The sequence below is a fragment of the Saccopteryx bilineata genome, chromosome 10, assembly GCF_036850765.1.
Source record: "Saccopteryx bilineata isolate mSacBil1 chromosome 10, mSacBil1_pri_phased_curated, whole genome shotgun sequence".
Lineage (NCBI taxonomy): Eukaryota > Metazoa > Chordata > Mammalia > Chiroptera > Emballonuridae > Saccopteryx > Saccopteryx bilineata.
Genome location: NC_089499.1, coordinates 74,179,589 through 74,467,946, shown reverse-complemented (window position 1 = coordinate 74,467,946; position 288,358 = coordinate 74,179,589). Strand labels below are relative to the sequence as shown.

General features: G+C 42.6%; 1 protein-coding gene and 1 long non-coding RNA gene across 2 annotated transcripts; one reads left to right on the top strand and one right to left on the bottom strand.

Moving 5' to 3' along the window:
• Nucleotides 1-80,171: 80,171 nt before the first annotated feature.
• Nucleotides 80,172-255,980, bottom strand: ADAMTS9 (ADAM metallopeptidase with thrombospondin type 1 motif 9). Its single transcript, XM_066244506.1, has 40 exons — nucleotides 255,864-255,980; nucleotides 254,892-255,289; nucleotides 249,793-249,955; nucleotides 223,179-223,468; nucleotides 220,339-220,422; nucleotides 220,123-220,238; nucleotides 219,137-219,177; nucleotides 218,922-219,027; nucleotides 213,521-213,667; nucleotides 211,880-212,021; nucleotides 209,413-209,526; nucleotides 202,210-202,355; nucleotides 192,974-193,155; nucleotides 192,752-192,888; nucleotides 191,240-191,357; nucleotides 190,601-190,696; nucleotides 182,522-182,688; nucleotides 182,300-182,429; nucleotides 181,035-181,161; nucleotides 174,827-175,037; nucleotides 174,150-174,314; nucleotides 172,267-172,431; nucleotides 169,917-170,036; nucleotides 167,331-167,435; nucleotides 167,028-167,195; nucleotides 165,088-165,357; nucleotides 159,225-159,386; nucleotides 155,428-155,604; nucleotides 128,792-128,959; nucleotides 121,378-121,551; nucleotides 107,755-107,925; nucleotides 103,814-104,008; nucleotides 102,284-102,416; nucleotides 101,978-102,072; nucleotides 101,772-101,866; nucleotides 101,547-101,680; nucleotides 99,395-99,486; nucleotides 94,348-94,452; nucleotides 84,846-84,940; nucleotides 80,172-81,663 (listed from the first exon to the last, which is right to left on the bottom strand). The coding sequence occupies exons 1-39, from the start codon at nucleotides 255,976-255,978 to the stop codon at nucleotides 84,851-84,853; spliced, it is 5,814 nt and encodes a 1,937-aa protein (XP_066100603.1). The 5' UTR covers nucleotides 255,979-255,980; the 3' UTR covers nucleotides 80,172-81,663; nucleotides 84,846-84,850.
• Nucleotides 128,909-153,033, top strand: LOC136314093 (uncharacterized). The gene is made up of 3 exons (XR_010727272.1): nucleotides 128,909-129,534; nucleotides 137,391-137,580; nucleotides 151,455-153,033. It is a non-coding gene; the product is annotated as an uncharacterized lncRNA (long non-coding RNA).
• Nucleotides 255,981-288,358: the final 32,378 nt, after the last annotated feature.

Here is a 288,358-nt window from a genome sequence, read left to right as displayed (position 1 = left end):
TCTTCTTTTAGTGGTTTTCTCTTTTTTTCTCTCTCTCTCTTTCTTTTCTCCTTCTATATTAGTTTCTTCCTTTCTCCTTTACGTCTCCTTTCATTCAAACCTCAATAACAAACAAATGATCTTATCTGGGACTCAAACTTATGGTTGTGGCATTTTGGGGGATTTTTACTTCACCTTTTTAACTCACTAGCAGTGCTCCCATCCCTGGCTCTCCATTTTATCTAGTTCTTGTTCCACTAAATACAATAGTAATTTTTTAATTTGTCCCCCCATTTTCCTGTTTCCCTCTTATTCCTCTCATCATAACTCTTAGTCAACCAACACCTAAAAGCAAATCATTTTATTCTTGACACAAATTTTTTCCTTATTTGCTTTTTGTGGGTCCTTACCCCCTCTTTTTTTTTCTTTTTCTTTTTTCTTTTTTTTTTTTTTTGCCCCTTTATTACTTCTTCCCAATTTAGGCTCTCCATTACAGGCATTGCTTGTTCTATTTAGTACAATATAATTCACAGTTCACCAAAAGATTTTCTCAAGAAAGAGGGGAGAGGAGAGGAGATGAAAAAAGGAGGGGGAGGAATAATTTCTTTTTTTAATTTTTATTTTATTTTATTTTTCTTTATTTAATTATTAATTTAAAAAACAACTCTTTTTTATTTTTTATTTTTATTTTTTAACTTCTTATTCTTTACTAAATCTCATTAATACTATCAACAAAACAACCCTCAGATGCCATTAAGGAAGAAAAAATCAAATATGATGGATACAAAAGAAAGAGAGGTAACACAGATAGATGAGGCAAAATCTATGCAGAAAAAATTTAATATATTGGAAACCTTGGAGTTAAACGACAGAGAATTTAAAGTAGAAATCTTAAAAATACTCAGAGATATACAAGAAAAAACAGAAAGGCAATTTAGGGAGCTCAGAAAACAACTCAATGAACACAAAGAATATATTTCCAAGGAAATTGAAACTATAAAAACAAATCAAACAGAGATGAAAAACTCAATTCACGAGCTGAAAAACGAGGTAACAAGCTTAGCTAATAGAACAGGCCAGATAGAAGGTAGGATTAGTGAAATAGAAGACAAGCAACTTGAGGCACAACAGAGAGAAGAAGAAAGAGACTCAAAATTTTTTAAAAAATGAGATAGCCCTACAGGAATTATCTAACTCCATCAAAAAGAATAACATAAGAATAATAGGTATTACAGAGGGAGAAGATAGAGAAAATGGATTGGAGAACATACTCAAAACAAATAATAGATGAGAACTTCCCAAGGCTGTGGAAAGAACTAAAGCCTCAAGTTCAAGAAGCAAACAGAACTCCGAGTTTCCTTAACCCCAACAAACCTACTCCAAGGCACATCATAATGAAATTGGCACATACCAACGGCAAAGAAAAAATTCTCAAGGCAGCCAGGGAAAAGAAGAATACAATATATAAAGGAAGGCCCATTAGATTATCATCCGATTTCTCAACAGAAACTCTACAACCTAGAAGAGAGTGGACACCAATATTTAAAGTCCTGAAAGAGAGGAACTTTCAGCCACGAATATTATACCTATCAAAGCTATCCTTCAAATATGAAGGAGAGTGGCCCTGGCCGGTTGGCTAAGCGGTAGAGCGTTGGCCTAGCGTGCGGAGGACCCGGGTTCGATTCCCGGCCAGGGCACACAGGAGAAGCACCCATTTACTTCTCCACCCCTCCGCCGCGCTTTCCTCTCTATCTCTCTCTTCCCCTCCCACAGCCAAGGCTCCATTGGAGCAAAGATGGCCCGAGCGCTGGGGATGGCTCTGTGGCCTCTGCCTCAGGCACTAGAGTGGCTCTGGTCGCAACATGGCGATGCCCAGTATGGGCAGAGCATCGCCCCCTGGTGGGCAGAGCGTCGCCCCATGGTGGGTGTGCCGGATGGATCCCGTTCGGGCGCATGCGGGAGTCTGTCTGACTGTCTCTCCCTGTTTCCAGCTTCAGAAAAATGAAAAAAAATATATGAAGGAGAAATAAAAACATTCACAGATACAGAAAAGATGAGGGAATTTATCATCAGAAAACCGCCACTCCAGGAATTGCTAAAGGGGGTTTTTCAATCAGATACAAAGAACAACAACAATAAAAAAACAAAGCCACAAGTACAAGCTGCAAGAAGAACACAATAAAACCAAATTTAAACTGTGACAACAAAAAGAAAGCGGAGGGAGAGGATGGAGATTAACAGTAGCAAAGGACAATGGAGTGCAAAAGTAATCACAAAATAGTGCACTATAATGAACAGGGTAGGAACCCTTTTCATTACTTAAAGGTAACCACCATGGAAAAAACTACCACAGAAGCACATGATTTAAAAAAAGCAACAGAGGAAAGATGTATGGAATACAACAAATAAAAACAAAAGATAGAAAAATGAAAGAGAAGGATCAAACAAGACACAAAACTAACAGAAAGCAAGATATAAAATGGCAATAGGGAACTCACAAGTATCAATAATTACACTAAATGTAAACGGATTAAACTCACCAATAAAAAAGCACAGAGTGGCAGAATGGATTAAAAAAGAAAATCCAACTGTATGCTGCCTACAGGAGACTCATCTAAGTAACAAGGATAAAAACAAATTCAAAGTGAAAGGCTGAAAAACAATACTCCAAGCAAATAACATCCAAAAAAAAGCAGGCGTAGCAATACTCATATCTGATAATGCTGACTACAAGACAACAAAAGTACTCAGAGACAAAAATGGCCATTTCATAATGGCTAAGGGGACACTGAATCAAGAAGATATAACAATTCTTAATATATATGCACCAAACCAAGGAGCACCAAAATATATAAGACAGCTACTTATTGACCTTAAAACAAAAACTAACAAAAATACAATCATACTTGGAGACCTCAATACACCGCTGATGACTCTAGATCAGTCATTCAAACAGAGAAGCAACAAAGATATAGTGGCCTTAAACAAAACACTAGAGCACCTGGATATGATAGACATCTACAGGACATTTCATCCCAAAGTGACTAAGTATACATTTTTCTCCATAGTACATGGATAATTCTCAAGAATTGACCATATGTTGGGCCACAAAAACATCAGCAAATTTAGAAAAATCGAAGTTGTACCAAGCATATTTTCTGATCATAAAGCCTTGAAATTAGAATTCAACTGCAAAAAAGGAAAAAAATCCCATAAAAATGTGGAAACTAAACAACATACTTTTAAAAGATGAATGGGTCAAAGAAGAACTAAGTGCAGAGGTCAAAAGATATATACAGACAAATGAAAATGACAATACAACATATCAGAATCTATGGGATGCAGCAAAAGCAGTGATAAGAGGGAAGTTCATATCACTTCAGGCCTATATGAACAAACAAGAGAGAGCCCAAGTGAACCACTTAACTTCACACCTTAAGGAACTAGAAAAAGAAGAACAAAGACAACCCAAAACCAACCAAAGAAAGGAGATAATAAAAACCAGAGCAGAAATAAATGAAATAGAGAACAGAAAAACTATAGAAAAAATTAATAGAATAAAGAGCTGGTTCTTTGAAAAGATCAACAAAATTGACAAACCCTTGGCAAGACTTACCAAGGAAAAAAGAGAAAGAACTCATATAAACAAAATCCAAAATGAAAGAGGAGAAATCACCACAGACACTGTAGATATACAAAGAATTATTGTAGAATACTATGAAAAACATTATGCCACTAAATTCAACAACCTAGAAGAAATGGATAAATTCCTAGAACAATACGACCTTCCTAGACTGAGTCAAGAAGAAGCAGAAAGCCTAAACAGACCTATTAGTAGAGAAGAAATAGAAAAAACCATTAAAAACCTCCCCAAAAATAAAAGTCTATGCCCAGACGGCTATACCAGCGAATTTTATCAAACATTCAGAGAAGACGTGGTTCCTATTCTACTTAATGTCTTCCAAAAATTGAAGAAGAAGCAATACTCTCAAACACATTTTATGAGGCCAATATAACCCTCATACCAAAATCAGGCAAGGAATGCACAAAAAAAGACTACTACAGACCAATACCTCTAATGAATACAGATGCTAAAATACTAAACAAAATACTAGCAAATCAAATACAACAACATATTAAAAAAATAATACAGCCTGACCTGTGGTTGCTCAGTGGATAAGGCATCAACCCGGAAACACTGAGGTTGCCGGTTCAAAACCCTGGGCTTGCCTGGTCAAGGCACATATGGGAGTTGATGCTTCCAGCTCCTCCTCCCTTCTCTCTCTCTCCCTCTGTCTCCTCTCTCTCCTCTTTAAAAATGAAAAAAAATAATAATACATCATGACCCGGTGGGACTCATCCCAGAATCTCAAGGATGGTTCAATATACATAAAAACGGTTAACGTAATACACCATATCAACAAAACAAAGAACAAAAACCACATGATCTTATCAATAGACGCAGAAAAAGCTTTCGATAAAATACAACACAATTTTATGTTTAAGACTCTCAACAAAATGGGTATAGAAGGAAAATATCTCAACATGATAAAGGCCATATATGATAAACCATCAGCTAACATCATATTAAATGGCACAAAACTGAAGGCTTTCCCCCTTAAATCAGGAACAAGACAGGGTTGTCCACTCTCTCCACTCTTATTTAATGTGGTACTAGAGGTTCTAGCCAGAGCAATCAGACAAGACAAAGAAATAAAAGGCATCCATATCGGAAAAGAAGAAGTAAAGGTATCACTTTTTGCAGATGATATGATCCTATACATCGAAAACCCCAAAGAATCCACAAAAAGACTACTAGAAACAATAAGCCAATACAGTAAGGTCACAGGATACAAAATTAACATACAGAAGTCAATAGCCTTTCTATATGCCAACAATGAAACAACTGAGAAGGAACTCAAAAGAATAATCCCCTTCACGATTGCAACAAAAAAAAATAAAATATCTAGGAATAAACATAACAAAGAATGTAAAGGACTTATATAATGAAAACTATAAACCATTGTTAAGGGAAATCGAAAAAGATATAATGAGATGGAAGAATATACCTTGTTCTTGGTTAGGAAGAATAAATATAATCAAAATGGCCATATTACCCAAAGCAATATACAAATTTAATGCAATTCCCATCAAAATTCCAATGACATTTTTTAAAGAAATAGAGCAAAAAATCATCAGATTTATATGGAAGTATAAAAAACCCCAAATAGCCAAAGCAATCCTAAAGAAAAAGAATGAAGCAGGGGGCATAACAATACCTGACTTCAAACTCTATTATAGGGCCACGACAATCAAAACAGCATGGTATTGGCAGAAAAATAGATACTCAGACCAATGGAACAGAATAGAAAACCTAGAAATAAAACCACATATATATAGTCAAATAATTTTGATAAAGGGGCCAACAACACACAATGGAGAAAAGAAAGCCTCTTCAATAAATGGTGCTGGGAAAACTGGAAAGCCACATGCAAAAGAATGAAACTGGACTACAGTTTGTCCCCCTGTACTAAAATTAACTCAAAATAGATCAAAGATCTAAACATAAGACCTGAAACAATTAAGTACATAGAGGAAGACATAGGTACTCAACTCATGGACCTGGGTTTTAAAGAGCATTTTATGAATTTGACTCCACAGGCAAGAGAAGTGAAGGCAAAAATTAATGAATGGGACTATATCACACTAAGAAGTTTTTGCTCAGCAAGAGAAACTGATAACAAAATAAACATACAGCCAACTAAATGGGAAATGATATTTCCATACAACAGCTCAGATAAGGGCCTAATATCCAAAATATACAAAGAACTCATAAAACTCAACAACAAACAAACAAACAATCCAATAAAAAAATGGGAAGAGGACATGAACAGACACTTCTCCCAGGAAGAAATACAAATGGCCAACAGATATATGAAAAGATGCTCATCTTCTTTAGTTATTTCGAGAAATGCAAATCAAAACTGCAATGAGATACCACCACACACCTGTTCGATTAGCTATTATTATTAGCAAGACAGGTAATAGCAAATGTTGGAGAGGCTGTGGAGAAAAAGGAACCCTCATCCACTGTTGGTGTGAATGTAAAGTAGTACAACCATTATGGAAGAAAGTATGGTGGTTCTTCAAAAAACTGAAAATAGAACTACCTTATGACCCAGCAATCCCTCTACTGGGTATATACCCCCAAAACTCAGAAACATTGATACGTAAAGACACATGCAGCCCCATGTTCATTGCAGCATTGTTCACATTGGTCAGGACATGGAAACAACCAAAAAGCCCGTCAATAGATGACTGGATAAAGAAGATGTGGCACATATACACTATGGAATACTACTCAGCCATAAAAAATGATGACATCGGATCATTTACAGCAAAATGGTGTGATCTTGATAACATTATACGAAGTGAAATAAGTAAATCAGAAAAAAACAAGAACTGCATTATTCCATACATAGGTGGGACATAAAAGCGAGACTAAGAGACATTGATAAGAGTGTGGTGGTAATGAGGGGGGGGGGAGAGGGAGAGGGAAAGAGGGAGGGGGACGGGCCCAAAGAAAACTAGAAAGAAGGTGACAGAGGACAATCTGATTTTGGGTGATGGGTATGCAACATAATTGAACAACAAGATAACCTGGACATGTTATCTTTGAATATATGTATCCTGATTTATTGATGTCGCCCCATTAAAAAAATAAAATTATTAAAAAAATAAAAAAATAAAAATGTATGTTATTTCAAAGGCCTTTTGTTAATTCTCTTTTTATCTGCTATTTCATAACCCTGTGATGTTAAAATCTTGGTTTGGATATTTAGAAAATATGTAATAATTGTTGATAATGTCTTTATGTAATGTTTATTTTATTATCATTTTGAAACAAAATTGTTCAATGTTAAGTAATATAGAAAAGGAGTCATATCCTAGAACTCCTACAAATCTACCTTATCATGCTTTTTGTTTAAAATTTCCTTTGAATGCTATTGTCCTGAGTTATTCAGCAGTGGAGAGACTCTGGAATCCTCAAGGAGACACCAAATCTGTTCCTTCTGCAAGCTTTTACCCTCTTTTATTTGATCCAGCTAATAACGCTGTTTTTGTCTTTTTCCAAAAGTTTATATAAACAGAAAAGGGCTCTCAAGCCTCTCAGTGAGATCTTCTGAGCATGGCTTTTAAGGTCTATAAAGAACAAGATAGTAACAAAAAAGGCAAATAGAGCCCAAAAGAGATCAAGAAAATACCAGCTTTCGGCATACTCCCTTAAAAGCTCCAACGCCCCAAAGGATCTTCATAGGATTCCATAAGGGCCGTGCTTCAAGAGTGGAAAGAGGGGTCATTCAGCTAAAGCCTGTCAGGCTTCTTGGCCCCCTCTAGGGGACATGCCTTTGCTGTGGTAAAGATGGACACGAGAAGGTAAGCTGCCCCCTTGCTCCACAGAGGGAGGGTTCAGTCTCTTCCAGCCCTTTTTAGCTACCTGTGACCTGACCTTGCCCAGCACACTGGGACTTGCCACTGAAGGCTGAAAGGTGCCCAGATCTGTTGGCCACATCTCACATCACCGTGGATGAGCCTAGGGAATTTCTTCCAAGTGGAAAATAAACTCATCTCATTTCTTGTGAACAAAAGGGCCATTTACTATGCCTTGCCTGAATATTTGAGTTTTATTTATCCCTCAAAGATCTCTGCTGTGGGTATTGACAATCTGATTTTTGTTGCTTTATTTAATGGATAGTGTCTCCTTTGTTCCTCTTGTCTCGGTGCCCTATGCCTATTGTAGGCTGGAATCTGCTCCAAATTCCAGTTCAAAGCAGTAATCATTATGACATAGACTTTAGCTACAGTGTGTGGAATGTGACCACAACTCCAGTGCCTTATAGACTTTTCCTGCATATGTGACTCCTACTCTTTGGGACATTTCTAAAAGTGAAATAAAATTGAATGATGTTGGGAGCCGATCAACGACTGCTGGCTGACAAGGTTGCAGCAGAAGAAGATCAAAAACTGCTGATTGACAAAGTCACAGCAGAGAAGACCAATGGCTGCGGGGTGACAAAGTCACTGCAGTGAAGACCAATGGCTGCAGGGTGACAAAGTCACCGCAAAGGAAAGGCACAATGATACTTCCCCCTTTGACCTTTTTGAATTAATCTGGCCTTATATCCCCCCTTTTCTGGGTGTGTGCTATTATTTATGGCACAGGGATAATAGTACTGTGCTTTCCCTGTAGATTTGTAGTAATTTCTTTGGAAATGAGACAGAAGGTGTAAGTTCCACAGAAAAGCCTGTAAGCTCCTTGAACTGGGCTCATAAACATAAGAGGCTGGCTATGATATCCCTCATAAAGGGTTAAGTTTGTAGGAGAATTTCTTCTTAATAATCATGTTAGAAAGAATAAAGTTAGAACTTAACTAGTGTATGAATATAGTAAATGAATAAAGTTTAACTAGACATTAGAATCTTAGGTAAAGTGTAGTGGAGTGGCCTGTTGCGCGGCCTTGGATAGGAGTGCAGCTGGCAAGTAAAGAATGTTTTGTTAAAAGACTTGTTTTGTCACTGAAGGCAGTTGCTGGGCTTTTCTCAGTAAAACATTCTCATGAGATTTTTGTATTTTCCAAGGATAAGGAGAGGAATGTGGTGGGATTCATAGCAGCAATAGCAACTAATATTATGTTGCTGCTAGCTATCTTGCAGATGCGCTCTATGTATCTTTGGGTGAAAGTTACTCTTGATACTATGTCAGTTTCTTAAATAGCAGGCCTTTTGTAGTCTCGTGGGAAAAGAATTGGGACACTGCATGAACTCGGGGCCATTTGCCTGAGCAAGCGGTGGTCCTTTTGCTAGTCCTTGATGATTTCGTCTGCTATCTCTTTCTGCGCCTTCGACTCACAACAACAGTAAAATAGAGTTATTAATTAGTACTAATCTTTTAGAAGTTTGTACCAATATTGTTATTACTATTCAAGTTATTGTATAATTGTACTTTGAATAACTTACCACCTGACTTGTAGTTTATAGATATGAATTAACTGTTATCTGGAAATATGTAACCATAGTGAAACTAAAACAATGATGTATTCAAAATACCATGTGACTGTAACTTAGTGTGTGTGCATAAAAAGAAAGTTAGACCAGCCATTGGCGGAGATGCCTGGCAGTAAATGCTAACCAGAGAATAAAGAGAAAGAAAAGAATTCGGCTCTCTCACTCCATTTTCGCCGACGCCGTCTCCTCCTGTGGGACCCCTGGATCTCCCCCGGGGCTGGACCCCAGCAGAATGACATTTGCAAATAATATAGAGCAATAATGGTGTCAACATAGACTTAGTGAAATTATGTTAACATGTGAAGGACATTTGAGACTGTAAGAATTTTATTTTGAATCCTGTTATATTGGTTAGAACTTTGTTTGATAATCTAGTAGGCTTTGGTCACTTTATTGTATTAGGACACTTATTATAGTATTTGTTAACATTAGCTGTTTGAATTTTATTGTTTATTATATATATATATTTTTTTCCAGTTTGCCTCAAAATCGGAACATAGTAATTCAAATGAGTAAGTGCCACCCAAAACCAGTGGGGTTTTGGGACCCTTATGGCCAAAAGTTTATTCAAAACCAATTAGAAAAAGATTTTGCCAACAAGGAAGGGATAATTAGAAAAACCAGACTTAGAATCTATTACAAAAGGCATAATATCTGAGTATTTAGTTTGTGTCCAAGTGAATACTAAGCAAAATAAGGAAATTGCTATATAAAATTCTTTCAAGGTTTAGCTCACCCATTCTAGTGTTTGGCCTGCATTTGTGTCCACTGTCTCCAAGCTTGTTGGAAAGCAACTGAATATTAATTAGAAACTAATTTAAAGTTACATTGTGCACACAGACCCCCAAAAGGCTCAGAGCAAGTAAAACATATGAATCAAATCATAAAGGAAAGGTGACCACTCCTTCCTTGAGTACTTATAGGGTTTGCAGGTTATACAGCAAACTGTTCAAAAGACTGTCCGAGAGGTGCTTCCAGCATTGCCAGGAGATCCAGTACATCACCCAAGGACTGATTCCCACGTGGACAGGTCCACACGCTATGATCCTGACTACTCCCATTGAGGTAGAAAGCATGCCTTACCCCAATCACAAACCAGAAGCTGGTTGGTCTACATACTGCTGAAAAATGACGAAACTTACTAAGGACTCCTTTTTAATCAGACTTTGGGGAAAAGGAAAACTAGGGCAAAACAAAAAGTCAACTTAAATGTCACTAAAGGTTAAAGGTTTAAAAATTAAGAGTTCTAACTAAAAGTGACTTATTATAAAAGCCAATTAGTTCTATGTAAGTTGCAAAAGGTTTGTGCACTTTATAAGAAATTGATCAGTAACATTTGTTTCTTTAGTGAACTGTATTACTATTAATGCTGTCTGTTAAATATCTGTTACATGTTATAAGTTAATACACCGACAACAGCCTCATGTGTTGTAAGGTACCAAAAAACTGCAAAGTTAATATTGATATTCTAGGAGGAAAAGGTCAGGCTTTCCTGTCCTTTCTTTGGAAAATGGAAAAAAATATATAGAAGTCTCCTGACTTACAAGGACGACTAGAGTCATTTGGTTTTAAGTTCTCTAAAAGCATTAAGGCTATCTGAAGAACTCCCTTTGGCTTTTAATAAGAGACAGAATTCACATACAACCCTACACTGATATTGGCTCTACCTCCCTTCATGGAATCCTGAGATTAATGTGTACCTCTAGGCAAAGGAGAAAAGATAGATACTGAAAGGATTTGTGAATGTCTTTGATTGTATTACCTTGAAAGTTTTAGCGTTTTTTGTAAATCCCCTAGACCAAATGTTAATCTTGTTAATGTAACATAAATCTTGTCAAATATTAATGTTGTTAATGTAACATAAATCTTGTCAAATGTTAATCTTGTTAATGATTTTGTCATGCTGTCATGCCCTCCCCCAACGTGTATGTGATCAAAGAGTATATAACCAGCCTCTGAAATATACTTGGTGTGCATCATTTGTGTCTGCTTTGCCCCGTGTCAGCCATATGCAGCTGGCATATTTAAGAAATCTCCTCCTTCAATAAAACTCTTCAAAATTCATCTGGACTGGGTGTCTCTACATGGACTCAATGAAGTGAGGTACAGTGCCTTTCAGAATCTGGAGTGCAGTACTTTATAACATTTGGGGGTTCATCCAGGATCCGGTGTTTTGTGTCACTGGGTAGAGACACCCTGAATCGGCTGGTCTCTCTGGGGAGCTGCCCGACCCTGCTTGAATCTCAAGGAGAGGTGCCCCCTGAGACGTTTCAGGGCTCCCAGTCTTCCTGTAGGGTCCGGACAGTTCCTCAGCAGACGCCTCTCAGTTCCTAAATTCAACAATTTGGACAATTTGGCAGAGAGATAAAAGAGGTAGGTAAAGCAACTCTTTGGCTTTACTGAATTCTGGCTTTTCTCTGAATTCTTGCTTTCTGTTTAGGACTAGATTGAAAGTAGGGTAGATTTATGGCCTTGCAGATTTGTAACTCCGGAGATGTTGAACTTCAGTATGTAGGTAGGACCTTCAGAGTGGCTTTGCTAATATGTAATTCTGGAGGTGTAGGTGATGTAAACCTTTTGTTTTGCTGATTTGAAATTCTGGAGGTGTAGGTAAAGCATACCCTTTGCTTTACTGATTTGTAACTCCAAAGGTGTAGGTGGAACAAATCTTCTACTTTGCTGATTTGAAACTCCGGAGGTGTAGGTAGAACCACTCTTCTACTTTGTTGATTTGAAACTAGCCTGTCTTGCTTTCTGTCTTTCGCTTTTCTGTTTGGGACTGGGACTGGTCTGGGATTAGGCATAGGTAAAGTAGGCTTGTGACTTCACTAATTTGTAACTCAAGTGTGTAGGCAAGGCAGATCTCCTGTTTTGCTGGTTTGAAACTCTGGTATCTTGTAGGTAAGGTCAATCTAGAATTATGGCCAATCTAGATTTGTGGCTCTGCTAATTTGTAACTCCAGAGGTGTAGGTGAGGTAAATCTTTTGTTTTGCTGATTTAAAACTCTGGAGGTGTAGGTAAAGCATACCCTTTGCTTTACTGATTTGTAACTCCAGAGATGTAGGTGGAACAAATCTTTTGCTTTGCTGATTTGAAACTCCGGTGTGTAGGTAGAACCAACTGCTTTGTTGATTTGAAACTAGTCTCCACGCTTGGTAGAGTTCTTGGGAAGAGACCTGAGTAGGGACTGAGTTGATACTGAGCTGATCAGTTTTGTCTCAGGACTTTCAGGGACACCTTTGTGTTTGTTGAGATCTCAGCCTTTGTTTTTAGTGTTTCTGTTTGAAACCCCTGAGCTGTGTGGTGTGGTGTGAGTGAGGATCTCTGGTGCCTAAGCCGAAGTTCCGGAAAACAGCTAGGAGAACATTTGAGAGGCCTGAGTAATTATTGGTCTGTGAGTGGGGATTTCTGATGTCTAAGCCAAAGTTCCGGGGACGTGGCTGGGAGAACACCTGAGAGGCCCCTGAAAGTGGAGCTCCTTCCTTTGTCTATTGAGCTGTGTGGTTATGTATTTTGTCTCTTTGTCAGAAAATATCTCTAGTATGATTTTAATTGGAATAAGTAAAGTGCGCTCATTTAAATTTCTTGATTTATAATTTGTGTATGTGAAGTCTTTGTTTAATGTGTAATTATGTCTGTTTCTAAGGCCTAGATTGAATTTTTGCATGCAAAATTGAAAATTTCTGGGTAAAAGTAAAAGGAAATTTGTAAAACAAGCCCCCAAAATATAAAATCTCTTGAATCCAAGACCCCTAGCTCCAGGGCTCTGTCTGATTTCTCCCCTGAATAAATTATCCTCTTCTGTAGGTTCCTACTTCTTGTCTTGTGTCCTCTATAGTCAAACACCCTTTATTCTGGGTGCTAGTTAATTGTCTGTCTTATCTTTCTTGCTTTTTTATTAGTGTGCTAATTCCTGCCTTCTCTGTGGACAGTTTGAAGTGTTTTTTTCCCAGCCTATGGGGTGAAGGGCTGACAAGTAAGTGGTCTGGTGAGAGAAAAGCAGGGCCAGGATGTGCTGTGGGCGAAGCAGTGGGGGAAGGACGCTAGAGTAAAATGGCAGGGACAACTAAGGGTGAAGCCACTAAAGAAAATATAGAATAGAAACTAGTTTCAGATATCCACTTACTGACCAAAAGAAGTTTTACCCATTTGGAAAATAGAGGGTAAGAATAGTATTAAAATTGGAACTTTGCTTTAGAAAATTCTTAGAGAAAAGAAAAAGAACAGGGCCCAGGTATAAGAATTTAGAAATTTACAAACCACAGGTGTGGAACTCGCTGGTTATCAGTTCTTTGAAATGAATTGCAATTCCAGAATAAGTAATAGGATTATAGGAAATGGAGTTATCAGAACAGTCCAGAAGGAGTACTGGGATCATGAGTAACAGGTTTATAGGGAATGGGATTATCAGAGACAGGCCCTCCAGCTGCCTCTACCCTTCTCCTCCCTAGGACATAGGGGTCACATGAGCCCCTCATGGATTGGGATTAATGGCTTATTGCCCACCACTGGTGTACAGAAAATTATACAAGGAAAAAATAAATGTAAAATGAACAAGACTAGCACTGGGAGAAGGGTTCCGACTCTCCTGCGGGACCGAAGCAGGTGTAGGGTCCTCTCTAAGTTTCCCCTACCCTTCCCCAGTTCCTTTGTGTGGCATGTTTGGTGTCTATTGTGGAAGGCATGGGATTCACAGGGGAGCACTGCTTTAGCCATCATAGTAACCCCTTAGGAACCAAGAATCTCAGGTACCCCGACCCTCATATTGACTTAATAATATAAATTACTGTAGGTCAAAAGAAGGTTAATATCTCTTTGTCAGCTGGATAGTTTGTACCAAGAATACCTTATTGTGTAAAAAGTATTTTCCATGTTAAAAATGTATATGTTATTTTAAAGGTCTTTTGTTAATTCTTTTTTTTTTTTTTTTTTTTTTTTCTGAAGCTGGAAACAGGGAGAGACAGTCAGACAGACTCCCGCATGCGCCCGACCGGGATCCACCCGGCACGCCCACTAGGGGGCGACGCTCTGCCCACCAGGGGGTGATGCTCTGCCCATCCTGGGCGTCGCCATGTTGCGACCCTCCTGGGTGTCGCCATATTGCGACCAGAGCCACTCTAGCGCCTGGGGCAGAGGCCACAGAGCCATCCCCAGCGCCCGGGCCATCTTTTTGCTCCAATGGAGCCTTGGCTGCGGGAGGGGAAGAGAGAGACAGAGAGGAAAGTGCGGCGGAGGGGTGGAGAAGCAAATGGGCGCTTCTCCTATGTGCCCTGGCCGGGAATCGAACCCGGGTCCTCCGCACGCTAGGCCGACGCTCTACCGCTGAGCCAACCGGCCAGGGCCTTGTTAATTCTTTTTATTTGCTGTGTCATGACCCTATAATATTGAAATCTTGGTTTAGATATTAGGAAATATGTAATAATTGTTAATAATATCTTTTTATGTAATATTTAGTTTATTGTCATTCTGAAACAATATTGTTCAATACTAAGAAATATAAGAAAAGGAGTCATATTCTGGAACTCCTACAAATCTATCTTTTCCATGTTCTTTGTTTAAAATTTCTTTTGAATGCTAATGTACTGAGTTATTCTGCAGCAGAGATACTCTGGAATCCTAAAGGAGACATCAAAACCTGTTTTTCTTGATTTGATCCATCTAACAATGATGCCTTTGTTTTTTTACAAAAGTTATATAAACAGAAAAGGATCCTCAAGCCCTTCAGTGAGATCTTCTGAGCATGGCTTTTAAGGTCTATAATGACCAAGATAGTAACAGAAAAGGCAAATGGAGCCCGAAAGAGATCAGGAAAATACCAGTTGTTAGCATACACCCTTAAAAGCTCCAGTGCTGCAAAGGGGCTTCATAGGATTTCATCAGGGTTCTGCTTCAAGAGTAGAAAGAAAGGTCATTAAGCGAAGGCCTGCCAGGCTTCTCAGCCCCACCAGGGGACATACCTCTGCTGTAAGAAAAAGGGACATGAGAAGGTAAGCTGCCCCCTTGCTCCATGGAGGGAGGGTTCAGTCTCTTCCAACCCTTTCCAGCTACCTGTGACCTGACCTTGCCCAGCATGCTGGGACTTGCCACTGAAGGCTAAAAAAGTGTCCAGGCCTGTTGGCCTCATCTCACATCACCATGGATGAGCCTAAGTGGCAAGTAAACTGATCTCATTTCTTGTTTTATTTATCCCTTGAAGATCTCTACTGTGGGTATTGACAATCTGATTTTTGTTGCTTTATTTATTTGATGTATAGTGTCTTCTTTGTTCCTCTTGTCTCAATGCCCCATACCTATTGTAGGCTGGGACCTGCTGCTAATTTTAGCTAGAAATATTAGAAGTTCCAGCCACCGAGATGAAAGGCCCCAGCAGCTACCAATAAAATGTTTGGTGTGCAGGCAGCTCGGTTACAAGATTATATGATAGAGACGGCTGAGGGAGAGGAGAACTCCCAAGACCCATTATAACAGTTTGAATAGGAAAAGGAGTGAGGGACCCATCTAACAGGGATGGGCAGGGACTGGAAGCCACACATGGAACTGGCTATCCACTGGTTCCCTTCCAATGTACAACGGGTGTTGGCATTGGTGAATATAGGTGCAGAATGTTTCCTCCTTTATGGGAACCCAGAGTGGTTTGCTGGGACCACAGTGGCCATTGACGGTTATGGGGGCCAAATTGTTCAAGTGAAGCCAATAACTATTCCACTGGGGAGAGGAAGATTGCCTTCCAAGCCATATAAGGTGTATGTATCTCCTATTCCTGAATATATTTTGGAGGTAGATGTCTTGCAAGGACTGTGGTTGGAAACTACAGCTGGGGAGTTCTGGCTGTGGATCAGGGTTGTGAAAGCAGTATTGCGGGGACACACATCACATTCCCCTTTGCAATTACTCATTCATCAGCGTGTGACTAACACCAAGCAGTTCCGCCTGCCAGGTGGTTATGAAGAAGTCACAAGGACAGTCTTCAAACTAGAAAAGGTGGTGATCATCCGGCCAGCACATAGTCCTTACAACTCCCCAGCATGGCCTGTGCACAAACCAGATGGAACCTGGAGAATGACAGTGGATTACAGAGAACTTAATAAAGTTGTTCCCCCTTGCACACTACTGTTTCCTTGATAGCTAACATGATGGATTGGCTAAGCCATGAGTTGGGGACATACTACTTTGTGGTAGACTTGACCAATGCTTTTTTCTCTATTGATCTAGCTGCAGAGAGTCAAGACCAATTTGCCTTCAGTTGGGAAGGGAGAAAATGGACCTTTACAGTATTACTACAGGGCTATTTGCATAGCCCCACCTTGTGCCATGGGCTGGTGGCTGCTGACCTGGCTAAATGGAAACAGTGAGAGGCAGTTTGCATGTATCATTATATTGATGTTATTTTGATAACTAGTGATTCTCTTCCAGAATTGGAGCAAGCAGTCCCTACCCTGCTATCCCATTTGAAAGCATGTTGCTGGGCAGTCAACAAGAACAAATTACAAGGACCTGGGTTATCTGTTAAATTCTTGGGAGTTGTCTGGTCTGTAAGACAAAAGTTATCTCTGACGCAGTTATAGATAAGATCCAAGCTTACCCCTTGACCACTACAGTAAAACAGTTACAGGAATTCTTAGGTTTGTTGGGGTATTGGCGAGCATTTATGCCACATTTGGTTCAGTTACTATGTCCTTTGTACAACCTTATTCGGAAGGGGGTTCGTTGGAATTGGACTGAGCAGGCACAAGGTTCATTTGCAGCTGCTAAGAGAGCTGTCAAGGTGGCACAAACCTTGAATGTGTTTGATCCTGCCAGGCCCTGTGAGCTGGACGTTCATGTAACCCCTGAGGGGTTTGGATGGGGCTTGTGGCAATGGACAGAGTGCTTACGGCCACCTATTAGGTTTTGGTCCCAATTGTGGAAAGGTGCTGAAGTTCGTTACTCATTAGTGGAGCAGCAGTTGGCAGCTGTGTATGCTGCCCTCCTGGCCACTGAGAGTATTAGAACCACAATATCAGTTATAGTCAAGACATCTTACCTTATTGCAGGATGGGTGAGAGATTGGGCAACCGTTTGGTGGTATGGCCCAAATACACTTAGTGGTATGGCCCAAATGTCCACCCTGGCCAAGTGGGGTGCCTACCTGAAACAACACTGTGCTCTTAGCATCAGCCCATTGAGAACAGAACTGCAGGAAGTCTTGGGTCCAGTCACCTATGTGACCTTAGCATCAGGTGCAGCTGGGGCTCAGGAGGCAGAACCTGAAGTCAGTCTCTACCAGGAGGGGGGGGTGCCCATCCCCAAGGATGCCTGGTATACTGATGGTCGCAGCAGGGGCCAACCTGCCAAATGGATGGCTATAGACTTCCATCTGGCCACTGAAACTATTTGGATGGACATGGGTACAGGCCAAAGCAGCCAATGGGCAGATTTAAGAGCTATTTGGCTAGTTGCCCATAATGAACTTTTACCTCTGGTGATTTGTATTGACAGCTGGGCTGTCTATTGTGGACTGACCCTTTGGATTGCTACTTGGCACACTAACCAGTGGATGGTAATGCACTGTCCACTACGGGGTCAGGCCATGTGGTAGGACTTATGGGAAACAGGACACAAGAAGCAGGTGACAGTATACCATGTCATGGGGCATGCCCTTCTAGCCCATCCTGGAAATGATGAAGCAGATATGTTGGCAAGGCTGCGATGGTTTGTGGACAAGTCCTGCCAGGGGTGAGGATGATGAAAATGCAAAGATTCAACTCCGGGGACCAGGTTCAGGGATGCAGATCCACTTTATTCAGAAAGTAAGCTAGCTTATATACACAGGTTCAGCCTATAGGGTGTTACAGCATGTCCTTCATAGCCAATGGCTGAAAAGATCAGGGAACTGTGTGGTTGGTGCTGAGTCACTTCCTTATAGTGGGCGAGCTTCCTTCCTGGGTATGCCCAGGAGGGTTCTGGGAGCTGGAGTATTCTCCCATCATTGCATCAGCCACAGCTGCTAGGAATGCACTCTGTGCTCCACCCACATCTTCCTCTTCTCTTTTAATTAAGGCCAATTGGACTTGATGAATGACAGCTTGCTGTTGTATAGCTTCTGAATGCTACGCATTATGCAACAGAACCCTAGTAAAACTAAAACAACTATAATACCTTTTATACTGTATGCTAATAGATTACCTGGAATTAACAATGAGGCAAGTTTCTGTAATGTTTGACTAGTTAGGAAATAGAACGGGAGTCTTAAACTGGGGATTCCTTTTAGGGGTCAGGATGTCATTTCCCTCCCATTGTATTACAGAGACCTTCCAGGTGCCTTAAACACAGTTCCATTTTGATTGTAAAAAATGGATGTAGGTCCATGCATGCTCCCTTCCCACAAAGGTCCCAGCGTCTAAACATGGAATGGATGGCTTTCCGTGGGCTGCGTACTGTATATGGTTGCATTCCGTCTCTCACCTTCTGGTGCCAAACTCCAAGGTTGATGGTCTGTACATCTGGGCCAGAGACAATGCGGCAGTTTCTCCAGGGAATTCTTTCTCTCAGGAGTGTTCTTAGATGTTCGTCATACAGGAACAGGCAAAGAGGTGACCCTGGGAAGGCAAGGTTAGGGGGGCAGGCCCAGCTGTTGGTAGCTAGGGGGAGGAGGGCTTGTAGGCCAAGTGCTGAGCCTTGGTTGGTAGTACCATTTTCAGCAAAATCCCCTGTAGTATGATTTCGAAGGAGGACCCACCCCTCTAAGGGGATGGTGTTATTAAACTTAAGTAGCATTGGGTCACTGAGGTTACCCCATATAGTGCTATTCCACTGTTGAGATTCTCGGCCACTATTGTCACAAGGAAGACTAAGGGAGCAGTTACTGGAACATATTGCTAGAAACTGTGAGCTATTAACTTCAACAGGCATAATTATGCCAGGGTGGGGAAAAGCAGCCCAGACGTGGGGATCTGCCTGCATCTGGGAGTCAGTGGTTACTATAGCACACATAAGCAAGAACAGAGCACCAGGGCCTGGGGGCCCATCAGGGGCAATTCTCTGGGCCTGCACCGCCAAAGCCTCCACATCCCCCCAGGTGATGGGGCGCACACACCAGCTGCGAGTTCTTCTTCTGGAGCACTAAGTACCTCTTCCCTCAGGCCTAGTCAGTGTGTAGAAGGCCAGGGCTGTGGTTTGGACAGGTGAAGACTGAATCATTCAGTGGGTGCCCAAGAAACCCTGTCAAGCAGGTTGGGGTGTTCTTGGGATCCAAATTGGCTGAAAAACACAAGCATAACCTCTCCCTTGTGTTAGAAGGGGGTGTGATCCCTGCCACTGTGCCATGGCTGGGTCCTTCCAGCATCATTTAAGAGAGGGGCAGGGGAGACAGTTAAAGCTGGGGTAGAAAATGATGTCTGAGAGGCTGGGGTGGGTCATTGAGCCCCGGCAGGGAATGCAGAAGTAGTGACTTTTGCTTTTTCCGGCGGCAGAGCTGATGGCGCAGTTAGCAATTCAGTTGGTTTCGTTTCTGAGCGCTCAGCCGCGATTTTGTCAAACTCGGAGGCTAAACTACTTTCCTCCTCAGTGCAGGGGGGCGAATAGGAAGGTAGGGGTTCCTTTGAAAGAGGAGTAGCCTGTGGGACCTTAGGGACCGGCGGAGGGTCCCCAGCAGAAGCACCAGTCAGGCAGGCGTGTAATGCCAATAAGGCAGGAGTGAGGCTGAGAGGGAAGGTTTGCCCCCCATGCACCCTGGCAGAACGAACACATTGGAGAGCTCGGGCCCAAGTATCTGGGCCCCAGAGGGTGCATCCTCAACCAGGGATTGAGACCAGAGAGGATCTCCCAGTAAGTACAGAGATCCTCTTTACAAACTTCACTTGCCTACTCTGCAATAGGGCGTGCAGGGCTTGAGCCTGCAGGGCTCGAGAGTGGGGGAGAAGGTTTTCCATTGCAGAGGGTCACTCACCCATCCCTTGGATGCTGGTTAGGTTCTTGCCCCACATTGGGCGCCAGTTGTGGACAAGTCCTACCGAGGGTGAGGACAACAGAGACACAAAGACCCGACTCCAGGGTCCAGGTTCAGTGACGCAGATCCACTTTATTCAGGAAGTAAGCTAGCTTATATACGTGGGTTCAGCCTATAGGATGTTACAGCGTGTCCTTCATAGCCAATGGCTGAAAAGATCAGGGAGCTGCGTGGTTGGCGCTAAGTCACTTCCTTATAGTGGGTGAGCTCCCTTCCTGGGTATGCCCAGGAGGGTTCTGAGAGCTGGAGTATTCTCACAGCATTGCATCAGCCACAGCTGCTAGGAATGCGCTCTGTGCTCCACCCACAATGGTTGGAGACTGTGCCTGCAGGTGACATGGCACAGTGGCTCCACTGACAGGACAGAAAAACTATGTGGGCTACAGTTAAGGCTTGGAACTTGCCTGTGTGCTATGCAGAGGTACTTGCAGCCTGTGAGCAATGTGCAGTATGTTCCAAGGAACACCCTCGGAGACCACTGGTGTCACCTGGACAGGTCCAGAAGGGTCATGTTCCACTGACACGATGGCAGATAAACATCATTGGACCCTTACCAAAGTCAGAAGGGTACCAGTATGCAGTCACTTGTGTAGATACTGCCACTGGGCTGCTTGCTGCTTACCCCGCTCATAACCCTGACCAGAGGGCAGTCATACAGGCTCTGGACCACCTGAGTGCTGCATATGGGCGACCGCTGGTCCTTGAAAGTGACAATGGTACCCACTTCACTGGTTCAATGGTGAGGCAATGGGCTCAAAAGCTGGAGGTGGACAGGAAGTACCATGTTCCTTACCACCCCCAGGCTGCTGGTATCATTGAGCAGTATAATGGACTCTTAAAGCAGGGACTGCGACAGGAGCACCGGCTCCCTTACTGGATGGACACGCTGCTTATGGACAGTACTCTGGATTTTGAATGAGAGACCTCGACAGGGGAACCCAACTCCAGTAGAGGCCCTCCTGCATTGGGCAGCTGCCCCCATTCAGTTGCAGATATGCACCAAGGACACTTTACTCAAGCGAGGTTTTGGACAGCAGGGCAGTGTGCTCTTGCCTGCTCCAACAGCCCTTCTTAAAGACCAGTGGCTTCAATGGACTTGGCCCTGGACTGTACATGCCCCCATCTGAGATGGGTGGCCTTGTTGGCACCATGGGGAAAGGGGCTCAATGACTCACCAGACTTATTCACCTCTGTTCCCCATCTCCTTCCTTATCCCAGATACAAACTCTACACAAACTGGCATCTCACTCAACACTCCACCATCTTGGCTGCTTTTCCTGGCCTCCTCCACGTGGCCTCCTCCCGCTGCTGGCTCTATTCTCTCTGCTCTCTCATGCTAACCTCAGGAACCAAGAGCCACAAACTCCCGCTCCGTTCCCATTTTATAGTGTAGAAATCCAAACCCTTAATCCAATATACATAATAGGGAAGTCTCTAATACAAAGTCACTTCTCCGAGGCATGATAGGATTGTACCACCTCACACCAAAAAGGGTGGGACAGGCTTAATCCCAAAACCAAGCCTCAGGCTACAACAATTCTCAACACACATTAATATCACCTGGGCAATGGCCTCATGTGGGCAGCGCCTATTTTTAATGAAGTGAGCATAATACATTTTATCTGCCCAACACAGCAGATGCTGGTGTATTGGCCAATAAGGTTTGGTATGCCCACTCAGGGTGGCCTCTGGTACCAGCTAGGTGCTGTCTGTAGACAAAACTCTGGCCTGTATTCTGCCAGAGGGAAAAGATTTGCCTCTCTTGGTGCCGCAGACAGCTCTCTCATTTTGCCCATAGCTTTTGATTTGTTAATTCTATTGCTGTAGTTGGTACTGTTTCTGTTTATGCAATGTACCCCACTCCTTGCACAGTGACCATCACGGGAGATACCTGTGGTTTAGATTGTGAAGGGAGCAAAAGGGGTGGAATGTTGGTCAAATAAGTTTGCAAATTGATATATATGTTTGCTCATTTATAGTTTGCATTGTGTGTGTGTGGGGGGGGGGCAGGGGACAGGCTGTAAGCAGGCAGCCTTTCAGACTAAGCTTTTCCCCACAACCTTGACTATTGCATGATGTGGGTGGTGCACTCTTATGAGGAATCCCATTATGCTTCAGATAAGTGACTTTGTATCAGAGACTTTTTTGTTTGTATATTGGATTAAAAGGTTTTGATTTCTACACTATAAAGTGGGACAGACTGGGAGCTCGCTCTCTCAGTTCCTGCTATCACCATTGCAGGGGCCTCCCTGATCCCTTGTCCTTCATGGGAAAAGCTGATTTTCTGCTTTTCCCTTGTCTTCTCTTGTGGCTTGCCTGTCTTGGTGAGACACCAATAAACAGAATAGCCCATCCTCCGACTTTGACATTTCTTTACTGTCTGCCCGAATCCAATGGGAACCTGCATGTGAATGGCCACGATGGTGGCTCCTGGCCATACAGCTTTTTAAAAACTTTCTAAAACATCTGGTTAATAACATTGGAAGAGGAAATATAAAAGAAGGGCATGAAAAATGTAAAGCCAGTAGGCGCGGCCACCATCACAGCTGCCCGGCCCATGCAGGTTCACATTAGATTCAGACAGACGGTAATGAAACAACAGAGCCAAGAACTGGTGGTCCATCATCTTTATCCTAGCTTGCACCTGGCAGGCAACTAAAAACACACACTGGGCTCCAAAACCCACTCATTCAGTGCTCACAAAGCTACTGACTTATTTGAGTTTTCCTAGGATCAAAAGTTTCTAGCTCACCAGTCTCATTCACCTCTGTTCCCCATTTCCTTCTCTCTGCACAAACTCTGCCCAAACCTGCTTCTCCTCAGCACTCCACCATCTTGGCTGCTTCTCCTGGCCTTCTCCACATGGCCTTTCTCTGCTCTCTTCTCTAATGCTAATCTCAGGAACCGAGAGAGAGCAAGCTCCTGGTCTGCCTCACTTTATAGTTTAGAAATCAAAACCTTTAATCTAATATACAAACAAGAAAGTCTCTGATACAAAGTCACTTATCTGAGGCATAATGGGATTCCTCATGAGAGTGCGCCACCTCACATCAAAAAGCGTGGGAAAGGCTGAGTCCTAAAACCAAGCCCCAGGCTACAAGGATCCTGCCTGCCCACAACCTGCCCCCAACACACATTAATAATCATGCCCTTCCCAAGCAAGAAGGGCAACTAATATAATCACCTGGACAATGGGCTTCCAAGTGGGCAGCGCCATCTTTAACAAAGTGAGCATAATATATTTTATCTGCCCAACAGAAAGGGATAAAGGGTTTCTTTAGTAAGTGAATGAGTCCTGAATTTGTTCTGAATACTTTATTTTGTAGACCATGTTTGTTTTTATCCCCACTAAATATATGTCTAAGAAATATATAAAGAATTCTAGCTTAATTGGGATCTATTCTTTGGGGAATTCTGAGAGTCCAATCCCCAAATTAACAAAATTTGTCAAATGCAGAACATGACTTAGCTTGTTAATTTTCCTTCATCCCATATTTCTTTATGACTGTCAGTCAAATAAGTTTGTAAATATAATATATATGTTTGCTTGCTTATAGTTTGCATTGGGTGTGGGAGACAGGCTATAAACTGGCAAAATCATTATAGCCTAAGGCTTAGTTTTAAGACTAAGCCTTTCTCTCCCTTCTGATACTAAGATCTTCTCAAAGCTAAGCTTTTCCCCACACCCTTGACTGTTGCATGATAGGGGTGATGAACTCTTATGAGGAATCCCATTTATGCCTCAGATAAGTGCCTTTGTATCAGAGACTTCCTTATTTGTATATTGGCTTAAAGGTTTGGATTTCTACACTATAAAGTGGGGCAGATCAGGGACTTGCTCTCTCTCGGTTCCTGAAATTAGCATTGCAAGGAGAAGCAGCCAAGATGGCGGATTGCTGAAGGAGAAGCCAGTTTGTGCAGAGAGAAGGAGATGGGGAACAGAGGTGAATGTTGGGCAGGTAAAATATATTATGCTCACTTTGTTAAAGATGGCGCTGCCCACTTGGAATCCCATTGCCCAGGTATTGTGTGTTGGGGGCAGGCTGTGGGCAGGTAGGATCCTTGTAGCCTGGGGCTTGGGTTTAGGACTATGCTTTTCCCACCCTTTCTGATGTGGGTGGTGCAATCCTATCATGCCTCTGATAAGTGACTTTGTAATAGAGACTTCCCTATTTTGCATATTAGATTAAAGGTTTTTATTTCTGCACTATAAAGTGGGGCAGACCGGGAGCTTGCCTGCTCTCTCGGTTCCTGAGATTAGCATTGGAGAGGAGAGCAGGGAAAGGCCACATGGAGGAGGCCAGGAGAAGCAGCCAAGATGGTAGAGTGCTGAGGGAGAAGCCAGTTTGTGCAGGGAGAGGGAAGGAGATGGGGAACAGAGGTGAATAAGTCTGGTGAGCTAGAAACCTTTGATTCTAGGAAACTCAAATAAGTCAGTAGCTTTGTGAGCACTGAATGAGTGAGTTTTATAGCCCAGTGTGTGTTTTTACTTGCTCGCATTGTGCAAGATAGGATTAAACATGATGGCCCACCAGTTCTTGGCTCCATTGTTTCTTTACCAACTGTTTGAATCAAATGCAAACCTGCATGGGCCAGACTGCTGTGATGGTGGCCCTGGATACTGGCTTTACAGTGAATAAGGCTGGTGAGGTTAGAAACCTTTGATTCTAGGAATACTTAAATGAGTCAGTGGCTTTGGGAACCCTGAACAGAAAGGGAAGTGTTTTCCCACTGTATATTTCTCACCCACTGGGTGCGAAGTAGGATTAAAGATAATGGCTCACCAGTTCTTGGCTCCACTGTTTCATTACCATCTGTCCAAATCAAATGCAAACCTGCATGGGCCAGGCGGCTGTGATGGTGGCCGTGGCTATTGGCTTTACAATAACGAACTCAAATTCATCATGCACTTGCTGTGTGCCAGGCTCTATAAGTTAAAATTTTTATTTATTACCCAAAGAGTTTTCAAAGAATGCACAGACCTTGAACTCAGGCACATTTGAGACCTTCACTGCCCAGTATGTCAGCCTCTCACCACATGTGATTATTTAAATTTAAAGGTATTATATGCCTGATCGGTGGTGGTGTAGTGGGTAGAGTGTCAACCTGGGATGCTGAGGTCCCAGGATCTCCAACTTGAGTGCGCAGTCACTGGCTTGAGCGTGGCATCATCGACATGACCCCTGGTTGCTGGCTTAAGCCCAAAGATCGCTGGCTTGGATGGAGCCCCCTAGTCACGGCACATATGAGAATAATCAATGAACAACTAAAGCGACATACATATGAGTTGATGCTTCTCATCTCTCTTCCTTCCAGTCTCTCTCTCTCTTTCTCTCTTGTAAAATAAATAAATAAATAAATGAATGTAAATTTATTATAATTAAATAAAATTTAAAATGAATTCTCTAAAATTTAAATTTGCCATGTTGTTAAGTGCTCAGTGGCCACATGTGGCTAGAGACTGCCATTTTGCACAGAGCAAATATATATTTCCATTCTCACAGAAACTACTGTTGAACAGCAAAGTACTAGACCCTCCAGAGCTGTTTCTACCTCCTGGAAAATCATTTTATGCAGAAAAGCTGTCATTAACTGAGCATGTCTTCTTGGCTGTTCAAGGTTCTAGGTCTGTCATATAAGACCATCTCACAATATCCCCTCCCCAACATCTCACCCTGCTTTAAAGATGAAGAAATTTGAGCACAGAGAGGCTAAGTTACCTTCTCATCACCACACAGTAAGTGGATAGCAGAACTATGGGAGTTTGACTTCAGAGGTGGCGCTCATTGCAAGGGCATAGTCCACACAGTAAAAGTGAGAATAGCACCAGGGACAAGGAGGAGCTTCTGGGGAATCTGGCCTTCCTGACAGAAGTGGCCAACATCTTTGGGGTCAGACAGGCTGGAGAACCAAACTCTACCCACAACTAGCTGGGTGACAGTGGACATATACCCTCTCTGAGTATATATAAAGTGGGGATGCTCACAGCACCCACCTTATAGAGCTATGAAGATTACTGTATTCCCCCATATGTAAGAAGCACCTTAATTTGGGGGCCCAAAATTTGAGACGATGCTCTAACCCAGTTGTCAACAAACTCATTAGTCAACAGAGCCAAATATCAACAGTACAACGATTGAAATTTCTTTTGAGAGCTAAATTTTTTAAACTTAAATTACATAGGTAGGTACATCCCTTATTGAGGTAGCACCCGCATGTGGTATTTTGTGGAAGAGCCACACTCAAGGGCCCAAAGAGCCGCATGTGGCTCACGAACCGCAGTTTGCTGACCACTGCTAACTAGTTGAGCTATCTGGCCAGGGCATTGGGGCCGAAATTTGGAATAAAAAAGTGTATTAGATAAAGTTATTGAACTCAAGTTTTATTCATCATAAAATTCATTCAACTCATCACTGTCAAAACTCCCATCCATTAGTTTGTCCTCATCTGTGTCTGATGATGAATCACTGTCTTCATATATTGTCTTGTCCTCAGTTCCATCTATGGCATTTGAAATGCCACACTTCTTAAATGACTTGACAATGATTTCAATCTTGATATTATCCCAGGATATTTCACCCAGGTACAAACTTCTTCACTCTTCCTGCTGGTGTCAAATTGTCCCCAGAAGACTTCTACATTGGTTCCATTTGTCTCCCATGGCAGCTTTGAAGGGTTTGTTAATGCTGACATCAAGTGGTTGGAGCTGGGATGTTAAGCCTCCAGGTATGATGGTAAGTTTTGTTTTGTGCTCTGCAGCAATCTTCTTTGTGTTTTTAGTTATGTGTGCCCTGAACTGATCAAGCACCAATAGGGCAGGTTTGCATAAGAGCCCACCTGGTCTCTTCCAAACTTTCTCAAACCAGATCTTCATCCCACCCTGATCCATCCAACCCTTGTCATGAATGTGGACAATCATTCCTTGAGGAATGTCTGCTTTTGGCATTGTTTTGTGTTTGAAAATTAGCATAGGAGGCAGCTTGGTTCCATCAGCACAACAAGCTAGAACAACTGTATAATGGCTCTTTTCATGTCCACTTGTCTTCACAGTTACAGTTTTTAACCCCTTCTTATCAACACCTGACAGGTAACACACTAACAGTGTCTTAGATCTCTCTCTCTCTCTCTCTCTCTCTCATAGAAGCACTTGGTGCTGGGATATCCAGGACTGGTATGGCAGCTCAATAGGGTCAGAATCAGGCTCTGTCTAGCTTGTGGCATCTCCATCCCTGGCTTCCATTTCCAAGGTCACTTCAAAGTCCAAGATGGTGCTGGGTCTCTAGCCATTTAATCCATATCCCATGAAGCAACAAGGGTGCTTTTTCTTTCAAAGGGCCAAGGCTCTTTTATACAAGGGTGTTCTCCCACACTTGTCCTCAGCCTGGAACACCCTGACCCCCTCTATGCCTACTGGCCCTTCCTGTCCTTTGGGTATGGCTTCTGTATCACCTCCTGAGAGGTCTCCTGAGCACACCATGTAACATAGTTCTCATTCTTTATGGACTCCTTTTTTGTTTTTGTTCTTTATAGCATGTGTAACACCTGAAAATTATTTTCTTAAGTTATCTAATAAAAAACAAGACCATGAGCACCTTCCTCTTTTTTTTTTTTTTTTTTTCATTTTTCCAAAGCTGGAAATAGGGAGGCAGTCAGACTCCCGCATGCGCCCAACCGGGATCCACCCGGCACGCCCACCAGGGGGCGATGTTCTGCCCCTCTGGGGGGTCGCTCTGTTGCAACCAGAGCCATTCTAGCGCCTGAGGCAGAGGCCACAGAGCCATCCCCAGGACCCGGGCCATCCCTGCTCCAATGGAGCTCTGGCTGCAGGAGGGGAAGAGAGAGACAGAGAGGAAGGAGAGGAGGGGTGGAGAAGCAGATGGGCGCCTCTCCTGTGTGCCCTGGCCAGGAATTGAACCCGGGACTCCTGCACACCAGGCCGACGCTCTACTGCTGAGCCAACCGGCCAGGGCCACCTTCCTCTTTTTTGTTGATTTCCCCCATCAGGGAGGCAGCTCCCCAGAGAGCCTCTGAGCGGATCTTTACTGCTCACCTGTCATGTACCAGGACTTCAAAGACAGTAAACATACCCAGTTTTCTTCTCTGCTTCAGAGAGGCCAGGAGATGGGACTCAGGGTTCATCTGCAGGAGACGGGGAAAGACACAGGTTGGGGGGTGGGCAGCAGGGAGAAAATGTGGGGTCCAGTGACATCCTAACAACTGCCCTGCCGCAGCCTGAATTGTGGTTGGCTCCACCCTATGTCTCCTTCCTCAGGTTAGTGTCTTCTTTTGTCCCACTTTTAACATTTATGGCCTGTTGTTTATTCTTTATTACTGTGAGGAGCTTTACATCTTTCCTGGAAGAGAGAGAGGTCTCTCACAGTGGTCTTCCTGTCATCTTGGTAACTCAGTTGTCTAAGGCAGAATCCTAGGCATCAGAAAACACTGCCTGTGGCCAGCAGCAGTATATTAGCCATTATTCTTACTTCTGAAATTACTCCTCATGCCTCTATCTAATCCCTCACTGTTTCTGTATAACTTTACTTTGTAAATATCTGTAAAATCCATTCACCTTTCTCCAACATCACCTTTGCCCAACTGTAATCCTGGTGGTCAAAGCCAGGCAGGTTCATGTTAGATTCAGGCAGAACACAGATGAACTACGGAGAAAAGGTATCCAGTCCTTTCTGTTTATTGGATTCTCGCAGAGACCAGCTGGCTAACAGGCAGCAGAAAACCGCTTCTCAAGGTGGCAGGCCAGCAATCAGAAAAACTGTCCCTCACGGTGGTGGGCCAGTGATCTGTGCCAGAGAAAAGTACCCATAGACTTATATAGGTTATACACTGCTACATGCTCACACACTAATCATGCAAAGTGCAAGTATGCAAGCCTAACAGCTGTTTTCCCTATGCCCAAGCTTCCAGCATCTCTTGACTATGATAAAGACTTCCTAAAATTCACTCTCTACAGATAAACCAGTTTGATCTTTTTAAACCTTACATGGTGAAAAGGACTCACAGAGTCCCATTGTTCTAGGAAAAAGCCCTTCACCAATGCCTCGGGATTATACAGTGTGTCCATAAAGTCATGGTGCACTTTTGACTGGTCACAGGAAAGCAACAAAAGATGATAGAAATGTGAAATCTGCACCAAATAAAAGGAAAACTCTCCCAGTTTTATACCTATTCAGTACAGTTCGATATGGGCTCATGCACAGATTTTTTTTTTTTTTTGTATTTTTCTAAAGTTGGAAACGGGAGGCAGTCAGACAGACTCCCGCATGCGCCCAACCGGGATCCACCCGGCATGCCCACCAGGGGGCGATGCTCTGCCCATCTTGGGGCGTCACTCTGCTGCAATCAGAGCCATTCTAGCGCCTGAGGCAGAGGCCACAGAGCCATCCTCAGTGCTCGGGCAAACTTTGCTTTAGTGGACCTTGGCTGCGGGAGGGGAAGAGAGAGACAGAGAGGAAGGAGAGGGGGAGGGGTGGAGAAGCAGATGGGCGCTTCTCCTGTGTGCCCTGGCCAGGAATCGAACCCGGGACTCCTGCACGTCAGGCCAACGCTCTACCACTGAGCCAACCGGCCAGGGCCTCACGCACAGATTTTTTAGGGCTCCTTAGGTAACTATCCCGTATAGCCTCTACAGACTCATCACTGACTGATGGCCTACCAGAAAGGGGTTTCTCCACCAAACTGCCAATTTCCTTCAACTGCTTATCCCACCGAGTAATGTTATTCCTATGTGGTGGCACTTCGTTATAAACGCGCCGATATTCACGTTGCACTTTGGTCATGGATTTGAATTTAGCGAGCCACAGAACACACTGAACTTTCCTCTGTACCATCCACATCTCGACTAGCATGGCCGTGGGCTGCTCCACTGTATACAGTGTTACGTCATCATCTGCGCATGCGCACATGCTGCCACATCATCCTACAGAAACTGGGAGGGTTTTCCTTTTATTTGGTGCAGATTTCACATTTCTTTCGTCTTTTGTTGCTTTCCTGTGACCGGTCAAAAGTGCACCATGACTTTACGAACACACTGTAGAACAACCCCTGTCCATCTCTAGAGCCTTGTCTCTTAACTTCATATCCCTTACTTGTTAATTTCAGCCACAGTGGCTTTTTTTTTTTATCTCCATTCTTCAAAAATGCCATTCTCTCTTACCTCCAGGGCCCTCAAATATTCCAGACCCTCTGTCTGCACCCTCAAGTAAAGCTATCTTTCAAGCAGTGATCACTGACTTTTTCAAAACAGAAAGGCCACTTTCTGAGAGGATTAGGAAGAATTTATGAGTGAACCAGGAAAAGCTGCCTTGTTCTGTTGGACAGTGTGCACTGCACACTCAGCCAAGGTGAAGCATGGACTATAATTCACACCCAGTCCTCTTGCCACACTATGCCCTGGTGCAGAGAGAGGGTCAGCCACCTGCTTACCAAACTGATTGTGGAGCTGCATTTTCTGAAAGGTTTTTTTTTTTGCTAATTTGCAATGAAGGTGCCATACCGGCTAAGGGGCAGCCCTAGTTGAGAACACACAGTAGGTAAATAAGAGTAGAACTACATTTAAAAATGTACATTTCTTGTCTGTTATAGAAATTGCCAAAGACCAGAAAAGAAGCTGATTATTTTAGCTGCCTGGCTCTGCTGCTTTCTCTTTCTTCCTGTAGCAGGAAAGCAAGCTACTCCACATTTCTGGTACTAGCTCAGAGCTGAGGTCCACTCCAGAGACACTGGCCCTTACTCTGTGTATGGAACAGTTGGACAACTTTTAAGTCTTGGAGTGATGCAATTATCACTTTCCATAATTAAATGCATAGCAAAATGTTTTCTGGAAATTCAATATTTTTTAATTACTTATTCTTATTAATCTCATTCATCTGTCCCATAAAAAAAGTGAATTAGCCTGACCAGGCAGTGGCGCAGTGGATAGAGCATCGGACTGGGAAGTGGAGGACCCAGGTTTGAGACCCCGAGGTCGCCAGCTTGAGTGCGGGATCATCTGGTTTGAGCAAAGCTCTCCAGCTTGGACCCAAGGTCACTGGCTTGAGCAAGGGGTCACTCGGTCTGCTGAAGGCCCGCGGTCAAGGCACATATGAGAAAGCAATCAAGGAGCAACTAAGGTGCCACAACAAAGAATTGATTCTTCTCATCTCTCTCTGTTCCTGTCTGTCTGTCCCTATCTATCCCTCTCTCTGACTCTCTTTCTCTGTCTCTGTTAAAAAAAAAATAAGTGAATTAAGCCTAGCCCTATAGAACATACATCCTAGCAAATATAATTAGCCCCAAATACCTTTACAGGTAAAGTATTTCAGAGACAGAAGGGACCGGGAAGATCACCTGGAACATAATTTTACCATAGTGATGCAGGATGTGGGGCTCAGATTGGAAGCAATGTTCCCTGGGTCACTCAGCTCACAGGTGTCGTTGCTGAGAGGTTAGCCAGGTCTCCTACCTGTGGAGCTAGTGATCCCATTGGCTAGAACAGACGAAGAAAAAATAATAACAGAAGTGAATGCTGGCTTTCTTACCAGGTAGTAAGTACAAGTGAGCACTACTTTCAAACCACTTGGTTTGCATACAACGGCTGCTTTTCCATAGTCTTGGAAAAGTAGCAGCTCTGTGTTGCATCTAATAATCAAAGACACAGTTTTCTGTCATTTTGTGGAAGCAAAACATTTTGAGGATATCACTGTCTTGTGAAATACAGGGCCTGAGGTGCTGAGGCCCAGACAAATATATGTTTCCTCATTCTCCCGCTAGTTCACGGGACTCAGGTCTCTAAGATCACTGCTCTTAAAGCTCACTTAGCTTTGCAGAGTTAAAAAGTGAGCATGCTCATACAGGGTTTACTGGAAGATTCCATGAATATTTTCCTTTGTACATATAAATAGGGTCAATTAAAAATATCTGTTTACACCCATTTTGAACTTTGTGCTGCAGACGTCAGCACTTCAGGATGTGCACACAGTGTTTTAGTGGGTGCCGCTCTGGGGGTGGTGCCAGTGCACAGCTGGGCGGGCTGGGTTAAATCCCGCCTGTTCTATCACCAGGTGTCTCCCTGTGCAAGTCCATTCACTTCTGGAGCCACAGTGTCCACTCCTGTGAATGGAAACACTAACAGCTACTTCCCAGAACTGGTAGGATGAAATAATATAATATAGATGAGAATATCATGGATTGAATAATATAATTAAGGTGAGAGCCCCACATACTAATAAGTGATAAGACACAGAGTAGAGCCCCTTGGACTAAGCTGGATAACGTAGGTGGGCACACCGTGGGCATACCCATGAGGGCTCAGTCCCTTTTAAACGGCTCCCTTAACAAGGCTGTGAGGGCTCCGCTAGGCCTTTGCCTGCTATCTTCCCCTCAGCCCTGGCGTGCCAGGCACAGACCTTCTTTCATGGTTTGTGCTCAATAAGGAATTGTTAAATTAATTAATAGGTGTATGAGAGTTGAAATGAGTGATATCTTTTCCTGTCTGTAATACTAGCTAGCTGTGGTGGGTGGAATGGTGGTAGGCTAAAAGGTCCACATCCTAACCCCCAGAGCCTGGTATGTGAGTGACCCTATACAGAATAAGCACCTGTAGTAACAGATGTTATTCATTTAAGGATCTTTTTTTTAAAAAAAAGACTTTATTTATTGATTTTAGAGAGAAAGAGCAGGGAGGAGTAGGAAGCAGCACCTTATAATAGTTGCTTCTCATATGTGCCTTGACCAGGCAAGCCTGGAGTTTTGAACCAGCAATCTCAACATTCTAGGTCAACATATTATCCACTGCACCACCACAGGTCAAGCAATTTATGAATCTTGAGATGAATCATTATGGATTATCTGGGTGGACCTGTGTTAGTCTAATCAGGCTGCTATAACAAGCACACCATAGACTGTGTGGCTTATAAATCACAAACATTTATTCCTCACCTTTCTGGAGGCTGGGAAGCCCAAGGGCAAGGCAATAGTACATTTGGTATCTGGTGAGGGTCCACATCCTGTCTCAGAGATGGCTGGCTTCTCGCTGGGTCCTCACAGGGCAGAAGGAACAAGGAACCTCTCTGGGGTTTCTAAGAGCACTAGTCTCATTCCTCAGGTCTCCACCCTCATAATCAGTGGTGGGATTCAGATGGTTTGCACCGTTTTGGGAGAACCGATACCTAATTTTTTGTTGAGTTTGGTGAACCAGATGTTAAAATGGCACTTGTAATTAGAGTTCTCTCTAAGGTGGGCACCTGGGCAGCTGCCCAATGTGGAAATCACAAATTTACTTCCTTACTCTTTTATTTTTCATCTGCCCAACAGCGTATTCTAAGCACCCATAGTAACGTTCATTCCATCCATAGGTGAAAACAATTGCAAGTGAGGACTCTAATCAAGAATCAATATGAAATATCTTAAATAATAAATTTTATTGGTTTTTGTCAGGTTTATTTAATATTTTTATTAATATTTTAAAACTCATAACATAATCTACTTTTGTGTACCTCTTTTATTGTTCTTATTTAAGTATTAAATGCATGAAATAATAAAAACTACTGTTCAGTATATCGTTTTTTTACTTAAAATGGTCATTAGGGCAGAGAACCAGTTGTTAAAATATTTGAATCAACCACTTCTGACCTAATCACCCCTAAAAGGCCCCGCCTTCTTACATCATCGCATTGGGAATTAGGTTTCAACATACGGGGATTTGGGAATGGGTGGGATACAAGCATTCAGTCTGTAGCAGACCTAAACCCAGTAACAAGTGTCCTGTGAGAGACAAGAGAAGACAGAAACAGAGGAGAAGGTCCCGTGAAGACAGAGGCAGAGCCTGCAGTGATGCAACCACAGGGAGTACGGAGCCACCAGAAGCGAGAAGAGCAAAATAAAAGATTCCTCCTTAGCGCCTCTAGAGGAACTTGGCCCAGCTGACACCTCATTTTCTGACTTCTGTCTTCTAGGCCTGGGAGAGATGCCTGTTGTTTTAAGCCACCCCATTTGTGTTAATCTGTCACAGCAGCCCTCCAGCATGGGGGACACTCAACAAACACTGGAAGAGCAAAGGGAGGGGATTCTGACTCACATTTGCCATCACAGTTTTGGACTCCACTATACACCCAAAGCATTTCACCCAAGTTAGGTCAACTAAGAACTGGGTGTTTGGCTCGGGGCACGTTAATTTTTGAAGTTCCATTACAAGAAAAAATACACCCTGCAAAGCCACCCAGATGACACTTCATATTTTTCCTGAAGAAGATACCAAGGAAGTATCCTCTACCCTGCCCCCACCAGCCACACACGGCAGGTTGTGCTTACAGAGAACAACTGCTTTCTGCTGAGAGTCAGAGACCCACAGACAGCAGGGCAGGCACCGAAGAGCAGCTGGATGCTCCATGTGTAGCTTAGTGGGGATCAGAGTTGGCACCTAGAATCGCATCAGCCTCCACCCTGAGCTCCTGGTTCAAATGTCCTACTGGTCCTTGACATGCCCCAGAGTGAACGCCTGGTTTCCCACTCTACCTGCTACCTTACCGGTTTTCTCCACCTCTGAACTAGCCACTCTATTAGTTACCCTGCTCTCTGCTCCTCTCCCGGTCTCACACCCCTTATCCACACACACTGCAGTACCTTGAAAATATCCTAGAATCCAGACCCTTTGTCCAATTTCCACTGGCACCATAGACCACTGTGCTTTCTAGACTGGACTATTTCAACAGCTTTTTCCTAACTGATCTTTCTGCTTTTATTCCCATTTCACTCCATCCTATTCTCCAACTAGCAGCCAGAGAAAAAATTTTAAAACCTAAATTAGGTCAAATACCTTTCTATCTCATTTAGAATGGGATTCACGACCCTTGCCCTGGTCCGTACAGTAATGCATAAACTGTGCGCTCTGCTCATCCTGCCCCCTCTTTTTCCAGTTTTATCTCTTCCCATTCTTCCCACTCACACAGCTCAGATCCTGTCCTCCTAGTTCTTTCAAAATGCCAAGCACCCTCCTACCTGGAGGCCTTTGCAACTACTGCTCTCTCTACCTGTCAGATATCTGCATGGCCTTGTCCTTCCCTCATTCAGTCTCTGATTCTGTGTGAGCTCGTCAGAGAGGCTGACTCTGACTGCTCTGTGGAACAGCATCCCCCCAACACTATCTAACAGCTCCACTCTGTTTTCTTCTTTCCATATCATGTCTTGTGAACAGAATGACCTTGGACATTGTGCTTAAAAATTACCCCCTCCCCCCACTTACTGAGAGATATCTACAACTTAATGAAAAATCTGTAAGAGTTTGTGGTCCTAAAATTCTAGAAAAAAAACACACAAAAAACCCAGATTCTGGACAAGGTCAGGCTTCTTTTAGACCTGGAAATAGGTGGATTTATCTACAGAGTGAAAGAAATGTGAAAACCAAGAGTATGGCCATCTGGGGGAAGAGTCATGAATTACATGTAAATCCAAGGGATATGGGCGAAGCTACCATCTTCTTTAGGTGATTCTGTAAAAGGGTTCAGGTGGTAATTGATATCTCAAAGATCGGCTTGTATCTGGTTATTAAACTCAGTAAGCCTGAAAGGCAACGCCCAAACCTGAAAGGGTTGATATCATTGTTTCCTTAAAGGTTAAGTATAATTCAATTCTTAGGAAATTTATAATTAATTATAAAAACACCTAGGACAATCAATCCATAGTAGTAATATTTACATATTCAATATTTTAATATTAATTACTTATTTTGTTTATAAGAATTTAGTTTGTTAAAATGAACAGATCAGCCAAGTAACATCTATTCAAAATATATAATTGAGTTAATAATTTATCTTGATTTAGGACTTTAATTTAAAATCTTACTAAGTTTATATATAGTTTTAGAACATTGAAGACACTTCAAGGATTACCATATTTATTAGCTTAATTTAATAGCTTTATAAAAATTATTTAAGCACCTAGGAAGATTTGTCAATAATACAAATGAACTACTAAAAAATAAAAATGAATACTCAGAATATATAAATGTAGTTTAATTAAGTTTGCTAATGCAATCAAACATTTTTCAAATGGCCCTTAAGTAGATGTGTAGGCTGAAATTAAACCCGAGCTTTTTTACCAAGTGACTTTAATAACTTAATCATTAATTTCTAAAACCAAGATACACTTCAGAATAGTCTTTCCTGCACCCTTCAACCATGGAGGATTTCAAACATTATCACATTTACCCCTCTTTAGCATCCAGGCTCCACTAAAATAGCACATTGTATGTTAAGCCAGCGCTGCATTCTCAGTGCTTGGGCTTGTTTCCAGCACATAGTAAGAGCTAAGGAAAATGCTGATGGGCTTGTTTCCAGCACATAGTAAGAGCTAAGGAAAATGCTGATGAGCTTGTTTCTAGCACATAGTAAGAGCTAAGGAAAATGCTGATGGGCTTGTTTCTAGCACATAGTAAGAGCTAAGGAAAATGCTGATGGGCTTGTTTCCAGCACATAGTAAGAGCTAAGGAAAATGCTGATGGGCTTGTTTCCAGCACATAGTAAGAGCTAAGGAAAATGCTGATGGGCTTGTTTCTAGCACATAGTAAGAGCTAAGGAAAATGCTGAGTGGGCGAAGATGACTACTCTCTGCTCCGAGATCCTAAAGGACCTCAGGTTCTTAGTACATTCTAAAGAGACTGAAGTCCAGTGACACTATGGACAATGGCCAAGATCCTGAATAGAGTCAGGTGGAGGGCTTCAAAGACAGCCCTGGGACCCTAACTTTCTGGGCTATCTATACTGCCTCCTCCGTAAAGTCTCCCACTGGATGAAGAGTATGTTACACCAGTGGTCCCCAATCTTTTTTGGGCCATGGACCAGTTTAAGATCAGAAAATATTTTCACGGACCAGCCTTTAGGGTGGGACGGATAAATGTATCACGTGACCGAGACAAGCGTCAAGAGTGAGTCTTAGACAGATGTAACAGAGGGAATCTGGTCATTTTTAAAAAATAAAACATCGTTCAGACTTAAATATAAATAAAACGGAAATAATGTAAGTTATTTATTCTTTCTCTGCGGACCAGTACCAAATGGCCCACAGACCGATACCGGTCTGTGGCCCGGGGATTGGGGACCACTGTGTTACACCATGGACAGAAGGATGAGTGGGTGGGTGGGTGGATAAATAAATGGATGGATAAACAAACAAATGGCATTTTTGTGCCCACTGATGCTGCAGAGGTTAATAACCCAGGCTTTGCAATCAGATTGCATAGGATCTAATCCCTCTGACTTCAACCCATGTTTAAAAAATATTGAGAATTCTTTAGGCTTTAAAAACAAATGCTGGCTTCAATCTGCTTACCAGGTAAGATAAAAGGAAAAGCTAGATTCAGGACTCCAGTGGAAACATTTACAATTATTTGCTTAAGATATGTCAGTAGATACCTGAAGATGTCAAGACTTATTAGGACATGCAGGCCTTTGGGAAAAGAGTTTCAGTGTGGTTTACATATTTGTAAACAGAAGGAAATCTGGAAGGAAGGAGCTCAGAGAAGATAAGCCTTTAGGTAAATAGTTTGGGAGGCACCAGAAGCTGCTTCCTGGAAGGGGACATTGAACTTAGCAAGTGGGGGGAGGGCACAGCTGGAGAGCAGGGAGGGGAAATGGAATAAAGCAGGATTTCAGCCCAGGGCCTCTCAAATTTTAAATCGCGTGCCACTCCCCTGCGCATCTTATTTATACAGCTTCTGCCTCAGTGGGCCTGGGGTTGGTTCTGCATTTAACAAGCTCCCCGGGGATGCCAGTGCTGCTGGTCTGCAGATGCACTTTTAAGAGCAATGGTGTATGGTATGAAAACATTACGTATACACCCCTCCAAAAACATTGTACAACAGAACAGCCCCCAAAACTCAGAAGTACAGACTGCGATCAGTGCTGCTTTTATTCTCATCAGGTACATGTCTTAGAGGCAGTATCTTAACACAAACCACCTTGAAAAAAGTCTGGTAAGGTTCATTTATTTGCTCAACAAACAAACAGATGTTCCTGAGCATCTACTAAGTGTCAGACACTGTTCCAAGCTTTTGAGATACAGCATTGAGCAATCATAAAAGGTCCCTAAACTTGAGGCATTTACAGTCCAGCATGGGAAATAAAATTGTTTCAGTTTGTGATAAATGGCAAAAAAAACAAAACAAGGTTATGGGTTAGAGAGTGGTCTGGGAAGGAGGGCTGCTGGGAAGGGGTGGGCAGTAATCAGCCATGCAGAGTTCTGAGGTTACACATCCCAAGCAACGAGTGCAAAGGCCTAAGTTGAGAAAGAGCGTGGCAAGTTTGAGGAACAGCATCTCAGTGTAGTTGAGGTATAGGGACCAATGGGGAAAGAATTACCTGGGAGCTGGATTGTAAGAAAGTAGGATTTTATTCTTCGGGTGATGGGTAGTCTGTAAAAGGTTTTAAGCAGAGAAGTGATATGAACATTTTAAAAAGACACCTCTGATCAATCTTAAAATCACTAGTAGTAGCCATTATTCGCCTCCTAATAAAATAAAATAAAATGGGAGGACACAGCATCACTGATAAAATAGTCTTGCTGAATATAATTCAGTTTTTAAATCTAACATCTAATTATAGGAACTATAGGAGATGGAGGATCAAGTTCAAGGACATCATAAGGAAGCACTCAGAAAAATGCAGGTGAGACGATTGGAAGCCTTTCTTTTCAACAAATCAGTGGCGTGAGAAAAGGGAGGGGGTGCTTTAGACTAAATGGGAGTTTAAAGATATCACAATCAAATTTATATACTATGTGGCTCTTAGATCAGTGATTTTCAACCTTTTTTGAGCCGCGGCACATTTTTTACATTTACAAAATCCTGGGGCACACCACTTACCAAAATGACACAAAATGACACTCTAACACAGTACATATTATACATATAGTTAATAATATAGTTTCTAAATGTATTTATACTCACTTAGTGTGAAACCTGGACCTGTTTCGATGAACACAAAAGGGATATCCTGGCAAGAATGGTAGAAAGACACACATGGAGCTCTTCCTCAACAGTTCTCAGTCTCTCTCTGTTTTTAGTTTTTATTGCAGTCAAGCTTGAGAACCTCAGCTCACAAAGATATATGGTTGAAAACGGGAGCTATGTCAAAATAGCTTTGTTGGCCAGAATGGGGAACTCCTTGGCAACAGATAACCAAAAACTGTCCAAAGGAAGATCAGCAAACTTTAGCTTTAAAGTTAGATAACATTGTGATGCATTGTATATCACCCTCTGCGGGGGCCTCTTTTAAAAAGAAAAAGGTCAAATATCTATATACACCATCAGGATAGACATAACCAGCTGAGGCTGAGGCTTCATCTAGTGGTGGCAACATTTACCTCCAGTCCTGACCAGGATTAGAAATCAGGACCATGGGGAGGAGTAGCAGCTTCAACTACTCTCTGCGGCCACACAATGACAAGTGCACGCAGCCCGAGTGGGGACCTTCCTGGATGTGGATTAGAGGCAGCCTACTATTGGCTCATTGCTAGTGGTTGGGATGAATCCTAGAAGGTGATTGGTCAGTGAGCGTTCCCTGTGCCTCCACTCTTCCTGTCGCTGATAGTTGGAGGGATTGTGAGGGGAATGTTTATGTTCGGATGGAGGCGGCTGGCGGTGGGCTGGATAAATAGCCTCCATGGGTCGTATCTAGCATGCGGGCCATAGTTTGGGGACCCATGTTTAATTTCCCCACGGCACACCTGACCATGTCTCACAGCACACTAGTGTGCCACAGCACACTGGTTGAAAACACTGTCTTAGATGATTGTGGTTCCAATAAACCATCTTTAAGAGACACTTTGGGGACAACAGGAAGCATTTTATGGTGGAAACAATCTTAGGTAATAGTGTGGTAAGGTACCAAAGAATAGAAAATTAATATTAATATTTCAGGGAAAATAGGATTCTAGTTCTCTCCTTTGTGTAGGGAATGAGTGAAAGTAAAGGAATGTGAAAACTTCCTAGCTTGCAGAGACATACTGTGTAGGAAACCATTCTTACCAGGAAGCTTAAAAGGGCATTCTGTAATTTAGGCTAGGCATACATAGAGATTTTGTAAAAATGATTTTTATACTTATGTGATTTGCACCAACTCAGGATAGACAACAGTATTGTATTGTAAAGAGATTTTGTGTTGGGGAGACTTAGACTCCCCCTCCTCCACCTCTGTGAGAAACAGGGTAAATACCTAGCCAGGTGTGGGGATGCTAGGGATAGATAAGCAAGCCATTTTTCCTTTCTCTTTCTTACTTCTTTAGTGGGCCATTTGCAGGTGCTTAATCCCCTGGCACCATGTAAATTACTCCTCCCCTCCCAAAAACGTGTAATTGATGTATATAAACAAAGGAATGGCAAATAAATACTAAAAAATTTGGGAGTACCTTTTATTTTTATTTATTTATTTTTTTTTTTTCCATTTTTCTGAAGCTGGAAACAGGGAGAGACAGTCAGACAGACTCCCGCATGCGCCCGACCGGGATCCACCCGGCACGCCCACCAGGGGCGACGCTCTGCCCACCAGGGGGCGATGCTCTGCCCATCCTGGGCGTCGCCATGTTGCGACCAGAGCCACTCTAGCGCCTGGGGCAGAGGCCACAGAGCCATCCCCAGCGCCCGGGCCATCTTTGCTCCAATGGAGCCTTGGCTGCGGGAGGGGACGAGAGAGACAGAGAGGAAAGCGCGGCGGAGGGGTGGAGAAGCAAATGGGCGCTTCTCCTGTGTGCCCTGGCCGGGAATCGAACCTGGGTCCTCCGCACGCTAGGCCGACGCTCTACCGCTGAGCCAACCGGCCAGGGCGGGAGTATCTTTTAATATGTAGAACAACATTTTCGCTATTGTGTTACCTTATAAGTTTTAACATATAGAAATTTTTTTTATAAATCCTATAGATGAGTGTTATAAGCTTGCTAATGAATTGTGTCATCACTCCTCCTCCCCCTTTTCCCACCAATCTGTGTGTGATCAAAGGTATATAACCTGCCTCAGGGCTGTGCACGGTGGCATGATTTGGGTCAGCTATGCCCCATGTTAGCCATATGCAGCCAGCATATTAGATTTCCTCCTTTTAATAAAACTCCTTAAAAATTCATTTGTACTTGGTGTCTCTACATAAACCCAACAAAACGATACTTTATAAAAATGGTAAAAAGCCATTTTGGATGTTGTAAGTCATTGTGGATAAGGAGGTGAAAGTGCTCATTTTTAAGAGATGAAAATTTAAGAATTTAAGAGTAAAAACTCATGATATTTGAAATTTGCTAATGACTTGCTTATGACAAATAGAATATAGGAAAAGAGATGGGATGTCACCTCTGAAATTAGTTTGTAAAAGCCCCATGACTTCCATTTTGCTGTTACTCTCTGTCTGGCTCTTTCTACTCACTTACTCAAATGAAGCAACATGCTGCGTCATCAGCTGTACTAGGGAGAGTCACTGGGCAAGGACCGAGGGAAGCTCCTCCCCAACATGCTGCGTCATCAGCTGTACTAGGGAGAGAGTCACTGGGCAAGGATTGAGGGAAGCTCCTCCCCAACATGCTGCGTCATCAGCTGTACTAGGGAGAGAGTCACTGGGCAAGGATTGAGGGAAGCTCCTCCCCAACATGCTGCGTCATCAGCTGTACTAGGGAGAGAGTCACTGGGCAAGGATTGAGGGAAGCTCCTCCCCAACATGCTGCGTCATCAGCTGTACTAGGGAGAGTTGCTGGGCAAGGATGGAGGGAAGCTGCTCCCCAACATGCTGTGTCATCAGCTGTACTAGGGAGAGAGTCACTGGGCAAGGACCGAGGGAAGCTGCTCCCCAACATGCTGCGTCATCAGCTGTACTAGGGAGAGATTCACTGGGCAAGGACTGAGGGAAGCTCCTCCCCAACGGCCTGCAAGGAACTGAATTCTGCCAACAATCATGGCAGTGAACTTGAAAATAGAACCCTTCCCACACAGCCTAGAGATGATCATAGCCTAGCCCAGTGATGGGCAATCTTTTGAGCTTGGTGTGTCAAAATTCGCCAAAAACCAAGCATAACTCTGGTGGTGTGTCACTTCAAGAAAAAAACCATAGTTTCGCGATATTTATAGTTTAAATAACAAAAATGTATAATTGTAATATATAACTGTATTTAATAAACCAAAAACTAATTATTTAACTTACTTGCTTAGTGACTTCTTTGTTCATTTGTCAATCAGTTTCTTATGTTGATATTATTTGACTTGTGCAGGGTGTCGTGAACTAAGATAAGTGGGGGGGGGGGTGGAAGTTCTTTAACTAACCTGCCTATTAATGACTTTTTTGTTGCTGAATTTCATTGGCTAAATCTTCAATTGAAGGTTGGTATTTTGTACAGTTCAAGCCCAAGTAAGCGCTACTAACTTCATCTGTCAATCTGTTTCTTTTGTTGGTTTTGATATTATTTAACGCTGAGAATAAGGTCTAACAAAAGTATATAGAGAAAAAAATTGTGAGTAAAGCCAATGCTATATTTTTCAGGGTGCTAAAAGTGTCTGGTAATCGGTTCCAGGCACTCCAAATTTCCTGCTCATAGTGGCACTCCTCTTGATTCTCCAAGCGGCACTTTTCCAGATTCTCAAGCTTTGACCTCAAGTCCACAAACACCTGAGCCCAGATGCTGTCTTGAAATTCTACAAGTTGCATCTTATGTAAATTAAGATGGCTGTCGCTATTCCTAATGGCGGAAAACGGCACCCATAGCACAGGCCCTCGCCTCTCCCAGCCTCCCCCTCACTTATCTCAGTAATGATGGTCAATTAGAAATCCACGACACCCCAGAACAGTAGATTGGATGATGGTGGCTGTGGTTATGTGGTTGCTGGTAATGGCGATCACAGGGCCCCCAGAGATGCATCCCTGTGGCATTCTGCTGCTCCCTGCTCTGCCAGCTGGAAGTGAGGTCAAAGATCCCCTAACGGCCTAACTGGAAGTCCCAGAACTAGACGCTCTGTGCCAGAGTTCTGTTGTTTTGGCCTACAGACCTCCAGCACAGTGTCTACACTACAGCAAATGTTTTATCCTCAATTATTGCACCTGGCTGTTCAGGAGCTGTGGATGAAACGTCCTTCTCGGCATGAGGCCCCATACTTCTCTGGTATGCGGTCACGTGTCATCAAAAATGGCTAGGCATGTCAGTGCTGACATGCATGTCATAGGTTTGCCATCACAGGCCTAGGTCCACCTGCAAATGTACCTATACTGGACCCTGGAGAGGTCCCAGATCTGGCAAAGCCATACCTGGACCTGTCCCACAGACACTGCTGTGAGATAAAATCAGTGTGTATTGTTTTATGCTGCTAAGTTTTGGGGAGATTTGTTATCCATCATTAGATAACTATACAGGCAGAAAAATATTGATATAGATAAATATCTATCTAATAAAATACACCATTATATAGATTTACCATAATTCACTTAACAAATCAGTCAAGGGGCAATTAAACTATTTCCAAGACTTCTGCTATGATAAATAATACCTCAATATAAATATATTAGTCCTGTCATACCTTTAGGAAAGTATTCTTAAGGTACACTCTTACTTTTGAGAGTTACTGAATTGTCCTCCTGAAAGGTCACCGATTGATTGTTTCATCAACACAGCTTAAAAGTGTTGTGTGTGAGGGAGAAGCCAAGTCTGCAAATAGTGGGTATTATCATTTTTTTCTTCATTTGTCAAATGAAAAAAAATCTCACTGATGCTTTAATTTATACTTAATTGATTATAAAATAAATTGCGCATTTGTCCAATATTTGGTTGTCACTTATTTTAAATTTTCTACCTGTTTGTGCCTTTTCACCATTTTTCTTTCTGTATTTTTCTTTCATTCTCACTCTTTCTCTTTTTCTTTGTTCTTTCTTTTTTTTTTCAGTAAACATTTTTTAACAGGTTGCTCGTTGTTGAACAGATAGTTATTTTTTCTAACCCTGTTAAAGATGGCCGCTGCTCTCAGGTAGTGATGTTCTCACCTGAGACACAGCTAGTTGCCCTTCCTGCTTGAAATGGGCGTGGTTATGCTAATATGTGTTGGAGAAGGGCTTTGCACAAAAGGTTTTAAAAGGTGAAGCTAGGAGGACATTTGGGGAGAGTGATCACGTTCTTGTAGGGAGGAGGAGCCCAGGCTGGAGCAGGGCAGGGAAGCCACATGGAGGAGGCAGTCAAAATGGCAGAATGGGGAAGGAGAAGCCAGTTCATGGAGGAGAAGGAGATGGGGAACAGAGGTGAATAAGTTGGTAAGGTGGAAGCCTTTGATTTTAGGAAAACTCAAATGAGTCAGTGGCTTTGAGAGCCCTGAATGGAAAGGGAAGTATTTCCCGCTGTGTGTATTTTCTTGCCTGCCAGGTGTGAGCTAGAATGAAAGAAAATGGACTGCCAGTTTTCGGCTCTGTTGCTTCATTACCATTGGTCCCAATTAAACCTGAACCCGCATTGGCCAGGCAGCTGTAATGGTGCCTGCGGATACTGGCCATACACTCATCTTTGTTAGTGGGAGTAATGCCTTAATCTGGCAAATACTTTTCTCCTAGTTTAGCTTTAGACCCTGTTTATGGTGTTGCTTGTTTATTTTTTCATATATAAATTCTTCACTTTTATGTGGTTAAATTGCTAATTTTTCTCCTTAAAATTTTCTGGGTTCATGTCAGTTCCAAGAAGATAATCTTACTTAAAGATGTTGACGATGAGAAGGATGATGACAGTGATGGTGTAAATTGAGGGAAGGAGGAAGGAGTGATGAACAACAGTCACTGTGTGCTGGTTTCCGCTCCAGTGGCCCCATGTGCTTTGTGTCATCTAACCCTTTCTTTACCTTGCAACATAGATGTCTTTGGTGTTCTGACTCAGAAATGAGGAAACCAGGTTTCAGAGATGTGAACTGCTTGTGCCGATTTTGGAAACTGCACCCGTAGTCACCACACACTTACAAAGACTGTTTCCGATGCTGTCCCTCCATGAGTTTATGCCAAAACAGAGAGCAGGTCTTTGTGACTGCAAAGTGAACTCTGTTTCTTGGGTGCTGGGGATGATTAAAATGCTTTTTCATTACCAAGGAAGCCTTGCACTGCGTAGAAAAGTGGAGCCATCAACGATTTAGCACACACAGAGAGCCAGAGATGGAAATTGCTGCTGAATCCCGGCTCTGATCCAAGCAGGGAACCGGGACTGGAACAGAAGCATGGCCTTTCAGAATTGCTCACATCCTATCCCAATTAAGTCTTTGGGGAAACTGACAATGGCTTCCTGATGTGGAAATCACTTTGAAATAGTAGGCTGCTAGTTAAAGCCATTAGTTCCACTTGGGCTTCAAGGATAACTATAAAGAAAATATTTTGTAAATTGCACGAGAAGCATGGATTTGCCAACCCCCAGGTTAGCCCAAACTGGTCAAGCAATTGCTTTTAACACTTTATTTCCTAAGTGGACTAATATCTGGGGAGAAAAGGAAAACAAACCTCCTTTCAGACAACATAGGGCTTCTTAAAAGCCACAAGTCTCTCTGCACCAAATAGCTATTGGGTGAAGAGCTTGGCTGTTTGCTTGGACAGAGTTTTAATTGCAGACCCAAGATGAAGGTGTGGTTGCAGGTGAACCTAGTGCCTCCTGCCCGACTTTTCCTATTTGGAACATGGCCAGCTACCCAGGGACACTGAGGAAGGCATTTCTAAATGCTTCTCAGTCATGTTATAAGTTGAGCCACCAAGAGAAATGGAAGAAGAGGAAAGTCTAACTTGAAAGCGACTTCATCACAACCTTGGGCCTGTGGCTCTTAACTGTCCAGTCTAGAATATAGCTGAGCAACCACAGGATACATTTCTATTGTCTTGCTTTCTTTGCCTGCTTGTTCACATGTAGCAAGGTTCTGATTTTCTCTTCCTTCTGTGTGGAAGCTCACTGGTGTGGGAAGTTAGCCTGTTGGCTCTATTCTCAGCATCGTCCTTTAAGTAACTTACTGTTCTGGACAAAGCTGCTCGGCATCTCCCCTAGCTTTGTGGTGAAGACCCTGGACTCAGGCTAGCAGATTCTCTTAACCCTCAGTTTTCTCATCTTTAAAATGGAAATAAAAAGAGTGGCTCCCCCTGACAGCTGTTGTGAGGGTCCCATGAGAGGACACATGTACAGCATGTAGGGCTCAGAGCGAATGGCACCCTCTGGAGTGGCTCTACCTGGTCAGAGTGCATTAGGGTTCTCCAGAGAAACCGCCGATATGAGCTGTCTGTATATATGATAGACACAGATACAGACTTAGATGTAAATATAAACATAGACAAAGGCATAGGTATAGGTATATAGAATATTATCTATATTGATATGGATAAGAATACATTCTATTACACCATCTATCTAATCTATGGAAAGATTTATTTAAAGAAGAGATTTATTTTCTGGCTCACACAATTGTGGGAGCTGGTAGGTCTGAAATCTGTAGGGCAGTTGGCAGACTGAAGGCCCAGGGAAGAGTTGATGTAGCAGTCTGAAAGCATTTGGAGGCAGGATTCCCTCTTTTTCAGAGGACTTAAGTCTTTTCCCTAAAGCCTTCAACTGATTGGACGAAGCCCTCCCACAGTGTGAAGTGTAATCTTTTTTTCTCTTTTCTTTTCTTTTTTTTTACAAAGAGAGAGTCAGAGAGAGGGATAGATAAGGACAGACAGACAGGAACAGAGAGAGATGAGAAACATCAATCATTAGTTTTTCGTTGCGACACCTTAGTTGTTCATTGATTGCTTTCTCATATGTGCCTTGACCGTGGGGCTACAGCAGACCGAGTAACCCCTTGCTCAAGCCAGTGACCTTGCATCCAAGCTGGTGAGCTTTGCTCAAACCAGATGAGCCCGTGCTCAAGCTGGCAACCTCAAGGTCTTGAACCTGGGTCCTTCGCATCCCAATCCACCGCTCTCTCCATTGTGCCACCGCCTGGTCAGGCGTGAAGTGTAATCTGCTTTATTCCAAGTTTACCAATTAAAATGTTAATCACACTTAAAAATATCTTCACAACATCTAGACTAATGTTTGATTAAAACTTGGATACCATTCCCTGATCGAGTTGACACACAAAATTAACCATCACACATAGTAAATACAGTAAATACAGTTTTTAGTATTCTGGTGATGAAGTTATTATTATTGTTGGCCTAAATACCCTTTCAGGTCCCTTCTAGTCTTGACATCATCTTTGATTCACACTTTCACTCACATTTTGGAAAAGATAAAAACTGGCAGTTCTTCGTAAGCAAATGAAATCTGAGGAGGGCCCACATGCGAACCTTCATTTCCTCACCAATAGGACATGAAGTTGAGGTTAAAGTTGGGGCCAATAGCCTCATACCTGCCTCACAGTAGGCTTTCCCAGATTAAAGAATAAATCATACATGCATTCATTCCTGTATTACATGTATTTTCTAATCACTGAGAGATACTGAGCACTTACTACATGCCAGGCAGTGTTCTAAATGATTTCAAGGTGTGAGCCCTTGGACCCTCACAGCAACCATGGGACATTATCATCCCTCATTTCATTGAAGTTAAGAGTCATGGCCAAGGTTACACAGCTAGGGAGTAGAGGCACGAAGACAAGCCATTCCATGTTGTCTAGAGCCTGTGGGTACTGTTAGTGCACCCACCATGACCAAGGGCTGCAGGGGCAGGGGAGGAGCGGTGCTGCCACCCAGAGACTGCTGCTGTGCCGGAAGCACAAGGGTTGCAGGGGAGGGGCGGTGCTGCCACCCGGAGACTGCTGCTGTGCGGGAAGCACAAGGGCTGCAGTGGCAGGGGAGGGGTGGTGCTGCCACCCGGAGACTGCTGCTGTGCGGGAAGCATAAGGGCTGCAGTGGCAGGGGAGGGGCGGTGCTGCCACCCGGAGACTGCTGCTGTGCGGGAAGCACAAGGGCTGCAGTGGCAGGGGAGGGGCGGTGCTGCCACCCGGAGACTGCTGCTGTGCGGGAAGCACAAGGGCTGCAGTGGCAGGGGAGGGGCGGTGCTGCCACCCGGAGACTGCTGCTGTGCGGGAAGCACAAGGGCTGCAGTGGCAGGGGAGGGGTGGTGCTGCCACCCGGAGACTGCTGCTGTGCCGGAAGCAGGGGCAGGGGAGGGGCGGTGCTGCCACCCGGAGACTGCTGCTGTGCGGGAAGCAGGGGCAGGGGAGAGGCGGTGCTGCCACCCGGAGACTGCTGCTGTGCGGGAAGCAGGGGCAGGGGAGGGGCGGTGCTGCCACCCGGGGACTGCTGCTGTGCGGGAAGCACAAGGGCTGCAGTGGCAGGGGAGGGGTGGTGCTGCCACCCGGAGACTGCTGCTGTGCGGGAAGCACAAGGGCTGCAGTGGCAGGGGAGGGGTGGTGCTGCCACCCGGAGACTGCTGCTGTGCCGGAAGCAGGGGCAGGGGAGGGGCGGTGCTGCCACCCGGAGACTGCTGCTGTGCGGGAAGCAGGGGCAGGGGAGAGGCGGTGCTGCCACCCGGAGACTGCTGCTGTGCGGGAAGCAGGGGCAGGGGAGGGGCGGTGCTGCCACCCGGAGACTGCTGCTGTGCGGGAAGCAGGGGCAGGGGAGGGGCGGTGCTGCCACCCGGAGACTGCTGCTGTGCGGGAAGCAGGGGCAGGGGAGGGGCGGTGCTGCCACCCGGGGACTGCTGCTGTGCGGGAAGCACAAGGGCTGCAGGGAAGGGGCGGTGCTGCCACCCGGAGACTGCTGCTGGGCGGAAAGCAGTGGTCTCGGGAGTTGGGTCTTCCCAGTGTGCAGAAGCATCACGTGGGAAGCCTGGTCAAATGGTAAATTCTCAGGCCCCAACCCTAAAACTACTGACTGAGGAAGTTCAAGGTATGTCCAGGGTCCACACAGGATCCACCTCAGTCCCCTTCCTTTCCCTGGCTGTGCGGGAAGCAGAGAAGGCCCCCAGAGCCACCTGTCCAGGGGCATTGTGAAGTGAGCATGAAGCAGTGACAAAGTGTCCTGGCTTATCAACAAAGACGGAGAAAGCACCGTTATCAAGAATATCTAAGAAAGGTTCTGTAGTTAATAATGGCTCATGTCCTGAAAAGGCTGTCATAAGCTTAAAAGGATCCTATAAGCTTTGGTGGCAGGACAGAGACATCAGGCATGAGAGATCCCAGGCCACTACTTGAGAACCATAAGGATTCCATGTCCTTGGAAGTATATGTAAAAACGAAATTTTTTGTCAAGTTCAAAGTCTTTGGACCAAGATAGGAAGACATTTATATATAAAAACAATATACAAAATCCAATCAAGAATCGAACTGTTGAAGACTTTAGAATGTAGTCCAAAAATTGGGCTATATGTGGAATTTTATTCCAGGCACATGGGCTATTGGAACAGCCTTCTCTTGAAATTAAGGGTCAGTGACATAAAGGTCAGAGTGACCTATTAGGGACTTGGATAATCATATCAGCATTTGACCACTATCTCTGGTCCTCAAATGTGTGGAAAAGTTATAGTAGACAGAATAATGACTTCCCAAAGATGTCCACATCCTAATCTGTAAAGCCTAGGGATATGTTATCTTATATTTCAGAGGGGACTTTGCAGGTGTGATTACATTAAGGCTCTTACTATAGAAAGACTATCCTGGGTTATCTAGTGGGCCCAGAGCAATCACACTCATTCTTATAAGAAGGAGGCAAGTGAGTCAAAGTTAGAAAAAGGTGACATGATGATAGAAGCAGAGATCAGAGAAAGAGAAAGAGATCTGGCTTCAAAGAGCGAGGAAGGGGCCATTAGCCAGATAATGCAGGTGGAGAAAGAGTTGCTGATGGCTGGCCTCCAGAAATGAAACATAATGTATTTGGTTTGAGCAAATACATTGTTGCAGCAGCAGTAAGAAATGAATGAATACAGAGTTGGAGTGAGAGGATACACCCTGTTGATCTGCCACTCCCAAACTTGTGCCTGCAGGAAATCTCTGAGTCTGTAGCAGCTGGATGAGCACACAACTTTTATTGATGTTAACAGTTAATTTAAGGTAAATGTTCTGTGGAATTAGAACTATTATATTAAAATTTGTGTGTTATGAAATATGTGAGGCCTTGGCCAGTTGGCTCAATGGTAGAGTGGCAGCCCAGTGTGTGATGTTCCAGGTTTAATTCCTGGCCAGGGCACACAGGAGAAGTGACTATCTGCTTCTCCACTCCTCCTCCACCCACTTATGTCTGTCTCTCTCTTTCTTCCCCAGCCATGGCTCAACTGGTGTGATTTCATTGTCAGCAGGCACTGAGGATGGCTCCATGGAGCCTCCACCGCAGGTGCTAAAAACAGCTTGGTTGCTGTGCAAACACCAAGGCCCCAGATGGGCAGATCATCGCCCTGGAGGAGGCTCACCAGGTGGATCCCAGTGGGGCACATTGGGGAGTCTGTCTCTCTGTCTCCCTTCCTCTCACTTAAAAAAAAGATTAAATACTTACAAAGACTTCCTTAACATTAGATAATTGAAGGACTTATGTATGACAGATATAAAATTCATGAAATGTATAAATACTGTGTAAAATATTAGAAAGCTTTTTATTTATTTATTTTTTGCATTTTTCTGAAGCTGGAAACAGGGAGAGACAGTCAGACAGACTCCCGCATGCACCCGACCGGGATCCACCCGGCACGCCCACCATGGCGCGATGCTCTGCCCACCACGGGGCGATGCTCTGCCCATCCTGGGCGTCGCCATGTTGCGACCAGAGCCACTCTAGCGCCTGGGGCAGAGGCCACAGAGCCATCCCCAGTGCCCGGGCCATCTTTGCTCCAATGGAGCCTTGGCTGCGGGAGGGGAAGAGAGAGACAGAGAGGAAGGCGCGGCGGAGGGGTGGAGAAGCAGATGGGCGCTTCTCCTGTGTGCCCTTGCCGGGAATCGAACCCGTTAGAAGGCTTTTTAAATTGACTAACTATGAATGGAACAAACATTCAAAAGTTTTAAATTAATAATTATTAAAAACAAGGCTGAAAAGTAAAATAATAGGATTGATAGACTGTACTTCAAAGCCTAAGAACTAGGTTTCTTTACCTGGAAATAAGTTGATATTAGACATCTTTCCTACACACAAACACCATCCTTGACCACACTGACACTCATGAGCAACCTGTAATGTATTTGATCCTAAGTCCTAACAAAGTGACAGGTGATACAAGCTACGTAGAAAAGGTATATTTCTGTGCCAAGTTATACTTTCTCTCCTTTCCCATTGTAATCAGATGCCCCTGTGATTAGCACTTTGAATATTTGCTCCTTTTGCCCTTAAAGGGCATCACTGGGACCAACAATGCAAAACTAGCTGTGCCATCCAACTGAGCGGACAGACGTTCCTAGAGCTGCCGCAAAGGTGTCTTCAGGGGTTTTGTTTGTTTGTTTTTGTTTTTGGGGGGTTTTTGTTTTTTTTTCAGAGACAGAGAGAGTCAGAGAGAAGGACAGATAGGGACAGACAGGAACGGAGAGAGATGAGAAGCATCAATCATTAGTTTTTCATTGCAACGCCTTAGTTGCTCATTGATTGCTCTCTCACATGTGCCTTGACCGCGGGCCTTCAGCAGACCGAGTAACCCCTTGCTCGAGCCAGAACCTTGGGTCCAAGCTGGTGAGCTTTGCTCAAGCCAGATGAGCCCGCGCTCAAACTGGCGACCTCGGGGTCTCAAACCTGGGTCTTCCGCATCCCAGTCGGACGCTCTATCCACTACGCCACCACTTGGTCAGGCTTCAGTTTTTTAATTAAAAAAAAAAAAAGTCATCAGAGAAAAACCTAAATTCATGGTCTAAAGTTATTTTTAATTTTGAGGTACATATTTGAAGGGAGTAACATAATCTTTTCAGGGACTAGGACCTCAAAAGTTTTTTGCAAAATCATCTCTAAAATAAGCAGAAAAAAACAGACACAACGAACAAATTGATGACTGCCAGCTGGAAGGGGGTGTGGCTGGGTGAAAAAGGTGAAAGAAATGAAGAAGTACAGATTGCCAGTTATAAAAATAGTCCTGGATGCACACAGCACAGGGACTACAGTCAATAATGTGATAACAATGCCTGGTGTCAGGTGGGTACTAGACTTACCAGGGTGATTACTTCATACATTATATAAATATTTAATCCCTGGGTTGTGTACTTAAAACTAATGTAATATCATATATCAACTGTAATTGAAAAATACTTTTTTTATTTTTTTTAAAGAAAGGGGAATTCTGAGCCATGCTACAACATGGACATGTTCAGGGAAATAAGCCAAATAGTGTATGATGCCATTTACACGAGGGACCTACAGTAGTCACACTCACAGAGACAAAGTAGAATGGTGGTCACCAGGAGCTGAGGGAGGATGGAGAAGGGGAGTTATTGTTCAGGACACAGAGTTTCTGTTTCCTAAGAGGAAAAGAATTCTAGGGATGGATGGTGGTGATGGTTACACAACAATGTGAATGTATTTAACACAACTGATCTGTGTACTTAAAAAATAGTTAAGATGAGAGAGGAGAAGAAAGATGGTGACAGAGTGGGCAGATGTTCCAACTGCCACTTTCTTAATATAAGAACAATCATCTTGAAAAACCAACTCTAGATTAAACTAAGAGGAGTTTATAACCAAGGATCACGGAAGAAGCCATATGTAGACTGGTGGACACACGGAAAGGGCTGCCCTGCTCCCAGGAGGGAGAGGCTGCTGAGGGTTCGGAAGGACTCTCACTGTGGGTCCTCAGTTCCAGGCCTGGAGCCCCAGCCTAGAGTCCCAGAGCCTAGAAGAGGCACCTACACAACATTTAGCTGTGAAAACAGCCCAGTTTCTGTCTGAGAGAAAGAGACACAGCTCTCGGATGCAGACTCCGTCTTAAAGGGCCTGCGCAGAAAACCTCATTCACAGCCACTTACCCAGGGCTCTGGCGGGGAAGAGCTGAGAGAACTGGAGTTGTGGGAGGAGAGTGTAAAGTTGGAGGCCCAAGGAGAGACACTGTGGGGGATGGCCGTAAGAAACCCTGTGCTGAGTTACTCTCCAGTACTGCAAGTTGCCGTCTTTCTTGAGTGGATGCCACTCAGAGGGTGACATCAGCCTGGGGAAAAGCAGCTGCTCTGCCCTTAGGAGCGTCTCCTACCCCAGTCATGGCGAGGGCTCGTTCTGAGAGGCCAGGAAGCAGGGGGCACATTAGTGACTCAGTTTTCTGATGTTGAGACTGGGGCTCCCCTCTCCCCTCTCCCGAGTCTATGACTGGTGCTACCACCTCACAAGGGACTCAGCTGAAACTGTGGGGAGGCAGACCTCACCTCTGGATCTCAGAGGCCACACCCACCAGACTCTTGGGCCCTCACCCTACTGTGGTCTGTGAAAAGTCTGGACAGACTGATACCTGGGGCCAAGGGGCAGAGCCACACTCAACCACCCTTCCTAATCCCTGAATTGCCACAGGTGTTTCCTAACGTGGGGCCCATGCCCCATAGGGGGGCAATTCAAAAGTTAAGGGGGGCAATTTGAAAATGGACTCCACACGACTTTAACTCTTTTGCCCCAGGCCATTTAAATGCAATGCTAGATATTGGTGCCAAATTTAACAAAAAATGCAATTCTTAAATAATTGCGGTAAATAATTATTAAGTATAATTTCGTTTGACGAGACCAAAATATCAACTGGGTGATTGGCGTCATCAAGTAAACTTCGTCCTGGGTTCACCGTGGAGCATGCCGTCTACCGCGGGGAACCCCGGACGTTTTAAAAATTCACTAAACAACGCAGTTATTCTCACCTAATTGGCCCATCGCAACTTCTGTAGTGTTTCACATCATTCAGTTGGTGTTAATTTGAAATAAGTATCAGTCAAAACTGTTGTAAAAGCTCATTGATTTAATAAATATAAATATATATATTGCATAGATATAATTGGTAAGTATTTGATTTTATTTTTATCAATATTAAACTCTTTATTAAGTACTTGTTGCATCGGGGCTAGAAAGCACTAATATTTTATAAATATTATTGGGGCTATAATAGTGCATGCACGACAATTTTAATTTTAGAAGCATAACTTTCCAGAAAATTTTGTCAAGTGGAAAAAATATAGATACCTTTTGATTTGCGGTGATAGTATAGTAAATGTGTTACATACATTTAAATAAATATGAATTTTTTGTATACATTTACTCTATGTCACATTGAATATATTTTAACATTAGTTTTTAATTGATCTTATTTTTATTTCTTATAGCCCATAGTATATGGTGCAAGCAAGAAAAAAACTGATCAATATTCGGAGGAATATTTAAAATTTGGGTTCATACCTGCTGTTCACGATGAGCGGATTCCTTTTTGTCTTTTATGCCAGCAATGCTTGACCAACGAATCAATGAAACGAGGTCATCTTCAGGCGCATTTGAAGGCGAAACATAGTGCTCATATTAATTCAGATTTGAGTTACTTTAAAACTTTAAAGAAAAATTTTGAAAAAAGAACAACATTAAAGTCTCTATTTACTGCTCATACTTCAACTAATAATCGTGTTCTTGAGGCTAGTTATCAAATTTCTTTATTCATCGCTAAAACTGGAGAAAATCACACTATAGGAGAGAATTTAATAAAACCGTCAATATCAGCATTTCTTAAAACGGTTCTTGAAAAAGATGACAAAGATGTAAAAGCTATGCCACTCAGTGACAATACTATTAGCAGAAGAATAGACAAAATGAGTGAGGATATTGAAAAACAACTTATTGAAAAGCTGAAAACAAGAAAATTCTCCTTGCAAATGGATGAATCAACTTTGAGAGACAGTGAGGCAGAATTGATAACTTACGTAAGATGTATTGATAAAGGACATTTTGCTGAAGAAATGTTCTGTAAAAGATTAGAAAGCACCACTACCTCCAAAGATATATATAATAAGCTAAAAAACTACTTAGATGTCAATGATATATCAATGAAAAATATAACATCTTGTGCTGCAGATGGGGCTCCCAATATGATGGGCAAGAAAAATGGCTGCTTAAAATTGATGAAAGATGTGAATCTAGAAATGATTCTTGTGCATTGTGTTATTCATAGGGAAAACTTGGTAGCTAAAAACATCTCTCCTGTTTTGAATGAAGTATTACATACAGTAATAAAGTGTGTTAATGCTATTAAAGCTAGTGCCCAGTGTGAGCGTCTTTTCAAGCTATTTTGTGAAGAACAAAATGAAGACCATGTGAGACTTTTACTTCATACTGAAGTAAGATGGCTATCTAAAGGAAACTGTTTGAAAAGATTTATGGAACTGTTTGATACTCTTAGTGATTTTTTAAGCAACAAACCTGAAATGAAGTATCTGTTAACAATAGATGGTAAAGCATTTGTGAGTTATTTAGCCGATATCTTTGAAAAACTAAATATATTAAATAAGCAACTTCAAGGAACAAATAAAACTCTTGTCGATGCAAAAGCAAAGATATTTGGTTTCATTACCAATATTGAGTTATGTCAGAAACATATTAACAACAAAAACTTTAAACAGTTTCATTGGCTCCAAAAATGTGAAGTAACTGATACTGCTTTACTTGTTATTGTCAATCATTTGAATATTCTATCGGCTGATTTAAAAGAAAGATTTTCTGATTTAAAACAAATTGATTTCCCAACATGGATGATGCAGCCAATGTTAGTGGATTTGTCTGATATATCAAATATGCAGAATCAAGAAGAACTCACAGAATTGCAAAATGATGAGTCAGTTAAAGCTTTATTTAATATCAAAGGAGCGATGGCATGGCTTTGTGAGGAAACAGAAATCAAATACCCAAACTCAACCAAATGTGCAAGAAAACTATTGCTACCGTTTCCATCTTCATTTTTAGCTGAATGTGGATTTGGTGCTGTAAATGATTTACTGGTAAAAAAAAAAAAAAAAAAAAAAAAGAAATCGGCTGATATAACACAACGTGGAGACTTGAGACTAAAGCTAACCAAATTGGAACCTAATATAAAATCTCTGTGCAGCAAGCATCAAGCGCAAGGATCACACTAAATTAAAATAATAAATTAATATAGAAAAATCTGTATTAAAATTATTTGGAATTTAAATTTGTTTTTCATTATGTTTTGAAATTTTACTTACTGTGTTTTGTTAACAATTTCATAGTGATTTCTTCCTAGAACCTATCATTTATGTTTATTAAGTGAACAAATCAATTTTTTTATATATAAATAAATTTTTATTGTAATGGGGTGACATCAATAAATCAGGGTACATACATTCAAAGAAAACATTTCCAGGTTATCTTGTCATTTAGTTATGTTGCATACCCATCACCCAAAGAGAGATCGTCCTCTGCCACCCTCCATCCAGTTCTCTCTGTACCCCTCCCCCTCCCCTCCCCCTCTCCCTCCTTCCCTCCCCCCACCCCCCATAGCCACCACACTCCTGTTCATGCCTCTCAGTCTCGCTTTTATGTCCCACTAATGTATGGAATCCTGCAGTTCCTGTTTTTTTCTGATTCGCTTATTTCACTCCGCACAATGCTACCAAGACTCCACCATTCCGCTATAAGTGATCCAATGTCACCATTTCTCCTAGCTGAATAATATACCATGGTGTATATGTGCCCCATCTTCTTCATCTAGTCCTCTATTTTTTTTACAGTGATTAAAAGCCTTTAAGCAAACTCCTGGCCAATACAGCAAGAATCCATAAATGAGTAGTGTCCTTAACATGTTCCCCAAGTCCAAGTTGGCCCCCTCACCATGCCAAATCCCTGAAAAATGCAACCCAACCACAGTTCAGTCTGTTAGGAGCTGTCACAGGGAGCAGGATTCCAGGAAAGTTCCCCACAGGAAAAGTCCGTATGGCACTGGAATTGTTGTCACCATTCTATACTTTGCAGCTCATGTCCAAGTCCCAATGACCGCTGCTTCTAGCTGGTAATGATTCAGGTAGACTGGAAAAAGCCATTTGCAGCATGCGTGGATATGGAGCTTCTGTTCTCCTCTGCCTGGAGAGTTGAGACCAGGTTGCTTTTCCCTGGAGCTCTGTTTTTAATGTTAAAAATTATGTATGTTACATAGAGGGGGACATAAAAATTTTAGAAAGGTTAAGGTGGGGCATGGCACAAAAAAGGTTGGGAAACACTGCTCTAGACTCTGGCAGAGGTTTTTTCAGCGCTGATCCTAACAAGCAGCCAGCAGACAGAGGCTGCAGGAGGTGGGATTCTGGGAAACTTGGCCATTTGAACAGATTTTCCCCCAGGACCAGAGTGGGTAAAAACCAGCCTAGAAGTGCAGCTTGGTATTTCCATGTACACCTGGGCCCAGCAGAGGCAGCCACAAACTCTGAATTGCTTGTAGCTCCAAGAAGGTTGCTGAGGGCCAGTCACAGGCAGTGTCTCCCACTGGTCTGTGCTGGGTTCCTGCTTGAGAGGCCCAGGGCCAGCACATCCAGGGGCCAGCTGCAGAAGGCATAGTTTCAGGACCTAACAACCCTTGCTAGAGTGGTATCCTAAAGAAATGCTCATCACATTGGGCCCAGCTGAGGTGAGTTCCACTCTGTGATCAGCACTGGCACAATGGCTCATGTGCATTGGATAGGGTGGAACTTCATAGGCAGCCTGCCTGGGGCCTGGATATCCTGCCCTGCATGGCTAGATTCCACAGGGGGAAGGGAGAGAGGCTTGGAGCATGGACATTTAATGTGTGGGTCTCTGTGAGTCTATTGTTGGATCTGGTTGAGGGGCTTAGCCACCTTTGGGAGGGGCACAGTCAGCCCCAGGATAGGACTCTCTCAGTCTTCCTCCCTGAGACTGGGGGGGAGGGGCTCAACAGCTGAAAGAACTTCTGTAGAGGGGATTGTCAGTCACACTTGGTCTGAAACTGCTGCTCACCTTGTTGGGGAGAAATAAAATTTGAGTATCCAGCCAGCAGTGGCTGAGGGATCAAGCTCTGGAGTAGGGACCACATTCCCTGTACTGAGCTCCTGACCAAGAGACTCCCGAAGTAGGGGGTCCCACAAATGTTGTATTCACAACCTCAACTGCCCTAACCCACCAAGCGTGCAACCTGTAGAGGGGTTGGTTGGATGAGGCCGGTCTGAGCCCACACTACAGTCTTACTACAGAAGACTCTGTGGGAAGACCAGGCAGCTGCAAGAGGAGGTGGAGCAGTTAAAAAGTGGAGACATCTTACAGAGCTTGGGAATTTTATGGAGCTCTTATCATATCTAAGCAGAAGGAAGCTGATCCTTATACAAAGGCCCCTCTCACACACAGTACCCAGACACAGAAAACACAGACACAAACAGCAAAAAGTGCAGTAGCTGCAGATTGGTAGCCCACAGTGGGTTACAAACAACAGCTGACACCAACCCAAGAAGAACTAGAGCCAACATTACTGGTAGAGGGTGGCAGATAGCATCAACCCTACACTCAACTACCTACACAAGCAGCACACCCAAAGGTGGAGTCTATCAGGCATCAGACTCTGTGGAGAATATGCCCAACAGGACAGACATTGCACATTGCACATAATCAAAGTTGACCCTTAGAGCTAGCCAGTCTGAAGCAATAACTGTACCCACGAAAAGATCAACTGCATCAAAAACTCACATACAACAAGAGGGAAATAGTACCCTCAAGAAGCTTTCCTAAAACAAGGAAAACAAGTGGCCTGAAGGTCAGTACCACTGAGCCCATCTTCTTCATAAAGACCACACAAATATTTCAAAGTCAGAGAGTGCTACCTAATACACAGACAAAATGGGAAGACAGAGAAATGTGACCCAAATGAATCAACAAGAGAAATCCCCACAAAATGAACTGAATGAGATGAAAGAAACCAATATACCAGATGCAGAGTTTAAAACAATGATTTTTAGGATGTTCACAGATCTTACAGCAACAATGGATGGACATAATGAGCACCTAAATAAAGAGATAGCAAGCATCAAAAAGAACATTGAAATCATAAAAAAAAAACTCAGTCAGAAATGACAAATACAATATCAGAAATAAAGACTGCACTAGAAGGAATTAATAGAAAGCAAATGAAGCAGAGGATCAAATAAGCGATTTAGAGGACAAGATAAATGAAAGCATGGAAGTGGAGCAGCAAAAAGAAGAGGCTCAAAAAGTCTGAGGAAACTCTAAGAGAGTTCTGTAAAAACATGAAGAGAAAAAACATCCGTATCACAGGGGTTCCTGAAGGAGAAGAGAACAAACAAGGAATAGAGGACCTATTTGAAGAAATCATAACTGAAACTTTCCCTAAATTGATGAAGAAAAAATTCACACAAGTTCAAGAAGCACAGAGAGTTCCATTAAAGAGGAACCCAAAGAGGCTTACAGCAAGACACATCATAAATAAAGTGACAAAGAAAGAATACTAAAAGCTGCAGGAGAAAAGCAATTAATTACCTACACAGGAGACCCCATAAGGATGACATCTGACTTCTCAACAGAAACACTTGGAGCCAGGAGGGATTGGCAAAAAATATTCAAAGTGATGCAAAGCAAGAACCTACACCCAAGACTTCTTTATCCAGCAAGGCTATCATTTAAAATTGAAGGAGAAATAAAAAGCTTCCCAGACAAAAACAAAAGAAAACAACAACTCAAGGAATTCATTACAACCAAACCAGTACTGTAAGAAATGTTGAGGGGCATACTGTAAAAAGAGCAAGGTAAAAAAAAAAATAGAGAAAAGAGGATTGTAGATTTAAAGAATAAGATGGCAGTAAACAACTACATATCAATAATAACCTTAAATGTAAATGGATTGAATGATCCAATCAAAAGACATAAGGTGCCTGACTGGTGGTGGCACAGTGTATCAAGCATCGATCTGGAATGCTGAGGTTGCTGGTTCCAAACTCTGGGCTTGCCCAGTCCAGGCACATATGGGAGTTGATGCTTCCTGCTCCTCCCCCCTTCTCTCTCTCTCTCATCTCTAAAATGAATAAATAAAAATAATTAAAATAAAATAAAACAAAAAGACATAAGGTAGCTTCATAGATAAGAAAACAGGACCTGTACATATGCTGTCTACAAGAAACCCACATCAGAACAAACGATACACATAGACTAAAAGTGAAGGGATGGAAAAAAGTATTTCATGCAAATGAAAATGAAAAATTGCTGGGGTAGCAATACTTATATCTGACAAAATAGACTTTAAAACAAAGGCTATAGTAAGTGATAAAGAAGGTCACTACATAATGATAAAGGGAGCAATCCAACAGGAAGATACAACCGTTATAAATATCTAATCGCCTAATATAGGAGCACCTAAGTATATAAAGCAGATTTTGATGGGCATAAAGGGAGAGCTCAACAGCAATACTATAATAGTAGAGGATTTTAATACCCCACTAACATCAGTGGATAGATCCTCCAAGAAGAAAATTAATAAAGAAACAGCAGCCTTAGGTGACATCAGAGAAATGGCACAGTGAGGGGTGCTCCTGATACCTCTTCCTGAAATTTCAACAAATTTAACAACTAGAGACAGAAATACAATCCTGGGAGCATCTGAAATACACATACATCAAACAAAGGTACAATTGGGAGGAAAGGTGGCTGAATATATAATCCACTCTGAAGGAAATAAGATGGAGAACTGAGTATTCCACTTTCCTCACTGACCTGAGGAAGGGCTGCTTTCACTTGGAACTGAGAGGAAGGGAGTGCTAGGAAAGAGGGAATAAACTGGCTAGGGCGGAGGCTTTCAAGTTGAGGAGAGAGTGTGCCTGCGGCTCAGCTTGAGATTGCCAACATGGAGCTAACACCAGTGGCAGACCCAGGCAGAGGTGGGCAAGTGGGTTGCCTGCGGAGGCTGATACCAGAGCGGCTTTGAGTTTTGTTTACTCCTGGTCTCCTGGTCTGTGATTGTGGGCAGTGTGCGAGTGGATCCACCTGGCACTTCGGGCATGGGCGCCCATGTTTCTGGATAAAAGGGCTGGGTCAAAGACTGTCAGCAGTGACTTTCTGCATGGGCTGTAGCCAGAGTTTCTGTGCAATCCCGGCTCCCTGAACAACAGCGCACGGGAAGTTTGTGAGAGCTGGCTTCCCTATGCCCGGACCTGTCCGGGAGGGGTGCCTCCACCAGCTGACACAGGCTACAAAGCACATTCTCGCAAAAGAGAACTGTGAAAGTGCTGGGGGCTGGGCATGCAGGCAGCTTGCTGGAGCAGGCAGCCTTTGGAGAGCAGACCTGTGGAACGCTGAGGCAAACTAGACATGCCCCAGAACCTTTAGAAAGGAGCCTAACTTGCAGTCTGCTCACTGCCTGGCCGGCTTATGCTGGTGGCTCTGGCTAACAAAGTGTTCTTTCCCGGGGCTGCGATTTAAGCTGACCCAGAGGAGGGACTTGTTGATCTCAGGGCCTCTTGTTCTGCAGGCAGTGGCTGGGGCAACTTTGCGTCAGCTGGTACAGGTTAAAAAGCACATTCCCACAGAGCAGACCTCAGAGAACACTGCAGAATTTGGGCGGGCTGGGCTGTAGGCTTTCCAACAAGGGAGAAGCCTGTGGAGAGCAGACCTGTGGAGCGCTGAGGCAAATTTAACTAGACATACCCGAGGAACCTTAGTAAGAAGCCTGACCAGAAATCAGCTCACTCCTCTGCCTGCCTAAGCTGGTGGCTCTGGTTTACAAAGCTTTCTTACTCAGAGCTGTGCTTTGAGTGGACCTGGAGGAGGGACTTGGCAGCTTTTAGGACCTCTTGCTCTGGAGGCAGTAACTGGGGCATCTTCTGCCAGCTGATACAGGTTACAAAGTGCAAAAAGCCTGGGGAGAGTAGACCCACAGAGCGCTGAGGCATACTAGACATGCCCGGAAGCTCATAAAACCCCCCAACTCAGGCCCTCCATTCTATGTATTTTTTTTCCACTTAGCACAATAGAATTTTCATTTTTTCACTTATTAGTGTTATTAACAATACCACTCTAGCCCTAGCCGGTTGGCTCAGCAGTAGAGCGTCGGCCTAGCATGCGGAGGACCCGGGTTCGATTCCCGGCCAGGGCACACAGGAGAAGCGCCCATTTGCTTCTCCACCCCTCTGCCGCACCTTCCTCTCTGTCTCTCTCTTCCCCTCCCGCAGCCAAGGCTCCATTGGAGCAAAGATGGCCCGGGCGCTGGGGATGGCTCTGTGGCCTCTGCCTCAGGCGCTAGAGTGGCTCTGGTTGCAACATGGCGACGCCCAGGATGGGCAGAGCATCGCCCCCTGGTGGGCAGAGCTTCGCCCCATGGTGGATGTGCCGGGTGGATCCCGGTCGGGTGCATGCGGGAGTCTGTCTGACTGTCTCTCCCTGTTTCCAGCTTCAGAAAAATGAAAACAAAAACAAAAACAAAATACCACTCTAAAAAACAATTGGCTCCCAGTCCTGCCTGATTACACTGGCAGCTCTGGCTGGCAAAACTTTACCCAGAACCCTGCTTTGAGTAGGGATAGAGGGAGGATATGGCAGCTCTTAGAGCCTCTTGCTTTCCAGGCAGTGGCTGAGGCAACTTCACAGCTGGGTCCCCAGGCTGTGGTTCAGGAAGGAGAGACTTGGGGAGAAGCTCTGGGAAAACAGACTCATTGTTTGAGACTGCAAATGCTAACAAGCCCCGCCTACCAATGGGACTGAGTCCTAGTTTATGTCATTGCCATAGCAACACATTAACTGCAAATCTCTGCCTCAGAGTACCACAGGGGCAGAACCTGGGGGACAGCGCCACCAGCCAGAGAGACAGAAAAGAAAAAGGAAGAAGATAACCTCTCAAACCGAGGAAAAATCCACAATCTTTATAAGTAGTCATTGTTTTTCTTGTATTTTTTATCTTTTTTCCCCCACCTTGGTTGTTTTATCCTCTTTCCATTTTAATTCTTTTCTTTTCATTTTGAACTTCATTATGCATAGTGTTACATTTTTCATTCTTGTTTTTTCTCTATGAGGGTTACATTCCCAAAACCTTAATTCTCTCCCTTTTATCTCTCTCTTTTTTTGTTTACAGAGACAGAGAGAGAGAGTCAGAGAGAAGGATAGACAGGTAAAGACAGATAGGAACGGAGAGAGATGAGAAGCATCAATCATCAGTTTTTCGTTGTGACAGCTTAGTTGTTCATTGATTGCTTTCTCATATGTGCTTTGACTGCACGCCTTCCACAGACCAAGTAACCACTTGCTCTAGCCAGCAACCTTAGGTCCAAGCTGGTGAGCTTTTGCTCAAACCAGATAAGGCTATGCTCAAGCTGGCGACCTCAGGGTTTCGAACCTGGGTCCTCAGCATCCCAGTCTGACGCTCTATCCACTGTGCCACCACCTGGTCAGGCTCTCTCTCTCTTTTTGTTTCTTCTTTTCTCTTTCACTTTTTCTCTCATTAATCCTCACTCACAAACAAATTATTTTATTCTAGATTCAAATTTTTTCTTTGTGACATTTTATGTGCTTTTTACTTCGCTTTTTATCTCTTCAGCATTTCCTCCAACTCTGGCTCTCCATTCTATGTAGTTTTTGTTCCATATAATACATCAGAATTTTCATTTTTCACTGGATTTATTTTTCTTTTTTCTCTTTTTCTTCTTTTTTCTTTCACTATTTCTCTCATTTACAAATTATTTTATACTTGATTCAAATTTTTTCCTTGTGACACTTCATGGGTTCTTACCTTGTTTTTTGTCTCTTTGCCACTTCCCACCAACTCAGGCCCTCCATTCTATATAGTTTTTGTTCCACTTAGCACAATAGAATTTTCATTTTTTCACTGTATTTTCTCAAAAAAAATTTTTATTTTAAAATTTTTAATCAACTCTTATTAGTGTTATTAACAATACCACTCTCAAATGTCATTAAGGAAAAAAATCAAATATCATGGATACAAAAGACAGAGATGTAGCTCAGATAGATGAGGAAAAATCTATAGAAAAAAATTTCAATAGCTTGCAAAACTTGTAATCGACAGAAAATTTAAAGTTGAAGTCCTAAAAATGTTCAGGGATATACAAAAAAAAACACAGAAAGGCAATTTAGGGAGCTCAAAAACAATTCAATGAACAGAAAGAATACATCACCAAGGAAATTGAAACTATAAAAATGAATCAAACAGAGATGAAATACTCAATGCATGAACTGAAAAACGAAGTAATAAGCTTACCTAATAGAACAGGTCTGATAAAGGAAAGAATTGGTGACATAGAAGACAGGCAACTAGAGGCACTACAGAGAGAAGAGGAGAGAGACTTACAAATTTAAAAAAGAGAAAGTCCTACAGGAATTGTCTGATTCCATCAGAAAGAGCAACATAAAAATAATGGGTATATCAGCCCTGGCCGGTTGGCTCAGCGGTAGAGCTTCGGCCTGGCGTGCAGAAGTCCCGGGTTCAATTCCCGGCCAGGGCACACAGGAGAAACGCCCATTTGCTTCTCCACCCCTCCCGCTCTCCTTCCTCTCTGTCTCTCTCTTTCCCTCCCGCAGCCAAGGCTCCATTGGAGCAAAGATGGCCCGGGCACTGGGGATGGCTCTGTGGACTCTGCATCAGGCGGTAGAGTGGCTCTGGTCGCAGCATAGTGACACCCAGGATGGGCAGAGCATTGCCCCCTGGTGGGCAGAGCATCGACCCTGGTGGGTGTGCTGGGTGGATCCCAGTGGGGCGCATGCAGGAGTCTGTCTGACTGTCTCTCCCCGTTTCCGGCTTCAGAAAAATACAGAAAAAAAAATAATAATAATAGATAAAAACTTCCCAAGCCTGTAGAAAGAATTAGAGCCTCAAATTCAAGAAGCAAACAGAACACCAATTTATCTTAATCCTAACAAACCTACTCCAAGGCACATCATAATGAAATTGATATAAACCAATGACAAAGAAAAAATTCTCAAGGCAGCCAGGGAAAAGAAGAATACAATATATAAAGGAAGGCCCATTATCATCAGATTTCTCAGCAGACAATCTACAAGCTAGAAGAGAGCAGACCCCAATATTTAAAGTTCTGAAAGAGAGGAACTTCCAACCAAGAATATTATACCCATCAAAACTATCCTTCAAATACAAAGGAGAAATAAAAGCATTCACAGAAGCCCTGGCCGGTTGGCTCAGTGGTAGAGCGTCGGCCTGGAATGCAGAAGTCCCGGGTTCGATTCCCAGCCAGGGCACATAGGAGAAGCGCCCATCTGCTTCTCCACCCCTCCTCCTCTCCTTCCTCTCTGTCTCTCTCTTTCCCTCCCGCAGCCAAGGCTCCATTGGAGCAAAGATGGCCCGGGCACTGGGGATGGCTCTGTGGACTCTGCATCAGGCGGTAGAGTGGCTCTGGTCGCAGCATAGTGACACCCAGGATGGGCAGAGCATTGCCCCCTGGTGGGCAGAGCATCGACCCTGGTGGGTGTGCTGGGTGGATCCCAGTGGGGCGCATGCAGGAGTCTGTCTGACTGTCTCTCCCCGTTTCCGGCTTCAGAAAAATACAGAAAAAAAAAATAATAATAGATAAAAACTTCCCAAGCCTGTAGAAAGAATTAGAGCCTCAAATTCAAGAAGCAAACAGAACACCAATTTATCTTAATCCTAACAAACCTACTCCAAGGCACATCATAATGAAATTGATATAAACCAATGACAAAGAAAAAATTCTCAAGGCAGCCAGGGAAAAGAAGAATACAATATATAAAGGAAGGCCCATTATCATCAGATTTCTCAGCAGACAATCTACAAGCTAGAAGAGAGCAGACCCCAATATTTAAAGTTCTGAAAGAGAGGAACTTCCAAACAAGAATATTATACCCATCAAAACTATCCTTCAAATACAAAGGAGAAATAAAAGCATTCACAGAAGCCCTGGCCGGTTGGCTCAGTGGTAGAGCGTCGGCCTGGAATGCAGAAGTCCCGGGTTCGATTCCCAGCCAGGGCACATAGGAGAAGCGCCCATCTGCTTCTCCACCCCTCCTCCTCTCCTTCCTCTCTGTCTCTCTCTTCCCCTCCTGCAGCCAAGGTTCCACTGGAGCAAAAGTTGGCCCAGGTGCTGAAGATGGCTCTGTGGCCTCTGCCTTAGGCGCTAGAATGGCTCTGGTTGCGACAGAGCAATGCCCCAGATGGGCAGAGCATCACCCCCTGGTGGGCGTGCTGGGCGGATCCCGGTTGGGTGCATGCAGGAGTCTGTCTGACTGCCTCCCCACTTCCAACTTCAGAAAAATACAAAAAAACAAAAACAAAAACAACATTCACAGATACAGAAAAGATAAGGAAATTTATCACCAGAAAACCACCACTTCAGGAAATAGTAAAAGGGGTTTTCCAACCAGATACAAAGAACAAAACACAACTACAAGTAAAAAGCTCCATCAAGATCACAATAAAATCAAGATTAATGTGTGACAACAAAAACAAAAAAATGGGAGAGGACGAAGATTAACAGTAGCAAAGGAGGATGGAGTGCAGAAGCAGTCATGAGATAATGTACTATAATGAACATGATATGTATCCTTTCCATTACTTAATGGTAACCACCCCTGAAAAAAAAAAATCACCACAGAAGCACATGGCTTTAAGAAAGAAGTAACAGAGGAAAGAAGGATGGATTTCAACCAAACAAAAACAAATGGTAGAAAAACAAAAGAGAAGACCCAAACAAAATAACTATCAGAAAGCAATATATAAAATGGTAATAGGAAACCTTCAAGTGTCAATAATTACACTAAATGTAAATAGATTGAACTCACCAATAAAAAGACACAGAGTAGGCCCTGGCTGGTTGGCTCAGCGGTAGAGCATCGGCCTGGCGTGTGGGGGACCAGGGTACGATTCCTGGCCAGGGCACATAGGAGAAGCGCCCATTTGCTTCTCCACCCCCCCTCCTTCCTCTCTGTCTCTCTCTTCCCCTTCCACAGCCAGGGCTCCATTGGAGCAAAGATGGCCCGGGTGCTGGGGATGGCTCCTTGGCCTCTGGCCCAGCCGCTAGAGTGGCTCTGGTCACGGCAGAGCAACGCACCGGAGGGGCAGAGCATCGCCCCCTGGTGGGCAGAGCATCGCCCCTGGTGGGCGTGCCGGGTGGATCCCGGTAGGGCGCATGCGGGACTCTGTCTGACTGTCTCTCCCCGTTTCCAGCTTCAGAAAAAATACAAAAAAAAAAAAAAAAGACACAGAGTAGCAGAATGGATTAAAAAGGAAAATCCAACTGTATGCTGCCTACAAGAAACACATGTAAGCTACAAGGATAAAAAGAAATTCTCTGCTGAAGGCCCACGGTCAAGGCACATATGAGAAAGCAATCAATGAACAACTAAGGTGTCCCAGCAAAAAACTGATGATTGATGCTTCTCATCTCTCCCCGTTCCTGTCTGTTTGTCCCTTTCTATCCCTCTCTCTGTTTCTGTAAAAAATAAAAAAAATAAATTAAAAAAATGTATCTATATATATAAAAAGATAACATTTTGCCTGACCTGTGGTGGCGCAGTGGATAAAGCGTCGACCTGGAAATGCTGAGGTTGCCGGTTCGAAACCCTGGGCTTGCCTGGTCAAGGCACATATGGGAGTTGATGCTTCTAGCTCCTCCCTCTGTTTCTCTCTCCCCTCTGTCTCTCTCTCCTCTCTGTCTCTCACCCTCTCTCTCTCTCCTCTCTAAAAATGAATAAATTAATAAAAAAATAAAAACATTAAAAAAAAAGAAATTCAAAGTAAAAGGATAGAAAACAATTCTCCAAGCAAATAACATCCAAAAAAAAGCAGGTTTAGCCATACTCATATCTAACAATGTTGACCACAAGACAGCAAAGGCATTCAGAGACAAAGACGGTCATTTCATAATGATAAAGGGGATACTGAATCAAGAAGACATAACACTTCTTAATATATATGCACTAAACCAAGGAGCACCAAAATATATGACAGCTACTGACTGACCTAAAAACAAAAACTGACAAAAATACAATTATACTTGAAGACGTCAATACACTGCTGACGGTTCTAGGTTGTTCATCCAAACAGAAAATCAGTAAAGAAATATTGGCCTTAAATGAAACACTAGAACAATTGGATATGATAGCCATCTACAGGACATTTCATCCCAAAGTGACAGAGTACATTTTTCTCTACTGTACATAGAACATTCTCAAAATTGACCATATGTTGGCCAAAAAAATAACATCAACAAATTCAGAAAGATTGAAATTATACCAAGCTTATTCTCTGATCATAAAGCCTTGAAACTAGAATTCAACTGCAAAAAAGAGGTAAACAAACCCACAAAAATGTGGAAATTAAACAACATACTTTTAAAAAATGAGTGGAAAAGAAAAAGTAAAAGCAGAGATCAAAAGATACATACAGACAAATGAAAATAACAATACAACATATCAGAATCTCTGGGATGCAGCAAAAGCAGTAATAAGAGAGGAGTTCATCACTACAGGCCTATATGAACAAACAAGAGAGAGCCCTAGTAAACCACTTAACTTCACATCTTAAGGAACTACAAAAAGAAGAACAAAGGCAAATCAAAACCAGCAAAAGAAAGGAAATAATAAAAATCAGAGCAGAAATAAACAAAATAGAGAACAGAAAAACTGTAGAAAAAAATCAATAAAACAAGGAGCTGGTTCTTTGAAAACATCAACAAAATTGACAGACACTTGGCAAGACTCACTAGGAAAAAAGAGAAAGGACTCATATAAACAAAACCCAAAGTAAAAGAGGAGAAATCACCACATATACCATAGATATACAAAAAATTATTGTAGAATACTATGAAAAACTATATGCAACCTAATTTAACAATCTAGAAGAAATGGATAAATTCCTAGAACAATTAAATCTTCCTAGATTGAGTCATGAAGAAGCAGAAAGCCTAAACAGACCAATAAGCAGGGAGGAAATAGAAACAACTATCAAAAACCTCCCCCAAAATATTCCAGGGCCAGATGGCTATACTAGTGAATTCTTCAAACATTCAAAGAAGACTTGGTTCCTATTCTACTCAAAGTCTTCCGAAAAATTGAAGAAGAAGCAATACTGCAAAACACATTTTATGAGGCCAACATAACCACCATACCAAAACCTGGCAAGGACAACACAAAAAAGAAAACTACAGACCATTATCTCTAATGAATACAGATGCTAAAATACTAAACAAAATACTAGCAAATTGAATACAACAAATTAAAAAAGTAACTCATCATGATCAAGTGGGATTCATCCCAGAATCACCAGGATGGTTCAACATATGTAAAACGGTTAACGTAACGCACCATATCAACAAAACAAAGAACAAAAACCATATGATCCTATCAATAGATGCAGAAAAGGCATTTGATAAAATACAACACAATTTTATGTTTAAAACACTCAACAAAATGGGTATAGAAGGAAAATAGCTCAACATAATAAAGGCCATGTATGATAAACCATCAGCTAACATATTAAATGGCATAAAACTGAGGACTTTTCCTCTAAAATCAGGAACAAGACAAGGTTGTCCACTCTCTCCACTCTTATTCAACATAGTGCTGGAAGTTATAGCCAGAGCTACCAGACAAGAGAAAGAAATAAAAAGCATTCATATTGAGAAAGAAGAAGTAAAGGTTTCACTTTTTGCGATGATCCTATACATCGAAAACCCAAAGACTCCACAAAAAGACTACTAGAAACAATAACCAATACAGTATGGTTGCAGGATACAAAATTAATATACAAAAGTCTATTGCCTTCCTATATGCCAACAATGAAACATCAGAAAATGAACTCAAAAAAATAATCCCCTTCATGGTTTCAACTAAAAAAATAAATACCTAGGAATAAACATAACGAAGAATGTAAAGGAACTATATAATGAAAACTACAAAGCATTGTTAAAGGAAATCAAAAAAGCTACAATGAAATGGAAAAATATTCCTTGTTCTTGGATAGGAAGAATAAATATAGTCAAAATGACTATATTACCCAAAGTGATATACAAATTTAATGTAATTTCCATCAAAATTCCAATGTCATTTTTTAAAGAAATGGAATAAAAAATTAACAGGTTTATATGGAATTATATAAAAAAAACCCAAATAGACAAAGCAATCCTAAGGAAAAAGAACAAAGCTGGGGGCATTACAATATCTGACTTCAAATTATATTATAGAGCCACGATAATTGAGACAGCATGGTATTGGCAGAAAAACAGACACTCAGACCAATGGAACAGAATAGAAAGCTCAGAAATAAAACCACATATATAAGGTCAAATAATTTTTGATAAAGGTGCCAACAACACACAATGGAGAAAGGAAAGCCTCTTCAACAAATAGTGCTGGGAAAACTTGAAAGCCACATGCAAAACAATGAAACTCGACTATAGTTTGTCCCCTTGTACTAAAATTAATTCAAAATGGATCAAAGACCTAAATATAAAACCTGAAACAATAAATTACATAGAAGAAAACATAGGCACTAAATTCAAGGGCCTTGATTATAAAGAGCACTTTATGAATTTGACTCCAAAGGCAAGGGAAGTGAAAGCAAAGATAAACGAATGGGACCACATCTGACTAAGAAGCTTTTGCACAGCAAAAGAAACTGACAACAAAACAAACAGACAGCCAACTAAATGAGATATTTTCAAATAACAGCACAGATAAGGGCCTAATATCCAAAATATACAAAGAATTCATAAAACTCAACAACAAACAAGCAAACAATCCAATAAAAAAATGGGAAGAGGACATGAACAGACACTTCTCCCAGGAAGAAATACAAATGGCCAACAGATATATGAATAGATGCTCATCTTCATTAGCTATTAGAGAAGTGCAAATCAAAACTACAATAAGATACCACCTCACACCTGTTAGATTAACTATTACCAACAAGATAGGTAATAACAAGTGTTGGAGAGGTTTTGGAGAAAAAGGAACCCTCATCCACTGTTGGTGGGAATGTAAAGTAGTACAGTACAACCATTATGGAAGAAAGTATGGTGGTTCCTCAAAAAATTAAAAATAGAACTACCATATGACCCAGCAATCCCTCTCCTGGGTATATACCCCCCAAACTAAAAAACACTGGTATGTAAAGACACATGCAGCCCCATGTTCATTGCAACATTGTTCACAGTGGCCAAGACATGGAAACAATCTAAAAGCCCTTCAATAGATGACTGGATAAAGAAGATGTGGTACATATATACTATGGAATACTACTCAGCCATAAGAAATAATGACATTGGATCATTTACAACAACATGGATGGACCTTGATAACATTATACTGACTGAAATATGTAAATCAGAAAAAAACTAAGAACTATATGATTCCATACATAGTTGGGATATAAAAAAGACTCAGGGACATGGACAAGAGTGTGGTGGTTATGGGGGGGGGAGGGAAGTGAGAGAAGGGTAGGGGGAGGTGAGGGGCACAAAGAAAACCAGATAGAAGGTGACAGAAGACAATTTGACTTTGGGTGTAGGGTATACAAAATAAAATGTCAAAATAACCTGGAGATGCTTTCTCTGAATCTATGTACCCTAATTAATCAATGTCACGTCATTAAAATTAATAATAAAGGGACTCAAAAGAAACAGCAGCCTTAAACGACACACTAGGTCAATTGTATTTAATAGATATCTTCAGAACCTTTCAACCCAAAGCAGCAGAATATACATTATTTTCTAGTGCTCATGGTACATTATGTAGGATAGACCACATGTTAAGGACACAAAACAAATCTCAATAAATTTAAGAAGACTGAAATCCTATCAAGCATCTTCTTGGATCACAATGGCATGAAACTAGAAATTAACTACAATAGAAAAACTGAACAACATTCAAAGACTTGGAGGCTAAATAGCATGTTATTAAATAACGAATGGGTTAACAATGAGATCAAAGAAGAAATAAAAAATTTCCTTGAACAAATGAAAATGAACATACAACAACTCAAAATATATGTGACACAGCAAAAGCAGTCTTGAGAAGGAAGTTCATAACATTACAGGCATACCTTAAGAAGCAAAAAAAAGGCCCTGGCCGGTTGGCTCAGTGGTAGAGTGTCGGCCTGGTATGCGGAAGTCCCGGGTTTGATTCCCGGCCAGGGCTTCTCCACCCCTCCCCCTCTCCTTCCTCTCTGTCTCTCTCTTCCCCTCCTCCAGCTAAGGCTCCATTGGAGCAAAGATGGCCCGGGTGCTGGGGATGGCTCCATGGCCTCTGCCTCAGGCGCTAGAATGGCTCTGGTCACAACAGAGCAATGCTCTGGATGGGCAGAGCATTGCCCCCTGGTGGGCGTGCCGGGTGGATCCCGGTTGGGCGCATGTGGGAGTCTGTCTGACTGCCTCCCTGTTTCCAGCTTCAGAAAAATACAAAAAAAAAAAAAAAAAGAAGCAAAAAAAGCCCAAATAAACAACTTAGCTCTACATCTAAAAGAACTAGAAAAAGAACAACAAATAAAGCCCAAAGGAAGTAGAAGGAAGGAAATAATAAAGCTCAGAGCAGAAATAAATGATATAGAGGCTAAAAATAATACAGAAGATCAATGAAATCAAGAGCTTTTTTTTTTAAAGGTAAAAAAGATTGATGAACCTTTAACCAGACTCATCGAGAAAAAAAGAGAGAGGACTCAAATAAATAAAATTAGAAATGAAAGTGAAGAAGTAACAACTGATATCACAGAAATACAAAGAATTGTAAGAAAATACTATAAAGATTAGTATGCCAAAAACTTGGACAATCTTGGTGAAATGGATAAATTCCTAGAAACATATAATAGTCCAAAACTCAATCTGGAAGAATCAGAAAACCTAAAGAGACCAATTACAACAAATGAAATTGAAACAGTTATCAAAAAACTCCCAGGTAAAGACACTACAAGGAAAGAAAACTATAGGCTTAGATGCTAAAATTCTCAACAAATAATTAGCAAACCGGGGTCCTGGGCAGTTGGCTCAGTGGTAGATCGTCGGCCCGATGTGTGGAAGTCTTGGGTTCGATTCTTGATCAGGGCACACAGGAGAAGCACCCACCTGCTTCTCTACCCTCCCCCCTCTCCTTTCTCTTTATTTCTCTCTTCCCCTCCTGCAGCCAAGGCTCCACTGGAGCAAAAGTTAGCCCGGGTGCTGAAGATAGCTCCCTGGCCTCTGCTTCAGGTGTTAGAATGGCTCTGGACACAACAGAGCAACCCCCTAGATGGGCAGAACATCACCTCCTGGTGGGCATGCTGGGTGGATCCCAGCCAGGTGCATGCAGGAGTCTGACTGCCTCCCCACTTCTAACTTCAGAAAAATACAAAAAAAGAAAATTAGCAAACCAGATTTAGCAATACATGAAAAAAATCATATATCATGATCAAGTAGGATTTATTCTGGGGAGGCAAGGCTGGTACAATATTCACAAATCAATAAATGTGATTCATCACATAAACAAAAGGAATTAATATTATCTATGATAATATTAATATATGCAGAAAAAGCATTTGATAAAATCCAGTACCCCTTTATGATCCAAACTCTCAGCAAAGTAGGAATACAGGGAACATAGCTCAACAGAATAAAGGACATCTATGACAAACCCATGGCCAACATCATACTCGATGCGCAAAAATTAAAAGCAATCCCCTTAAGATCAGGGGTGCCCCCTTTCATCACTCTTATTCAACATAGTTCTGGGAGTCCTAGCTACAGCAATCAGACAAGAAAAAAAAATAAAAGGTATACAAATTGGAAAAGAAGTAAAACTATCATTATTTGCTGATGACATAAAAAACTCTAAAGTCTCATTCAAAAAACTACTAGACCTGGTAAATGAATTCGGCAAGGTGGCAGGATATAAAATGAATATTCAGAAATCAGAGACATTTTTATACACCAACAATAAACTGTCTGAAAGAGAAATTAATAAAACAATCTCCTTCACTATTGCAACAAAAAAAATAAAGTATCTAGGAGTAAATTTAACCAAGGAGGTAAAAGACTTGTACTCAAAAAATTATAAAACATTGATAAAAGAAATCAAGGAAGATACAAACAAGTGAAAGCATATACCATGTTCATGGATAGGAAGAATAAACATCATTAAAATGTTTATATTACCCAAAGCAATCTATAAATTCAATGCAAGACCTATTAAAATACCAATGGCACACTTCAAGATATAGAATATTCCAAAAATGTATATGGAACCAAAAAAAGAACACGAATAGCCTTAGCAATCTTGAAAATGAAGAATAAAGTGGGAGATATCACAGTTCCTGATATTAAGTTATACTTCAAGGCCATTGAACTCAAAACAGCTTGGTACTGGCATAAGAACAGGCATACAGATCAAGGAACAGAACAGAGAACCCAGAAATAAACCCATGCCTTTATGGTCAGTTGATACTTAACAAAGGAAGAGCATACAATGGAGTGAAAACAGTCTCTTTAATAAATGGTGTTGGGAAAACTGGACAGGTACATGCAAAACAATGAAACTAGACCACCAACTTACACCATTTACAAAAATAAACTAAAAATGGATAGAAGACTTAAATGTAAGTTGTGAAACCATAAACATCTTGGAAGAAAACATAAGCAGTAAACTTTCCGATACCTCTCGTAGCAATATTTTTGCTGATTTATCTCTATGGGCAAGTGAAATAAAGGACAGGATGAACAAATGGGACTATATCAAACTAAGAAGATTTTGCACAGCAAAAGACAACATGAACAAAATAAAAAGACAACCCAGACAATGGGAGAATATATCCACCAATATGACTGATAAGAGGTTTATAACCAAAATTTATCAAGAACTTCTAAAACTCAACACCAGGAAGGTAATTAATCCAATTAAAAGTGGGCTAAAGAGCTGAATAGACACTTCTCCAAAGAGGACATACAGATGGCCAATAGGCATATGAAAAAATGTTCAATGTCACTAATTATCAGAGAAATGCAAATTAAAACCACAATGAGATACCACCTCACACCTGTCAGAATGGCGCTCATCAACAAAACAATACAGAATAAGTGCTGGCGAGGATGTGGAGAAAAGGGAACCCTCCTGCACTGCTGGTGGGAATGCAGACTTTGCAGCCACTGTGGAGAACTGTATAAGGTTTTCTCAAAAAACTAAAAATGGAACTGCCTTTTGACCCAGCTATCCCACACTTAGGAATATATCCTAAGAATGCCAAATCACTGATTCAAAAGAAGAAATGCAACCCCATGTTTATGGCAGCATTGTTTACAATAGCCAAGATCTGGAAACAGCCCAAGTGTCCATCAGTGGATGAGTGGATTAAAAAGCTATGGTGCATATATACAATGGAATACTATGCGGCTGTGAAAAAGAAGGAAATCTTACCTTTTGTGATGGCATGGATGGACCTGGAAACTATTATGCTAAGCGAAATAATCCAGGCAGAGAAAGAAAAATATTGTATGATCTCACATATATGTGGCATCTAATGAACAAAGTGAACTGAGGAACAGAATAGAGACAGAGGTGGGGTCACAGGGAACAGAGGGACAGCTGTCAGAAGGAAGGGGAATGAAAGAATGGGATCAGAGAAGGTGAAAGGATTAGTGAAACTACAAAATATATAAATAACACAGAGATATAGATAACAGGACAGCAAATCCCAGAGGAAAGGGGGAAGGGAGCTAGGGGGAGGGGGCAAAGGGGGTATAAAAGGGGACATGGGTGGGGGGAGGGAGTTATATTGAGTGGAACACTTGAATCCATGTAAACACAATAAATTAAAAAGAAAAAATTTAAAAAGGAGAAAAATGTCAGACTGAAAAAAATATTTAAGATGTTAAATTTTATGTTATGTGTATTTTATCACATTAATTTTTTTTAAAATAAAATAAGCAAAAACCTGCAGGTTTAACATTGCAATGGCTCAGACTTGAGACTCAACTGACAGAGTAGGACCTCTCCTGACCTCTGCTGGTGACAGAGAGAGTTTCCCAAGCCCACTGTGGTTGTGGCAGGCTTCTATGGTGATCCTCAGCTTCGTTCTTGGCTATGGAAGCTTATAAAGAAGGAAATTACTACCATTCTGTTTAAAACATGCTCACCCAGGGTGCTGGGCATGCCCAATTCCCACTCCTGCTTTATTTCTTTCTCTAGTCCTTCTCACCATCAAACAGTATGTTTTGGCTTGCTATTACTTTTGTATCCATCAAGAAAGAAAAATCAACACCCAAAGGCAAAGTGAATAGCAGCATGTGTGAATGCTTTGGGAACGCAAGGTGCTGGTGCTCAGGGAATGACATGACATGCTGCCATGGTACAGGATGGCCACTGTGGAAAACATGGGCAGGTTTATTACAAGAAAAGAACTGCAGAGTGTTTTATTTGCTTATTTTTTTCTTGTCTGTGACCACTAAAATGTAAGCTCCAAAGGAAAGAGATTTTTGTAGGTTTTGTTCACTGCCTGTGGCAGAAGCAGCTGCCCATAGCCAATCTTCCCTCCTTCCTCTTAGTAACAGAAGCTCCACCTCCACCTGGCAGTAGTAGTGTGCATGGTTGCCAACTAGAGAGTACACTTCCCAGCCTCTCTTGAAGCTACATGAAGCTATACATCTAAACAATTGCCAATAATTTGTCAATAAAAGTTATTCTTTAACTTCCAGGTCTTGCTGTAAAATGACTGTCTCTTTCCTGTAGGTTAGACACAGACATGACGAGGATGAGCTATATAAGGACAACACCTGTGAGGATGGCCAAGCTACAAAACGGAGAGTCCTCTGATGCCATGTGAAACCAAGTCACTCCCCGGCCCAAGCAACCGCCGACAGCCTGTCGGCCGAGTCACTCCCCGGCCCAACCAACCGCCTGTCAGCCGAGTCACTCCCTGGCCCAACCGACCACCAACCGCCTGTCGGCCGAGTCACTCCCCGGCCCAACCGACCACCAACCGCCTGTCGGCCGAGTCACTCCCCGGCCCAACCAACTGCCTGTCAGCCGAGTCACTCCCTGGCCCAACCGACCACCAACCGCCTGTCGGCCGAGTCACTCCCCGGCCCAACCAACTGCCTGTCAGCCGAGTCACTCCCTGGCCCAACCGACCACCAACCGCCTGTCGGCCGAGTCACTCCCTGGCCCAACCGACCACCAACCGCCTGTCGGCCGAGTCACTCCCTGGCCCAACCGACCACCAACCGCCTGTCGGCCGAGTCACTCCCCCGCCCAACCAACCGCCTGTCGGCCTCTGCACAGAAAGTGAGAGAGGAACAAAGTGCCCATCTTATTTTGGGGTCTTCTTGTGAACTGCATTATCTTTACAAAATTTCTATGTCGGCACCCTAACTCCTAATGTGACTGTATCTGGAGCTAGGGCTTATAAGGGGGGCATCAAGGTTAATGAGGTCATAAGGAAGGCGCCCTAATCCAATAGGGTGGGGATCCTTATAAGAAGGGGAAGAGACACTAGATCTCTCTGTGCTTCCACAGAAGAAAGGCCATGGGGGACACAGCAAGAAGAGGGCTGTCTACAAGCCAAGAAGAGAGGCCTCACCGGAAACCAGCTCTAGCAGCACCTTCATCGTGGACTTCAGCCTGTGAAAAAATACATTTCTGTAGAGTAAGGCTGATCTGCGCCTTTGACATGGCAGCCCTAGAGGGCAGACTCTTAGTCTGCACCCTGCTGCACTGATGTGCCTCCAGCGCCCAGAACAGAGCTCAGAAATTAGTGGAGATGCAATAAGTATTTGGATAAATGAATAAGTAGAATACAAAGACAATAATTTGTACAGTGCTATAAAAATGAAAAGGATTAACGGATTCTGGCAGATTATATCGGTCCCTCCACCCACCTGGTCACCCTCCCAACACCCTGTTTGCACTTGGAAGTGCTGGTCAGCACCTTCTCTCTCACAGCCCACCCTGACCACCTCCACCGTCAGTGCCTGTTCATTTTACCATCCATATCGCTGTGCTTTTCTACCATTACAATGGTCAGAGCTCTAGTTCAGAGTCTACGATCTCTTGCTTACTTTGATAATTGCTTTCAAACCATTTCCTCTCCGGTCTCTGTACCTGAACCTGCTGCAGAGACTTATGCCTCTTGCCAATCCAGTTGCCTTCTTTCCTAGGAACAGATCCGCCACTGTATGCAGTTTGACAGTGCATCCTGTGAAACAGCCCTATCTCCCATGGTTCTGACAGCCTGGGTGCAGCCACAGGACTAAATCTGGCTGAGGGGCTAGAAGTAGAATCTGTTGGGTAAGGTTTCTGGAAAACCTCTTAAGAGGAGGTTTAGAGATCTGGGACTGGACCACTTTTCACACTTCTTTTTTCTTATTGCCTGAAATCTGGGAACAATTGCTGGAGCTCTAGCAGCCACAATAAATGTGGAAGATTGAGAAGTAGATACAAAAAAAAGGAAACTCTGTTCCTGATGATTTTGCCGGACGACCACACCAGCCCTGGTAAGCCTCTCACCAGGAGTACTTTTCACAACAGTGAAATAAACTTTTCAATTTTGAAGCCCTGCAGTCAGTCCTCGTAATGAACAGATACACACAGTTCCTGACTGACAGGAACCCATCCCTACACTGCCTTCAGCTTATACTTGTTAATAACACAGTTTGAGGGCAGCTCTTTTGCCACCACTGGTGCAAGGCTCAGGGTCTTCAGAAAACACCTAATCCTGCAGGGCAGATGGGAGGACTATCAATAACCTCATTTTACAGGCGAAGAAACCAAGGCTCAGGACCATTTAGTAGCAGATGTTAGGGAAAGGACAAGAACCATGGTTTCTGATGATACTAAGAGATGATGACAAGGGATGGGACTGGGACTGTGGTGTAAGTTATGGGACTGGGAGACTTCCCACATGCACTTATGTGTATGCATACAAACACACATGCATACATGTGCATGCATATATGCTCATACGCACATGTGTGCATACAAATGCTCACATATATGTGTGTACACACACACACATTTGGAATCTAGAGTGTATTCCTGCTGCTTTTGTTTGTCTTCATATCATTGGCCCTTTTCTGATAACAAAACCCTTCTCTTCTGGGAACTGTCCCTGTTCCAACCGAAGCTGTCAATCACTGGACACAATCCCACCGGGTACTTGATCCCACCCACCTAGACAATGTGAGGGGTCCAGAAGTGGCATGTAACTCAGTCAAACAGAGCTCTTTGGGGACTGCCATTTATTCACTGCCTGTGAATGTGGGCCTATTTGCATCTCAAAGGCTGTTTCCTTATCCATATAATGAGGAAAATCTATTACCTGTGTTACTGGCAGTTGTGAGGGTGAGCGAAAACAGTTCAATAAAAAATTTGTGATACGGTGAATGTCCACTTACTCTTAGACTTCTCTGGGAAGCTCTCATTTCTCTGGACCCCATCAGCCGGTAGTGTAGAAACTACTATTACAAAAAAATAACAAGTTCCCAAATCCCACTTCAATATGGTTTATTAGCTCACTTGGTTCCCATCACACAAACAAGAGGTTTATATCTCTGTTTTTCAGAAGAAACACTTCCAATGATTTGAGTGATAAAAGGCAGGCTTGGGGACAGTCCCCATCTCTTATCTGTCTCTAAAATAACAACTATAATTGATGGGATTAAGAAAATCTGTGTTTTGCCTGACCAGGTGGTGGCGCAGTTGGACTAGGACACAGAGAACCCTGGTTCAAAAACACAAGGTTGTTGGCTTGAGCATGAGGTCGCTGGCTTGAGAGTGGGATCACAGACATGACCCCATGGTTGCTGGCTTGAGCCCAAGGTCACTGGCTAGAGCAAGGGGTCACTCCCTCTGCTGTAGCCTCAGGGCAAAGTATATATGAGAAAGCAATCAATGAACAACTAAGGAGACTAAGGAGCTGCAACAAGGAATGGATGCTTCTCATCTCTCTCCCTTCCTGTCTGTCTGCCCCTATCTGTCCCTTTCTCTGTCGCTGTCACCAAATAAAATAAATAAATAAATAAATAAAATGTTTCTTCTCAATTTGGCACTTTAAAAAATATATATATTTTATTTATTGATTTTACAGAGAGTCGTAGCAAGAAGCATCAGCTCATAGTTGTTTCACTCTAGTTGTTCATTGCTTGCTTGTGGAAGTGCCTTAAGCTGGCAAGCCCAGGGTTAGAACCGGCAACCTCAGCATTACCAGCTCACTGCTCTATCCACTGCACTGCCACCAAAGGCCAGGCTCAATCTAGCATTCTTAAAAACTAGAGACATTTTCCCTCAAACTTGAATCAAGAGTCCAGAAACCATGTGAAACACAAATGTTTAGATGTGGTCACGGTATTTATTCATAGTATATTTTCACAATGTGTTAATAATGGAGAATAGCACATATTCATACATGAGCATAACTTTTCCTGGAGCACTCTGGAGTGTTTCGGGGGGGGGGTTGGAGAATACTGCCACATTTTTCTAATCTCTTTGGTTTTTGGAAGTAGGCAGGATTTCTCAAACCAAGTATCTGCCGAGGTATTGGCAATAACTTCCCTTCGATCAGGTTGGAAGGGCAGATAGACCATAGCTTTGGCACTTCCATTTTTGAAAGAAGTAACAGAGTGAATAAATGGACCATCAGAAAGAATCGGGTGTCTTGTACTCCACAGTTCATTTCTTGTCACAAATACTAATTACTGCAGCAGCCATGAACACTGGCAGGTCTTAGGCTCACGGCCTGAAGAGAAGTCCTGTCACCAGTTAATGTTTTCATGCAAAAGGCAATGACTAAGAACCTGGTTCTGAACTCCTCCAGGGATTCCAGGGATACTGAAGGTCACCCTTGTTCCGTGCATTCTCTGTCTTGCAACTGGTAAACTTAGACATCATTTCAGAATATCTTGGCAAAATGCTGAGAAGATCTCACTTTCTCAAGGTTACTCTGTAATGAAATTGCTTGTGGGACCCTCCGTTTAACCACAGAGGGACTGAGGCACCATGAATTGAAGCAAAGCATATTAATAACAACAACAATAAAAAGAATAGAGTACAACTCTCTCCCAAAAAAAGCCCTGTCCAAAAATAAGAGTAAACAGCTAGTCTTATCTTATCCAAATGGTTCTGTTCACCGGAAACGCCCTTCAGTTGCTCCATTTTGTTAGAAGTGTTTACATTTCAGAGTCTGAAGATCACTTAAATGAATATAATATTAGCACCAAGGCAGAAATCTTGTTCCCAGAGATCACATGAAACCAAGTAAATACTTAGTGTAATTAACAGCCGGTACAGTCTGTGACATCACCTAATTCCTCATTTGGCTAAAGATGCTTTCATGGAGATGCCACAAATGCGCTGTAGCACCTTGATGACAGCTTAATTGTTTTAAAAAACAAGTTGCAATTTAAAAAAAATTAACAATAAAACATTTACAGATAGAAAGTAAACAATAGTGTACCGTGATAATGAAGAATCACTTTTGTCATAATACTACATATAATGTAGAGTACGTAAAATGCAGTGGTCTGACTGCAAACAACAAAATAATGCAAAAAGCAGTCATAATAGAATCATTTTACGTACAAAAATATTACATCACAATAAATAATCTCAAACATAAATATTAAACTTTACATCATTAGGATATTCCACATCTATACACACACATATCTGTGCACATGTGTGTGTATCTGTGTATATATATATATGCATATGTATATGTACACACACAAACATACAAGTCCACACACACACGCACGCACACACACGCGCAAACTTAAGGTGGAGGTATTGCATTACTGTCCTTCATCCATCCCATCATGGCTTCCTCTTCAGAGCACCTGAAAATAAACCAACCAAGAAAGGTAAATCTTCTGTCCCAAATGCTATCAGTCAAGAGTAGTAATCCATATATTTTTACATATAGAATTTTAAAATAACACATTATTTTCTTTAGATTTTACAAGTAATGTATGTTTGCTATCAGAAACGTATATTTCAGGAGGGAATAAATAAAAAAACCACTAGCTTGAAATTCCCAGCTGGGCTCTTCAAATACTGTTATCTTTCCTTCTAGTCTTTTTTCTATACATACATGTAAATATTATATAAAACACATAAAAAGTTTATTTGCCAGATACAAAATATATAAAATACACATATAATGGTATCTCCAGTGGATACTTGCTGACTTCACCTGCCTTCATCCATTTCCCTATTTCTGACAAAGCCTTTTTGTGCTTTGGGAATTATGTCTCTCCCTAATGAAGAAGCTGTCAATCACCTGACTGTATGTGGGTACATGAGCTCCATTTCCTGGACATTGTGATTGGTTCAGAAGTGGCCACGTGACAAAATCAAAGCCAGAGATCTCGTGCAGAATGGATGCTGAAGGTAAGCATTTACTTGGGACTATAAGCTGTAAGGATAATGTGAGCCTAGTACTGCCAGGGACTGTAATGTGGGGGAGATGATCTTCTTGAGAATGAAGCCACCTATGAGACAAGCATTGCTGATTGATGAAGAAAAAGTCCTGATGACTCTGTTTGAGCCTCTGGATCCAGCCAGGCCTGAAGCGAGCCCATTGGCTGGACAGCTGTTATTTAAAACAATGTTTCCTTTTTTTTTTCCTTTTGACTCTTGCAATGGAAATAATCCTAACTTAAGGTCATAATTTTGAATAGAGATGTTTAATTAAAAAATCAAAATACGGATTTGTAAATGTCAACTAGGTACTCCTGTATCAGGATCCTGACGAGCTTTGTAGGGTAATGGGCTATGGAAACTTGAGGACAGTTGTAGTGGTGGTCGCGGGAGTATGCTGAGCTTATCCCCTATAGCAGAAGGCACTGGATCGAGAGAGAATGACCAATTCAGTCCTCTGCTGAGTACTTGCTGGCAAAGTGTAGTTAGACCAGGGATTGCCAAACCCTAACACATACACCCCTCTTGGGGATGTGTTAAAATGCAGACTCTGCTGCCACAGATCTAGGGTTTGGCCTGGGAGTCTGTATTTTGAACAAGTTCCCACTATATGTTCAAAGTGTGTGCAGCAGTGTATGTAGTACCTGAGAGCAGTGGCTTTGGTAAAGGACATGCCTGGGTCCTGCCAAGGGAACTCACTGTGCTCCTAGGCAAGTTACTATTGCCCTATCTTATGAGAATTCAATGAGCTAATGCCTGCAACAGGCTTATCATGGTGCATGACACAGTCATGCCTCAGTGAACAGCCTTACTGTTATTGTAATATTTCTAGGCAGTAGTTCACAAAGGTTGATCTGAGTCACCTCTTTCAGAATTCTCTATACTAAAAATACAGATTCCTGGATCCACCAGAGACCAAATGAAGCAGGACATCTAGAAATGGAGCCCAGCAAGCAACATTCTTAATAAATAATAAACATTGCAGAGAAATCTGATGCAGAAAACCTAGGGACCTCAAGGATGCAGGACAGATGAGTAGGAATAAAAAAGGTAAAATAGTGTTGAGTAAGCTACAATACGCTTAACAGCCACCTGTCTGAGGGCAATGAATCTGGCTGCATTTTTTTTTAGGTGAGAGGTGGGGAGATAGTGAAGCAGACTCCCGCATGTGCCCTGACTGGGATCCACTCAGCAACCCCATCTGGGACCAATGCTAGAATCAACGGAGCTATTTTTAGTGCCCGAGGCTAATGCAGTCAGACCAACTGAGCTATCCTCAGTGCTTGGGGCCACATTTGAACCAGTCAGGCCACTCCAGAGGGGAGAGGGAGAGAAGAACAGGGAGGGGAGAGAAGCAAATGGTCACTTCTTCTGTGTGCCCTGACTGGGAATCAAACCCAGGATGTCCATACACTGGGCCAACACTCTATCAATTGAGCCACTAGCCAGGGCCAAGGCTACATTTTTTAATCATCAGGCTATAGAAACAATGAGATAGAAGATAGAAAGATACGAAGGGAGAAAAGAAGGAAAGAAGGAAAGGAGGAAAGAAGGAAAGGAGGGAGGGAGGGAGCAAGAGAGCGAGGGAGGGAAGAAGGAAGAAAGGAAAGGAAGGAAAGAAAAGAAAAAGAAAGGGAGAAAGAGAGGAAGGAAAGTGGAAGGAAGGAAGGAGGGAGAAAGAAAGAGAGAGAGAAAGAAAGAAAAGAAAGAAAGAAAAAAGAAAAGAAAGAAAAGGAAGGAAGGAAAAAAAGGAAGGAAGGAAGAGAGAAGGAAAGGGAAAGGGAAAGGAAAGGGAAAGAAAAGGAAAGGAAAGGGAAAGGGAAAGGAAAGGAAGAGGAAAAGGAAAGGGAAAGGGAAGGGAAAGGGAAGGGAAAGAGAAGGGAAAGGGAAAGGAAAGGGAAAGGAAAGGAAAGGGAAAGGAAAGGAAAGGGAAAGGGAAGGAAAGGGAAAGGGAAAGGAAAGGAAGGGGAAAAGGGAAGGGAAAGGGAAGGGAAAGAGAAGGGAAAGGGAAAGGAAAGGGAAAGGGAAAGGAAGGGAAAGGAAAGGAAATGAAAGGGAAAGGAAAGGGAAAGGGAAAGGAAAGGAAAGGGAAAGGAAAGGAAGGGAAGGGAAAGGGAAAGGAAAGGAAAGGGAAAGGAAAGGGAAAGGGAAAGGAAGGGAAAAGGAAAGGAAAGGAAAGGAAGGGGAAAAGGAAAGGGAAAGGGAAGGGAAAGAGAAGGGAAAGGGAAAGGAAAGGCAAAGAGAAAGGAAAGGAAAGGGAAAGGGAAAGGAAAAGGAAAGGAAATGAAAGGGAAAGAAAAGGGAAAGGAAAGGGAAAGAGAAAGGAAAGGAAAGGGAAAGGAAAGGAAAGGAAGGGAAGGGAAAGGGAAAGGGAAGGAAAGGAAAGGGAAAGGAAAGGAAGGGAAGGGAAAGGAAAGGAAAGGAAAGGGAAAGGGAAAGGAAAGGAAATGAAAGGGAAAGGAAAAGGAAAGGAGAGGGAAGGGAAAGGGAAAGAGAAAGGGAAAGGAAAGGAAACAGAAAGGAAAGAAAAGGGAAAGGAAAGGAAGGGAAAGGGAAAGGGAAAGGGAAAGGAAAGGAAGAAAGCACAGAATTTGCTTACCTTAACTATAAAACTCGAACCTCCAGGCCAGTGCCCGAGGACGGAGTACATTTTCCACAGTAACCACCGCATGTCCCTATGACTCGAGTACCATCCTGCAAGGAGATGCATGATTTTATGATCTTAAACTACCTGCTTAGCTAGTGTTTCCAGGGCTTGCACTGGCTTTTCAGGAAGTCATTCTTGCACACACAGGAGGCAGGCCTTCTGAATGAAAGCGAAGCCCACTGAGCTCACCCTGCTTTAGCAGGGGTGACTGCTGGCATGCTCCGTCCAGCCTGCCACCTGCTTTGTAGGGCCCACATGTCAAGAATGGTGTTAATGTTTTTAAATGATTAAGAAGAAACAAATAAAAAATAATACTTCTTGACATGTGAAAATTTTACAGAATTATAACTTCATTGGATCAGAGCCACATTCATCCATTTACCTAGTATCTAGAGCTGCTAGTGTGCCACAGTGTCAGGGCTGAGAGCTGCGACAGTCACCTTACTTCTACTGCTACTGAGCACACTTCAGACCACAGTGACACTTTCAGTCGTCTTGAATGCCATTGCATTGCAGTATCACAACACTGTTTCATTATCAGTGTGACCATTGTGTCAAAACAAGAAAAGTAGACTCTGAATGTTACACCTTTAAGGTACAGTGCTGTGTGGGTTATTCTTATATCAAACTCAGAGGGCAAAGCACTGGGGGTGCCACACAATGATGTCAGCTGTGCTGGAAGAGGACAGTCCACACCCACGTCACCAGACCCAGCTGTAGCCCAGTATCTGCCACTCACAGGAAAGCAATGGCCAGAAGTTCAGAAAACTATAAAGGAACATCTCACCATAGGATCATTTCTTTACAAAAATAAAAATGAGTAAAAGTAAATGAAATGAATAAGTGAGTTTCCAACTGGCTCATCTGTTAGTCAAGCAATGGAAACAGTTTACCCATGGTAAGTTCATGAAATCTTGTTTTATTGCAACAGATGAAGAAATATGTCCAGAGAAAATAAACCTGTTTAAGACTATTTATTATCCTTTTGGCAAAAACAGTTACTTGAAAAGTTAATGACATTCGCAGCAAAATTAACCAACCAATGAAAGAAGAGGCAAATAATTTCAAGTGGTTTTCTTTCACTCTCATGAACTGACAGATCCTATGGGTGCTATTCAGTTGTTTACTGGAGGAGACAGTGCCGAGTCGGATGTGACTAAATAATTCTCCTCTATAAAGAGTCTGTGTGGGACAAATTTGGGCAAGCACATTTCAAAGAAGTTGAGAAACACAAGTGGAAAGCAACAGGGTGAAACCTGTAAGCTGGGCTGACAACTGATAGTGGGGAAAAAAATCTTTGGGAGCAGAAAAATCTTTGATTGATCAGATATCCAAAGCTTATGAAATGTCAGATGTTCAAAGCTTATGATGACTCACTGCATTATCCACCAGTCAGGGCTTTGTAGAAACTATTCGAGTCTCTAGGAGGGGTCTGGAACCAGCAGGGTTCATGATTAACTCCTTTGCTTTCATGAATGTAATTAACTATCATTGGTTTTGTAAATTTTTCATTAGATCTAGCAACTGAACACCCTGACTTGTCCTACCATCCAGCAGTTTGATGACTTGACAGTGATTAAGCTTTATTGTGAATGTTTGAGATTGGGGCTAGGATGAAAATTTTTGGAACAAGAACTGCTCTCTATCACTGTAACTGAAGACTCCGTGGCTTTGAACACTTACTTTTGCTACAGACTTGACAGCATTTCTTAATGAATTGACCCTAAAATTATGGGGCAAAACTGCCACTTATAGGACAAACTCATACTGTGGTAAAGTCACTTCAGGAACAACTAATACTGTTTGAAACATAAGTAACAAGAGGCCATTTTACAAACATTCCATTCTGTTAAGTTAAAACAAGAAGCCACGTCTCTGTCTCTGTCCCACATTCATTTGTAGTAGAGATACTATCTATGTTTTTGGAGCTCCGGCCGCAGTCTAGCAGTGTTGTCTAGACTTTGATGTAAGTGGGAAGAGAGTTTCGAACTTCAACACCCATTTAACGAGGCAGTTGAGGAGGTGCGTCTCCCCTTCACTGGCAGGTGATTGACCCACAACGTGAAGACGTGCTAACAGACAGAGAGAAAAGTCTAACAGAATTCCATAGTGCTTGCCAAGCATAAATATGCTTATTACAATTACATAATTACAGACTGTAGCAGAGCTGGCAATGCATACTGGTGTAAGAAAAATATTTATATAAAGATGATCTCACTTCTGATCAGCGTTTACAGGTAAATATTTATAACTAATATTGAGAATAGGGAACGTTAATTAAGCAAAATGTTACCCTCTCACTATTCCATTCTTCTCTTCAGTATATCTACATTAAATAATATAATGAATTATTATCATTTTAAATTTAATCAATAAGAATTTTGTGGAAATTTTTTTAACTTTTGTCATATAAATACATATATAATATCATTGATTTTTGTCTGTCGGCCGGCAAAGTCTAAAATATTTACTGTCTGGTCCTTCAAAGAAAAAGTTTTCTAGCCCTTGATCTAAAGTCTTGTGTGGTCTCTCAGACACCATTGTTTCCCTCTACCCTTCCCCACATCTCTGAATTTCTTTGTGTTGTTTTTCTGACATTCCCTTTACAACACAGGGCCTTTGCACATGTCATTCCTCTACCTGGAACTCTCTTTCTCTCCCTCGCCCTCTCTGTGTGCACTGGGCTACCCCAACTCTTGACTGGTAAATTCTTCAGAACTCAGCCCACAGGCCACTTCCTCTTAGATACCTTCTTGACTCAGTTACCTGCTACACAGCACCCAGTAAAATTAGGTAATTCTTTCTTTATATCTGTCTTCCTGCCAGAATGTAAGCCCCACGATGGCAAGGCACCCAGTGGGGCAAAACTAGGTCTACAGTTGTTCGTATGGAAGATAATACAATATTTAATAAATAATAATATAAGAATAAACTGTGTTTCACCTACCCACAGCTCTAAACTTACTTTTGCCTTACCCTTTATGGCTCAGAGTGATACTAAAGACAAATTTTTGAATGAATGAATGAATGAAGCTGAAGTTCACGCTTCTTTTTGACTTGCAATTCAGAATGCTCTGCTAGTTAGTTTTCCTAACATTTGACCATGCAATGAAGTACTCCTTGTTTAATTGTGGCATTGGATCCAACTGTGTAAATGCACCATGGCACGGTGGAGACCCCCCACCCCTCCTCTCTTGCACAATGTTTGACATTTTAGATGGTTCCCATATTCTACTACTGGAAATGACACTGTGATGGACCATATTTGTGCCTGCATTTTAGGATATTTTTGGGCTATAATCCCAGATCCAGGTCAAAGGGCATGAAGATTTCATTCTTACGGCCAAGCTAGGAAAGTCTCTTGCAAATAATGGAGTTCTTTTTCTAATAAGATTAGAAAAAGAACTCTGGCCCTGGCCGGTTGGCTCAGTGGTAGAGCGTTGGCCTGGCATGCAGGAGTCCTGGGTTCGATTCCTGGCCAGGGCACACAGGAGAAGCGCCCATCTGCTTCTCCACCCCTCCCCCTCTCCTTCCTCTCTGTCTCTCTGTCTCTCTCTTCCCCTCCCGCAGCCAAGGCTCCATTGGAGCCAAGTTTGCCCGGCGCTGAGGATGGCTCTGTGGCCTCTGCCTCAGGCACTAGGATGGCTCTAATTGCAGCAGAGCGACACCCCAGATGGGCAGAGCATCGCCCCCTGGTGGGCATGCCGGGTGGATACCGGTCGGGCGCATGCAGGAGTCTGTCTGACTGCCTCCCTGTTTCCAACTTAAGAAAAATACAAAAAAAAAAAAAAGAAAAAGAAAAAGAACTCTGCCAATTTAACAAATAAGGAAAACAAAATAGTTTCTCTCTCTTTTTAATTTGCATGCCTCAGATTATGAGTAAGATTGAGCTGGGAGTTTTCTGTCACCTTAATGGTCCTGGTTTTAAGGGGCCATGCTAGTTTTGGAGCTAGTCTGACACCACCAACTAGATTTAATGACAGAACAGCCTTCTAGCCAGGAACCTTCCTCCCAGGCTGAAGTATTGGTCTGGTGGTCTTTTAAGGATGTCAACATGTTACAGATGTCTTCCGTCTCCTCAAAGCTTATGCTTTACCTAGACTCTCTCCGCTTGTAAAGTGCTTAGCCCAGTACTTAGCCTAACATTCGTGCTCAATAAATATTAGCTATTTTTATCATAGAGGTATATTTTATCTGTTGATCTCTATCATTGCCTGTTTTCAAGGAAATGAGGAATAGTCTGGGTAATTATAAAATAGCTGATAATGACATTGTAATTTTCATGTTATTTCATTCATTGGGACTCTGTTGATTTGATTTAGGTAAAAGCTGACCCAAAACTTATTTTGATTACAGAACAGCAACAACAACAACAACAAAACACACTGAGAAAATGCATGGCATAGACATGATCGTCATGGAAACAGTGTCTATTTCAGAGAAAAAGATCTGTCTACGGCCATACCACCCTGAACGGCCCGGTCTCGGAAGCTAAGCAGGGTCGGGCCTGGTTTGTACTTGGATGAGAGAAAAAGATCTGTTTTTCAGCATTTGAGAAGTACCCTCTTCACCTACAATAAAACAGTAATTATAAATCATTTTTATTTTTTCATTAAAGCAAGTGAGGTTTTCTGAAAATAAAGCCCACAAATCTTTCAATGAATATTTTGTTAGCCAGCCTGGTTTGGGCTCTTACATGTAATTAAGATGAATGACTCTCTGCTCTATTAAGAATAATTTAGATTTCAGGCTCTTTCTTAATTTCTCTGTTTTCTCCCTCAGCACAAAAGGGGAGGTTCCATGGGACTTAGGAAAGCCAGCACGTCTTGGCCTAAAGAGTGCTTATTTACATTTTTTCGCAGTGTGCTGGTGAGAAATAGCCCATCAAGCACGGCATGTGTGTACACTTTTGCAATGTCCTAGATAGTTACGGACATATGAATACACGTTTAAACATTGCCTAGTTTCTATAGGAATGCACAGAATAAAAAGTCTGTATATATAAGATCTAATTTTACTGGTTTGGTCTGCAGTACGACCTTTACACTTGGTGGACAGTTGGATTCTCATAAGTGAAGTACGGCTCAGAAGGCAGTCTGTGGTGCCTATGGCAGACTTGACTCTGGGCCAGGGACATACACATCCACCTCCTGTCGCCTCCACTCCACGGGCTGTAAAGGAACGGAGCGGTCAGCGCCTGTCGCCTCCACTCCACTGGCTGTAAAGGAGCGGAGCGGTCAGCGCTGAGCCCATCTCCTCCATGGCGGTACACCTTTCACTCATTTTTAATTTCCAAACAATTCTTTAGTTCACAGCTCTCCCCTCAGCACAAGGAATGTCAGGGAGGCTCTGGGGCCAGGCTGCCCGGTCTTAGAAACACAAGCCTCCAGCCCCACAGTCCCCAGGCGCTCAAAGACCTGAGGGTGCCTCTCCTATTCAGCCTGAAGTGAAGCGCCTGTCTCTGAGGTCCATTCCAGAGCCCCTTCCTGGACAGAGGGCCACACAGCTGCTCTGAGAGCAGCACCAGCTGCAGGGCCCTGCTGGGGGGTGGGCTGGGGCTGAGGGCCGGGCTGGATCCTGGACAGCCATGTGTGAGCATATACAGAATTATACTGCGCAGGAGTTCAGATTTCAACATCTCTCCTATCTGATCTGGGCCATGTCCCCTTTCTGTCCATCTGTCCTTGACACACAAGCAGAGCAGAAATATATTATCCCCTGAGCCATGCAGGTACAGCTGAAACCTCTGCCTAGAAGTTCACCCCTCGGCCAAGGGGTGGGGAGCCCCACAAGCCCCACTCCTGGGAGGGGTGGGAGCCCACATGGACAAACCATGTGGGTACCAGCTGGGTCCAGGCTCAGCCTTGGCTCATATGGCAGTTCCCTGCCTTCCATTCTTTATCTGAAGCAAGACCTGCTTCCTCTGTCACCTTGACCAACGTCTACAACCAATGGCAAGCCGCAGGGCTGTGGGAGTGCTGGAACATCAATAGCTAATACCAGTAGTCGGCCTGCTAATTCCCCCGACATGCAAACAGCTTTGCATCCCGATCTTATTAGTAAACACCATGGGACCAGGGCCACCAATATCCCTACCGTATAAAGAAATCGAGTCCCCCAAGAAAACTTGCCCAACATGGCAGAGCTAAGAGAGCGTGTGCTCATGCGATCTGAGCTAGCAGTCTGCGTGCTCCAGAGCCAAGGTCTGGGCCATGTCAGCACCGAGGGCTGGACTGCTGCTGGTGGGGACCACAGGTTCCACCACCAAATCATCACACACTTACCCTCCACCCACTTTCTCAGATTACCCTCTGAGAAGCTGATGAGAAGGCTGGAGGAATGGGATTTAATGCATGTAAAGTGCCCAATAAATAGTAGCTATTGCAACTACAAAATAATTATTTTTGTTAGTTAAGAATATGAGAATTTGCATTCCACATACAGCAGCCAACAGTGAACTTGACAGAGACTTATGTGTACCAGTTCTGTTCCTAAGGGTGAGACAGCATCTCTGCTCTCCAAGTAGTTCTAGTGACTGAGTTTTACCCTGAATGGCTATTAATAGAATCTTCCTTTAGTTTTGCTTGGGGAAAATGTTTTATTGCCAACCAGGTTTGGAAAATTGAGGTTTTCGTTGTTTTTCCCTCTGCAGCTCCCAGTAGAAAAGTGAAGGAAAATGAGGAACGACGATCTGAGAGCACACTCAACGCAGGGCTGTTTGGAGAGGACTGTGACCTCTGGTGAGCCTGTCCCTCAGGGGCAGGACGGGGAAGGTGGCGGTGGGAGGGGGCACAGAGCACGTTCCCCGGAGATTGTTTCACGGGACACTGCTTGTTTGCATCAATTAAAAGGTGCAAGTTTGAAAAGGAGGTTGGTTTAACTTAACATCAGCGGTCCTCAAAGTATGGTCCCAGGCCAGGGACATCAACATCACCTAGGACATTGTTGGAAGTGTCCATTTTGGGGCCCTTCCCATGGCTGTGTCTCAGTCAGTCCTGGAGGGGGCGCTGCTGCAGGCTCAGGTTTTACAACCACTGATTTAGGGGAATGCTGGTTTGAACAAAGTCATAAAAATTCCCATCTTCTATACTTTATCCCAAACTCTAATATTCAAATGTGATTTTTCAAGAAAAAAATAAATAAAATATAATTTTCCTTCCAAGTACCTTTGGCTGTGGAGGCCTATTTTCATGGCTATCCCTAGGGGATGGGGCTCTGTGGACCACAGACAGCATAGCAGGTCAGAGACAAAGAGCTGCATCTCAGGGGCTGCCTGCAGCTTGATATTCTCAGGCCTGGCTCCAGGGGAGGAGTAAACAATGCTTCACACACCCTGGAGATTAATTTTGAGCTCAGGCTCTCTGAGCTGTCATAAAACACCAAGATTTAGAAAAGAAAAAAAAAATGCTGACAGGCAAATGTGGAACCAACTCCCTCTGGCAGAGAAACTTCCCCCAAGGTCTGGGGAACAGCCAGATGATGTTGGCCCAGGTAGTAATCATTACCTCCACAAGGTGGAGCTCCTGGCTGTAATTATTTTTAGTTCAGCAAGTAAAACTGCAATATTGACTCTGGCTGCCAAAGAACTGAAACTTATGTTACAGTTTAGAGATGGCTTCCTACATAATCATGGCTTCCTACATAATCACACTTCCTGTCTGACCATATTTTGAGAAGTTATGTTTTTGTCCCTCTCGGTCACTGAAACAATGTACGGACCCTGGAGGGCAGGGGTAGGGAAGCGTGGTAAAATTTCACGGCACATTCTGAAGAACACGTGTATTGTCTCTCGGCTGTCCCCTATACCTTTCCGTGAAAGCAAAAATATAAAATGATTAATTTATAAGCAATCAACCAGATTAGAGAGAGTTGATTGGCTTAGGGACAAGGAGTGAGTTTTTTTAACAGACACAGATACAACCCTGGCATCTTAAATCAAGGGATTAGGAAACTGGGATTTTCCTGGGAAGTTGCAACCAGATGTTTCTTTTTCTTCTGGGGGAGAGGGACAGATTGATCCGCTTCTTTATAGTCTGATCTTGATAGAGTTTAGCAAATAAAAATACAAGAATCCCAGGCAGAGGTGAATTTCAGATAAACAACAAATATGTTTTAGAATGTGTGTCATGTGATATTTAAGACATAGTCAAAAATGTTCCTTGTTTATTTGCGGAGCAGCTGTGTTAGGCTGCTCACTGGTTTATTGGCTGCAAGCTCTTTTTGCCTGATTAGTGAGTAAGCACGTGGCAGCGCCACGTGTGCATGGCCTATATAAGGCTGTCGGTGCTTGCACTCAGGGGGTTTGTAGACTGCCTTGCCCATCACTGTGAGGGACCTTTTTGCTGTTTGTTTGCCTGAGAAGTGGTTTTCCCTGCCTGTGTGCTTGTGTGCCCCTGTGAGACTTTATTAAACGGAAGGGCTTAACACTTTCCTGCTCCGCAGTTTTTCTACCATCTGCCCCAATCCAATGTGCATTATTACATTATTTAAAATTCAAAAGTAACTGGGGATCTTGTAATGTGTCTGGCAACCCTACTTTGGTCTTTCCAGTTCTCCTTTTTCTGTCCTTGCCTCACATTCCTAAGGGGACCCTGAGCAGGGGTCACAGCTGAGCTGGGACTGGTGCAGTCTTGGGGCCAGAGATTCTTATAAGTGTCTCACTTGTCCACAGCTCGGGCTCCTGGCCCACTTCTCAGAACTCTGAGGGAAATGGTGAAGGGCGGTGGTTCCTGCCCTTCCTGAACATTGGAACGCAACCCTGCTTCAGGGATTCCCTATCAGTGACTGGCAGGGCCAGGGCATAAGCATTTTAAACTTTCCCAGGTGATTCCAACATGCACCCAGACTGAGGTCTGGGCTCTTCATGCTGTTTCCTGGGAACAAGCCACCTGGCGACTCTGTCCAGTTGCAGAGGCTCTGAGGCCCCGGAAACTGCATCCTCAACAGGCCCTCAGGTGGTCCTGATGCCCCATCTGCACGTGCTGCAACTTGAGTAGCCAGATTTTAGAGCCCATAGTGTCTTTCTTTCCAGAAATTTCACCGACATTATCCTTTGCTTTCAGCCCCGTTTATATGTATTTCAGGTTTTCTTCAACATTCATTCCCCTAGTTCATAAAAGTGAATCCCATGTTGGCTAACTGCAAGGAATCCGATGCGCACACTCCCCTAGGCTTCTCGCTGCTCTCGGCTCCCTGGCCCAGCTCCTTCCAATGACCCTGCGTGCCCAGGCTAATGGCTCCAGGGAGAGTTCACCAGTAGTGACACAGGGTCTCTCCCTTCCGCTCACCTATACATCCTTCGCCTTTGCTTTAGTTCCTACATTTTCTGACACTTTGCAAAATGGTTTGAGGAAGTGGGACAGAACATTTGCACCGCTGCAGAGAATGAGGGGAGGGAGGGAAAGTGCAAGGAAAAGAGAACAAATCCCATCCCTCAGCTATCCAGCAACCTTACCGGTGACTTCTTAATGTTGGAGACGGCGTAGTTCCCTTGTGATATCCATCTGGCAGATTCGGTTAAGGAAAGGCCTGTTCCGTAAAGGTTGATGCTAAAACGACCCTGGAAAAATGGCCAACGAAAAAGATCTTTAGTCCATGTGCCAACATCCCCAACAAAGGTCATACAACAAAAGGTAACTTGGAAGGGAGACGGGTAGTAATTAATAACGATAGCTACTAATTATTGAGGGTTTTTTTGGAGGGTGGGGTAGGGGCATAGGTCAGGGCCAGGAATTTTACAGGTATCGTCTCATCCATCTTCGCGAGACCTCTATGGAAGTTTTCTTTACAGATGGGGAAACTGAGGCCCAGCAAAGGGGATTAACTTCTTCAGGATGGAGTGCGAGTCCAACTCACATTTTCCTGACTTCAAAGTCTTCGCTCTCAACCTAACACAGCAATCCTGATGTTGCTCATAATTATCAGATTCCTTCAGTAACAAAATGCCACAGCATAATTGTTCTAACAAGATGTTGCTGCCAAAGCTTCCTGGGCTCCAGCTCCCTGCGGCGCGGGGCACTCCGCGTACTAAGCACAGCAGGGCGAGACTTCAAAGGGGAGGCGCGCATCCGAGATGGCCAGCAGGGCGCGCGCGTGGCCGGCTCCAGGACCCTGGGACGCGCCGCCCCCTCCCGGCCCGAAAACCCTCGCCTCCTAGGCCGCTCTAGGGCTCCTTTGGAAACGTGGCCTGGCTGTTTCCATATTATTTCTAAGGAGGCGGTGCAACAGAGATTCTCTCTCCCTTTCCCCATCTTTCTCTGTCTTCTCCCTCGCTCGTTCGAAATGACTCTGCAGTGACACCTGCCATACTCCCTCCTGGAGGTTTTTACCCCATACGGGCAGTCTCGGAGTTACAACGTTCCGCACAAGCACGCTCAGTGTGAATGCTTCCCCTCTGCACCCCACAACCGAGTCCTTTGTCAAAAGGCTTTAATAAGCAAGGTGGACCTGAGCTGGGGACGCATAGCCAATCAGCCCTAAGTGAAAGCTCAGTTCTGTCACCGGCAGCGAGAACCCAGGGCGCATTCTTTAGCCTCTCAGAACCGCGGAGTCTTCTGTGAAACGTAAGGTAAGGAGAGCCCTATTCTCTGGGGCAGTAAGCGAGCCACCGCGGGGCTGCAGGGCCGTGAGGGGCGGGCTTGCTCCTCTGACGGGGCTGCCAGTTAAGTCCAGGCTGCATTCCGTTTAGATTTGTGACATCAGCCAGGCCACAGGGCCAGCCTCCATTTAATGGGTCCTGATATGCAAATTAACTTTATTTGATCTAACCTGTGAATAAGAGGGGTTAGATAGAAGGCGTAATATACCAAACTCATTATCTGCCAGAGAGTAACTGATATTTTTAAACGTGTTCTGGAAATTATTCTATGACAGCACTCGACAGTGTTGGTGGTGGTTCATTTTCAGCAGCCTCAATACCCAGGTGTCCCTGACTGTGGCCTACTGAGGCACAAACACTCCTTGCCCTGCTACCTCCATAATGGCTTCAGTGAGATCACCGACGAGGTCACTCCCCTTATGTCTCCATTATCCCTGCCCTGAGGGGGGCATCCACCCCCTCCCCAATGCTAGGGCCACACTGTTGCCAAGGACCCCTCTCACTTCTATCTCCCCACCTTGCTTCTCAGGCACACCACCTGCTCCATCTGCACTGCAGGAGGTAGACTGGATCTGCTCAGATGTCAGCTCTTAGAAGGTCCAGGCTGCTGACCTGGCTTCTAGCCTAACAGCCCCTGACCTGGGTGTCCAGTGTCAGCACCCCCCCCACACACACACACAGATCTGCCCTTCCCCAGCCGGTGACACACTGCGTTGTAACACATCTTCCTCCTTCCTCCTTCTCTGATTCAGGGAACTGTATGGTCAGTAAGTGTCCTAGCTGACAATCAGCATTCTAAAGGTTGAGTATGGACAGAGGGGTGAAGACCACTTGTTCTGGATAGCTCTAGTCTGGCACATCTTTGCCCCAAAGGCCTTATCTTCAGGGTGTAAAGGGCATGCTAGGTTTATCTACAGCCTTCTGTCGCTGATTAAAAAGAGAAAAAGTAATTATGAGTCACACATACACTGAATGACCCAGAAAGGTTTGGGGAAGATGTGCGTTGCACAGAGATTTTGTTCTCTGCTCAGACAAGAGTGAACACTGCAGAAATTTTGCCTGGAAACAAGATCAGCCAGGCAACTACATCTCTCATTTGTAGTCAGACACCTGGGGTGACATCCAACCTCTACTGAGCACCAGCTGTGTGAGTCTGACAAATTACACAACCCATCTACACCTCAGTGTCCCCATCTGTAACCAGAGGACGTTTTCATAGGATGCCCTGGGGAGTAAATGCGAGGCTGACTTAGAGACCCGGAGCACGCGGCCTAAAGCCTAAGTGCATGCTCAGTAAGTGCTACTCAGGCCAGCATCACAAAAATGGACAATAATGCTGTATCTACTGTGATCAGGATTTTCTTTAAAAAAGATATTCTGACCCATAACTTCAGGTGAGGGTTCTTGAGAAACCCACCCCTACTGAGAAATAAATACTCAAAGCCACAGCAATGGAGCAGAGGAAGAAAAAGACTGTCAGTGAGCACGTCCTTCTGCTTTGATTTCTGTGCAGTCACCAGGTCGGAGGCTACAGCATCGAACAGCTCCCTCAGTAGGGCCTTCCTGGGGCAACTGACGTGACAAATTCACTCTCTCCTCTTTACAGTCGGTGCTCAATGCAAGTCTAAGGAAAAAAATTCTTCATCCAATACGCTTTGAAGAATGGGTTGGAAAAAATACAAATGAGCTTCTCACTGGCTTTGGGTTTTCTCTCAGTACTGCTTTAGTGTGAGGATTTAGCAAATCAATCCATTCATTTGTCTCTGAATTATCAAAATAAATGAATGCAAATTAACTCATTTACTTAAGCTTCCCCAAAGATGCCTATGTAGAAAGGAAAGGACCCTGACCAATTTGAAAAAGGTAGGACAGGGCCAATCTATTAGCTGTTAAAATGCAACCCTTACCAATGGAGTGTTTGAAGTCATCAACTGCTCTAAAGAAACTACACTTCAATGTTTTCAATTCCTGGGTCATGGAGAAAAGGTCCTTTTTTACCATTATGTCCTTTGTTTATTTTCTTTCTCCCCTGAGAGCTTCCTTTTCACTTCTCTAAGACATTTAGCAAAGCTTTCTAAAGCTTGGGGCTGAGAAAACACTTCCTTGAAAGAAAATTCAGATGTGTTTGTCTTCTGATGGCCCCTGTGGCTGGGCAGGCACAGATCTATCCTGGGATTCGGAAGGCATTGCCCAGTCCCAACCCCCAGACCTTTAAGGTGCACAGACAGATTGGAAAATTCCAGACACACAGTTTAACAACAGCCTTGTGAAGACCTCATGAAAACCTAAGAAAAAACGGGCCCAGGTCCTCCTGTCCGGAACCACCACACTCAGCAATTTTCAACTGATGTGCCACAAGAACTTTTAAAACATGCAATACTTGACTATTTGGTCAGGGGCACTGACCTCTTTCCCTTAAGTTGTCAAATTAAAAATGACAACAGCCAACACAACAATAGCTGTCTGGTGTGAATGAATCAAAAGCATACTTATTTTTTTTTTGTCATAATCGGCAAAAAATATATTTTTTGGTGTGCCGCAGAATTTTAGTCATTAGTTTACGCGTGCCATGAGGTGAAACAGATTGAATAATTCTGACCTGACTCATTGCCTGTCCTGACTTCTCAGTGAAGAAGCTTCTTGCAAAGACTGAGTGTTGTTTTACCAAATTAGCCCGGCACCTGCCACACCTCTAAAGAGGCCAGAAAGTGTGGAGCTGCGGAGTGCGCAGGAGGGCTGCTGGCCAGTGAGTGCTGAGGAGCGAATACAGTGGAAGAGGATAAATCTGTACTCCTTGGTTTGAACCCTGCATGGTTTATATATCTGAAGTCAGGGTGAGAGCTTTTCTATAGCACATAATTGGCAAGGATTTTTTTTTCTCTTTATAAAAGTTGCATTTTATTTTTTTTTAATTTTTAATTTATTGTGTTTACATGGATTCAAGTGTCCGACTGAATACTGAATATAACTCCCTCACCCCACACCCGTGTCCCTTTTTATACCCCCTTTGCACCCCTCCCCCCAGCTTCTCCTCCTCTTCCCTCTAGGATTTGCTGTCCTGTTATCTATATCTCTGTGTTATGTATATATAATTTCACTAATCCCTTCACCTTCTCTGATCCCATCCGCTCATCCCCCTTCCCTCTAATTGCTGTCCCTCTGTTCCCTGTGACCCCGTCTCTGTCTCTATTCTGTTCCTCAGTTCACTTTGTTCATTAGATTCCACATATATGTGAGATCATACATATTTTTCCTTCTCTGCCTGATAATGGTGTGTCGGAGTACACTTGGACTCGCTTTTGAAAGCTAATTGTATCTCTTCCCAGCTCTCCATTTAGTGACATAATGTTGATGGCTTATAATTAGTTGTGAGGGTGAGGGAAAGATATTTACACCATGGAAATAGGCAAATGCTACAAAGCAAGGCTGTTTATTCCTTTCTCTTGGAGAGTCAGTCATTAAACATTTACCAGCATGTCACTGACTTCATAATATTAATTTTATTAGCCACCATCTTTTGGTTAATCAAGCCATTTGCTATCCAACATCTAATTTGTTTCTAATTTTTACTGTTGTAATAGATGCATTTTACTGAATGCAGACGTTTGACATGTAGCTACAACCATTTCCTTAAGAAACATTCCTCTCAAGAGGAAAGCACTGCAAAATTATGGGTATAATGTTAATAAGAAAAACTTAATTATTCATTATTTCTGTTTTCCCTCTCTTCAGGGGAATGTGTTTGGCTCTTTGAGCTGTCTTTAACCACTCCTATGATTAATGCTCACAGAAGTGTGAGCATTTGAGGGGCTCTCATTTGAGGGGCTCTCGATGCAGGGCCCAAGTGCTCCCGGAGAGGGGACAGAGCCGCCCAGGGTCCCCGGGGACGGGCTCCCGCACGTACCTGTGGGCACTTGGAGGCGCTGTAGCAGTCCCCAGCAGTGGCAAAAGGCACAGGATGCCCTTCGTTTGTCCTTGCAAACTGTAAGTCAGTGGCTGTGAGGTTTGGAGAAGGGTTAAAGGGAGATGAGAAGTGGCCATAGGAGAAAGAAGTAGGGAAGGATCAGGATACAGCAAGGAAAAAGAAGGGAAGAAGAATGGTCAGGGAAATGATGAGGAGTTGGAGAGGGAAAAAAAACAAAGTATGATTAGTGAGCAAATGGATCCAGATGGGCCTTGGCTTTTTCCTCATTATACTGTGGTTCTAAGAGTGTCTCCCTGGGTTTTACCAGCCCTGACTGTCTCCTCACAGCATGGAAGCCAAAGAGGGATTCAAGATGCTTTGGAATCAGTTCCTATATAAATAAATATGTGAACCTCCTTGCTTAAGCGTCATGAAACGGGACGACTGTGAACCTCCCTGCCACGCCTCTGGGCTGCAGGACGAGGAAGGGAGGCAGGACAGCATCCCCACCTACCTCGATTTCTTTCCTGAGGCACCCATGTCCTCCCGTGGCCTAGGCACTATTATTGCCAAAATGTGGAGCAATTAGGACCCACATCTTGAAAGTATTAATGACAGTTTCTCAAGTTTGCGGCTAACTTGTAAATTTTTTTTTTAAAGAAGCCAATAAAAACAGCGCTAGTGTTTTCAGCGGTCTGGTGGCTCCCGAGACCGGCCCTGCGCACGCACGCGGAAGGAGGGTCTGGACTCCCTGAGAAGCTGCAGAAGCCGTTGCTGCTGAGACCGGGGGCCAGAGGCAGCTTTAACCTTCCTGCTTTGCTTTTCTGGAATCCTTCTGCAGTCCCCCACATTCTGGTGGGAGGGAGGTCTGAGTCCCCTGGTCCTTACAGGAAAGGGCCCTGGCGGGCACCCTGGATCTTAGCTGCGGGACGGGGGGGGGGGGGGCCTTTTCTCGGTGAGAAACTACAGACCTTCTGCCTTTGGCCCTAATCAGTCTACCTAAGAGCAATTAAAAATACCTTGGTACAAATCAAGTATAATGTACCTCAAGAGGAAAGCACTGCAAAATTATGGGTATAATGTTAATAAGGAAAAATTAATTATTCATTATTTCTGTTTTCCCTCTATTCAGGGGAATGTGTTTGGCTATTTGAGCTGTCTTTAACCACTCCTATGATTAATGTCTTTACAAAAATGCAGTGTTGGCCAGAGTATAAAACCAGCCCAGACACAGTACAGCTTAAAAATAAAAAGGAAAAAAGGGAATTCTGTGCACCGTTTTTCTTGTGTAAACCAACAGTCAGATGAAAGGAGTTTTATGCCCATGTATGTGTGCCCGTGCCACACGAATCTCAGTTTTGGGGTTCGTATCAGCTATTTCTTCTCCCTCAGAAACTTTTGCTACCATCCTGCTATTCCCACCCAGGTACCCTGTGCCTGGCTAACTCCTACTTGACATCAAGCCTTCAATTTTTTAAAATTATTAATTTATTTTTAAGTGAGAGGAGGGGAGATAGTGAGAGAGTCTCCCGCATGTACCCCAACTGGGATCCACTCAGCGACCCCTGTCTGGGGCCAATGTTCTGCCCATCTAGGGCCAATGCTTGCAACTGAGCTATTCTTAGTGCTTGAGGTGGGGCTCCACAGAGCCATCCTCAGCACCTGGACTGACAAGCTCGAATCAATTGAGCCATGGCTGCAGGAGGGGAAGAGAGAGATAGAGAAAAAAGAGGAGAGGGGAGAAGAAAACGGTCACCTCTGCTGTGTTCCCTGACCGGGAATTGAACCTGGGACATCCACATGCCAGGTCAATGCTCTACCACTGAGCCAACTGGCCAGGACCAAGGCCTCAATTTTGATGTCCTATTTTGGGGATGCTCCCTGACTTCGCCACTGCAATGGGGCCCCTTTAATATGCTTCCATCTTCTCCATTCATTCATTCATCCATTCACTCATTCATCACACAGCAGAGGGTGGCACCGCCCTGTGCCAGGCTCTCTCCAGGCCAGGTCACAGCAGGGAACAGCGAGGAGCAGCCTCAGCCTCAACCAGCCTCCTCCTCCTTCGCATCCTCAGTGCTTCGCCGCAGCCACCATGCTAACTGAATGGGACTAATGAATGTATCCCCACACGACACCCCACTGAACTTACTTATTATCTGCATGGTGCTCAAGTCTAGTCTGATTTTCTGGAAGCTGGAAAAGCCAGCCGCTGTGTAGTCCTTCCGACACTGGCAGTCATCGCGTCGGCTCCCGTTATAGGGACATTCCGTTGGGTTGTGCAGCCTAAATTACAGAGAGAATGTTCTGGTGAGGATGGGAAGGCACTTTCAGGGACCTCAGGAGTTGGGGTTCCCCTGGGCCTGAGCTCTCCTACCTGTACCCATAAACCTCAGAGAAGTTCTCAGAGTCGCTGTGGACCAGGGTCATATACTCTTTGGGGTGGTCAGACTGCATCCCTGCGCAGAATATCTGAAAGGCAGACCGGAAACAACTGGGGGGCAGGTCAGAAATAGGTGGGGAGAACCAGGGTCACTCACTCAAAAGGCAGTGGGGCAGGAAGGACTGATGCCTGATGCTCACCTTCAGGGGCTTTCCTGTGACGGTCAGGAAGTATTCACCGTCTTCAGCGACACTGTTCACTCTTTTCACTTCCTTGCAGCTCTGGGGTAACTTACCTAGAAGACATGAGAGGTAGAATGGCGTGTGATGTCCCCAGGGGGGCCGTGTCTCCTGAGGAGTGAATTAACTGTTCACACTACAGCTCTTTGGTAAATGGGAGAATGTCTTTAGAATAAATTTTGTACTTGTCAATGGGCAGGCAAACAAATGAACAGAGAAACACCATTCTTCATGCTCCTGACAGACGGCTTAATTTGGCCAACTTACAGTTATAGATGTTATGGCAGGATTTCCTCTCTTCTGGCTTCAAGTTGATGGGACATAAGTGGCTGGGCTGGTCCTCATTGGTTAGACATTGCACAGACCTGTGCCTCACGCCAATGCCACAGGACACTGAGCACTACAAGGCAGAGCAGAGTCAGTGATGTGGCCGTTGGCCCCAGGAGGCTCCCATTGCTGTGTCATGGTGCTCAGGGCCTGACGGTATGTACAGGGAGTCATTTCAGACCCTCTGTTGCTGACACAAATAACTGACATATTGAGCACTTACTATGGACCCATTCTGTGCTGAGCTTTATATAGACAAATTTATGTATACCTACCTACCTACATAGTTACATATGTATTCATATATCTATATCTATATCATCTATAGCTATATATAATCTCATTTAAGCTTTACAATAACCCTAAAATGGTATTTCCATTATTCTTTTTTTTACAGAGGGGAGATTAAGACTCAAATGTTAAGAAATTTGTTCAAGGTCATGGTGGAGCCAGGTCCAAGGCTAACCACTTTCAACTGGTACTATACTTTTGCCCAATCACTTAGTGACACTTAGTGATAAGGAGCTGGGAGGGGCACTGTGGTGACTTCCCAGGGCTGCTCCAGTTTAAAATATTCTCACTAGTGCCCCTAACACAATGAAGGATTCCCATCACAGGACTAGAATACAGACTTCTTAGCAATAGAAGCAACAACTAACACTTCTGAAACTCTTATTAAGTGACAAATATCTAGGTGCTGTTTAATTTTAAATTGTGGCTCTGGCCAGTTGGCTCAGTGGTAGAGTATCAGTCTGGCATGTGGAAGTCCCAGGTTCAATTCTCAGTCAGGGCACACAGGAGAGGCACCCACCTGCTTCTCCTCCCCTCCTCCTCTTGCTTCCCCCTCTCTCTCTTCCCCTCCTGCAGCCAAGGCTCAACTGGAGTGAATTGGCCCCAGGTGCTAAGGATGGCTCCCTGGCCTCTGCCTCAGGCGCTAAGAAGAACTTGGTTGCTGAGCAACAGAGCAATGCCCCAGATGGACAGAGCATCACCCCATAGGGGGCTCTCTGGGTGGATCTCGGTCAGGGTGCATGTGGGAGTCTGTCTCTGCCTCCCCTCCTCTCACTAAATTAAAAAAAAATAAATAATTTTAAATTGTGGAAAATATATGCAACTCAAGATGTGTCATTATAACATAAGTGCTTTTTCTCTATTAACCCCTATCATCTTGACAACTACCCATTTTGCAGAGGAGAGAACTGAGACCCTGAAGTTCTGCACTTGCCCAAGGTCATTCGACTGGGAAGTGGCCAAAGCAGGCATCAGATAGAGGCTGCCTGGCTTCAGAATGCAGGCACTGAACACTGGCCAGCCAGTCCCACTGCCCAACCAGCCCATTTCAAGATGCTGACTGCTGCTTCTCACCGGGTCTCTTGAGGAAAAACGACCTGGGGTTGTCAGGCAGGATGTGTTTAAGGGGGACTTTCGATCCCAAAGCTTTACTACTTGATGATTCAGTGATCTACTTACACTCCCCCAGTTGCCCACTCTCCAGGCGGCCGACACAGGGCACTCCCTCAGGTAGCAGGGGTAGACGCTGGGGGGCTGGGTGCCCGGGCAGTTGGTGGTGGTTTGGTGGCTGTACTCATAATTCTCCTTCCCAGTGTAAATCTCGCTACAGGAGACGAGCCTTTGCTTGTAGCCCTTGCCACAGGTCACTGAGCACTAAGGAGACAGGGGTGAGGGGAGAGTTTGGAGCAGGCCCTGGGGGAAGCCACAACAAACCCCTGCCCTCCACTGCATGCCACACCTGGGGCTATGCTGCGGAAGGCTCTCAGTTTATTAGCTTCACACATTTCCAGCACACAGGAGACAGGCAACCCTATGCAACGTTTTCCGGGTCTGGTGCTCCCACTACCCCTCCACAGAGGCTGGGGGCACCTCAAGTCTCTTCTCTGGATTTCAAAGGGGGAGATGAAGGCATGTGGGTGTTGTGGGGGGAGATCCAGATGTCATTGGTTCAATTTACAACCTCCAAAGCCCATGCACCGGCTGGCAAATCATGTTTTTCCAAACCTACAATGACCACATCAGATACTGACCCAGTGGCCTGGAGAGAGAGCCAAAGCCCATCTGAGTTGAGTGTGAAATCTCTCCCTCTCTCTCTCTGTCAGCCATTTAACCCTTTGCCCATAATTAGAATGTATTTAAAGATACACAAACTAGGCCCTGGCCGGTTGGCTCAGTGGTAGAGCATTGGCCTGGCGTGCAGGAGTCCCGGGTTCGATTCCCGGCCAGGGCACACAGGAGAAGCGCCCATCTGCTTCTCCACCCCTCCCCCTCTCCTTCCTTTCTGTCTCTCTTCTCCTCCCGCAGCCGAGGTTCCATTGGAGCAAGGTTGGCCCAGGCGCTGAGGATGGCTCTGTGGCCTCTGCCTCAGGTGCTAGAATGGCTCTGGTTGCAACAGAGCGACGCCCCAGATGGGCAGAGCATCGCCCCCTGGTGGGCGTGCCGGGTGGATCCTGGTTGGGCGCATGCGGGAGTCTGCTGACTGCCTATTTTTTTATAAAAAAAGAAAAAATAAAAATAAAGAAAAAAATTAAAGATACACAAAAGGAGAAGAAACAAATATATTACTAGTGTCCCAGTTTGTTTCTGTGATGGGCCATCTAATTGGTTCTTTATTTTATAATCTATTCAACTTCTCCTGCTAACTATTTAAGTATTTTATATATTATTTAAAAATAAAGCTGATTTTAAAAATTTTGTTTTTATGATATTTTTAGTTCAAGTCATCAAATAACTGGTCATCCTCCATGACAGTGCCACAAAACTTAAGGTGGAATATGAAGAGTCTTGAGAGCAAAGGCTCTCTGAGGAGGGCCAGACTAAGCCCGAGAGAGCAGGCAGCTTGTGGTGTGTGATGCTTTTCTGAGCTAAGGGACCAAAGCTTCCATTAGTTCTTACTACAAAAAGCCGTAGTGTTGCCCTTTCCTAGTGTCTCCTGAGCTTTGTTACATTAAGCCACGTGGCTTTCCTTTCCTGAAACTTGTCCAGGGAGCAGGCTTTCCTTGAAGATATCCCAGAGGCAGGAAAGGAACAGGCCCAGGCAGAGGCATGCAGAGCAGTCCTTCCAGCTGGCTCAAGACCTGTACACACTCTGTGTCCGTTTCTTCCTTCTTTGGCTGTTACTGTTCAAGTGCCCGAAGACCCAGCTGACACCAGGTCAGGAGAGGGAGGCTAGCCTGAGGAGTTTCACAAATGCTCTGTCCAAGCTGCGGGGATTTCAGAGCGTCTACCCCAGCGCCGGTGTGCAGTGACCTCAGTCTGTACAAATTTCAACGAGGCTCTGTGTCTGAGAAGGCAAGTATGCAAACTTGACCCCCACCAAGAAGCCAAAGCAGCTCAGTGGCTGTGACTGTGGTGACGCAGGGGCAGATAGGCATTTGCTGATGGAGCTGAGCCCAAATACAGTCAGGTTTTATTTGGAAACCTCCACATCGCTGACAAGACTCTGGAAAGAACACACATCGCCTCTGGCTTCCTCCATCCATTGCAGACCACAGTTCCGAAGTACAGGAGGCTCATCTCCAGGGAGGGAGAGCAGTGTGTCCTCAGTCAATGGGCTGAGCACAGAAAGGAGCACCGGGAGTCCCAGGTAACAGGGCTCTTCTAGAGGGAATTCTGGTCCCGTCCCTTTGGCGTCATTCCACTTTTAGGGTCCCTCCCCCATGTTCCTTGTATCTCTGTGAAAGTCCTGTCTCCAGCCCTCTAAACTTGGTCAGTATAGCTGCATATTTTTTCAATCTGTGATACAATTTGCAGATGTGTGGAAGGTTTTTATTTATTTTTAAACCTTCTCGCTATCTCATCTTTTTCGGGTTAAGATTAAGGTTTTATTAAAGCTATAGTAGTAACATGACTCAAGTCTTAGAAAGAGACCAAAACTTTTTTAGCAGAATGCCCACATCACACCAAGGACTGGCAGAGGGAACTGGGCCTGTCCTGTGCCTGACAGGAGGGTTAGCAGCATCCTGGCCTCTCGTAGCTGCCAGAGGCATCCCACTCCCCCAAGTTGTGACAACTAAAAATGCCTCCAGACATTGCCAAATGTCCTCTGGGAGGAAAGGGAGACAAAATGACCGAGAAAGATGGAGAGGCAGAGTTAGAAAAGTCTTCAGGACAACCTTTAGTACAGAAACAATTCAACGCTCAACACACTTAAACACTTGAAGAGACCTGATTCAGCAGCTCCTCTACTCTGAACGAGGCACTTCCCTTTCACATCTCTAAATTCTTCTGGGCAAATGACAACTGGTTTTGATGTTATAGATCGTTCAGTACTTGAAAATATCATGAGGTTTGAAATTAGTATAATCATACTATTATTACTATTGCTGGATTAATAATAAAAAGTATCCAGGAGGAGAGAAGAGAGAATAGATACTTGAGATTCCTTGTCTATTATGGAAAATTATTTTGTTACTCTGGGTCAGGGTTGTTAAATGGGTAACCAACATCTGGCCCAAGAATGTGTTTGGCATGCCCCACACAATGTTTTTAACAAATAATTTGTTTCCATATTTTTAAATTAGGAGACATAAAATTCCAGATTTTTGTCCTCTCTTGAGAAGTCAGGTTTCCATGAGACTGGACCCACATTTCCAAATGGCCTCAGCCAGACTGGGAGAGAGCCTGTCTCATTACACACCATGTACTGGTTTTTCCCTGCCTCCACCTTTCCCTACTGTCTCCCTGACACTAAAACCTTTTCTTACACTTCACTCTCTTCAGGCACAGAGAGGCATCTTAAAAATTTGCAGCCTCTGTCTTAACTTCTTCCAAATCATTGAACAGGACATCAAGGTGAATCACAAAATAGAGTTGAGGGCCCTGGCCGGTTGGCTCAGTGGTAGAGCGTCAGCCTGGCGTGCAGGAGTCCCGGGTTCGATTCCTGGCCAGGGCACACAGGAGAAGCTTCCATCTGCTTCTCCCTCCCTCCCCCCCTCCTTCCTCTGTGTCTCTCTCTTCCCCTCCCGTGGCCAAGGCTCCATTGGAGCAAAATTGGCCCGGGCGCTGAGGATGGCTCCGTGGCCTCTGCCTCAGGTGCTAGAATGGCTCTGATTGCAACAGAGCAACGCCCCAGAGGGGCAGAGCATCACCCCCTGGTGGGCATGCGGGTGGATCCCGGACGGGCGCATGCGGGAGTCTGTCTGACTGCCTCCCGTTTTCAACTTCAGAAAAATACAACCCCCCCAAAAAAACAGTTGAGGGGAGCTCAGACAACCTTGTGCACCTCCCCCAATATGCACAGATGGGACTGTGGTGGAGAAGGCTGAGGGACTTGTCAGAACTCAGAGCTCAGGGGCAGAACTGGCAGGTGCACAAGTCTCCCACAGTCCTGCCTCATCACTTTGTTTTTCTCAGGCCACTGTTGACCTGAAGGCGGTAACACAATCCCCAGGATGTACCTCCGACCATTCTCCTGTGATCCAGATGTACTCGCAGGGTTGCAAGCGACAGCTCTCGTGGTCAGCAGGCCGCTTGCTCCTGTCGCAGTGCACGCTGGGAACCTTGCTGCCGCCCTCCTGCACGCACGTCACCCTGCGGGACCTGGAGCCTTCGCCACAGCTCTTGGTGCACTGTACAGACAAAGAATGAGTGTTGACATGAAAGAATAATAGAATAATAGTATCCTGTTACATATATGATACCTGTTATCTATTATATATGGAAGAGTAGTATCCTGTTGTAATTACTTGCTCTCCTGTCTATAGCACCTTTAAGACTGAGATCTCTGCAGGCTGGTGTCATCAGAGAACTCATTCCTGCAACACCACTCCTGGCGCAGCGAGAAACTCTCAGTGAGTGGCTGTGTGAATGCAGGAAGGGGTCAGGAATGAATGAATTTCAGCTCTGGAAAGGACCTGAAGTTCTATTTAATTCAATCACCCACTCAAGCATGGAATCTTTTCAAAACTATGACCAGATGGTTTTCAAACTATTATTTAGTCACTTCCTCTTGAGTGGGCAGAGCGTCGCCCCTGGTGGGCGTGCCGGGTGGATCCCGGTCGGGCGCATGCGGGAGTCTGTCTGACTGTCTCTCCCTGTTTCCAGCTTCAGACAAATACCAAAAAAAACAAAAAAAAAAAAACAAAAAAAAAAACTTAAATCTAAGAACTCCAAACCATAGAACACCTAGAAGAAAACATAGGCAGCAAAATCTCTCACATTTCTCTTAGCAATATTTTTTTTCTGATATATTTTATTGGGCAAAGGAAACAAAAGAAAAAAATAAATAAAAGGGATTATATCAAACTAAAAAGTTTTTGTATGGCCAAGAAAACTGACAACAAAACAAAAAGACAACCTATTGAATGGAAGAAGACATTTGCTAATGACATAGCTGATAAGGGGCTAAAATTAAAAATTGATAACTCATATAGCTCAACACCAGAAATACAAACAGGACCATTTGAAAATGGGCAGAGGGGCCCTGGCCAGTTGGCTCAGTGGTAGAGCATCGGCCAAGCCTGTTAATGTCCAAGGTTTGACTCCCGGTCAGGGCACACAGAAGAAGCGACCATCTGCTTCTCCACTCCTCCCCCTATCTGTTCTCTCTCTGTGTCTCTCTCTTTCTCTGCCACAGCCATGGTTTGGTTGGAGCAAGTAGGCCCCGGGTGCTGAGGATGGCTCCATGGCCTCCCCTCAGGTGCTAAAATAGCTCAGTTGCTGAGGAGTAGAGCAACATCCCCAGATGGGCAGAGCATCACCCCATAGGGGACTTGCCAGGTAGATCCCAGTTGGGGTGCATGTGGAAGTCTGTCTCTCTGCCTCCTTGTTTTTCACTTAAGGAGAAAAAAAAGTAAAAATGGGCAGAGGATCTTAATAGACATTTCTCCAAAGAAGACGTATAGATGACTAATAGACATATGAAAAGATGCTCAACATCATCAATCATCAAAAAAATGCAAATTAAAACTACAATCAGATATCACCTTACATGTGTCAGAATGGCTATCATTAATAAATCAACAAACAAGTGCTGGCGAGGATGTGGAGAAAGGGAACCCTCCTGCACTGCTGGTGGGAATGCAGACTGGTGCAGCCTCTGTGGAAAACAGTATGGAGATTCCTCAGCAATTAAAATGGATCTGCCTTATAACTATTTCTGGGTATATATCCAAAGAAACCCCAAACACTAATTCGAAAGGATATATGCATTCCTATGTTTATTGCAGTGTTACTTCTAATAGCCAGAATTTGGAAGAAACCCAAGTGCCCATCAATAAATGAGTGGATGAAAAGTCTGAAACATATTTACAGATACAGAGAACAGACTGAGGGCTGCCAGATGAGGGGAGGGTTAGGGACTGGGTGAGAAAGATGAAGGGATTAATTAGTACAGGGGGTCCTTGGGTTACAACACAGTTTGGTTCCAACAACAGTGACGTAACCTGAGTTTTGGTGTAAGTTGAAACACACCTGAGTCCAACACAAACGTAACACTTGTGCTTTTAACAGTCCAAAATGGCATCGGTAAGCTACTGGGGGATGTCAACTCCCTCACTCGTGCTGCTTCACTGCGTGTTCCTCTGCCATGGAACCCAACTAGTTCCCCTGTAGTCCTTAAGTAGGGTGCTAACAGCATGGGCCGAAACACTCACGTCTCAACTTTTTAAAGTTTTTTATGGGAGTGAGCATCATAAACTCAAAATGTCATATGTCAAGACTATTGTAACCTGAGGACACCCTGTACTAATTGGTACAAAACAGTCATGGAGATATAAAGTACACATAGGGACTATAGTCAATAATATTGTAATAACTATATATGATGCATTTGATTATCTAACCACTATGCTGTATACTTGAAACTAATATAAAATATCAACAGTAAACTGTAATAAACAAATAAAATAAAAAAGATATTCTTCCCTGATAAGCTTCATGCTTTTCTTTCTTTTCTTTTTCCTCCTTCCCTCCCTCCTTCCCTTCCTTCCTCCTTTCCTTCCTTTCCCCTCCTCTTTTTTGGTAGTAAAATATGCATAACATAAAATTCATCACTTTAAAGTGTATAATTCAGTAGCACTTATTCACAATGTTGTGCAATAATTACCACTATCTATCCAAAACATTTTCCTCACTGCAAAAAGAAACCCTGTACCTGTTAAGTGGTCCCTCATCCTCCCAGCCTGTGGCAACCACCAGTATGCTCTCTGTCACTGTGAATCTGCTTGTTCTGGGTATTTCATATAAATGGAATTATCCAGTAGGTGTCCTTTTGTGACTGCTTCTCTCATTTAAGATGTTTTCATGGTTCTTCCATGTTAAGCATGTATCTGTTTATTGCTGAACTAGAGTCCTTTGTATGGCTATACCACATTTTGTTCGAATGTTGATGGACATTTGGGTTGTTTCCTTCTTTTGACTAGAACTGCTTTGCACATACATGTGTAAGTTTTAACACCTAATTTTAACTCTCTTGGGCACATCCCTAGGAGTGAAAATGCTGGGTCACATGATACACCGTATCTTCTGTGAGCCAAAGTAGAAGGAATATATGGTGTGTTCTGGTAGTCCCTTATCATTTGCAACCTTAACTCAAAATTTGTCTTTGGAAAAACAATTTTTTTAAAATCTCTGCTGCTTGGAAGAAAACCTCGATATCTAGAAAGTGAAGTTATTTGTGATTTTTCGGGGGCACCAATATGAACCTAAAGCACTATGAGATGAGCACAGAGGAGCAAATCCCTTTCACCTGGTGCAGGAGGTTGGCTGGGTCCGGCGCCTAGCTCAATCTTGGCTCTACGGTTTGGGAGTTTTCTGTGCCCCTGGAGGGTGCCAGGAATGACTGTGAAGTAATAATGTCTTTATTTTAAAAATGCCAACTAAGTTAGGAAGTCACTGAATATAACAAAACGTGGTTAATCTGTATTATGTAGATATATGCAGAAGAAATACTTAACTCCCTTTAGAAAAAGGAGTGGCTCAGAAATGGGGACCCTGACTCAGAGATCAGGACTGAGCCGCCAACCTGGACTAACGTTCCAGCATCTCATCACTTCCTCTCACTCCCAGGGCTTAAATCTGTGTCAATGAGTAACCATTTAGAGCAGAAATGCAAGGATTACTAAATACTTTCTACTTGTTATGTGTTTCTCTCTTGGTTTTGAAGAATGTTTAACTACCATAGAAACTCTTTTGTCAGTGGTGGAAAAGGGAGCTGGGAAACCTTACCAGAAACATCCAAACCTGTAGAAACTTTTTATGAGTTTATTTGAGCCAAACCGACAATTGCTGGGAAGCAAAATCTCATCAGATTGAGAAAAGGCTCCAGAGAATGGCAGTTTGGCATCTTATTTTGTACATCAGGATCAAAGGGAAAGATGTACAGAGGGCTGCGTGAAATCTAAGGGTGGTTGATTAAGGGGTGAGAGAGAGCAAAACTGGGAAGTCTCTGGGATTGGATACAAAGTAAAATGGAGAGACACATGTCTAACACTGACGGGTACAGGATGGCTAACGGCTAACATTTCCAGCACAGAGCATTCCGGGAACAAGGTAACAGTGAGGATTCTGTGGTGTCTGCTCTGGTGTGTGGTGTGCCCTGAGGGCTCTGAAATGGGAGATTACACTGACATTTCAAAGGCATGTTATCTTAGATGCAGAAGGAAAATAGACAGGCTGACTCAGGGTAAACACTGACCTTTGTCAAGGAACCTGCAGGCCCAGGACGTGACTACCCTCATGACTGTATTTTAGGGAGGAATTTTTATGATCAGATCATCCTATGTGCCTACTTTAGGTCTTGGAGTTTGTAGGGCTCACCACGTTGGCCTCCTCCAAGCTTGTCAGGTTTAGTATGTGGCCCTTTTTGTCCACAGTTGAGTATAACTTCATGAGAAATGAAGGTAAATAAGGAACTGACATGCTCAGTGCTTTGGAATGAGTCAACAGGCATTCTGAAATCACAAAGCAAGCTTTTCTCTGGCAGTTCTGGACGCTTGGAGAGCACGAGGCGGAGTGGTCGGAAAGCAAACCCAGCCTGTGCTTGGATTCTATCATCAGCCTTCGGTATCATCTCTCCCCTCACTGTGATTTATGAACTCTTTTCCTTTCTCCTGGAAAATGACCTAGAATTGTCCTAAAAAAACAGCTGGAAAGGTCAACTACCCTCATTTTAATTCCAAAGGTTTTCTCAAGTTTCATTACAGCTTTTAGGAAAAAGTACACCACGTATCTCAGTCACACCACCAACCTCCTGCAGTTCCCACCACACTGATTCAGAAAGCAAATCATCACAGCACTGGGACGAATTGGTGGACACCCATCATGTCACAGGCAACATGCTGTCTCTAAATATGCTGCAGTTACCAGGGTGGGGGCAGGGGATGATTTTCCAAATTTGAGAGTAAGACCTAAGATAAACATTTAAGGTACTTTGCACTTTAAAGGTGCTTTGCACTTTTTTGGTGACATTCCCTAACCATTGGGACAGGATTGGGGGGAGGGTATTGGGGGAGGAAATCACTTCACATTCACGTACTCTGCCTTGTAAGGTTGTTGATTTTCTCCATGGCTGAAAGTCCCGCTGTCTCTAGGGCCAGGCCACCACTGTATGCACAGGACGAACGGAACAGCTCTGTGTTCTATGTGCTGCACAACCAACCTAGCCAACATTGCTTTAAATTTAAAAAAGAAGCAGTCTTTAAATTATCAATAGGTTCTATTCTCAAAGCTCACACTAAATTCAGGAATGAGCTTTTTGGGTACTTTTATCCCAAAATTGTCTATTTGCGAGAGAAAAAGGTAGACACAGAACTGTGGAGACATTTCATGACTTTAAAGTCATTCATGCTTTTGGCCAACGTTTTCAATCAGCCAAGTTCTATGCTAGGTGCTGAGGTACAGCCCTGATACCTTCCTATTCCCCTTCTGTCTCTGTTGTGACACCCAGGCTGGCTGCTTCTCCCAGCTTGGGGTCTATGTGTCAAGACAGCAGACATACTGTTGGCCCTGGGGTTTAATGTTTATGTCAGGGGTCCCCAAACTACAGCCCGCGGGCCGCATGCGGCCCCCTGAGGCCATTTATCCAGCCCCCGCCGCACTTCCGGAAGGGGCACCTCTTTCATTGGTGGTCAGTGAGAGGAGCATAGTTCCCATTGAAATACTGGTCAGTTTATTGACTTAAATTTACTTGTTCTTTATTTTAAATATTGTATTTGTTCCCATTTTGTTTTTTTACTTTAAAATAAGATATGTGCAGTGTGCATAGGGATTTGTTCATAATTTTTTTTTTTTTATAGTCCGGCCCTCCAATGGTCTGAGGGACAGTGAACTGGCCCCCTGTGTAAAAAGTTTGGGGACCCCTGGTTTATGTGGCTGTGTGAGCAGATGTGGATTCCCAACAGAGACTGTGACAATGGGAGGAGACACACACTGTGACAGCAGGAGAGGACAAGAGGCAGGAATGCCCACAGTGCTGAGAGCAGTGCTGGGTAGTGAGGGACAAGGCAGGGGCTGCAGGAGGACATGAGCAAACCAGGCCAGGACGGGCTCTGCAGCCATGGGGGCTCGAGGTGATTGCCAAGGGGATGCACACAGCAACTGGGGTTGTTAGAACCTCTGGTCTGAGATAGGGATTCCGGAAGGTGGCAGAAGTCAGGTCATGAAGGGGCTTGTAAAACCTGTTCTGAAGAAAACCCAAACCCATGCCCTGGGCTACAGGGCAGGTCCTTAACCTGGTCACTTCTGTGTCCCAAATCCTATCAGCATCAGGTCCCCACTCCCTGTGCTCCCGCCACGCTCTGCTTTTCTGTGTGAAGGTGCCGGGCTCTTTCCTCCCTCTTCCCACCTGGAACCCCGTTCGCCTGCCCTTGGCCTCCTGACCACCCTGGAGAGGGAGGCCTGGCCTGGCCTTCTCTGTCTCTCTCAGGGCTCATTTCTTCCCGTCACTGCACTTTTCACAGTTGGCAGTCTCATGTGACACGTTTGCTGTTCTCTCTGTCAACCCCATCGTGGCCACTCCACAATCTCTGCTGCATCCCTAGTGCCTAGTGCCTGTGCAGGTGCTTCATAGGGACTTGTTGAATGAATAATAAAGAGTTAATATCTGGCTCTTGTATACACATCAAAACTTGATCACTCCCTACTGGGAACTTGATTAAAATCTTTGTAACCAACTGACCAAGGACCTGCTGCTCATTTCTAACTTTTCTGTGCTACAGAGATAAATTTGGGAATCACTCCACAGCTGATCTCAATAAAAGTTCTTAGAATCCAAATATGTATGAGAGTGGACCAAGTCCCTTCCCTGGGCCAAACAGCTGTGGGGTGGGCAGCTCTGCAAAGGCCAGATGTACCCAGTACAGCTTGTCCATGGCAATGTGACAATAAAATAAAACAGCTGTCCTTACAGGAAAACAGGAATTTGCTTGACTGTTCTAAAAGACATTCTAAAGATTTAAAGAGAAAAGGCCATTGCTCGCCCTGGCCGGTTTGCTCCGTGGTAGAGCATCGGCCTGGCGTGTGGGAGTCCCGGGTTCTATTCCCGGCCAGGGCACACAGGAGAAGCGCCCATCTGCTTCTCCACCCCTCCCCCTCTCCTTCCTTTCTGTCTCTCTCTTCCCCTCCCACAGCCAAGGCTCTACTGGAGCAAAGTTTGCCCGGGCACTGAGGATGACTCTGTGGCCTCTGCCTCAGGCGCTAGAATGGCTCTGGTTGCAACAGAGCAACGCCCCAGATGGGCAGAGCGTCGCCCCTGGTGGGCGTGCCGGGTGGATCCCGGTTGGGCACATGCGGGAGTCTGTCTGACTGCCTCCCCGTTTCCAGCTTCAGAAAAGCACAAAAAGGAAAAAAAAAAAAGAAGTTCTAAAGAGAAAAAGCCATCAATTAGCAAGCACTTTCTCTACCCTCTCCTCCCCTCCCCTCCCTTCCCCTCTCCTCCCCTCCCCTCCCTTTTCCTTCCCTCCAACTATCTTTTTGTTCCTCCATCCATTTTATTCTTTCAACAAGTGTCTTCACTGCTCTAGGCACTGTGCTGAGTGCTTGGGAAAGCTCTGGTGAACAGGTTCTCTGACCCCAAACAGTGGATCACACAGATGAGGAAAACAGGCAACAACAATGAGAGTGCTCACAGCCCGGTGTCCACTGGTGTAGAGGTGTCATCAGCTGGCTTCAGGGAGGAAGTAACATCTTGGTTGAGGTATAAAGGATAAACAGGGGTGACTGAAGGAAGGGAGGGAGAAGGGCAGCCTTGCTGTGAGATAGAGTTACTAGGGAGGTGAGAGTTATCAAGGTAGAGATAAAAAAAGAGAAAAGAGAACTTTCAAGTCCTGGGAGATTTATTCTCAGATTTCAATGCTGAGAGATGTGTCTCACAGTTCAAATTTGATTGGAAGCCCTCTGCTGCTATAAGAAGATTTTTATGTCAGATTACAATACTATTAATAATTATGATCATAATTTTCAAAAGAATTAAAAAGTTTCTTTGTAAAAATTCAGACTGTTTCATGACCATTACAAATCTAAAGTAGGTAAAACCTATCACTGAGAGGCCAAATATCCAGCCCAGTCAGCAGGTGACACTGAAATCCCAGCACTGTGACATGGGGGCGAAGCTGCAGTGCTGGCTGTCACCTGACTCTCCGTCAGGAGGCCACTATCCTGAGGAGAAGCCACATCCGTGGAAGTCCAAAATGTGCAGAGTCCCTCACTTACTCCTCAGTCTGACTCTTCAGAAAAGCCCACCATGGAACCCCTATTTAGCAGAGGTGCTATATGGAGTTCAGAGATTTGAAGTCAATTTCCCAGAGCAATACATTGTCTTTCATTCACAATCTGGTGCTCTGGGACATAAACAAACAAGACACAAATGTTTGCACAGAGCATTTTTGTTCTCTCCATTTATTGTGCCTTACGTCTACCCTCTGGCACATGAAGGCACACTGATATCATTCTGCCCACACAACCAACAGGCTTCATAATGCACAAAAGCGGTCCACCAAGGCACTCAAACATCATCAATAACCACTCACCCCAACCACATGGCTTAAGGTCTGATCATCAACCAACTGGGTCAAGAATTTCATTTTTAAAAGCAAGTGGGTGGTCACCCACTATAGCGACTTCTACTTTGATGCCAACTCTGCAAGTAAAAGGCTGGAAGAGCCATTAAAAGGGAAATGAAATTATTCACCTTAGGTGCAAGGAAGGCAGCAGAACATAAAGATTCAGAGCATGTGTTCCAGAGTTCAGGCTGCTGGGCTTCAAATCCCAGCCTTATTATTTGGTAAATGCAAGAACTTGGATGAATTAACCTATCTAAGCCTTAAGTTCCCTCATCTCTAAGTGAAGATAGAAATGCAATTACTACATTAGAGAGTTATTGAAAAGGTTAAATGAGGTTCTCCACATAGTGCTCGGTCCACTGCTTAATAAACAATAAGACATATGACCTTTCTTTTGTCATCATCAGTACTGTGCTATACAACTCTAGGGGACGCTCCTGACATTGCAGCCTGTGGGAACAATACTCCCAGAGTCGTGCAGTGTACAACATGTGTGGCTGTATAAAATATGATGATGCTATGATGAGCATGCAGAACTTCTGCTTCTCAAGGTGGATGCCTAGATTATTTTTGAAAAAGCGAGAGTGCCGTTGGCTATGTGCCTTGCATGATATACATCTTGCCAACAAACAGGTGAGTCCACCAGGGGGGAAACAAAGGGGAAAATATACACTCAAAAAGCAAGCAAAAGCTCTGAGCTGGTTGCCAAGGACTTCTAGGAGGAAGAGAACTTCGGCAATGGGGTGGGGTGGAGAAACCCAGCACAGCCCGGTCTGTGAGCTCTGAAGCTGTGCCTTGCATGCTCCCTGACATCAGGTCAAGGTCTCACTAGAGACAGGGAATAAAGTCAAGACACATGCCTTCCCCAAGCAGGTATCAGGTAGGATGTAGCAGAGTGAGGGATGAGAGAGCAGGTGGAGGAAGAAAGAAGGCACCAGCCCTAAATAGGAGCTGACCACAAACATGGACCCATAGTAGGGAGTGAGGGAGAAGCACAGGGTTGGAAGGTGAATCCACACACCTGTGAAGACTGCAGTTCTAAAAAAAAACCCATTTAAAACAGCATTTTAATAAATTTAATAAATAAAAAATAAAACAACTAGGAATAAATTTATCCAAGGAAATAGAAGATTAATACCCTGAAAACTGTAATACACTGAAGAAAGAAAACTGAAGAAAATATAAATAAATGAAAAGATAATTCATGCTCATGGACTGGAAGAAGCAATGTTGTTACAATGTCCACACTACACCGAGAAAGCTACAGATTCCACGCAATCCTATCAAAATAACAAAGGCATTTTTCACAGTGATAAAGAAAAATCCTAAAATTTGTGTGGGAATTGACCCACAAAAGACCCCAACTAGCTAGAGCAATCTTGAGAAAGAAGAACAAAGCTGGAGGCATCACACTTCCTGATTTCAACCTATACTGCAAAGCTGTAGTAATCAAAACCATATAGTATTGGCATAAAAAAAAGATACATAGACCAATGGAATAGACTAGAGAACCCAGAAATAAACTCACATAAATATATGATCAGTTAATTTATGACAAAGGGGCCAAGAATATACAAAGGGGAAAGGACAGTCTCTTCAATAGTGGTGTTGTGAAAACTGGACAGCCACATGCAAAAGAATGACACTGGACTACTATCTTACACCACACACAGAAATCAACTAAAAGTGGGTTAAAGGCTTGAACATAATGTCTGAATTCATGAAACTCCTAGGAGAAAGCATAGGGGATAAGTTTCTTGACGGCAGTCTTGGCAATGATTTTTGCATTGACAGCAAAACCAAAGAAAATAAAAGCAAAAACAAACAAGCAGGAATACATCAAACTAAAATTGGGCAAAGGACTTGAATAGACATTTCTCAAAAGAAGACATATAAATGGTTAACGGAAATATGAAAGAGTAGTCAACATCACTAATCATCAGGGAAATGCAAATCAAAACCACAGTGAGATATGACTTCACACCTGTTAGAATGGCTATCATCAATCAGACAAGAAATAATAAGTGTTGGTGAGGATGTGGAGAAAAGGGAAGCCTCATGCACTGTTGGTGGTAAAGTGAATTGGTGCAGTCATTAATGCAAACAATGTGTAGGTTTCTCAAAAAATTAATAACAGAGCTACCATATGACCCAGCAATTCCATTTCTGAGTATTTATCAGAAGGAACAAAATCACTAACTCAAGGAGACACCTGCATCCCCATGTTTATGCAGCATTATTTATAATTGCCAAGATATGGAAGCAACTTAAGTGTCCATTGATGGATTAATGGGTAAAGAAAATATGGTCCATATATATACAATAGAATATAATTCAACCATAAAAAAGGAAATCCTACCATTGGTGACAACATGATAAACCTTCAGGGTAATATATATCAAAGAAAGATAGATACTATATAATCTCACTTAAATGCAGAATCTTTAAAAGAATACCCAAACTTATAAATATAGAGACAGATTGGTGGGGCCAGATGTGGTGGGGAGTGGGGGTAGGAAGTATGTGAATGGGTGAAGCTGGTCAATAGGCAGAAGCTTCAGTGATGAGGCAAGTAAGTCCAGGGATGTGATGGACAGCATGGTCACTATAGCTAACAATACCATATCGTATATTTAGAATTTGCTGAGAGAGTAGCTCTTAAAACTTCTAATCAAGAAAAATAATCTGTAAATATGTGAGCTGATGGATATTAACTATAAAATAGTTATTGTTACCAATAACTAAACTTACTATGGTAATTATTTCACAATACACAGATATATCAAATCACCATGTTTTTACCAAAAATGAATACAATGTTATCTGTCAGTTATATTTCAATAAAACTGGGGAAAAATGACATTGCCATAATACTTGTATAAAATAGTAATAATAATAAAAAATACAGTGAAATGTCTCATAATGCTTTAATAGAATAAACTTAGGATCAAGTCTTGCTTTTCCACTTGTTAGATATGTGGCACTTGGACCAATGACATTGGCTCTCCAAACCTCATTTTTCTCAACTGCAAAATGGGGTCATAAAAATCATACCCACTTTGTCTAGAGGTTAAAAAGATTAAGTGAGGTGATGACCATTAAGCACTTAGCACAATGCAGGCATGTCCCCCACCCCCATTCTAAAAACCATTCCTGGTAAGAAATTTCTGTTTCATTATTCATATTATTGAACCTTTTACAGTATTCAATTTCTTTTTTTAAAATTAAACTTATTGGGATAACATTAGTTAATAATGTTACATAAATTTCAAGTGTACAGCTTTCCTTTCTTTCCCCTTCCTTCCCTCCCTCCTTCCTTCCTTTCTTCCTTCGTTCCTTTCTTCTTCTCTTTCTCTCTTTCTTATTTATTTATTTATTTTAAGCAAGAGGAGGGGAGATAAAGAGACAGACTCCTGCATGTGCCCTGACCAGGATCCACCTGGTGACCCTGGTCTGGGGCCGATGCTTTGCCCATCTGGGGCCATGATCGCAACCAAGCTATTTTTAGCACTTAAGGTGGAGGCTCCATGGAGCCATTCTCAGCACCTGGAGCCTATGTGCTTGAATCAATTGAGCCAGGGCTGTGGGAGGGGAAGAGAGAGAAAGAGAAAAAGAGAAGGGGGAGTGGAAGAGAAGCAGATGGGCACTTCTCCTGTGTGCCCTGACCAGGAATCGAACCTGGGGACTTCCACATGCTGGACTGATGCTCTACCACTGAGTCAATCGGTCAGGGCAGGTATACAACTTTATAATCTGGCAGTTGTATATTGTATTGTGTGTTTACAATTCAAAGTTTAGTCTCCTTCTGTTACCATAGAGTTGACCTCCTTTACCATCTTCATTCTCCCTGCCCCCCTTCTCCTCTGGTAAACACCACCGTGTCATGTCTGTGAGTTTGATTTTTGTTTATTAGTTCATTGTTTTCAGTTTTATATTCCACATAGGCATGAAATCACATGGCTCTTTTACTTTCACTTATTTTGCCTCACTCATTTAATTTAGCATGATACTCTCAAGCTCCAACTATGTTGCCACATATGGCAGTATTTCATCTTTTTATGGCTGAGTAGTATTCCACTGAATATACAAGGGTGGGCAAAAGTAGGTCTACAGTTGTGAGTATGCAAAATTGTTTATTCTTGTATTATTATTTATTAATGATTGTATTATTTATTTGTATTATTACTGTAAACCAACTTTTGCCCACCCCTGTATATGTACCACATCTTCTTTTTCTAATCACCTGTTGAAGGACACTTGGGTTGTTTCCTCATCTTGGTTATTGTGAAAACAGCATGCATTTTCTATTTCATTTTAATGTTGGCAGACATGGTCTTGCTTCCTAAGGCTCTTCGCCCCCTTTTCTACAGTCTAATCTGCTCTGGATACAGAGGTTACCTTCTACTAATGTCTTACCTTGCAACCAGACTTTTCCCCAGGGACATTTTGTGTATTTTTTAAGTAAAAATTAACATTAAACGTTAACATTTTCTTTAACCAAACATTAAGTGGGAGACAAGTCTGTCTATTTCTGCATCGACAGAGCAGTTCTGATTCCTTCATTTCTTAATGCTGAAATCCTTCACTAATTAACTCAAGTTTCCAGTGAGGGCCTGTCTCCTACCTGGAGCCAAAGTCCTGGATGGAGGAAAACTGCAGAGCAGTCCTAGCCCAGTCTGCCTGTGGCTAATACAGGATGACCAAGTCTGGATACACAGTTTTCAAATATTTCATCCATTTCCCCTCCTCCTGTGAGTTATTGGTATGTATTCTGCCTCAGGCCTGTTAAAGTGTCTCTGGAGGCAGCCAACCTAGGAACTTTCAAGGTCGCACACAGAGAAATTGTGGGAAAAGGAGGAGCCGTTCCACCCCGGGGGAGTGAGCTGCCTGCCTCTGACCACAAACCTTTGGGAAAGAGCCAGCCTTGTCACTGTGCTTGAAGGCTTCCCAGGGATGGATGTGATGATAGAAAAGGGGTTGAGCACAATGCCTGGCAGGTGCCCACTTCATGGCTCTACTTACCTCTTGCCAGTCCTCTGCCCTCCAAGCGTAGAGAGGACACAGTGGGGCCCGGCAGGTGCGCTCCGACTCTGGTCTGGTGTACGGGTTGCACTCGGTCTCTCTGGCTACTTTGCGTGTTCCCATCTGACAGCCCACATTTCTCCGCTGCACGCCTTGGCCGCAGGACACAGAGCACTGAGAAGACAGAGTGTGTAAGTGGAAGTTTTGGAGGGAGGTGCGGGGGAGACTCACAGACCTGGGAATCACCCCTAATCCCTTTCACAGCTCTCATAGAGGTTTCTAATTTCTAATGAAAGGGACCCCAGGGGAGGTCTGAAATCTGCAAACTCACTGCCTATCAATGTTGGTGAATGAGGAAAGTATTCGAGTCTCAGGACTCTCTCAAGTTTACAAAACTTTTAGGACAATTGGAGAGGTTGGGAGGAACATTAGGAAACATTTAGTACAACCTAGAAACAGAGCTGCCACATGAAATGAAAATCCCAAATGGCTTCTGTCCTGGAGGATTTGAGGCTCTTTGAAAATTGGAGCTACAGTCTTCTAAAAGATAATTTCTTGGTAAGTTTAAGAGTATAAACCCAAGAAGAATAAATCACTGAAACTTGTAGGACCTTGTAAATAGAATTATTTTCTCCAGCTTCTTCTTTTTTTCCTCCTATTCCTGGAGATGGAGACACTTTTTTAAATTGTGGAATTCACTGAAGTAGTTTTGTGTATCTACAACCTAAGAGGAATATATAAGAATAAAAGCTGACAAGGAAAAACCATTCCTCAGGCATAATGTTTCAGCTCTTGAAAAGTACTGTTAATCAGGCTGAAACATTTGGTTGACCAAGTTGCAAAAACAGCACATTAAATCTGCAATTAACTTCCTCCAAATTAATTTTTAAATGGTTTCCTAATTGCTGGATTTTATAATCTCACTTATGGGCAGGCCAAAAATCATAGTCTTTATTAGAACCTTGATAACCAGAAATTAAAGGCATCATCTGATGGAAAAGAATAACATATTATTACACTTAGCTATTTAAAAATGATACCAAGTTTTGGGGATAGCCCAGACTCCATTAATTGGCACTGAGAAAACTGAAGTCATACTCCTAAGAGGGAGTCTTCATAAAGATAGAATCGGGTTTTATAAATAGTTTTTTTTTAATTTATTGATTGGTTCTAGAGAGAGAGGAAGAGGGGTGGAAGAGAGAAACCCTCATCTGTTTCTGTATGTGCCCTGACCAGGGATCGAACTGACAACCTTTGCATATTGGGTCAATGCACTAACCAACCAAGCTATCTGGCCAGGGTGAATTATGCTCTTTTAAATTAGAAGGCAATTCTTGTCCAATTAACCTGCAGAATGACTCATCTCACTCTGACCTAATGGAAATTTACTATCAAGTATACCAGTTGGATTCTGATGAATATTAATGCCATTGCCATTTCAGATTTTAAGAAAATAGGTAATACTATGTAGAAGGCAGCTCAGGAAATCATATTGTTTCAGATGAGTTTGTTCTACACAGGAGCTCAAATGTTTGCATCAAAGCTAGCTGAAGAAAGGAAGTATTTTAGAGCAACATAGCTACTGTTGTTTGGGTTTAATTATATTAATTGGATTGAATGAGTTTGTGACCCACAAAAAAACAGACTTTCGAAGTCATTATATCCTGGTGGAACGTGGAGTGCCTGAATACCAGGGACTGCCTTATCTACAGAGGATGGCCAGATAATGCTATGGGAGCCACACGTAAAATATTTCCCATTGATTACACTGGAAATGAATGAATGTTAAAGCGAGAGAGTTACCACATGAATGACAGAAACATTCAAATCCTGTCATCATCAACAAATAACAATCAAAAACCCTCTGGCTATTTGAATTTGGGGTCTAAAATATACAACTGTTCATTTCCAGAACAATATATCCAAATGGAAATACAAAGAAAGAAAAAGAACAGTTACATAAACAAGTTTGAGTTGGGCACAGGGCTGATATACATTCGAAAGCTTACAGTGCATTAATGGCCTAAAGAAAAAGGAAACATTAAAGACTTTCAGAGAACATACTACTCAGGCTCTAAGTCAATGAAACCTCTTTTTAATGCTACTGTTATTGAGTATATTACTTATGGTTCAACAAAGGCCAGGTATTAAGAGCCCTAAGTATGCAACATTTAAAAAAATACCACTTCCTATAATGTTTGATAGTTTTTAAAAAAGACAAAGACAAAGGAAAGTTCAGTTACATAATGTATCTTTGTGGCTTCTGATTTTTATTATATCAAAGCCAGTTTTGAAATAACTCAAGTCTTGACATGACTTAAATGTACAGCAAGGCACACGCTCTGCCTTTCTGCATTCTGCATCACGGTCACCTTTGTTTCAATGAAGTGCACTGCCTCAGTTCCTTCTCTGTGCTCCAGGTCACTGCCTGTGCTATCTCAGGGTCACAACAATTTGCATACACGCAGCCAGGCTCGCCTGGCCTGGCACATTCTGAGAGATTTGTGCAGAAACCGCATGAATAAAACAGCATCAAAAAGTCCTCGGCATGACCTTGAAAATGGAGAAGTTGGTAGTATGTGCATGTGCATATGTTTAATTCTTGTTGTTCTACTTAGTAGACCCTTTAGATAGTTTGTGGAGAAAGAAAGTCAAGTAGTCTCTATTAATGTGTCCTCTCCCCAATCCACCATGCCGGTACTGCTGTCCATTTGTGCAGGTTTGAAAGTTGATGTTTTTAGTTTTGAACTGCTGAGCCGGGAGCTATGTTTCATCTTTCTGTACTCTCTGCTGTGCAGAGCTAGTATGCAGAACTCACAGACTCAAAGAGGGAGCTTGGCACTTATTTATTTCCACAGATAAAAAGAATCTCTGTGGAAGTTTAGATGTTTGGGGAATCATTAATATATACCTGAAAACCTGCAATGAATTTTAGAGCCTTTCTTCCAGTATTTTGTGGTGACATTATTTAAAGGAGAGACTAGCTTGAAGAATAACTATATGCACCAGCTATAAAAATATATTCTAGCAATAACAGTAACAGCAAATTTTTACTAAGCATTTACTATGTACCAGCCTCTAAACTGAGGTTTCTCAATCTAATAACTCCTTTTTGTTGGGGGCTGGCCTGTGCAGCACCCCTGGCCTCTACCCACTAGATGTCAGGCACACGTCCCTTCCTCCACCAAACTGTAGTGACCAAAATTGTCTTTAGACACTGCCAACTGCCCAAGAGGCACAGAGGCATTCTGATTGAGAGCTTAGCTTTATGCTGAGCATTTTATAAAAAACCTTTTGTATTTTTTAGTAAACCTTTATTTATTTTATTTATTAATTAAAGATTTTATTTATTAATTTTAGAGAGAGGAGAGAAAAGAAGGTGAGGAGGAGGAGCAGGAAGCATCAACTCATAGCAGCTGCTTCTTGTATGTGCCTTGAGCAGGCAAGCCCAGGGTTTAGAACTGGCGACCTCAGTGTTCCAGGTAGACACTTTATCCACTACGCCACCACAGGTCAGGTTTTAGTAAAACTTTTAGGTGGAAATATTTCACAAATAAATCAAGCAACAAACAGAGATAGTCATTCTAACTCAAGCAAAAACAAGAAAAAAAATAAAGTAAATTCTGTCCCAGGCAACGGACCCACTGTAGCTACTGTGGATTAGAATGTCCCTTCCAGTTTTAAAATATAGTTCTAATAGGATACAGTCTTCTGCACAGCGTCAGCTAGAGTATGGGTGAGAAGCTTGTATTCAAACAATTCAACATCAATGCTTACAGTTCAAATACACACAGTCGGGGAGCACACATCTCTCTCTAAAGCAACTATATTTCTCAACACTGACCACATGCATATAATTTTCTTTTTTTCTTAAAAGATACACAATATATATTTGCCATGTTTCTCCCTTAAACACTTGCAAATTATTTCAGAATCTGACACCATAGCCAAGCTATTCTCATTGTAGTTATGACAAAAGTTCTAATCCAAAATGGTTGGTAGATGCATAATGCAAGCACCAGTTTCTATTTCGGCATTTGTGTCAAAGAGCTTGAAAAAATGAATTATTTCCATGAATCTAAGACACAACTGATTGCAAACATGGCCTATATTTTATATCAGTAGGAAAGAAAGTAAGGGCTATTAGTTAAATCATGGCATTCCATTGATTGCTGGGCCTATCCTGACCAATGAGATGGGTCAAATGTCAAAAAGACGGGTAACTCAGGCCTGACGAATGCATCCACTGAACAAATTCATGACTGATAAATACAAACTGAATAGGCAACTCATATTTCTGATGTTGATTTTTTAAAAAGCCATTTGATAGGAATAGGGTAAGTTAGAAAATCACTCTGGACTGCTTTTGTACTGTGGCAAAACAGATCTTTCACGTGTACCAAGCTGAATCAGGAATTTGATACTGTTTTTTGTCTTAAAATTTTATAGGCATCTAACCTTAGCTCTTGATCAAAATCATCTAAACAAACTGAACATGAAATTTTTTTGGGAAAAAAAAGCTTTAACACAATAGAGAGGATGTGTTTCCAAGAAAAGTGTTCCTTTCTTTGGAGAAACTTCCTTGACAATTTCAAGATTTTCAAAAGATGTAGGTTGAATAATACATTCCACTTTAAAGCTGAAAACACCAACTTTGACAGAGAGATTTTGAAGATTAGTACAGCTACTGCAGTCCCCTAGCCCAATATTCTATATCTTATTATCATCAGACATTTTGACATGATGAGAAACTGCACCAATTATTTTTCCTATCTAGAAGACAAGATGAACAGAAAATAGCTACTAGCAGAAAACAAAGGGACTAGATATAAAATCTTCTAAATCTGTTGCAAATGGGTAATCATTACTCTTGCTTTAATATTGTTGCCTTGGGGATATTCCCGTTTACCACTGGATCATTAGTAAGTCAGTAATTTCTAATCATGCAGGTCATCTTTCTCCATCAACTACACTGGCTCTGATTATTTTCAGGTATACTTCTAAATTGCACAAATTGGATTTTTACTGATGCAGCACCTTGTTTTGCCTGCCTTTATAATTCATTTCTACAAATCAAACCACGGTATTATAAAGCTGGCCACAGACCATTACATAGTTGTGTTTTCCTGCATCTTATCCAAAGGTAACTAGACTTTTCTAAGCAATCACTTTGAATAGGTGCGGTCTTTCCTGGGGAAGCATTCTGATAATCGTATTACCTTATGTTTGAAAAAAAAAAGAAAAAAACCCAGAGTTCAAACATAAACATCACAGCTTGTGAGCAATTTTAAGACTTCCCATCAAGATAACAGGACACTAAGTAAAACTCAGTGTTTACCAATAAAGAGCAAAAGATTCTTTTAATCATCTTTTTATTGAATGAATTGGACTTTAAAATAAGCATGATTTTCCTTGCTCTGAACTTACTAAGCAGGGCAACGTGCACTCAGATAAGTCCAGGCTAAGGAACACAGAGAGGAGGAAGAGCTGACAAGAGGACAGGCTAATTAGTGTGTAATCTTTTTTTTTTTTTTTTTTTTCATTTTTCTGAAGCTAGAAACGGGGAGAGACAGTCAGACAGACTCCCGCATGCGCCCGACCGGGATCCACCCGGCACGCCCACCAGGGGCGATGCTCTGCCCACCAGGGGGCGATGCTCTGCCCATCCTGGGCGTCGCCATATTGCGACCAGAGCCACTCTAGCGCCTGAGGCAGAGGCCACAGAGCCATCCCCAGCGCCCGGGCCATCTTTGCTCCAATGGAGCCTTGGCTGCAGGAGGGGAAGAGAGAGACAGAGAGGAAAGCCAGGCGGAGGGGTGGAGAAGCAGATGGGCGCTTCTCCTATGTGCCCTGGCCGGGAATCGAACCCGGGTCCTCCGCACGCTAGGCCGACGCTCTACTGCTGAGCCAACCGGCCAGGGCTAGTGTGTAATCTTAAACAACGTTTGCTGCAAGCTTCCCTGTGAACTGAAGCGCTCCCAAAATAAAAGCCCTAGAAGTTGTAGATGACAGTCGTCACTCGTCACTCAGACAGCCATTAAGGATGACTCATATGAAACACCACCTTGAAATGGCAACCAAAGGGGAAACGAGCTCTGGCTGGGCACAGATGCTTTGAGGGTTAAATTAATAGAAAAACAAACTAACATGCTCATTATGAAAAAGGTCTTGAGCTAGCTCAGGCTTTTCTGCTAGGGGACAATGCAGGGAAATGAAATATGGTTGGGAGGATCAGGGACAATGAAGCCAGCTCAGAGCAGCTAAGAAAAATTCACATTTCTAGAGGAATTTTCTATTAGTCATGTAGAAATGGAGGAGCCTCAGCTCCTCCCCATATTAATACAGCCACCTCTTTCGTGCTTAAGGATCAAGACCCAGGCTCCGGAATAATCAATCTAGAGGCTGCCAACCTTGAAGCTAGTTTTTTATTGATCCTCAGGAGTATCTGCATAGTTCTTCGCTGCACAGGAAGTCTACAAATTCACTCTGACCTCCCTGAATCACGGCACTGGAGAGAAGGAGCTGCATGTGAAGACAAGCTTAGCCTTACTATTTGTGAGTAAGTGCCTTTGGCCACTGAGAAAATGTGCAAGTGTGGAGGGACAAGGTCAACTTAATGCCAGTGGCTTTAGTTCTGTTTATAATTAAACAGAACTTTCAAGAGTTCTTTCTTGAATTCAATAGGAAAACGCTCATACCTAATTTCTGAATAAATCACCAAATGTTCAGAATTAGTGGAGTCTAAGTATAATCAGTTTCTTGGGTACTAACCTGTTTCCCTGAAACACACATCACACTTATCCGAACAAATTATTATTCTTGAGAGCTTATGAGATACAAGTACATGATATTCATTATTGCATTAAATCCTCATAAGAACCATATGAAGTCGGCTCAGGCAGAAATTGCCCACGGTCGCACACTAGAAACGACAGAGAACCACTGCCTGTCTGCCCCCTACCTCTCGTGTATGCAAGTAAATGGCAGAGAAATATTCTCTAATATTTGATATTGACAGCTCTTTCTTTAGGAATCTCAAAGTTAAATTCAGACTCAATTCCTGCCAGGCGACCAGAGTTCATCTCACTGCAATCTGAAGCAGTGTTTTTTTTGAGTGGTGAATGATAATACAAATGCTGTCAGTGAAGTTCTGAGGGCTGCTCTGCACTAGACGTCTGATGGCTCCATCTGCTACCGCTGAGAATGGATCTTCACAACCTACTGCAGATAATATTCAAAGTGCCAAGGGCTGAAGGCACTTGCCCAGCTAGTAAGCATCCTGACATAAAGAGTCTTCCCTCCTGAGCTACCCTCTAAAAACTCAGAGCTGAGCACTGGAACACAAGCCCACTCGCTGGTGTCAGCCACGTGCCCGAAGGTAACAAAGCAGTCATAGAGGAGAAGCATTGCTCACCTGACTCCAGGCGCCAGCCTTCCATTTGGGGCATCTTCCTCCTCGGCACTTTCTGTGCCCATCTGGCTTAGCAAGATGTTTACAGTAATCACTTTCTAAATGGCTTCCATCTTTTGCCATGCAGTAAACATTTCGTTGTTTATGCCCTCGACCACAAGAGACAGAACACTGAAATATAAAGCAATGGCAAGGTTGTTGTTGTTTTGTTTTTTTTAATCACATGGAATTTGATAAAAAACCTGTGTTGGAAGATGTTAAGATTATGCCTGACCAGAGTCATCATTCCCCCTTTTCCAGCACCATTGTGGATAACATCTCAAAGACGACATGAAGAGAAGGTAGCACGGGAGGAAAAATGTCTCTGGCATTACCACTGCAATCCTGGGTAGTGTTTTCGGTCACTCAAGAGAGTGGGTCAATCTTGATAATTTAGGTCAAGAATGAAGTCCATGGATCTGAAATTACCATGCAGTTCTGATTTAAAGAACTCTGACTATGAAATAAGGACTTCTTTTTGTATCTTACTTCATGCTATCTCTGACCAAGATATTTCTTCAACAAAATGCCTCGTCAGTCACTGATTGGATAAAGTTGATTTCCAAAATACAACTGTGTCCAATTTCCTAATTAAATGATTTAAGGAAACTCTTCACCATTTTTCAGAGGATAAGCTCTTCTTTTCCCAGTTCATTGAGAAAAAGGGGGAGAAAAAGCACTTTAGAAATCGAAAGGTAAGCTAGCAGGTAAGTCTGCCAATTCCAGGAGGGAGGCATTACCTTTCAACTTTGGTCTGCAGGTTCACTGAACTGTTTTAAATGTGACCTTGTCTGACCACATCTAAGAAACTTGACTTTGATTTCAGATTAGGTTTCTCAGAAAGGTTTAGGAATCAAAGTGCACACGGAGGCAGTACAAAAATTTGATATGACAGCTTCTTGTGGAACAGACAAGAGGCTGCCCCAGTGAGTGCACTCAGATATGCAACTTCCAGTGCCTCATTAGCAATTATAGAAGTCATTACCACTCGGATCATAAGCTTGCTGGCTCAGGTTTCAAGACACACTATTTCTCAATATAGCATTCTTGTTTTTTAGAAGGAAATGAGTTTAAGAATGAAGGAAAAATGTGAAAATGCAATGAAAATAGATTTCAAGTGTCATTTCCTTTTATTCAATATTTCTTATTTCCTCCAGTAACTGTGATTTTGTTCACTTAAATTACCAAAGCGCCCTTTTATGCCTAATAGATAAATAGTACCATGTAGAACAGGCAGCCTAGTATCAATTCAACCACTATTACCAATCAAGTAAGCTCAAAGTTACACCGTTCATAAACTTGCCAGACATGTTTTTGTAGTACACACAAACCATTATAAAAATTTCAAGCAGTAGCTGATAGACAAAAATTTAAAATATGTATCTTAACAGGCTTGGCTATAACTTTTTACTTTAGGAAATGGAGGCACATCTGTTTTCATTGGGGCTTTCATCTTCTGAGCACTCTGTTTTGGAGCAGTCATTCTGGAAATCTTAACAGAGAAATGGGTAGAAGGAAGGAGCCCACTTTGAATATCTATAACAAACTCAAACATCCATCATTCAACCGATAGTGTTTTGATGTGTATTTTAAGACTGTGGAATATAATTCTAGAAGGTTTTTAAGATGAAGTTCCTAGACATCTCCCTACAAACCAGTGTTCTAAATGCAGATATTCTCTATTATTAGTAACTAATTTTAATATTTAAAAATGTTACTTTCACAAGAATATAAGGGCACAATTAGAATTTGGGGTGAGTTCATTTGTTTATTCCACGAACATTTATTGAGCATCTACTAAATTCCAAGAATTATGCAATGCATTGGGGATACAGTGATGAACAAAACTAATGTAATCCCTGTCCTCATAAAGTATATAGATTAACCAGTAAAAGGAGACCAGCACCAATCAAGTGATGACAAAAAATAAACATATGCTTATTAATTGAGATGAGAATTTTATGAAAGAAATATGTGGAGTTGTTGGAAAAAGGGCTCCCAGCGACATTCCCTGATGTACAGGCAGAGCTCACTGGTCATAATAATGTATTTGGATTTTATTCTGCATGCAGTGGGAAATCACTGAAGAGTTTTAAGTTGAGCAAGACATGTTCTCATTTTGGTTTTAAAATTTTCACTTTGACTACTGAGTAAATAATGGGTAGGAATACAAGTGTGAGTGGAAACAATAAAACTGCCCAGGAAGTGATTACATTTTTCTAGATAAGAGGTGATGGTTAGATTAGGGTGCGGAGTGTTCAGGTGGGAGGTTGGTGGATTTAAGACATGGTTTTTTGAGGTACAAATGACAGTAGCTGATGGGTCAGTTGTGGGGTGGAGGGGAGAAAGTGGAGTCAAGGATGACTCCCAAATTTCTGGTATGGGCAACTAGTTAGATAAATGACATTTATCGAGATGGGGAAAACAGCATTGGGAGTCAAGGATATATTTATTTGTAGGAACTAGGCTGGGATTAAAGGCTATAAACTTGTGGGTGGTAACATTTGGTTAATTGGGGTGAAGATACCGACATAGTTACAGATTACCATGAGTGAGCTTAAAGCAAGTCTATGCTTAGAGGTAGTCATTTCAATACACAGACAGTACAAACAAACTGTTCCTTACTATCAAGAGGATACAGGGCATTGATAGAAATACTGATATAGTAATCTGTAGCAGTCATCAGAAGAGATAGCCTGAACGTAGGCAGCAATCTTCAGAGGCAGAATTAGAAAGGGCATGGTGTTCTCCTCTTACTCATCAGCCAGGCACTTCTCTAAGACTTGAAGTATATATATGATCTTATTTAATCATCCCAATAACCATGGAGATAGTCACTGTTATTCTAGACAATTAGTGTTTTCAAAATGGTGTAACCACAGTGCTTTATATATACCTCTGCCCATATGACTCCAGTACAAGTGGAGAGGTCTGTCAGTTACAGTTACAGCCCAATGAAAACAGCTGAACTACCAACATCAAGACAATTCATCTGGGGTGCAACCAACATCTTATTGCCCATGAAATGAAGATGAAAGTAGTTTCTAAGTATGTTGCCTTGATGATCATCAACGATCTGAATTAGCTACATCCCACCCATTCCTAGGGCATTTTCTTATTTGGGGGGCCTGATTGGAACTTGGAAAAAAGAAGGCAATTACAAAATTCTCTAGGCATCTACTGATAAAAAACAATTTTGATTTTATTCAGACTTACCAATGAAGAGAAACAGCTGCTCATGGAAATTTTCATATCCAGCAGTTTATTAATGAGTCTTTTATGACTTCATAAAGAAGCTGTTATTTTGATAACCAAATAAACAGATTTCAGCTCTTATATTTGAGGGAAACTTCCATCTGATCACTTCCAGCCCTTTCCTGGCACTGACTTTTGCATAGACATTCGTCACTGAGAGAACAGTTAAGTTTAGTACGTCACATGTTATTTATTGACTACATATCTGAGGGTTCTTGCTCTGGGAAATATTTTATTCCTTAAATTTGCAGCTAAAATAGCCTTCTAGTTGGCCAATAGAAATGTGACCTTTTTTTCCCTGGGAAACAGCCCAAGTTGTTTAGGGGAATGATTTCCCTACCCCCAACTTGCAGCAAGATTCCCAAACAATGTAATCTCCGCTTGTTACTTAGAAACATCAAGGTCCACATCTCAAATGCCCAGGCTTGCAGGCTTTCGTTTGTGGGAGGCCTTTCAAAGGAGATGTTTAATGTGGCACTTTGTTCACATGTTGCCTGAACACTTTCCACAAACTAAGTTCTAAGAGTTTGAAATCCTTGCATTTAAGCTCCTCTGGGGAAAAAGACGCTCACAACCTCGGCTAAGGGCTTTCTTGCTCTCAAATGGTAGCTCCAGTGTGGATCTGGGTTTGGTGTGGTCCGGGCCTTGCGGGCATTGTCCTTTCACTTATATTGAGGTGCATGGTCTCTGAGTCAGCAAGCAGCCAACAAACAGCCCCAGTGGTGTCTGCCTGGAAGAGAAGGGCTGAGACCTAAGGAGAATGAGCTCCCTGGACTGGTAAGGACTCCACAGGAGGAATGAAAAGGAGGGCGGAGGTCAGCCATGAACACAAAATCGGACGAGAAGGTTGGTTCTCGGTGGGACTAGCAGAGAGTGAGGCTGAGGGGAGTGGGTGGTGTGTGAATCAGGACTGGCTGGATTACAGCCGTGCCTAATACTCAGGGATTAATAGCTGGTCAGGAGAAAGGCCCTGGTAGAGCGTTTGGGCATGGTTCTGCATATCTAGGTGTTATCATTGCCAGGTAACCCAGAGACATGAGAGTCTGTTACATGAACTGTGTCTCAGAGGATGCTGATCAACTAGTCCATGTTACCAACCCCAGACAGGCTGACAGCAAGGCAGAAATCAGGAAGCATGAAAGGTCACAAGAAAGGTTATGTACCAGAAGCTATTCAGTCAAGGTATCTACTAGTCTAAGGATTTTTGACCACTGGGTAGCTAACCATTACTCTGAGACTGGTGGGCCAAGTTCAGTTCTGAGACAGGAGACCTTGCTAATTATCATTCAAGGCCTTTCTCTGTGATTCTCTGAAATAAGAAATAACATCTAAATCACTTCATTTAAAAAATGCTCAGTTGTGTCTGCTCATAAAACAACCAGCTCTTCCTGATTCTATTCTCATTTTGGCTTTGTTTAACAAAAAGGAGTCAAACCTCTCTGGAGAGCATGCTACCAGCAGGGAGGGAGTGCTGCCACCGGGCTCAGGGCTGCCTCTGCTACGACAGTGATGAACGAAGTGAGGCCTCACGAGCGTCACCCACCAGGAAAGGCAATATGATGCCAGCCTGCACGTATTTTTACACTGAGAAAAGAAAGTGAACACAAGGGTATAGACCAGGGGTCCCCAAACTACGGCCCACGGGCCGCATGCGGCCCCCTGAAGCCATTTATCCGCCCCCGCCGCACTTCTGGAAGGGGCACCTCTTTCATTGGTGGTCAGTGAGAAAAGCATAGTTCCCACTGAAATACTGGTCAGTTTGTTAATTTAAATTTACTTGTTCTTTATTTTAAATATTGTATTTGTTCCCGTTTTGTTTTTTTACTTTAAAATAAGATATGTGCAGTGTGCATAGGGATTTGTTCATAGTTTTTTTATAGTCCGGCCCTCCAACGGTCTGAGGGACAGTGAACTGGCCCCCTGTGTAAAAAGTTTGGGGACCCCTGGTATAGACTGAGGGGTCAAAGATTCAGATTCTACTCAGTGCGAGACCTGGAAAACCACATGGGTTTGTCACGTGGCAAAAAGATAGCTACAGCTCACACAGGTTTATTTACTGCCTTGCACACTGCAGGCAGTCAGTGAGTATGTATGGAAACAGATTAACACATGAGACCTGTAGCCATCGCAGAAGATACTATAAGTAAAATGTCATGTTTTCCTAAAGGTCACAATGATAAAACCACCTAGACTCTGACCCACAGTGCTAATGCTGAACTGACCTGGCACGGGTTAGATTCAGAGAGGCCTCCTAAGCGCACGCCTCCCCTCGGAGCAGACTTAGAAATCACACTAGCACCCTTCTATTAAACTCACCCTTAGCGGGGAACTGGGTGAAGAACCCTGGCTTCACTTAATCCCAACAGCAACTTTGTGACTCAGGCACTGCTAGGGTCCTTTCTACAGATAAGGGATTAACGAGGTGATGTCACTTGCCTAGGTTCACAGAGAGGAAGCAACAGAGTTAGTTAGGCTTCAAGTCCAGCATGTCTGTTCCTGGCCACCATTTCCTTCCTCATGCTATACTGGAGACAGGGCCCGGTTAGGAAAACAGGCGCTCACCCCTGCTTACCTATGGCAACACCAGAAAGCAAGGGTCTCAGAAATGTTTCTGAAGACTATTCTAGAGACCTCTGATTTCTTGGTCATCCAAGAAGAAAGTAGCTATGCGATGTTAGTACTTTGACTTTAACACATACTGCACAACATTGTTAGCACCCTGGGAAGACAGCACTCTATGAAGCAAATACACAATCACATCAGGAAAAGACCACAGCTGCCTTCAGCCAAAGCCACACCCTGATTTCCTCTCAGCCATTTTTCAGGGTTTGTTCTCCCTCTGGGGCCTGCCCGATGCCCCCCAGTGAATGGTCATTTCTATTCACTGCTGAAGAACACTGGGTTGCTGATTCACCAAGGACTAATCACTCAAATGTCTGAGTTGTAGAACAGCTCAAATGTTACTCAGTCCCTCCCTTTGTTTTACAAATGCAACCCTAGAGAAAAGGGGCCAGGCTTGCTCAAGGTCACCTGCAGGCTCAGGACTTTGAGCTCCTGTCCAGTTCCTATTCTAAGTCCATGATGCTCATAACAGCTAGTAGGATGGACAGGAACTAGAGAGGAAGGCATGGCCTTTGGTTATGACAGACAGTACACACCAGCAGGAATCAGAGTGAGTGCAATACTTCTTGTCTAGTGGTATCCGCTGAGAACAAAGTCCAAGGGGTGGACATGCACATGCCAGCACACTTAAAAAAAATTAACACATTCACCATCACTATGACTACTAATTCTATTCAGTGGAGTCTTTAGACTATCTCCTAATGCGTGTATAAAAATGTGAGTATATTTTTTGTGTGTGACAGAGACAGAGAGAGGGACAAATAGGGACAGACAGACAGGTAGGGAGAGAAATGAGAAGCATCAATTCTTCATTGTAGCTCCTTAGTTGTTCATTGATTGCTTTCTCATATGTGCCTTGACCAGGGGGCTACAGCAGAGCAAGTGACCCCTTGCTCAAGCCAGCGACCTTGGGTTCAAGCTGGTAAGCTTTGCTCAAACCAGATGAGCCCACACGCAAGCCGGCGACCTTGGGGTTTCAAACCTGGGTCCTCTGTGTCCCAGTCCAACACTCTATACACCGCACTGCCATCTGGTCAGGCAAAATGTATTTTTAAAAAATATATGTTAACTAATGGAACCTAAGGCTAACGTTCTAACACAGGATTTGCTGGTTGAAGGAGGGACTTAAACTGGCAAACACCCACCCATGTGATTAGGTGAAGAGCTTTCCTCTCCAAAGGTCACAAAGAAACACACAGAGCAGACATAAATGTTGAGAAGTCCCTCTCCGCTGCAGTGCCCTTTCCACTCTCATTGATGATCACTTATTAATATGGTCCCTCTACCCACAAGGGACAGGAAGACAAGTAAGAGGAAGAAAGACCACATCGGAATGGCACATCTATTTTCTGCTCCATCATTTCCTGCTCATATTGATGATCTCAAGAGCTACATACGTTTCACATGTTTTTGTTACGCTTTTTCTTACATATCCTAAAACACAGCACCGTCCAGTGATCACCATTACTGAATGCACACCGTTTACTTCCCTGCTTTGCTCAGCTTGGCTGTGGAAGTGGTCACGGTTCTTTGTCAAAAAACATCTTATTGGCAGGTGTGACACCTGGATTTGGGTATTTTTAATAGGGCCTCTCACATACAAGAATGGCTCTGTACGGGGCCTCTGGGAACCAAAATGACTTAGGAGAAAGGAGAGAAAGCTTTGCCAGGAAGCAAGGGCTGTGACTTCAGGGCATAAAGCCCATGTGGACAGGCTTGCCTGATGGCTGCTGAGGTCCAGGACCACCATGGCACTTGTCACCATGAAAAGGAACTGAGAAAGCAGGAGATTGGCAGGGGACACCATGGAAGAAAGCAAGAGTCCCAGTCATCCCAGCCAGATGGGACTTTAGACCACTATCCATCCGCATAGCTCCCAACACCCCCAGCCTTTTCAATGCTACACGGTCTGAGGCTGCGGGAGAAAAGGAACTACGATTCACATGTCAGCTCTTGGCACACACTTGAGGCTGCCGTCACTGCTCTAGCCGAGTAGGTGGCCCTGCCTGTGCCTTCCAAGGGAAAGGGTGGAACAGACAAGTGTGGGCGCAGGGGAGGTGCTCACGCCCACCAGTGCTCATTGGCCCCAGGAGCTGTGAGCGTGCTCACGCCCACCACTGCTCATTGGCTCCGGGGAGCTGCGAGGGTGCTCACGCCCACCACTGCTCATTGGCCCCAGGAGCTGTGAGCGTGCTCACGCCCACCACTGCTCATTGGCCCCAGGAGCTGCGAGGGTGCTCATGCCCACCACTGCTCATTGGCCCCAGGAGCTGCGAGGGTGCTCACGCCCACCACTGCTCATTAGCCCAGGAACTGCGAGGCACAGGCTCTCCAGCTCCCCTCCCAACCTCATAATAAAAAAACTTCATATGAGGGGGGAGTAAATTTTAACATGAAATATAACAGCATATCAGATTAGCTATGCAAGCTGTGAAAACCTAGCTGGGGTTCTTTTTGTTCTGAAACAGTATAAATATTACAGTTTTTCTACTTATAAAGGCAGAAAACAGAAACTAAGGAAATCTGCACAAGTGGCAGCTGATGAATTCTACTGCAGTACATCCAGTGGTGTGTCCAGGAGCTTGGGGCATCTTACGTCACCAGGTCTGTCGTCTCTATGCCCTCCGAGTCCCCATTCCAACCAAGCGCATTGACTCTTTGTATACACCCTCTTTTCCCTTTCAAGGTCGTGCAGAATGATGACTTGTAACCGATTTGAATAATGGTATTGTCATTTTCAAAAAAAGAGGTGAAGCTGGAACAAGGACCCACACTCTGCGCTTGCCACAGGATTCTCTGTGAAGGCAATTCGGAAGATAGGGTGGGTAGAGGGTGAGACATCTGTTCCAGGATCCTTGTTCTCAGCTGTTGCAAAGGTAAGTGAAGAAGCATCTGAGTAAGTAAGAAATGGAAAAGCTATGGCTGGTGATAATGGTGACTCAAGTTTCTTGGCACTCTGAAAGTGGACCATGACTGAAGGCCCAGCCAGGAGACTTCAAGGCTATCGGAGATGTCACTCTGCTAGAATATGACAGTGCTCAGGAACACCCACCCATGACATGCTACTATTGATATTAGCAGGAACACATCTAAAACTTAAGTCACCTTTGGGAATGCTTCTGTAGAAAAGTAGTCCATGCATGGTGTCTGGGAGTTTCACTCCTAACCAAAGGCCATCCCTTGAATTGCTTCCTCCTACCAAAGACTTAGTCTATGTGTCATTCAGTCATTTGAAAAGGTACCAGGACAGAGTTTATTTAATTGCATTTTCCAGTCTTGCTTTTTTTCTGCCTGTCTGGCCCTTTCTCCATCAACCTGGAGTGAAAGAAACATCTTTACATGCCAACACGTTAAATACTTTAACAATGAAAATTCATAACTTATTTTTAGAAAGTAGTTCATGTAATCAATTTGCTTTTATGTAGATATTAATGCCATCACCGAACTAAGATGTATATATTATACATATCTGAGTTTGTGTCCAGAGAAACATGCTCAGCAGGAAGGAAAAAGCTCATTTTAACCATGATTAAATTAGATACTTCTCCTCCAACTTCACATTGCTGTACTGGGAGTTCAGACAAGACCAAGCTACTGTCAGCATACACTATACAAGTTCTTTGTGGCTTTTCTTGTCTCTTCCTCCTGCTTGCTTTTGGTAAAGAAATGGCTCAAAGTACCACTATAAAAGAATGACTGGAAAAAAATCCCCAGCTAAAGTGTAAATGGCTCACGACATGGAAGACTTGGCATAAGAAGTGGCTAAAATTGTGTTGATGGTTTTCTGTGAACTTAAATTATTCCTATACTAATCTGAAGTTTATTCAAATAGAGATACAAGGCTTGAGGCAGAAGAGGGTAATAGTCATAACCTTGGTTTTGGAATCAGTCAAACCTGGTTTCTTCCTTTATAATCTTATGTAAGATGCTTAACCAAACATTTCTTTCCAAGTGTGCTCAACAGGAGGCATGAAATGATGGATAATAAGCATCTCAAACTTAACATGTCCAACACAGAAGTCCTGGTCTTTCTCCACAACCCTCTTCTTCCTATAGCCTCCTCCCTTTCAATCAGTGGAATCTCCACCCTTCCACTACCCAGTGCACAGCACTGGGGTCATTCAGACTTCTCTTTCTCTTGTACCCCATGTCCTAGCACTCGGCTGACCCTTTGGTACAACCTTAAAACTATATCAGATTCCCACCACTTTTCACCACTTCCATTGTGAACATTCTCATCGGAGTTACTGCATTGCTTCCATATCTGCTCCTCCTGTAGCTTCATCTAAACTCAAAAGCCAGAATCAGTCTTGTAAAACAAATTTATTTTCATACTCAACATTCTTCTCCCTTCAATGGCTTCCTACCTCACTGAATGTAAACAAGAACCCCTTCAATGCTCTAACCTTTCCTCTCCCCTCCCATGGTCTGCTTCCACATTCCTCTCCCTCAACTCCATCTCTAATTTCTTATCCCATCCTTACCCCCTCTCTCCCAGCCACACTGGCCTCCTTGCTATCACTGATGCCTGGGGTACTCCTGTCTCCGGGTCTTACCCTGGAATCCACTTCTTCTGGAAAACCCACATGACTTGCTTTTGTACTTCCCAATTCTCTGCTCAAATGCCACCTTCTTAATGGGGCTTTGTCTAACCTCCTCCAGATTCCAGTTCCTTGCTCTTCTTCCTTGCTATTTTCTCTCCCTCTTCTCTAATTTAGTTAATCTGTCAGCAATCACTTTCACAATATATAGCTTACCTTTCTTATTTTGTTTGTCATTTACAGGTTATCCCCCTAAACCCACCAGAATGTAAGCTCAGTGAGTTCAACGATTTTTGTGACCTTTGTTCATTGCTATATCCCCAATGGCTAGCAAGATACCTGGTGTATAGAAAGCACTTAAAGGATATACCAATAAAGGCATGAATTAGTAAATGAACAGGATCAGATAGACTCTAAGCCACTTATATCACAAGAATGTTTAAGGATTAGGTAAACAGTCTGCACAATGCTTAGCTCACTGTACAGACCAAATAACTCCTGCTCTCTCCTATCTCCTGTGTCTATTCAGTCCAAACCTGGCTAAGTACCCTGTGGTTTAATATTTAATTTATAGTTACAGAACTAAATATTGCACCGCGGGCATCTACGAGGAAGGTTATCTGAAAATGTAATACAATAGATGGCAAATGGCAGCAGCTAGGAACTCGGAACACTACACTGACCTGCAAAGCCAAGTCTGACATCAAAACTTCGGCTCTAAACCACTGACACAACCAATACCGAGTCACCTAATACTTCTCCTCCCTGAAGATATCACCTTAGAATGATACCTTTGCCAGATGGAAATAAATGTAGACAGACAGATTTAAAATAGACTACAAAGAAATGTAATGGACAAGAATGGGCTCTATCTAGGACAGGTAATATATATTTTCATTCTGACTGCAAACTGCTGAAAGCAAAAACAGAAGGCTCATATTTCTGTTCCAAAACAGTGTGTCTAGGTTTCATCCTCATTCTTTTAAAAGTTTTCCTTCATTTAGAAAATGTCCCTGAAATTATAAGCTATGCAGGCCTGCAAAACCACCATGCAGCCCAAGATTTGGTAACTGGAGAGTCAATTTGATAGGAGTGAATCATTGCCAGCTTGCCTGTACATTCTTGGCAGGCCAGCCACCATAGCCTCTTAGGACCATGCCACAGCCAGGAAGATCTAGTTTTCTAAGTCCAGCAGACCTGTCACAGGGATGTAGCAAGTTATACCATTTTAGGGTGCTGTAAATGTCCAAGGGGAAGCCAAGCCTCTTCAGGCTCTGATGTAAGAATGCTGGGTGACCAAGTCCAATTGCTGAGCTTCTTTGAAAATGACTCAAAACCAAGTGCAGTGTTAAAATTGTTCTATTTAAAAAATGCAAATATTCAGCTACCTCCCACTTTTGATAAGAATGAACAAAATGAGGAAACTGGCTAAAAACCCTTGGAAAACATTCACATCCTAACGACTAAGCTTCTATAGCTTTTAAAATGCAGAGGAGCACTGAACTGGTTTCCACTTGGGCAAGATCATTCCTTTTATGTCACATATCAAAATCAGTATTTCCAGAAATTTTGACAGTGTTACCAAGAGGAAGTGGGAAAGCATGGGGCTTGGGAGTCAATCACATTTGGACCCGAGAATTACTGATTGTAAGATGTTGGGAAACTTGCTTAGTCTCCCTGCAGCTGTTTTCCTACCTGCCTACAAAAGTCTATTCTGCAAGGATTACATGAAGATTAGCAACACAAAGTACCAGCCCAGGGCTTGGCTGATAGCAGATGCTCAGTAAATAAGGGTCTTTATTATTATGTCTCCACTGCTGGTCACATCTGTCTGGCCAACTGAAGATGGATACCTTTTTGTGTACACCAAGAAATGTAGGACTGGCCATTGTTTGGTGATTGTTATGTTGAGAAGCTCATTCATGTAGAGAAGCGAGCTTTTCAGTGGCAGCAGTGTCTTCTTGCTTATTTACTAAAGATTTGCATGTGTCCGATTTATAGCCTAGAATCACCGTAAAGTTTATAATTAGGTAAAAGGCAACACTCAACTTCTAATTTTAAAGAGCCTTTTACATAGTCTATTAGTAATTTAATGCTCCAGTTCATTCTGGAAGGTGGTACCCACTTGTCTGATGGAGAACCAAGACCTCTTCTACACTGGGCACCAGTGTGCATGTCTTCTTTTAATAAGAATTTCTGCGGTCTTCTGTCACATAAAGTTTAAACATTGTGAGAAAAACCCAGTATTTCACTAGAGGTCCTGTCATAGAACTTCTGAGGCTGATGGTGGTGTCCTGGGTTCACTTTGCTTGCATTTCCTTCACTGACAGCGTTCTCCTCCAGTCCCAATGCTTTAGAGTATTTATGACCATTGTTAGTGACCCTTCTGAGGGAAAAGAGCTGAGATTGATTTTCTTTCTAGGGCCAGGAGATGCATCACCTGAAATGTTCTCTGACCTATCAATTTCAGAGCAAAGCCTGCTATTCTGAGTATATGTGTGTCTGTGTGGCGTGGGGGCTTGAGTTAAATATAAACCATTCACTATCTGCTAAAGCAGGGACAATTTGGAAAGTGGATAATGGGAGGTATGGAGAGGCAGGACTTCAGAAGTTTTCTTCCCTAGAAGTTCATGTACAGAAAAGCCAAATTAATGCCATACATCTGGAAAAGCCGACCACCTAAGTATAGCTTCTTCCACTGGGTTAAAGAAAAATCTGGTGGGGAAATAACGATGGGGAAAACCTGATGATCTCTACAATGTGATGATTTCTCTTCCTTCAGAGGAGAAAGGAAACAACTTTATAATCTCAAAGACTCTCCGATTTAAAACACAGGGATTGTTATCAAATGTATCTGGGAAATGCTGCGGACTATCCCACGAAAACGTGCAAAGAAAAGTTCTGTAAGAAATCCATAAAACTATAGGGGTGGGGGGATATTATTGCCTCGGGGCATTTGGCAATGTCTGAAGACATCTTTTGTTATCATAACAAAGAGGAGACACTATTGGCATCCAGTGGGTAGAGGCTACAGCTCTGCCAACATGATGCAGTGCACAGACCAGCCCCACAAAGAAGTTTCTGGCCCAAATGTCAGTAGCACTGAGATTGGGCAGCCTATCTTCATACCTATTTATAATTTAGGAAATACTTTCTGTTCCCCTCACTGCCTTAGTCCTGTATCAGAAATGCGGTCTGCTGTTCCTTAGATAAAATACAAACTAGGTTTAGTCCTGTTTTTAAAAGAGTACCTCCCCCAAAACCTAAATATTCAATTCCAATACAAATTCCTAGATACAGCTGGACCACTACATATGTACTTATGCTATCACAGAATAAGGAAGTACTATCTGTTTAGAACATAAAATTGAAAGAAACATACATATGAGCTATCAGTGTGATCAGAACAACCCAAATGTATGAATATGTTGGAGTACACCTGCTTTTCTTAGAGACACCCATTCTCATTTATGCCTCTTTCCAAAGTTGGTTACTCCTGCCAAAGCTGCCACGCAGAGTGCCTATAGGTCACCTTGGGCACATCTGTGCATCCTTACAAATCCCCTCCCTCCCTCCTCCAAAACAAGAATGAGTGACACTTCTTGTTGGTTTGCAAATTCACAATCTGGTGAGGCAGCTTGGAAACCTTGAATTTTTAGCTCACCCTTGGGAATCTTTGACTGACCTTGATGGCTTCCTGGAATCCCACATAATACTTTATGGAAGATTTAACTCTCTAGAGAGAACTGCATTCTGATAGCTAACCAGGGTCATTCCACGGTGCTTATGACTGTGCCTTCAACTTTGACTTTTGACTATGAGTCCTTCCTCTCTTCACCGGATGTCTCTGCAGGGTTTCTCAGCCTTGGTCTTATTTCAGCATTTTGGGTGAGATAATTCTTTGTTGTTGGGGGCTATACTCTGCATTGTAAAATGCTCAGCAACATCCCTGGCTTCAGTTCACTAGAAACCAGTAGAACCCCCAATCCATTTGTGACAACTGACAATATCTCCAGACATTGCCCAGTGTCCACTGGGGGTGGGGGTAGGGGTAAAAATCACTCCCAATTGAGAACTGAATTACCCCACGGTTTTGATAAAGTTTTCCAACAAGCTCTCAAAACTGAATTGATTTTTAAATTTACTTTATTTATTATTTTAGAGTGGGAGAGAGAAAGAAACATCAAATTGCTGTTCCACTTATTTATGTATTCATTGGTTGACTCCTGTATGTGCCCTGACTGGGGATCACACCGCAACCTTGAGAACATGACATGTACAGTGTGCAATCAGTTCCCACGCACAGCAACAAAGATCCCCACTACCATGAACAAACAGGCTCTTCTGGACAGCACTTCCTCCCTGACATTGTGGCCGTGACCTGTTGTTGCTAAGGGGTTCCCGGATATTTCACATTTGATTAAGAAGTAATGATTTCATTAAGAAAGGGCAAACTGCCATGTGAGAATAGGTGAGTTGGTTGCAGGAGGGTTTTTATTAAGCACAAGGAAAACAAACAGTACACATTTTCTTGTTCAAGGAATCTGGGTTTTGACCAAGAGCAGTGAATAGAAAATAGAAGAGTCTGTATATGTCCAAGTATTTCAGGAATTTACTGACAAGACTTGCAGTGAATGTGTGTATTTCCCTGGGAAAAAGGGAGGAAAAAAACACAGCATTCCCAGAGGCCTTTCATTTTAGCTATCTGGGTGGAGTGGGGGAGGGAGTAGTTGGAGAGAGGGAGGAGACAGGAGAAGAGAAAACCATGGGGGAAAAGCCAGTAAAAAACTAGGAAAATTTCTGTTTATGCCGAGCTCCGGCTAGAGTACCCACTTCTATCCTGATGTTACAGTGCAAATCTGAGATTAAAATCAGCTTCGTAAAATGTGTCAAAAATTTTAAAGTCCTGAATAAATCCAGATCTACTCTTTACGTCCTTGTGAAGTAAAATACACACTTTTAACATATTTATGGGTTTTTTTTTTAATTTTTTTCTTTTCTTTTTTTTTTTTTAATTATTTTTTTACAAACCCTTGTGTCGAGGGCTGACTTTCAATAGATCGCAGTGAGGGAGCTGCTCTGCTACGTACAAAACCGCAACCAACATATTTATGTTTAAAAAAACTTTTTGAATAACCTATTTTGAAAAATCCCAAACTTGAAAAGAGATTGCAAGAACGTCACAGAGAACTCTTCACCCTGTTATCCAGACTCCCCACCTTCCAACATTTTCACACATTTATTTCTTACACACACACACACACACACACACACACACCATTATTTTTATCTTTTCCTGGACAAATTTGAGAGCAATTTACAGGCATAACACTTTATCACCTCCAAAACAATAGTTTCCCCAAATCAAGGACACTCTCCTCCATAAATACCATCAACTCCCCAAGGCAGGAAATCACTATTGACACACCACCATCCAATATGTATGTTTTAGGGAGTCTTTCCTACAGTTTAGTCCTTTATTTCCACATTTCTAAGCCAATGTGAGGAGGAGTTCAGCTCCTGAGTGGATGGGCTCATTCCTGGATTCATTTCCGCATTGTTCATGGTATGCCCACATTGAGTAAGGCAGCAGGTATGAACAGTGGGCCTCTTTAGCCCAAAGGGAAGTCACCTTTGGGGAATAAAATAAATGATTTAGAAAACAGGCGTTTCACTTGAAACATGGGGGCTGTGTTTCCATTCCTCACTCTGTCTAGCTGAGAAAAAGGGAACTGTTTTCTCCCTGCATATTTCCCTTTTCTTCAGCCTACACAGCTCCCAGCCACAGCCAGGACTTATCCCCCCCATGCCACATGCCGTGAGGGAGACAGCAAAGTGGGGAGTGAGGCTGAAGCCAGGGAGAGGAGGCAAGGACAGGCTCGGAGGGCTGCCTGGCTAGCCAGAGGGTTGAGAACTTGCCAGGAGAAGAGCTCAACTCCTTGGCTTTGCTTTATCTCAGGAATAGTTTGGAAGATATACCTCAATGCCTTTAATTTGTTTTATTTCAACCACAGAGTTTTTAATGTGAGTTAACCTTTTTTTTTTTTTTTTTTTGTATTTTTCTGAAGCTGGAAACGGGGAGGCAGTCAGACAGACTCCTGCATGTGCCCGACCGGGATCCACCCGGCATGCCCACCAGGGGGCGATGCTCTGCCCATCTGGGGCGTCGCTCTGTTGTGGCCAGAGCCATTCTAGTGCCTGAGGCAGAGGCCATGGAGCTGTCCTCAGTGCCCAGGCCAACTTTGCTCCAATGGAGCCTTGGCTGCCAGAGTGGAAGAGAGAGATAGAGAGGAAAGAGAGGGGGAAGGGTGGAGAAGCAGATAGGTGCTTCTGCTGTGTGGCCTGACCAGGAACCAAATCTGAGACTTCCACATACTGGGCTGATGCTCTACCGCTGAGCCAACCAGCCAGGGCCGTGAGTTAACTTGTTAATTTTTTTTTTTTTACAGAGACAGAGAGAGAGTCAGAGAGAGGGATAGATAGGGACAGACAGACAGGAATGGAGAGAGATGAGAAGCATCAATCATTAGTTTTTCATTGCGACACCTTAGTTGTTCATTGATTGCTCTCTCATATGTGCCTTGACCAGGGGGCTACAGCAGACCGAGTAACCCCTTGCTCAAGCCAGCAATCTTGGGTCTAAGCTGGTGAGCTCTGCTCAAACCAGATGAGCCCATGCTCAAACTGGCGACCTCGGAGTCTCGAACTTGGGTCCTCCACATCCCAGTCTGACACTCTATCCACTGCGCCACCGCCTGGTCAGGCAAGTTAACTTTTTAATAAATTTTAATTTCATAATTTTTCAGCATTTACCTGTAGCACACACAACAGCAAACACATTCTACAACAAACCTTATCACCATAAACATCTGAAAATCCCCCAACTGGCTTTAACAAACCTAATCTATCATCCTGATTATCTGTTTATCTACTAAATAAAGAAAACACTTAGATTTATGATCACAAGTTACTGTATTTCTCTTTGTATATTAAAATGTCAGCCTGACCTGTGGTGGCGCAGTGGATAAAGCGTCGACCTGAAAATGCTGAGGTCGCCAGTTCGAAACCCTGGGCTTGCCTGGTCAAGGCACATATGGGAGTTGATGCTTCCAGCTCCTCCCCCCTTCTCTCTCTCTGTCTCTCCCTCTCCTCTCTAAAATGAATAAATAAAAAAAATTTTAAAAAAAAGTCAGACATATCACTTAATGTCTGTTTATTCAATACTTTATGCTTTTTTCTCCTTCAGAATCTTCTAGAAGGCCCAATTCCTGCCCTTTATTACTTGGTTTAATTTCAAGAGAAACAATTTTCTCTTATTCATCCCCTTAGTGCCCTGAGCAAAATTTGTAAATGGCTCAATAATTCCAAAATGTACCAAGTAGTTACCACCTGGAAAGACAGAAAATCTTTTTTTTTTTTTTTTTAAGACAGAAAATCTTAAATGGTAGAACTCCCCTTTCCACGGAGGTTGTATTTCACCAAATAGACGGTAATATGAGGCGACTGTATCTTGGTTAAAACCATGGGTTTGAAAGTCAGGAAGTCCCTGGTTCAAATTCAGCTGTGGCCCCTACCCTGCAGTATGACTGAAAACCAGCGGGTTAACTTCCCTGATGGTGCTAACTTCATCTAGATAGAGAGGGTTAAATTAGATTATGGGGTGAACTGCTTTGCATAATTCATAAAAATAGTAAACACTTCAAAATGTGTTTGTTACAGTGAAAAAACAAAGTCCTTCCTAGAATGATGGAAATATAATGTGCAAAATTAAAGGAGGGAAAAACAGCTCTTTGTGGATAACTGAAGCTATCCATTCATCCACATTCTGAGATATTTTAGAGGACAGTGGCTCAGGGAAAATTTTTTGACTTATTTCCTTTTGTAGTGGACAACCTAAGAGGAAGCATAATAAATTCATGAGCTTCTAAAAAACAAACCACCTGAATGGTTTATAGTTTAATTCAGGGCATTGCTCTAAAGGAAAAAAAAAGCCCAACAAACAATTTTATCTGGCCACTGGAAAAGCGAAGGGATGACATCACCCGTCAATTTGCAGTCAATGTTGTTGCATAAAATTTAATTTCTGGTGGGCATCAATATGGATTAGGGATGTGAATAAATCCACAAGGGTTTTCATAACACTGTGAAGGCTACATTTTGGGACGTTAAATGATGACAGTTACAGTGATGGAGAAGACATTGCCTCAACTCTGCTTCTCCTGAAGTACCTTTGAAACAGCACCCTGAAAGTTAATCAGCTCAGTCTTCACCTACTGGGCTCATTTAATCTGAAAAGCTGCTTCCTGAAACTCTTCCTTCAAAGAAGTGATCTCTTGAAATACTAGCTTCTACATAGCGGCTACCTGTTTTCCATTTTTGCCTTCTAAAAAGAAAGCATGAGTCGAGCCTTGCCCTTTGGCCCACTGAACACACAAACATTCTTTCTCCTTAACTGAACTTACTGCCATGATGAACTTGAACTCTGAGATGCAAAAGGGGAGCATTTGTTTTAACAGCTGCTTTTACATTGAGGTCCTGGAATTACTACTCTCAAGACAGCTGGTTCTGATAGCCTCTCTTTTTCATTGTCCTGTTTTTTCTAATGCCCAACTGTCAGGAAACACCCACTGAAGTTTCAGAACAAAGACAAAACAAGAGAGGGCAAGAGAGTGCCTCTCATTGCAGGGCAGAGCACCCCACATCCGGACCCTCACATGCAGACACAGAGCTTTTCTCCCCAACTTATTTGTATAAGTTTATTGACTTCTTTGCTACTTTATTATTAATTGCTGTTGACTGAGGTTCCCCTGTCCAGTATGGTAGCCCTGAGCCACAGGTGGCTGTTTAAATTTACACTAATTAAAATGAAATACAATTCAAAATGCACTTCCCTGTTCAACTTAGCCATATTTCAAGTGCTCAATATTAGCCACATGTGGCTAGTGATTTTCATATTGGAGAGCAAAATAGAAAACATTTCCATCATGGTAGAACGTTATTGGGCTGTGCTGGCCAAGACATAACCTCTTTTTAAAAGAAGAAAAGAGGGTGTAGATCTGGCCAAGAATGGTGGCTTTGTAGGGTCAGCCCATATTGATTATCTTCCATACAATTTTTTGCACGCTCTTATCTGGACTGCCCATGCTCTATTTTATAAATTTCTGGAAAAGGAAGTTGTGGTCATTAAAATCATCCAGGAAAATGATCCCAGTTTAGAGGAAACAACAAAAGAAGCCAAGGTGGTGGGTGGCAGTGTACACCACAGATCTCATTGGAACCCACCGAAAAACAAAGGGGAAATGTGCTTCTGGCCACAACCTCCCACATGTACACAGAGGCTGAGAACCCAGCAGGGAGAGGCATGAAGGCCCCCCTGCACTCATCCTGGCTTTCAGAACTCCTCTCTTCTGGGTTCTAGTATAAAAGTGAACAGAAGATGGTCCCTGCTGGGAGGTTTTTAAAGTCTCCATGCTATCAGCCAGGGAGCAATGATCCCTGAAAATGATTGGGCAACTTGCACATTTAAAAGGAAAGATAGGATCGATAATTTATATTTATGAAAGTTTATTAGCAGCCATAAATATATATACTGCTCACAAAAATTAGAGGATATTTCAAAATGAATATGAGGCAATACAAAATTCCCTAATTTTTGTGAGCAGTGTATATGGGTCCATGAAACAGTTTATTCTTGTATCATTTATTATTACTAACCTTCCTTTGTCCAACCCTGCATATATATCCTATTAGCAATATGTACAGCATTTTATTTTCATGGGTGTAGAGGGGCTGCCCGGAAAAAAGGGTCGGTTCTTTAATTACATGTGTAATTTTATTCTTTTAGTACCAACTGTTCTCTTTCTCACTAGCATGAAGAGCTCTGACTTGTTCACTGCTATAACCTCAACACCTAGAACAGCGCCGGGCTCACAGCAGGAACATACAAAATATTTGCTGAAAAATGACTTTTTTTTTTTTTTTAAGGAATGACCCAGAGTCTTTTTACTTCTTCCTCATAAAATAAATCTTCCTCAACTGCCTTTCATAATCAGGACCCCCTGCCAGCCCGTCAGACGTGGTCTCAGCCTCCTCCTCCACTCCGGTTCGTCCTTTCTGTCCCATCTCTGATGGGAGTCTGTCCACACCAGGACCTTCACCCCCCCTCGAGGCCTAAACACCCCCCAGCCTCTGCTCCACCCTGCTCCTACCTGTGGACTTTTTAAAACTGTCAAAGTTGAAGTCTGCCAAACTATCACAAAATGTCAGCTGTCCAAACGCAGGAACAGAGTCTGTGATAGGCATACAATCACTAAAAAGCCTAGAAAAATAAAGGTCAGCAATAGTTTACCTCCAGTGAAATAGATGCAGGCCAGGGTGGTGTGTGTTTTGAATACATTTTAGATGAATGGTTTACAGAGTCTGAATCGATGTTGACTTCAAGCAAATTTAGCAATTTCATATGCTGTACTGTTTGGAATGAAAAAACTATCTTATCTCTATAGTTCATATTGATAAGCCAAACAATGCATATCTTATTTTTAAAAAAGGCACTAAGCATATGATTAAGATTATGTCTTTGTTAGTAAAAAAAAATCTTAAATTTCTAAGAAATGCATACATATTTAATGTGATGTTCCCATGGTCAAATCTTTACCTCCTCCTCCTAGTCTGGTTAACACGGCCTTTAAAGTGAAAGGGAAATGGTGCTTGGCCCTTCCCTAAGCACAAGCAGTTGAAGTGTTCCTGCCTGCTGGCTATGGGAATTTAGCAATAACTACTAAATTTGGGTGTTCTGTCATTGGAGTGAAATGGACAGTCAATACTTAGGTCAGATGACATTTGAGTGTTAGGCATATCCTTTCTTGAATATGAACAGGCGTTTAAAAATTTCATTAGGAACACGGGCTGTTTGTTTCTATCAAAATCAGCAGGATTAATATAGTTAGTATAGTGACACTGAAGTCTTATCACTAAGGTAAATCATCACATAGTCAGATAAATTCATAGAAACACCACTCTCACAAGGCACCATGAGGGCTGAACATAACGCGTATTTGCTTAACTTGGCTTAGTACACAGTTAAGCAAGACAGTACTCAGTAAATGTTAGCTATCATATATGCTTCCAGGAGTTACGTGTTTGGCCTTAAAAAGTTCATAAAGTTATTATTTTCACTTATTCATCACCTTATAAAGATATCAAACGGGTACAGGGACTCCTTCGTGTTGGCTCTTTCACCTTCAATTACCATAATAAATGACAATGAAAATGGGAGGCTCCGTAGGGGAATGTGGAACCAGTAAACACCTGGGTTCATCTGAACAGTATATAATTTTTTTGAAAATGCGGGCTCTCTTAAAACTTGCAAGCTTATTTTATCGTTAGAGTATTTTCTTTATTTTCCTTAATAAGAAATGCTTTCTGAAATGAATTTCAGGTGAACAAATAACAGAACTGACAAATGCTGAAGTATTTTATAGTTATCAGAACACAAAGAATAAAGTCTGCTAAAATTTATGCACTTTAGGTGAGCTTTTCCCTACACCTAGCACCACTTACATGTGTAGAACCATTTCTTTTAATCATGCGTTTCTGTCTTCTGGCTATGTTCTATCATTATCTATAAATTCAATAAATGGAGCATTCCTATTTCATAGTTCAGACTCAGTGAATCAGTACAACAGTATTAGAAAATAAAATAAATGACAAATGTTAAGCCTCATATATTTTTGTTTGTATCATTAAGCATCATTTCCAATTCAAAAATATTTTCTAAAGTATCCCTTTAGAATATACATTTTAAACATCCAATTACATAAAGTTTCCCATTTGGCTACTTGTACTTGGAGAGGGATAGTACAGGTTGTAGGCGATATGTACAAAATGAAAATGTATCCTTTTAAAACTAAAAGAAACATACAAATGCATTTCTAATTCACATAGCCTATTTGACTTTACAGTCTGCTGATAAACACTGATTTTTAAACACTGTATATAAAATTAAATAACATGGAAAAATAAATTATATTTTATTATGTAAACACATAGAAATCTGGACTGCTCAAAATATTCAGATCATACTAGGCTAGGCTGCTAGCTGTATTGAGAAAATATGGCAGTGATATTTACAATCTTTATTTTTTGCTCGAGAGAGATGCAATGAGGTGATAAAATAACTGATGTCGAACATTTCCTCTTCCTACCTACAGGAGCTGCAAACTTTAATACGAAAATGAGGTAGACAAAATTTATCAGTTGGCCGTGCAGAACCAAAAGCACAGTTCCTTCATGAAATCATAAATTTTCATTGTTCAGGTCGACAAGCATTATTCCAAAACACTAAAGCAAGGCTCAGAGAATGGTTTCAGGTTTGTCATGGAGGACACAAACGAGCAATTTCTCCTACGAAGGACCAGTCTGCAAGATGACCAGCTAGCAGATACCCAGAGCAACGTGGAAGAGGAATGCAATGGGACCAGCTTGGATGGATGACATCACTCACCTAGCCACTTTTTTTACTTGGCTTACTTTGATGAATCTGCTGACTCTAGAAGGCTGCGATTTTTAACCTACTTCGGGCTGTATTTGACAGTACAGAGCTCTTCTTCAGGGCTATCCCTCTTGTCAGGGATGTGTACATTCACTACAGTCAGCTGGTAGGGCCACTGCAGAGCCCACTAAAGGCATGTCAATGGTAGAAACTGATTTAAGAAACAAAACAGTACCAACCAAGAGTGCAAGGATACATGAAAAAGAGGACAGAAAGGGTTGAGGCTTCGGAGGCTGCATCTCACAATCAGGACTCTGCATCTAAAGTGACTTGAGGAAGAGCTAAGGTCTAAAACAGGGACTTGAACCCGATGCTCACAGGAGCTTCATTAAAACAGGGACTTGAACCAGATGCTCACAGGAGCTTCACTAAAACAGGGACTTGAACCCGATGCTCACAGGAGCTTCACTAAAACAGGGACTTGAACCCGATGCTCACAGGAGCTTCATTAAAACAGGGACTTGAACCCGATGCTCACAGGAGCTTCATTAAAACAGGGACTTGAACCCGATGCTCACAGGAGCTTCATTAAAACAGGGACTTGAACCCGATGCTCACAGGAGCTTTGTTTCAGAGACTGGAAGCCATCCTCGCAGAGATTTGGAGTTTCTTTCCTAAATACTCTTCTTAGTAACCATTGTTGAACTATGCCTATCTTCATTGTGACCTTGTGAAGGCCCATTCACACCGTGGCAGCTGCTTCTCAACACTATCTCCAGCGTGGGAGTATTTGGGGACAGAAGGAAGCCACCGAAGGACTAATTGTTACCCTAGATTTCCAATAAATCCAGTTTGCTTTCTGTTAAAAGCAACATGTTGGCACCTCAAGTGTACGTTTTGTTGTTAGTTTCCCTGTCAGTGACAATGAGGAAGCGCCACAGGAGCCACTTTGTGGCTATTAACACAACTCACTAAGGTATGCTTAGATTTAGAGTTTCCAGGAAATACCAAAGCATCCACAACAATCGACGTTAAGTAAAACCAAAACCCTACATTAGGAACCTGAAAGACTGCCCTCACATGCATATATTTAAGTAATATTACAAATGTATCTATTTAAATAAAATGCTCTTGATTTAACTTATTAAAAGTCACAATTAAAAGTCTTGCAGGAGTGGCCTTGCTCCTAGACTGCAGAAGAATTTAAATATGTATTCAAATAATGATCACTTTACAAAGGAAACATTAAAATTAGAGGCAGCAAAAATATTTTAAAAATCCATGTATTTGCTTCTGTGTATAACAGTATTAAAATATCTACGGTGTCTTTTTCTTTCTGTGTGTTTCAGAAAACCGTGCAGGCTGAAGAACTATACTAAAACAAAAACAAAAACAACAAAAACCTTAAAGTCTTTATACTCAAATTAAAAATCAGATCATCTTTTAAAATGAAGCTCTTAAAATAACTGCAGGGAGGGTGGTGAGCTTGTGTAAAAAAATTGAGTTGTATTTTTTTATTTTAGATTTTACTTATTCACTTTTGAGAGAGGAAAGAGAGAGAAAAGAGGGGAGGAGCAGGAAGCATCGACTCCCACATGTGCCTTGACCAGGCAAGCCCAGGGTTGTTTTTTTTTTTTTCTTTTTTTTTCTTTCATTTTTCTGAAGCTGGAAACAGGGAGAGACAGTCAGACAGACTCCCACATGCGCCCGACCGGGATCCACCCGGCACGCCCACCAGGGGCGACGCTCTGCCCACCAGGGGGCGATGCTCTGCCCATCCTGGGCGTTGCCATGTTGCGACCAGAGCCACTCTAGCGCCTGAGGCAGAGGCCACAGAGCCATTCCCAGCGCCCGGGCTATCTTTGCTCCAATGGAGCCTTGGCTGCGGGAGGGGAAGAGAGAGACAGAGAGGAAAGCGCGGCAGAGGGGTGGAGAAGCAAATGGGCGCTTCTCCTGTGTGCCCTGGCCGGGAATCGAACCCGGGTCCTCCGCACGCTAGGCCGACGCTCTACCGCTGAGCCAACCGGCCAGGGCCAAGCCCAGGGTTTTGAACCAGCAACCTCAACATTTCAGGTTGACGCTTTATCCACTGCGCCACCACAGGTCAGGCCTTGAGTTGTATTTAGAAAGTGTTCAAGGAAGAGAATGCTACGGAAACTAATATATATTGCATATGACACATATACGACACAATATATAATATATATTATTGTGTTGTATTATGTCATAAACATACACACACACCCTCTGAGAGTTAGGAGGTATTTTCTGGTCAAATTCAAGAAACACAACTTTTTAGAGAGCTAGTGGACTTTTTGTAACATAACTTTGCTGTGGTGTTGCAATTGGCTAAGTGAACAGGGTGAGAATATACGGGGCCCACGAGGGAGAGTTTCATGAAGCATGTAAGATGTACTAGGTGACTGAGGGAAGTTAAGAATGTCAGAGGATGCTTCTGTCATTCTAAGGTTAGTTCTGACCTTCTCCCAAGCATTCACTGTGGAAGGGTACCAGCGCCACAAACAAGATGCTTCAGGGAAACGATCCATCTGACCCTGGCGTTTCTCAAGCTCTTGAATAAAAATCCTTAGAGCCCAGTTAAATATTACCAGTTGAGATGCTACTCTAAATTCCTCTAGATTTCAACCTAATACAAAGCACACTGGATCTCTAGCTAGTGTTCACCAGCAGACACAGCCTCAGACACTGGAACCCTTGACTGTCAGAAGCGTCAACAGGTATCAGCCATGTCACACCAGTTAATCTGCTCTTTGGCTGGTCCTAAGAATGGTTAAGACTTTTCTTATAACCATATAAAAAAAAACTTCTAGATATGACTTAATATAATTTTAGCTGCAGCGCAGTTAATGTATTTACAGGAGCATTTAGGATATTTATATGAAATAGGCCTAATGACGCCACAAGTTATGGCACAACTTAGCCAAAGTACTTTTTGACACGGCTGATCCTCCTGTTTGCCAATAGCTGCCCCAGCATTTGCATAATGTTTAGAATGACAAATCTGTCTCATGATATCAGCTAAACAGAGAGCAAAGGAAGCCTAGGACTAGAGCAAACAATGGTCTCAACTGGGCTTCATGTCTGTGTGGAAGAAAACATTTCAGACACAGTGAAAAGCAACAGGTCACTGTGTCCACTGTCAGCCTTTCGCATTTTCCAAATGATTTCAGTCTGTTTTATGGGTACAACATTTGCATGACCGTGTTCAGAGGTGTACCTGAGTCACACAGTAGCAAATTACAGTCACTGGAGAAAATATTGCTCTGGCCTCAATAAACAGGTTATCTTTCCCAAAGTCAAAACAATCATAGCTTAGAAAAGGTAAGAATGCCTGTTGTTGAGTTGTCTGCTTAAATCACCTTGGACCTTAATGACTACATTAAGTTATTTAGTTTCTTTAAAAAAATCCAAATATATATAGTCTAGTTCTTTTAAGAAAGGAAGCTACTTCTTGGTATTGGCACCAGGCCTGTAGAGGCACATACAGTCTGTAGTCACTTTGGCAATATCATAAAAAGTTATTTTTTGAAGAAAATAATAGACTTTATCGCACAGTTTCAGGGATGCTCTTGTGACAATGATGTGTTGCAGAGGAATGTCCCGGAATACCACAGAACTGGGTATGTTAGTTAGATAGTTTGGCTAACGAACATGAATAGTTAGGGCCGTACCGAGCTCCACGGGCCAGCGCTCCACGCCGTGTCGAGAGGACAAGCATGTGTGTTACACTGCTCACGATCGGGAGGTCTATCAAGAACTTCACAGCTCAGATCTGGAAACCGCTCACCGCTGGGTCGCTGACAGACCACCAGTCTTGTTCTCAAGCCTCTACCACACGGCTTAGAACACTGTGGAGAGCAAAAGGAAGGCTGCAGTGACTTTGTCTGAACAGTCAATGGCAAATTTTCTTTTCTCATAAGAAATATTTCTCAGTCAAACTCTATTATGGCACAGGGCAAGGTAACTCTCTAGACCAAGTAGCTTTCAACCATTTACACTTGGGGAGCAGTGAAAATGGAATTATTTTGAGGTACAGTAAGGCAGAAATCTCCCTGAGCATAAGTGAATTTGACTCAAATCATTCGGTCTATAATCTTCATACAACAACAGAGTAGTTAACTCCTTCACAGAGCAGCACTAAATTTCTGGCAAACCATTCCATAAACCTGCAGTTGAAAAACACTGCTCTAGACAGAACCACGCTGAATTACCCAAAGCAATTATCTACAACAGACTGGTACTCTCTACTTGAGTAGTGGGCATTGTTTACCCAGAGCTTCCCCTTCCCTACCCTAAGGGCTCTAATATACATGATCTCATCAAGAGGAGAGAATAGGTCCTGGCCAGTTGGCTCAGTGGTAGAGCATTGGCCCGGTGTGTGGAAGTCCCGGGTTCGATTCCCCGTCAGGGCACACAGGAGAAGCGCCCATCTGCTTCTCCACCCCTCCCCCTCTCCTTCATCTCTGTCTCTTTCTTCCCCTCTCGCAGCCGAGGCTCCATTGGAGTAAAGTTGGTCTGGGTGCTGGGGATGGCTCTGTGGCCTCTGCCCCAGGCACTAGAATGGCTCTGGCCTCAAGGGAGCAACTCCCCAGACGAGCAGAGCATCGCCCCCTGGTGGGCATGCCGGGTGGATCCTGGTCGGGTGCATGTGGGAGTCTGTCTGCCTCCCCACTTCTAACTTTGGAAAAATAAAAAAATAAAAAAAAGAGGAGAGAATAATTATTTGCCTTATTTTATATTTGGGGTAACTAAGTTTAAAGGAGGTGAATTAACTTGATCAAGGTCAACTTAATAGCCAGTGTTTAGGATAAGATTACAGTACACACAGAGGTGGATTAAGGTCGGTTGAGGCTCTGGGCACAGAAAAAAATATTAGGCCCCTTATCATTAGAAAAAAGTGTAAAGTTGAGGTTTGCAGGGCCCTTCAGAAGTCGGGGCCCAGGACGTGTGCCTGATGTGCCTGCTGTTAAATATCTGCCTCTGAGTATACAAAATCAAATATTCAAAAACCACCAATACCACATAAAGGAAATAATGACTTAGCCAGATTTATTTCCTGGCAACTTCTAAGAAGCCGTCACCAGCCTTTGGCTATTCTGCAACTCCAATCTCCATAGACCTTTATGATGTCAAAATACTTTATGTTATCTTCAAATCTTAGAATAACTATGACTTTCCCCAAGGATGAATAACAGTGTGATGGGAATGCTGGATCAAGTTCTGACTTCTGGCTAGACCCAAACTTCTGAGGCAGGAACAAGCTGTATTTCTTGGACAGAACTGCTGTGCTCACATCCAGGAACACTGACATTCTGTTTTCCCACTGTGGTCAAGGCCAGATCTCCCACAGAATTTGGAATATCTGGTCCATGCTGACAGCAAGCATCCCAATGAAAGCATGGACTCTCTTGGCTTCAATCCAGTTACAGAAGCTTAATCATGGGTCCCAGGGGACAAAACTTTTTGAGGAGTTTTAGGAAAACCGTAACACACAACTATCAAAGCCTGACTCCTCCTTTCTGCTTTTCAGCCAAACCCTCCAGAATGACGTACTGTCAAGAAAAGTCAACAGAAATCTGTTATGACTGCCTAGGACTACTGGGTTACGTGTATGCAACCATGAAATGTGGATACATGACTTCAGTGAGCCAGGAGTGTGTGCTAATGTGCCCATCCATCTCATCTGTTTTTCCCCCTTTTCGGCACTGGGGTCTCCAAGATGTTAATCCTCATGTTTTATTTTATAAATTTTAAAGTCAAAACAGAAAAACTCAAGAAGCTTTAAATATGTGATCTCCCTGTAAATTCAAGAGTAGAGAGATATATTTTTGATTAATTAAACACAAAACAATAAGAACAATGAGTATATAAGCCCAACATGTTATAGTGGCTCAAAAGCCTATTTAAAAATGATAGTAATACTAATGATAACAAATAATAATGATTTTTATCAAAGCAGTTAACTTTGAAGACTTTGTGTTAGGCCTTTGACATGCATTATCTCATGAATACTATGAAGTTGATGCCATTATCATCCCCATCTATAGAAGAGGATATAGATGTTTGGCAGTTACATTATTCAGCAAGGCCATATGGCTTATAAGAGTCAAGGATGAAAATGGTACCCAATTTTCTCTGGTCTAAATACTTTATTGCTCTTCATCAGTCATAGCAGGCAACTCTTTAAAAGGTCTAAAAGGTAACAGCTGGAGAATTTTATTATTTGAGAATATACAACTGATTATTCACTTCTATGTTTAAAATGAGTTATTATGATGGGAAAAATAGCACTTATTCATTCTGGTTTCACCAGGGCTTTGAATAATGGGAGACATTACTCCATGATAATAAGAGTGTGTCACAAACACCTCAAAACTAGGAAGGAGATGGCAAAATTTCTATGAACTAATTTAACCATATTTTCAATCACTTTAAAGGCTTTGCTTTTTTTTTCTTTTTTTTTTTATAATATATATATTTTTTAATGGGGTGACATCAATAAATCAGGATACATATATTCAATATATTCAAAGATAACAAGTCCAGGTTATCTTGTCGTTCAATTATGTTGCATACCCATCACCCAAAGTCAGATTGTCCTCTGTCACCTTCTATCTTGTTTTCTTTGTGCCCCTCCCCCTCCCCCTTTCCCTCTCCCATTCCTCCCTCCCCCCCCCCCCACCACACTCTTATCAATGTCTCTTAGTTTCACTTTTATGTCCCACCTACGTATGGAATAATGCAGTTCCTGTTTTTTTCTGATTTGCTTTTTAACTAGCAGAGTTTAAACAATTTAAATCAGCATTTATCTGCATTCTTTCCTAATTTTCCTCTCCTATGTAATCAAGCTGCCTACAATTGGTCGTAAATGCACTTTTAAAGTAGTCTAGCATTAGCCCTGGCCGGTTGGCTCAGCGGTAGAGCGTCGGCCTAGCGTGCGGAGGACCCGGGTTCGATTCCCGGCCAGGGCACATAGGAGAAGCGCCCATTTGCTTCTCCACCCCTCCGCCGCGCTTTCCTCTCTGTCTCTCTCTTCCCCTCCCGCAGCCAAGGCTCCATTGGAGCAAAGATGGCCCGGGCACTGGGCATGGCTCTGTGGCCTCTGCCTCAGGCGCTAGAGTGGCTCTGGTCGCAATATGGCGACGCCCAGGATGGGCAGTGCATCGCCCCCTGGGGGGCAGAGCACCGCCCCTGGTGGGCGTGCCGGGTGGATGCCGGTCGGGCGCATGCGGGAGTCTGTCTGACTGTCTCTCCCTGTTTCCAGCTTCAGAAAAATGAAAAAAAAAAAAAAAAAAAAAAAGTAGTCTAGCATTAAACCAGGTCTTCTAGTTAACCACAAATTAAAAAGCTTTAACTGGGACTAATTCTTCTTCCAATAAACTATTGAACAATAAATAAACTAATTACAGTAACAAAATTACTGTGTGTTTTTCCCAAAGGATATATGAAATGGACTCTGAAGCCTCACCTCTCCCCAGTTACCATGAGCCCACTGAGGACAAAGGCCAGACTCGCAGGCTCTCTGCTCGTCGGGTTTGATTCTCTCCACACAGTCGCTTGCGGTGAAGCCGTTCTCATCCTGACAGACGACGACACGCCGCTGGGACCCGCCGGCACAGGTGCTAGAACACTGAACACACCAGACATCAGCCAACAGGCTAGCCCGACCTCCACATCCATTTAAGGATTACAAAACAGCTGATTGGATGGTCATAGGCAAATGTGACAGAAATCATCCACAAAAGACAGAAGGCAATTGTGAGAACTTCCCTTCTATGGAGTTGCTTAATGTCCAAGACTTACAATAAATGCCTGGGAGGGCAGAAACATGGCTTCTCTTTTGCACACTTTAGGCCTTGAGTAAGTGTTCAATAAATGTCTGAGTGATAATGTGTTGTGATTTCCAAAGCAGCCCTGCTTATGGTCCTCATTTGCCTTTTCTGCATATGTGAGGTACACAGGTGTTGACTGACACCAGAGTCTACTGAGAAATTCTTTTTTTAAAAAAAACTCTAAGTGCTTACTTAGAACCAACATGTGATTCCCGTTTCCCTTTCAACAGAGAGGTCAAATTATAAGCTTAAGGAATAGCCAGTTGTTGAAATTAAGCTTTCATATTAACTCATTCATGTACACAGAATGTCCACTTAGACATCATTATCTCACAGGTAATGCTCTTGTTTCTCTCCTTCATAATGGGGTCTACTTTAGTGGCAAATAGTAGCAAGATTTCTTTTCTTTCTTTCTTTTCTTCTTTTCTTTCTCTCTTTCTTTCTCTCTCTCTCTCTCTTTTTCCTTCTTTCCCTCCCTCTTTCTTTCTTTCTTTCTTTCTTTCTTTCTTTCTTTCTTTCTTTCTTTCTTTCTTTCTTTCTTTCTTTCTTTCTTTCTTTCCCAATGAACTCCATATGTACAAACTTCTCTTCAGATGGACATTCGGTCTAGCACTCCCTCTCATGATTCTCATAGAATTATGCTTGCATTTCAGCTAATTTCCCACACAAGTTTCTCATAGCTCTTTTATTTATCTACATCTTGAGTGTTTTTTTCTTTCCATAACTTCTTTATCTTTTTTTTGTATTTTTCCAAAGCCAGAAACGGGGAGGCAGTCAGACAGACTCCCGCATGCGCCTGACCGGGATCCACCCAGCATGCCCACCAGGAAGCGATGCTCTGCCCATCTGGGGCGTCGCTCTGTTGCAACCAGAGCCACTCTAGCGCCTGAGGCAGAGGCCACAGAGCCAACCTCAGCGCCCGGACCAACTTTGTTCCAATGGAACCTTGGCTGCGGGAGGGGAAGAGAGAGACAGAGAGGAAGGAGAAGGGGAGGGCCATCCTCAGCACCCGGGCCAACTTTGCTCCAATGGAGCCTTAGCTGCAGGAGGGGAAGAGAGAGACAGAGAGGAAGGAGAGGGGGAGGGGTGGAGAAGCAGATGGTGCTTCTCCTGTGTGCCCTGGCTGGGAATGGAACCCAGGACTCCTGCACGCCAGGCCAACACTCTACCACTGTGTCAACTGGCCAGGGTCAATTTCCTTATCTTTTGAAACCCAGTGTGTTTGCTAGTATCCTTCACTCTGACACTTAACAGTTTACCTATAAAATAACCACCAAGTCCTCAAAGCAACTCAATTCCCAAGAGTTATCATCTCAAAATGCATTTGCAACAATGTTTTGAGTTCCGGGTTCTGATGGCTGATTTGTGCTTTCACTCTAACTTTAGCTCATACCTTTGTTATTTCAAAATACCTGCAAATGCTGCTTCTTGCTGGTCAGCTTCTTCCATATAATGATGTAAATATATTTTCCTTATTTCATTGGACCTTAGTTCAATTTCCCTACATATAGCTTGTCAAATTATGACAGATATAAAAATATATTGTGTTTAATTTAAAAATATGCATAGAACAAGAAAATAAATTTATGAATTCTGATAAACTATTTAGGTAATTTTTGATTTAAAAATATAGACCAAGAAAACAAGATTTATGAATTTTGCCTAACAAAATATTTAGATAATTTTTCACTTAGGTAAATGATTTATGAACTCTGAGAAAAATTTTAGTTGATTTTTTCCTTAAAAATGTAGACCAAAAAAATAGACTTATGAATTCCATCTGAGAAAATAGGTAATTCTTGATTTAGGTAAATTTAGAATGTTTTAAAATATTCTACCTCTATTCTCAGATGGTTCTGGTATACTTACTCTAACCTAGAAAATAGTTGTCTTCTACTTTTGAAACAGCTTAGTTCACAAAAAACACACAAAGAACTATTCCTTTAATTGGCTTTATTTGGGAATCAGAATTTAAAATGTTTAGAAGGACCTTCCATATTATAAGTAGACTTGGGATATATATTTTGTTTTGGCCCTTGACTTTTCCCCTTCACAATAAAATCTTGTATTATTCTTTTATTTTATCTCTTGCAAGTGTTATAGCTCAACAAAATGGTGAACTCCTTGAAGGAGGGCTCAGTGTCATAACTCATGTCCCTGTTAACTCCCAGGTACTAGATAAAAATGTTAACTGACAAAAATGTTTACAGCACTGGTCACAGGATTGCCTGGTCCCATTAGTTTCCGGAAGCAGTAGCTCTATAAACCACATGCTCCCCTCTCTTCAATATGGTTGACTGGAGCAAGGATGGCTACCTGATTCAAGGCCAACTAATCCACAGCTTCCCAGTGACCAATCAGACGCTTCCTCCTCAGAGCTGACCAAAGAGATGAACATGGTGCTCAGCTAGGGCCAAGCAAGTGCACTGCACAGCCCTAAAAGGGTACTGCACAGTTCCAAACCAGGTTCGGATGGGTCTTTATCCTCTCGTACACAGGTGAAGTGGTGTACCTGATCTTTATCCAGGTCCAATTTTGCCTTTTTTTGATTAACAGGGATTCTTAGGTCAATGCTTATGTTGCAGAATTTCACCCTGCATAGCTTTTGTTAACAATTTTCCTATTCTCTTTGGGTGACTTATTTTTCTAGGTAGACATTTCTTTGAACAAATCTTACAACTATCATCCCCACTGGACAAAACAAGGGGAAATGGCCTTTAGAGAAGCAAGAGGTAATGACATCTTTTTCTTACCAGCCTCATATACTTCTCTTGCATTTGGCAGTCCAATTCTCCTATAAAGAACCATCCCACCCCCAATATTGCTGCCACCTTGGTGGGACTGTCTATTAAGATACTCTGCCTTTCCCTGGTCAAGGCATGAGCAACTGAAATAAGATGAACCAATCAGACTTTCCTAGGAATTTGAATCTTGAGTAGAGTAACTTAAGGGTGGTTCAGAGGTGAAAGGGATTCATTAAGAAAACTCCTCAAAGTTGCCCTGGCCGGTTGGCTCAGTGATAGATCATCTGCCTGGCGTGCAAGGGGTCCTGGATTCAATTCCCGGCCAGGGCATACAGGAGAAGCGCCCATCTGCTTCTCCACCCCTCCCCCTCTCCCTCCTCTCTGTCTCTCTCTTCCCCTCCCGCAGCCAAGGCTCCATTGGAGCAAAGATGGCCCGGGCGCTGGGGATGGCTCCTTGGCCTATGCCCCAGGCGCTAGAGTGGCTGTGGTCGCGGCAGAGCGACGCCCCAGAGAGGCAGAGCATCGCCCCCTGGTGGGCAGAGCGTCGCCCCCTGGTGGGCGTGCCCGGTGGATCCCGGTCGGAAGCATGTGGGAGTCTGTCTGACTGTCTCTCCCCATTTCCAGCTTTGGAAAAATACAATTACTCTTTAATTACTGCTCAATCTAGATCAGGATTTGGTAAACCACAGCCTGGGGGAAAAATCTGGCCCACCACCTGTTTTTATAAATAAAGTTTTATTGGAACACAGCCATGCCCATTCATTTACTGACTATGCTGGCTTTGTGCTACAGCAGCAGAGAGGGTTAGTTGTGACAGAGACTGTATACTCCACACAGATTAAAATGATTATCATCGGGCCCATTGCAGAAAATATTGCCAAGCCCTGAGCTAGATCCCTGAATATGCTCTGGTCTCTGCCTGTACTGGGGGCTAACTGAACAGTTTTGTTTGTTTTGCTTTCACTTGAAAGAGACAGTGTCTTTTGCTTGCAATCAGAGACCTCCAATTGATAACACACGAAAACCTCATATAAGGTTCAAGTTTATGCAGAAATCAACTGCAAAAGGAGGGTCTTTCTCCAGCACCCAGTGTCGACTTGAGATTCTCATTGTCTAGTGTTTATGATTCTTTGCTGCCTTTTCTGCCACAGGAGGCAGGAAGATCACGTACAGTTTGAGTATCTCCCCATGGCTAGACTGCGCACTTTCCGCACACTACTAGGAGCAGGTCAGGCATCCCAAAGAGAAACCTGAAAAATCACATTGTCCAGCTTCAGCCTCACTTAACTTAGAAAAAAGTCCCCAAACAAAAAAACAGGCACAATAGGGAAAAGAATGGTGTCGCCCATTGCTGTAAAAAGGTTACCTAATCCTCCCTAATTGGGAACTCTGCCCAGGGCAGAATCATTCAGTCTTAAAGGAATGCATCTTTCCTGAATGCAATCTTAAATAAGAACAGCTTTCAAATGTTCTCAAAAAAATTTCTAGCACTATTATTAGAACATACAGAAAAATTGTGGGACACCCAGTGATTACCTCCCTTAGTCACCCTTTGATTTCTCAGAACCAAAGTCTCTCAGAGCCGGACAAAGGAAGACAAAGTGGGAAGCCAGCCAGGAGGAGACGTGAAGGTCCCGGCAACGTGGCCCATGCTCTGGGTGTTCCCGACACTCTGAATGCACAGCGGCTGATCAGAATTCCCAGGGAAGTCAGCCTGATGTACTGAAACAACCATGTGAGAAACAGACAGCCTCCTTTTAGTGCTTTCAGTCCAGAAACAATGAAACAAAATTAGCAGTACTAGAAGGATTGGATAGTAAATAATTAAAAAGAAGACGCGGGGTGGCAGTAAACCCCTAACTCTGCACAGTGACCAGAGCCTGCACTTCCTCACCTTTCCTGCAGTTCCATTAGACATGGCCAGTATTCCACAATGTAATTTTTTGGAAAATTATTTAGTAAAAAAATAAAAAAACATTCAAAAGCATATTTTTTCCTTTGTATATTGAATATTTTTGGGGGTCTTCCTAATTTGAAGGACAATGATAAAGATTATTGCTGACATCTATTAAGGTCTCACTCTGTGGCAGGCAGACTGCCAAGCAATATATGTGCATCATTGCATTTAATTCTTACAACCCAGGAAAGCCAGAGTTATGGCTAACTTTTACAGATGACGAAACTGAGGCTGGGAGAGGAGAGGAGACCTGCCAAAGTCAGCAGGTTTGGTACTTCTCTCCTGAGCACAGATTTTCCCTGACCTCTCATGACCCCTACCTCCACTCAAGGCAATTATTTACTGCCACAAATCACACTGCAAGTGTGCCACTCTGACACTGCATGCATCGGGAAATAGCAAGAGGAAAATGTCATTCATTAAGAGCTCCCTTTCTGGAAAGTTCGTCAGCTCTTTCCATTTCCCTCCAGGTAAGAACTGCCAGGGCTGCTTCCAGGTTCATGCCTCATGGTCTTCACAGTACCTTCCAGGAGGGCACCTGATTATGTCACCCAGTAGTGACATACCCCTTTCTACCCAGTTAAGGTGGCTTACAGGTGCATGCAGACATCTTATGACACCCTCAGGGACAGCAAAAATCCCACTGCAGTTCACCCCAAAACAAGTGAAAATGCATGTCAATCCCTTGTGAGAAAATATGCTCCAAAGATGTTTCTAGTCTGTCCCCTGCCCCGCCTAATGCTGTCTCCAGTGAAAGAGAAGAGGTAGATTAGGAAAAGACCTCAGGTAAATACTCACTGCTCCCCAGGGGCCAGTCCTCCATTGGTTTCCACTGAGCACATGGGTTCGGCTAGGGCTGACGCTCCTGGGGTGATAACCCACATTTTGGAAAGGATGCTGAGCCAGACCACTGTCTGGGGTCCATTGAGGGCATGGTGACATGGAACAGTCCTGGTCAGTTTCGGGGATATAATCTGGGTCACACTCGCTCTGATCAATCACATGGTTACTGTAGTTGACACATACCACTTGCCGGGTCGTCCTGCCTTGCCCACATGTCACGGAACACTATATTTAATGTTCAGAAAGAGAAAGGGTTATTTAGCAGTCATAAATTCATGAAAGTGCATTTTTGTAAATTGCCCATTACCCACCAGTTGATAAGGTAGAAAACCTTGGTGTTATCCTTGATTCCTCCGTTTTCTTCCCATCCCATAGCAATTTCACCAAGAAATCGTGTCAGCTCAGTATTCAAAAATATACCTCAGCCCCTTCTCACCACCTCCATCATCAGCTCTCTGGTCTAGCACCATCCCTTGACAGGACTAGTATAATGGCCTTTCATCTGAGCACCTGCTTATAACCTTGCATCCCACCTCCCACTAAGTCTGCTATCTACATGTCACAAACCATGATCCTTGCAAAAATAAGTCAGATCATGTCATTCCCTCAGGTGACTCCCCAATTATTCAATGTCCAAAGTCCTTACTTGAACTGGTAGACCCTTCATGATATGGTCTCTGGCTATCTCTGTATTCACCTCTTATCACTCTCCACTCACTTAATTCCAGCCACACTGGCCTTTTCCTTAGCTTGCCAAGAACACCCTCATCTAAGGTGTGGGAAGCTGCTGTACCTTCTGTTGTGCCAGTGAATACCCACATGGCTCACTCCTTCACTCCACTTCAGTCCTGCTTAATCAATGCCAGCTCCTTCCCGACCACCCTGACTGAAAGCTCATCCCATCTCTCTCAGTGCCATTACTCTATTGGATTTTTCTCTAGTACTTACCAGTATCTGTTGCTATATCACTTATCTATTTTTTTATATTCTCAGTGACTGGGAACTCCATGGGAAATATTTCCAGAAAGGCAAGGACTTCATTATTTGTTGCTCACTGCTCTTGGTACAGTGTGAGCTTTAACAAATACCTGGTAAGCACATGTACCTAACATATGTATGTGTGTATTTATTTATGTAAGTTCAGATCAAGTAGAGAATGAGATTATCTACTATTTATTGAGCTTCTATTTGTGCTAAATATTTAATATATAATCTCAATCCTCACAATAACCTTGAAGGTACTTCTTGGTCGCCTTTGAATAGCAGAGGAAACTAAAGCTCAAAGACTTTAACCAGACAGTTCAAAGTCATGAAGCCAGTAAAGGTCAAGGTCTGGATGTTTATACAGCTCTCTTTGAACCTACCTCTCAAATTTTATATATATGTTACATCTACTGACATATTAGTCTCCCTTCTCCTTATGATGCTTATGACCTCTCTTAAGCTTTATATTTCCTGGACTCTGTAATTTTGGCAAAGCAGAAAGCAAGAGCTGCCTGAGACAGGTTTTTCTACTTTTATAAAATCTCTCAGATGTTGCTTGGTGTATACAGTAGCTGGGTCCACAGCACTGCATGTGGATTCTCACTGCTTACTCTTCAAAGGTAAGAGCCCCTGGATTCCAAGAGACCACAGGATGCAGAAGGTACCCAGACTCAAGGTGAAAGCTGTCTTCTTACTACTCCCTTCATCTTTGCCACTTCTGGTACCTTATACATTTCTTGTATATCTGGCTAAGATTTATACCAGCTGCACATATATGAAGCACAACAATTTAAATCACAGTCTAAAATTCAATGCTAAAATATTACCCATTGACATCTGAGACCTGCTACTATTCATCCCCCTTACTGTGTCCCAATCCTGTCTCAATTCCAAGGAATTCACTTGCTTACAGGGCTCCAGTCCAAAACCTTCCACTGGCCACAAGGAGTCACAGAACATTCCTCCTCTGCCACTGGTCTAGGCAGGGCTGTGCAGGCATTCTCATCAGCCACGGAGCTGTCCTCATCCCGGCAGCTGACGTATCTCATCCGGGTACCTTTTCCACAAGTGGCTGAGCACTGGGTGTTGGAGTAAAATAATGTAGAGATGTTATTTGAGTTGGTTGCTAACTGGACAGTAATCTACTTTCTATGGCCATGTCAGAGAGCATTTTCCTCCCCTTCTACCCTTCAACTTCCCATTCTATTTCTTACTGGAGTCCAAGACCCAAATCGCCACTGGGTTCTAGGTGCACTGTGTATATTTCTCCTGGCTTCTGGGGCAGCTGGGAGAGGGTGACAAGTTGGTAATTCACAGTCCTAGATGTGAGAAGAGGAAGAGGGAAGCCAGTTACCTTTATGTTAATACATATATTCATGGTCATGGCATATAAAATATAAGAACTGAAAATCCTAAGACCTCAGACTTGTGTATGATTTTGGGCAAGTAACATGGTATCTCTCAGCCCCAATTTCTTTAACTGTAAATGGAATATAATCTGAGTCACTGTGGGCACGTTGATACAGGATAGGGGTCTACTTAATAATCTGTAATACCATATTTATTTATCTCTTACATGGAAAGAGAAAAGATATTATAATAAAATGGCAGATGAATTGGGAAAGAGCAGAATATACTTTAAAATTTTTCTAGTGTGAATTCTTTAAAATTTTGAAGGCCAAACTCTGTTCTCAAATTTTAGTTTCCTAATCAGACACTGTTGATAATAAACTTGCTTTCCAAGCTTACTTAAAGAAAACTTCTAAGGCCCTGAAGGTCAAATCTAGATATAACAGGTACAGTCAACATCTTGATGCTTAAATTTATATAATACCCCTCAATCACACTAAGAGAAAAATCTCTACAATGAATGAAGCATCTATGTGTATATAATATTCCCAGATTTACAAATGGGAAAACAAAAATAACCACCTGCCCCCAATCATTCCCAGCCTCAGTGGTTAGCAAATATTCCTTGGTTAAAGACATGTTTATAAACACCTGAGAAATACTGGGTATGGCATAGAGTGCCAGACAAAAGATGCATTCTCAACTTTAGGGATCTTACACACTGAATGGGACATTCTGGTATCTGGCTCCAGATCTCACCTATTCCTCTATGCATGGTCCAAAGAAAGCCACAGGGATCTTTCCATAAAGGGAAGAAGTAATTCATATGCTGCAACTCTGGAGCTGCCCTCTACTCCAAGAGACATCACAGAACAGTTTAGAAAGCAATTATGTTTTGAATCTTTAAGGGAGTTGCTAAATCCTTACCTTGTGACTGCTCAAACATAATAGTTAACATTTCCCAGGCATGTATGATATAGTGGTTTGGAATATTTCAATAAAGTAATAAAAATAAAGATGACACAACTCACAAGTCATTACTTGGTTAACCAATCAGCAATGACACCATGGAAAAGAGTGCCATGTTCATTTACTTTCTTGACACGCTTTACCCATAAACAACACATGCTGACATGCAGCAGACTACGGGGTGCTCAGAACAGAGGCAGTGCATCACTAGATGGAGCCTCAGCGCATAAGCTCTCGGCATAGTCTGGTTCCAGTCATGTCTTCAGCAACTAGCAAAGCTAATGTGTAAACGCAAGTCTCCTCTTTACATAAGCAATGCTGAAATTACGGCCCAAGTGGGACGCTGGTCAGTGAAGATCAACATGCTTGCTTGAGAAAGAAGGTGAGCATATATTCGTGTGTACAGATATGTACACACACACACACAGGTTTATACATGTACATACATGCTTATAAATTTCACTGATATAAAGAATGCATATCACACAATTTAAAAATAACAATGAAATATATAATCCTTAATTTAAAATTCCATATAGCCAATTAATTCTCACAGAATAGTCTTGTTGATTTTTGATGAACTCTTGAATCTGTTGACATATTATGGTTGTAACTACTGGACAAGTGTAGTTCTGACCTAAATGTTAGTTGATGTTTTCTTTACTTTTAAGAGTAAGGTAAAAGTGACATGATGAAGATGCATGTTGATAACTTGACTCATTCACACCAGTGATATGAATGATTTCTTTACTGAACCAGATAATGATTTTCAAAAACTGGAAAAATATTACCTTAATTTTTGTTCTATTCACAATGGAAAAACTATAGACACCAGACTCTTTTGAGTTTAATTTACACTATTAACAGTTTCTCCATCACCATCTGACATCTAAATAATCAAAAAAAATATAAATACAATAAACCCTGAAATATAGAGCATTTGCTGATCTCTGTGCTATAAACACTCTTACGACAGCCAATTTCAAGCTACCAACCTGATGTAAAGTTGGGAAGAGATGTGCAGTAGCTCACCATTATATAGTATTGTATTTCTATCACACAGACCCACACATAAATCACCTCAAGGGTACAGATCATAGTAAAATATAGGGCCAAGCCAGCACCAGCAAAGTGCTGTCTGAACATATGTGACACTGTTTGCTGAATGCTACATTGAAATTATTTAAAAAAGAAAAACATACAAGTTCAAGAAAACAAGACTAAACCATGTCAAGTGCCATCCAAGAAGAATCAAAATCAAACCTATATACATTTCAAATGACCAGAGAAAAACAAAACTGGGACATTAAACTATTAGATTCAAAATGTAACAGATAAGTAAATCTAGAACAATTTAATCAATGGTTTTTCTCTACCTGCATAATTACCTATGAAAATACTTCAATTTTGACTGAATCACTGGGAAATTTTGGCATCTCCATACCCAAAACCAACAACTCAGTTGAACAAAGGAGACTTACCTGGGTATCCGTTGGTCTAGCTGCTGCATTGCAGATACTGTCATCTACCACTGACATGTAAGTTCCCATGATGCATTTCACTGCTCTTAGCTGGTATCCCTGTCCACAAGTGACACTGCACTAGGGGAAAGAAAAAAAAATAAAAGTTATACAATTCAACAACACTTCTCTTTCCTTTACTTTCTTCATAACATTCTACAAGAGAAAAGTATTTTCATCATTGTAGCCCAGAAGGTAGGCACCCAAAGAAATTAGGTAAAAGTAGGTAATCTTGCTCTGCACAAATTACACTGATTATCACTATAGCACTTGAAATTATTTCTATCTCTATTGGAATTACATTTGTAGGTGTTCGGTTCCTTAACTGTGATTTCATGGAGGGAAGAAAGTACAGTTTAATCATCTCTACATCTTTCACACTATAGTTACCAGAATGATGTGGCTGAAGTAGGTACTTTAAATAGAGTTCTGTGATTTTATCTGTCTGGGAATGAACTGGCAATATCTCCTAGGTATGTCTGTCTAGACCATGTTAGGCTATAAAAAAAGTCTCAAAATATTTTAAAAAATTGAACCCCACAAAGTATCTTATCAGACTACAATAAAAAGCAGTAACAGAAGAAAAACTAGACAATTCAAAAATATGTGAAAATTAAACTATGCAGTCATAAACAACCAATGGTTTGGAGAAGAAATCATAAAAGAAAATAGAAAATACTTTGAGATACATGAAACAAAAGCAAAACACAAAATTTACATTTCAATAAGGATCAAGATGCAGCAAAAGCAGTGCTCAGAGGACAATTTATATCTGTAAACACCTACATTACCAAAGCTCTCAAATCAATAATCTAACTTTATATCTTAAGGAACTGAAAAAAAGATGAACAAATTATACCCAAAACTAGCAGAAAAAAAGAATAAAAAGTAGAATAGAGATAAATAGAGAATAGAAAAACAGCAGAATCAACTAAACTAGAAACTGGCAATTTAAAAAGTTCAACAAATTGACAAACCCTTACCTAGGGAAAAAAAAAGAGAAAAAATGCAAATAATTAAAATCAGAAATGAAAGTAGGGACACTGCTTCTGATGACAATAATCAGGATTATGAGGAGTATGTTTGGTTTTCTTCTTTTTGCTAAGTAACATTTTGCAAAAATTTTTCTAATGAACAGGCATTACTCAAACAATATTTAAAATAAAAAGTTTGTTGAACGTGAATTACATGTTCAGGCAAAGGAAGAACAAATCTCTGGCTAGGATTGGCCTGGTGTGTACAGGGGTGAAACAGAGGTCCATCAGTTCTAAAAGATGTTATAGTCAAATCTTACTGGTGACCGTGAGCTGTGCATCTTTCCTCTTACTACTCCTTAAATTTACGCAGATGGAGACAAGAGAAGGCAAGATCAGAAGTGTATGTTGAAGCCGAGTGATTGGGGTGCCGTGCAATGAGGAGGATTCAGAAGAGTGTCAAAGCTGCTGACAGAGTGTCAGGATGGAGCAATAAAGTTGCTCCCTTTATCACAGGCATATTGGAAATGAGGACATCAGCGAGAGAACTGAAGTGGCTGAGGCTGTGACTGACAGAGTGGAGGGAGAGTTGTTCTTCAAGATAATTATGTAAGTCACAGCAGACAGCTGCTTTTCTTTCTTTGAGAACCTGGGGAGCCACTTAAGTAGAACCAGAATGCTTTTTGCTTCTATATTGGGAAAGGACATAATTTCAAAAGTAGTGGCTTCTCTAATGCAAGCCCAAGGGAGACTTTTACTCTGTCCTTTAAGAAGAGGTCTAGTTAAGGCTTAATACCTACACACTATAACTAGGGGACTTGGGAAAGATTCTTGCAAAGTGAAATGATTCTGCAAACTTTGATCTAATTAATGTTTGGAGAGTCTGACTTAGTTATGAGAGGTGAGCTTTGGAAACACGACATTGGGAGCCAAAACATCCTGTCCAAATCCCAGTCCAGACCATCCTGCCAAAGGCGCTGAGGTTGGATTCCATTTCCTGTGACAGACGCACAGGAGTACACTAGAAGATAGCATCAGTCAGACTCCAGGGTTATTTTGGATTGTTCAAATGTTCACGTCTCAATGAGGTTTTAACCCAAGAAGGAAGACATGCACGTGGGTCTATAAAGGGGTTAATCAGCCACAGAAGGGCAAGCAGTGATGCCGGGAAGTGGGGCAAAAAGGTCGCAGCGTTTCTCCTGTTTGACACAGAGCCATAAAGGTACAGTGCAAGTCCCAGACATGGCAGTGAAACTCCTGCCGCCTGGAATGCCCGCTGTAAGCCCTCTCCAGATAAAAGGAAAGAATGCAGTTAAGAACATTATCATTCAAAATACCTGTCCCCAGGGACCCGCCTGCCAGGACGCACATTCTGGCTGCTGACAGGTCTGCATGGAGTCTGGCTTGCTCTCAGGGTCACAGAGTCTCTCGTTTAATTGGTCTTCACCAAACTGACACCAGACCTGACGGTGCTTGTGCCCTTTGCCGCAGGTGACCAAGCACTGTAACAAAAGCACAGCCAGTCAGTCTCAATTCTAAACAGAGTGTTGTGGGTACCAGGTCATTCAGGGGTTAGCAGGAACAGGTATGCTTTTCCCAAATCAATTCCTCTCTCTCATAGCAATCTGTAAAAATATCAAAGCTCATTCCAGTCATTCATTCATTCATCCTTCCATTCTGTATTTCTCCAGGGTCTGGGCCAGTTTTAAGTACAGAGTAAACTTGACACAGTACCATGCTCTGAAACATTAAAGAACAGCACTGATTGTTTTCTATGTAGTATAGGAGTTAAGTATGGAGAATTCGTGATTCAGACCAATGTGGGTTTTAATCTAGAGGTCAAGTCACCTCCCTGTACCTTCGTTTTCTCATCTGTACTATGGGGACAGAGTGCCCACTGCAAAGAATGGTGAAAACTGAATGAAAACAAATCCAAAAGTACCCACCACATGTTCATTTAATAATGTTTCATATAATCATGGCTATTGTCTATGCTTATTATAAAACATTTGAAAAATACAGAATAACATAAAAGAAAAATACATAGTGACCAAAAAAAATGTCACTGCCCAGGGATAGTCATGAACATTGTGCTGTTTTCTGCCCAGTCCACTCATCTACGGAATGCTGGCTCATGCTGAATAAATAATATAGTTTGATATTCCCAGCTTCTACTTATCAAGCATTCTTACAAAAGTTTGTTACTTAATTTTAAATGCTACTTTAGCTAATATTAGCTATCTATTTAAAAATCTGGTACCTTCTTTCATCTTTTTTAAAATACAACTGAAGTTTAAGCTAAGGTTGCTTGTTAACATAGAATGAAAGCACTAGGTTTGTTGTCAATTTGTCTAGGAATCAGACACTGTTAACCACATGCATTGTTACACATCTGCCATTAAAGGGGCACTAATAGTATCCTTTTAAGATTCACATTTTATTTAATACTGAAAGTAAAATAGTCTGTGCATAAGTGGCTATGATAAGGGAATGTATGCTGAAGTGTTAGCAGGAAACACCTCTTTCCCCATAAATAAGGGAATTCCACTTGCTCTCCAGGAGGAAGGTAGAAGTAGTCACCTGCTTGGTCATGTTAATCAGGAGGGCTAACATGAGCATAAAAGCAAGAAAGAGGCTCCACCTTCTTTGTTTCACTATCCTGGGGTTGCCTGTGCTCAATAATGGAGGCTTAGCCTTGGTATTTCATCAGGTAAGGGATGAGAAAGGCATAAATCTGGAATACCTGGCTCAGTCCTTCTTCTTCCTATGTTTCCACTAGCAAAGGATGGCGACATCAGACCGGTCCCTCACTGGGGCCTAATTCTCGGCTTTTAAAGATGAGGAAGCTTTTAATCATGAGGAAGCTCATGATTTACTTTAGATCCTAGCCAGGGCCGCTTTATAATTCCTCAAGCCTTGAGTCCCTCCACAGTCAGTTAGGGCTCAAAGAGGAGAGGAGGTAAGGAGCTGGAACTTCAAAATCACCAACAAAAGCTGTTGTGGTGGGTGATCTAGCTAAACCCACTGTGCCTCTGAAGTTGCCAGTGGGCTGGTCACATCTAATATAACAGTGATGGAGTGGACAGAGGACTAGAGTTGTTGCTTCCTCAACAGGAAGTGGGAGAAAGATGCAGCAGGTTTAACCTGGAACAGCCCAAGGAAGACTTAGAATTAGAGCATCAGAGTTGACCTATGGGAAATAACAGCCTTCCCATCTCACCTCTGACCAGTCACCCGATTTCCACTGTGGACAGGGAAACTCATTGCACCTCTGAATGGTGACTTTCTCTTGTTGTGTGCATTTGCTATCATCCAGGATATCATTTTGTGTGTTGACACAAATGGCCCTTCTCCTCTGGATTCCACCATCACAACTTTCAGAACACTGAAAAGACAAAAATCTAGATAAAACTGAGTTTCTTGTCAAGCATGCTCAAGATTCTGGCTATGATGGCTTGTCTCTGGCAGGCCTTAAGAAACAACCAACCAACCAACCAACCAAGCATGGCCATTTCTAGTTGTTATTTTGGAACTGTCTGTTCATGTTATCAATTTACTTACCAGGTTTATAGAGAAGTCAATATTAGTAAATGGGCGAAAAAAATGAAACTGGAAATAGCCTATGGGATATGGAAAAAGCAATTGGTTGATTTGGTCTACCACTTCCAATTTTCCATGCCATGGCCATGTCAGACTTTACAAATTAATCATGGTACTCTTTTCTGCAGAATTTAAATGGGGTTAGGCATTATAAATCAATCACGGTACTCCTTAACCATACAACTAAATGAGGCTTCTCAACACAGCCCTAACAAATAAATTAGTTGATTCATCACTCTCAACTAATCAGACTTAGCATTCAAGAAAATGACTCTATTTAAGAGAGAACCAACTTACTTCAGTCCAAGCAGAATATCGCCAGCCCCCTGTGTTACATTCTCCTGAGCATTTTTCCTGATTTTTTGGTTTGGGGTCACTGCTGCAAAAATTGTCATCAACCTTCTCAATCTTCCCATCTAGCCGGCTATATTTGGCACAGTAGATGTCTAATGTGCGGTACCCCAAGCCACACTGGGCACTACATTCACTCCTGCTGGCAACATGCCACCTGTGCATAACAGTTGGGAGAAACCACACATTTTGTTAAAAACATCTCTTATCTATATTTAACCCGTCGAAGAGTTGAATTCACTCCCCACCACCTAACTCAAATACCAGAAAATCCAAAGCCATCATCAGTGACTGAAACCTAATTTTAAACCAACATATCCCTGTATTTTTCATGGCTGTCAATGTGCATGGAAGTCACAGTGTGATAACTAGAGGTTCTTTCTTTGTGGAGATTCTCCTGTGATATAGTCAATCTAAGATTCAAGCAACCAAAAAGACAAAAACAACAACAAAAAACCCCACCAAACTCAACAGAGCAAAAAGCAATTTCATATTTAAAAGGTTTGTGCTGCACAGCATTTCAGTCATCAAGCAGGTTTCTTCTAAGAAAGCACTATTGTTGGAAACTGTCCCTCAGAAACCTCCTCTGTGTGGGCCCGGGCTAGAAAGTGCTCAGTGAACATTCTGTCAATTAATCAAGGAACAGATCATTTGGACTGTAATTGTGAATTTCAAAGGTGCTAAACTGTGTACATTTCTATCTGTGAATAAAAACCTTAAGTTCCTAGAAGACAAGGACCACACTTTACACAATTTGGTTATACAATTTTTTCTTAAATAAAAGAGAATTTTATTTAGAGCAGTTTTAAGTCTACAGTAGAGTTGAGGGAGGCACAGAGATTTCCCATACACCCTCGTTCTCCCGCCCACAAAGCCCCTCTATCACCAGCACCCCCACCAGGACGGCACATTTGTTGTAATGGATGGACTACACTGACACATCGTTATCACCCAAAGTCCATAGTTTATGATACAGTTCACTTTAGGTGTTGTGTATTCTATGGGTTCAGACAACTGTATAATGACATGTATTCATCATTATAATGTCACAGAGAATCTTTTCATTGCCTTAGAAATCTGTGCTCCATCTATTCATTCCTTACTGCTCCACAGTTAACATTTTAAAAATTAGATTTGAACCTACAAATCTTGGTCATATAGACATAGAGTACCTTTACATCTCTAGTATCTTCTAAAGAGCCTTTCTTGGCACACAATAGGATAATAAATTGATTAGTTCTTTTAATGCCCAGGAACATGATCAGTGCTTAAAATAAAAATAAAAAAATGCTTAAAGTTTTTTATATAGAATATTCTAAGTAAATACACTTGAAATATATTATGTTGATTAAATCTAACAATTGAGGCTCTGGCTGGTTGGCTCAGTGGTAGAGCATCGGCCTGGCGTGCAGGAGTCCCAGGTTCGATTCTCAGCCAGAGCACACAGGAGAAGCACCCATCTACTTCTCCACCCCTCCCACTCTCCTTCCTCTGTGCTTCTCTCTTCCCCTCCTGCAGCCAAGGCTCCATTGGAGCAAAGTTGGCCTGGGTGCTGAGGATGCCTCCATGGCCTCCACCTCAGGTGCTAGAATGGCTCCAGTTGCAAGGGAGCAGTGCCCCGGATGGGCATTGCCCCCTAGTGGGCTTGCCAGGTGGATCCCAGTTGGGCACATGTGGGAGTCTGTCTCTTTGCGTCCCTGCTTCTCACTTCAGAAAAATACAAAAAAAAAAATCTAACAATTGAAAAAGATTACTTTCTTTATAACCTTCATTTGGATTCTCTCTTGATTGCTAATTCTGTATTGTTCGAAATTCAGTGGTTTGGCAAACACCAATGCCCTATGAATTCTTCCTTTCACACCTGCCCAGGGTAAAGATTCAGGAGGAAAATAGCTGTGCTGGACACACCCTTATCTTGGAATTCCCCACAAATGCTAAAAAGTAGGTCAAAGTTGACCTACTTTTACATTTGGCATGTAAAGTGGACTACCGAAGTTTTTCCATTCAAGTGACATGATACTATTTGGGGATCTGCTCTGACCGGAACATGTTAAATAAGGGAGTGTAAAAAACAATGCTTTATCTCATCCTGTCAAAGTTTAAACTGGGCGAACCCACACTTCCCTAAGGAAGTGCGGCAAAAATGTGGACCAATTCAGCAGAGGCATCTGGAACTTTCATCTGCCCTTTGATTCTGGGCTACCTGCTCTCTGCCTTCCTCACTGTTTCCTTGTAGAAAGGTTATTTTCCATCCTGGGTGGGGGAGGCAAGAGTCCTGCCCCCACAAGAAAACACCCCACAGCTCAGGCTGGGGAAAGAATAGTAGAGTCTCCCTGATAGTCACACAATCCCTGGAATCTGAGCACAGAACCTGGAAGAGTGTGAAAGGTCACAACATGGCCTCAGGAGAGTTCTCAGAATGCTATCATTTGCTTCCCAATCTCTCTCTAGAAGGCTGTCTCAACTTCAGGGTTCTGAATTCATCCAGTTCATTTCATGTAACAAGTCTATTTTATTTCTGTATTTTAGACAAGCAAAGCAAAGTGTTTGTTAACAAGTGGAGACAGAAAAAAATGTGATGACTCTGTGGGTCTGTGTGCCATTATTAGGGGAGCTACTGTTTGAAGCAGGGTTCTATATTGCAGGAATTCCCAGGGCCTTCAAAATGTTAATCAGCATTTTGAATGTCCACATAGGGGAGGAGATACATACTGGTCCACCATGGATCATCTTGTGGAACTAGAGTTCCACAAACATGCTTTGGCAAAAACTATTTTATAGTTTGACCAATCAGTAACAATCCTCTCTTCAGTCTTTCAGTTTTGCACTTGGCATTAATAAGCAAAAATCACAATCTTACCAACGGTCAGGTTTATAGAAAAAGACAAAACACCTTCTTGAGGCTTGATTTGTGTCTTTGTATATATTTCAGTGAACAACTTTATTTTTCCAACAATCCATAAAAGCCATGAAGATATGACTTTGAATAATGACAAATAAACATAATCTTCTATTTAATTTTAGATATAAGCATGTACCTTTCCAGTTATTAGGTTTTATAAACTAATCCTAAACTCCACTTTTCTTCATTTCATTTTTTTAATTCTTACTCATAAGCTGTCCTTTCTACCAAACATTTTTACCAAAAGACATGGCTATAATTCCTTCACCTTCTTTTCTTGAATTAGAGGTGCTGTTATCATCCAAGCCTGTTCCCTGAGCAGCTGTCCTCCTTTGATCTCAGTAGTCTAAGTATTTCTTTTACAAGGTAAGTATAAAAAAAGTTGACTCTCTCTGGATAGGGGAATTAAGAATAGCACCTTTGACACACCTCCTATATGATGAAATGAAAAGATTCTAAGCCTTGGTTTTCCATAGGTATTGTGAAAAGATTTTTAATAAAAGAGGATCAGTTATGGAGTCAGGAAGACCTAGGTATAAATGCAAGCTCTAACATGTTTTTAGCTATTGACCTGAGGAAGGTCACTTAGCCTCATCAAGCCCAGCTTCCTCTCCTGTGAAAGGGGAAAAAAAGACCCATTCCCAAGGGCTACGAGGACATTTATGAGGCATTTTAGACAGAGGGCACCCACTCAAGAAAAGTAGATATTATTATTATTACTCCTGTTGTTTTATTCTCCAGCCAAGTTCAAGTATCATGTAATGCCACATAAACCAGTAACATAGTGTGACAGATGACATCTTTCATATAATTCTACATTAAGGTCCCATGGATTTGAGGCTACCTTTCAATGCATTTACTGTTTAAAACTTGCTTTAATTTTTATTTTACATCTAAAAGCTTCTGGTGCAGGAGAAACTTTAGAGAACATTGGAGTAGCCAGCATCATTACAAACTATACTGTGGCTTATTTTGGAGTCTGAATGAAGTAAAATATTTTTAGTTTCAGTTCAAACATTACCTCCACCTTAGGTAAACTTAAACAGGGTTCTTAAAGAATCTTCTTCTTGTTTTGAGCATGCTTAGTGTTACAGTCAAGAGTCCCACAATATCTGCAGTTATCTTTTGAGACTCCTGCATCATCAGACTCTCCTCGTCTGATTCAACCAGTGCAGGAATGACAATGCGGGGTTCCAAGTAAGACAGGGAACAAGAATGGAAAAATCTCTTTGGAGGTGTTTTTGTTGTTTTTTTCCACAAAGGAAGAAAAGCTACACAACAATGAGTCTCATTCATTATGACTGAATTAAAAATGAAAACAGCTTTCTTCAAAATCTTTAAGAGTGCAGGTGAAAGGGTCAGACAGCACATTGAAATCCTGCCCCTTCACTAGCTGGTTCTTTTGACCTTGGGCAATGTCTTCACTTGACAGCCCTACTTTCCCTATTTGTTAATTTAGAATACTACTACTACTTACGTCACCATGTTGTTTAGGTTACTAATAAGATAATAGGACATTAATATAATATGATATGAATTATATTAATAGGGTAAGATTTTATATATATAGAAACTACCCTATTAACATAAGACTATAACTAGGACAATATATAGCTGCTAAAAACAGTCCTTAGTAAATGGTTGACAACTCTATTATTACTTGCAGAGTAGTTATCACTCTGAATAATATATTAATTAATTATTAATTATCAGTATTATAATGATATTATCAGTGTAATCGATATAAGGCTAATTGTAAAATGTCATTTTTCCCAATTCATTGAGGTTAGGCTTCAGGTAATCTATCCATCAATTCAGTGTTTTCCCCCTAAACTTTAGTGATTCAGTTCAGCATTAACTAGCCAGTTATTTTCTGAAAAGACCTTTAACTCAATTGGCTGAAGCAATGGGTTTGTGTGGACATTACCTATAACAATAATTAATACTACCTAGTATAAACGTCAGGCTTTTAATGCCTTAGGTCTTTCTTTCTATAACGACCTCTATTGATGCTTCCTGACAAGCCCGTGAGCCGGTCAGCGACAGTGGGTGGAAAGGAAGTACAGTGGGGTAGAAAGAAGCAGGGTTTCTAAACTAGAGATTTCAGATACAACTGGCAAAGATGTGCCCCTTGTGCCATGTCTCCCTCTTATTCCCATGACTGACTGACTGACTGATCACAGCACTGCTCTTCTCTCTCATAACCTTGAGCATGCCTTTTCATCTTCCCTCTAGTGCTGCAGGCCTGCCTATAACACTTGATAGGACTTGGCATGGTGATGTAGAACCTGAAAAAGGCTTAAGTATCCATTTTACTTCTTTATTTTTAACACTTTTTAAAATTTTTATTTATTGGCTTTAGAGAGAGAGAGGAAGGGAGAGTGAGAAAGAGAAAGAGACAGAAACATTGATCTGTTTTTGTATGTGTCCTAACCGGCGATCAAACCAGCCACCTCTGAGTACTGGGACGACGCTCTAACCAAGGTGCTATCTGGCCAGGGCCATTTTGCTTATGAATGATGACACCTTAACAAATTCCCATATCATTTTGTATAATTTCTTTTCTGTAAAAGGAGAATAAAACACTAACTCCTCTTATCTGCCTTTAACTGAGAAAATTCAATTCCCAGGCTACTTAATATTCAAACATGATACAATCTTGCAGGGAAATGGAAAAGCTATAGAAATCTCCACTCATCCACCATTTTTTTTTAAATTTTGCCTGATTTCAGACTTTTCTTAAATACAGAATTGTTTGGATACTTAGACATCTGTATGCAGATTTTCTTCTAATTCCCTCTATGACGCTACCCTAGTGCATTGAAACTTTCATGTGCATAAGAGGTTACCAGGGGGGGCATATACTCTTGGTGATCAAAGAATATTACAAGTATTTGGGGGAATAAAGTTTCCCCCTTTTCTGTTGGCTTTCAAACTAACCCTTTGCAAAAGATGTGACTCAATGATAATAATACCTACAAAGTGAGTTGTTAGGGTCAAATAAAAACTTTTGGCAAGTGCCATACTTTACTAGCTGTTTTTAATTTTTAAGAGAGGAATAAGAAATTCACAGGTATGTGTGTTGGCTAATTGGTTTCAGAGGGATGGGAAATTGGTAAACACTTCATTACCTAGAAACACAGGGACAGGGCCTCATGACTGACACTGGCTCTGCTCCTCCTCACAGGCAGAGACCTCCCACAAGACCGTCGCAGCTCAGCAGTAATGACTACGAGGAAACACTGGCCTTACCTCAAGTCACAGTCTGTGCCACAGGGTTCAGTGATGGGCCCCGGCTGGGGTAGCCGGTCACATCTTTGATCAGAAACTGTAAGCTGATCAGGTTCCCTCGTACAAATGGGTTTTCGTTTCCGCTCCCCTAAGCAAGAGGGAAAAATCAGTCAAAGAGAGAAACCCATTCCAGTCTACGGCCATACCACCCTGAACTCGCCCGATCTCGTCTGATCTTGGAAGCTAAGCAGGGTCGGGCCTGGTTAGTACTTGGATGGGAGAGTAACCCATTCCATAAACTATTTAGACCAGAGATTGGCAAACATTTCCCATAAAAGGTTAAATAATAAATATTTTTGGTTTTGTGGGTCATATGACCTTTGCAACTACTCAACTGCCATTACAGGGCAAAAGCAGCTGTTCATAGATAATGTGGAAGAAATTGGTGTGCCTGTGTTGCAATAAAACTTTATTTATAGAAGCAGGCAGTGTGCTAGAATTGGCCCCTAGTTGTGAATTGCTGAGCCCTATTCAGACAACAGGAAACAAGGTAAACAACGCACCATGTCATACTTAATCAATGTCTCTGGAAAGTCAAAGTGGCAGAGCTGATTCATTTGGCTTCATGAATGTGTAAGAACGTCTCAGGATGAGGAAACTGAACAGATCTCGAAGTCCTGAGAAAGCTTGTCTTGCCGGTAAAAGGCAAGGAGATAAACTCAGAAAATGGAGAATGTGTGAAGCTAGAAAGTTTTACAAATAGCATGTATTTGGCTGTTTCTTATAAAAATTTAAAAACATCTCAATTCTTTTTTTTTTACTCACAAACACTTCAAAGTGAAATACATCAGGCAGAGAAAGAACTGCATGATCTCAGTTACAGGTGGAATCTAAAAAGAAAACCAAACTCATAGACACAGAGATCAAAGGTGTGGCTGAGGGGTAAAGGGTGAACAAAGTGAGCTGAAAGTGGTCAAGGCCACAGACTTCCAGTTATGACATAAATAGGTGCCAGGGTTGTAACGTGCGCCACGGTCACTATAGGTAACAATACTGTGTTGTGTATTTAAAGTTGTTAAGGGAGTAGATCTTCAAAGTTCTCATAGCAAGAAAAGAAATTGTAACTGTGTGATGATGGATGACAACTAAACTTATGGTGGTAATTATTTTTCAATACCTTCAGCTTGTACAATGTTACAATGTCAATTACACGTCAATACAGGTAGAAAACCAAACAAGCCAGAGAAATAGCTCCAATCCCCTGCAGTCCATCTAAAAGCTGGTACCTTGGCAGGGTCTGCTGCAGGCTTGCCAGGGCCCGTGGCTGTTCCAGTAGAACTGCTGGGGCTTGTCTTCAATTGGAATATTGAAGGAATAGCGCACGTCGGGGTTGTACAACTTCCCTACTGACAACACCTGGGGTGGGCCGACAAAATAGAGATGATGTTTACAGAACTGGTGATCCCAAGGGAAAGAAAGGGATTGTGGGCACATGGCCAAGATTCTACCTGGAGGAAAAGTTCTTGTTCGATGCGATCTGTGCAATTTAGCCTCTCCACGGCATTGTCAGACCCACTGTACTCAATCAGAGCATTCCCGATACGGATTTCCTTGGTGGACATTGTGACAACGAAGTCTCCATTCAGCAAGAACTCCCCTTTACCATTTGATAAGGCTGTAGACGAGAAAACAGAATACACTGACTGGCTACCAATGGCTTGCTGTTTGAGAGAGGAAATAATGTTTTGACGGACAGAGTCAGAATGCCAAGAACATGGACTCTTCGGACAAACGGGTGCGGACTGAAATCCTAGTTTTGCACTTGCCGGCTTACAGCTTTGGGACGTCACTTTTTTTTTTTTACAGAGAGAGAGAGAGTCAGAGAGAGGGATAGACAGGGACAGACAGACAGGAACAGAGAGAGATGAGAAGCATCAATCATCAGTTTTTCGTTGCGACACTTTAGTTGTTCACTGATTGCTTTCTCATATGTGCCTTGACTGCGGGCTTTCAGCAGACCAAGTAACCCCTTGCTCGAGCCAGCGACCTTGGGTCTAAGCTGGTGGGCTTTTGCTCAAATTCAGCTGAGGCCGTGCTCAAGCTGGCGACCTCGGGGGTCTCAAACCTGGGTCCTCCACATCCCAGTCCGACGCTCTATCCACTGCGCCACCACCTGGTCAGGCGGAATATCACTTTCTTTTGCTCAGTCTCCATTCCTTTCTCTCTAAAACAGAGGTAAAAACACCTATCCTTCAAGGTACCTCTCAAAATTAAGAGAAATAAAAGCATCCTAATGAGCTGAAGTTTTGTTATACAGGATCAAAGATGGAAGCAGAAGGATTATGATGTGGAAGTATGTACAGTGTACAAAACTGGTGCCCACACAAATATCGCTCTCTACTTTCCGTTAGATTCCACGGGGCTTACTGAACCCTTGTTAGTCTTCTTTGCTTGACAGATGTGGAAATCAGGAAATCCATGGTCAGGACAATGCTCACCTATCACTTCCTCAGTGAGGCCCATGGTGGTGGTTAGCCCCCAACATGGGCCTGGTGACCTCTGCCTCCTAGAATTCACCTGGTACATCATCCCCTCCCACACTGAATAGCCCTGACTGTGTAAACACTAGGACATGGCAAAAATGACACTGTGACTTCCAAGGCCTGGTCAATAACACGGTAGCTCCACCTTGCTGTACTTTAAATCTCTGGTTTGAGGAGAAGCCAGCTGCCATATTGTAAGGAAGCCTGAGTAGCCCCATGGAGGGGCTTCTCAAAAATAGCAGTGAAGAACAGCAGGCTTCTGCCAACAGTGTCTGAGTGACACACCTGGGAACTGGGTCCCCCAGCCCCGGCCAAGTTTTCAGACGCCATCACAGTCCTAACTGGAGTTTTGACTGCCATCTCATGAGACACCTCAAGCCAGAAATACCCAGCTGTGCTGCTCCCAAATTCTTGATCTGCACAAACTGAGTGACAGTATGTATCTGTTATAGGTTTTCAAATCACTTGTTAAACAATACAAGCTGTTCAACAGACTGGGAAGATAAGATGATAGCTGCCTCAGAGGAATAATTAATTAATAAAAGTGCCAAGAGAGACTGTTAAGAAAGTGAATTAAGTCAGAGAAAGACATTTTCTTTCTTCCCTTCCCTTTTTTTTTTTTTAAAGTGAGAGAGACAGACAGACAGGAAGGGAGAGAGATGAGAAGCAGCAACTCATAGTTATCCATTGATTGCTTTTCATATGTGCCTTGACTGGGGGCTCCAGCTGAGCCAGTGATGCCTTGCTCAAGCCAAGCACCCTGGGCTCAGGCCGGTGGCTTGTAGGCTCAAGCCGGCAGCCATGCAGTCATGTCTATGACCCCACGCTCAAGCTGGTGAGCCCCGCTCAGGCTGCCACCTCAGAGTTTCAAACCCGGGTCCTCAGCCTCCCAGGTGGACACTGTGCCACTGCCTGGTCAGGTGAAGATGCAGAAAGATTTTTAAAAATGACTCCCTTTCAGAGTTTACTGTTAAACTAAAATGTTAAGTGGACAATGTGCTACTCAGATATCGTGTGACTTGACTGGAAAACTTTGGCAAAAATACATATCAATTGCTTTATTCTACATTCTATAAAACTGGGCATGATAGAAATTAAAATGTAATTTTATTGAACATAAAACAATTATTTTCATACTTTTTGATACATTTCTCAAGATTAAATCCCAATAATATCTTTTCCCCTAGTATTTATTATTAAAAATTTGGTTTTAAGTATCAGTTTTCTTTCTTTACAGGAGCCCAGCTCCTTGAATGAATTGGGCTGGACATGAAACAGGCACGCAACAAATCAGAGCTAGTAAACATTCAAACTCTGAACAAAACACTAGAAGAAAGGCCCCTTACCTTTGTAAACTGTTCCTGATGAGCAAATCTCAGCCAGCAGGGGACCCTCAAATGTCCAGGCCATGTAAATACATGGTGAATAAAGAGAACACGGAAATTTAACTCATAAGTAGCAAACAGGTTTCTCTCTTGGGCACTGATGTCCACCAATTGGTATTTGCTGCCCACGAAACTGTGCAGGACAGGAGTCACCGGCAGCTTCATGTCTTGGCATATTTAATGACAATCTGTCTTGGTTGTGGGATGAGGAGTGGCCTAAATGTCCTAAGTGTTTGTCTGATCTTCATCTGTCTTTCACTGGTGCAGGCAGTGCACTGCCTTTTACTGTGCGGGCAGGAACAGCGTGTCCTTGGGAGAGGCACAGAGGGTTTAGGGAAAGGAGGTCTTGTACCCGTATGTAGAGGAGAACGAGGGCAGAGACGAGCTACGGAGATTCTCTGTGGCACAGCAGCAGCAGGTGCTTGCTTTCTTGCACAGAGGAACCTCACAGAGCTCACTCACCTGGACGGTGACCTGATATAAAGACTACTCCTCACCGGAGGACCAGGCATTAACATCACTGAATTCTATCTCCAATCTCGCACTTCACTACCAGAATTCCCACCCCCTTAAGCCCCATCTGGGCCCTGAAGGAAGAAGATGCTTCATTTGAAAAGGTGGGGAAGAACATGGTGACACAGGGAAAAAGTCTTAAAAAAGATTAAAAACCCTCCAAAATCACAGCTGCTTCTTCTTAACTATTTTCCCTACTACCTACAGAGTTTAGTTTTAATTTCTTTGGATCATTTTCCGTATTTTTATAAATCTCATCCTGACCTATTTTTTTCCAGTCTCATCATTTACTCCCACTGATAAACCTCGATTTGCAGTCAGCATTCCCCAGGCCCAGTCAGCCACACGTTTTTCTATAGGGAGGCAATAAAGTCAAGTGGTTAAGAGTGTGGGGTTTGAAGTCAGATCAATAGGACTCCAGTTCTTCCTTTCTGTTTGTGTGATATTGGATAAGTTACTTAACTCCTCTAAACCTCAGTTTCCTTCTCTGTATAATGGGTTTTCTCATGGTATTGTTAAGAACATTGAACACAACAGTGTACATAGGTTTCCGTTCCTGGCAGATAATAATGCATTTATGTGCATGATCTCCTGATCATACCTTTATTGATGACTAATTTATAGATGAGGAAGGCATGACTTAAATATCAGTAAAATACATTCCCATGGCCAGATGACCTCTTTATGGAAGTCTGCCTGTTAACCTGTTAACCACTGAAGTTTTCCAAGAAGGACATCAACAAATGGTTGCTGAGTAAATAAACTCATGTATTTTTCTCCTATGTACAAATAGAAAGCAAATACATTTAGCTACGAATTTTCAAAAACTTAGTTTGTTTTGCTAGACTGTATGAGCCCCTTCTGTAAAGTGACCATTTAAAAATGCACTTTTATAAGGCCAAGAATAGTCCCGGTAGGTGCTCAGTCAATGATGCTGGAATAAGGAGAGACTGACTGAACCTGGCACTCACAGCAAGGAGAATAGAGCGCCTCCAGCCAAAATTAACCATTTCCTTGTCAGCCTGAGCCCAACACCCATGTCCCACCTGCCGCTCCAGCAGCACGAGACCCACCTGCAGGCAAGATGCACAAGTTTCAAGGGGTCACTGACTGAAGATGAAGTAGTTTCTATGGCACCTGGGACATACCTCTTAATGTGGGTCCCTTATAAGGTGATGGCAGGACATGCTGCCAACAAAATCACCCAGTTCGCTCAAGTGAAGTCACCTGCTAGCCACCCAGCTGATGTTTCACTAAAAGGGGGAAATGAGATGTCGCAAGGCCAGCCTGTAAACTAAGCAGTAATCCAGTCCTGTTCGTATTCAAAGAGCAATCATTTATTCTATGTGAACTCTGGGGCTCCTTTCCAACGTCTCCAGGCTTCCTCTCAGGCTCCTGCTGACTTGGCCATTTTACCCTTCACTGCATCTCCTTATCCCAAAGACGGTGGGGAGGGAAGGAGAAGGGCCTTGCCAGGTGAAATGACCTTTCTACTTCCCCTTGAACTGAGTGCATTCCTGTCTTCCATGGCCACAACTAAACAAGGAGACAAGTGTCACAGAAGTAGCCCCTTTTCCCCTGAAGAAATACAGATGTGGTGGTGCTGGGTGCAGCTTGGCTTTACCCCAACTGGGAGGGTCTGTGTGAAAAGGTGACCTCTGACAGGGAGACTTTCTGCTTCAGTTCCCTGTGAAAGAAATAGTTTCCTGAAAACAAGTCTACTGCCCAACCTCCCACTAATGCGATTAGGGGAGCTAATTTCCTGGCTTCGTTTCCCCCCATTTCACCCCTCAGAGCTGGGTTTCTACAAAGGGCCCCTCTCTCCTGGAAATGGCTCCTTCACCAAAACATGCAGAAAGACTGCAGCTGGGCTGACCTTAGAAAAATCAGGAGGGACAAGGATGAAGATTGCTTAGCGACGGAACAGCTGTGAATGGACTTGAGCCAGATTCAACAGTGGGGTTTTAAGCCTTCTTAGAGCATTTACTGGCCTTCCCTTCAGTCCAAGGGCACACTTTAACACACGCCGGGTCTGATGACATCATCTTCTCCCTAACTTGATAGGAAACTCCTGCAAGGTTCAAAGGCTCTGAGCTCTCAGCTTTCACACTCAGTGAACTGGGACCGGCCACCTGTGCGTGCACATTCTTCATGTGCGCCCAGAGACGTCCCTTCGCTAACAGATGCTTTTACCATAATATTCCACGAAAGAGCCATGACTGCCTGTCCCAGGTGACAAATCTCTAATTTTGCTTTTACTCTTTACAAAAAGATTAAGAAACCTCCAGTGAGGAATAAAAGGTATCAGGAGGCCCTCCTCAATTCAGGCTCCTGAACTGGTTGATGAAGTTGAACTGAATTAAGGCCCCTACTTGGAAGGAGATTATTTTTCCAAGAAGAAAAAGAATAAGGGAGAATCCTTCTCCCTTTCAAGGAAAATAAAGGAAGAGGTCAAAATGGCTTTCAGCTCTCAGGAAATTAATTTATAAAGGAGGTTTATGTAATAGTGCTGGATTTAATTGGGAAGTAGTTAAGGCCACATGCTCAGATTTATAACCCAGAATGTGAAGAAAAATGTGTGGTCCATTTTGTAGTGGTGGAATGAGAAATGTGAGATTGCCAAAAAAGTAATTTGAAAAGAATCCTCAAGAACTTTGTTAACTGTCTTATAAAATCACCACGCCTTTAGATGCTTAGGATGAGGAAAGCTGACTCAGCCACTGAGAAATCGATTTCAAGTAAGACTTTATGATTATAAAAGAAGAGGTGACTTGTCTACTTCCTGGTAATCTCACACAGTAGGTGCTCCATAAAGACAGAATGAGCAGTGGTTGTTCAACAATTCAGCAATTGTGTACTTGGCATCATGTGGAGACTTTATAACAGGAGCTAGAGATACAAAGACACAGTCTCTGACCTTAAAACTTGGGGGTCATATGGATAGATGAGAAACAAGTTGTCTCAACTCAGTTGATGGCAACTTCACCCTCTCAGCTTTCAAGGACCAAACCTTGGAGTCATCCTCTCTTTCTCCCACACTCCATATTCAACCCATCAACAAGTCATGATGCCTCTGCCTTCAAAAGCAACCCAGAATCTTACCATGTACCATAATTCTGCTGCTCCCACTTGGGGCCAAACCATCAGCATCTTATGGATTACTGCAGTAACTTCCTAACCAGTCTTTCCGCTTCTGCCTCGCACCCTCCCCCACCATCTGTTCTCAACATAACAGTCAGACTGCTCCTTTGAAAAAGAAATATGATTATACCATGTTATTCTTCGGCTCAAAACCCCCAGTAGCTCCCCAGGTCCCTCAGTATAGTCCTTTCAATGGTTACATGGCCCTTGATAATCTAGTCCTAGTACCAGCTTACCCTCAGCTAGGACTCCCCTGTGCTCACTCAGCTCCACAGTGGCCCCCATCTACTCTTGGAATCATCCATATATGCTCCTCCTTCAAGGGTTTTGCACTGGCTGTCCCCTCTGCTCGGGATGCTGTTCCCCCAAGTGTCTTGTGGTCTCTTGCTACATTCCAAATATTTCAACTCCACTGTCCAGCCCTATTTCCCTTCTGCTGCTCTGTTTTCTAATAGCATGTATCATCCTCTAAGTACGTAGTCTGCTCATCTATTAGGTTACTGTCTATCTGCTCAGTGACTTCTAGCCAGTGTGCCACAAGAATTTTTAAAACATGCAATACCTGACTATTTAGTCAGGGGCACTGACCTCTTTTCCCTTAGATTGTCAAATAAAGAAATGACAACACAGCGACAGCTGTCTGGTGTGAACGAATCAAAATTTTATGCTAATTTTTTGTTAGACCAGCAAAAATATATATTATTTGGGGTGTGCTGCAGAATTTTAGCCATTTGTTTTGGGTGCTATGAGTTGAGAAGGTTGAAATATTGCTAATCTACTCCTACTAAAGAGTTTCAAGAAAACAGAAAATTTTTAAATTTTTATTTTGTTTTGTTATGGTGCCTAGCACATACAGTATTAATAAATGACTGATAGAATGAATGATGATACACTGAAAAAAATAATGCTCGCATGGAGTCATGTTACACTTGATTAGCGTGCTAGACTAGAGGATCACTGTCTATTTTATGAAGAATTTCATACAGACGTTCCAAAAGATAGATACAGGTTCTAACTGGATTAAACTAATAGTCATTTACTAGCTCAATATGCCCAAATGTTTGAAGTAGGCCTCAACAGAGGTTGTATTCAGATGAATAAATAGAGTACCTGCCTGGACATTCTAAGACACATTCTAGAACATTCAGCACATTTATTTCTTTTAAAAACTGATTGCCCAGCCAAACTGGCCTGGTTTCTGCTCATTCCACGTGCAAGCTGAGCTTTGCTCTGCGGCCAAGAAGGGTCTGCTCATGCAAAATGACCAGCGGAATTCCGGTCAGTCATGACCCCACTCCCCACCTCCTTTTTTAATTAAGAATGGTTGGCAAACTTCCTAACAATTTATTGCAGTTTGCAGAATGATGAACTGAAGTGGGACTGGACCGAACAAACTGCTGAAAATGAACACCAGGTTGCTAGTGTGTGGCGGCTTAACTCTAAGAGACAGATACGAGTTAGTCCTGCACCTGAGTGTGGCGAGAGAGGGATGAAGACTCTATAAAGGCACAAGGTGCACCATGCCAGTAATGGCGTGAGAAAAATATGGGATCTTTTACATAATGAGATATTGAACAAGTCTATCAGTGGTCTGCTCTTGGTTAGAGCAGAGAACATAAAAATCAAGTCAGGTAATCCCTCTAATATAACATTGCAAGTCAGTTACCCACAGGACAGAATTTTTAAAAACGAACAATGATTTTATGCTAAACTTATAAGGCAAGGACTTTCAAAATTTGATTTAGGGGCTTTCTATTTTCTAAGATCCAGAGTAAATCCCTTGATATTGACTAGTATAACTGCATGGCTCTTAAATCGATACTCTGAGGGTGTATACATGTGTATACATGAAGGAGAGATAAAACAGTAAATTTCAAGATCAATGTCTATGGAAATACATGACAGCTGCAAGCTCCCTGCCCGCAGCAGGGTAAGGAAACCGTTAGTGCCTGCCAAGTGCTGCAGACCCCCAGGGTTCCTGCAAGCAGCAGGGGCCCCAGCTCACCTAAGTAGTTATCATCCTCTGATCTCCCTGAGAAACTGTGCTGCCGCACATCAATGCTGGTGGCACCCGCTGGAATTCGGACCACAAGATTATAACCTGAAAAGAATTGAACAGAAAGTCAGTATTCCATAGCACGGTTCACTGTCTATAAGCATGGGGAAAGGTGGGCTGGCCCTGGCCAGTTTGCTCAGTGGATAGAGCATTGGCCTGGAGTGTGGATGTCCCGGGTTTGATCCCCAGACAGGGCACACATGAGAAGCAACCATCTGCTTCTCTCCCCACCCCTCTCCCCCTTTTCTTTTTCTCTTCCAGCCAGTGGCTCGATTGGTTTGAACATCATCCCAGGCGCTGAGGATAGCTCAACTGATTGGAGCATCAGCCCCAGATGGGGATTGCCAGGTGGATCTCGGTCAAGGTCCATGCAGGAGTCTATCTCCTCTCCTCTCACTTAAAAAGAAAATGTGGGCAACAAAGGACTATCATATAACTCTCAGCATCAGATGCCTTATAGCCAGATGGGTGATGTACCTTAACAAGACTGACCTTATGCTTGGCATTATTACTTTTACATAGTACAGATGGACAATTTTTAAAGTTTGACCACTTTCCCTCTCATGGTTGTTAAGAATAGACTCTTACCATATTGTACTGTATTAAATGTTCCTGCCACTGTTTTGCATGAAGAATTGTCGCCACCGCACACCCCACATTTATCTCTCCGGGCTTTTGAGTTTAACACATGATCGCATCCAGCTTGCTTTTAAAAACATTTGAAATAAATGGTAAGTATCATAAAGATGACAAAACAGCAAATGATGTGTTTCTCTGAATGATGGACATTGAAAATAACAACGGCGTCAAGTCTCCAGACTGGCGAGGTGGAGAACTCAGAGTGGTTATGGAAACACGGTCCCTGGGCCAGGAGCCCTGCAGCCCCAGTGCTGTCAGGAAGGCAGCTTCTTGAGCACCGCTCTGACCCACTGAACCTGAGTAGGTTTTCTGGCACATTAAACAAGCTTCCTTGGGTGCTTATTCTACATATCAAAGTTTGAGAAGCACTATTCTACAAACAAATGGGTTAAATAAAAAAAAATCACTTGGGATTGGAACAAAAGAAGCAGTGTGGACTATATTCAATGAAAGAGCTCCTGTCCCATCGCGAGGGAGCAGCTGGCGTTCACTCCAGGCTCCTGCTGCCCTGTGGACACAGGAGCCCAGTGTTGACAATATCCCAATTTTTCAAGACAAGTTGAAAATTTTATTTTATGCGAGATCACCCATGTTTAAATGTTGACTATGAATGGAGGATAAAGGTGGCTGCAGACACCACTGGGGTCAGGCCTGAGGCTCCAAATGGCCTCCTGAATTTCTTCACATCCCAGTGTAGACCGAGGTCTGAGGACACCAGCAACAACCAGAGTTGACATTCTTGTCCATTCATTTCCTTTGTGTGAACTAGTCTTTGAGGGGAAGCTGAAGCATTGCTATAAAATGGACCAACAAGGAAATCTGCATTGTCAGCTGTGAGTTGGGAGGTGGGGGACGCTCTCAGGGTCTTCCAATCAGATCATCCTGATTAGGAACTCCAAAGTGCAAGGAACCAGCTCATCATCTCATAGCCTTGCTGCGCAGGGATGATTTCTGACTGGTGAGCACAGTGTAATGGTATCAAGCCCTTGAAAAGTCTCTTGATTTCCCATTGAAGCATATATAACAGGCATGTCTCAGTTAAGAAGCTATCCTGCTTAAAATCAGAGTCACATCTGAGTGAGACCAGCTCTTTCTCACGAGATCATTCTGGAGCAGAGCTATCCTATCTAGGAATCGTTGTCAGGAAGCATTCGGGTTTAACCTTAAGCACTGAGGTTACAGGTTAAAGGCGTGTGTGAAAAACTTATTGTAATCAGTCTTTACAGAGAAATTTTGTGCAGAGCGGCTCAGAATATCAAGAAAAAATCCAGGGCTGTGGTTCTCAAATGGTGGCATGCATCAGAATCAGGGGGTGTCGATGCTGCTCAGGGGGCCCCACCTTGAGAACCACTGCCCTAGAGACAATGCACAGGTACTATAAGCCGCTACTCTGTCAAGAAAGCCACAAACAACAGCCTGGCAGCAAGACAACAAGTGATGAAAGCACCCTCTGGGACTTACCCGGCAAAGGCCTTGGACACAGAGGTCACTGGTGTCCTGGCTACACGGAGTCCCATCTACCACTCTGTCCCGGAGTTGATAGTATGCTGTGCTCCCTACTACCCTGCAGAACAACTTGCACCGGTCCTTCAACAAAACTAGAGAGGAGAGACACATGCAGTGTGACATTCATGCTCAGACCCACCTGGCCTGCTCACTGTGAGCATTGCCCCGCACACTTACTTCCACTGTACTTGGGCACCCAGCGCACATTCGGAAGCAGGCCATTGATGTTAAAATGCTTCCCATCATACTGAGAACACTGTTCCTCACGGAAGTCTCGCTTCTGCTTGAGACATGGCTCTGTGTTGCAGGACTTAAATTTCATTCTACGCCCTGTACAGTACTTTCCCCCATTTTTCGGCCTGAGAAAGGTAAAGAACAGACACACTGGATTATTATGCATCTCTGCTACATCACTCTCTCATCTGTGGCTTCCTTTCTCCTACGTGAGAGTACAGCGCAAGGGTTCTGACACCTGGGTGTGCGTGCTGCCTTCCTCAACGTGTCTAACCTGGGGCAACTCACTTAACCTCGAGCCTCAGTCCTTCGCATCTGTAAAATGGGAAGGGCTGTTTTGAGGATAAAGTCTGAGATTGTGTAACTTAAAATATAAAATACAAAGCTTAGAATCTATTAGGCCATTTTCTCTTCTCTGTCTTCCAAACATTCATGCCCTTCGATTTCAAAAATGGAGAAAGTGACAGGTATGGATGAGTCGTCAAAATGCTTCCTGTCTACCTTTCCCACTGACACTCCCGTGAGAAACCATCCCAGACCTTTGCATGCTGCTTCCATTCATACTCTCCCATCTCCCCACCAACAAACACTGGTTTTGTTTGTTTTACAAATAAGGTAGAAGAAAGGGAGTGAGAGCGCCTGCATTTTGACTAACTTAGAAGAAGCAGGAGAGAGCATCCTGGCTTTGTTACCTCCTGTGTGATGAGAGTCTGACACGTCTTACAAAGCAGCACAGTGCAAATTTAATCTCCGCATGCAACTCAAACATGTATTTTCCAGATGTGACCCAGAAAGGCAATTATGCAACACATCTCCCAACAGTCAACAGCTTGCCAAATTCATCATGGAAACTGGAAGAGGACAGAATCCTAGGAAGTCTGGCTCGCCTGCCAGGACCGGAGCAGCTCAGATTCCACGGCCTCCCCAGGACGCTTCTCAAACCTCTCTGCCTTGTTTCTCGGGAATGAAACTTTCAGAGTGATTTGGAATGTAAGAAGTGTTTTTAGTTTTGTTTTGTTAAACTAGGCCTGGGGGGATGGGAGAGGTATCCAAGCACAACAGGCAGGTAAGAGGTGGATCCGGGTTCCACTCTTGGTCTTATCTTCACTGTGTGACCTTAGACAAAGTCTCCGTCTCCCCACACTTCAGTTCTCTCCTTCTCTACAATAGCACACACAGTAGATGCCGGGAACGTTAGCTACTATGCTATTGTACATGAGCACTCCAAATCTACTCTGACCCAATTCAACAGTTGGCTTGTTTTGAGTACTAAATCTGAGCTACAACTTGGTTTGTACTGTGAGGCAGGCCTCGGTTCTCCTGAAGAGTGCCCAAGTCTCAGGAAGGACTATGATGCTGCCATAAATATATTCCCTTGATCAAAGATTTGTGGAGTAGGGTGAGAGCATTGGCCTTGCAGTTTTAAGTTGGACACATTTGTGGAAGCTGCCTTCCTGGTCTCTCTGAGCTCCGCCCTGCACATGTAAAGCAGACATGATTACCCTTGAAAGGCCTGTATGGATCTGAGTCTGGGAAATATGGATCATGAAGAAGACTGTGTCTAAGGGCGCAGAATGCCATATAACCCAGCATTGTCTGCCTCACTGTTTTTCCATTAAACACAATTAACCCATAAGCTTTAACCCTCTGTGCATCTGTAGCCAAAACTCACTCATGTTTTGCCCAAGAGAAAGGCAGAGGTGCTTTCATACCAAGCAGGAGGTGGTTCAGAGAAGGTAAGTACTTTGCCCAAGGTCACACAGCTAATGAAACAGTAGAGGCAGGACTGGAAGTCAAGTTTCCCAGATTCTATTTCTATGTTCTTTCTGCTACATTATCCCTGAGCTATGGTCCAGAATCTTTTATTTTTCTTTTTTTGATGCCATTTAGAGATACAGCCTTGGTTTCCTGGATACCAAGCTCTTTTCTCAATACCAAGGCACCCCAGTCTCATGCATAAAATATCAGGTTATACATGAATAAAAGATCAGGGCCACATAGATGTTCAGGTGAAACTTGTTTTAAATCTGTTGAAAGGAAGACCCCCTTCAACTTTTCCTCATACTTTATGAATCTTTTTAAATGTCCCAGCTATGGTGGATTGATCATTTATTTGTTGCCTGCAAGTAATTCACATTTCTTTCTCTTTGAAAATTATTTTTTAAAGTTGATTTCTTTTTCTCTTTTGGTTCTTTAACATAATGAGTTTTAGCTGACTCTTGTATTGAGCAAATGGAGCAGTTCTTTGGGCTGTAAAGACCTAACACTTGCAGGTGGCTTCCCTGAAGATGGTGACAGTTTCCATCTTTGCTTGCTTTGACTACAATCAAATGGCAAATAAGCATGTAGTGATTTATTTTTATAAATGACATTTTAAAATAAAAGCCACGTAGAAAACACTCTATGTGAAAGGCCATATTTCTGAATGTTATAAAGATGGACCCTAAAAACAGAGGGTTTAAATCTCAGCCTTGCCTCATAATAGCAGTGCAATCATAGGCAAGTTGCCTGTTCTACTATCAGTAAAAGGGAGGTGATGCTAATGTCTGCTTCATAGGGCTGAGTGAGGGTTAATGGGGTTAACACATTCAAAGCATCTGAACAAGGCCTGGCACACAGTAAATGTTTTGCTATTACAAGGGTGCACCAACTTTAGTGTGCAGGCCAAAAATTGGCCTATTGTCTGTTTTTACATCCATGAGAAAATAATTATTTTACATTTTAAGATAATTAAGGGAAAACTTTTAAGAACTTGAGAAACATAAAAATGTGAAATTCAAACTTTAGTGTTCATAAAGTTGTATTTGAACACAATCACACCCACTCTTTCCATATTGCCTATGTGTGTTTCTTACTATATCAGCAAGGCTGATTAGTAGATAGCTGGGACAGGGATTCCATGATTCTAAATGTCTAACATACTTATGAAATATTTTACAGAAAAAGTACTTATTGATGAAAAAAGTATTCACTTATGAAAGAAGTCTATGAAAAGTTTATGAAAAACTCCTGAGCTATTCTTATGACTGGGTGTAGACACACTCTGAGGTGGGCAGTGACATTCTGGTTTCTGAAACTTCGTTGGAACTGGGCTAAGCAATGTTAAGTATTCAAGCGAGGTCACTTGTTGAGTACATGAGACACACTGGCTGAGAGCAACCCCATCTCCCTGACCTTCACTCAGGACCCGCCTCCCCGCTACACTGCCCTTCCTGAAACAGGCTCTTTCCAGTAATGAACTCACCTTTTGTTCTTACTGGCTTTGTATATAAAGATATATTATATCTGATCAGGAAATATAAGTGTGTCCTTTTGAAATATATGACTTATCTTATATCTTAGCCGATGTGATCTCTGCCTGATTTGCATGTATTGAGCAATGAGAAGGCCTTAGCCAACTTCACTCACCTTTCAGCATGGAAAAATTCATTTATACTTTAGTAATGTAGCTGGGTAGGCATATTTTTTCCATGTAGGAAAATACTGCAAATTAGAGGAAATGCAACTTGAAAAAATATTAACCACATTTTCCTACTATTAATATCCTTTAAAAATATTGCATGTCAAATAGGGATGGAAAGGACTTAAGGAAACTGCTAGATTAATTGCCATGAAAATAACAATACTCAGCACAGCCAATCTATCTCTTTCTTTCAAGCATATATTACACTACCAGGTCTATTCATACAAACAAAGATAATTGGCAGTGCTGCATGGCCAAAGATGATGGAATTTTTGCAAAGATAATCACAGGTGCATTCCACCTTCAAGGAAAGATAATCTTTAGTCTGCAAATGTGTTTTGACAGAAATCTCAACTTCTGTGTTTACTAACAATGAGTTAGGCTGGCAACTTAGGGTCAGCACAAGGAAGATATTTCTAATGATACAAGAGCCAGGCCCTGAAGGTACAGTATTTCTAAGCTTGGAGGGTTTTTAAAAGGAGCCAAATGGCCAACTGCAGAGGATGCTGCAAAGCTATTCAAGGTTTAGATGGGATGAGCCAGGAAACTGTACTAGTCATCACTGATGATCCTGCCAAGTGGGGCAGTCTGTGGAGCTGCATATTATTAATTCATTAGTTAATGACTCTCCCACAGTAGACAATTCTTGACATTTTGAAATAAGTTCATCCAACTCAATGCCTCAAAAAAACTTTGCTGTAATACATTATAGCCAAATAAAAGACTGGTTTTCTTAGATGAAACAGACTTATGTCTACTCTCTTTTATGTAAGATTTGCTATGGTAAAAGTTTAAGTGCCTGACCAGGTGGTGGCGCAGCAGATAGAGCGTCGGACTGGGATACGGAAGACCTAGGTTCGAGACCCCGAGGTCGCCAGCTTGAGTGCGAGCTCATTTGGTTTGAGCAAAGCTCACCAGCTTGGACCCAAGGTTGCTGGCTTGAGGAAGGGGTTACTTGGTCTGCTATAGCCCCCTGGACAAGGCACATATGAGAAAGCAATCAATATACAACTAAGGTGTCACAACAAAAAACTGATGATTGATGCTTTTCATCTCTCTTCATTCCTGTCTGTGTGTCCATCCCTATCTATCTCTCTCTCTTACTCTGTAAAAAAAAAAAAAAAAAAAGTTTAAGTGAGAAATATCCAGTTCATAATCTTGTCTTTTCTCAAATATATGAGTTGAATATTACTTTTAAATTTAACATGCTTCTTAATTTAAAAGCAAAACAGAAGCACTAGGAGAGGGAAATACTTTGCCTTCCCTAGCTTGATTTTTTATTTTGATGTATTGTAACAATTGTATATACCATTTTTTTTCCAGTCACCAGGAAGCTCAGGGCCAAATTTAGAGCACAAATAACAAGTATGAGCCCAATGGCCTGATAATGCATCTTCTAGTTCCAATGATGGTCTTGTTCTGATACTCTCAGTTATAATTTGGTGATTCGGATTTAAATTTTTATCCTGTTACATATTTCTCATAGATTGGGTGACCATATAATTAACTATCCAATCCAGGACACTTTGAGAATAAAAAAAGGAGCTATTAAATTTCTCCAGGACAACTGATCTAAACTGGGCCACCCTTACAAACCAGAACAAATACTCATTTTAACCTGTAGGACATGGGTCAAAACATAGGATTAAGAAAACTAAATAAAGCATTTAAAGACAAAATATTAGGGCCCCATTGTCACAATGGCAAACCATAGCAATATATACAAATTGAGACCAAAACATTTTTTGACTAAAATTAGAAACCATTTTGTTTATATGGCTTGCTCATGGGTGTGGAACAATCCATTTGCATGGCAAGGGTCCTTTTCCGGTTTTGGCTTTTATACTTTCAAGGGAAAAAACCTAAAAGCACAGCATAACATCTCTGGGTGCTAAATACATTCTTTAATCTCATGAATTCTGTGAAAAAGTAAGAACAATCCAGTGTTCTTAATAGAGACAACATCGGATTCTAAAGGTACATTAAAACCTCGGAGCTCCTCCAACGGGGTGGGCAGGCTGGACTGCTCCCTGGGAAACTCAGGACAGCAACCATTGTCATGTTCTACATAACGAACCATTTGCTCTGCAAATTTCTCCAGACAGGCTTTTAAACTGAGATTCGGATCTGATTTTCCCTTTCCTAGTCAAACAGACTTCCCCCGTGCCACTGTACCTTCAGTTTTCAGAGGCACACTCCTTCGGTAATTCACAGGGACATCCCAAAATGCAAATAGCTTGGAGGTGTTTCAATGAAGTGATGATGTCAACACAGACACGCACCTAGGTGGACTGTTTCACTTTAAAACACCCATAGCGAACAGCAAGAACAAGGATGTCCAATTGAAGTCTTTAATGACTGGTTCCTAACTTCTGAATGTGAGAATCTGCGCTTAGTTTTGAAACTCTAGACCAGGGGTCCCCAAACTAGGGCCCGAGGGCTGCATGCAGCCCCCTGAGGCCATTTATCCGGCCCCTGCTGCACTTCTGGAAGGGGCATCTCTTTCATTGGTGATCAGTGAGAGGAGCATAGTTCCCATTGAAATACTGGTCAGTTTGTTGATTTAAATTTACTTGTTCTTTATTTTAAATATTGTATTTGTTCCCGTTTTGTTTTTTTACTTTAAAATAAGATATGTGCAGTGTGCATAGGGATTTGTTCATAGTTTTTTTATAGTCCGACCCTCCAACGGTCTGAGGGACAGTGAACTGGCCCCTTGTGTAAAAAGTTTGGGGACCCCTGCTCTAGACCCTTCCCTGCTGAGATTTTTAACTGAATGAGTTTCTTTGTCTCGCCATTTCAATGATGGAGGGATTTCTTTCCCACTTCCCACAGAACTTCTAGAATTGCTCCACTACTTAAAAAAAACAACAACAACAAAAAAAACCCCACCAAACACTTCTATTGAATACAATATTCTTGAGTCAAAATTTCAGAAGTGCCTACTATTTGCAATATTCATACCCTCATGTATAGCTTACTACAATAATAATTTGACTTGATGGAACCACACAATAGTTTTTATTTAAAAAAAAATTCATATTTGCGGCCCTGGCCAGTTGGCTCAGCAGTAGAGCATCAGCCCAGCGTGTGGAAGTCCCGGGTTTGATTTCTGGCCAGGACACACAGGAGAAGCACCCATCTACTTCTCCACCCTTCCCCCTCTCCTTCCTCTCTAACTCTTCCTCTCCCGCAGCCAAGGCTCCACTGGAGCAAAGGTGGCCTCAGGCACTGAGGATCGCTCCATGGCCTCCACATTTAGGCGCTAGAATGGCTCCGGCCGCAACGGAGCAGCATCCCAGATGGGCAGAGCCATCGCCCATACCGGGTGGATCCTGGTTGGGTGCATGTGAGAGTCTGTTTGGCTGCCTCTCTGCTTTTAACTTCAGAAAAAGTGCAAAAAAAAAATCATATTTGCTGTTAGCCCAAAATGTTTTATTATAGTTTCAACAATGCAAATAGCTACGATATATATTACTTTTAAAAAGAAAGTTATAGAACTCTAAATATAGTGTGATCCTTATTATTATTATTTTTTATGTGAGAGGAGAGGAGAGGAGATAGTGAGACAGATTCCCACATGCACCTTGACCAGGATCCACCTGGCAACCCCAATATTTGAGTACCGAGCTATTTTAATGCCTGAGGCTGATTAGCCACCAGCCAGGGCCAATCTTTATTTTGTTTTATTCTTAGTTCATATAATGCATATTACATCTATAATCTTCTTTGAAAGTCCAAAGGAATATACCTAAAATTGTTTTTTGGCAGTTATTTTTTATGGGGATAATTGGGGGTTAGAAATAACAATGATAGTAATTTTTTACATCATATGTTAGTGTCTGAATGTTTTTTATTACCAAGAGAGACAGAGAGAGTGAGACAGAGAAGAGACAGAAAGAGGGACAGACAACCAGGAAGGGAGAGAGATGAGAAGCATCAACTCTTAGTTGCAGCACTTTAGTTGCTCATTGATTGCTTCTCATACATGCCCTGATGGGGAGGGGGCTCCAGCTGAGCCACTGACGCCTTGCTTAAGCTAGCGACCTAGGGCTCAAGCCAGTGACCATGGGATCATGTCTATGATCCCACACTTAAGCCAGAGACCTCATGCTCAAGCTGGTGAACCTGCGTTCAAGCCGGATGAGCCCTTGTTCAAAACTGAGAACCTCAGCATGCTAGGTCAATGCTCTGTTCACAGCATTACCACTGGTCTGGCTAGTCTGAATTTTTTAAAGCATGTACTATTTTTATATTATTTAAAAATAAATACTAAATTAGATTCTGACAAATCTAATGTTATTAGTTTAAAAGCAGAGCTACCATGTTAGTTTTATAAACCAGTCTATATCTTATAGCTTTTTAGTTATCTTCTATGGAGAGTAATGATATGTAGATGTGAACTAAATGTTGGGCTGTGAACAAAAACATATTAAAATAAATTGATCATCATCTGTGATTTGTGCTACAGAGTATTTATTTAGACCAGGGCTTTCAACAGTGGCCTATAGCTATGTTCTCTTTTGGTTCACACAACTCAGATTTTTCTTTAAAAGAATTTGGAAGCTTTGTCAACAATAGGCCCTTTTCCTACCTATGAACTGTCGGCTAGATCCCAGGGGCACACTGCACATGGTCTCCTCCTCTCTGCAGGAGGGCCTATCTCTGTTGTACTGAAGCAGCCCACTCTGCTACTTGACCTGCTTGCTTCTCTCTACAATCCAGTCTGTGATCCTTAAAGCAGGCTGTTTAAAGTTAAATGAGCACTGATAGGCAAATTCATTATTCATTTTACATCATCCCAAAGCAGCTGGTTCTTAAAAATGGTTGTTGCTTTATACAACTAAAAGCTATCTCTAACTGTGAAGACTTCCTGGGGTCTCCAGTCTATATAGGTTCAGTGGCAATAATATCATGTATTATTTTCTATTCCTTTAAATTTGATACATCTTATAGCTACATAAAATTAGATGTCATTCCTCACAATGAAGATAGCAATTTTAAAAACCTACTTGTAAACAGCCTCCCCAGAAAACACAGGTCTACCATGATAGCTGCCGGGGAAACTCACTGACTTTATTTGAACATGGAAGTCTGAATAAGGTTAGGCTGGTCACAGAATGAGAATGACTCTGAAGAGCAGGACACTTCAAATCTGTGAACTGTCAGGTTGTGCAATAGGGGCCTCAGATGTCTCACCTGTAAGACAACTAGATTAATTCAAAAAGTAATTCCTGGCTTGGGGTTCCAGGTCCACTGAGATCTGCTAATGCTGCCTCAGGGGTCTGTGTGCCTTTTTCAGCATTTCAGAAGCTAAACAAAGAGGGTGTTATTTACTTACAATCTGGATGAAAATGACTGATTTCTTTGTTTCCTCATGAAAAACTTATCTGTTCACTTTGTTAGCGTGCTATCCCAAGCTCTGGGTGGCAGTGAGCTTTGACTGTCAAAATTGTTAAACAGATCAATCAACATAAAAGCACCACTGTTCGATAGACAAAACTTTTAATAATGAAAGATCATGGTAAAATATAGTAATACAGAAGGGAAGCATCCAGGAATAGAGCTTGGATACCATCAGCTGCAGGAGCCCTAAAAGTCCACTCACTCTCTTAACTTGGAAAGAACTCCTCATCTGCCTCCAGCTCAATTATTCGCATGCAGCATTTTTTATTCCCACTATCCCAGTAATAACAGTTATAGCTCTAGGACTTACTCTGGTCTGTTGCAATCCCGAACAGCTATTTTGATGCCCCCTCCACATGTTCTTGAGCAGGTTCCAAAGTGACTCCAACTTCCCCAGGATCCATCGGTCATAGGGGCCTCCATTTCTTTGGGAACACAAAATCCAAACTTGCAGTGCTGCATTTGATAAGGGGAACAATGAGGGAGAGCTTGGTGCCTGAGACACTGTGGGACCAACTGTCTTTCAAAGACGTTTCTAATTGTTTTCCATGCGCCGGTGTGAAAAGCAGCAACTTCATCATCTTTGTAAATAATGGAAACTGTAGGAATTTTAAATCATACTTTCTTTATCTTAGACTGTGTCTTCATTTATAACTTGCTTGAATAAAACTAGCCAGTGAGGGGTCGGCTCCGGGCCACCACGGTAACTCCAGGGGCCAGCTCTGCAGTGATGGCGGATGAGGGTGGAAATGCACAGACTGGCGGTGGACAGGGCCAAATGAGTGGCTGGATTTGCATAGCAAATCTCTATTAACAAGGCCCAGACATGTTGGAAGCTTGTTAAAATATGTTTAGTGCCTCCCACGGATTTGAAAACCCAATTCTAATTAAACAGGAAGTATAAAAGCTAGTTATAGGAGTCCTATATACTCACTCCACTGAGGCACAGGGACAAATCAAAGCAAAATGGACACATTACAGACAGCCCTAAACTTTACTGCTTTTTTGATCCTAATGGTTTCACACTCCAGCCTGGAGCAGGAAAAAGGCCATGATGTTTACAACAAAACAAAACAAAACAAAACAAAAAGTCCTCAGCAGGACAAGGGAGTCCAGAAGCCCAGGTCAGCCCTCTGCCATTGTTGAGGTGTGAGGGCCTGACACAAAGCGGAGGTCACTGAGCAGGGGACAAAGGAAGAATGTCAGCCATGGCGGCAGGAGGGTGGCACCCTGTGGCTCACTCCGATCTCCAAGCAGTGCTGGTGGCTCTGCTGTGTGTCACCCACAGGGAGGACACAGGTATGCAGCCACAGAAGCTGGGGCGGGCAGCACTGAGCTGAAAGTGGGCAGAGAAGAGGCAGATGAAGGTCCCGGTCTGAACAGCTAGTCCTGGGACACAGGCTTGGTGAACAATTATTTAAAGAGTGTAATTAAACTTTCTCTATTCTGCTGTGCCTTCTCCCTTGTAATTATGCTCTTAGAGTACCTGAGGACATGTCTCCTTCCCTGGGCTATTTGGCTGAGGCTTTAAAGGTTCTGCTTCTAAAGAATCCTGGGCAACTCCATACCCAAGAAATATAGGCAGAGGCACAAGTGGCCACACCACTCCATGAAATCACTGTGTATTCGTCTCCACTGTGTTCTTGAACATTGTAACACAAGCACATGAAGATAACTGAGAAAAACAGCTTGGTCTAGAGCACCACTATCCAATAAGAATGCCGCTTGAGTCAGGCATTTCTTGGAGCCACATTCAAACAAGTAAAAAGAAAACTGAAATTAATTTTAGTATATCTCATTTAGCTAAAAATATCTAAAACATTATTTCTATATGTAATCAATACAGAATTATAACTTAGTTTTTAAATATTTTTTCATATTTGGTCTTCAACACCTGGTTTGTTTTTTCTCTTAGGCACATCTCAGTTCAGACTGACATTTCAAGTGGTCACTACCCTCACTGTGGCTAATGGCTGCCACACTGGACAGTGCAGGGACAAAGCTTAGCAGGCAAAAGTCTAGTTTGCACAAACTAACTCTGTGACCTTGGGCAAGTCACTGAACTCTGCTCTCACAGATGAAAAATGAAGATCTACCTGCCAAAGTTGCCTTGAGTATAACATGAGATCCCAGAGCACCTAGTACACAGCTGAGCACACAGTAGACCCGACTTAACGTTAGTAATAATAATGGCAAGCATTTACACTTAATATTTGTCAAGCACTGTTCTAAGAATTGTATACATATGTGTATATGTATATTTATATAACTTAACTTTCATAGCACACTATGAAGTAGATACTATTATCACCCACATTTCTACAGAAAAGTTAATGGCTACATAGAGGGGTTAAGGACAAACCATAGCAGGCAGCAGAGCTGAACCATTAGATAATCTGACTCAAGTGCACTCTTTTTTTATTTATTTATTTATTTATTTATTTATTTATTTATTTATTTATTTATTGTATTTTTCTGAAGCTGGAAACGGGGAGAGACAGTCAGACTCCCGCATGCGCCGACCGGGATCCACCCGGCACACCCACCAGGGGGCGACGCTCTGCCCATCCGGGGCATCGCTCTGCTGCGACCAGAGCCACTCTAGCGCCTGGGGCAGAGGCCAAGGAGCCATCCCCAGCACCCGAGCCATCTTTGCTCCAATGGAGCCTCGGCTGCGGGAGGGGAAGAGAGAGACAGAGAGGAAGGAGAGGGGGAGGGGTGAAGAAGCAGATGGGCGCTTCTCCTGTGTACCCTGGCCGGGAATTGAACCCGGGACTTCTGCACGCCAGGCTGACGCTCTACCACTGAGCCAACCGGCCAGGGCCTCAAGTACATTCTTAACTGTGACATACAATACCTCTCAACTGTGAGCAAATGGGAACAATTTTGACATCTAAATAAAGACTGACATTTATAACAAAAGCAAATTACTAAAATGGTTAGGTAAGGCTAAGACTCTAAGTTGCCCATTTGATGTCCATTCTTCCTTTCATCCTTGGTCCAAAATCTGTATTTACCCCAGATTCTTATACAGATAAGAGTGGTCAAAGAGATGTCAGCAGGATTCACAGGGTAAGATTCTAGGAGGGTTCTTTTACTCCTTTGTTCCTTGCCCTTTGGCTTAATTCTGCCTGGAACACAGACTTGATGACTGGTGTGGCAGCAGCCATTTTGTGACTTTGAGGATGAAGCTCATTTATATATATTAGTGGGACAGAAAGAAATTAGGAGCCTAGGTCTCTGATGATTTTGTAGAGCTGCCACAACAGCTCCATACCTGTTTAACTCTGGGCTACTTTTATTTTTTATGTTTATTTTATTAAATTTAGAGAGAGAAGGTAGAGGAGGGAGGAGAGAGACAGAGAGAGACAGAGATAGGAACATCGATCTGTTCCTATATGTGCCCTAAGGATTGAACTGGCAACTTCTGTGCTTCAGGACAATGCTCTAACCAACCAAGTTATCCCCCCAGGGGTGAGCTAGTTTTTTGTGTCAGAAAAAAAGAGCCACTTTGCTTATACTACTATAATTGGGTCTGACCTGAACAAAAAAAATGTTTTTAATTGTTTTTCTTCTTTTTCCAGATGAGAGGAGGAGAGATAGAGAAACAGACTCTCGCATGTGCCCCAACTGTGATCCACCTGGCAAACCCTGTCTGGGGATAATGCTCTGCCCATCTGGGGCCAAGCTCGCAAATGAGCTATTTTTAGCACCTGAGATAAAGGCTTCACAGAGCCATCTTCAGCAGCTGGGCTGATGTGCTTAAACCATGGCTGTGTGTGAGTGTGTGAGTGTGTGTGTGTGTGTGTGTGTGTGTGTGTGTGAGAGAGAGAGAGAGAGACTGAGAGAAAGAAGAGAGAGAGAGAGGGAGGGAGGGAGGGAGAAAGGTGGAGAAGCAAATAGTCACTTCTCCTGTGTGTTCTGATCGGGAATCGAATCCGGGATATCCACACACCGGGCCAAAATTCTACCACTGAGCCAAACGGCCAGGGCCTTCAACAATATTCCTAATTCATATGTAATAGAGGTTATAGCTGATGCCCAAATTCAACTTTCAAATCTAGGTGCCAGATACACATCTTATAAATTTTTCAAAGTAAGGAAAAAATTCCTATGATGACTCATGGAGTTTAATAAAGAGGAATTACCTGCAAATATATATTTTCTCCTTTTGACACTTAAGTCTTCAGTCTGTTGGTCTCTGTATTCTACAAACTTTACTTCCACATAAGAACAATCGACTTCAAAGCAAAATAAGGACATGGGTGCTACCATGCCCAGAGTGCCAGCATTCAGCACTACACTCAAATGTCCTCACGTGGTCTCTTTTAAAAAAAAAAGTCTAATTAAAACTGACCTGTAAATGAAGCATATCTGACTGCTAGGATCACTGACGGTTGTTCAAGGGAGAGGCAGGCCTCAGAGCAACAGAAGGGCCTGCGGTGACAGAGGCTAGAAATCAGCGCTGTTCAGCAAGTATGTACCAAGATAATCTATTTTTCCAGGCAACTTTGACAAACAATAATTACATATTGGGAAAGCCATTACATCATAACAAAGCATTAAGTGGCCAGCAGAGCCCCAGCCAAACTATAGTCAGCCTTTCCTAAAAGTGTCCAGAACCATTTAAATGATATTTTACCTAAATAATCCCCAAGTTCTTTTTAAAAAGAGAGACAGGTTGGAAAAGGGACTTGGGGATCAATTTCATCTCAAGAAGGCTTAAAACGAAAGTTTCAAACCTGATACTTACAAAGAGGATTAAAATACAAATGTTAATGGACTGAACAAGAGAATAGAGAAAGTACAGAGACATTAGAGTCATTCATCAAAATAACATTCTGTCAGCTGCCTAAGACAGATCGCTGCTGAAGGAGCCAGAAGGAAGAGAAAGAGAAAAAATGAACCACTCAGCAAAGGGAGTCAGACTGTGCTAGAGAAAAAGCATATGGTTTTACTGCCAATCCTATGAAAACACAATGAAAGTACACAAAGAATCTCTATGCCAACATATCCACCATCTCTGGCATTTGTAAAATGCATAAATAAATACCCTTCAGAAGAATAAACACACATATACCATATCTTTAATAAAAGCTACTAGACTTGGCCACTTTTCTTTTTTTTAATTTTCTAAAACCCAACTAAAAATGTACCTATGTTTTCACTGCAGAGTGCTTCTCTGAAGGTGTCTGAATTTGCCCTTTGGGGTGCCTTGAAGTCCCTTCCTCTTGCTGAACTCAAGCATACAGTGAAAAAGTCTTCTGAAAGATCTCCCAAATACCCACCCCTCAGGTGTAAGATTGCCCTGCAAGGGCAATAAGTTCCTTATCTTCTGCTTCTGTTGCAACAACAGAAGATTAGAGCAAGACACAACAGATATCTCTCACAGTCTTCCATGTTCCATGATGGACTGGGATACCATATCACTACATGGCACCTGGCAGCCTATTCATGACAAGTTTCCTAAATATAATTCTCTTCATCATATTACTGAGTAGCCTTTGTTATGGCTTTTTGAGCAATAGCATGAGTCAAAAATAGTTGTTAGGTGGGTGCATCAGTTTAACTAAAAACCACAACACAGTACCAGTGATTTTTCTGAGAATAAACAGTTTCAATTTAAGTAAAATAGTTGGCTGGCTCTACGTCAAGCCAACTAACCAAGCTGGCAACTGGGTATTACGTTTACTGTCATTGCCCATCAACTGGTAGCAGCTGTCTGAGTCACTGTGCTTAGAAAGATTCTGAGGACACTTCATTTCCTAATGATGAGTATATATTTTTAATTCATTTTAGATAGGAGAGAGAGAGAGAGAAAGAGAGAGAGAGAAGGGAGCTGGAGCAGGAAGCATCAACTCCCATATGTGCCTTGATCAGTCAAGCCTAGGGTTTCATACCGGCAACCTCAGTATTCCAGGCCGATGCTTTCTCCACTGCGCCACCACAGGTCAGGCATGATGAGTGAATTCTTAATGGTTGCCATGGAAACCTAAGAACCATATTCCCACTCAACATGCTGAGTTAAATATTCTACAAGAAGTGAAAAGATCCACTTTGACCAAGAAGATATATTTCTCTTTTAAGCTACTGAAAGGTAGAAAGCTTGTTATACCTATGTCTGTATATAGTTTTGGTGAGCTTGTTACTGGGGAAAGGTGTATACTTAATTGCTGAAGTCCAAGCCATTAAGTAGTGGTAACTTGAGCTGACTTAGTCATCAGGTCAAGAATAAAATCATCTTCATTGTAATTTTTAATTTTTGTATTGAACTTTGTGTTTTTCAAGTAACTTTCATGCCCTCCACTTATGTAACTTTATAACCACCCTGAGAGATGGTGAAGAAACCACTGGTCCTCCAGTTTGACCACTGGAAACAGAGCTCAGTTCTGGCTACTGCAGTGCCCTCTGGCCCCTTCACACTGACAAAGGAGGGAGTTAGGGAGAGGGGCGAAGGTGTTGGGGGGCGCTGCCCTTTAATGAGCTGTGTGATCTTAGGCAAGTTGCTTCTTTTTTCTGTTTCCTATATATAAAACCAGGGACAAGAGAATTCAGTTCTATTATCTCCTTAGGACCCCCTTCATGGAAACATTCTGGTGCTATTGATTCTATAAGGAAAGGTGGAAAAAAATGGAAGATGAAAATAAAATATTAAAGGTGAGCAAAGTAGACAATGGCAAGAAGAGAGAAGACAGGAAAAATATATGTAAGAAAGACAAAAGACTTAGAATATTGTTCAGGGATTATATTATTGGTTAGTAACAGAGTGCCATTTTCCACACGGATTTTAAAAAATCAGGATTTATATCTATAGTATTTTTTAACCATATATTTTGGTGATGATGATGATATCAGAAACATAGTACCTTTTATTTCTTAGATGGACACCAGGTTAAGTAGGTTACATTAACCATATTCCCAGGTGCATGGGATGTTGTTATCATTGGGCTGTGCAACTAGCAGATTTTGTTTGGTTGCTAACGAATAATTGTGAACTATGATAACCAACTGAGAATTGGGACTTGGGTATATCCCAGGTGACATCATTGCTTTATAAAGGGACAAAGATTGGGAAAAGCCTGTGTCCCAGTTGTGAACACAGTAAATTTACTGTATTCCCATATTTCTTTGATTTTAAGATGCTTCATCACATAATAATAGACTTCCATTGCCATTCCCTGAAGAGACAGAAAAAAGAAAAAGAAATGCTACCTCCTATTAAATGTACCCATAAATTTGGATAGCTCAATGGAATTTCAGAAATGTTAAAATGAGAAAAGGTAGGTCTTAAAATGGAGGCAATAGAGACAGCCATGTCAATCCTATCGCTATTATATAATAATGTTGTGTTCACAATTTTTAATAGGAAAGCCGAACCTTTTGCCTCAAAAAAGTACTACGCCTGCTAAAACATACTGCACTCACTAATTCTTAACAGTGGTGACTGAGCCTGCAGCTAAGATCTTGCCCAGTTCTTCCCCAGTGTGGAAGGCAGGGCTGAGGTGTTACTTGCCTTTCCAGGCTCACACTCGGTCCCATCCGCCCAGGGAGTGTGCTGAGTCCGGCAGCCTTTGAGGGCTCCGTCTGCTCCATCCACATTATTGCACCAGAGTCGTCGACACTGCATCTGCTCATTTCAGTGAAATGACAGTTCAGAAACAATGTTGTTAGATGATATCAAATACGGCAAGGTTTACTTCCAATTAGTGTTTACCAATGAAATAGTACAGATTGGAAAAGGATTTCACTTCTTGGTATAAGTGAATAAAATTCCAAGGGATACAGAGAACAGCCCATGATATACATTTCTATGTCTGGTAGGACCTGTGATGGTGTAAAAAAGGACTTCTGTGCATCAAAGACACACAGGGTGTCATCTGGTCCTCAGTAATCCATCCCCAGGCCACAGAGAACATGGGCAGAGGCGAAGGAGCATGCTGGGGTTGTGTGATGAGAGCCTGGGTCTGTGAGGAGCTGAGATTGGAGACTAGGTTTGGACTTAAGTTGTAATTAGCTGTAATTTGAGTTTAGATTTGGTTTGAATGCAAAACTAGAGTTCTCTTCTTGTAGGCCATAGAATACACAACCACAAGATGGCTGTTTTTAGGGTGTTGGGGGCCAGAGGGAAAAAGGGACAAAATATTGTGAAATATTTCAGGTGTACAAAAAGTACAAACAATAACATAACAGACACCCAGGGACTCACCACCCAACTAAAGAAAGGAAAGTCATCACAGGCCCAGTACATCCCTCCTTAATCCCAGCCTTCCCGTCTCCCAGGGACGCCCAGTGTCCTGAGTGGTGGTTAATACTGCATCACTCCTGCTGATCCGACCCCAAATGTTTAAGTATCAACCAATAATATACATTTCCCCTTTAAAAAAACAATAGTATTCAGCATCTCAGGATATACTAATAGACCTTACAACTTGCTTACCCCCCCCATCCCACCCCACCCCCCACACAGTATTTTTAGATTTACCCAAGTTGATATATTTAGCTTTATTTTAGGGCATACATTTTAAAGACATTGTTTCCCCTTGATTACTAAACTAAACCATGTTCAGGATAAAAAATTTCAGAAAATATTAAAATTTCTTTATAAAAAGTAGAAAAGCCTTACCCTACCCAGTCTTTCCTACAGTTTTCTACCCTTAACAGTTGAGAACATATTCTATAAAATAATTATTTATCTTATTATTTTAACTTAAAAGCTATATCAGGATCATGTTGTCATGTGAGGCTAATTTTTACTTGCTGTATAGTATTCCACTAAATGGAGACACCATAACTTGTTTATTCTCCTGCTGGGTATTTGGAGTACCCCTAATGTTCACTACCATGAGTAACACAGAAATAAATATAACTATGGATAAATTTTATTCAAAATATTTTATTATTTCCATGGAATCACTATACTTCCCCATGCACCATGTTATCTCTGAAAGTTCTCCCAGAAAAACTAACACATGCACCCAAAGGGATACAATAGGGCCCCCAAAAAAGCACGTTCTCCTCATCTGAAATCTAATAACCACTGGATCATATCATATCATTGGTCCACATCAAAATATCACACACCCACCAGCTGAGCTACCACCAGAAATGATTGTAAGCCCCAGGTGGTCACAGGAAAAAACTTTGATGAGCTAAAACAGGGGGAACAGATTTGTTTCATGAATTACTTTTACTGATTCTCGAAGAGTCCCTACAATAAAGGTCACCTGGACAGGTCAATGAGCATGAAACGAGACAAAGAAAGAAAAGGCTGACCTCTGCCAAAACCAGCTCTGCAACGGGTCCTCTCTGAGCCTCACTGGCCCACCTGTACTATGAAAACAATAACGGCTCTCCCTGTCGGGCTGCTGTAGAGTGAAGTGAGAAAGTGCAGGGAAAGCACCATCTAACACTGAGGACTGTGACGGCTTCTCACCATCATCAGTACTATTGTCATTAAGAGTCAATGGGTCATTCTCAGGCCCTGGCCGGTTGGCTCAGTGGTAGAGCGTCAGCCTGGCATGCAGAAGTCCCGGGTTCGATCCCGGCCAGGGCACACAGGAGAAGCACCCATCTGCTTCTCTACCCTTCCCCCCTCTCCTTCCTCTCTGTCTCTCTCTTCCCCTCCCGAGGCTCCATTGGAGCAAAGATGGCCCAGGCGCTGGGGATGGCTCCTTGGCCTCTGCCCCAGGCGCTAGAGTGGCTCTGGTCACAACAGAGCGATGCCCCAGAGGGGCAGAGCATCGCCCCCTGGTGGGCAGAGTGTCGCCCCTGGTGGGCATGCCGGGTGGATCCCGGTTGGGCACATGCGGGAGTCTGTCTATCTCTCCCCGTTTCCAGCTTCAGAAAATATACAAAAAAAAAAAAAAAAAAAGAGTCAATGGGTCATTCTCAACTTTTCCACAAGTAGTTTATAGTAGAGTAAAAATCTAATGCAGAACTATGAATAAAAAGAAGTCTAGAATCAATCTTCAAACACTTACCATAAATGGGCACACCTGAGAACCTGGTCCAAAAATCAATTCACATTGCTTATTCACGTTGTAAAGGAGGCCTGGCAGTTGGGAAGGCAAAGGGTAGGATCTGGGTTCAGGTTCGTTAAGCAAACACTCGCCGTAACCAGTGCTATGGAAAGCAAAAAGCACAGATGGTGAGAGCAGTGGGTGACATATGACTTGTCAACACCTCCAGATGACAGGGAAGGCCATCTGCCATTGTAACAGTAGAGGACAGTTCCTTTCTTCTATTTGTTTTATTCTTTTCATTCAAGGTTAACTCTAGAGCAGGGGTCCCCAAACTTTTTACACAGGGGGCCAATTCACTGTCCCTCAGACCATTGGAGGGCCAGACTATAAAAAAAAACTATGAACAAATCCCTATGCACACTGCACAAATCTTATTTTAAAGTAAAAAAACAAAATGGGAGCAAATACAATATTTAAAATAAAGAACAAGTAAATTTAAATCAACAAACTGACCAGTATTTCAATGAGAACTATGCTCCTCTCACTGACCACCAATGAAAGAGGTGCCCCTTCAGGAAGTGCTGTGGGGGCCGGATAAGTGGACTCAGGGGGCCGCATGTGGCCCACGGGCCGTAGTTTGGGGACCCCTGCTCTAGAGCTTAAGTTATATATTAATATTTTGGTGTATACTTGTTTATACAATTGGCAGACAACATAGCCAGCTGAAAATATGTATCTGTTACAGCATTTATCATTTTTAGGGGCAATTATCTTTTTTTTTCTTTTTTACTTTCTTCTCCAATAGACTGTAAGCTTCTTAGGGGCAAAATACTGTCTTTTTCATCTTCCATACAAGAGATATTTAGTAAATGTTTGCTGAATAGATAAGTGAGTTAATCAACTATCATGAGAAACACCTTAGGCCATCTAATTAAAGAGGAAAAGCAGTAGCTTTCCAGTATTTTGGATTTTTCCACAAACACTTCTGGAAAATTCACACCCAACAAGTTCTGATGAAGAAAGCCCTCTTCCCTGTGGTTGCAGAAATATACACTTCATGACCTCAGGACAATCACATAACCTTTCATACTTCTGAGAGAGAAAAGCAATAAATCTATGACACAGGAATATTGTATAATGTAATTGGATCTTTGAGTAGCCTGGCAAGAAGCTTAAAAAACAAAACAAGGAAAGAAAGGAAGAGAGAGAGAGAGAGATCCGTCATTCAATAACAGGGAGGTCTGCTGCAATTTTTATCCGCCCAGATAACCTTCTGTGGGACTGCCTCACATCCTACTCCTTCCAAGCAAACTTAGTGCATTAAAGCTCATAAATATTGGTGGCCTCCCTTCGTCATGTAATCACCTCCGTGGTCCCTTCTCTAAAACCTGAACAAACTTCATCGTTACTAGGAAAAAAGCAACATTTACACATTTCCTATAAGATCTCAAACTTCTTAGCTTGGTCTGCAATCTTCTAAACTCTGGCAAGGACATGAACTGCACAGGTGGCAGACTATTTTTTTTTTCCTCCTCCAAGGAATGTCAACAAGAATAACAACTCAAAAAGAATGCCTGACTCTGCATGAAAATTACAATTACTTTACTACATGAAGGCCAGACACCAGAAGTCTGTGCTAAAAGAAAGTTCAAGTCTTACTCTAAAAATTCAGTGACATATTTTCGACTACACTTTGACCACATCCAGGGCTTGGTGTAGAAGTTCAATGTTGGAGCCATGACGTGCTGGGGACTCTTCACTCCTTCTTCTTTGCACTTATTGCTGTCATCGTGAGGCATATTAAACCTAAAGTCAAGAAAACAAAGATGAGAAAGTCAATAAATACCAAGAGATCGAGCTACTATAATTGCTTTCAAGAATGTACCTGTTTTAAAAAAATTTTAACTGACTACTGCATTGTGGATAAAAACCTGAATCCTAAGGAGCAGAACAAAACTTATTAGGCAATTAAAGATAGAGTATTGCTAAAACATAGTTCCACTCAATTGAATACAAAGTGCCTTTAATGTATAAAATTAAGATGTGGATTGGGCCATTATGTGGCTTAAGTGTACTTTTTGGAATTGCAGAGGCTCTGAATGTGCTGTACTTTGGTGCTAGACTCCAGCAGTTGGAATTCCTAATAAGTAGCTAAAGGCCAATTTATAGAGTTAAGAATTTGGTAGGTCATGATAATGTTGTGAATATAAAAAGTAAGTCAGGTGTCAAAACTTGCAGCCATAAGCTTCCCTAATAAGAGGCTCACTGTGGGTCTTGACATCTCCTCCTTTTTGGGTCAGGTTGACAAATGACATAACCCTGTAGGTATAGCATCATAAAGGTATGCGAAGTTCATGCACAATAAATCCAGTAAGGGAGGCCGCAAGCATGGAAACCAGAGGCATCCCTATTCCATCAGCTTAACTCAGAGACGGCAAGTAGTTTCGTGCTTCATGCCAATGCCAACTGATTGGTACTGGCTTTCTGAAAAGTTAGGCACAAAATGATTCTTAAATTATTAAATCCAGGTCCTCCAAATACTGTAATGGAGTCTCAATGTCCCCTTGGACCTGGGAGAGAACTCAGCAGCAGCATTAACACATATTTTCCAGAAGATGTGGGACGAGGAATGATAGGCAGCATTTCTCCATCCAGAAACATCAATTGTATGATCCACACGCCATTCTCAGCCTAAGTAACTATCCATTGGTTAACAAGCTTAGAGGGGCTGTCCCCTTGGGATGACTTCCCCCAATCGCAAATATGATGTATATGAAAGCATTTAGGGAGGAATTTCCTTCATTAGTCCATCTTGAAATATGGAAATAAGTGAGTCAGACAGAAGTGTGTAGACTTGCTTCACATAAAGAGTAAAAGTGGGATAAAAGTCTGTGAAGTCCAATCCACTGATTTCTCTTATGTTTGGTTTTCTTTTCCTTTAAAAAATTTGGGCCCCACAATAACTGCCAGATAGAATGATTGCCTGATAGAACTTGGGAGACGGAAAAATGCAAACTGTCCTGGTTGAACTTAAAAGTGGTTCTTAATGCTTATGAGTCCATTTTCTACAACGAATGACTGCCAGGTCTCTGGTTCCCAGTGGCATGGTCAGGATTCTACTTTTCCCAATAAACCCAACACAAGAAAGCATCCAAATCTCAGTTTAGCTGTTTGTTTCTCTGTGGTGCCCGGTGCAAAGGCACTGGTGTCTACTCCCCACCCCCACCAGAGCTTGACAAAATCCAGTTTATTTCATTGTGTAAACAGAAAACTTCACTGCCTTCAAATGTCAGGCTCATTTGCTCATAGCAGGGGCTAGGTGATAATAAATATTCATTAGGCACCTACTAAACAGTAATAACCAAAACTTTTTTACATTCACAGCCCACTGGGCAATGTGTTAAATGTGTCAGATGCTTTATTTCATTTAATTACCTATTTGGCCCAACAAATAATACAATTACTATCCATGTTTTACAGACAAAGAAACTGAGTCGTAGAAGTTTAATTACTTGATTGAGGGCATAAGGCTACTTAGATGGGGGAAACTGGGAATCCACTTCAGTCTGATTCTAAAACTTGTTTTGGAATACATGTAAACTATCTATATTCCTTCCTATGAGACAAATGTGGAAGATTTCTCAAGGATACTGTGAAAATAGTTCCATATCCAGTAGTGACTTGATCACCTCCCTAACCCTCCCTTCTAGACTCTGTCTGAGAAACTGCACCAGAAGCGGCAGCTGTGCATGAAGCTGCAGGGGTGCTCAACAGACCAGATCGATCGCTTTCCCCCGGGAGCGCCCGAAGTTTTCATTATCAGCTCATGACTGGAACAACTTGACATGTTTAAAAGGCTGTGAGAAAACCTACAGATTCTCACTTTCCTTTAATGTGAGCAAACCTAACTATATGAGACAAAGCACCAAAACAAAAATAACTCATTAATAGGTTAGGATTATACATTTTGTTTAACAACTCACATCATTCATTAGTTATATCATCTTTCACTTCCTGACACTTTTGAGATGGGGCATATATGCATTATCCCTCCCACCTTACAGGTAGGGACAGAGCATACATTTTCCTCAAGTCAAACAGAATGTGGAACAATTCAGTCCAGAAGTTGGTATCTGGCTGCCAGCTGACTTCTGTCTAAGAGCTGGTACCCCCATATAATGTCGCTAAGTCAAACAGAGAAACAGTAAGCCTGCCTGTGAGGATAATGAAGATTAAGGGAGATAAGGTAAATGAAAGCTCCTAGAACAATGCTAATAACATAGCTGTTCTGTGAAGATGTTTGATAAGTAGGCATTGAGGTTTCTCAACAGCTGAAAATATTTACTTTTTGCTACTCAAAATTCTCACGTCAAAATGTCAACTTTACACACTGGTTGTCTAAAAGAAGTTTATAAGCTCTTACTGGAAAGACATTAATAGAAGATTAGTTATATTTCTTTAAATGGTATACTTTTCTAAGCTATGTATTAGGGAGAAATGTTAGTCTGTTAATAAAAATCCTCTGCCTTTGAATGCAGCCCTGTCTCTGTAACATTCCTACTCTACTTCCTAGGGAAGGAATGGCTGTTTTGTTGAAATGTCACCCTGTTCTTCTTGGTCAAATCTACCCTTCTATTTAAAGTTCTAAAGAAACTTACTACATTTTTTACAAAACAAAAATCCCTAAAAGATGCTATTAAAATAAGTTTGGGAAAACTGAATTAAACAAAGCCACAGTTTAATACAGAACTTATCAGAGCCTTTACTTTGTGACTCCAAACAGGGTATACAAGGAAAACATTTAAAAGTCATTTGAGTGAAAAACTGGTAACAACCGAGACTACACTTTATTTTAGCCAAAAGGCCAAAAAGAAACCTGGATATTATTATGCTAAGTGAAATAAGCCAGTTGGAGAAAGACCAAACGATGTTACTTATATGTGGAATCTAATGAACAAAATAGAAACAGACCCACAGATACAGAGAACAGACTGACAGCTGTCGGGGCGGGCGGAGGGGTTGGGAGGCTGGGTGGAAAAGATGAAGGGATTAAGAAATACAACTTGCTAGTTACAGAACAGTCATGGTATGTAAAGTATATCATAGGAAATATATTCAAAAATATCATGACTACTGGTATGGGGCCAGATGAGTACTTGAAGCAGTAGGGGAACCATTTTGCAAAGTACATGGTTTTCTAATCACTTTGCTGTACACCTGAAGCTAATACAGAATAATAGTGAGTGTAAACTTTAACTGAAACAAAAAATCATGACTACAAAACTCCCTTTTTTTCCCACAGACCATTCTTTTGAAAATAGTGTTAAAGCTCTTGTGCTTTAAGGAACACTGGTGGGATCAGTAGTTTTTAAATTAAATTCCAAGAAATCCTTGAGTTTCATGATAGCATTTCAGAAACCAAAAGGACAGAGAATGCTTAACAGTACCCTGGCCCACCACAACTGGTTCAATGAAAGCCAAATCTTTTCTGTGCTATAAATAGTGGGCATCAGACAACATTTCCTTTAGAGAAAAGAAAAGGGGTGTGCTCTTAAAATATGTTTGAAAGGTACTATTTTTAAAATGTACTCATTATGCCTGACCATGTAGTGGTGAGGTATATACAGCATCGGACTAGGATGCGGAGGACCCAGGTTCGAAACCCCGAGGTTGCGAGTGCAGGCTCATCTGGTTTGAGCAAGGCTCACCAGCTTGAGCCCAAGGTCGCTGGCTCGAGCAAGGGGTCACTCGCTCTGCTGTAGCCCCCCTGGTCAAGGCACATATGAGAAAGCAATTGATGAGCAACTAAGGTGCCACAATGAAGAACTGATGCTTCTCATCTCTCTCCTTTCCTGTATGTCCCTATCTGTCCCTCTCTCTGTCTCTGTTACAAAAAAAATAAAAATAAGAAGTTAAAAAAATATATACTCATTACATGTTGAACCAATTTGGAGAGCCTCTATATGCACCTTGCTTTATATGAAGTGCAGCACACTGACATATGTTATTAGTGACATCAGAGATAATCATTTCAAAAAGATATAGTATACGTAATTTAATTATTCTAGAAAGAAAATGCAGCTCAAATATCAGAATAATTTCTATCAAATGTACACTACTGTTGCCACGTTTTCTAATCATGCTCTCTCTCTAAAAGAACAAAAAGGAAATGCTGATTTCATAATTAACTATTTAGTTATAAAAATAGTAAAGGTTATCTTTCTTTTCTTTTTCTTTCTTGTTTTTTTAAGTGAGAGGAGAGAAATAGACACCTGCTTGTGCTCCAACTGGGATCCACATGGCAACCCCCATCTGAAGCCAATGCTCCAATTACCCGAGATATCCTCAGTGCCCTGGGGCCGACACTCGGACCAACTGAGCTACTGGTTGCAAGAGGAGGAGAGATAAGGGAGAGAGGGAGGGGAGAGAAACAGATGGTTGCTTCTTATGTGTGCCCTGACCAGTGATTGAACCCAGTATGTCCACACACCAGGCTTATGCTCTATCCCCTGAGCAAACTGGCCAGGGCCTAGTATAGATTTTCTTTGCTCTTTGTTCATTCTCTCAAAAGAGAGATATTACTGTTCTTAAAGTCTAACATCTGAATAATAGATTTATATAACTAGAACCAGGAATGATCTGGATTTGTGAACATCGTGTGAGCCTGGGCAATGATAGGGGACCATATTAGACAAAGACGTCAAGTTGGAAAAGTTCTCTAGCAGACATACCCTTTGCTTCAGTGGATGACTTGGAAAAGACCCCTTCCTCCAGTTCCCAGCAGGAAAGAAGACTATTAGACTTTTCACAGAAAACTTGTGCAGTTAAACCAAAGATACACACGAGCTACGGCCCAAGAGGGCACACTGCATTTACTCAGCTTTCTGAAACCAAAGGCATTTCTCCCAGTGAGGTTCAAAGCTCTTTGATCCTGCAAGTAAATTCTATAACGACTCAAGAAGTGTCTCTCACCCTAAAGTCAAGGAAAGGCTCACTGTTGCGAAGGAACAAATGGGTTAGGCCATTCTCAAGTCAATGAAGATACAGAAAAGAAACATACACATGGCCCAGCTCATGGGCGATTGTAAAAGCTGTGCTCAACCCATTGTCTTCACTGATGGAGCAGCTTCTGAACGGATCACAAATGGTTCCCAGTTCAGCAAGACCTATTCAAAGGAAGAAAAACAAGGATTTACTTGAAAAAGCAGTTATGGCTTAGAATAAAAACATGTAGTAAAGTGTTGGAGCCACAGAGAGTACACGCAACAGACTCACCTAAGGTATCACATTTGTCATGGGCTCTGCAGATATCCTGTCTGAAAACAAAGCAGACTTAGGGCCTTGACAACACCAAAGAGAAAACGTCATACACGTGAACGCCGTAGTCTTCTAGGAATGCACACGACTCCCTCCGGACGGAGAGTTACAAAAAGCAAACGAACGTGGCCAGGGTCACGCAACTCAAACAGTTTGCAATCACTGCTTTAAGGATAAAAAGCTACACTGAAAGGTCTTCTTCTGCCTCAGGGGTGGCCACGGAATAGGCAAGCCTCTCCAGCCGGGATTTTTCCTTAGATTCTTAACAAAGATTCCTGAAAACATGACTTTTTTTCATGTTTACAAGTGTGTGTCTGACATCAGATCCAAGGTCACACCAGGGAGCACACTAGGCCAGCAGTACAGCTTTTTTAAAAGAAAAAAAGTATATTTTTGAGCTAAGAGCTACCATTTAAAAATTTGGCGAGTTCGTTTTAAAGAAAAATCTGTATCTCTAACTTTTTGTAAAATTGCAACAGTTGATAACATTGGGACTCATACCCTGCCTGGTAACAACCAGTTCAATCTGAAGAGGCCCCGCCCCTGTATAAGGCTGTTTCCTTTCTGACCTGCCTATCACTTCTACTGTCTACTTGGCGCCTATTGGTAAGTGGTTCTCAAACAGGGGTGCTTCACACTCCCCTCCCCCTACCCCCAATCCCACCCCCAGTGGGCATCTGGCAATCCATGTGGTCTGATGATGACACTGCTGGCTGTCACAATGGAGAAGAGAGAATGCTTATGTAGTGGGCAGAGACCCAGGATACTGCTAAACATCCTGTAATGTATAAGACAGCCTCACAACTCAGAATTATCTGGTCCCAAATGTCAACAGAGCTGAGGCTGAAAAACCCTTTACTGGGGGCTGGCTACCAGGGATATACGACCTCATCCCATCAATTTGACCAGAAACTGAGCAATGTGAAAGAATAAGAAATTTGTACCTTGTTATAAGAACAGCAGTATCATGCTGGATTCCGCGTGGATCATTGTTCGAATGCTGCCACTGGCAAAAGTTTCTTAATGTTGTCTGGGCATTAAAAGATATGGAAGGTCCCTCCTAAATACAGAGAAGAATTATGGTTGGTCCATTGTACCAACACCAGTGAGATATGCCATTTCGAATACAGATAGAAGAAAGAAGAAAAAAATTTTATTACCTGTTCATTATGAATCACAACTAAGTTCACAACAACAATATTAATTAAATTTCCAATACTGGGGTCTTTATAGACAGAGGCTACCTGCAACCGAAATAAATGTTTCAAAGTTAATGGTGAATTCTGGGTAAGCAATAAGCAATTCACTTCCTATGTGGAGCTCTGCCTCCTTTCACATTACATGCAACAGACATATTTTTTAGTTTTGAATTATTCATTCAAACAACATTTATTAAAAGTCTCTGTAAAATAATTCATAGATGGAAGTTTTAAATAATAATAAGTTCTAACAAATTTAAATTTCAAGATGTTTTCTTTGGAAATTGCATGGCTATGCAACTTAACCGTTCTCTGTGAAAAAATACTGGACATTAACTTTTGATCAAGATCCTTGATCCCAGCTGAAGTCCTAGATTGCTAAATGACAGAATCTCCTATTGACCACGCCTTTGCTAATACTGCTGTTCAGCAAGTATACTACCCATTCGTGTTCTCCACAACCTGCCAGCCTAGTTTTTCATCATTACTGTCAATTATGAGAGTTGACATTCATTGGGCACTTGCTGTGGGGAGGTCTTGCTGAAAACTGCACGTGCATTTGCATTCTCTCATAGCAGAACTCCAGGCTAGGTATTATTCTAACCTCTGCTCAACAACAGACAGAATTAAGGCTCAGAGAAATTAAGTACTCATTCAAGACCATCTACAATGGTGAGCAGCACAGCCAGAACTCTGAACATCCATCAGTTTGACCCAAAGTCCATGCTCTTAACTGAAATTCTTAAACCTGGTCTGAAGGGATAGGTTGGAAATGGAGTTGCATCTGTGCAGGTCTGATTAGGTCTTTCTTTCCTGCTCCAGGACAAGAAGTGAGGATTGGGGCACATGGCACTGAGCATGGAGAAGGGGAGTCACGAGAGGGTGGAGGGCACGCAGGTTGGGATGTAGGAGAGGGAGCACGGGGGACTAGTTCACAGCAGTGAGAGAAAAGACAAGGAGAACCACAGGCCAGGGAGAGGAAAGAAGAAACTCCAGAGCAATGTTCCCAAACATGGCTGTTTTCAAATTCATTTGTGGAATACATTAAAGTAGATTCCTGTTCAACTAAACTGAGGTCAATGCATTAAAAGGAATGCTATGGTGAGACCTAAAATGAATGTAGGCAAGATCATAAGGATTGCTATAGAAAACAATCCCCAATATTCAAGAAAAAAGCAAGTGTGTAAAACAATCTAGAACAATGCTCCATTTCTGTTTGAAAATAAAAAATTGTATGTGCATACATATATGCTTAAGAAATGCCCAGATTTGTGCTGTCTGATACGGTAGCCATTGCCACATACACTCACTGAGCACTTGAAATGTGGCCAGTCCAAACTGAAATGTGCTGTGAATATAAAACACACTGGATTTTGAAGGATTAGTATGAAAAAATATGTATATATCTTATTCATAATTTTTGAAGTAATATTAGAATATAAAATAAAGTATATTATTAAAATTAATTTTACCTACTTGTTTTATTTTACGTGGCTACTGGGAAGTTTAAAATTATATATGTGGCTTACGTTATCCCTGCTGGGCAGAGCTGTTTAGTTTAGACACATGAAGAAAACGTGACAGCAGCTGACTTGGAGAAGGGCACAGAGCTCCAGGAGGGGACCCTGCTTTCTCATCAGTGATCTTTTGTAGTGTTTGATTTTTTAAATTATGCATATGTATTGCTCTTTTAATTCAAAATGGGAATAGAAAAGAATAGAGTGAGAGATTTCTAGGCCTCATCCCAGGGCTAGAGTCCTGGGGAAGAGCTTGGAGGAGGACAGTGGCACTTTAATAGATCCCCAGGTGACTGATTCATAACCAGCATCCAAAGTCTTACTGGAGATCCACACCTGGCTGTGCAAGTTCAGAAGTCAAACAAAGAGCACTGGTTTTGGGGACTGGACAAGCCAAGCTAAAGGTCACATCAGTCTCCAAGCCTTTATAGGACCACGGGCAAGTGACCTAACTTATCTATAACACGAGGTGATAACCCTACCTAGCAGAGTTGCCTGAAGGATTAAAAATGATTCCCTTAATAAGAAGCTCATTGTTTAACAAACACTCAATACTGATAACCACTATTGTCATCATAAAATGGCAACCAATAAATATCATGTGTTTTTTGGTGGTTATTTTTGTGACAGAGACAGTCAGAGAGTCAGAGAGAGGGACAGACAGGAAGGGAGAGAGGTGAGAAGCATCAATTCTTCATTGCGACACCTTAGTTGTTCATTGATTGCTTTCTCATATGTGCCTTGACCCGGGGGCTATAGTAAACCAAGTGACTCCTTGCTCAAGCCATCGACCTTGGGCTCAAGCTGGTGAGCTTTGCTCAAACCAAATGAGCCTGCACTCAAGCTGGCGACCTCAGGGTTTCAAACCTAGGTCTTCCACATCCCAGTCCGATGCTATATCCACTGTGCCACCGCCTGGTCAGGCTCAAGCCAGCGAGCTTGGGCTTTAAGCCAGTGACCTTTGGGCTCAAGCCAGCAACCACAGGGTCATGTCTATGATCCCAAGCTCAAGCCAGAGACCCCATGCACAAGCTGTTGAGCCCGCACTCAAGCCGGATGAACCCACACTCAAGCTGGCGACCTTGTGGTCTCACACCTGGGTCCTCTACATCCCAGTTTGGTGCTCTATCCACTGCGCCACTGCCTGGTCAGGCCTCTTCTTTTAAGTCACTTGCCTGGATCGTTGAAATGCCAGCCCTGAGTGGTTCTTCAAAGCACTGCATGGAAGCCCATTCCCCAATGGCCCATTTAGGGACCTCGAAAATCACCTTTTAATGTACTTACAATTGACATTAAAGTTAAAATATAGTGTTGAAGGTTTGCTCCATGGTATAAAGCCATTTTTTGGTCTGCTACCACCATCACTTCCACAAACCGTGGGTAGGATAGAAAACGTTTTGTTCTCTTGTGGGTCCTCTTTTCTCTTGTGCTGTTCGTCTTGCTGCCATAGGCAGCAAGTGCCTCTGTTGCTAAGCTGGTTTTGACTCCAGCCACATCGCTGGCCAGGCTCCTCCTTCCGCCCCATCTCCTCGTTCTTGTTCTACTCTTGCCTTTACTGTGACCGTTCTTGTGTTCTGTAACAAATCAGAGAGCATGCATTACATTTCAAGTCACATCTATTTCGTATTAAGAACTGAATTGGACACATCTTAAAATGATGCCTCTAAAAGTCAAACTACATACTAAATCAAGTTCTCCACACCACGGACTCTACAGGTGAACCTCAATCTATACTCTCATCTAAATGACTAAGGACTTGAAATCAGCTTCCCTGGAAGTTTCCATAAATGCTCACATAAGGTATTACAAACAAATCAGGCCTGAGTTTAAGGGAAACAATTGCAAGTGATTCTTTCCATTTGGTAACAAATGTCTTGCTGAATTTAAACAGTTTATGTTCGTTGTTCTTTGCTATAGATACAGTAAGGGCCAGCAGCAGCTAGAGAGCTCTAGAGAATGGAAATGGAGGTGTTTCATACCCACCCCTTTTGATATTCAGTGAGATACAGTATAAAGAGGTCTGAGAGATTGGTAGCCTAATAGACAATACAAAGGAACTACAGAAAATGCATGACAAGGAAGACATGGTATTATTATATTACTGAATTTGATTAGTATAATATGCAAAAATTTAAGAATAGAATCACTGCTATTTAATGCCTCTGACTTTTTAAAAATTAACTTATTTCAGGGCTCAGTTAAGGAAGTAAATGAAACTCAGAGTATGAAGAGACAGTTGGGACCATGAGGTATAACGACAGATTAGTTCTACTTATTCCAACTCCTGCCTAGCCCTCCAGGTTCTATACAATCTTCCTGCTCAAGTGTGGTCCTTGGACCAGTAGCATTGGCAACCTTTGGAAACTTGTTAGAAATAAAGACTCGCCCCACTCCAGACCTGATGAATCAGAATCTACATTTTAACAAGATCTCTAGGTGATTCATGTTCATATTAATGTTTTGAAAAGCACTAGCCTCAAACTTGGCTTGAAGCTTGTATTGCTGGTGAGAATATTCAATTTCAACACTATCAATCACACAATAAACAGAATCAGCATAAAAGTGTCTGCCAAATACACTTTGAATAGTAACATAATCTAATCGGTTACCTTGCCTACAGTTTATAAATGTGCTTTCAAGTTTTAATACATGAGGGATAGGGGGAAGAAACGTCCCTTTCCCCTTCTAGGTTATTCTGGCTGCTCTAATAATTAAATCAACATGAAACACATTAACAAGAGAAAATAGCCAAATTCAGTTACATACATATGTATGGGAACCCCACATAGACAGTCAGAGACCCCACATACATGAGAGGTTCAGAGATAGGTAAAATGAGATACATGACATTCTGAGCTATGGATAATGTAAAAAGCTTGGGGCTCCAGAAGGGGAAAAAGACATCCATAGGACCATAAGAAAAGCAGGTGTTAAGTAACGAGGTGTTTGCACTGCCCTGTACATAGGTCATAAAGTCATTGCTGCTGATCATTTTAATATGTGCAAGACCCTTAATTTAGGTCCTATAAGGAAGAGGTAAAAGTTTCTTGGGAGCCTTCAGGGGCTCAACTGTCATCAGCTCATCCTCAGGAGGCTTGTTCTGAACCCCTTCAAATGTCACTAGCTAGTAGTCTAAAGTAATCAACAGAACTGTACAATTAAGAAATATGCTTACCTAAGACACAAGGAATGAAATTTATTATACTACTAAACATACACAGTGACAACAAAAGTCAAACTATAAGTGGTTTTGTATTTTAAGGGTGCTAATATCTGACCTTTATAACCTATTACTAAAACAATCAATTTAGAACAGGATGTATATTTTGCCCAAGTTGAGTGTTTTAGCTATTAATATTAAAACAGTGAAATCAGTCCAAACTATCAAACAAGTTACATGTGGTCTCACTCCAGATAACAGGACTAACCTAAAGCCTGGTGCATAGGAGTCAACATAACATTCTTTTCTTCAACTCTCTTTCTTCAAGTGTATTCATATATGTATACTCATGCCACGGGTAATTCGGCTATCATTCCATTTTTAAATCATCAAATGATTTATAGGATACTTATCAAGCATTTAATATGTGCCAGATATTGAACCAGGCTCTTTTGTGCATGTTACTTTACAATTCCACTCAGACTAAGAAAATTAACCACTATTTTACAGAGGAGGAAAATCAGTCTCAAGGAGATTGAGCAACTTGTCCAAAGTCACATAGCAGGGCATGGTGGCATGAAGAATCAGGCATGATGCTCTATTAGGCAAGATTTCTGAAAAGCTAGGAACTGAAATGGACTCATGGTTTGATTGATAGTTTCTAAATAGAATCTAAATTAGAAAAATTACAGCACCTGGTAGATCTTTTCACAAAAGACTAGCTTCTTACAACAGGTATGTAAGAGGCCATGTTGAAACTGATGTTTTTAAATATGTAAGAAAATGTCACTTATTTTTTAAAAAGTAAATAATCCCTGTTTAACATTTTCTATAAGCATTTTAATACAATTTATTATAATAAGAAAAGTTCAATACAATTTATTATAATCAGTAATGTTTCAAATATTTAAAGTCTCTCTTATTTTTCTATATTTCATTCATTTCTGCCCTAATCTATATTATTTTCTTATTTCTGCTTGCCTTAGGTTTAGTTTTCTCTTCTTTTTGTAGTGTCTTCAAGTGGAAGGTTAAAATATTGATTTGAGATATTTGTTCTTTCCTAATGGAGGAATATATAGCTATAAATTTACCTCAAGCACTGCTTTTGCTGCATCCCATAGTTCATATTTTCATCTTGAAGTATTTTATGACTTCTCCTTTGATCTATTAGTTATTTAGAAGGCTGATGTTCATTTTGCACATATTTTAGTTCCCAGTTTTTTCCTGTTATTAATTTCTAATTCCATACATTTTGGTCAGAGAACATATTATGTATTACTTCTGAGGTTTTTATGGCCTACCATATCTACTCTAGAGAATGTGCCATGTGCACTTCAGAAGAATGTATATTCTACCACTGTTGGGTACAGTGTTCTATAGATATCTGCCAGGTAGCTGAATTACTAGGTTGTTCAAGTTTCCTATTTCTTTGTTGATCTTCTGCATAGCTTTTCTATCCATTATTGAATATGGAGTACTGAAGTTTCCAACTATCGTTACTGAATTGTTGATTTCTCCTTTCCTGTGTGTCACACACAGCTACCAAATGGTTATTCACAGTTTTTGCTTCATGTATTTTGGTGCTCTATTCTGAGATGCATCTATGTTTATAATTGTTATATCTTCCTGAAGACCTAACACTGTTTTTATTATAAAACTCACTGATAAACTTTATCCTATCAGTAAGTGAAAGAAGCCAGTCACAAAAGATCACCTATTGCATGAGTACAATCATATGAAATGTCCAGGATAAGAACATATACAGACAGAAAGTAGATAATCTGCTTAGGGATGGAGATGGAGTGGGAACACAGGGGGATCGATAGCTAATAAGGGGTACAAGATTTCTTCTTCAAGTGATAAAAAAATGTTCTAAAATTGATTCTGATATTGGTTGCACATATCTGTGAATATACTAAAAACCACTGAATTGTATACTGTAAATAAAAGAATAGTAAGTATGTGAATTATATTTCAATAAAGCTGTTTTTAAAAGATTATATGTCACTTAGTTTGTGAAAAGTAAATAATCCTTAATGTTACCTGTAAATATTTTGATTTACAAGTTATTTAGAGAAAGGTATACCTGTAGTGAGGAAAACACTTGAGAAATGCTATACAGAATTCACTCTTTTTGACCACTAAGGGGAAAGAAATGGAGTCTCAGAGGATCATTTGGACATGTGAAAACAATAGGATAATTTAAGACCTTAATTGGAAACAAAGAACCCTTATTTAAATAGCAAGTTGAAAAAAATTAAGGCATTAACCAATTTCTATCAGAGAATAACCCATTTGAATTCTAATATACTGGAAGACATTTCATTCGCAAGTAACCTGTGGCATGAAAATGCAGGAATAAAAGTAATTCTGAACAGAAAATATCTTCTTCTATTACGTAACATCTCCCTAGATTTTGCCCATGTGACCTTTTATCCTAATGAATTAGAACCAGATTTATTTACCTAATTAGCCTAACTAATTTCTACACATTAATCATTTTAGAAAGCAATTTTGAGTTTAGGATTAAAAATAGTATGAGCTTTAAAGATTCAAACATTCAGCCCTGGCAAGACTTGCTCAGTGGTAGAGCATCAGCCCAGCGTGTGGAAGTTCTGGGTTCGATTCCCAACCAGGGCACACAGGAGAAGCGCCCAATTACTTCTCCACCCTTCCCCCTCTTCTTCCTCTCTATCTCCCTCTTCCCCTCCCACATCCAAGGCTCCATTGAAGCAAAGCTGGCCCAGGTGCTGAGGATGGATCCATGGCTTCTGCCTCAGGTGCGAGAATGGCTCCGGTTGCAACAAAGCAATGCCCCAGATGGGCAGAGCATCACCCCCTGGTGGGCTTGCCGGGTGGATCCCGGTTGGGCACATGTGGGAATCTGTCTCTCTGCCTCTTCACTTCTCACTTCAGGAAAATACACACACACACACACACACACACACAAAAGATTCAGACATTCACTATGACTTCAAATATAAAAATTTTTACAGAGAATTGAAAAAACTAAACATTATACCTTTATACCTACTCAGCTCTCTTGCCTCTGAGCAGAGAATAATCACTACCAAGTGATACACACTGTTAGGATAAAAAGAAAGCCATTCACATTTCTCTTTAATGACCTTTTAGCATACTGAAATTAGGGCTAATGCTTCAAATTCACAATGTCATTTGCTAATAGTTTTTTCAGAATTGGCTGCATAATAATATGTCATCCTTGTGGAAAGCACAGTACAAATTCAAATTGTGTGTGTGTGTGTGTGTATTTTGTATTTTTCTGAAGTTGGAAACGGGGAGGCAGTCAGACAGACTCCTGCATGCGCCCAACTGGGATCCATCTGGCATGCCCACCAGGCGGTGATGCTCTGCCCATCTGGGGCGTTGCTCTGTTGCAACCAGAGCCATTCTAGCACCTGAGGCAGAGGCCATGGAGCCATCCTCAGTGCCTGAGCCAACTTTGCTCCAATGGAGCCTTGGCTGCGGGAGGGGAAGAGAGAGACAGAGAGGAAGGAGAGGGGGAAGGGTGGAGAAGCAGATGGGCGCTTCTCCTGTGTGCCCTGGCCAGGAATCGAACCCGGGACTCCTGCATGCCAGGCCGACGCTCTACCACTGAGCCAACCGGCCAGGGCTTGTATGTATATATTTTTATCTTCCTTTTCTACACATTTAAAATTTTTTTTCTTAAGTGAGAAGCAGGGAGGCAGAGAGGCAGACTCCTGCATGCTCCCCGACCGAGATCCACCCTGCAAGCACCCTACCGGGCGATGCTCTGCCCATTAGGGACTGTTGCTCTGTTGCTCAGCAACCAAGCTACCTTAGCACCTGAGGCAAGGCCATGGAGTCACCCATAGCACCCAGGGTAACTTGCTCCAACTGAGCCATGGCTGCAAGAGGAGAAGAAAGAGATAGAAAGAGAACCAAGAGAGGAAGGGGCGGAGAAGCAGATGGGCACTTCTACTATGTGCCCTGACTAGAATCAAACTCAGGACATCCAAACGCTGGGCCAACACTCTACCACTGAGCCAACCGGCCAGGGTGACTACACCATTTTCATCCCTCTTCTTGAAGTTCAAATGTGCCACTCAGAAATAGGCAATCTTTTTATGGTTCTCTTCTTTAAGAATTTCTTACAGTTAATCATGTTTCTTTATTAAATACATTATAAGGAACCTGACCTAGTTCATACCTTAAAATAGCAAATTGAACCAAAGAAGATATACAGATAGCAAATCAGCATATAAAATGTGCTCCACATCATATGTCATAAAGGACATACAAGTTAAAATGACAAGATACCACTACACACTGATTAGACTGGCCAAAATTCAGAACAAATGCTAAAAAGAAATGGTCATTCCTTTATTGCTCCTGGGAATGCAAAATGGTGCAGCCACTTTGGAAGTTAGGTGTTCCTTATAAGGTAGATACATTCTGAATGTATAACCCAGCAATTATGCTTCCTGGTATTTACTCAAAAAAGCTAAAAATTTATGCCCACTAAAAACCTGCACATGGATGTTTATGGTAGCTTTATTCATAATTGCTAAAAGTTGGAAACAACCAAAATGTCCCTCAGTAGGTGAATAGAAAAATAAACTGATACATCTAGACAATGGAATACTATTCAGCACTAAAAATAAATGAGTTATCAAGCCATGAAAAGATCTGGAGAAAACTTAAATGCATTTACTAAGCAAAGGAAGCCAGTCTGAAAAGGCTGCATATTGTAGAATTCCAATCGTGTGACGTTCTGGAAGAGGCAAAACTATGGAAGTAGTAAAAGATCAGTGATTGGCAGGGTCTGGATTCAGGGAGGGATGTATAGTAATAGCATTCAGAGGATTTTTAGGGTACTGAAAATACTCTGTATGATACCATAATGATGGATGCATGTCATTAAACATTTGTCCAAGTCCATAGAACATGACACCAAGAGGAAATTGTAGGTAAATTATGGACTTTGGGTGATTATCAAGCATCAATGTAGGTCCAGGAGTTGTAACAACTGCATCCCCCTGGTGAAGAATGTTGAAGGCAGGGGAAGCTGTACATGTATGGGGGCAGGGGTTTTATGGAAAATTTCTGGACCTTCGTCTCAATGTTTCTGTGACCCTAAAACTGCTCTAAAACACAAGAATTAAAAAAATAATATGAGCCTGACCAGGCAGTGGCACAGTGGATAGAGCGTTTGGCCTGAGATGCACAGGACCCAGGTTCGAAACCCTGAGTTGTCCGGCTTGAGCGCGGGCTCACCAGCTTGAGCGCAGGTCACTGGCTTGAGCGTGGGATCATCATAGACATGACCCCATGGTCGCTGGCTTGAGCCTAAAGGTCACTGGCTTGAAGCCCAAGGTCACTGACTTGAATCCAAGGTCACTGGCTTGAGTAAGGGGTCACTGGCTCTGCTGGAGCCCTCCCTCCTCCGTCAAGGTACATATGAGAGAGCAATGAATGAACAACTAAGGAGCTGCAACAAAGAATTGATGCTTCTCATCTCTCTCCAGTCCAGTCTCTCCCTATCTGTTCTTCTCTGTTTCTCTGGGTCTCTCTTGCTAAAAACAAAAAACAAAAAAACAAACATGTGATACCTCTGAAAATCAAATGCACAGTTGCCTTATTTTGCAATCTGAACTCTCGCATGTGCATGTAAACAAAAGTTAGCCCTGTTAAAAAGCTGTAACTGGCAGTCATGTGCTTCCTAATGACAAGTTGCAGGCACTACAGTTGTTACATTTCTTTCCAAGAATGTGTTTTGGCCCTGATGACTCTGAGGGTTGGCCCTGATGACTCTGAAGGGGAAGTGATGATGTTTACACCACCACAAACAGCCAGTGCTCTAAGATCCCCTACCCTACGGGGAGCAAGCTGCAAGTTCTGTTTTACCTTGTCAAGTAAGTGCCTCTCCTCACCCTCCTTTCTCCTGTGGTAAAGGTGAGTAAAAATAAGCCCCGTCATGGAGCTACTCTGAGAAGCCGTGGGAGACTATGCAAGGCTGTTCGCCAGGCCTGCATGCAGCAGAAGGTAACTCTCCAAACCCAGGCTCTTGTGGTAGCCCTGAGGCCGGCAGAACAACAGGGGCAAGGCACAGGAAGTGCCCGACCCAAGTCCAAGCCACAGAGAGAAATGCCCACCAGCAGCTTGCTTTAAGTGTGGCAAGCAGGGTCACTGGTCCTGGCAGGGCCCCTGCCCGTGGCTGTCCACTGAGCCCTGCCCTGACTGCAAGCAGCCCGGTCACTGGCGGAGTGATTGCCCCTTTGGGCAGCAGGCTCATCCTCAGCATCTCTACGTGGAGGACAAGCCGCTCAGATGGGAGGCCGGTCTAGCCAGATGGGCCCACCAACTCAAACTCCTAGACATCATGGACGGCTGACATGACCTGGACTTGGAGAACCTGAGTTCAGGAACGGGTTCTGCTGCAGGAACGGGTAAGTCCATCTCATTTCTTGTGGACACGGGAGCTACCTTCTTTATTTTGCCATCACACTCTGGACCTCTAGTTCTCTCACAGGTCTCGGTTATGGGAGTGGATGGGACTCCTTCCTTTCTCCTTCTTACACCACTCCTGACATACAGTATTGTCTCAAGTTTGCTGGCCCCTACCCATCTCTGGCTCACCAAAAGGCTGGACCCTGCAGATCCCCCTATTACTCCTCTTTTTTAAAAAAAATCCTTACAGGACTGCATCCGCGAAGTTTCTCCAGTCACGGTCTAACAGATGTTCCTCCTGACTCCCCTCAAGCCACCACCTTCCAATCTCCCCTCCCCATGATGCCCCTAAGCAGCAGGAAATAGCTAGATGAAGTGGCGCCCCTAATTAACACAAAATATCGGAATGTAAGGTGGTCAGCAATGGGGGAAGGTCACGTGAGACACCAGACCCAGGAACTTTGGCTAGAACCGCCCATATCCATGCACGCCAAAAGAAACTTCCCAGGAGTCCCTTGGAAAAGAGCGACCATCTGCCACCCAGTGAGGTTTCACCATGTCATATTAGCTCGACCACCCTAGAGACCCTTTAAATAACCCCCACGCGGGTCACCCCATGAGAATTCCCTGGCCTCTGTCCCGGGATCAGGGAACATTGTTGGGTGGGATGTGCTGTACTCAATAAAGCCTTTTATTATCCCACACTTCGTAGCTCCGGCCCTTTCCTTCTTCCTCGGCGGAAAAAAATACCTTACATTTCCCACCAACAGGCGTTGGATTAAGAAGATTTGCATGCTAACATTAACAGCTGAGAAGTTAATTATTGCCCTCTGTTTTTACAAGATTTAACAAAATTTAACTGAACTTTCTAAGACATTACTCCAATTGTAACCTCCGTGTCTTCGCAAGCAGGGCAATCACAGCCAGGGCCCACAGGGCAGACAAGTGCAAGTCCCCTGCTGCTCCACCACGCTCGACAGCCAGGAGGACAGCGTTAGCCTTGTATCTGGTCCTTCCGGGGACTGGCCCTGCCTCACAGTTCGGTCTTTTCTGCCTCTAGCTGCCCTTTCTGCCTCTAAGCTTCAGTTTTGGCATCTGTGCATGCCAGCGCACACCTCAAAGGTTCCCTGTGACGGTGGAAAGGGACAGCGCATAAAACCCCCCTAGGGGCCCTGGCCGGTTGGCTCAGCGGTAGAGCGTCGGCCTGGCTTGCGGGGGACCTGGGTTCGATTCCGGCCAGGGCACACAGGAGAAGCTCCCATTTGCTTCTCCACCCCCCCCCCCTTCTTCCTCTCTGTCTCTCTCTTCCCCTCCTGCAGCCAAGGCTCCATTAGAGCAAAGATGGCCCGGGCGCTGGGGATGGCTCCTTGGCCTCTGCCCCAGGTGCTAGAGTGGCTCTGGTCGCAGCAAAGCGACGCCCCGAAGGGGCAGAGCATCGCCCCCTGGTGGGCAGAGCGTCACCCCCTGGTGGGCGTGCCGGGTGGATCCCGGTCGGGCGCATGCGGGAGTCTGTCTGACTGTCTCTCCCCATTTCCAGCTTCAGAAAAATACAAAAACAAAACAAAACAAAAAAAAACCCTAGGGCCGTGTGTGACATACAGGGAGGAGCCATTCAATATTTCACATGATAACAATTTCTAGTTGTTACTGTTTCACTGGTAGGGTGCAGAATATCCTCTCTTCACAAATATATGTTGATATTAGGGTTTCTCAAACAAAACAGTTTTATTTTATGAGGAACCTTCTACAGGAAAGGAGAGTGAGAAGTAAGAATGGAAGAGAGAAGGAAGGAGGGAGAGAGAAGGAGAAAGGAGGAAGGAGGAAGGAGGGCTGGAGGGAGGAAGGGAAGGAATTAAAGGCAGAAAAGGCCAGTCCAGTCCCTACTGAACTCTCAAGCCAGGTAAGAACACAGGAGGACTGATAGTGAGATGACACAGTCTGAGATGCAATTAGACGTAAGCAAATACAAATGCCTGCACCTCTCAGCAGGCTCCAAGGGCAGATGACCCACAGGAGCAAGAGTGGAAGCCAAGCCAGCTCCCTGTGTGCTGTGCTATGTTCAGTTACTCAGCGAAGCTGCAGGGCAGGACAGGAGAAAGTCTGCTGGGATCAGTGCAAAGTGGAAAAACAAGCACAATATGGGGGGAAAGGTAAAACAGAAAAACAAAAACAGCCATAAAACCATTGAGTGTCCTAATAATACAGAACAATCTGTTTCCAGACACTGGGTAGAAAAGGCACCGGTGGGGGTGGGGTTGGGGAGGAGCTGTTCTGTGTGTATAAAGCTTTGAAGGGCATGAATGAAAACTACCAAGGTTTAATTTGCTTAAAGGGTCCTCAATCTGCTAGCTTTAAAAACAACAGTGAATCCCTGGATACTTACTAGATCGAGGCCCCAAACTCATCGCTCTCTGTGAGCTGTGTGTGTGTGTGTGTGTGTGTGTGATGCCCATGTCTGGTAGTGCTCCATGCTCAGTACTGATGAAATGCGTGTAAAAGGCAGTGGAGAAAGAGAGTATATTGCTAACCCTTCTTTTTGGCTGGCCAGAGCCTTTATGAACATTGTTTCCCTATGAGTGGTTTATGGAACTTTAGCCCCAGAAGATATTTCCAAAAACAAATCAAGTAGGTTTGCAAACCTACTTGACAGCATTCACGTCTGGGACCTCTTCCAGGCACGTTAGTATTTTAAGAGCTCTGAGAAGTCTTGCAGCAACAAAGCCAGTTTACACTGGTTTAACCATGCAACTGGGAAACTTACAGGATCTTGGCCAGTATGTGGGGCAGGTCATGGAGACAGAACCATCCTGGGACATAGAACTGGATGAGTACTGACGGGCTTCTTCTCAGGGAAGGAGACAACTGAGAAGCTTCTTGCAGTTCAAGGGGCTGTGGTGGGAGGCGGGAGGCATGTTTGAGGGTCATCACACTACCTCCTAAGTGGTGGGGACCTCAGCCTTAGGTCGGCAAGCTGGTACACCGCCCCCCGCAGGCCCTGATGCGCCCCCCACTCACTGCCTGGCCGCTCCTTCCTCCAAAGGCAGTAAGAAGGACAGTGAGGACGGGTATGGCAACACTGGCTAACCACTGCTGAGGACTTTCCTCCATGTCAGGTGCCTCCTAGGCACTTCCTGCAGATACTCTGTTTATTCCTACTACTTTCATTTCATACATGAGGAAACTGAGGCACACTTGAAACAACTGGAGAAAATATTTAAAGAATATCTATTTGAAGTAGTATAAAATGCTGAACATATCCCAACCTTTATTTTACTAAGAGATTGTTTGATTTTGCTCTTAATAGCCCGCAAAATACTCCTTGGGAAATGTTGGCTTTGACTCGTTATATCTCTCAGCATAAGATGAGACAGGCCTTTCTGGCTGACAGAGTGCCAACTGCCCACTCTGACAGGCCTCCCTGCACTATCCGCGGCCTGCTTTCTATGGCCCTTCTCAGGCCCCTTTGTGACTTGGAAGTTAAGAATGTTTAATAGCCATATTAAAAAAAAGTAATAAGAAACAGGTGAAATTAATTTTAATAATACACTTCTCTATTTAACCCAAAATAACTTAACATATTGTCATTTCAACATGTGGCACTGGCCACATTTCAAGGACTCAGGAGCCACATGGAGCTACTGGTTGCTCTACAGGACAGTGCATTTCAGGCATTAAGTGTTTGCCAAGTGAATATTAGAGGCAGTATGATATGCTGGGTAAGAGTTTGGGCCTGGAATACAGAGAGACCTGTATTCCAATCCTGACCTTAGCAAGTCACCTAAGCCCTCTATGCCTGTTTCCTCATCTGTTAAATGGGATACCTTGGGGGGGGGGGTGAAATGCCTTAATAGGCATGAGGTCTGACCCAGGACTTGGGGCACAGTAGGCTCTCCACGGTGCTGGCTATGCTGACTCATTCCACAGGGCGAGCACCCTTTGGAGGCTGCTGGAACGAAGTGGCTCCAGGGCTGCCTGCTATCTGACAGCAGCTCCTGGGTGGCCCTGTGGCTGAACAGATAGATGCCTGTGGTAGGTCTAGGTATCACTCTCTTATCAGAGATTAAAGAGCAGTTGGGCAGGATCTCTCTAAAAGGCTCCTAAGCAGCTCCTGGAGAGCATATTCCTGCCTCCCACATTCCTCGATACCCAAGGCGCCCAGCTCCCACAGGACTGAGGACCAGTGTGTGCACCGCAGCTCCCAGTGCAAACCCCTTCCCGTCCTGATGGCATGTCCAGAGACCATGGCAGTGAGAGGCTTCAGCAGCGCACTGGAGACTCGGGCGGCACTGGGCCTCAGCCAGGGCCCTCCCAACCACAGGCACTTTCCTGCATCACCTCGCCCAGCTCAGATATTTAGTTGCTGAAAATTCAGCTCTGGCTGTGACAACTTAATTCTTTAAGTGAATTAAAAACCTAACATCTTTCTCTATAGCTTTAAGATAACTTAAATGATCTCACTGATTTCTTCTTACCTGTTCTTACACTTCAATCCAGTGGCACTTTCAACACCTCACCTGAGCTTTTCCATGACTGCTGTCACAGACAGCTTTTCCACGACTTGCAGCCGGAAGGAACATAGGACAGGCAAGCAGGAGGCCTGTGTTCAGGGTCCACTTTGCCATTCACTCTGGTTCCAAGATTATTAATCCCTTCAAAATTCTGAGCCTCGATCCTCTTACCCATGGAGACAAATTGGAATAGACATTCTCTCTTAAATCCTCTCCACTATTAAAAATGTATGAGTTCATTTATTTTATAAGAAAAAAGGGAATAATGCTGAAAAATGAAGTCCTGATATTCAAAAGGAACAAAACCCAACATTCTCTTCCCATTGCCACTGTGACTCTTTAGAGAGTACAGAAGAAATAACCCAACAGGAGACAGCGTGGGTGGCAGGAGACAGAGTACCTCAATCCAGAAACCAATACAAAAAATGTGCACTGCATCTGATGTTCAGAAACATCCAGGGAGACACAATGCACTCTCCTCCGCTACTTATAGGGAAGCCTGCATTTTGGACCTGCTAAAACAGCTAACGGTTTCTGAAAACCACTTCTTTCTAATCAGGCTTGTTACAATGAAATAGCAGCAAGTGTGAGGATTAGGAAATGTTTGGAAAAACTCTTGTATTGCACACAATAGGAATTTTGGGAAATGGGATCCTCTTCCTGCAGCAGCCTGTGGTTACACAGGGCTGAATGTCACATCAGTAACACTTCTATGTCTCACTATCCTCTGGCTTTCTCTTCCTCTCCTGTGTGCTAGGTGGGAAGGAATACTGTTGTATTCGTAGGTATCCAAAGCTTCCTTTGTAACTGTGTCACTTATGAGTCAAGAGAACACATTCCCATCATAAAGTACGCTGGCTTGAAATAGAAAGTTGTCTCTGTATAGTACTTAGAAATAAAAACAACAACAGCATGGCTCTTCTGTTGGCACAGACACTGGCTTTGAAGAACAAATCCTCAGTCTGTCTTTCCTAGGCCCTCTCTTCACTGTGTCTTGAACAAACTCTATACTGCACGCTGCACTGTGCTTCCTGACGTGTAGCTCTGCGGCAGCATGACATCTGTGGTATACGAAGGATTTTCAATAAAAGAAGGAAGCTATGTACGCAGTAAGTGTCTCCAAATGAAGACAATGAACTAAAGATACACGAATGACAAATAAGCACAAGAAGAGATGCTTAGTCACTATGAAAATGCAAATTTAAACTATGACGAGATACCACTAGGTACCTATTAGAATAGCTAAAAGTAAAAAACGAAAACAAAGTACCAGCAATAACAAATGCTAGCGAGGATACAGTAAAAATAAAGCCTTGAGACCCTGCTGGTGGGACTGCAAAATGGTACAGCCGCTTTGAAAAATAGATGGCAGTATCTTATAAAGTCAAACATACTCTTACCTATAACCCAGCAATCTACAGCCTAAGTGTTGACCCAATGACATGAAAACTTATGTTCACCCCATGAACATAAATATGCAGATGTTTATAGTGGTTTCCTTTTTAATTGTAAAAACGCTGTTCTTCCACTTGGTAACATATGAACTGTGGTACACCCGTGCATGGAACACTGCTCGCAATAAAACAAGATGAATTACTGATACAGGAAAGACCTGGATGAACTTCAAACACACTACATTTAGTGGTTCTATTTATATGACATCCTGGAAAAGACTGCTAAACTGTAGAAACAGAAAGTAGAGCTGGCTACAAAAGACAAGGAATTCTTCTGTATCTTGACTGTGATGACAATTACATTATTGTACCTATTTGCTAAAATTTAAAAAACTGTACACTATAGAGGATGACTGTTACTGAAGTCAATTATATCTTTATAGAAACGTGAAAAGAAAACATTAGGAAATAAAAAGATTTCTAAAAAAAATAAACTCTGAATTGAGAAATGCTGAGGCCAAGCACGTTAACTTGAAGGTTTTCCACACAGCCCAGGCCAACAGCCCTTTCCGTACACCCCACTCAAACTCCAAGGTCATATGAGATGAGAATTGAGGAAAAGGAAGCATTTCGCCAACATCTGCCCTCCATTTGATTTCATCCATTCTCAGAGCCCACTGCCCACATGTACACAAACCATCATCAAATCCTGCTTTTCCTCATGCTCTTTTCGAGATACCTAGAATGCTTATTTATTAGTGATTTTCAGTTCTACGAATATCCACACAGATGTCTGGCCCAGAAAGAAGCAGACATTGGTCACTCATAAAAAGCTATAATAGTGATTCTGTCTGAAACAATCTAATTATTATTTAAAAAAAACACCTAACTTGGATGGATACAAAGTTTAAAAATTTAAACTTAAGCCCTGGCCGGTTGGCTCAGCGGTAGAGCGTCGGCCTAGCGTGCGGAGGACCCGGGTTTGATTCCCGGCCAGGGCACACAGGAGAAGCGCCCATTTGCTTCTCCACCCCTCCGCCACGCTTTCCTCCCTGTCTCTTTCTTCCCCTCCCGCAGCCAAGGCTCCATTGGAGCAAAGATGGCCCGGGCACTGGGGATGGCTCTGTGGCCTCTGCCCCAGGCGCTAGAGTGGCTCTGGTCGCAACATGGTGACGCCCAGGATGGGCAGAGCATCGCCCCCTGGTGGGCAGAGCCTCGCCCCTGGTGGGCGTGCCGGGTGGATCCCGGTCGGGCGCATGCGGGAGTCTGACTGTCTCTCCCTGTTTCCAGCTTCAGAAAAATGAAAAAGGAAAAAAAAAAAAATTTTAAACTTAATTGCATGGTAAAAGCCCTTTATTAAATGAGTGGGTTTATTCTCTCAGATGAAGAGCACCAAGAGATTCTATAACATCTTACTTCAAAAAGACAGCTCCCTTAGATGAAGGGTTTGAGGGCCCTCAGATTGACCCTGGACACCCCCGACCCAGCCCTCTGCCCCAGTCTCGGCCGTTTCTTACACCCCTTCTTTCTAGGGAATGTGCATCTTCACCTACTTCGTGGGTTCCTGGGAAGATGAACAAACTGCAAGTATCTGTGTGACCCCTTTCCTTAGCAGACAATGGGTTTCTGAAGCAGTGACATGAACAACCAAAATCTGATGACAGGTGACAGAGAAAGGCCCTGGTTTTGGAGCAGGTGAAGCAGGCAAGCAGGTCCCATACCACGAGTCCTGATTTCAGGTCCATACCTGACTTCCATTTCCCATCCCCAACTGCAAACTGTTTCTTCTGGGCTTTAAAACACAGACAAGTGAAATCCTTGAATGGTAGATAAGGGCAGCTTAGTATAAATACTATAAAGTAAAGATCTTTCCACTTGGAAGATCAAAAAAAAAAAAAAGCACTATCAAGGTACTCCAGACAAAGGTTCAAAAATCACCCAGTCACACCATCCTCTGTATTTGATTAAATTATTCTACTAAGTGGCTTGTTCCCGAGGAAGCTGTGTTCTTGGTACCTGCGCTGGCTATGGGGGCTGACTCTGCTCTTTCAAACTGTTATAAATGCAGCTTAACCTTATGATGATAACTATGAATCAAAGACTAGAAGTAGAAAGGAAAAAAAGGGCCACAAGGAGCAAAACTAAACCTGAAGTAAAAAGCTATTTTAACACCAATAATCACAACAAGTGAAGTTACTTAACCGACATAACCAGTTGCAATGTGTGGACCTTGATTAGGTCACAATCTAAGCAAAAGGACTACAAAAAGGCATTTTAGGAACTAGAATTCTGTTCTCTCTTTCTCTCTCTTTGTGTGTGTGTGTGTGTGTGTGTGTGTGTGTGTGTGTGTGAGAAACAGAGAGAGAGGAAGGGAGAGAGATGAGAAGCATCAATTCAGAGTTGCATCACTTTAGTTGTTCACTGATTGCTTCTCATACCATGCCTTGACCAGGGTGCTCCAGCTGAGCCAGTGACCCCTTGCTCAAGCCAGCGACCCTGGGCTCAAACCAGTAAACCTTGGGCTTCCAGCCAGCAACCTTTGAGCTCAAGTCAGAGATCATGGGATAATGTCAATGACCGTGTGCTCCATCTGCTGACCTGGTGCTCAAGCTGGTGAGCCTGGGCTCAAGCCTGCAACCTTGGGATTTTGAACTTGGGACCTTAGCATCCCAGGTCAACACGATATCCACTGTGCCACCATTGGTCAGGCAGAAAAATTTTAATGTAGGTACTATTTAGGTGATATGCAGAAAGTATTGTTGATTTTGCTCACCATCATAAATAATGTTACAGTTACACAAGAAAATACCTCCATTTTCCAGACAGGTATATTAAAAATATTCAGAGAGGAAATATAATGATATCTGGGTTTGTTCAGTTTAAAATAGTCCAACAAAAAGGAAAACTAAGCAGCAAATGTGGAAGTTGTCATTGTTAAATGTAGATGGTACATTTATTTTACCATGGCCTCTACTTTTTAGAATGCTTTTTAAAAAATAAGATAAAAAGTAAAAAAAAAAAAGATAAATCAATGAATAAATAAGAATGAATGAAAGAAGAAACCATTCTTGTATTAGAATGGTTATCCTTTAATGACTTTGTTGGAATACTGCACCATAGATTCCAGTGTTAGAAAAAAAAGCACTATTTTTATATAAATTCCGTAAAGAAAATAAAGCCTAGCAAATAAGCTCAAGAATTCAGTTATTTAAAACTGATTTTCTAATATTTTACAAAGGATTTTAGAGGTCATTGCTTACACTGACTATATAAAGTATCTGAAAAATGTAAAAAAGAGAAAAAAGTATAAAGACTGATAAGGAACAAAAAGGGGCAAATGAAAGGAAACTAAGTCAAAACAATAAACCCCAGCCTGACCGGGTGGTGGCACAGTGGATAGAGCATCAGACTGGGATGCGGAGGACCCAGGTTCGAGACCCTGAGGTCGTGCAGGCTCATCTAGTTTGAGCAAAAGCTCACCAGCTTGGACCCAAGGTCGCTGGCTTGAGCAAGGGGTCACTCCTGGGGTCGGGAACCTATGGCTCATGAGCCAGATGTGGCTCTTTTGATGTCTGCATCTGGCTCGCAGACAAATCTTTAATAAAAAAAATAATAACGTTAAAAATATAAAACACTCTCATGTATTACAATCCATTCATTTCCTACACTCATGTTTATGGTTGTGGGTGGCTAGAGCCAATTACAGCTGTCCTCCGGGACAACATCAAATTTTTATTGGATAATGCCTAACGTACATGGGTCGTTGTATGGCTCTCATGGAATTACATTTTAAAATATGTGGTGTTCATGGCTCTCTCAGCCAAAAAGGTTCCCGACCCCTGGGTTACTCGGTCTGCTGTAGCCCCACGGTAAAGGCATATATGAGAAAGCAATTAATGAACAATTAAAGTGCCACAACGAAAAACTGATGATTGATACTTCTCATCTCTCTGCGTTCCTGTCTGTCCCTATCTGTCCCTCTCTCTGACTTTTATTCTGTCTCTGTAAAAAACAAACAAACAAAAACAACAAATCCCAAATAGCAGAAGCTATCTTTAAAGGTCAAGCCAGTGCTGGGTTGGCATGCCAACTGCTTCCTTGACACACTGTGGACAAGTTCACTGTCTCATCTGTAAAATGGGAGTGCCTGACGCATCTCCCTCCCAGCGAGCTACTCCAGGAGCAGGTGAGACAGCCCACTGTGTGCTCGCACATTGCCCAGTCTCGGGCTCCATGAATGTCGCCTGTCCTGTGTTCATGGGCTCAAAGGCTGAGGGGACAGGGTCGGAGGACATGAAGTGTGGGAAACAGAGGCAGGCTGGCTTCTCACAGAAATCACTAATTACCAACAACCACTGACCTGCTTGGGCCCAGACAGGACTATGAGGTCAGCCAAAGCTCTGGTTACTGCGGGGAACCCTCAAGCTGTCCCAGAATTGTTTACTCAAAGCCCCTCAAAGGTCTGCTCCTGAGCACCCTGTCTCACTCCACTTGGGCCCAGCTCTAAGGGCAGCCACTAATCTAATCAGCCGATCTATACTAAATTACTAATGGCTTCGAGAGGTTAATCTGTAACAAGGACACACTCCAACAGAGGCAGCTGGAGACACAAGGCCTCTGTGAGTCACTCAAGTCTGGGTAGGAATTTGGGCACCCGGCAGTCCCCCCCAAATCAAATCAATTCTAGGAAGGCATTTAAAAAGTCCTACTAGAAAAAGTAATTTGTGTGAAAACAATCGAATCAACAAAAGGATAGGCAAAAAAAATCCTCTAACTGACCAGGACAAAGGGTATGATTCTGAGCTTTGTGGACCTTGGTAAATCAACTTTATGGACTTCTCTGTGTCTCTGTTTTTCCAACTGCAAAAAGGGAGGCTGAGCCTGACCAGGTGGGGGCGCAGTGGATAGATGCATCGGACTGGGATGCCGAGGACCCAGGTTCGAGACCACAAAGTCGCCAGCTTGAGCGCGGGCTCATCTGGTTTGAGCAAAGCTCACCAGCTTGGACCCAAGGTCGTTGGCTCGAGCAAAGGGTTACTTGGTCGGCTGAAGGCTCGCGCACATATGAGAAAGCAATCAATGAGCAACTAAGGTGTCGCAACGCGCAATGAAAAACTAATGATTGATGGTTCTCATTTCTCCGTTCCTGTCTGTCTGTCCCTGTCTATCCCTCTCTCTGTCTCTGTAAAAAAAATAAAAAATAAAAAAGGGAGGCTGCGGTAAGGATTAAAATTCGTAATCCGTGTAAGGCACATGGAATAGCACTTTCCACACAAGGTACGTTCAAACATGTTAGCCACTGTCAGTATCACTTAGAGATTAGATTAGATTAGATGAAGGTAAAAAAAAAAGAGGCCCTGGCCGGTTGGCTCAGTGGTAGAGCGTCGGCCTGGCGTGCCGGAGTCCTGGGTTCGAATCCCGGCCAGGGCACACAGGAGAAGCGCCCATCTGCTTCTCCACTCCTCCCCCTCTCCTTCCTCTCTGTCTCTCTCTTCCCCTCCCACAGCCGAGGCTCCATTGGAGCCAAGTTTGCCCGGGCACTGAGGATGGCTCTGTGACCTCTGCCTCAGGCGCTAGAATGGTTCTGATTGTGGCAGAGCGACGCCCCAGATGGGCAGAGCATTGCCCCCTGGTGAGCGTGCCAGGTGGATCCCAGTCTGGCGCATGCGGAAGTCTGTCTGACTGCTTCCCCATTTCCAACCTCAGAAAAATTAAAAAAAAAAAAAAGATGTTTGGAAATCTTAAGTGAAAAAGATTTTCTAGAAGGCAGTTTCTTCCACCTGTGTTTTCTAGGTAATGTGGCCCACAGTGTAGCACATTGGAATTAGATCTGAGTTCACGTCAGCCTCACTTTACTCGCTGTGCAACTTTCGGCAAATTGCTCAGTCTTTCTGAACTGTAATTTTCTCAACTGTAAGAAAGGATAATACCTACCTTGTTGTGTTGATGAACAGATTATATATGATAATGTATGTAACCTGCATAGCACAGGAACCCCATATACACATGAGTCCAACAAATGATAACTTTAATTATTCATCTTATACTTTTCACCTTTTGATTTTATCCTGGGGAATCCAACCAAGAAGTGACAGCACATTCTAATGGGAGTGATGGGTAGAGTCCTCAGTCCCCAATGGAGACTAAACCATGGTAAGCCCAAAGTCAGTCCAATAGACACAAGGTAATTTAACTGTGTTGAGTGGAACCGTCAGCTTTGACTAACCCCAGTGTTGCAAAGAAGTAGCTACAAAGCAGGACTTTTATCCACGTGATATTAAAACTATCTCATCCCCCTGACCCCCACAAAAAAAAACACGATAAAGGAAAAGAAAAAGGAAGCATGGAATCTTGGCTTGGCTGTTGGTCCTGGTGACAAGTGCCACGATAACTACATGCTACCCTCATTTCATTTTAAATTACATTTTCTGATTATGAAGCTATTATAGAGTCAGGCAAAATACAAAGGTAAAACTGCCTGTGCTCCTGCCAACTGGAAATAATCACTGTTAACATTTTCATGAACATTGCTTCAGTTTTTATTTACACACACACGCACCCCCACACGCACACACACTTGTTTTTTTTAAATGAGACCATACCATATATACTGCCTGTTCACTTAATACACATTTCTGTTTATTAATATACACCTATGCCATCATTTTTAATGGCTGCATAAGAATCCATTAAATGCATACCTCATAAATTATTGATATGCCTACTACCGATGGGCACTTAGGCTATTTCCAGCATTTTTCTATGATAAACACCACTGTGCTATGCATTCTCCCATACACACCTTTACAAAATTATTCAATTATTTCCTTAGAAGTGGCATTGATGGGTCAGTAAGTATAAAATTCCTAAATGACTTAAGAAACAAAAGTCAGCTGGCCTTACTGAGAAAGGAGGTGAAAGAGGTATTTTAGTAACAGAAAAATGCTCTTTTACACCCAGGCAAACAAAACAATCTATTTCCTGTTGGCCCACTCCCCTGACCATTCTCATACACCTACCAGAAAGCATATCTATCTCACTGATAAGAACAATTACATTCCCCTGTGCAAAACTCAGGGTCAAACAGTGTCTACATGACAGAACTAGGAGTCTCCTCTGGAAATGCAATGTGAGGATGGAAAGAGTGGCTGACAGATGCAGCAGACTCTCCTGCATGGCTCGCATGGCCTCCACGTGGGCAGGCCCCTGGTGTGAGGCAAGCGGATCACCTCAGTGAACTCTAGTGGGGACCCACTGTGTAGGGTACACTGTAGTCACAAGGGCACGCTATAGGAAAAAGAAAATTCCCCACACACCTACTTGAATCCTGAGAAACTTACAAACAGGATGAAAGTCACAAACAAATGCAGATACTCAAGTGGCACAAACGCACACACATACAACCAATGAGGGCAAAACAGAGACGCCACAGGAAGGAGAGCCACAGGGCCAAGGGAAACTTGCCAGAAAGACAGTCTTCATAGGCTGTGGAGGTATAGTGGAAACAAGCAGACAGAAGGGGCTCTCACCTCTGACACTGGCTTACAAGTGACCTTGGACAAGGCCCATAAGCCCTTGTGACCAGGTTACCAAGAAACTCTAAGCTTAATCACAGCAACCCATTTAACTTTGGCTTTTAGTATTTTGAATTTTCCTTCCCTCACAATAGTGTTTTAATTTCTACTTCCTAATCTTCATTAAAAAATAAAAATCTGGCCCTGGCTTGTTGGCCTTAGTGGTAAAGCATCAGCGTGGCATATGGATGTCTGGGTTCAATTCCTGGCCAGGGCACACAGGAGAAGCAACCATCTGCTTCTCTACCCCTCCCCCCTCCCTTCTCTCTCTCTCTCTCTTCCTCTCCCCCCCCTCTCTTTTTTCTCCTCCCGCAGCCATGGCTTGGTTACAAGTTGGCCCTGGGTGCAGAGGATGTCTCTATGGCCTCACCTCAGGCACTAAAATAGCTTGGTTGCTGAGCAACAGCCCTAGATGGGCAGAGCATCGCCTGGTGGGTGGCTTGCTGAGTGGATCCCAGTCAGGGTACACACAGGAGTCTGTCTCTCTGCCTCCTGCCTCCTGGCTTCTCACTTAAGAAAAATTAAAATTAAAAATAAATAAATAAATAAATAAATAAATAAATCTGCTATTCAGAGATTGTCTACCACCTCTAAACACTTCTGGGAGCCTTACTCACTTAGTCCTGACCCCACCCTTGTAAGGTACATGCTATTCTTACTTTATGCTCTCAATGTGCTTGAGGTCAATAAATAATTGGATTAAGGGATTCTGGTTTTACCCTCATGGCCAGAAGTTACTCAATAAATATTTCATGGCTCAATGAGTAAATGCAACATGAATAAGTTGTAGATGCCTTTCTAAACCCACGAAGTTTTCACTATATAAAGCTCTTTACTCACAACTCTTTTTAATGTTATTTCAGAATCCTCTTTTGTGTGTGTGTGTGTGTGTGTGTGGGAGAGACAGAGAGAGAGACAGATAGGGACTGACAGATAGGAAGGGAGATGAGAAGCATCAATACTTTGTTATGGCATCTTAGTTGTTCATTGATTGCTTTGTCATATGTGCCTTGACTGGGAGGCTACAGCAGTGTGAGTGGCCCCTGGCTCAAGCCAGCAACCTTGGGCTAAGCCAGCCACCTTAAGTTTCAAGCCAGCAACCTTGGGGTCATGTCAATGACCCCACGCTCAGGCCAGCGACCCCACGCTCCAGCTGGTGAGCCCATGATCAAGAGGGAGACTTCAGGGTTTTAAACCTCACTCCTCTGTGCCCAGGCCGATGCTCTATCCACTGCACCACCGCCTGGTGTGGCATAATCATTTTTGAAAATTAAACATATACAAAAAATCAGAAATGAATAAGACAAATTTCATCTGTAGGGAGTAGTACAGAGCCACAGTGCCCTGCCCTGGGCAGACTCCCCTGGTCCAGAAAATAAAGGGTTATACATAGCACAACAGGGGGTCTACAAGCCTCTGTTCCCAGGCTTGAGGTATCTCAAATTCTGATGGATTGATATTGAATATATAGGATATTACTCCTGGAAATAGATAACTTAACATCCCAGGCTACATGCTCATTTGCACTGAATTAGCATAGTGGACTAGAGCTGACTGCTAAGGTTTCCTCTAGTTCAAATATAATATTCTATCATCCTATGAGAAGACACAGAAAATAACGGAGAAAGCCAAGTCCAAGGGCAAAGCACGCAACGAGCTATGGACAGTAATTAGTACTTTAAATCCAACTTTAGAAGGGATTCTCCTGTTTAGAGGAGCTTCTGAACTGCTTGGAACACTCAACTAAACCTTCTGATTCTTGCTCCAGCTTTTTTGGCTGAGAGAGGGGTTTGTTTATTTGTTTCAAAAATCTGCATTTGTATGTGGCATTTAAGGGTACTTCTAAAATTTACTCTTGGTTACCAATCACTGCTCTTGGGGGTAATCCCTGAAGGTCAATGGATTGATATTTACCAAGGGGATGTTTTCCTCTCAGGCCAGAGGGTTTCCTCCCATCCTCCACTTATTTTTACTCCCTGTGCCAAGGCTTCCTGGTTTCATAAGTTTCCATGACCTGCTGGTCCATCCCTCTAATGCAGGCACCCCCCTGAGGCCATTTATCCAGCCCCGCCACACTTCCAGAAGGGGCACCTCTTTCATTGGTGGTCACTGAGAGGAGCACTGTATATGGCGGCCCTCCAATGGTTTGAGGGACAGTGAATTGGCCCCTGTGTAAAAAGTTTGGGGACCCTGCTCTAAGGGCTGCTGGTTAACTGTGCCATATTCTGAGGTTCTTCCAACTATTCTGAGCTCCCTGCATCTGAACTGAGAAAAGGGGTGCAGAGCAGCTGGAAAGGGGAAATCAGGTGGCCAAGTCCAGCAGCCACCTTTGGAAGACACAATCAAAGCTGCTGGGATGAAAGAAGGGCCCACCATACTGGTCACTGACAAGCCAAAATCAGAAGGAAAAACAGTTGATAGTGGTGATTTGGAATGTGGTACTTCCAGGCCCCAATACTAATAATGACCAGAACTCAAATAAGCTTTTTTGAAAAAGGTATCTTCCACTGTCCTCAGTCTTTACCTGTTCAGATTTCCCTCTTCTTTGTGTTTTTAACAAGATTGAATAATGACTTGTCGTCTAGCCCAGGAAATCACAAATGTTCATTAATTTGGGCAACTGATCAAAAAAATAAACTTTGAAGATATTTTGAATGATGTTACTATGTCTCCTCTCCCTCTTATGCACACACACAACCTGAACAGAGAACACGAATCATGGGACAAGACAGGCAAACATGGGTTCAATTATGGTCTAGTTGTAAATCTGCAAGTTGCTTCCTCTCTGAGAGCCTCAGCTCCTTTACCAGGTCCAGTGGCAGTTAGAATGCTACCCATATGACAGGGTTGTGGAAAGATTGAGTGAAGGAGTATAGACAAAGTGCTCTGTACAATGACAATAGAGAATAGAACCGTAATAAATGGTAGTTTTAAAAATATGTTGGTTTGCTACTTCACGCAGAAGAATGTCACAAAGTGCCACTGTTCAATAAAATGATCAAGAAAAATATCATTTGAGTATCTTTTGAACATATACTGCTAAGATAGAAAGGGAGGAATCATAGATTTCCTTTCTATCACATGCTATATATGTGTGTGTACATAGATAGATGTACGTACATATATATTCATGTACACATATAAAATATGCACTTGCTAATTTTGATTTGGGAAGTCAAGAAGAAAATGTTGACATTCTTATTAGCATTGTCAGCAAAATGTGATGTATGTCCTGTCAATGAACTTGCTCGGAGCTGGCACTCTTGGCATCAATCAAGCTGTTGTTACTACATAGTTTCTAAGTACACCTATCACATTTTCCTACTCCCACCCCTTGGCTCTCCAGAGAGTCTAACAGACAGACTATTTCAGTTATAGTCTGCCTAGCTCTGTGGTAAGGACACAGCATTGAATGGGATAAAGCCAAGAGGCCTATAATGCTACATCATATGACGCTGCTCCCTGGCTACTTCAGGTTATAGAGAGCCAATGTTCTGTCATTAAAGGAGTCACTTTAGAAATAATAAATCCAGGAGAGAAGACGACACTATACTCTGTCACATTGGATGAACCCAGTGGTCAGCAAACTCATTAGGCAACAGAACCAAATATCAACAGTACAACGATTAAAATTTCTTTTGAGAGCCAAATTTTTTAAACTTAAACTCTATAGGTAGGTACATTCCTTATCGAGGTAGCACCCACACGTGGTATTTTGTGGAAGAGCCACACTCAAGGGGCCAAAGAGCTACATGTGGCTTGGGAACCGCATTTTGCCAATCACTGTGATACACATATGAGAGGAAATGAACATTTGTGATTTCCTGGGCTAGACGACAAGTCATTATTCAATCTTGTTAAAAACACATATGATCATTTGGGAAATGTTTTAGGAAATTACTTGTTGGTCTTGAATTTGGTCTTATTTGGAGATGGCAGAAAGACCCTGAAAAGTTGTTTAATCCAGAAAAGCAATTTTTAAAATTAAAAAAATAAGAAGGATAAAGTTTTAGAAACAGTAATTCCAGTAATTTTTTCAAAATATACATTCTAAAACTGAGGACCCAACTGAGAGATGATTTTTAATAATAAGCTATCATCAGAGAAAGTAACCAAGCTTCAAAGACAGTAAAGGGCTGCTTCAAGACTGCAGGGTGAGAAACACAAACAAGCATAAAGCTTTCTAGGGTGCCCAGAATTATAGACACATCCTTGACAATGGCCAAAGATATCAGCATAAAGCCTCAACGAGCCTGGCCAGGCTGGAAGGAAGTCTGCTGCGGCGCATGCGCCTTGGACAGGAACCCAACTGCAACCAGGGCTCCCAGTCGCATATGTCACATAGCCACAGAGCACGAGCTCAACGGAGCTGACAAGAAAAAGTCTGAGAAAGACACAGATGTTTCCATGAGTTCCATTTGTAAGACTGTTTTGTAACCTGACATATTACAAAAATAAATAGAAAACAAGAAACATAAGAACTGCTGACTGAGGATATGGCTATCATAGCATAAGACTTTACTAAAGCTTAATAAAAAACTTAGCAACTTCAACAAAAGACGTTGCTCTGCCCATGGTGGCCTTGGCTTCACTGCTATCTGAGTTTGAATCCTGGCCTGTTATGTATTAGCTGTGCAACTTTTGACAAATTAGCAAGACTCTCTTTAGCTTTCACATCTGTACAGTGGGAACATACTACCTCACCAGAAGATGAAATGTGACGCAATGTGAGTGGTAGTGCTTTGTAGCCTATGAAGAGCTCCATCTTTGTAGCATGACAATGATCCCATCTGTCTAAACTAGGATGTCTGAGGACGCAAAATCTAATACCTGAAGTGTCACATATGTGCCTTCCTGCAGAGGGTTCTCTCTGGGGGACACTGCGCCTGTAGATAATGTGGGGTTTGTTCTGTTCCTCTTCATCTTCTTGCTCATCAATGGACAGTAGTGGTTCAATAAAATAATCCGCATCGTGGGACCGGAATGTGCCCAGCTGCAAAGGAAGAGATGATACGTTGATTTAATAAACAATGAAATATTTCAAAGTGGAGACTGTGCCCGGCCAGGGCACACAGGAGAAGCGCCCATCTGCTTCTCCACCCCTCCCCCTCTCCTGTCCTTTGTCATGACGGCTGCTTAAACTGAAAATGCTGACACAATTGGAGAAACAGTTTACTTTCATACTCGGCCGTGACAGTACCTTATCCTTCATTTGACTATACTTCATTGCACCTCTACCCAAATATCTATCTCTAAAAAATACTTCCTTGGTGCTCAAGTTCTAACCCAATATTCCCTTCTACAGGCTGCTGAGAGGGTGTTTTTCCGGGGGAAGACAGCCTGCAAACTTAGGGATGAGTGTAACCTCCAAGGGATAAGCTGACTGGTGGCAGCCTTATCAGCAATTCAAATTCAGGAAGCATATGTTGACCATAAGGCATGCAAAGTGATGCCACCTGTCACACTAGCACAAGTCTCTCACCAGCCCTTCCCTTTGCAACAGGGAATAACAAGATACAAGGCTTTGGAGTTAGGCTGCCCTAGGTTCCAGTCTCTGCACCACCATTTACCCTCCCACCTTGGATAAGTTCTTTAATGCTAAGCTTCAGCTTCCTTGTTGTCAATTAGGAATAAAAATACTACAAAGGGCCATCCTGCAGATTAAATGAGATAATGCATTTAAAGAGCTTTGCAAAGTGACACCTTGTAAGGGCTTAAAATGCTTTAGTGGCTTTTTGTGTTGTGGTGTTAGCATCTAACCCCCAGAATACAACTTATTCCCAATCATTCTTGCCAAGCACCTTGAAAGAACTGTTTTCTTCTCCTTCCCACATACCAACAAGTTCTGATGATGCCTCAAGGCTGAACCACCCAAACCAAACATTACAAGAGCACTAAAAAGTGCCTCATGCCATGCAGTGTTTAAGTGGAGAAATCAAGCCTTTCTCTCATCCTCAGTTGTTCCTTTCCTGAACTGGAAATAAAAAAAAAAAAAGAAAAGAAAAGAATAAAGAAAAGCAGAGGCCCTCTATCTTCTTCTAGACACAAGGGAAATGACTGTCCTTAAAGATCATTTAACATCATTCAGAAGTTTGTTAGCAATTTGAATAATAATCATGCTCCACCCCAAATCTGTTCTACTGAATCAAAATCTCAGGGTAGGGCCCAGGAATTGGAATTTTAATGAGCACTCCATGGTATTCTTATTCATGATAAAGTTTGTGAAGCATTATGCCAAGACAAGGGTTCCCAAAGCCAGCTAAGTATCAAAATTGCCTGGGAAGATTTTTTTTTTTAATTTAGATTTGGGGCATTGTCGCTTACCTGCAAATTTGGGATTTCCAGGGGTAAGGTCTAAATCTATAGCTTTAAAAAAGTTCTCCACATGATTCATTGGCTCAATGAGGGCACAGCTCTGGTGTGGTCAGACTAAGCAACAGAACAGCTGGTTTCCTGAGAAGTGATTTAACATATTTATTTTCACCCAGACAGCTCTGTCTGTCTTCCACACATACCTCTGATCTCTGAACAAGGCACAGGTTATGTACAATAATATGTAAAACACACCTGAGACAAGCCACACACACTGGAAAAGAACCTGGAGGATCTGGCACCTGTGGTAAAAAGGGAAACTGAGGCCCAGAGGGAGGAAGTGACTTGTCCAAAGTTCCCCTTGGGTGGCACAGAAGCAACTGAACAGTACCAGTGCTGAATCCAGAACTCAGTTATCCTGCCTTTGGTTCAGTGCCTTTAAAAAAAAAACTCTAAAATTCTCTTTAGGAATATAGATTTAGTCTCTGAATGGTTAAGCGCACAGGTCAGAAAGATGGGTGGGAACCTCAATTCCACCACTTCAGAGCTGTGAGACCTTAGTCAAATCTCCAGCACTCAAAGCCTCAGTGTCCCAATCTGTTAAGCGAGTTAAGGATTGGCTTTTTGTGACAATTTTGCATGAGATAATGCAAATGTAAAGTACTCATTACAGAGCATATAATGAGAGTTTGATAAATGGTATAGATTATCTATACCATTTATCTAAATGGTATAGATAAATCTATAAGGTACCAAATTAATTATGTTATTGATTCACAAATATAGTTGCCTGACCAAAGGATAATCCTTGCTTGGTCAAGGTGAACACTTATTCAAACACAGGAACTGTGTACCTACAATATATGACTCCAAACAGGAGAGAAATGAATTGATGCTGACCCTGTTGCCAAGGAGAAAAGGACAGAACATACCATATCAAGAACTAACACAAAGGAGAGCATACTAATGACCATGAGAAAAACACAGACATGCTTCTATGGAGGTGGAGAGGGAGACATGACACCAGTCTATAGGACCAGGAAGAGGTTTCTTAGGGAAAGAAGATAGGTAAGTGACACTTCAAAAGAAGGGAAGGAATTGAGCATGTGAAACTGGGTGAGATGAACAAATAAAACCAGTGGCTCAAAGGCAATGACGGAGGATTACGATGCAAAGGAAATTCAGAAAAAGAGGCAAAAGCAGATTTCCTGAAATACAGGACTTGTGGGGAAACACTTGAGAGACCACCCTGGACATGTGGACATAACAGGGACAAGAAGGTATACTGCAGATGGTCTGAAGTACCAGATGGAGCTTACAGTTGTTCACTAGGCAGTGGGAAGCTATGCAGAGTTAGCGAGCAGGGTGATGTGATCTTGCATCCAAGCATCATTAACTTGTAAGTGGCAGAGATGAGAGAGAAAAGGCTGGAGGAAAGCCGGATGGAAATATTTCTTAGACATCAGTCCTAACGATAGCGGGAGGGAAGTAAAGGGAGCTACAATTAGGGTAGGTAGGGGTGCTCAGAAAAGGTAAGACACACATCTGAGATGGAATTCAGGGAGGTGTGGGACGACAGGGGAAACAGCCTGGCCCACGCAGAAGAGTGAAAAATTTCTTGGGTGGGCCTCCAGAAATTTCACAATTCTGCTGCTACAAAAACAGGAAGGGGAAATCTTGGGGGGAGACGTAAATTCCGGAAAGAAGACAAAGGGGCGAGGGCTTGGAGGCTAGATCAGGTAAGCGCGTCTATATTTAAGATGTGTTTTAGAACTCCCCACCACCCTCCAAAAAAGGTAGATTGCAAATTAAATGCAATATAAACTGGGTTAACAGGGTCTAGGTCTCGTTTCTTAAGTCCTGGCCCTCAGCTCCCTAAGAGTTATACCATTCGAGTTCCACATGCGAGTTTCTACCCAAAATTGCCAATAGAAATTAAGGTCCTGCGCAGCAAAATATTCCTACAACTGCTAGGGCCACTCAGCGGGGTGTGGAGGCGGGGAGGGGGAGGAGTAAAGGCTGTTTACAAACTTGACGTACAGACGCAGCCCTATCCGTTATGTTATGAAATTGGGGGATCTGCTGGCGTTCTGATGCCCTTGGTTCCGGAGCCTGATTTATGCCCACCCCGGCCGGACCTTTCGAAGAACAGGATTCCTGGGCTCCCGTGCTACCTAGGTCTAGAGGCAGCAATGACTTGCCGCAGCACCCCATCTGCCTTCGCTATACTGCCGTCTCCGCCCACCCCCAAACAATCTCAATGAGGCGCCGCCGCTCCCGGCTCTTTGCTAGGGGCTAAATGGGATCATTCCCGTGCCCGCATTCCAGCAGGCCAAACCTCTCCCCTCGTCCACGCTTGCCTAGCTCCCTTCCCGACTCATCCGTTGAGCGGCGAAGATGGATGCGACATCCAGATGGGGATCTCCGGATCCACAACAGCAGCGCGCAGAGGGGGCAGCTGAGCACCCCGGGTAAGTATCTATGCTTCCACTTAAGAAAAAAGGGGGTGACATTAGGGAGTGTGGGTGCTTAAGACTAATGCATCACTCGGGCGCCGTGCGCTGGGAGAGCCTGACCCCAGGAAAGTTTCTGCGTCACACGCGCGCGGCAGCAAAGCACACGTCGCTTGAGAAAATCAAGGACTGTCTGTCCGGTCAGAATCTGATTGTTGATCCTCAAATGTCACGGGGGGAGAGGGCGGATGCCGTGTAGGAACTCCTTGAGGGCAAAGTTGTGGAGAAGTTGTAAGCAGGGGATCGGAATACCAGGTAGGATCCCCGGCTAAATCTGCATTTTGCTGCGCAGGTAGGTGACCGCCCCGCCCCCTCGGCCTCCCTTTCTGGGGAAACGTGCCTCGCAGGCTTCGTCCTCTGATTATCAGGGAACCCCTGTGGGTGACAGCCGCCCAAGAAAACTCCAAATCTCGGAGTCGACATCTCCAGGCTCTCTCCCAGTATTTACGCTTCACCGTGCCACCCCGCCAGCAGGGTGCAGAGTCGGCCTGCGCCGCACCCCACTACCACTCTCTACCCGCATTCAAAGCCTGGGACAGGCTCCGCCCTCTTCCCCGCCCCCGGAGCTCCAGGCCCACCCTTCCGTTCAGGGGACGGGACCTGTTCCTTGTCAATCCTGTTCAGCCTCGGGGTTCCTGGCGCGTGAAAAAAAAAGGGGGGGGGCTTGAGTAAAACGCCAACACACCATGACCACCGAAGGAACTCCCCGGACCCAAGCCTGGTGATCCTTAGCCCATACCCCGACTCAAGACGCACCAATAAGAAGTCGGGTCCTCCCTGCATTCAGCTGCTTCTGGGAGGCTGAGTTTGCTTCTAACTCCCCGACTTCGGAAACCAACTTCCAAGCCGCCACCTGGCGTCAGGCAAAGCGCAGCTAAACTGGGTTAGGACCCTAGAAAGCTCCAAATATTCAGAACCCCCTGAGGGCGGACGCGTGCGCTCCTCTCGAATGCACGCACACGATCTCGTCAGCCACCCAAAGCGCAGGAACCAAACGACTTCCATATCAAACTTAACGCCACAGTCGTGACTGGGCATAGTGAGGGTCTTAGGCTAGAGAGCAATTAAGTCTTTCAGAAGGCGGAGGGGGGGGGGCTCACTCACCATTCCGGAGCAGAGGCTGATGACCGCCGTGTGCTCGGACTTGGTATTGACATGGCCTTTGTAGAAACAGTGCTTGAGTTCTGCTTCCTCCTCGGAATAAAACTTTGTCTGGTTCTCCTCGGGCTTCCCGAGGAGGGTGACAGTGAACAGTGGAGCGATAAATCCGGCATGGGCGGTGAGATTAAATAGAAATTGCTGGCCGAAGGCGGAGAGGCGGTAATGCGCCTGGGAGGAGGTGGAGGAGGAGGAGGAGGAGAAGGCAGGCCAGGGGTCAGAGGCAGAGTTAATGCTCCGTCGCCTTCTTTTGAAGTGCACGTTCGTGGGAAAGGGTTCTCCGAGAGCGTTCACTCGGATGGGAGACGCGATTTCGTATTCGCTTAGAGTCTCTAATAATTTCACTGCAGAGAGAAGCAGAGACACAGAAACCAGTAATTCATTTATCCGCAAGTTTTAAATTAAAATAAAGGTAAGGGCTTTGTCCTGAGCTTTTTGCCCCAGCAGGTTGTCTTTTCCCCATTTGAATCAACCCCTTCAGCCTCAGTCAGTGGACAAATATTTGCTGAGCTCCTACTGTGTGCTAGGAAGAGCCAGGAACTGTGCTAGGCGCTGAGGCTACATCATTAGGAGCCGGAAAAGTGAACAAGTAAAAATACATAAGGTAATTGCACATTCAGACAAATACTCTGAATAAAATAAAACGCCGCTAGCCGTTGCCACCAGTTATCGTAGTTTGGAGCATGAGCGTTGAGAAGGGGAGAAATCAGGCTAAAAGCAAAGGGCTTGGGGGATAAGTTCCTTCCACAGTGTCACTCTAGAAATTGGCTGGGTGTGACCTAAAGAAGTCAGAGGCTGCAAAGCGAGAAATAATTCTTTCTAGGAAAAGGAAAGAGGCTTCCGCTGCAGGGTGCCCGCTCCCGGGCGCGGAGCCTGGCGACAGGGGCGGAGGGGTCCCGGGGGCCGGAACCTCGTTACCTTGCCTCGGATGCAGCCTGCCGTTGCGCACGGCCGCCGTGGCGTCTGGGCTTGCCATCTCGGCCAGGTCCCGCACTAGGAGCGTTAGCAGTGTGGCCCAGGATACAAACTGCATGATGCTCCCCACCCCTCCCCCCGATGCCCTCACCCCCTCCCTCCTGTCCTCCTTGGCTACTGCGGCGACGCGAGGCAGCGGCCGCGTAGAGCGCGCGAAGCCTGGCGCCCGCCGCCAACTTTTGACTTTAGGAGTTGCTGAGGTCTCGCCGCGAGGGTCCCGTCTGCGCTCGGCTGAGCAACGCCGCCGCCTGCCGAGAGCTGAGCCGCTCGGGCCGCAGGAGGAGCCGGAGGAGTAGCAGTAGGAGGACTGGGGCTCGGCTACTCGGCCGCATAATGTCCAGGGAACGTGTAGGAGAAAGCGCGGAACGTGCGCTCTGAGGCGCGGCGGGCGCCCTGTGCTGGCGGGGATAGCGGAGTGGCTTCTTGAATGGGGGGCGGAGGCGGGGGGGCCGCGGGTCCTCCGGCGCTCAAATACCCCGGGTGCCCGCCTCTAGGAGAAGAGGGGAGGAGAAAGCGGAGTGCGGACCGCCTCCTTCCAGACCATTTCCCTGCCTGTCCGGCCAGTGCGGGACTCTCGGCTTCAAGAGGCCGAGGCCAGAGGCACCCGGAGCTCCCGGGCAGCGGGTCGCGGTCCACAGCACCTCGTGGAAATTAGCTTTTCTGAGGCGCCCTGCCCTGGGGAGGGAGAAAAGAGTACGGTGTCTCTTTCCTAGAGCTCGTCGCCTCTCTCTGGGTCCCTGGGTCTCTTGTCTACTCTCTCCTTTATGTTCTCCCTTCCGTATCTCTCCTTTCTCCTCCTCGTTGTCTCCAAGCCACTCTGAATCTGCCTTCCTCTACCCCACCTCCTCTGCGGTCTCTACTTCCCCTCCCACTGCACCCCTCTAATTTGTCACGTTTCTCTTTCCTTTTCTCTTTGTCTCTTTTCTGTTTCTCCCCCCCCCCTCCCCAGCAGCCCTCTTCTTTCTTCCCCTAACCCCTCTTTTTGGTTTCTTACAAGTGAAAGTGCTCAGTTCTGGAGCGCGTCTGTTCCTGGTGTCTCACTGGGGATGAGCTTTGTTGTCTAATTGCCCTAACTCAGGAATTTTAGTGATGAGGTTCTTTTTTGTAATTGATTTTTAGAGAGAGGAAGGGGGAGAGAGATAGCAACATTGATTTGTTGTTCCACTTATTTATGAATTCATTGGTTGAGTCTTGTGTGTGCCCTGACAGGGATGGAACCCCGGGCATGGGGGATGGCGCTCTAACCAACCGAGCTACCGGCCAGGGCCAATGATGGGATTCTTAATATTGCAATTCGAAGTGTGTTTCAAGTCCCTGGTCTCCTGAAAGTTTTTGCAAAGCTTTGAAGCTGTGCTAAGGTCCAGAGTTTTCTGTAGATCCTAACCCAAAAAAGGTTAAGACCAACCACTCTTGGCAGCGAGAGGGGGCGGGGACTGTGGCGCCTCTGACTGTCCAGGGGTTTAGAGATTAGAGATACTGGGGGTGGGGCACGAGTGGGAAAGAGAGCCCAGGCCCGGGAGGGGAAGAGATTTTTCTCAATCACTTCCGCTTCATTCTGCCAGAGATGATTGCTTGGAGCAGTGCTAAACGGACACTTCAAGCTATACTTACCTCCTCCCTGTATGCAAATTTGAAAATCAGAAATTAAGTTAGTGATAGCGAATGCAAGTAGTTGAGTGTGTGAATGTGTGTGTAAATTGTTTAATCCTGGATGGTTCAAAAGCACTTTTTTCTTTACCAGTCCTCAGGAAGATCAGGATGTGCTCATTTCAAGCGAAAGGAAATGACTTTTTTTTTTTTTTAAAAGATATGACTAATGTATATTTGCCCAGGTTTTAGTAAAACCAGAATTTGTTGCTTAGTAGGCTGGCACTGAGGATTGCCAATGCCAGTGACCAAGTAGCAATATGCTAGAAGGGTTCACTATTCTGGAAATATTAATGCATGTATTTTTCCTGGTAGAAGGAAAAATAACTTGGCAAGACTGGAATATCCTTAAAAAGTCGTTAATCCAAGTAGACTATTATTGCCTTTGGCCAAATGGGTATATACAACGGTGTCTAAAAACGGGTCTTGGTGATGATACTTTGACACTGAAAACAAAGGCAACAAAAACAAAAATAAACAAATGGGACTACAGCAACATCTGCATTGTACACAATAAGAGATTTTTAAAGAGTGACATTTAAGTCTCTTTTAAGTCCCTTCAAAGTAACTCACTAAAATACATTTCTTCTAATATGTGATCTTTCTTTTCATTATGTTGTAAAATTTCTCACAATCACAGCATCTGAGAGTTGCTACAGGCTTAGCAAGGAACCGAAGACTATCAAGAAATCAAACTATTAGCTGATTCTTATGGAAAGTATTCTAGAATTTGCACTATAAAATTACAGACATAGGTGAATGGAACAGAATAGAGAGCCCAGAAATAAACCTTTGCATACATGGTCAATTTATTTATGACAAAGGGGCCAATAATATACAATAGGGTAAGGACAGTCCCTTCAATAAATGGTGTTGAGAAAACTGGTGAGCTACACACATGCAAGAGAATGAGTCTGGATCACTTTCTCATATTATACACAAAAATTTGCTCAAAATGGATTAATGACTTGAATATAAGTCCCGAAATTATAAAACCCCTAGAAGAAACATAAGGGATCATGTCCCTGAAATGGGTCTTGGTGATGATACTTTGTATTTGACACCGAAAACAAAAACAGTGAAAGCAAAAATAAACAAATGGGACTACATCAAACTGAAAAACTTCTTCACAGCAAAAGAAATCAGCAACAAAATGAAAAGGCAATCTATTAGAATGGGAGAAAATATTTGCAAGTCAGATAAGGGGTTAATGTCCAAAAAACCATAAAGAATTCATACAACTCAATAGTGAAAAAAAATCTGATTAAAAATGGGAAGAGGATCTGAATAAATGTTTTTCAAAGAAGACATGCAGATGGCCAACAGGTAGATGAAAAGGTGTTCACTAATCACCAGGGAAATGCAAATCAAAACCACAACAAGCTATCACCTCACACCTGTTAGGATGGCTTTTACTGAAAAGATGAGAAATGTGTTGGCAAGGATGTAGAGAAAGGGGAACCTTTGTGCACTGTTAGTAACGGTATAGAAGTTTTGCAAAAAAAATTTTAAAAGTAGAACTACTGTATGATCAAGTAATTTCACTTCTGGTATTTATCTGAAGGGAATGAAAACACTAACTCAAAAAAGTAACTGCACTCCGTGTTCACTGCAACATTATTGAAAATAGCCAAGACATGGAATAACCTAAGTGTTTTCAGCAGATGAGTCAGTGGTGGGATTGAAATAATTTAACAGCCAATTCTCTGCCCTAATGACCATTTTAAGTATAAAAAAAGATATACCGAAAGATAGTTTATTATTTCATGCATTTAATACTTAAATAAGAATAAAAGAGGTACACAAAACTAGATTATAAGAAAGAATTTTAAAATATTAATGAAAAAATATTAAATAATACCTGACAAAACAATAAAACTGTTATTTAAGGTATTTCCAATAACAGCTTGTCACCCCTGGTTTGGCACTTTTTCTCTTTACGTTATGTGTTTGTTTACTGCAGTAACAAATGCGAGCGAATTAACACTCAAAGGTATAATGAGTTTTATGAAATGAATAAATAAATATTACAAATATAGTTCCATCAATTTATTTCACCTCTGGACAGAATGAACATTACTATGGGAGCTTAGAATACGCTGTTGCACAGATGAATGTTAAAAAAGAGTAAAGGATGTAAATTTGTGATTTCCACATTGGGTGGCTGCCCCTGCGCCCACCTTAGAGAGAACCCTGATTACAAGTGCCATTTTGACAACCGGTTTGCCGAACTCAACAAAAAATTAGGTATTGGTTCTGCCTAACTGGTGTGAACCAGCTAAATCCCACCACTGAGATGAGTGGATAAAGAAAATGTGGAATATATATATATATTCCGCATTATATATATAATGAAATATAATTCCATCATCAAAAAGAAGGAAACCTTACCATCTGTGACAGCGTGGATGGACCCTTGAGGGCATTATGCCAAGTGACATAAGTCATACAGAGAAAGACAGATACCATGTGATCTTAATATATGGAATCTAAAAAACAAAGAAAATGAACTCATAGATACAGAGAATACATAGGTTCATCGCTTGAGGTGGTGTGGGCCCAATGGATGAAGGTGGTCAAAGGTACGAACTTCCATTACCGTATTTCCCCATGTATAGGACACATCCTTTTACAAATTATTTGGGGTTTAAAAACTGGTACGTCTTATACAGTGGTTGTAGCATTTCAAATGCCATAGATCAGAGGTCGGGAACCTATGGCTCGTGAGCCAGATGTGGCTCTTTTGATGGCTGCATCTGGCTCGCAGACAAATCTTTAATTAAAAAAATAATAACATTAAAAATATAAAACAATCTCATGTATTACAATCTGTTCATTTCCTACCGCTCATGTTCATGGTTAAGGGTGACTGGAGCCAATCACTGCTGTCCTCCGGGACAACACCAAATTTTTATTGGATGATGTGTAACGTACACGGTTTGTTGTATGGCTCTCACGGAATTACATTTTAAAATACGTGGCGCTCATGGCTCTCTCAGCCCAAACGTTTCCCGACCTCTGAGGACGCGGTATATGAAGACATTGATTTGTCATCAGACATAGATGAGGACAAACCAATAGATGGGAGTTTTGATAGTGATCAGTGATGAGTTGTATGAATTTTATGATGAATAAAACTTGAATTCAATAACTTTATGCAATACATTTTTCCCCCCAAATTTCGGGCCCTAAAATTAAGGTGCGTCTTATACATGGGGAATACAGTATATCTAAGTCCTGGGAATGTAATGTACAGCATGGTCTCTATAGTTAATAATTCTTTATTATAGATTTGAAAGTTACTAAGAGAGTAGATCTTAAAAGTTCTCATTACAAATGAAAATATGTAACTATGTGTTGAGATGGCTTTATTGTGGTGATCATTATACAGTATATCCATATATCAAGTCATTATGTGCTACAGCTGAAACTAATGTAATGTTATATATCAATTATACTTCAACTTAAAAAAAAGTTTATAAGGGATTACAAATAGCACTTTTCTATATTTACCATTAAACAATTTTTCTCTATTTTAATTTAAACCACTCCTGATAAAGAGAAGCTAATTATTATATTTAGGGACAGAAGCCTCCTTTGTTTATTCTCTCTTTAGCTTACTTTCTAAGATATGGTTTTAAAGGATAAATTTTGTTTACTATTGTTTAAAATTGTTCCTGATACATTCCAATCATTTCACAAGAGCTGCTAGGGAAAGAAAATACAAAGTACAGTTATCTCGGTGACTTCCATAGGTGACCAACAAGCTGACTTTCTGAATTTCTCATCCTCAGTCAGTCTACTAATCCTTTCTTAAGTGTATTATGCTGCCTCTGAATTTACATCTGTATACAGTTGTTGAAGTCTTTGGAAGATGTTTGAAATCATAAGAAACAAATATAACAATTGAGCTAGCTATCTAAATAATCACGTGCCACACCATGTGCTAACATAAACAAATTTAATTCTTACAATAGCTCCATGAGCAGGCGGTATCAGTAATTTGATTTTACAGATTAGGATATCATGGTCTAAGGATGTGAAATAATTTGAGAAGGGCCCCTAAGTAGTTAAGTGAGAGAAATCATTCAATTGCTGTTTCAGCAGCTTAGTTCAAGTTCATAATTATTATCACATATAATGAATAAGTGATCAGAAGTGCTGGTAGTTTTGGTTTGGGAGAGGGTGGCTAAAATCACCTAGAGAATTGGCTCAATTGTCTTTTCTATGTATATTTTCTCTTTGGCTCTAACTCTTTTTCTAATGCTAAGTATTTCATGATAATATCTTAGTTATTTTATTGATACTTTACAACTTTTTCTCGGCACCTAGAATAGGTCTGGCACATAGTAGGTGCTCAAGAAATGTTTTTTGAATAAATACAACCCTTGTACATTGGTTCAACTGTGATGGAATGACTTCTTGTTTACCTGTATACACACATGTGCATTCTGGAGGTTGGTGCTGTAAATAGGAATATACAGTTACCTGAGTTAAGAGGGAAAAGTGGTTCCTATACAAAATTGGCCCATCACAAAAGTTTGCTCTGAAAGAAACAGCTTTTTGAGGTCACCTAGAGTTAACAGAGGGACACTTTTTAGCCAACTTTCTTCTAGGCTTCACAGGAATTGAATGTTATTATAGGTAAATGGAAGACTACTTTGGCTGATTCTTCATGAAAATTGGATTCCAGGGTGGTGAGGAGTAACATTAGTCACTAGGGAGAGAGAATCTGGTCAGTGGAAATATGAAGGATGACATCACAAGTAACTTTGTTTGCAGAACAGCAGGAAAGTGATTTGAATTAAAGCCATTTATTTCCACAGAAAGGGAAAACCCACCCCTGAATGGGAGATGGAGACCATGGGGCCAGAGGAAAGTGAATAGTTTCCTGAGTGGTCAGCAGTGGGCAGTTGCTGGAGTAGATAAGCCCATGGTACCACAGGATTCTAGTGAGTGAAGCACCAAGCAGGGAACTGGTTGTGGCAAAATTCTGTGACCTTGGCCAGTGTCATTTCTTATCCAGTTTCATGTTTGCAGCGTAGAAGTGGGGAGAAATCGTGTCATCTTTTCTTGCCATGTGGGTAAATGACCCTAGTATATTTTTTAATTAAATTCATTGGTCAGTAACATTATATACATTTCAGGTGTACAATTCTCTCATACATCTAACATACTATATTCCATTGTGTGCTCATCACCCAAAGTCTAGTCTCCTCTGTTACCATATATTTGACCCCATTTACTCTCTTCATCCTATCCCTATCCCCCTTACCCTCTGGTAACCAGCTTTCTGTTGTCTGTGTCTATAAGTTTGTTTTGCTTGTTCACTTGTTACTTTTTGTTTTGTATCCCAGGTTTGAGCGAAATCATATGTTCTTGTCCTTTTCCATCTGATTTATTTAGCATGATATTCTCAAGATCCATGTTGTTGCAAATGGCAAAATTTTATCTTTCTTATGGCCAAATAGTATTTCATTGTATGTATACACCAGATCTTTATCCAAACAGTTGAAGGACACTTAGATTGTTTTCATACCCTGGCCATTGTGAATAATGCTGCAGTGAATATAGGGGTACATATGTCTTTAAGAATAAATGTTTTCAAAATTTTCAGGTCGATAACCAGAAGAGGGATTGCTTGGTCATATGGTAACTCTATTCTTAATTTTTTGAGAAACCTCCATATTGTTTTCCACAATGGCTGTACTAATTTACATTCCCACCAACAGTGGATGAGGGTTCCTTTTTCTCCACAGTCTCTCCAACACTTGTTATTACCTGTCTTGTTGATAATAGCTAATCTAACAGGTGTGAGGAGGTATCTCATTGTAGTTTGGATTTGCATTTCTCTAACAGCCAGCGAAGATGAGCATTTTTCCATGTATCTACTGGCCTGGCCAGATAGCTCAGCTGGTTAGAGCATCGTCCCAAAGCGCAGAAGTTGCTGGCTTAATCCCCGACCAGGGTACATACAGGAACAGCTCAACATTTCTGTCTCGCTCTCTCCCCCTTACTCTCACTGAAATCAGTAAAAAGTTCTAAATAACTTATTTTTAGCTTATTTTTAAGTTCCAGTTTTCAGGTGGTTTTATACAGCTCATGACTACCCTTAGCACTTCTGCAAACCTGTCACTCTTCTCTCACCAGCTGCTCCTTGCTTACTTGTTCTTCCAGAACACCATTCTTTGGTTATTTCCCAGGCTTTGGAGCCCTAAATGAATCCCACTAATATTCTCTTGAGACTCTTTAGTCCTCATCCTATTTCACCCTTTCTAGTATTCTGTGGGAGGAGACCTTCAGACACAAGGTTCAACATCACAATCACAATGATTCAGGAGTGCTGGACTTCTAGCTCAGATCCAAACCAGTCTTAAATTGAAGCTAAATTAGAAGCAATGCAGTGTGTGTGAGTAGTTTCACTGTTTTCTAAAAGTGCACATTCAACATAGATTGTTGTTACAGGTAATGCTCGTGTGGAATCTATTAACTCTCAGTGTATTTTGAGATGCACCAGAGTGCTATGTGCCCACTGAGTCTTGAACTTCTCCTGTCCAAGTTGGTTTCACACTTTTGGTTGTTTAGTGTCTTTTCTTAGATTTAAAATGCATGGGGCAAGGGGCAAATCTGTCTCCCTCACTGCTAGATCCCTGGGTGACACCTATGAGGCACTTAATAAGTATTTTTTAAATTAATGAGTTAATTATTGCCACAAAATTGTTTCTCGTGTTTTGAGTATTTGTTTTAATTCATAGAAGTTATTCTTTCACACACGCTCACAGACATGCGCATACACACATGCACTCATGTGTGCAACCTTAGGAATGACTGAGGCAGCTTCTTTCTCAGGTATTGTTTACTCATGGGACACAAGTCCTGCTTTAATCAGAACCTTATCAAGATTCCTTTTCTCCTGGAGTAAAAACTTTCAGAGCTAGGCTTTCCCCAAGGCTGCTTAGGATTGTGAGCATGGCAAGTAGGAGGCCAGTACTATGGGCAGGATCCATACCCTGAAATCAGGGTAACCATCATTTCCTGCCTCACAGGGATGCTGTGGGAATGAGCTAACCGATGAAAGTGCTGGCTTAGTAGCTGGCATAGAGTAGGTGTTTTATGAATGTTCGGATCAGCGGCTCTCCGAGTCACGTGCCCAGGCGGAGGAGCGGGTACTGAGCAGGTGAAGGAGAAGGGTGCCGGCAGCCGCACGCCCCTTCCCGGCCACCTCCCTCCACCGCAACCACCCGGCTATAATAAGTCTCTGTCCCCCTGGGAAAGAGAACAAGCCTTGTGTGAGCTGGTATTTCTTTGACTGTTTTTCTTTTCACGCTCAACTTTGCTGTTAGCCCTTGGTCCTTTTAAAAATGTTTTTCATTTTTTAAAAACACTTTTACTGACCCTCACACTGCTGAAATTAGCATTTTACATTAAGTCCAATTTAGCAGTTTTTCTTTTTTTTGACAGAGTCAGACAGAGGGACAGATAGGGACAGACAGACAGGAAGGGAGAGAGATGAGAAGCATCAATTCTTCGTTGCGGCACCTTAGTTGTTCATTGATTGTTTTCTCATATGTGCCTTGACCGTGGGTGGGGGCTACAGCAGACCCAGTGACTCCTTGCTCCAGCCAGCGACCTTGGGCTCAAGCTGGTGAGCCTCTGCTCAAGCCAGATGAGCCTGCGCTCAAGCTGGCGACCTTGGGTCTCGAACCTGCATCTTTCTCCTCCCAGTCCGATGCTCTATCCACTGCACCACCTCCTGGTCAGGCAATTTAGCAGTTTTTCAACCATTAAACATTTTATCTGGCAGAATTTTAAAAATAACTGTAAAACATAAAGAAACTTTTGTATGATAAACAATTTTTACACATACAAAAAAATAATTGCTTCCACCAGATAATGCTTAACGAGGTGTCTGTCCTAAAGGTATTTATTATAATAAAGATAAACCTCAGTAATTGCTTCCTATTTGTAGGCAAAACGTATGATACTATATTCAGACCTGACAGCCAACATAACAGGAATGCCATTAGCCCCACTTTTCAGAAGAGGAAATGGAGGCACAGGAAGGACAAGCTGCTTGCCCCAGGCTGCACAGCTAGTGAGTTGCTGAGTGGATATTCAAAGCCAGGATTTCTGATTTCAGGGTCCATACTTTTAAACCATGACATTATACTGACTGTCATATGCATTTATGCTTTATTAAGCTTAATATAGGATAAATTGTGATGCTTAGGGATGCAATCACAAAGTGGAAATTCAGACATTAGTGGAGTTCAGGTATTGGGCCAAATGGAGAAAAAGGTCAGTAGGATGGCTGGTTTAGTATGTCAGTCACGTATGCTTGGATTCTGGACATCAGATAGGGTGGGCTTGAGGACAATGTCTTTCTGCATGCCATACCACTCACTCACCTAACTTACAAGACTACCTCTTGGGAACACTGGCCCAAGTGGTCTTATTGTTATAACCATTCTTTTAAACTGCTGTGGCCCTGAGGTTAGCTCAATGTCTTTGTGTTGTCCAAGGTGTGTTGTGGTCCTTGATTAAAAACAGCATATGGTCAAGAACCTTGGCCTGGAATTATAAAAGGGTGTAGGATTTCAATTTCCCACAGTGAGCTTAAGTGGGGGTCCTCTACAACAAACTTTTTCAGAGAATGATTCAAAATATCTCAGCTACTGTGACTACCAAGGAGAATGGAGAGGGGCTAGAGGCAGGAAAAAAAATATTTCATTTTCCAAACTAATATGCAAGGATGTAGATGCAGTATATGTACTACCTTGACCTGGTAGTGAGATGGTATGACATCAACTCAATCCCAGTTATAAATGGTATATTCACCATGTACTGCCTTTGTATTAATTGACATCAGTAACATAAAATAGGATGCTTCCTGAAATGTAAGCCTAGCTATTAGTGCCTTGCCAAATCCTATCAGATGTTGGCAAAACAAGAGGTCCAACTGCACATATCAGCGGCATTCATGGCAAGCATAATTGGAATAAACTTCAGCTACTGTTGGGCTCTGGGTAAGAGGCAGAGTCACAAAAAGCAAGTGTTGGTTATAGTAGGCAATACAAATTCACCCACATCAGTGTTTTAAAAATCAGTTCTCTATAGTTTACATCATCAGTTTGTGATTTTTTTGCCATTAGAAATGATACTGCTATCAGTGAAGAATATTGTGCATTTCATTTTCCACATGCAGAAAAGCACTTGATGTATAAAATACAGAATGCAGGGTCAAGGAGTATATGATTTTTCAGTTTTGACAGACATCAAATTACTTTCTTAGGGGTTGTTCTATGTACACACTCAATAACAATATATAAAAGTTCTCCAAAGCCTTAGCAATTGACTTATATTCATTAGGATTTTGCCTAACTGATAGCTAAAAAACTGATATTGGTATATTTTAGTCTGAATATTTTTTATCATGAGTATCTTGTCTCAAGTCTGTACCATTCCTATTTACTTTATTAGGAGCTGTCAACTGACACCTTTTGCAGGTTTTTTTTTAATTCAGTGCGAGAAGGGGATGCAAAGACAGACTCACCTCATGAGCCCTGACCAGGATCCATTAGGCAAACCCACTAGGGGGCGATGCTCTACCCATCTGGAGCCTTGCCCCGTTGCTCAGCAACTGAGCTCTCCTTAGTGCCTGAGCCATTCTCGGTGCCTGGGGCCAACTTGCTCAAATTGAGCCATGGCTGCTGAGGGGAAGAGAGAGAGAAAGAGAAGCAAGACGGGGAGGAGTGGAGAAGTAGATGGGCACTTCTCCTGTGTGCCCTGACTGGGAATGGAACCCAGGACGGCAGGGCCATCGCTCTTCCATTTAGCCAACCAGCCAGGGCCAGGTTTCTCTTTTGAACTGAAGGGAAGATCTCTCTGTTATGAGATGAAAGATTTTTTTCTCAGATTCTCATTTGAGAAATTTTGATTTTGATTATGTTTCTTTCCTTGAAGAACTTGGTTTTTTTTGTTTTGTTTTGTAATAAACTTAAACATTTCAACTTTTTCTCCTGTATGGCTTGTGGATTTTGAGTCAGAATTAGCAGACCTTCCTTATGCCTTGAATGTTGTTATTTGCTACTGTGTCATTCCAGATCTGTTTTGGTTTATTTTATATTGAACTTATGACCCAATTTATATAGTTCAAGTATGTATTTAAAGTAAAGTATGAGGTATAGATTCAACTTTATTATTATTACTACTATTCAGCCATATGGCTACCAAGTTATTTTAGCATTGAGTGGTCCATATTTGCCCAAACTGTTTCAGAAGCTATATCTGTAAGAAACTAAATTTTCACAATTTGATTTATTTCTGGATTTTTAAGTCTCCTCCATTGGGTTTTCTGTTCATTCACAATCTAGTATCACTTAATTATTTATTGAGGCTTTATAATCTATTTTAATATCTAGTATTAAAACTAGATTCTCCACATAGGTCCCCATTTTTAAAGTTTTTCAAGCTGGTTCTTTTATTTATTTGTTCATCTTCCTAAATAAATTTTGGCTCAATTTGTCTTATTCAAACACAACAGAATAACAGAAAGAAATTGTTTTTCTTTTTATTGGCTACCAATTATTTTATAAACTATTTTAGGGAGAGTATCACCTTTGTGATATTAAGTCATCGTAAGAATATGGTATCCATCTACTCACATCTCCTCTGATATCTTCATTTAGTGTCCCTGTTCCCCCCGATACATCCTTCACCATGTTCTTCTGATTCTATCTTTAAAATACACTTGGTATGTGTCCAAATCCTGTCCCTTCCACTAACACCACCCTAGTTCAAGACACCTAGATCCTCATTTGAACAGCACAGCAAACTCCTTGACTCCATCCAGCACAGAGCAGCCAGAGGGATCTTTTTAAAGTGAGAGGAGGAAAGATAGACAGATTCCTTCATGTGCCCCAAATGGGATCCACCTGGCAACCCCCATCTGGAGTGATGTTCTGCCCAGCTGGGGCCATCACAACTGAGCTATTTTTAGCACCTGAGGCAGAGGCTCCACTGAGCCATCCTCAATGCCTGGGTGATGTGCTCAAACCAATCGAGTCATGGCTTCAGGAGAAGAGGGAGGGAGAGAAAAGGGGGAGGGAGAAAGAAGCAGGTGGTTGCCTTTCCTTTGTACCCTGACCGGGAATGGAACCCGGGATTTCCACACACCAGGCCGTTGCTCTACCACTGAGCCAACCGGCAAGGGCCCAGAGGGATCTTTCCAAAACAAAAAGAGCGCCTTGGAATCCCTTGACCTAAAATGTTTCCATGGCTTTCCTTGCAATCAGAGTAAATTAAAAACTACTCACCTGTAAGGCCCTGTGTTACCCTGCTCCTGGCTCGTGCCCAGCTCCGCTCTTTATCACTCCTTCTCATCCCCAGCACTCCAGCCACAGGCCCCTCTGGGTTCCCAAACACTCCTGCATCTTTCCTGCTTCAGACCTCACCCTACTTGCTGCTCTCTCTGCCAGGAATATTTTTCTTCTTTAAGGAGCTGGTGCCTTCTTATTCTCTAAATTTCAGTTGACTTTTCACTTCTCAGAGGCCTTCTCTGTTTATCTCATCTAAACCATCTCCCTTTAATCTTTACAAAACTTAAAACTATGTTTAATTATATATTTTTCGTGAGTTTAGTTATTTTGTTTCTCTTCTTCACTAGACTATGAACTCCTCTGCTATCTGCAAAGTGCATGGCACATAGTAGATGTTCAGTAAGTATTTACTTAATGAACAAATGTCTTCCCTGTTTATATTGTCAGAGGTTGGTAAACTTATCATTTTTCCTGCTATACAGCTATTATTCTCCATTCATATTTTAAATCTACAGTTACTATATATCAAGTGTTTATATTTCTAACAAAGTCACAGCATTCCTCAAAATCTTCTCAAAAGCTTGACTTAGCTAATATAAATCTCTTCCTAGTGTTTGTTCACATATACACAATATATAAGATTATTTTCAAGTTGTTAAACACACATTGAATGCTACAGAATAAAGCTTAAGTTATACATAGTTTAGGAGAAAAAAATTCCCTATTGGTAGTAATACCATCTTTTTATACATATATAAGAGAATATATTTAATATAAATATAGAAACATATATATTCTTTTTTAAAAAAACTAATTTTCTCAGTAAGAAAATTACATATTCTTGTGAAAATCCAACACTATGGAAATGGCTATTATAGAAACATAGAAAGTATAAAATATCTCCATAATTCCCTGTCCCAGTGATCATAGTCATCTGATCCTAGTTTAATGTATGTCCATCCTTCTAGACTTGTTTATGTACATTCTATTTTAGCACAGGCTAAGATGTTGCTGCTGTTTTATTTTGTTTTTGCTAATATAGGACCCAATTAGACCAACATCATTGTGACTTGACTGCTTAATAATATCTCTTGGATATGTTTATGTGCTAAAAACTAAAACAAAAAACCACTCTTCCTTAATAATTGCCTAACATTTATTTTTCTTTTTTAAAATTTATATATTATTTTTATTAAGTGAGAGGGGGGAGGTAGAGACACAATACTGCATCCTCCCAACCAGAATCCACTTGGGAAGCTCTAGGGGGCGATGTTCTGCCCATCTGCAGCCATTGCTCTGCTGCAACTGGAGCCATTTTTTGTTTTAGTGTCTGAGGTGAGGCCATGCTGCCATCCTCAGCAGTCGAGGTCACCTCACTTAGAGCCATTTGAGCCATGGTTGCTGCAGGGAAATAGAGAGAAGGGACAGCGGTGGAGAAGCAGATAGTCGCTTCTCCTGTGTGCCCTGACCAGGAACAAACCCAGGACTTCCACATGCCAGGCTACACTCTACCACTGAGCCAACCAGCCAGGGCCATTGAATTGTATGTTTTTATTCTTAGGACTGCTGCCACTCCTAGACAGAAGGACCAGAGTGATTGCTCAAAGAGTCATTTCTCTACTGTGCTTTGTTGTGTTTGGTTGGAAAAGCTACCACCTCAGAGCAAACAGAAGCTCTGTAAGGTCCAGATTTGTGTTCAGAATTAATGAACTGAATAATCAGTGGGATTGCTGGGTCATATGGTACTTTGCTTCTTAATTTTTTGAGGTAACTCCATACTGTTTTCCACAGTGGCTGCACCAGTCTGCATTCCCACCAACACTGCATAAGGGTCCCCTTTTCTCCACATCCTCGCCAGCACTTGTTGTTTGCCATGATCGGCAGAGTGAGTCAACAAGTTGGAGACCCAAGAGAGCAGATGGTTCAGTTCCATTCGAAGAACCAGGAGAGCTGATAGTGTTGTCCAGAAGCTGACAGGCTTTACTCAGTCTGCCAATTTAAATGTTAAATCATGTGCAAAAGCACCCTCCCAGGCACACCCAGAATAATGTTTGATCAAATATCTGGGCACCCAGTGGCCCAAAGAAGTTGACACATAAAATGAACTATCACAGGCTGCCGTAACAAAATATCACAGACTGGGTGGCATAAACAACAGAAAGTAATTTTATCACAGTTCTGGGGCCTGGAAGGTCAAGATCAAGGTGTTTGCAGGATTGTTTTCTCTGGAGGCCTCTTTCCTTGGCTTGCAGATGACTGTCTTCTCACTGTGTCCTCGTTTGGCCTTTCCTTTGCACACCACTTCCCTGTGTCTTGTCCTCTCCTTAAAAGAGCCCGAGTCCTGTTGTATCAGAGCCTCACACTTACTTCATTTTACCCTAACTACCTCTGTAAAGGCTCTGTCTCCAAATATAGTCATGCTGGGGATTGGGTTGCAACATATGAGTTTGGGAGGACATAGTTCAGCTCATAACAGGATAAGGGCAGGAGGGAGATTTTCACTGTTCACTTAAACTTCTCGGTTTAAGATACATGCATGTAATACTTATTTTAAAATATTTTTAAATTTCACATTTATGCGTCCAGCAACTTAGAGGACTTGGTACCAGTCACTGGGATGAAAAAGGCTGAGGAAAAAATAGTTGGTAATATGGGAATGGGTGGGGGCATTGGAGATGCTGGAGAGGAGCCGGAGTAGAATGTCAGCAAGCAGCTGTGTCCAGGGGAGGGTCCAGGAGGGAGATGAGGAAAAGCAAGTCTTGTACATGGTTATAGATAGAGTCAGGGATCTATAATGCCATCACCCAGGTCAGTGGTTTCCAGATTTCATTTATCATGCTTCAGAATCACCTAGAAGGCTCACTGAAACATATATCACAGGACCCCATTGTCCAGTTTCTTATTCCATAAGTAGTCCTGAGATTGGACTCTAGACTTTCCATATCTAACAAATCCCAGAGGATGCTGACACTGCTGGCCAGAGACCCAACTTGAAGGACCTAGGCAATGGTGCTTCATTCTAGCCTCACATCAGTGTCACATGGAAAGCCATGAGATTAAGTACCCGTGACCCTCTTCACAGCAGACCAACACAGAACCTCTGGGCTCTGGGCCTGGGCACTGCTCAATTTAGAAGTTCCCCAGTTCTTTCTAATGTGCAGTTAGGGATGAGAGTTTCTGACCATGGGAAAGAGACCTGGAGAAACAAGGGAGGGCCAAGACCAGAGACCTTAGAACGTCGACCTTTGAGATGACCAGCAAGAGAGACCAACAGAGAAACTGGGGAACGAAGAGGAACAAGGAAGACCAGGCCCTCCCGGCATGAGAGACCAACCGAGAGACTAGGGAACGAAGAGGAACAAGGAAGACCAGGCCCTCCCGGCATGAGAGACCAACCTAGAGACTAGGGAACGAAGAGGAATGAGGAAGACCAGGCCCGCCCTCAGGCCCCGGAGGGCGGCCACCAGCTGGCAGGCTGTGTGCGGGGCTCTGTGACCCAGACGGAAGGAAGACCTGCACAGCCTGACCAGGCTTCCTTGTTGTTAAGGGCCAAGATGCTGTTTTCCAGAAGCTGAGGTGTGACTTATCCACTTCATATCGTCACCCCTGACCTTGGGTTCACATCAGGACTTTACTGACCACATGAAGTGTATCTCCCAACCCATTCCTAAACTGAAAAAAGGGCAGAAACTGTAACTTCAAAGAATAAAAAACACTACTGGCCATTACTCTCCTAGGAATTATGCTGCAAAACCAGCGTGTTTGAAATAGCATTTCAAAAATACCGACAACTTCCTTCTCCAGAATGTTGTCTGGCAGACATGTTGTAGTTATTCAATCAAGCAGCTGTTTTGGAATGTGACTGAAAATGCAACCTAGATTTTTATTTTGTTGGCCTTTGTTGCCTCTAGAGCAGCTAAAGGATGCTGGGAGACTCTGTGAGCAAAGATGTGGAACTCCACTGAGGCTCTTTGTAGCCTGGCCCTATCTGTGACTTTTTAGACATGCAGGTACTTTGGAGTTAACCTGTGTTGACAAACCTCAGTTGTCTCCCTGGAAAGTAATGACTTTTAAATTCTCGAACATTAATTTTCAGAGTAGGAAGACAATCTTCCTACAAACATTCTAGGAGAGCAAAAACATTGCCTGCTTCATTGCCACTGTGTGCCCAGTGCTTAGCATAATGCCTGGCTTACAGCAGGTGTTCAGTAAACATTTGTGGAATGAAGGAGGCCACAAAAAAGAAAGAAAAATAAAGTCATGGCTGAATTCTATATGATATTGAGTAAAAAGAATCAGATACAGAAAAGTGAATTCTACATTTTACACTTAAATAATGTTAAAAATAGACAAAATTAATCACTGATGATAGAAAATGGTTGCTCTTGGCGGGGGGTAGTGATTTCCAGGAGCTCCTGGGAATCTGGTGTTGATCTTTGTGCTGGTTATGGCAGTGTGTGCACTCTGTGAAAATGCATCAAGCTATATGGTTATGATCTGTGTACTTTGCTGTTTGCTCATCATTTTAAAAAATGTTTACTTAAAATAAGTGAAATGAACTTTGCCACAGAAATTCACTGTTAAATAATGTCATGTCAACTGATGTTTGGAAGTTTTAATTCTTTGTTTTGTAGATGACCCAATCTCTGGAAAATTATTTTCCAACTCTACACATATTGCCCTTTTATATTTCTGAAGAGACAATGCGTCACATCAGCTCCAAGGCTCAAAGGCTCAGCGTTCCCCAGGCTAAGGTATTTGCTCCTCCTTCCTGGAATTCAGCTGATGGCAAAGCAGCTGTTGTAGGATAGGAAGCAGGTCTGCTATCAGGTTGTTAGCGCCCATTCTTTTTCCTGCCCTACTCTTTTGAAATCTCTAACCCCTTAAACAAATGAGAGAGCTATTGAAAGAAAACCAGAAACTTCAGAGATGTGCAGTCTGGGAAAAACATGTGACATTTCCCACCATTTAATAACCACCAGACTCACAAAATTATCTAATTTTTGTCTTTGTTCTCTTCTTCATTTCTTTTTTTATTTTTCTGATAATATTAAAATTTTTTTTTAAATCCTTGAACGCAGTAACCCAGAAATTTAACTTACACACACACACATACACACACACACACTCACACACTTCTGCACATACAAAGTAATAGAGTTGCAAGGTAATTCACACATACATTATCTGTAATAGCAAAAGGTTAAAGGCCACCTGGACCAGCAAATGGGGGTTTAAGTATCTAATGTTCAACAATAGAAAAGCACGGTCTGAAAGGAATGAAGAGGCTGTCTGTGTTGAAGGCATATTGATAAGGGCAAGGTCCAGACAGTACGTTGAGACTGCTATCATGTGTGAAAGCATACATTTTTTTTTTGAGAAAACACAAGAAACTAATATTGGTTGCCCCTGGAGAGAGAAGGTGTATACTTGGCAGGAGGCTTTCCCCTGCACACACTTTGGTTCCTTTGCTATTTAAACCATATTATGTTATTGTCTGATCAAAAATAAAATGTAAAAACACATAAGATAGTACAATTGGCAACAGAAGAAAAAGCCTCCATTTTGCCGAGAGTGTAGAGGAGGGCATAGTCTCCCACACTGCTGTTGGAAGGGAAATTGGAATAAACTCCAGGAAGGCAAATTACCAAAACATACCAAAAACTTCCAAATTTTCCTTTGATTATCTATTTCCCATCCCAGGACTTTTATTTTTTAAGAATGTAACTATGGGCCCTGGCTCGTTGGCTCAGTGTAGAGCGTTGGCCCAGCATGTGGAAGTCCCAGGTTTGATTCCTGGCCAGGGCACTCAGGAGAAGCGCTTATCTGCTTCTCCACCCCTCCCCCTATCCTTCCTCTCTGTCTCTCCCCCTTCCACAGCCAAGGCTCCATTGGAGCAAAGTTGGCCTGGGTGCTGAGAATGGCTCTGGTTGCAACCGAGCAGTGGCCCCAGATGGGCATCACCCCCTAGTGGGCTTGCCAGGTGGATCCCTGTTGGACGCATGCAGGAGTCTGTCTCTCTGTCTCCCTGCTTCTCCCTTCAGAAAAATTAAAAAAAATAAAAGAAAGAAAGAAAGAAAGAAAAAAAAGGGAATGTAACTATGAATGAAGAAATGGATATATATATATATATATATATATATATATATATATATATAATGGAGCTCAATGAAAAACTAGATTACAGAATATTGGGAAACAATTAGATGTATAAAGCAAAGGCTCAGTTTCGTAAGTTATGGTGCAACTCTACATTAAAAACACTTTCAGAAGACAGGGAAAGTGTCCATAATATTAAGTGAAAAATATACAACACCATAATATTTTTGTCAAAAATTCACCTTTATAATTGTAAAGTTTTGTGGGTGTGTGCATGCATAAATTAAAAAAAATTTAATATTGCTGTAGGTGTGAGAAGAATGGGTATTTTTATTTTCTATTTCCATTCTTATATGGATGTTCAGATGGAATTAGATTATGCGTATGTAAAAATTTACGATATAAATTCATAAGAATTTTTTAAAGGTGCTACAATTAAACTGTATCAAATCAACGTGTGTGGTCCAAAATATTCAAGTGCACGACTCATAGAGCTGCATTTACTTGAGATAAGTGACAGCCTGCTATTAAGGACAAGAGCAGGTTGCCAGTGCCTTTCTTGGCAAGTGATATTGGTGAGGGACATGTTACCTGGGCATGGCCATGGAGCATGGTGATCACTTGTACTCTGAGAATTACTTCTTTCATAATAAAATATTTTAATTTTTTAGGAAGCAAGTAATGTTCACCCCAAAGCAAGAAAAAAATCTAATATTATATAAATATATTATAGAGAGAGGGGAGAAGGAGTGAACTCTTTAAAAAACTGCTTCTGATTAAATTACCCCCAGAATATCTTTTTTTATTACTTTTTGAGGTAAGATTTACATCACACTAAGATTAATGATTTTTGTTTTGTTTTTTTGTATTTTTCTGAAGCTTGAAACGGGGAGGCAGTCAGACAGACTCCCACATGCGCCCTACTGGGATCCACCCAGCATGCCCACCAGGGGGTGATGCTCTGCCCATCTGGGGCATCGCTGTGCTGCAACCAGAGCCAGTCTAGCGCCTGAGGCAGAGGCCACAGAGCCATCCTCAGCGCTGGGCCAACTTTGCTCCAATGAAGCCTTGGCTGCGGGAGGGGAAGAGAGAGACAGAGAGGAAGGAGAGGGGGAAGGGTGGAGAAGTAGATGGGTGCTTCTCCTGTGTGCCCTGGTCGGGAATCGAACCCAGGACTCCTGCATGCCAGGCTGATGCTCTACCACTGAGCCAACTGGCCAGGGCCAAGATTAATGATTTTAAAGTGAACAATTCAGTGGCATTTAGTACACTTGTAGTGTTGTGCAACCACCACATCTTTCTAGTTCCAAAATATTTTCATCATTTGAAAAGGAAGCCTTACAGACATTAAGCAATATGCTCCCCATTCTCCCCTCAGTCCCTGGCAACTGCCAATCTGCATTCTGTCTCAATGGACATATCTATTCTGGACATTTTATAGAAATGGAAGTGTACAATATGTTGGGTTTTGTGTCTGGCTTCTTCCACCTGTATTATAACATGTATCGGCACTTCATTCCTTTTTATGGCTGAATAATATTCGTTTTCTGGATATATCTGTATTACACTTTGTTTATTCATTCATCTGTAATGGATATTTGGGGTGTTTCCACCTTTTAGCCATTGTGAATAGTTCTACTATGACCATTCATTCACATCTGTTTGATCCTTGATTTCAATTCTTTTGCCTAGGAGTGAATTGCTGGATCATATTATAATTCTAAGTTTAACATTTTAAGGAACTATCAAACTGTTTCCCACAATGACATTTTAAATGCACACCAGAAATGTCCAGGGGTTCTTATTTCCCCACAACCTTTTCGACTCTTATTTTCATATTTAAAAAGTTAGCAATCCAAGTGGTACCACTGTGCTTTCAATATGCATTTCCCTCATGACTAATGATGTTGAACATCTTTTCCTGTGTTTGTTGGCCAATTGTATATCTTCTTTGGAGAATGGTCTATTCAAGTTCCATTTCTGTTTTAATTAGCTTTTTTTGTCATTGAGATGTAAATTCTTAATATACTATAGATACTAGTTATAAATACTAGACTCGTGTCTAATGTATGACTCACCAGCGTTTTCTCCCATTCTGTGGGTTGTCTTTCCCCTTTCTGATAATGGCCTTGGATGCATTTGTTACTTTTACTGACTAGCATTTACATAGAGAAATAGTATTTTCTATTCTGCCAGTTTCATCTAAAATTACATCTTGGGCCCATTTTTGTTCTTGACATGATTATCAAAATGACATTATTATCATTTTGATGCCTGTATGAAATGCTGTCATATTAATAATAATACATGGATTATTTAATTAAATTTGACCAATTATTTAAGGTTCTCTTGGTAACAGAAACAAATTAAATCCCATGAACCATTCAGCAACCATTCAGTAAGAAGAGCAGGAAGCAGGTGGCTCTGAGATCACATGAGTTTGTGTACTTTGTCTCAAACACTGCAGTTAACATGCTTCTCCACTTCGGGTTTCTTTGTCTCCCACTTCAAACTCTCATGCAACGGCACCTTGCTGGCTCAGCATGGATCAGAGTTGACCCCCATAGAGGATGTACAGCTCAGGCCCTCCAGGACTGAGCTGCTCCGCATCCCAGGCTTCAGCAGCTACTCCAGGACTGAGCTGCTCCCCATCCCAGGCTTCAGCAGCTACTCCAGGACTGAGCTGCTCCCCATCCCAGGCTTCAGCAGCTACTCCAGGACTGAGCTGCTCCCCATCCCAGGCTCCGGCAGTGTAGCTGCTGCCAGCTCCCAATGACTTGCCTTTGCCTGATGATAACCTTTCACCCAAAGTCATGTCTCCTTTCCAAGGGCAGCTCACATGTAATGATGGCGAATGCAGGAGGACTCTGAAGGGTCCTTCCAGCTCCAGTCCCTTGTGGGACTGGCTGACACCTTATTATGACTGCATCACATTTCACTTGCTCCTCTGTCTCATCCTGTTTGCCTCCCTGCCCCCCAGATAGCAGTCCCCCAAGTACCTGCTGCACACTAATATTTGATGAGACCTGTCTTCCAGGAACCCAGCCTGTTAAAATCTTTTAGTCCAGTAACCACTGGGCCCAGGCATTTGGGTAATATTATGATATCTAGGACCAATCCCTGAGGATTTCAAAGCTGGAAACGATGGCTTATGGTCTACTCCAGTGGACGATTGAGATGATTTACAATTGTGCCCTTCAGTAACACTGGAAAAGCAGCGACTCCTTCTGTTACTGCATTCGAATAAATAAATTCCTATGCATTTTTGTCAATTAACAAAGTCACCAAGAAGGAGTGAATGCGACTCTGAATTCTTAATATACCTGTAACCAAAAAGGGAATGAATAAAGACATTATAAGATGTGCTAGAAAATCTGGCATGGGGCTTAAATAAAAACCCTATGGTGTCCCCTAATACTGGTTTGCTCTTTCACTCTAATGTTAACAAAGTTTATAAAAAAGTCTAACTTATTTAAGCCATTACTGCTGAGAATGAACAATGTCATTTCTAAGTTCTATATTAGAGACACATGACTAAGTTCTGTCCATTGGGATGTGAGTAACTAATGTGGAAAACTTTGGTGTCTTTAAAGGAATAGGTATACCCTCCACTGCTCTTCTTCCCTTTCTGCTGGCTGGAATAAAAATCATGGTGGTAAACCATTTTGGACAATTAAAGGTGAAAAGGACACAGTGGGGATGAAACAGTTACAATAGAGGAACTTAGGTCCATGACACTGTGGAGCCACAATACCAGCCCTAGACTACTGGGACTGTGCTTATTACATGGGAGAAAAATACAACTTGTTCTTGTTTAAATCAGTGATATGATGGATCTCTGTGTCAGCAGCTGGCCATGTATACTAACTCATACACAGCATCTCTCTTCTCACTCCATCCTTATGGCAACCCTTTGGCAGTACATAACCTGTGTTATTTTAGATAATAAGGAATTGAAGATTGCAAATATTAAGGAATTCATCACAGAGTCACATTACAGCGAAGTTCAGTTAAAAAAACACAACACCCTGGTATCTGCTTGGGAAGCCTCTGTTTGGTCACTGTTCTTTTCCTAAAGAAAGTATAGTTCTTTTTAGGGACCTAATTTTCAAATCTCTACTTTGCTGAGGATATGATAAGATTTATATACAGAATATAAATCACAGTAATCATTTGCTAACAATATGGAAATAAACATTTATGTCTTTTTTTCTCCACATTTGTCTTTTCTCCTTTCCTGTGTGTGTGTGTGTGTGTGTGTGTGTGTGTGAGAGAGAGAGAGAGAGAGAGAGAGAGAGAGAGAAGAGAGAGAGAGAGAGAAACAGAGAGAGGGACAGATAGGGACAGACAGGAAAGGAGAGAGATGAGAAGCATCAATTCTTTGTTGCGGCACCTTAGTTGTTCATTGATTGCTTTCTCATATGTGCCTTGACCCGGGGCTACAACAGAGTGAGTAACCCCTTGCTCAAGCCAGAGACCTTGGGCTCAAGCTGGTGAGCCTTGCTCAAACCAGATGAGCCCGTGCTCAAGACAGTGACTTTGGGGTTTTGAACCTGAGTCCTCCGTGTCCCAGTCCGACACTATCCACTGCGTGCCACTGCCTGGTCAGGCTGTCTTTTCTCCTTTCCCGATTTAACTTTTTCAGACCTCTGAACAAAATAGGTGTGAAAGCTATTTTAGGGTGGTCTTAAGTTTTTAAAATTATTTTGGTGCTAGGAAAGCTTTTGAGGTCAGGAAAGCTTTAGGAACTCGATGACCTTTGAAGTGAACCATAATTATGGGTAGGGTTTTGTATGATTGAGAGGTTTTTGTGTTTTGTGGGTTTTTTTTTAATGTGTGTGTATGTGTGTGTGTTTGTGTGTGTGTGTATGTGACAGATGCCCAACTCAAGGAATTTTAAGCAAAAAATTAAAAAATGAATTGGCTTAAGTAACTGAAAAAAATCCAGGACCGTCTGTGTCAGGCCCAGCTGGACCCAGGACATCTAAGTGATGCCCTATCATGGCTGTCATCCCTTGTGCTGGCTCTGTTTTCAGATAGGCTTCTTCCTTGTAGAGGTAAGGATGAACCCAGATTTTCCAGACTTCCCTGTTCCCAGCTCTGTCACGCCAGCAAAAAGAGAGTGCCTGTTTCTGATAAACCCAGCAAAATATACAAATGGGGCTCTGTACAGCACGTCTGGGTCTAGAGCCCACTTCTGGGGTCAAAGGGAGGCTCAGCTACACCAAACTGAGCTCGGGTGGGGTTCAGCTTGGACAGGAGTGGCTCCCTAAAACATAAAAGGGTGTTTTAAACTGGAAAAAAAAAGAAATGGAGGCTGAGTAGTCAAAAAAACAACATCTGTTACGGGTTTCAGAAATGGAGGTAAGAATGGGGAGGGAGTTTTAAGTGGAAGTTATACCCCGAATAAAGGCACGAAGGCAAGATAGTCTAGGAAAGCCAAGATTGAGAAGAAGATTGAGAAAGAGAAAAATTAAGCTGGAAATGTGTCAGAAAGCCTTGACAGTCAAGGTCAGGTGTTTATGTCAAATTTCAAAGGCAGCGGGTGTTAATCCTAATCCGGAGGGACCCAAAACATTGAAGACACGAACAAGGTCCGTTGATTATACACCAAAGCTTTATTGTCTAGCTTGGCCAAGCAGCGGGAACTCCAACAGGAATCTGAAGGAGAGTGCGCTGGCCCTTTGTTCTACTTAGTTTTTATAGTTTTGTAAGTGGGAAGTACAGAAGCAAAAATTGCAATTAGGAGCCTCTTACCACTATTGGTTATAGTCATATGTCCTTTAACATGATAGGACCACGTTCAATTTGCAAGCCATACATTATTTTGGAGAAAACAAAATTTATAAGTCAACACAATGGTAGAAAGGTGTCTCTTTGCATATTAAAAGGCATTCCTATATTATCTAGTATTTATCTGCCATCTCTTTGTCCAGAGTCACATGTGTTAACCACACGCATTTACATAGGAGAGGTAGTTTCTGTGGGGACAAATGCCCGCAAATGGTTCATTGCTATAAGAAAAGGTTTATTTTTGACTTTTCTCTCCCTGCACCTGGCTAGGCATTCACCCCTTTCCCCACAGGTGTTGTGGAATGTCTGGGGATCCATGTTTTCCTCCCCTTTGCATTTACAATACAATGCCAATCACACAGTACAGAGACTATTCTCACAATTTCTCTGCACACCTCAACCCAAATTAATAAAATGTTCTCCAAGCCTCTTAAAATATTAATATTAATTCTGTAGCTTTTGGTACTTTACAACACCTGCAGGTGAAGTGGCTCAGTGGCTCCTCAGCGGGGAGCCAAAGAAATGCCAAAAAATATTACCGCATATTACAAATATAATACATCATCAGCTGCAATTGAAAATCAGTTTTCTGCATTTTCTTCAACAGTCTGGTATGTAGTGGCATTCTTCATTTATAAGGCATTTATTTTCAATTAAATCATATAAGCTTGCTTGACCTACCACTGGGAGAAGTTTCATTATGTTTGTTGAATGCATCTGTCTCCCCCAGCTTATTAAATTTCCTGTTGCCTATAACTTTGAGATTTGGCTAAAATGAAAAATACATATTAGTATGGGCAGTCCCAGGTGAAGGACCAGGGAACTCTAAGAGATAAATAAAGAGAATGCATCCAACCATCAATCCTTAGACCTGATGGGAACTTTTCAACCCATCCCTCGAAGGCATGCACTTACTTTTCAGGTAGAGTTCTCTCAGCGTTAGCACACAGACTTTGGAAAAAGGAATGCTTCGTGATAATAATGATTTAAAAATGTATTCAGAGGAAATAACTTGCTGATGAAGATTCATTTTTCTCTCCTTTCCTCTTCCACTTTCTGTGTCTCCTCTAAAAATAGAAGTGAGAAAATGACCAGAGCCCCCAGGGATTGGCCACAAAGTTCCTGAAAGAGACTCAACCTGAGTTGACAGCAACTTAGTTTTAATGACTTCATTTCACTGTAGGTTAAATAAGAAAGGGCTTTGCAGACAGTGAAATGTTACGTGTGAATTAATTATCATCTCAACCAGGAGACCATGTGGGGGTTCCTAAAGCTCCCGTTTCCTGCCGCGGCCAGTGCAGTTTCAGGATAGCAAGGCCCTGGGCTCCTGAAGAGGTGCTAGGGTTTTATTGCTTAACATGTCTGGGTCCCCGTTGCCTCATCTGTAAGATAGGCTTATAAAAGTATTTTTCAGATCTAAAAGTGCTTTGGTGAGAATTATTAGATGAGATAAAAATAAGTTAAAAAACAACTAGTTCATGCAGCATGACCAACTCATCCTAGCTTTTCCAGAATTTTCCTAGATTTAGCTCCATAAATTCCACAGCCTGAGAACCTTGCCAGTCTCAGGCAAACGGATGGTTGGTCAGCCAAGAATCAGGAACTCAGTGAACTTTCTTAGAAAATATTGGCTATTTATTTCAAAGGAGAAAAGTGAAGGCTGAAATATTCAGCATGGTGTAGGAAACAGAAACATTTTGTTTAAAAAATTCATCCATTTTGATTATAGAATTAGACATCTTTAGGATTCATATGTAAAGCTTCTAAATCCAAATCCTGTGGTTTTTCTATGGTGCTTTTATTCATTCTCTCTTCATTCAATTGGTGCCTGACCTCACAGAACTTACAGAGTAGAAGAGAACATCGACCTTTAATAGTTACATTACCAATGTTTTAAACTGACATTGTGCATCATGGACCAGTTGGCTTGTAAGTGGTTTTTCAAGGCATTTTCCTGAATCCACCCACTCTCAAGTGTTTCCACTTGGGGCTTTAGTCTAGCCTTTGGCCACCGTGGAGGAGAAAAGATAAACAGCCTGAAATGACCACACTTGGTCTGGTCAGTGGGATTCCTCTTTTCACATTTTTGTAGATTAGCCGACTCAGGGAGTAGTGTTCTCATCTCTGTCACATGGATAGATCTATAGTCAGCAGGCGCCTAAACCAAACGGGAACCCCCCCCCCCCCCCATCCCTGTGAGCGAACTGGGTCTGCATGTGCTGACCCACGGTCATAAGACAAGAAAAGGCCTGAGGGCCTTACACTTCTACCTGTGCCCTCACTGTCCGTGAGAAAGGAAAAGTCGGCTTTCCTAATGTGTTCCCATGACAGTATTGTGTGGTCTTTTATTTTCATTTCAGGAGAGCCAGGAAATTCAGAATCAGTCACTTATTATATTTATGATAACATATCCTAGGGAAAGTGGATATTTCATCTGGGAGCCAGGAGGTCACTGAGGGACTGGCTTTCCTCGGCAGTACTGTGTTTATAAACTCAAAAGAGCCTGATGCTGGGTTAAAATGCACCCCCCCCCCAACATGGCAAACTGAACAGGGGAGCGACCTCTAGCAAAACAGGATTAGATTTCACAAAAAGATATGGAAAGGGATACAAAATCCTTCACCATGTCTCCTGCAAAAATAAAAGAACAAAAGAGCCGGTGGTCATTTATTCAAAGAAGAACCTTCCCCAGACTGTTTTCACTTACAATCTACATCCTTTTTACATTTAGGTTTAGGTAGCTGGTATTTAACAAAATCTACAAAGTTAAGTTTTTTTTGTTTTTATGATTTAATTTTTCATTTAGGATACTGTTCAGGAAAGACTTTTAAGTGTTTGATTTGGTAGGAAATTCTGTGATTAGGTCCTGAGAAGAAAATAGTGTTTATTTTTGGTTTGGGATCCACTTGGGATCGGCAGTTAGGAAACTGGCAAAGAGCCGTGGGCCGATGGCACCAGGTACCAGGAGGCTGCTTTAAATGTATGTTCTCACTACTCAGCAAAGGGTTGGTGTGGCAGTGGTCCTGCCCTCCTGCTAGCCAGACAGAGAGGCTCAGGAAGCTGGAATTGGAGGCCTGAGAGGTCAGGCTGGATTTGGGAAAGGACAGCCTTCCCTGCTTATGTGACACCAAGCCAAGACATCGAAGAAGCAACAAGCAGGGGAAAACTGAAAGTCATGGCAGACAATGCCCTGGGGTGTTCCGGGGGGTGAGGGGAGTCGGGGAGGAGGTAACAGAGGAGAAAACCAGGAAAGCAGGCAGGACAGAAACGTCCAAGCAAATGGTGGGAGGCAGAGCCTGGGAGAACTCCGAGACATGTAAAAAGATACTTTTATAAGCAGTGGGGGGAGGAGGGAATGAACTGAGAAGCAGCTCAGTTGGATGCACCAATGCAATGTTTTCCTCATTCATTAGCCCTCCTCTAGGAAGCCTTACAGTATCTTGACTCTCCACAGATTTATGATCAGTGAATTGAAAAACTAACCTGCAGTGAGTCAAAACACGAGGAGTATTTACTTTTGGATTTGTGATGACATACCTTTTTCCGTTGTTCTGAAAATATCTTCAGCATAGGACACAATCAATCTGAAAAATAAGATATCAGCACTCAGTGATGTGGAACCTGGAGCAGATAAGCCTCTGATGGCCTCCCACCCAACCCCCTCTAGAGAGCCTGCCCACCCACAGTCTCTGGGAGCTAAACCTCTGCTGTTCCTTCCCTCCTGTCCACTGCTGACCAGACCAAGGTGGACATGGGTCCGTGCTGGGGGTGGGGAGTTGGGGACACAGCCAGGCCTAGGCAGGTGAATGAGGACAGCCCCTCACACTGGAAGGCTAGGCAGAGTCAGGCTGGACCCGCAGCCTTCGTGACTCCGAGGAGGCTGGGGATGTGGGAGCCCTGGGGATGCTGCTTGGCAGTGAGATGGAGAGACTGGGAGAGACGGCCAGAGAGATCCACCCCTGAGAACAGCCCGGACGGTTTGACCAGCAACCCAACCTTTCAAGGACTAGGCCAATCCTGTGATGTTTAACTACCCCAGTGTTCATATAATGGCCCTTAAGAGAGATGAAGGTCAGTACTTTGATTCTGACGTTCCAGTCAATGAATCAGCCTATCATTTGACCCCAGGCCCTGATGGCCTGGGGTTATCTACTTTCTTTAAACCCTCACTTATTACAAAAGGTTGTTGGAATGAACATCTGCTCCTTGCCAAGAATGAATCACTGAATGAATGAATGAATAAATAAATAAATCTACTGACTAGATGCATGATATGTATTCTGACAACCAAAATGTGACTATAGGTACCCAATCACTATTTATTTGCCCTTATTATCATTACACTAAATCTGACCTCATTCTCCAGATAATTATTATCCAAAAACATTTCCTGAGTCTCTAATATACTTGGCACTTGTAGGGAATGCGAGGAAGCAAAAACACTTCTTCCAGCCTCCTGTCCTCATGGTGTCAGGGGAGAGATAACTCACAGCAGACAGAGGAAGGGAACTCCCTCAGAAGGTGAGCGAAGCACACTATAAGCAGCCGGTGGGTTTCCAAGGGGAAGCAAGTTCCTTTCACTTGGAGTGGGCAGGAGGACCCATGAGAAGATGAGAAAATGAGGGAATTACAATGTTCACACAAAAAATGAGGAACAGAGGTGTGACTTTGGCATGCACAGAGGATGGAAAAGAGCATGACGGACAATCAAGAGATGGTGACCAGGCCAGATCAGCTGAGGGAAAGCATTCTTGGAAGGTCAAGTGGGTTTTTGCCATGAGAAAAATATATCCATAATGTCTGGAACCTGTGAAATGAACTTCTTTGTGAAGGGGTCTTTGCAGGTGAGTGGGCCCTAAATCTAACAAGTGTCCTTATAAAAGACAGACGAGAAGAAAATGCCCACACACACAGAAGATACAGTCATATGAGGATTGAGGCAGAGAGTAAAGATGCAGCCGCAACCCGAGGACACCTGGAGCCACCAGAAGCTGGAAATGCAGGAAGGATTCTCCGCTAGAGCTAGAGAGGGAGCACAGTCTTGCCAACACCTTGATTTCAGATTTCTGGCCTCCAGAATTGTGAGAGAATAAAGTTCTGCTGTCTAAAGCAAAAAGAGAGAGAGAGAGAGAGAGAGAGAGAGAGAGAGAAAGAAGGCATGGTCTCAAAGATATGTTAGCAGCAATATTTTTGTTAGCATTAATTTTAATAGCAGCAAGTTTATGGCTATTTCTTAAAGAAATTTAGTGCAAAAGTTGTGCCCCTTGCTATTCTGAGATCTTGCCCAAGATTTGAAAACATGCCCAATGCAGATATGTGTTCGGAGACTTCAAATGAAAAACATAAGTTCAAAAATTTTTTTTCTCTTGGTAGTGTAGGGCAGTGTTAGCCAGAGCTACATCTGCATCTGCTTCTCTTTCCTTTTCTTTTCTTTTTTTTAGAAGGAAGGTTCTTTGTTATTCAGACATCATAGCAAGAAAGAAAAAAAAAAGAGATCATATTGTTGCTAAGTGATATAGGTTGAAGTATGTCCTCCCAAAATTCACATGTTGAATTCCTAAACCACATCACTTTAGACTGTGACTATATTTTGAGATTGGGCCTTCACAGAGGTGATTAAGTTAAAATGAGGTCCTATGTGTAGGCTCTTACCCAATGTGACTGATGTCCTTCTAAGAAGGGAAATTTGGACTCAGATGTGCACACAGAAGAAAGACCACATGAGGACACAGCAAGAAGGCACTGATCAGCAAGACGAGAGAAGAGGCCTCAGAGGAAATTAAATCTGACGACACCTTGATCTTGAATTTCCAACCTCCACAACTGTAAGACAATAAATTTCTTTTGTTTAAGCCACCCAGTCTGGAATTTTGTTATGGCAGCCAGAGGAATCTCATACACTAAGTCAAATGACTACTTCTGCTGAAGGATGTTGCCAGTGGGGCATAGTACCTACTGTCTGAGGAGAGGAATGGTTGCTTACTTTACATTTTTAGTTATATTTAAAACTGCGTACCGAACCCAGTGAATTTAGGTCTCAGTAGAGTTATTGGAGGGCGGATAAAGTGATGTGAGAATGTTATTTCAGTCACATTTGCTAATTTGAGTGCATTTTAATCTGCTAAGTAAAAGTCTCAATCATGCATGGTCTAGAACAGCGGTTCTCAACCTGTGGGTCGCGACCCCGGCGGGGGATGAACAACCAAAACACAGGGGTCGCCTAAAGCCATCGGAAAATACATATTTCCGATGGCTTTAGCTGCTGAGAAGCCGCACTACCGTCTGCAGCAGCGCTATTCAGCTTGAACGCACGCCGTTATGGACGTGCGTTCCAAACTGAATGCCTGCGGTCATGCGCAGACGTGATTGCATCATCCGTCCCGGGCCTAAGGGGGGGGGGGACGCTCCACAGTCCATAGCAGCGCATTACGTGTGTCTGGCGCTTGCGAAGGGTGCAGCAAGCGCAGGAGGACAGAAGCCTAGGAGGCGGAGAGGCAATGAGAATACATGATGCATATCAGGTATTTACATTCCAAATCATAATTGTAGCAAAATTACAGTTATGAAGTAGCCACCAAAATTATTTTTTGGTTGGGGGTCACTACAACATGAGGAACTGTATTGCGGGGTCACGGCATTAGAAAGGTTGAGAACCACTGGTCTAGAAGATAATTTAAACTCTGGCCTATTGGCTCAGCAGTAGAGCGTTAGCCCAGAGTGTGGATGTCCTGGGTTTAATTCCTGGTCAGGGCACACAGGAGAAGCAACAATCTGCTTCTCCCTCCTTCCTATCCCCCTTCTCTCTCTCTCTCTCTCTCTCTCTCTCTCTCTCTTCTTCTCTCTCTCTTTCTGTCTTCTGCTCCTACATCAGCCCATTGAGGATGGCTTTGTGGAGCTTCTGTTTCAGGTGCTAAAAATAGCTTGGTTGCAAGCATGGTCCAAGGTGGGCAAAATATCACCCAAGACAGGGGTTGCTTGGTGGATCCCAGTTGGGGAGCATGCAGGAGTCTGTCTCTCTACTTCCACTCCTCTCACTTGGAAAAGAAGAGAATAAAAAAGATAATTAAAAAAAATTTTTTTCTCTTGATGTGAAAGAGAGAAAGGGAGGGGGAAGGGCAAGACAGAGAGGCATCAACTTGTCGTTCCACCTAGTTGCTCCACCTAGCTGTGCATTCACTGATTACTTTTTGTAGGTGCCCTGACTGAGGGTCAAAGTCACCACCTCAGCATGCTGGGACGACCCTTTATCCACTGAAGACCAGGGCCAAGACAATTTTTAAAGTAAAGAATATTAATATATTTTTTAAAGGTTTTTATTTTTTATAAATGGCCTAACTTGGATTACTTGGATTTCTTCCTTTTTTTTTTTAAATAATTTTATTTTTTTAATGGGGCGACATCAATAAATCAGGATACATATATTCAAAGATAACAAGTCCAGGTTATCTTGTCGTTCAATTATGTTGCATACCCATCACCCAAAGTCAGATTGTCCTCTGTCACCTTCTATCTAGTTTTCTTTGTGCCCCTCCCCCTCCCCCTTTCCCTCTCCCTTTCCCCCCTCCCCCCCGTAACCACCAC

Excerpts from the sequence above, each read along its gene's own strand:
- ADAMTS9 (XM_066244506.1), bottom strand. The coding sequence starts at position 255,978 with ATGCAGTTTGTATCCTGGGCCACACTGCTAACGCTCCTAGTGCGGGAC. Across the intron at positions 190,697-191,239 it reads ATTTAATACAGTACAATATG|GTTATAATCTTGTGGTCCGA; the intron begins GTAAGAGTCTAT and ends AATTCTTTTCAG. Across the intron at positions 101,867-101,977 it reads TCACAGGAAAGCCCCTGAAG|ATATTCTGCGCAGGGATGCA; the intron begins GTGAGCATCAGG and ends TCTGCCTTTCAG.